The sequence below is a fragment of the Dromaius novaehollandiae genome, chromosome 1 (genome assembly GCF_036370855.1).
Source record: "Dromaius novaehollandiae isolate bDroNov1 chromosome 1, bDroNov1.hap1, whole genome shotgun sequence".
Taxonomy (NCBI): Eukaryota; Metazoa; Chordata; class Aves; order Casuariiformes; family Dromaiidae; genus Dromaius; species Dromaius novaehollandiae.
This window is the reverse complement of record NC_088098.1, coordinates 98446487-98734844: the sequence shown is the minus strand read 5'-3', so window position 1 is coordinate 98734844 and position 288358 is coordinate 98446487. Positions and strand designations below refer to the sequence as shown.

The window sequence follows — 288358 nt, the reverse complement described above, 5'->3', positions numbered from 1 at the left end:
AATTTTAAAGCATTTTAAGGAGGAAATTTCTATGACATTGTTCAAAAAAGTTAATAGAATTCTTAAAAAAAAAAAAAAAAAAAAAACAGAGAAAGAAAGCTCAAACTCTCCAATGCAGTATGGTTTCTTGTTGTTAAATAATCAGTTTTTTGGGAAGCTTAGTAAGACACAGCCAAAGGCCTCTCATACCCCAGACTGTGAGAATATGCTCTGCTTTCTTCTTTACTCTGGGGGAGATTCTGCCAATTTCTCATGTTGGAATTATTCGACAAAATTGCTTTGATCACTGGAAACTGACACTTAGCATTATACTATCTTATCTGTGAAGTTCCCACAGATTAGTGCGAACCTTCAGAATATGTTCAAGTAGCTTTTGGGTGCTGTAAAGATAGATAAAAATCAGCTACTAAAATGAGGTATCAATCTCTAGACTGTTGGGCGTTGGAAAGAATGACTGGGTTTCCTTTTCAAGGGATGTGATCCTGAAGGTAATAGATATAGATATATATATAAAATAAATACTGACATTATGCTTGTGTGGAGTTAGAGACTTGAAATGAAGTTCTTTTTTGATTAATTTTTTATTACAACATTTGAAGGAGGTCCATGTTCTATTGTTACACTTAAGCCCATGTTCAGTGTGTACAGCCGATACTGTTCTATAAAGGAGACCGGCTTTGCAGGATGTATCTGAGAGGAATATCTGAGCTCTTAGAGAATATCTAGATAATCTAGATGTCTGTCTTAGATAATCTCCACTGTGGGATACTGTGAGAGTTCTTGGTGAGTTCATGTTTCTTATAAACAAGTGCCCCTGACTTGTCCATAGGAGGGACAGTCTTCTGCTCGTAATTTCGTAATGAATATTAGCAGACAACGTATATGTTTTGGGATAAACCTTTGTCGTGAAGCCCAGCTGGGTGTACAGACCTGCCAGCTAACAGGACTAGCTACAGCCTTAGTTCAACTCCTGTCCTATGACTGAAGACAGGCATCATGCTGGGCAGTGCTACAGGTGGGAGATGGAGTCACTGTAAGGAGTTAGGTCCACCTGCCCTTCCCCAAGCTTCAGTCCTGGTTAACTTTGCTAGCATGGCATTACTCTGCCACACACTACATTTAACATCTTCCAGGAATACAATTGTTTTCTTATCCTGCATTTTGAGTGATTTCTGTTATTTTCCTGGCCTTGCAGTTGAATCAGACCCACTTGTGCACTACTATCACTGACTGTAATGTGTTTGTTGAAAGAAGGCAGTCTTGGAGAGGGTCTTCAGGCTCAATTTTGTGCTCCTTGGACCTAGGATTATTGAAAGTCAAATTTTCCATGCCAAGAGCCATTAAGAGGCTGATCCTTAATGTGGCATCAGCTTCCTCCACTGCCATTGTTGCCTCGTGTGATGCCTCCCCCTTCCTCCTACAACATCCTTCATTACTCTCCAAGATCAGAACTGTCTTAAGGGAAAATCATAGTAATTTCTCTTTGATTTCTTAGACTGACTAGTAATAAAAACACAAGCTATGTGCTGGATACTTTCAAGCTTGATTAGATTTCAAACATGGGGGTTTTTTTTAGAAATAGCTGCTGGAGGAAACAATAGAAGTTGCAGAGGTAAAGAAACAAATTGTTCTGATCAGATACTTAAAAGTAGGATGGGAGTGCCTATGAATGTAAATGCAAACAAAGCCCCATAGCCGCCTTCTACAATGTCTGCTTCAAATCAGTTTTTGAGATTGCATCTTTCAAGAATTCTCAGTCTATTTATATATGAAACAATCAAAACTGTTCTTGGCAAATATGGAGCTTACGTCTCCACATAGTGGAGAGTTTTTTATTTTAGGACTTTCAGGTTCTTAGGGTTCACAGAGACACTTTTCTGTCCTCCTGTTCCCTTCTAGATGAGAAAGCAGAAGTGTAAAAATATCAGTAGATGGAACCTTAGCTGTTGCAGGGCCTCCCATGGACTCAGACACTGGCTTTAAATGCAGGCTCACACTGCCTGATAGGAGTGATCCTGGTAGTGTGGTGGTTCCACTTAGATTGCATCTTCTGTTGTGAACTGGCAGGTTCAGATGTGCTTCTTATGTACCAGCATTTAGTACTAACGAAATGCAATAGAACATTTTGGAAGTACTTCAGTGCTGACCTGATCTGACCGAAATTCCATTTGTTGCATGACTGAAATGATGACTTGCTCTTCACATTCTTGACATTCTAGTGACAATATTTAACCCATCCTGTAACTAGACTTGCCATGTACACGCATTCCTGTATTATGCCTTGACGTGTCCTTATGATACTGTGTGATATGCCTGTGTCTTGGTCTGATGACCAGGATTGTTTTTGGGCACAGGTCAGCAGGAAGCAAGTTGCCAGTGTAGCTCATACAGCCCACAGCCTAATTACTGTTTACATCTGAACAACTGCAGAGAAGAGTTGTGACCTGGGTGAACTGCCTTGACCAGAGCATAGGTTGAACATGCATCCTGCAGAACAACAGGGGAGCTTTCTCAAAGAGATGCATAAGGTATTGTTGGGGCAGAGTGGGGCTCCATCTGGGATCTTTTGGCTGCATTCTGTGGCGCGTTTCTCACAAAACAAAATAGATCCTGACACTTCTATGTGGGATTGTTGATAATCTGAAGCCTGGACTCAGACTGCAATAAATCAGAGTTTAAATAGTGTGCACTGACTAAAGATAGTTAGGACATTGCTGTGTTTACTCCACTTGTAATGAGACTTTCCCACTTAATCACATTTCAATGAGTGGCCCAGCACTATTAATGAAGTGCTTTAATACCATGTCTTTCTGGAGTTTTTTTTTAAATGCTCTAATTTTGTAATTATGACAACTGAAACTATTCATCCAATTTAATTTGGTCTCTTTTAAGGCACTGGAGATTTATTATTTGTTTGCCCTCATACTTGTCTAATTTAAAAGTTACAGATAATTGAATATTTCTGTGTTTATGGTCTCCAATAGCTGAGTGATATTGCTACTCACATTCTGTAAAATTTTAATAGAGGAATTTAGGACAAAGTGTCTTATTAAATGTGGGATAGATTCTATGTATTACTATCATTATATTATGCTAGTTTTGCCATGAGTCAATAGCACTGAAAAAAATACAGGGAAAATGGCTAACAGTCAGCATGGAAATGTTGAGAGCAAATGATGTCAAACCAATCTAATTTCCTTCCTTGTGGTTAGAGAAGAGATGGTAGATGTCACATATCTTGACTTTGTTAAGGCTTGTTACACAGTCCTGTATGACAGTCTCATAAGCTGGCTAGGGAAGCATAATGTGGAAGAAATTAATAAGGAGGGTGCAAGGCTGTTTTGAAAATCGTATTTAGAGCATTATCAGTGATCCATTGTCAGAATGAAAGAAAGAAATGATGGGGATTCTGCAGGGACCTGTCTAGGCTCTCTAATACAGCTCAATGTTTTTATTAATGACCTGGATGATGGAATAGCATGTGTGCTTATTAGATTCGAAGCTGGGATGGACTGCAAGGATGTCAGAAGACAAGGTTAGAATTGAAAATGATCTCCACAGAATGGAAAAATGGGCTATAAAAATGCTATTGAAGAGAGAGGAATTTCTTTGTAGAAAAAGGAACAATCTGAAATGGAATGAACAATATTATGTTGATGTGGAAAAAGAAAACATCTCCAAAGAGTGTATGCTCCACTGGTGTATGCTGCAAGATGCATGTGCTCTGTTCTGCACTAGTATGGTCCTAAAATGCAGCGAGATTTCAGTTAGATGTTAGGAGAAACGCTTTAGCATGTGTGTTGAGCACTCAAGCAGGCTGCCCACACAGCTTTTGTAAGCTGAGAAGGGGTTTGGTAAGTAGGAGCCGGAAGAGGCCTGAGTTTTGGTGGTGCTGTCTACTGGGATGGACTTAATGAGGATCCTGTCAAAAGTGACTTGCTTAAAGCTGCCTTCTGGCCCGCTCTCCTGCCCATTTCCTGCATTTCTAAGGAAAATCCACGAAAATCAGTGACCAGGAGCAAGGTTCACAGCACAGTCCATTAGTCAGAAGCCACAAGATACTTGTTTTGCAGTTGTGCAGACTGTTTGTTCTACCATGGCTTGCTGGTCATGGCACTCCTGGAGACTGGAGTCCAAAAGATCATCAAGAGCTATATAGGAAATACCCCATGCAGCTAGTTGATGCATTTCACTATGCCTGCAGGACAGTCACAAACCATGACTGAAGAAATTACCTAAACTGAGTTTGACAGTGTTTCAACTGCTTGTTTGTTGATACAGTGGAAAACAGAATTGGAGATTCAAGCATAGGAGTTCTATAGTACATATATCTGATGGAGCAAGGATTTTCTCTCCCTTAATTATAAATTAAATATTAATATTACTGGAACATCTAATATCTTTAAATGATATATGGGGTCAATATCTTACGCTTTGAGATTTCTTTGGTTAGCGAAAGTCTTCTTAAGTGCACTCTGTTTTATAGTGACTTTTTATTGCACTATTAAAACAAGGTAAATCACCTGCATTTTCTATAAAAATGTAATTGCAATTATCCTAAAAAAGAAAAAAAATGCCTCAGAGACAAAACTCAAAAGCTTATGCACTCTGATTTCAACTGTTTACTTTTGAGGTCCTTTTGTTATAGCTCTATGTAAGTTATTGTCATGGTGGCGGTAGACAGCATTCCGCCCCCACACACACATTCCTCCTTCATGATAGGACTAAAGAAACATCCCTTTCTTTCTCAACTCAGACAGTCTGAAAGTTTTAAGTGTGAACCATCACATTAGGGAATATGGTTTGGTTTGGCTGTGTTTGCCCTTGAGTTGGTGGCTGGTAGTGGATTGGTGTCTAACTCTCCTACAGCACAAGTAAACCTGTAGGACTGCAGGCATGGCAAAATCAAGGATGTTTTTGTGAAGTGATAACTGCCAAGAGCAGCTCTTGCAAAGCAGAAGGAAAAACAAATAGAGCACTTGACAAGATGAAATTGTAGTATATCAGAATAATTTGATGCTCATTAAAGGGGAGAATAGTGAGCAGAATAACTTTAGACCCATAGTTGGGTTTTTTAATAGTTATGTGAAGTGAGGAAAGAACAGTGGCATTTTTTTTGGTTTTGACAATGGGGAAATTACAGTAGGATTACTGTGTTCTATTAGGATATGATTAAGAGAATTTTTCAGTATGCTGTTAAGATGGCTCTGAGAAGAGTCTTGTGGAAAGCATCAAGAAAGCAAACTTGGAAAACTTTCATGGACTTATCTATTAAGGAAGTTAAAGATATGAATTGATCAGGACCTCTGATTATTATAAAACTGACGCGAAAGTTGTTTAATGTACCATACTAAGGCTTAGCAAAGCACGCTGAGGTTGGCCAGCACAAAACAGTACATAGAATATGGTATATTTCTTTAAAAGTAAAAGTTACTAATGTAACTTCACTTACCAGCAGACAGCCAAAGGATGGTCTGTCACTTTAAAGTATGAGCAATTGCCTCCCTTCTAAAACCGTGTTGGGATGTGTTTGAGAGCAGCACATGAAACATTGCGACCAACGCAATAACTAACAAAATGCAAGTGCCATGGAAAAAGGAAGCATTTTTTTTGTCAGCTAAAATCTCCTAGCCCTTTCCTTTGGCTGTATGGATAGAAAGCACGTGCCAATCTTTTCCGGAGCAGGTGAGGCCCTGTTGTGACCCTGGTACCAGCCGCTGGCTGCTCTGCAGGAGTTTGGCCTCTGGTGCTGAGGTTTGGGCCAGGTCCCTTGGCCCCCTCGGGGAGAGGGATGGCAGGTGGCAACTCGCTTTGCGGAGGCACTGGGCACATCATTAGTGCCGCAGCTCCGGCAGCGAGCTGGAACCTGCATCATTAATGTAACCCTGTTGTCCTGTGGGTGGCTAGCAAAACTAGCAGAAGAAAGAACTTTGTATGGTTCTTTATGGTTGAAACTCTGTTTTAAACGTATATAAAAGAAATATCAGTTTCAAAAGTTGAAACTGTTTTCTCTGACTAATGTCTTTATCTTTAATCCCATCTCTTATTGAATGTATTTTTATAGTGAATTGTGGATACCTTGGAAACAAAAGGTTTCATTTTCAGGGCCACCTGATGGGTCCATCTCTGTATGGCATACAGTGCAGTTAATTTTATATGTGACTAATGAATGCCAGTTATTCTCCTCAATAACTGTGACCCAGGTAGGTGGATGACTTTACTGTCTCAATTGCTTGATCCTGAAATTAGCACAAAGAGATGGGCCTGAATAGACAGTGAACCTGACACCAGGTAGAAGAAGAGGCTACTAGTGCAGTCAGTAAAATGTAATATATTGAAAGTGTCTTCTTGATTGGAATCATTTCTCTTTCTAGCCCATTTTACTGCCTTTGAATATTTTGTGGTTAGCTGATGTGAGGGGTAGAAGGTTAGTTGTTTGACACCTGAAACCTGGTAAGTTCAACTGCAAAGTCTCTCAGATAAAATACTGGCTAGTACTGAGAACATAAGAAAGGATGGCACTGAACGGTAAGCTGAAATATAAGCTTTGTGACTGGCTTCTGATGTCTATATCTCTGTGTACTTGAGAGAGAAGATAGTATTTAGTTAAAATTTACTTGAAATCAAAAATCAAATTGTCCCTGTTTCAGAGCTGAGACCTCTTTCTTGGAAGGGATATTTTTTCTTTGTTAACTGTTTATATGCTTCAGAGCAGAACTGTGCAGCTGATTGCTTTTAGCTGTGCTTTCAAGCAAGGTGAAGAAAACTTCTAGCATGCAGGTCTGAAAGATGGTAGAATTGAGGTACAATCGGTGGTGTTGGAAAGAAGGGTAGGAAGCCTGTTCAATTCAGGAATAGTCTCATAAATGCATAGAAAGCATGTCCTATTGAATTCTTGGTGCATGGGGTACTTCAGATGTGTGCTTTGAGAAAGTCTGTAGCGTTAGGTTACCTACCTTGTCTACAGGTTGCATTAACTTCAGCCATTGTAGGCAAGACCAACAAATTTCAGCATCGTGTATGAAATAATTCCATACCATATGTCATTTGCAGTTTACTTGCCTTATGAAGAAGAGGGATTGTTTTTTTTTCTGTAATGGCTATGACTTTGTAGAGAATGTTAGTTGGTGCTGAATTGCTGTTTAACTGCTTCATATTTGCGCCTTTTCCTGACAGTTCCTCCAAGAGGTGTGTCCCACAGGATAAAAAGCAGTCCCTTGTCGGCAAAGATAGCCTGACCTCATTACTGGGGCAGGCAGGTGTATGCTTTAATCACAGCCTTAAAGCTACAGGAAACCCCGGACTTCTTCCAAGATCAGTTGGGATTAGCCTAACCCTTTGATGTTACTTTAGACATCCCATGGAGACCCCAGTTGAAGAGAGTGAGTGAATGCTGACTAGCCATGGTCCTGGGATTCTTAGGCAAGACATCTGTGAGACTGATTTGTGTGGGAGAAATTGGACCAAAAAAGAAAACTATTCCATGCTAATTGTAATTTCCAATTGTAAACCTGGAGGTAAGCTGCTGCTGACAGGCTCTTAAACTAATTAACCAAACAGTCCAGTACCCCATGCTGTGTAATGTTAGACAACTATGTATAAACAACTCTGATGAAGATTTATCCCGACCCCAAACTTCGAACAGGCTCTGCCGAAGTTAAACAGGCTGTTTGAAGTGTCAGGATGATCTGCAGTCCTCCTGTCTGATGAGCTACATGCTTGATTCTCATTAATGGTAATCAAATAAGGAAAACCCTAATCAGTATTCAACAGCTATTACCCTCAGCTTGGCAGAGAGAAAACATAATTTCAAAACAGAAATAAACACATGATATTATGTGGAACTACAATAAATCTTATTAAGTGGCCATGTGAAAAGTTTTTATTATTGCTGCATACCATATTGTGATCCAAGGCTTGAAGGGGAAAAAAAAGGGGGGTGGGGAGAAAAGGAATCTCAGATTACACAGATTCCCTGTCTGCCTAAAATTCCCTGCATTGAGTTTTATTGCTGAAGCATAGCTGACTTCGTCTTCGTCTGTGTTCACTTTGGATATACAAAGTGTCAATTATCCTGCAACCTACCAAACACAGAGAAAATCTAGTTTTCTAAAATGTACTATATAGAAGTGTCTTCCTCTTTCTTGAAATGCCATTGTGCATACGTCATTCAGATCTGTGAGCACTCACCACACTTGTGAATGGGAAATCAGCAGGAGGGCTCCCACAGATTTCCGTACCCACTTCACCGTAATTTGATTCCTATGCTCCACTTCTCACCTTCGTAGGGTTTTAAAGGTTTTTAACACTTTGTGGCATGGTAGAAATGGGGTCTGTGAGACCACAGTCATCACTGTGAGTTTTGAGCCATGACTCTGTGTACGTTTATGCTATACTGATTTTTGCTGAACCAAGCAGGACCAGAAAAGGGAGAGTTACTCAGAGGAGGTTTGTGATCACCTCAGCTACCTGCAAGCTTCCTATGGGCTGCAAGGTAAAGACACTTTTGGGATAGTTTTCTCCTTCAAATGACCAGACCTGGTGAGTTTCCTGACCTACCCCCAATTTCAAAGGACATATCCTTTGACTGTTGGGTAGTTGTTCATACTTTGCATACAGTTCTTCTGCACTCTTTGAACTGTATGTGAACAGCTGGCTCACTTAAAGTGATTTGAACGCATTCTCAGAAAGACATTGCACATGCTTCGCTTTGAGCTGTTTCCCGTTGCCCCACGTTCCCTTCACAAGGGGTCAAACGGATGCTCAGTGAGTGAAAGGCTTATATGCCCTTAGGTACCATGGGTTTGTGCATAACTGTAAGCAATTTCTTCTCTGACTGTGCAATTTCCCTTGGTGATGTTTAAAGGAACATTTTTAATTCTATTTTTAAACTGTTAGAAATAGCTCTCCAGAGTTTCCACTGCTGAATACTAATAACTTTTTATATTAGCATAAAAGGATAGTTTTATCAAAGATCACAGTTTTAGGGGGAAATGGTAGTATTTGCATCTCAAGAGGACAGGGGAAGCTGTTCATAGGTTTATGGAGGTCTTTGTCCTTTCCTTCAGCTTCCATAACCATATTAATGTTAAATTAAATTACATGTGCTAAAGGAGCTGTGGCAAGTGTTTGCTAATATGCATGCCAGCCTTATCAGAGGCTGTTACAGAACACCATTTTTTTTCCCAGATGCATGTAATTTTAGCACCTGCTCATCCCCAAACTTAAATTACTTTCATCTAAATCTATTTATAACTAAAACTGCTGTCGGTGGCTTTGGCATTTTTACCCTAGCCCATATGGCTGCAAAGAAAATGCAGGGAGATGTACATAATGGAACAGAGGGCAAATAATTGTCTGGCAAACCCAGACTGCTGTTCAATATGTCTGGAAATAGTGTAGCAGCATGGAGAGTGCAATTACATCATGTTGGTTTTGTGCAGGAAAAGGATTTGCAGTCAATGACTTGCCCCTCAGAATCAGCTTTCTTATTCATCATGTTTACCTTGAGCGTATAGCCCACTGAATATACCCTACACAGTTTCTGACAAGCCACTGTATATCCTTCATCAACAAAAGCGAAGTAATCGTGTCACACAGGGACAGTGAAAGCTGTACCTGCTGCGACCTCCTTCTGCACCTCATTGCACAAGTGCAGCAAGTCCCCAGCTGAACCCAAGTAGGGCTGAATAGGGAAAAATACATCTTCTGTTGTTCAATACAGCCATTGTTTACAGGAAACACTAACATTTCAGATCATACTGAAAAATGCCTACACTTTTTTTTCACTGGATACTGTTTGAAGGTTTCTTCTAGCAACATGTGTTGCACAGTGGGCTACAGAAATCAGAGGACTTGTATGCCAAGGGAGAGGTGAGTTGAAGCTATTGACAGGTTTGGAATATTTGAAGAAATACGTTTATTGCACAAGTACATCACAGACCTACTCTTAGTCTTGAATTAACAGATAGACAGAGCTGTCTTGCCATGCTGCCTGAAGTTAGGCACAGTTATAGCAAGTGTTTTTTCTTCGTCATTATATGTATTTTATTAAGCTGCTTTGGTTAAAGGTGAGTGTGACAAATACAGACAGGATGTCACCAAGCACTGGATCTTGTGCTTAGACCCAAACATTTGTCCAAACTTTTGTCCTTCTGCTTCTCTTCGCCTCAATATTTTTAAGTTCTGGAGATAAGTGAAAGTAAGACCACCAATAAAGCAACAGTTTTGGCTTGTTCACTTTCTCCTCCAGCAACAGGGGCCCCCGATGCTAAGACATTTCTGTTTCCTTTCCAGTCCACAGGATTTCATTGTGATCTCAAATGAATCTGATCTGTGAACTTATTACAAGGAAAGTTAAGAGGTTATTGTGCCTGGTGGCTGCCCATCACTGGTGGAGTTACTGCCTTCTAGCATAACAGATGAACCTCTGCTGAGCTCACATCCTAGTTGAAATAGGTAGCATTTAAAATTAACTATAAAGCTATAAAAGATGCTGGTACAGCAGTGGATACATTGCCCTTTCTGTTGCCTTAGCCAGCACTGTGCTGGGGTGGGAATAGGGGCAGACGGCTGGCTACAGCATTATCTTGAACCTCCGCTGATGAACTGTCCAAAACCATGAGCTAGTACACTCTTCTTCTGGCCTGTGAATCCTTTGACTTAAACAAAAAGTATTCAGTTTCTAGTGCATTTCATCATGAATTTTTGTGAAGCAGCATAAAGTAGTAGGCTGAAGATAGGCTGCAAGTGAGTAATACTGCATTGTAGCTTTCTTACTTGTCTGCTTTCCTCTGTGGGTTTTTTTCCCCATATGCTAGGGTAATACACTTCTTCAGTGAAGAGCTACACAGTTAGTATTTGCACAGTCATTTGAAAGTAGAAACTGCTATGTAAATATCATGTATTACTGTTGTATCAATTCATAACTAAAATCTGTATTTTTAGTCAAAATTAGTATTTTGAATTTTTATGAATGAGGTTTTAAGTGCCTCATTCTGGAAAGCGCTCAAGCAACATGACTTCAGCAGATGCTCTGGTGCAATATTATCCCTCTGGCAATATTTTCCTGAGTGAAATGAAAGAAAAGCCAAGACCTGTTTCTTCCCCTAACAGCTTAGCTCCCCTTACCACTGCTTTTTCTTTAAATATTGCATTCCGCAGATTCTCGTATTTCTAGATCAATATGAAAAAGGTCTATCACCAACACTTCTTCCACTTTAAAAATGAACAACTTGAAGCATATTCCTTAAAGTACCATTCTATCCTTTCACTGTTTTCCTTTCTCTATTTTCCTTTTTATCTGGTACTTTTGGTACATGGTACAAAACATTTAGTTTGTATTTGAGAGCCATGAAAACATGGAAATGTTTCTTCTCTCTATGGAAAAAAATACATTTTTGTTTTTTGTTCTTAGCTGTATGTCTCTCTGTTGCTTTTATTCGCTAATAATTGTACTTTCTTTACTCTTCATTGTTGAATGCTGTGGTCAGTGCTAACATTAATTGCTTCCTTGTATTAATATTTTAACATGACTCTGTGAATCCTTCAAGTTATTACAAATTCAATAGCTGCCGCTATAATTTCATTTTCTTATGGATTTGAACAGTATAAATTCTCTGTTCTTAGCTAAATCCTGATCACACTGGCCTCAGTTCACACTGCACCGATTTTAGGGGCGTATTCTCCCCTGACTTTATCCGCTTATCGTATAGAGAGAGGAAGCGGCATCCTCAGAGGGTAAGTCAACCTTTCCTAAGTTTTGACCCACCCCCTGGAAGTACCTGTGTTGTTGGCTGTGTAATAAGCCTGAACTGTTTGTGATCTGAGCACCTCAGGTACTCAGATGCTTAAAGTATCTCAGGTACTTAAAGCTGAGCAAATTCAGGTACCTGTGCCACATCTTGTCTCTCAGTGTTTGTACCTTGGACTTTCAGTTTTCCTAGAATCAGTGGGCGTATTAGTGGACACTTTATATAGCTCTCAGTAGCTGACTTTTGGTCCATGTGGGTCGATATGAGACTTTATCCCAGTAGCTGTGGTGTCTTGGAGCAGGCTTCAGTGGTCATAAGTCTGATAAAGACTAGCTCAAAATAGATTTGCTATGTAGATCGCTTCTTCCCCAAACAGTTCCACACCAGCTTTCTTTTTCTGGAAGAAGATTGGTGAAGGGTCCTTTGCCAATTGCTGCAGAAAAGGAGATGGTCCAGTGCAGTAGGGTTATTGTGCATGCAGTAAGCCTAAACTTCTAGCATTTTCCTTTCTTCTGTCTTTTTTTACTGTCCAGAAAGACCCCCTCTGAGAATACGAATGATGTTTCAGTCTGTGTCTGTTTTCTGCTAAGACTTGCCACGAGGGTAACACTGCTGTGTATGATGAACTGACTCCTGCTCCCCAGGGAATGGAGTAAACTTACTCATGTATTTCATACACGGTGTTGACGTGTTCTAAAATGAAATTGAAATATTGACTTTAAAAGATTCCATTTCAGCAGGTATGAACAGGTTCTTCTGCATTTGCCTTAAACATATTCCAAACATCCATACAAGTTAGATTTAGTTTTGTTAAACTAACTTCTGATTTCTCTTAAAAACACTTTAGTATCAGCTCGGTGTTCTATCTGGATAAATTCTATAAATGCTACTAAAACCTTGCTTTGGGGAAAAAAATCTGGATTCCTTAGTTATTTTACAAACCCTATGCCTCACGTAAGATCCTTTATCTACAGTATCATCTGGACTCTTAAGAACTTGACAAGAAAAATTTCAGTGGAGGATAAATTCATACCTTCAGCATCATAAGAGAGATTAATTTATTTTTGTTAGCAGCACTCTTTAGTACTGATGAAATTTGTCAAAGTATCTGCACTTCAGAATGAAGGCCTGTATTTTATCAGCTTATCAGCATACATGCAATAGTACTTTCAGTTCTTTGAAATGTCACTGTATTTTTATTATGAATTACCATAGGCATTGACAGACTTGATTTGCAGGGTTAGATGCTGAAGTGTTAGGTGGGAGAATGAGTCTCCTAATGAGATGATGTAATGTCAAGGGGGGAGTAGTTCCAAGGCAAATGGGGAAGGCCCCAAGTAATTCACTTTGAACCTGGACTCCTCTGAGGTGTGATTACCTGAAGGCTGATGTACTTATTTTCACTGAGCTGCATGACAGTGTGCCTGCTACGTTGCTCTTGCATGGATCATGTGGAGTCGTGACCTGTCTGCGTATGCAAGTCAAGCCTGTGTGCACACAGGTGATGCTTGGGTCATCTCACAACCCTCAAATGATGCTGTACTGTTTTGTGTCTGGTTTCGGACCTCGGAAGTGCCCAAAAGCCATATGGGTGCCCTCGGCTGTCGGGTTTCCAGGACCACGTGCTGGCATGAAGTGGAGCAACTCCTCTGTAACGTGCTCCCCTTGCCTATTTTGCAAACTTTTCTGCTGCCCGTTGAAATTTTTTACCAGAGATCTATTTATTTTTAGTGGGAAATACTTTTGGTAAACAACCATTTTATGTACAGTTCAGATCTCCTTTCAATAAATTCATTTTAAAAGTCTGTGCATTTTACATTTTAGTTCTATGTGATAGATTTTAGCATTACAATAGGAGAGCAGACTTATCTACTTTGTTTCCAATGTAAACATTTAGTTTAAAAAGGGTGTTTGGATAATATCCACAGTCTTGATCAGTAACTTGGATGCTGTGAGGTTCAAACAAGACTGGTTACATCAAATTAGTACTCCTCTGATTAATTTAGGAAACTTAATTGTTTTCTGAGCTGGTGCTCAGTTGCTCAGTTGCAGACCAAATGATTGCTCCAGAAAAGAAGCTGCTGATCAAGTTGAGATAGCTAAGCTTGCCTAATGCTTTTAATGATTAAATTCTATTTCCTTTCCTTACAGCTCTGCACAGCTCTGGTTTGGTTGAAACTTTACATGTTCTGCTTAAGTCTGTGAAGTTAAAATATAATTTTGTTGTGCTCAAGTCGTTTTTATGCAGCAATGTTTTCTTCATTCTCCCTTTTTATCAGGTGTCTACAGAAACTCAAAGCAGTTAATTCTGTGCAGGCAATCATGTATTTAAGTACATTAGGCAGTACTTACCACTTGATCTGCTGGTCACAGCCAGAAAAAATGCTACAAGAAGCAGCAGTAGTCCTTGAAATGTTCTTTTCATCTGGACATACAGAAGGAGGCAACATCTTCAAATTACCCAGTTCTGTCTCTCCTAGCTGATAGCAGCCTTTTCTATGGCACTTGTAGTAGCCGATTTTCCAGCCTCTGGGGTTTTGCATAGAGATAGAGAGAGGAGGAGGCTGAATTTGATTAGGGGCAGGCAATTCACTCTCCTCCTTTTTATGGCTTTGCAGCTGCTCCTGGTCCCCCCCACCTCTGCAGTGGAGCAGGTGGCCACACATAGCCAGCTTTTGGAGGGGCTGGGTTTTTCTGCTCCTGCTATGCTACTGCCTGTCCTAAGAACCCTGGAGCATCTCTCAGGCCTCTTCAGCCTGGGCTTTGTTCTCAAGGGGTATTTGCATGTCATTAACTGAGCTTTTTATAAACAAGAAACTCCACAGCAACTTTTAACATCTGCCTAGTTTTTGAAGGGGGGGAGGGTGAGGAGAGAAAATAAGCATGGGATGATGGGCCTGGGATGACTGCAGTCCAGCACATCATCTTCCACTTCTTAAAGCATATTGCTGGTTTCCTGGTGTGTCCTCAAATTTAGATTTTCTGCTGCCTCCGCTGCAGTGTCATTGTGCCATCAGGCTGTCTGTCATACAGCTTGCTTCTGACTGCTACTCATAACTTCTCTTAGGTATGCTTTTTTTTGGTTTGTTTCAACTCTTTTTTTTTTTTTAACAGGTTTTCCTGGCATCTGCTACACCGAATCTTCATTTCTTTATCACTCTTAGGTCCTGGAACTACCTGTGCTGAATACAGCCTTAAATACTTTCTATTTTTTCTTTTCTCCCTTATAAAAGATGAGTGATCACAGCAGACTGTAACACATGGAAATAGCTGGAAAGTGTTTACGTGCTGCTTTTGGAACTGCATATAAAAACTAACACAGAATGCTGAGAATCAGCAGGGTTTCCCGGATTTGCAAGCAGTAGGATTTCCAGGAGGAGAAAGATCTAATCCTATATGAGAGCTATTGCAAAGATGTTGCAGACTCTAGAAACAGCTTTCAGAGTAACTTTCAAGGAATCCAGAGTATATAAAATGGGTAGATTGTTCAAGGAAAAGATATGTGCCCAGTGACTGGTTCCACATTGCCATTAGTTGTTAGGCTTTCATTGAAGAATCACTTCACCAGTTGTGTAGCATGATGGTTAACTACTATAGAACGATTGTTAAATAGAACTTGGTGAAAAGGCACACACATTCTCCAAAAGTATTCATCCTCCCTCTTGCTTTTTGTACAGGAGGTGCATTAATCTTTAAATGATGGTTTTGGCTTGCAATACCGTGGCACTCAGTTGAAAGGATGCCACATGCAGGTCATTTTTCATGTTTGCTCCTTAGCTTGGTTAAAGTCATACTAGGATTGCATAGTGTGTATATACAATGAATACAGTTGCAAAAGGGGCACACCTTTTCATCAGGCTTTGAATCAACTCTCCTCAAGACAAATTACATGCTCGAAGGCAGCCCTTGTAGTCCTGCATCCTTGTGAACACAATGGCATGACTTACAAATGCTAACACACACAAATTATTTATGCAACAGTATGTATTTATTTAATAGTCTGATTTTAATAAAGTAGGACAGACTGCTAACTTCCTCGAAACAAATGAGTAACAGAGACTGGAAAATACCAAGGATACTTGATGTGAATACTGTTTTCATACCAATGTACTGCATCTTTGATAACTTCTGTCTCTCCTTCTTTTAAAGGTCTTGAAAATAAATTTCAGTGTTTTGTGCAACTGTGATATATAAAAGATTTCATTCTATCTACATGCTTATTTCCACAGCAAAAAGGTGAACTTTTTGTAAGGACTAACATGCAGATGCTGTGTCCAATTTCCAGTGGCAGATCAGCTGTAGTCATGACGATCAAAGGAAAAAGCCAGAGCTGAGTTGTGCAGGTAGGGCCGATCTCTTTTAATAAACTGACAAGAGTAAAGTATTTTGGAAAAAACAGACAGGCTATCATATGTACAAGCCATTCTTCAAATCTGGAGAGGTAGAGGCAAATTTCAAAGCCAAAAAAACATGTTGAGAACAATGTCTCTGAGTTCAGCTAGGTATGCTCATCCATTAGGTTGTTTGAAAGAGAGAAGTAGTTGATACCTAGAGAGTACAAAGGGAAAGGGAAAAGAGGTAAAGTGGTTAGCTGTATGGGAAAGACAGAGCCATGATTTTAAATGTCTGGTAGAGTTATGATTTATCATTGATAGGATTGAAAGATCAGAAAATGGAGCGATAGTTTTGTGTTCCCTCACTGGCAACTGAACAGTTTCATCTGTATGACTTTATTCTATTTTGAAATAGTTGTTCAGATTAATCTTTATAAATACCGTGAGGGCACCTGAGGCACTGGAGGAAGTATATTACGTTCCCATGAATGCAGAGGTAGGATCCAGGGATGTTGATGGTTCTGTTGGAGGAAGATTTTACTGTAGCTGCAGCGGGGATATGGTGACAAGTTTTACACTTCTTGGTCAGGCTTGATCTAGATTCACTTTATGTGTTTGGAGTTCTCTTTTCAGGATAGTCTCATCCCCTCATTTAGCAGGGGTAGGGAGGCTTTTCAAGACTAAGTCAGTTGATTCGAACAGGATTTATTTCAAGAAAGCGTATGCTGAAGTTTTCAGTGAGTTTTGTATATAGGAACTAGCTCTGAATGGCATGGAAGAAACACAGGGCTGGAACAAGAGGTTTTACTGAAGTCCTTACACAGTGTTTGGGTGTTTCTTTCAAAATCTGACTTAATGGCTTAGATGAGTGTCCTGCTGTGTAAACATCCCCTTTGGTTGCAGAGCAGGTATATTCTTCTCAGAGTGAATATGTTGGTATCTGAGGGCATAAGTTGTGTAAAAAAGCCTTTTTAGAAAGTTTCAGATGGTTGCTGTTTTTTACAGGGGTAGATATGCATATCTGTGGGGTTTTATTATTTTAGCATATATTGGTACTTCTAAGCTACCGTTTTGGTGGCTGATTGTGCTACATGAGAAACTGATGTTGATAGGGGAGTCCTGTAGAATCTGTTTCATGAGAAGCTGATAGTTACCAAATTCATGGTAGGAATCAGTGATAGAAGCCAGGTTTCCTGTTAAGATAATTGAAATGTCATCTGCATGTCTTAGGTTTACTGGCATACTGATGTAAAACTTGTTCCCCAAAGCAGGCGATGAAAAGTTTCCCGTGTTTTAGGGCTATCTGTGCACTCATTACTGTGTCTCACTGTATGCAGTTCCATTTTCTCCGGAGCATGTGCTGCAGAAAAGCATAATTGGACCAATCCCCTCTGGGAAGAGGGTGCAGCAATTTAGTGATTGTGAAATTTACTTTCATTTGGAGAAAATGTCTATGCATCAGTTTGCATTCAGATAGTGACTGACTGTGATGATGGACGACAATTGGAGATTAGCAAATATTACGAGCTGTTATTAGTTTCTCTTACTTTTTTAGTCTTATGCCCATGGCAGAACTTTCTGACAAAAGAGTGAATGTTCATACTTAACATGATCATAGCATTTAGCATAATAGCTCAAAAGCATGTATCAGCTTGTTCATGTGCAGCTGAAAAAGCTCACATAAGATGTAGCTCAAAAAAAACTCAAAGACATGTTTGAAAATCTCAAAATTACTTTTTTTCCACCTGTCTTAAAATATATATTATATACCCATTAAAGTTAGTCATACAGGGAAGAATAGTTACTGGAACAAGCAGACAATCAGAACATAATGTTCAGTCCCATTCATCTTCAGTTAAGAGCTGCAAGAGAAAAAAATGCAAATAGGGAAGAAAATGTATGTAGGCAGACATAAAGCAAAGTAAAATCACACTTAGCATGAAAAAAACTCTTGTTTGACTTATTCACAAAATGCCACCTGTGAAAAACATCCTCTGCTTGGGCTTCTGACTCTTCTGACATTTGATTAAAGCTGAAATTAAGCAGCCTTCATTAGAACTTCAGGAAAATGAATTATATTTAATAAATGTATAGCATGTGTACCTGATATAAATGCCAGGACTGTGCACCCTACTATTAACATCCAATTATGTTGATGAATAGCAACTTAAACTGTAATTTCTTAAAGCTATAAATGTTTAGTTCTAATATTCTGCCACTTGTATGTTTACCGTGGCTGAAAACCAAGGTAGTAACGTGACAACAACAGCTTAGTACCAAATCTCCGAGTTACGGGAAAACCAGCAGTGACTGAGATTCAGTAAGAACAGGAAAAATGGTGGAAGGAAAGAGGAAAACAAAAAGCATCAAGGCATTTTGTTTTAGAGACTCATGGACTGAGTGACTACTTAGCCCCGAGATGTGTTTTTGTGTGCTTACTTGCCAGATAGCATTGATTTAGGTTTCGTCTTCATAATACATTTTTATGCCCATTTTTGAATAAAGGCAAGAGGAATGAAAATAAATTGGCTTTGATTTACATCTTTACCAAAATGACTCCTGTCATCTCCTGAGAGTGCTCATCTCTGTCTAGAATGACAGAGCAACCTCGCAGATCAAGTGACCTGAATCAAGGCATTCACAACTCTTTTGAGTTTCTTTAGGATCATTGTGTTTTCACCAGGAGCATCCCATGCCTATTTAGCAAACACTTTCAGGTCTGTTCATGAGAGGACAGAAGCTTCCAATGAAACTATCAAAGTACAGCTGCTTCTTCTGTGATTAGGAGACAAAAAGTTGTGTGTCTGAGGAGTGGCTGTGATTCAGCCTTGGTGAGTTGGTGTCATAGTCTAGGGTAAGAGGTGGGCCCACAGAAGGGCAGTTGGAGAGGTTGGCTCATTTTTTCTCATTTGTTCAGCACCTTCCCTTTGTAAGTATGGCTGATGAATATTCCTTGAACCTTATCAGTTGAAAAGTGGATAGCATATTGCCGGAAAAAGTCGCCGGCTGACCCCAGGATGAGGTGACTTACTGCCTTGCATTTATGTGGAATGCATTAGCAGTAGCTTGAGCAAATGGAAATCTCTGGCCAGCAACTCTGCAGTTGGAAGTTGGGCTACAGAGAACATGATGATGAACAGCATCTCTGTTTTGTGAATTTCATAGAAGTTCTGACTTTCTTTTTTTTTTAATTGTACCAAAAATGTTGCTGGTTTTGTGAATAAATGAGTGCTGACTGAAACTATGTATTTGATGAAATAAGCTAAACTACTTACTGAAAAATGTTGCTCTGTCCTATGCGTAGTGCTTACTGCAAGCTCACAGAATGTGTATTGACTGGAAAGTAATTTGGCTGCATATTACCTTTTCCTATATAGTCATAATCAAGACTTAACTGGATCAAAATCTGAGGGCAGGTGAGAAGGAAAGGTGTTGTCCCTTGATGCTATGAGAATCAATGCTACTACTTGCTTTAGTATAGGTATCACAATTAAGCCTAGTAACCCATCGATTTATGGCTAAAAATAAACAACTGCAGAAAGATAGCATAACAATTTTTTTTTTAAGAGAAAGGGTATTTCCCCAAGAAATCAAACCATTTTTATTGTTCTTGATTTTTTTCATAACGAAAGGTAAATTATTTTAGTAGAGGTTACTTATATTAAGTACAAAAATGGATTTGTAGTAGACACTTGTTTCCTTTTAATGATGTTCTAGAAAGCATTCTGAACAGTGCAGAGATAACGAGACCATTTTTGAGTTGCAAATGAATGCCTTTTGATAATTGTTCAGCTGGAGAGGTAGAATGTCTCACATGCTGCTTTAGAATTCAGATTATATGAGCTAATAATGTTCTTCCAGCTAAATTGGGAAGAACAACCTTGCTTTCTTAACACTTCAACTAACTCCTTCCTTTCTGTCCAAAAATGTAGGAAAGTCTACTTCACGCTGCCCTTCTGGGTCTTTGTTTAATCTTAATGGGTTTCTCCTTTAGAGATTTATGCCAGGAAGGTATTATGATGGATCTTGGCTTTATACCCTAAAGGAGACAAACACAGTGCTTGCGTACAGTAACGTATTGAGAAGAAAGAGTAGTTCTACTATGTTTTTGGACAATATATGTGAAGCACAGTACAACACTGTAATCAGGCATCAGATTAGAGCAGCTGTAATTCAGAGCACTCCTGTTTGATTTCACAACTGCCCAAGTTGTCTTTTGACCTAAAGAAGCACTGCCAGTGAATCACTGCAGTTTTTCTCATGCATCTGAGTACGGGGCGTATTTGCGCTTAGTCCCAGCTAAGTGCATTGGGATCTCAGGTTTCCTTTAAAAATAAGGTCCTAGCTCTGATGGGTCCAGACACCAAACCTAAAGCTATGAGCAAAAGAAATTAAGCAGCAAAACAGGAAATAAGTGATTTCTTTTCTCTTTCTTTGTTATTTTCCTTGATGGCAATTTTTGGAGACCACTTGCTGCTATTATGAAGGTTTTTAGCAACTCCAAAGTAATTCTCAGTTTTAATTGCTCATTTCTTTCTGATTTCAGATCACAATCACATAAAACAGGAGTGTTTTAACATCTTCGATAGATCACTGTTGGCAACCCTCTGCAAAAAAATGTTAGAATAAAGCATCAGATGAAACAGTGGGGGAATAAATGATAGTTACTGAAACAAACAATTACGATTCTACAATTACAAATAATTTGGCCGAATGGTTAGGCTTTGTTTCATTTTGCCAACATAGGAATTAACTTCATTACTCTCCTGCTCTCAGAAGAAGCAGCCCCTCTTCCCCTCTCTTGAATTATCACTGTAGCAGCTGTTGCTGAGAACTATGAGTGTGGGCATGTGAGCAGGTCCTGCAGATGTTGTGGACTTTCTCCACAAAAGACAGATACTCCACCAATCATAAGGGCAGCCATAATGCATTTCTACATCTAAGACATTTCAAAAGCCAGTGAAAGCTTTTGACATCTTTATTCTTTTAGAAGGTTACTGTCCTATCCAACTGTCCCTAATGACATAATGATTTGGGGAAGTGATGAGGGTATTGCTCTAGAATGCCAGGATTTTTTTTTTCTGCAGCTAGAAGTTGAAATGTTCTTCTTTATTCTCAAAAGTAGTGTGGTGCGTGTGTCCTTCCTTGTAATTTAGTAACTTTTCCCAAGTTTTTGGCCTGCTTGTAAAAATGCAGAGCTCCTTGTTATAACTAAGACTTTGTTCTTCACAGCTATTTGCTTTCTCCTTCATTGTGACTCTTGTGTTTTCTCTCCTTAAATGGTATAACGGCTTTGTTTGAGTGCCCTTGGAGGTATGTGTATTCTTTTAGGTGTGTGAATAGCAAAAGCCACTGTTAATTTAGTATCCAGTCTAGTGGAGTGCCAAGCAGGCAGGTCCCCCAAAGCTCATTTCCAATGAAGAATAAAGGTGCAGGAAGGGGGAGATGTAAAGGAGATACTGTTGCAGGGCAATTGAGGAACAAAGAAGTGACAGCAACCCCTGTATAAAAGGATTTAAAATGAGGACAAGAAGAAAGAATTGCAGAAAGGTGGTCTTGGGTTTCAAAGCACTTGCATAATTAAGAACTTTCTGGGGAAGTATCTTCTTCTTGCAGCTTGATAATGCTTTTTGAAATCTGTATTTGAAAATACTTTCTCAGGAGGCTGACAAGACATTATGCATGATTTTTATTAGCCACAAAATTCCTTCTCAGTTTTCTCCCGGGGTGAGTTCTTACAGTTACATGGTGGTTTTAGATTTTTATTTTGAAGCCTTATACTTTTATGCAAAACTGAAAAGACCTTTGTCATAAATTAAAGAGACAAATAAGCTCTTTGCAAATGACTATAATTATGTTCCCATCACAGTACAAAGGAGGCATTTATGAATGCTTTGTGGTTTAAGTGAGCTGCCATGCTTGCCCCTTTTAAGAACAGTTACTTTATAGTAAAGCTTTAAGTTTTCTTTTTAACAACAAACCTCTGTTTCTGTAAATGTCTGTAGCTGTGAACAGTTGCAACTAGTGTCATGATCTTTGGCTAAAAGGGCTACCGCCTTCTGTCCTATTAAATCAACAAGATGTTTATCGTTATCAGCATGATTCTCCAATTAGCTTTTAGCTAACTGTGCCATTGCTCTTCACTTTCCAGGCTTGGAGGCAGCAATGAGGTCTGTTTCTATGCTTGAAATCCGTCTGGTGTCCTTTGAGACTGCTCATCCTATCTCAGGCTTGTCTCTGGCAGCCAGTGTTTTCAGTGCCATTAGCTACCACTTTACTCTGTTTAGATGTTCTGGATACAGTCTTCTTTTGCTCAGTATTTATTACAGTTAACAGAATGAAATGCAAGCTGAAAGCCCTTGGCTAAAACTTGTTCCCTTTTTTTTCCCCACTGTTTTTTCCCCCTCCAAGTAATTCTATTTGAAATACTGCTGCTTTCCAGTAATACTCCTGAGTAAAGATCAGCATGCATGCCTGTCTTCTGCTACCGTTATAGTAACAGTTCTTTTCACTGACGGAGGTGCACTATGTCTCTACATCTTCTCTGATGTCTGAACAATAACATGGTCCTAAACTGCCAACAGTGGTTCCTGAATTTATTGCAAAAAAATAGTATTCATGATTTCATGCTTTACTGCCTGGACTAAGTGAAGGACCTTCCGTTGCAATGTATTAAAGCCTGCCAAAACAGAGCTGCCCATATCACTCTTGCTAGCTGTCATGGTGTAGGCAGCAGTGGTTAGAAGATGGGCAGCAAGGAACAGCAATGGAAATGAAACATGCTTTTTATAATGAGAAGTATCTGTTAGCACACAAGCAAAGAAACTTGTGCTTTTGTTCCTAAGTGTCTTGACTTGAGTTCAAGAGAAACAACATGATCAGTGTTGTGGCTCTGTTTCTGTCACAGGCTGTTTTGATCCTTAAAGTGGCATAGCTGTTTAGAGAAGTGCTGAGCAAAAGCAACTATACACCCCAAGGCAAAGCAGCTAAGTTAAGGTCTCTAGTTGGTTTTTTTTGCTTCTACTTGGGATAAAACCAGAAATGTAAATGGGCTGAGGGTATATGTGTGGGGCAGGACAAGTAAAAATGAGGTTCAGACTCTGTGTAAGATTTGCAGAAGCTGTTGGCTAGGTCAGTACCTGTCTGTCACCATCAGAGAGCCCAGAAAGTTTTTGACCAAGTCAGTGTGACCTGTCCTTTTGGATGTGAAAGATGATGTATAGATATTCTTTGTGTAAATGGGAATTTCACAGCCACCGCTTTGTAATTTGGATCCGTATTTAACCTCTAGCACTTAATGTAAAAAATGGTAGCTGTTCTTGCAAAGAAGATCTTCAAGAGCTTAGTTGTCTCAGTGCTTACTTGAAGAAGAATCTATATGCTTAAAAGCTTCTCAGTGTTTCTGGTTTGGATTTTCCTCTCTGCCACTATATTGCCTAGTTTAACAAAAGATGGTCTCTCTCGCTTTCCCTCTCTCTCGCTCGCTTTCCCTCTCTCTCTCTCGCTTTCCCTCTCTCTCTGTTTCTTTCTCCATATTTTGCCTCTTTCAGCTCATGGGCCATCCCAGGTATGACAGCGTTCCTGCTCATTCCAAAGAGAGAATTGTCCTGTACTGCTGCTGTGGATCAAGCCATTGACTGAGCTACAAGCTTTTCGTTCAAATAACTTTTTTTGGGGGGGTATTTCCTATGACTGGAAAAAAACTTACTACAAATTTGTCCTGTTGCCTGCATGCTTTTGTGAAAGCAGTCTAAAGGAGTTGTGCACTATTATATTTATATATAATATATATTTATATGTTTTATATATATATTTATATATAAGCACTATTTGGTAAATTCCAAGTGCTGTAAGTTCCAACTTGCTTGCAGGTACAGCTTTGATTAAAACATAATGCTGTGACATTTTATGCAGTTCTTCAAAATGGAGGTAAGAGAAATGAACTGAAGAACCATGGTTTAAAAAGAAACAGTTTGACTAAACATTAAGTGCACTGCATACATTAGTGTGGCTACTAAGGAGTACAGTGACCCCAGTGGTGTGTGGAGTTTTTTTCTTCTTTGGCTGGGGGAAGTCAGGATCACAGAAGATGCCAGATTACCATAATTTGAAACCAATGCATGCTACTCGGGGAAGACATCTCCTGGCAGCCACAGGAGGATCTGATCTGTCAGCACCCATATCGCATGAGCCATGATAGTCAAGGTGTAGAAAGCAGTTCTCTGGCCTCGTTCAGAGTGTAGTCTTTCTGCTGGACTGACAAGTGAGAAATGTTAGATGCTCTAAAAGTGAGCTGAGGCCACCACTTCTTCCCATATGTCACTGAGCAGCTGCCAGAAGTTAATGACTTTTAGTCAGTACTCATCTGAGCTTGTTTTATAATGAACAAGTAGTGACAAGCTACCTATCTAATTAATCCCAGAGCTAAGAAAAACCTTTTTAGTTTTCTTAGAATTATTCCATACCTTTAATTGGAGCATTTTACTGCTTGTTGAAGACTGAAGGATGTTTGTTAAGCTGATTCCTGTGCAGTATGGGTTGTTTTTTTTAGTGTCATACCACCTAGCATACATACAGGTAAGGAAATACCATTTATCTTTGGTCAGTGATTTGGATGACTAATTACATGTCTTTCCAGTTCTTAGTTTTAGAAAGGAAATAAAATAATTTTCAGTTAAAAGACAAAGACGGGGACAGTGCACATTAGCAGTTCCCAACCTTTGAGTGTGATCCTGGGAGGTAAATCACTGAGGAAGTCCAGCTTTTTCCTGCCTGATCAGTCAAACTTAAGGGCAGCATGACTTAAACTCCTCTTAGCTTGCTTCATGCAAAATGGCAGATAGATCCGTTTAGCAGTGCAGTTGCATGATTGTTTTGTTTCCCCTGCTAGGAAGCCCTGCTCTGAGCTCCTTGTTTGCTCTTGGCAGCAGTCCCAGTGGTCTGGTTCTTCACTGGGAGATGGACAGGGCACTGCTGCTTTCGTAGTCATACCCTTCTGCCTTCGCGCCTCCTCATCAGCCTTCACTTGTTTATGCTGAGGGGCCAGGCCTCTTATATGCATTCCTCCTCTTTTATAGTCTAGTATAAGTTTGGCCTCAAATATGAAATGAATGATGAGTTGGTGCATTTCAGGGCAATGGTTTTATTCTCTATATGTCCAAATGAAAATTTTGGTGTCGTTTAATCCACACATGCTTGCAAGCTTTGCTTTGTGAAAGAGGCAGAGAAACAGCACAAACTATGCAACTGTGTGTCACCAGGAGCTGAACCCCCCATCGCCCATATCAGTTATAGGGTTATCCATCTTTGCCCCTCCTGGCTTCTACGGCCTTTTTTTTTTAAGTTGCTCTCTCATCCAGCTAATTGAGATTGCTTTCAGTCATCATGTTAGTAGTTGAACTTCAGTGCTCCCAGCCAAACCTTTTTAGCTTGTGTTGTACTTCTGTAATAAATGGGTCAAAACACAGTTCACTGGAGAGGAGTTAGTTTCCTACATCTATTATTAATAGCTGATGTTACTGAGCATTTTAAGACAATCTGTTACTTACTTTCCCTCTCTCTCTCTTCCTCTCTCCCTCTTTCTCTCTCTCTCCCCTTCCCTCCTTCTATTACAGCATCAAACCCAGATTCCTGAATTTCAGCTGTCTAGAAGATCTTTTAAATATTTTCTTCATTCCATAAGCTTTTAGAGACACTTAATCACACTTACTCTGTATGCCCATCTCTCATGGGCTTGATTACTGAGTAGATATTGTTATTGTAAGATATATTTTGGAAAAGAGAAAAACATTTAACTGTACTGTAGATTTTGACCTATGTTTTGCAATGTATATGCTTGTATTTTATTCTTTAATCACTGTCCTGGAACCCCTTTTTTCTTCTTGTTACTGCTGTGAATTAAAGAATAATTTTATACTGAGCATGTGATTTGTAGCTTTAAGATTTTTTTTATCCATTTCAGCTGTCTGACATGTAAATTGTAGCTCTACTTCTTGAATGTTTGGGTTTTTTTAAAGTTCTTAAACATTCTTAAGTTTATTTTTTTCTTTTCTAGTAAGAAAAACAAGGGCCAATTTATCTGGTTATTCATGCTTTCTTCCCTATCTCTTTTTTTCTCCGGTGCTCAAAATGAAGGAGGGAGATCAAAGGCTGAAGATTTCTCTCTCTTTCATTTTGTCAGAAAATTCTCCACCTCACAATCAGGCCATTCTTATTTTTTAAAATAGTCAAGCAGCTAGAATTCAGTCATGTAGATGTGTTTGGTTCAATTTAATGCATAAAGGAAGGAACGTCTCATTTCATTTGTTCAGCAGAGTGAAAATTTGGACCTGAAACTTTGTATTTTGTGTTCTCAAAAGCGTATGATACAGGTGACTCCTTATGCATAAGTCTTTGTTGATCTAAGATAGAGGGAATATTCAGGACACCTTCAGACTCAGATTCAACCCAGTAAAATGTATGACCTTGAAGTGTCAGACGAAGCTAAACCACTTCTGTGTATATGTATCTGTGCATATTTGTGATTGTTCGTTTGGTATGTGCAGATTCCCAAATGTAAGGGACATATAAGGAGATGGGGAGTTTAAGTAAGGACTTGCAGCGTATAAAGAGAAAACCTATTCAGCTGAAGTTAACAGTGTACTCCACATCATGTCATTTAATTAACCTTAAAGATTCATTTATAAATGTCACTATTATAAGCTTATACTTGAAGGTCAGAAATTCTAATCCTTGTTTGAAATCTGGGTATACTCTATGCATATGTCTAATACTAAAGCCTTAGGAATTAAGGTTTTGGCTAGTTTGCATAGGTTGTAGATGGGTCACTAATAGTAATAAAAATTGTGTCTCTTAGCATAAATACTGGAAAATAAAATAAATCTTTTGTGATGCGAAATCTGATAGGGAGAAACTAGCAACCAGGCAAAATGTGTTATGTCAACTTTTCACAAAAAGAATAGGCTAAATTGGATTTTTTAATATTTTGCAGGTGAGTGTGTAACACCTGCTTTAGGATAATCGCAAAACCAAACACTGACGATGCTGATGAAAATGCTGCCCTGTTCCATTCTGCATACTGGACTCCTGAGCACACAGTTTTCCCAGTCGGATTGCTGCGGGAGCATGCTGGGGGTGTGGTTCGGCTGGTTGTGCTGGCCCACGGCGGGAAACGGAGAGGATAAGGCATTCCAAGTAGGACGGATTTGATACAGCTCGGTGCTAGTTCTGAATCCATTTATTTAAGTTCGTGTAAGGTGAAATGACTCTCTTTGAGGTAAACATTTTCTTCAGAATGCATCTATGGAGATTCTGGTTAGCCAAAACATGTTTGAGAAAACTCTTATTGATCAGCCTTATTCATTAAATGTGGTTATTAACATGAAGGTGATTCAATAAATATATGCCAGAGCACTTCTAGATGCTGTCACCTTTTATTGACACTTGTCTTTTAGCCCAGGAATGCATGATGAATGCCAGCAGAGTCACTGTTACAGACCTCTCTTAATCATTTGAAAGCATTGTATCGTTATCTTCCTGGCAATGATAGACAGGTTTAGAAGCACAGGTAAATGTAATACGTATTTTGGGGAGAATAGGTAATATCATAATTGCCCTTTGATATTTGTTTATTTTAAGGTTTTTTGCTGAATTTTAATAGTCTGATATAATCAGTATACTTACTATCTGTTAAACAGTATTGTAAAACTCTGTACAAAGATTCGCCTGGTACAGTTATTTTACTGAACTCTAACTTTTGAGTCTAATAAGCATTTGAAGCTTCTCTTTTTTAATTAAATATTGCAACTCTTTGCTATTGCAATAAGAACAAGTGGGTGCCTTAAAGTTACAAATATAAAAGCTAAACTGTGTTGACGTCAGATGTTTTAGGGTGGATTTCTCACTAAAATAGAGTGTAGACTCTTCTGCCAGCCCTAGAAGGATAATCTAATAAATGCATTAGTTTCTGGGCTAGGTTTCTTTATGATTGCAAGCAAGGAGATTTTATGAAATTAAGTAATTTAAGCGAAGGTAAATTTTCCAACCATTAAATGAGGCTAACATTCATTTTCCTTCTTCATAAATGCAGTGAAATCCTGTATATTCATGTGAGCAGCTCTCTTAAAAAAAAAAAAAAAATCCTTCTGCCACAAGAAGTGGCATTTCCCACTGCAATCTGAGGGAAAGACATCTTTGAGAGTAATTTTGAATATTGCTTTGGTGCGATAGTCAGTCATTCTGTTTTCTGCCTTTGCAATCTAAAATGGCTGTGGACCCTTCTTGTTCTTAGAGAGTAGCATATCTTAAATGACAACTGGAATTTCACATTTCTCCTAGCCTCTGACAACTGTCTGTTATTTGGTCTCCAACTGACTGTGCTGCTTCTGAAGTAAGTCCATAGTATTGAGCGATAGTCTAGCACAATAGTGAGTCTGCTTCCTCAGCAAGGTAGCACTCTGGATTTTATTTTCTGTCTGACTTTTATTTTCAGCATAATCTCACTCTATGCAAATGTAGAATTCACCTGTAGTAATGTGTGTATTTAAGATACCAGAAATATCAGTGAACAACCTTTAATAGGACGTAACAATTCTCAGTATCTGTTGGTAAAGGTTTTCCAGAAGAGACTATATTTCAGCTGGAAAAGGGCAAACCTGCCAACTTATCTTCAGATTAGAAGCACAATCAGTGGGAATGTTTTGCCGAGCACACAAAAAGATACTGAAGATAATACTTCATCTTCAGATGAAGCATTGCCCTTTCTCCAAAGTAATACCTAATTATTAATGCTTGCCCAAGAATAGCTGTGCTGCTTTCATGCTTCTTACCTTTCTAATACCATCACCTTTAGACTTGGAGTTCAGGAAAAGGAGCATCTAACATAACCTTTTCATTCAATTTTTGGTAAAATTAAGTATAGAAAAATAGTTTACTATGCTGGCTTAACAAAAAAGCTAAAAGGCCACCTGTGGTAGTCATTAATACTCTTCAAAAGATAACTTCAGGATGAAAAAACAATTGCTGAAACGCTAGTGACACCAAGTCTTGAAGCTTTTAGTACATGTCATATTAGCATAGCAAAAATAGCATGACCAAGTCTTTGTTCAGGGAGAAATGGATTTAGGAAGTTAGGGGAGATATATTTGCAAAGTTTCATTTCATCAATGTGGATGGAGAGCGTGGATGGAACGATAACATGTCAAGGGAAAGGAGGGAGGCATGAACCTGTTGTAGATGAGCTTTAGGAGAGCTCTGGCTTCCCTTGGCACTGACAGGCTCCCTTTTGATAATTCAAGCTGTGGAATGGGACCAAGCTGAGCGAAGCACTGAAAGTTACAGCAGTCTGATACAAAATGAGATGAGCAAAGTCAGCTGATTTCTATGTTCCTGCAGAAGCATTTGCCTCAGCAACAAGGATGGGTGATGCTTTCAAACATGAGAAGATTTGATGAGATTAGATTTTTGGCTTTTGGTAAATCTGATGTTCTTTCTCCTAAGTAGGTGCAAAAGGTCTATATGTGTTTTTTTTCCTATCAGAATTGTCATGAGGTAGTGTGTTCAGCTTCTTCTAAACATGAATAGATGCCATGTTTCTAAAAATTAAAAAAGTTGGCAAAATGTTGATGTATCCAAACTAAAACATATATTTGAAGTCAGTGTCTTTGTCATATCTTTGATAATACCATAAAATTTTACAACTTCCTATTTAATGTTGCACAAACATATATATTGAAAGTTACTTGATGGAAATGTTTTGCTTCTGACTTCTTTAATGTAACTTAAGATCTACTAGATTCTAGATGTTAGGTTAAAGCTGAGATTTTCTGTATTTTGAAGCAGGAATCATCTGATTTGCATAGCAGAAGGAAAAGGAGACTTTTCCTATTAAAGGTCGTGTTGTTTTTCAGAAAATATGTGCTCAGTGTTTCTTCTTTAGTCTCATTAGCATATTAGCCTTTGAGGAGAGAAATGCAATGAGATTCCTTCAAGTGCATAAAGGCTCTTGATCCTTTTTCAGTATGTTATGTTGTCTCCTTCAGCACTGACTAGTGGGATTGACAAGAGCACTAATGACCAGTCATCATCTGGTTTAGGCACAGTCAGTGCCAAACTCTTGATGTAAGAGGCTGCAAGGTTTAGTAGTTGTATACTACTAGAAACAAAATTTAATCAAACCTGACTTTTTGTGGAGTGTATGACCTGCAAATGGTGCCAATAGTAGACTAGCTGATGAAGTACAGACTAGATAAAAGAACAATGAGATGGATAGAAAACTAGATGAACTGCTGGGCTCAGAGGGTTGTGATCAGTGGCACGAAGTCCATCCAGCTGGAGGCCAGTCACTAGTGGTGTCCCCCAGGGGTTGATACGGGGGCCAGTACTGTTTAACCTCTTCATTAATGACCTAGCAAGTCCCATGAAGGGCCACAAAGATGGTTAATAGATCAGAGCGTCTGACATATGAGGAGAGACTGAGAGAGCTGGGATTGTTCAGCCTCAGGAAGAGAAGGCTCTGGGGGATCTTATCAAAGTGCAGAAATATCTGATAGGAGGGAGTAAAGAAGACGGAACCAGACTCTTCTTGGTGGTAACCGGTGACAGGGTGAGAGGCAATGGGCACTAACTGAAATACAGGAAAATCTATTTAGACATTAAAAAAACCCTTTGTTACTGTGAGGGTGGTCAAACAATGGAACATATTGCCCAGAGAGGTTGTCCTTGCAGATGTCCAAAACCTGACTGTGTGCAGTCCCATGCACCCTGCTGTAGCTGACCCTGCACTGAGAAGGGGGATTGGACTAGACAAGTTGCAGAGGTCTCTTCCCACCTCAGTGATTCTGTGTTTCAGTGATTCTGCAATCTTTGTATAGATGATGAGCCCCTGATAAATGGAAACCATTACAACCTTTTGATGGAGCTTGAGGCCAGTGGTTATTTGACCTGAAACAAAGGCAGACATGTTCTGCTTGTCTAGGCTGATCCAACAGTATGGGAACAGAACTACAGTTATTGTGCCAAACCTGTTCTCTAGCTGCATGCGCAATATTGACTCACTTAAATGGAGATAGAAATTAAGTTTCAAGTGCTGAACATATCCAATTAAGAGAGATTGCTGAGTAACTCTTTTGTAAGGCTCCAAATCTGCAAACACTTTTCTAATCGATAGCTACTTCTGTCCAATGTAACCCCAAGGTAACTGTATTCTGTCAGCTGAGAATGAGACGTGGAGCTCTTGAAAACCTAGAAAGATTGGCGTCTTCAGGAAAAAATTGATTTTTCCTTACGCCCTAGAATAGCAAGAAATTCTGAGTTCTTTATCCTTGCTACTCTGTGGGATCCCCATTTCTTTGCTACATAAGGTTTGTGAAATGCTGTTTTTCTCCTGTTTGCTATGTGATTCAGAGGTCATTCCCTGAAAGAAAAGACTAAGACAGGACATCTGCTGGTGAGTAAATGTTTGTATGCCCTCCCCAAATCCTTTATGCATATATCACTTCAGTCATTAACTCAGACTGTACCAAGATTTGACAGGTGGAAAGAATTTCCAAGGGAGCTGTGAGTGAATTGCAACATGCTGGTAAAATGCAACCATGTACATTACCATATATTTATATTGGAGTAAGTTTTAATCCGTGCTTCATGAAAAGGAAAGCCTCCCTAAACTTATCTGCAGTGTTTGTTTGCCTGACAGATTAGTGGTCTGATCAACAAATGTTCATACATAGAGAACAGTGTCTGCTGTGATGGACATTAGGAAGGCAGTAATTGGTTTCAGGACTGATGGATGTTTATGCTGCAGTCCACCCCCAGAGAGTGCATGCTGGAAACATTAGCATCCGGTTTGTCTTGTCAAATCCTATAAAATATGAGTGGAAACAATTTAATTTTTCTCTGTGCAAATTGAGTAAGTAAGTGACAGTTGCTAATTTCATATAGCTTTTCTGCTAAGTCTTTCTCTAGGTGGCACAGAAAATTGTTGCAGTGGGTAAATCTTTTTTGTAATGCTGTTGTCTACTGGTTCAGATGATGGTCCTAACTAGCATGGAGTTGCTTTCATTTGACTTCAGAACTGCCTCAGAAACAGCTGGTTCTCCTTTATGCCTTGATCAAAGAGAGACACCCGTTCTCAATACCTGTCACTGAGCCAGCAGGGGCAGGGAAGGTTGTTCAGCTTACTGTCCCAAAAGGAGTTAGAGTCACATCAAGTCCCCTGAACTCTGTGCCTGCAAGATGTGTAGGCAGGTAATCAAGGAGGAACTACCAATGAAACAGCAAAATCCATAGATGCTTCGGAAGAGGTGGGTAAATGTCAGGCTTCCAAATGACTCTTGTGTTGCAATGGCTAGCTTTCACTCACTACCTCTTGTGAGGTACCTACTGAAATGACGTAGGAGAGCAAGGAGCAAACATTCAAATAACAAAAATGTATTGCAACCTACAAGAGAGGGATACCGTTACAGACGTTCGGTGGAATTTCACCTTGCAAGGCACGATGAATTTTTGCATTCCAAAACTGTAACACAATGTATTAAACTTATTTATTTGTGTTGTGTTTTTCCCCAAATGCATCAGTATTTCAAGGCCACATACTAAAAACCAGATGGATTTGCAGATGGAACAAGGCCGTTACGGGTTTTATAGTGTCTTTCTGTTGTTTGAGAGAAAGTAGGAAAAATTGTCCTGGTAAGTAAAATTGCCAATTAATATCTGAGCTCTTACACTGTAATAAATGACAATCATTGGGAAAAGACAACCACTTTATTTTCCTACAGGGTCTCTGGAGAGAAACTGTAATATACAGAAAAATGTGTGCCGATCCATCCACATAGAAGGGGAGACCTCAAAACTCCAGGAGGAGGCAGATAGACTGTGTAAGTTTAACTATCTCCTGTCTGTTGATCAACTTGCTCTAAAATGTCATGGGATATCTTTTAAAATGAAATTGATCAAATATAGGTTCAGAAATCAATGGATTTTTTGGAGGTAGGGGGGAACTCATTAGAATAATAGCCCTGTGTACCTGGTGCTTACCAAATGGTGTGCCCTGTGCCTTGCAAACATTGTTTCATCAGTTCTCACAGGACAGCAAAGCTGGGTTAAAAAGTGCTGTTTCTGACAGAACCAAAACACATCTGACAAAAGCATGTTATGCAAGTTTAGATGAAACACAGCCTCTCTGTATTAGTTTACTTCTCTGGAATCTGTGGGTGAAATGCTTTCCTGCAACACAAGGATGTCAAGGCTTAATTATCGTTTGTGATATATATTGAGTATCCTTGACAGAATGCATAATTTAGGAGCAAACTGCTCCTGTTTTCTGTGTGTACATGTGTATGTATATGTGTATGTGTCTGTGTGGTGTCTACGTGTGTGTGTCTAGGTCTCTTAGTTTAGCTAAGAGGCTTTTTCTTTTCTCCAGCTAGCGAGATTATGAAGTTGGCAGGCTTTTGAAGTTGTAATTGTGAGTAGCTGGATGTTAACCCAAAAAACTTGCTCTCTTTTCACACATGAAATAAGCAATAGGGGAAAAAACAAAAGAACAAAAACAACTTGCTTGGTTATATAAACAAATGAAGTGACTATTGCTACCCATCAAGTTTCTTGCTGTGATAGGGACTCCCTTTGCCTGGTGAATTGCTGGTGCCAAGACTTTTACATGCTGTCCTGCCGTCAGATCAGCTTTCTATTCCAATTATAACTGTTGAAGTGCTCTGCTGGCATCTTTTTTGCAGACTGGCTGTAGCCTCAGACATAGGCATAAATACTTGATCATGTCACTGTAAATTCTCAGTACTGTTTATTTTGATACTTGCAGTGTGGAAGAATAGGGCTTAATACTTTCAGCTTCTTTTTGCTATTTTAGTTAAAATCAATAACTGTCACCATTGTAATGGATGGTCTTCTGGGACAAGAGATATTGACCTGTTCAGAGAGGGAGGGGAAGGGAAAGGAGTTGTAAGATCATGAATTCTCTCACCTGCTGGATGTAATGTCAGGATATTTCAAAAAATAAAATTTTAAACTGCCTATTGAGTGGAAGGGTGAAAGGATGGATGAGGAGTAAATGTGATACAATAATCAGGAGTTGTCTGTTTTTTAATAAGCTCTCAGAGCTAAATGGAGAGATCCCAATCCGAGCGCTAACCCTGACTTTTGCAGATGCCATCTTTCCAAACCAAAGGGATTTCCAGACTAGAGGGAAATTACATAAAGGGCTCTCTTACTCTGTAATCTCCATTTTGACAGTCATCATCTTATATGCTGCTGCCATATCTTTTTGTATTCACTTAAAAGTTGACTTAAGTTTAAATATGTGCATCTCAAACTAATGTTCGTACCTGCTAGTGAATAAATTAAAAGAAATATGTAGGGTATCATTTATATTGTTTGTGCTACACCTGGCAAATGCAGTCTTGCTGCCTCATGGAATTGTTTGATGTGCAGAAGACACCGCTAGCATGATATAAGAAGTGAGGCTACCAAATGTATCCTATAAATAAAGCCTATGTCTTTCAGAAAGGTAAAATGCAGTTTGGCAATGTCACAAACTATTTCCTTTTCCTTCTCGTGCACTGTTTTTTAGTAGGCCAGTCTTTATCCTATTTCATTTTTCCACAAAACTCAACTCATAAGAGTAACTTTTACAGCCACTTTTTTAAGGCAGTAGAACTTTCATGAGTGAAGATTACTTACTTTATGTTGTCAAGTTACGGAGGAACGGACTAAAGCTATGAAGTATTAAGTTGGCCTCAAAAGTGTGCATCTTTATATCCATGGAACATTGAAAGGCTCTTGTGGGACTGGAAAAACGGAACATTGAAATTCCCACCAAAGCTGCAATAAAGCACTCAGAGTTTTAAAGGTACATAAGGATGCAGAAGCCAGAGAGCATAATTTAGATGCCAATTAGGAAAATATAGTTAGCTTTGTCTGAAGTTGATTTAAATTGTATTATCCACAAAAAAGGAAATTACTAATTAATCACCAAGTGAGTTGTTATCAAGCAGGCCTTGAGTAGCAGGCTCAGTCTGTTTCTTGCATTCTAGTCATTGTCTATCTTCTTTGTATTCTGTGCAACCAGTTTCTATTCCTACAAACTCACCTGGACCACTCAGAAAGTAAGCGCTCATGATTCAATACATATTCATACTGACATGTGGCATTCCTAATTTTTTTTTTTTTTTTTGAGAGAGACAGCAGCTTCTGGGGTTGGTACCCCTAACAGAATATTAAAGTTGGGGAGGGTGGAAATAGAAAACCAAAGGGGAACTCAAGCTTTCCAGTACTCCTGATAGCACTGGATTAAAAAACAAATAAGCAAAATCCTAAAATCCTGCTGACACTGTACTTTGATCTGCAGGTATACAAAGTGAATCAAGGACAGGTCAACATATCCAAATGGCATATACTAGTTGTTTTCACTCAGACTGTCCTGTTTCCTACTTCAACTGAAACTGTATACATTTCTTTGTTTTTGCTGTTAAAACAGAAGTACTTGAAGTAATACTGATTCTCACTGGGCATGATATAGGCCAATGAGATGGACAATTCCGCTTTATCTCAGAAGTAATGAGTGTGTAAAGAATCTTTAGTCAAATGTGACGAAATACTAGAATTGCCCATGGATCTGTGCCCCCAGTTAAAAACAGCAATGTTGTTAGTAACCAAGTGATATACCAGGTGGTGCTTTAGTTATTAGGATATAGGCTAGTGAGATCTCAGAGAAACAATGAGGTGCCAGGTGATAACATGCAGCATGCTACAGCTAATGAAAGGTGAATCAGATGTGTTTCCTCTGTTTATACATTTCTGTGGTTTTATACCTTTTATCTTCTGCTTGACTAGGTCTTGTCAGGATATCAGAGAAAAGAAGAAAGGGGAAACCTCTAACTCTAAAAATGCGGAGAGAACAAAGGATCTGGCAAGGCAAGAATATCTGTTGGGAAATTTTCTTGGCTTGGTATTTGATTAAGTTTACTATACCATCTCTTGGGATGAAAAGTTGCCTCGGAAAGAAGGCAAAGGAGAAGACTTCCTGCTAGTGATCTCTCCTAAACAATAGAGATAAGAGGTGAGTGAAAGAAAGAGTTTGGGATTAGTTCTAGTTGTTGTTTACAAACATGCAACTTCAGATTGAAAAAAATCCATAGTTTTGGAAAAATCACTTTTCCCTTATTTTAACTAATCTAGCACAAAATGGCCTAGTTAAATAGCAGATCACTTGATAAATCTAATCATTACAGGTGGAGATCTTGGAAAAAACATCTTGATATTATGTTTTGGACCTTGATATGCACTCACTGCATTCACTCTGAACTCCAATCCCTATAATTTGAGTTAGATCCTAGATATTGGGTGCCTTTTTGATTTGTGCTTTTTGAGTCACTTTGTGATTGAGATCATGTGATTTTAGCTTAGAGCTCCAGTGTACGCGTGAGCCCCAACATCTGATCATTCATGCAGTGTCATTCATTGTCTTTCTCAAGTTTGAAGTCATCCAGCTGTCCCCTCCTACCCTATAAAAACTGGGAACTTGAACTTTTATACTTGCCTTCAACACAAGCATCTGAGACCTCTCAAGTATGTTGCAAAAATAGGTAGAGAGGTTGCTTCTGTCACATGTAAGTGGATGAGGGGAAACTGGATTGAAGGCAGATCAAATGCATTACTCTATTTGCTATTAGCAAATGGAGAAGCTGCAGGGCGTCTTGGCAGTCTGCTGATCCATCCAGCCTGATTCCACACTTTGAATACTAGAGTTTTATTATATTATACCTACTTTAGTCTTCAAGGGTTCTTTTAAGAAGCTACATTCCAGCTGATTAGGGGAAGGGCAGGAGGAGTCATGGAGCAGGATTAGTGTTACAGGCCTTAGTTTTTGGGGTTTTTTTTTCTGGCTGGTATGGTGATTTACATTTTATCCATCCAATGTGTTAGTTATTTATAAATTATCTGTATTCTTGCTAACAGTATGTGAAGAACAATGGAGATGATTTCATTCATTCGAGTATCCATGTACACAATAAAGTCCCACAAGAGGGAACATATTTGGGGAGTATGGAAAGTCTGGAGTAGAGATAGGGGTATGTAAATAAGGATTACTTTATGAGAAAACCAGTCTGAATACTGAAGTATGAAATATCCCCCCGGTTATATGGAGAAAGGGCATTATATTCCTCCTTTTCAGTGGTTTTGGCTGCTTGCTGACCTGTCCAAATATATGTAGGAAATGATTTGTAAAATTGTTACAAATAATGTGTTTTACTTTTTCACATATTCACTTTCTGCCTGGATGCCATTTTGTCTCCTCTTATAAGGAGATGCAAGGCAAAAATTGAGTTATTGCACCCACATAAATGGGATAGCTGTTGTTTCTTTGCTGGTCTGAAGAGGAAGGAATGATCATTAATTACTTCGCAGATTGAGCAATGGATGTCTTATTTCTTAGTCTCTTTAATTTCATTATTACGAGACATTCTCTTACAATACAATGAACAATGATGTTCTTTTTTTTCCCTCTTAGAAATGTAGAAAAAAATTCTGAAGAATGTAGCAAAGCCCTGACTTTGTGCCTTTTTGTGTTCTAAAAGTTGAAATTGGCATTTTTCAAAGGCTTTTTGAGGAGGCTTTTTTTAGTTTGTTAGTTTGCAGAGTCTTTCCTGAAGAAATCTCCATGTTATACGGACTTTCCCTGACCGGGTGCTTTCTGACTTGTTTTATTTAGTGCTCCTGTAAAGAAAGGCCTAAGTTGTATGGTAACAAAGGATGGGCCATATGTTTGCTCCGCCTGGAAGTAACATGCAAGATAGTTTTGGAGCTTTTTGCAAGCTATAGAGGAAACAAAATAGAGTTTCTCCTCATAAATGGGGTTAGAATAATGATTATAACTAAACAGGGCCTTGTTTTGTAGGTCCTAATGCTGGCATGTTGCTGTTTCATAAGAAGCGGCAAAAAGAATTCTATACCCAGTATTTCTTAAATTCATAGTTCTAGCTGAAAAACGTTAACCTCAAACTAAATGTTCTTATAGGTCTTTCTCAAATCAACAATAAATATAATACCTTCACAGGAAGTTTCTGAGTGCTTCCAGTTATGCAGGCTCAACACAGACTCTTTGGACACAATTATTTCTGAAGCACCATGACTCCACCTTCTGAATGAACTCCTTTAATGTGGGACATCTGTCTTTCTCAATCTTGAGTTGTTTTTAAAATCGTGGCAGTCGAGAGCATGTTGGGTTCCCAGAAGACAATTAGACATGCTTTTTTTTCCCCCTCTCATCTGAACCTGTCTCTTTTTCACTTTAATTTTAATGTAAACCTTTTTTTTTGTTTTTAAGGTTACGTAGTGTCTACAGCTCAGCGCATTAGCCGTGCCTGACAATCTGGGGCAGACAAGTTATGTATCAGTAATTTAATAAGTCATACAGAAAACAAAACAGCACAGATTTATTTTGTTTTAAAATTGAGTAGGGTCAGCTGCATGAGCAATGTATCTGCCAACTATTGTCATTGTCCTGGCTGGGCAAACTCATTTGTCTTGATTAGTAAACAACTTAAAAGGCAAAGAAGGTGAATAGCTTAAGGGACTGGTATTAGGACACAGAACCTTTGATGTCTGATGTCTTGCTCAAATCCAGGCCAAATCAGTTGTTAGAAATCCACCACCATGAGGCACTTAGGGGATGCAATTAAATATATGACTGTTATTAGGCAGGTGACAGTGGAACAGGCAGTTGTCACAGCGGGGAGATCTGTGCAGTTAAATCAATCAAATTCAGGGTGTCTGCAGAGGAAATAGTAAAGGTACAAGCTCATAACTTCTGATAATCATCAACATTTAAGGTGCCCAAATTCAGTTGGAGAATCTTAAAATTAAAGGCCAGTGACTGGAAACCTTGGGGATAGCTGATGGTCCTAAAACATCTTTTCCTCTTCTAATAAATTCTCAGACATTTGGATTACCTTGTCTTCTCTGCCTTGAAACTATATAATTTTTTGATATGTGAAGCAGTTCAAATAAGCTACACAAGTAACAACTAGTGAACAGGTCATTTAGTTTTCCAGTTGCTTAATTTCTTGTGCTATATCAATTCAACAATTCTATAACAACAAATAACATTTGAAAATGGAGGTTAAGCACAGATACACAAACATGCTGGGTGGGGAGGCAGTTCTCTGTTGAAGAATCACAATAAAGCTACTATAAATTAAAAATATAATGTCCCTGCAGAAGACACAGCAGGAGCTGGCAGGGCATTTCTGGGGCCATTAAAAATGACCATTTTTCCCAGGAGAACAATCTTTACTGTAAGAGTACCTCTGTGGCCTCCAAGGACTGCAGTTATATTTGAGGGGCATCTCAAGGGTAATTTCTTGCTTTCTGTCTGAAAGGAACATTGCTTTGCTCTTTTTCCAAAGGCAACACATCCTAAAAGGATGTGTTTAAAGGCAAAAAAAAATGTTACAGCATATAACACTTGGTATGTCAACGCCAGCAAAGCTACCTGTCACACTAACTGCAATGCTGAAGTGCTGGAGGATTCTGTTGTGAAGAAGTTTGAAGCACTGAATCATAGGAATTGGTAGTGCAAACCCGCTATTAGGTCGTATAGTCTAGTCGGTATTTGGAGTGCAATAAATCTCTCTAGTCCTATTGTCCGTTTTTTCTTTCAGGGAGTATATTTCCACAGACAATGTACTTCTCTCTTTTCCTTCAGAAGACTGTTTCACAATGCAGTAGATTTTGCTGTTAACTTCATCTCTGAGAGTCTTAATTTTCATGTACGAATAAGCAATCTGAAAAGTATTTATTTCCCAGTGAAATATAGAAATCAATATTTCTTAGGTGAAATTCATCATCCTTCAGTATCAGGCCCCAACTCTGTTCAGTAGAAATGCTCTTCAGCTTCACAGGTAGAAATGCATGAGCTATAATGCTTCCGTTTTCTTCCTGTTCTTTCTTCCTACCATGGAACAAAATGTAACGTAAAGAATTAGAAGTTCTTTGTGAAGTAGAGAACAGCAAAGAAGTCTAGCAAGCTAGTTATAAATTTCGCTAGAAAGGTGTCAAAGCAAGGAGTACAACATTTAGTATGGACAGATAATATCTGCTAGCTGTCTTACCAAAGATTTCTCATGGGTAGCCAATTAATTTTTCTCATTGTGCAAGCTGTTAGAGTGCAGAAGTGTTTCTTTGAAAGTAATGGTATGCGTGTGTAAATGTGTGAAGGCTACCATTAGAAAGCACTAAGAAATAGTTGGAGATATACTACCAAAATATTTAGAAATGCAGAAGTAGCTGAATTGGTGTTCTAGCCATGTGAAGGTGACAACAGGGGGTTGCTTAGACCTTTTCTTAAAAGTCCAAAGGTTTCCTCTCTCACCTGCTTTTGAAAAAAGTAATAAAAAGTACTGATTTGAGGTCGGCTCTGGAGTTCAGTTCACATTACTGCCAAAGCCAGATATTTTCAAAAGATAACTATGGTACACTGATTGTCTTAAGAGCTGCCCAGTTATTTGGCACACCAAAACAGCAGAGCGATGCGTCCAAGTATCTAGATGAAGAGGTTTGACACAAACGTCAAAGTGGTTGAATTCTGTGTGGTTTGAATTAGACAAGACTAAGAAATTAGGTAGGAATAACTGAGGAAGAAACTTCCCTTATCAGACAAAATGAAGACAAGCAGACATTGCACAAACAAGAAATACAGAGAAATTAAAGAAAATAAAAACAGTTTGAAACTTCTTTTCCATGTGTTTCACAGTCTTACATTTTTCTTAGTTACTTTAGCAGACAATTTTGATGCAGTATTGGTGATGAAAGGCCTGAGATCAAATCTGCCGTGGTCATTTTTAAACACTGTTTTTTTCATGAGCTAACAATGTTTATGAAAGTCTGAAATTAATGAAAGGTTGTAAGTATCACTTTAGTACAACTTTGTCAGATTACTGCCAGTAAAAATAGTTCATACTTTATTACTAGATGAGGATCTGTATTGTCTATATCATCTGTTATTTTAAGAGATGGAAATAGAAATCCCTCAGTTCTTTTAATAATTACTACTTTTTCAGTATTTCTCATTTTGGCACCCTGACTCCTTGCTATAAAAACTGAAACCATGTGAAAGGATTAAAATGACAAGCCATTTGTGTTCAAGTGACTAATGGTGTCTGTTACTAGTTACTACACTGGTGATAGTGCTGGAAATTTGTGAGAGGAACACACTTCTAATAAGCATCAGAGAATATGAAAGAGCATTCCAAGAAAAGATTTGTCTGCTAAATGAAGAGGTAATTCTTGATGCTGTGTTGGAGTCAAAATAAATATATACAATTTTAAAGCAATTAGTTGAAAATTTAAGGAGCTGCATAAATAAAGGAAAAAAATACATTTTTTTCTGTTATCTGTCATCTCAAAAAAACCCTATTACTGCAATCAGATTTTTGAAGGCTTGAGTAATACTGTTCTCTTTAAACATTGTCTTTTTTTCTTTCTTGGTAAGCAGTCACTCAAAAAGATTGGGTCAAATGTATCCATCGTTTGACCTTATTTCAGGCTTGTAAAAGGGTCAAAATTCACTAGTTGTATGCCATTTTCCTCTGTGGGTTTTTTTTTTTTTTTTTTATTGTGAAAAACAGAGTTGTTTGTTAGGAAGGGCTAGCCAGAGTTATAAGTTGTCTGCCTACTATTCTTCCAGGCTGAGAACTTAAACTGCTTACTGAGAGAAGTGTAACTTGATTAGTTCTTAACAAAGTACCCCAACAAAAATAAAACCAAGAAAAATAGCTATCATAGGTAAGTTTGTTATGTTTAAAATGCTATTAGTATATGAAATAAGAGCACTGCAGTCAAAACATATAGTTGGTCCAAATCTTAGTTTGAAAAAATAATTCTGTAATCCCTGCATGTTTGAAGAAAGTCTCTCAAGATGCCCTCCACTTCAAAACATTCTGCAGATAGAGCTAATAACCCAGGTCACTCTCATGTATATTAGGGTTATTTAATATTTTAGTGCTGAAAACTGGACTGTAACTTCAGAGCCAATTGTAAAGTTTCCATCTCCAAATACTCTTCTTGCGAGGTGCTGTTTTCTGCCCCACAAAAATCCTACCACAATACAGACCTAATGGGGAACTTCTGATGAGCAGAAACTGGACAATTTGTTTACTAAGAAGTTCCACATTTTTGAAGATTTCTATACATGAAGTATGTTTTAATGAGAAGGGCTGTGACTGTGATTAGGGCTCCTTAAAACTGGGAAACCTTCCTTGTACTTTTGCCTTAAGAACTGATAAGCTTGAATGCTGTAGCAGAGTGAATGGGCTCCTTAAGGACCTGGGAGAGCAGCTGGGTCTGGTTTATTGGAAAAATAGCTTGCTGGTGCTTCTTACTAAAGGACTTACAGAGGGGTTCATTTGAGAAAAGCATGCTAAGGATAACAGCATGCTGGAGAGAGGCCACCAGAAGGAATGCAATTCTTGAGGGCTTACTTCAACCAAAGAGGTCTACAGACCAAAAGCAGTGAAAAGTTTGCTCCAAAGAAGAGCTCCTAGTTTCTTTGCTTAATTACATGAGACTGCCCTGTTCTTTTAGCTTACTTATAATTAGTCAGCTTGAGGCAATGGTTAACCACAGCAATTGCAGTATTTGTTTGCCTAGAAGATAGGGAAACAATCAAACTCTTTTGATCCCAACAAATAAAACATCTAAAAGGACTGATCACTCCCAATTTAAAGAGGCATTAGACAGAAGAGTGGACCATTTTCTTTTAAAGAGTTTTCAAACCACACAGTACTTTTTCTTGGATACTTGTAGACATGAGAATCCCAGTGAAAGGCATCACAAAGAAATTCTGTGAGTGCAACTTTGGGTGCAAAGAAGGCTGGTCAAAGGCTGGAGCAACAATTTGAGGAGGTCATGACTTTGTCTTACTGAGATACTGAGCCTTGAATAGAAATGTCAGTCTTCCTTCAGGTGTTGATCCAAAAGGGGAGAAAGGTACATCATCGCCCAAACCTTGCATTCTTAAGGCTTGTAGGTTTTGTTTTCTCCTCCTTATTTCTTGGCAGGTCTCCAGATCTGCAGCGGTTTGTTAGCCCAGTTATATTTGAAATTCATTGTCACTGCTACAGGTGAGTTAAAAATTATCCTGCTGTAACTAGGGCATTTTGCGTACCATGTATGCTGACATCTCTGAATACTTACTTTTTTATTCCCAGAAAAAGCAACTTTGGATACATAAGCCACCCATGGAGCAAGTCAGCATGGTCTCGTGAGGTAAGAAGATACTGAAATGACATTCCATACTATGTTTATGGGGAAGATTTATATAGGAATGGTCTGAAAGTTGATAATTGCTAGCTTTATCCCTCAGCTTCTAATCAGTCAATATTCAGCTGTCAGGAAAATTAGAAAAGTTTGAACTATTGATGAATAATACCTTTTTCATTCCAGGAATCATATGACTCACATAGATACATAGGGTTTTTTTTCTCAGTGAATTTTTTTAATTATCACCTAACTTTGCAGGAGTAATAAAAAGGAGACATTGTAATTTCTTGATAATAGTGAACCAAGTTCTATTTTGTAAGCATCAGCTAGAGTGAAACTGGTAGCTTAATGTTTTACCTTGCACAGGAGAATCTTAGCACCAAGCTAGAGATTGGCTTTTGCAAGCTTGCACCAATATAGTTGTTTGTACCAAGCACATAAATAAAGTCAAGAAAAGAATGCAAAAGAGACTACTCTAAGAAAGCTCTGTTTAAGATATTTATCTGATTTAATTTCTTAATTATAATCATAGCTTCCTCCTTCCTCTGCTGTAGCACTCAACCTTGGGTCATTTCTATAAAGGCATCTTCTGTTGTGCATAGACAGGATCATCACACCCATCATTTGGAGTATACAGCAATTATCTGTTTCCCAACCCACATGGTAATGGGCTGGGACTAACATGCTGTTGGTCAAAGTTTAATATGTTTGCTCTCTCTGGTACTGTCTCACAATGAGCCTTTGCTGGGAGGACACTTTCCAGCCAGATGTGGAAGAGTCAAACTCCATAGTTCCTTGGAATGGGACAATACCCAATTTTGCTGAGCTGATGTTTCTTCCTCTCTGTTTTTTCTCTTAGTTTTTATATTTTGCCACATTGCTGCCTTTTTTCTGAGTCTTTGATCCCAGTTCTTATTTGAAAACTCATATTAAAGTTTTGAATTGACCCTCTTAGCTCTCTGATCTTTCTTTGCCTACACTTTCATCTCTTCCATGCCTTAGTGTACAAACTCTCTTGTCTTCAGACTAAGGTAATAGCATAGCTACAATTTCATCTTCATGTTCTTCCAGTAAAACTGGGCCCTGACTTACAGACTTCCTCCTGCCACCATTCAGTAGGTATATTTAAGCAAAAAAAGCAGTGGAAATAGCGCCTATGCTCGTTGTGGGTATTTGGCAGCTCTGATATCAATAGGCTTTATAAGTTTTACATTGTGACCTAAAATTCAGTTAAAATTTAGCACCAATATGCTGTGTGGAGCTAATAGAGCGCGTCTTGTTTTTGTCAACAGACTGAATTCATTTCTTACTTCAGAGCTATCTAGATTCAAAAGTCAACAACTTTGACTGATTTAGCAAATGTAGTTTGTAAATACTCTGTGTAAATGTGTGTGTTCAACTCTCCATTTATGCTGCTGTGTCGTGAAAGCATGTGGATAATAGTTTTTAGTTGTGAACTGCATTGGTTCAATAGCTTTGCATTCCTCCTTTTTTTGTTTTGTTCTGTTTTGTTTTGTGGTCAAGTGTGGGAATATGAGGCCATGCTTGAAAAAATACAAGAAGGTTTGCCAGGAAAAAGCAAAAATTTCCCCTCATGATTAGTGTTATTTCTGCCAAAGAATAATCCTTACAATTGAAGGAAAAAAATCCAAAAAATTTTGCTAACACAACACCTTTGTGTATGATTTTGATTATCTGTATTTTAACATTGAGAAGCAAAAAGTTGTTATATGGGGCCTAAAAACCTGCGCTCAATTTAAAGAATGAATTGGTAATTTCAACACTGTCTTTTCAGGCCTTAAATTTCACAGATTGCAAGTGTGAATAGCTGGAAGCGGTGTTCTCTTTTCTGGGTTTTAAATTCCACTGCTGTTCTTTTCACTGTGTCGTTTGTGCTCTTATGAAGGGAAAAAACAGAGGACTGACTGTCACAGGAAAACCTGGTAATGCCTCACAAAGAAAACCTGCTTACTCCTCTTGTTCTTGTGATAAATAGTGTGGGGGCTTTATGCCTGTTTTGGCATGCTATTCTCTCCTTTCTGCTTTTTCAGTGCTTTTGAGTACTTTTATAAGTACCTTTGTGGCTGCCTTTTTTAAAATGGCTGTGGTAATTCTAATGATGGCATAAAAAACTTTTCAAAATACAGCGCTGTCCATTTGACTATTGGCTATCTGTTTGCTGCCTAATTTATTGTTCACAGTATGAGAAAGGGGAGCCTGGTCTGTACTGTCTTGCTCAGTAGTGTCCTGGGAGGGAGTTTATTTTCCCTGAAATAGGCGCAGAAGGAAACAAAAGACAATTTCTGTGTTAATTCATCTTTTGAAACCATTTCACTCTTCAGTCTCTGCCACCTTCTGAATACCATTTAAGAGCATTCGAAAAAATCTTTTACCTTAAAAAGATTTTTTTTGAACTTTTCCCATTATGCTTATATTCCTCCTCAGTCTGAAAGTCTCATAAATCGTAATGTTAAGGAGAGGGGCTTGACAGCATTGCAGGGTTTTGCAGGGTGTTCATTAACATGGAGGGATTGTCTTATTTTTTGCTAAAAAATAAATGAGATTCATCAGCAAATTTTCCCAAATCATTCTTTCCTTTCCCAGTCATCAGTATGTAAAGTAGTCGCTGTGAAGTGCTGATCCCATGGACATCTTGTTGTTCACCTTCGTCAGCTTTGAGTACTCTGTTCGCTTAACTTTTCCCTCCACTCCACTATAGTGTTTTTGTCTTCTTAGTCTACACTATCATCTCCTGCACTGAAGTGTTTAAATATCCAGCGTTGTTAAAACATGCTCGTTTGACTTCTCAAGCAAGTCCAAACAGAAAACTGCTGATGTGACCAGATCAAATTCTGTTTCTCTTTGTGCTAGACTGTAAAACTTCTCTCACTTTCTGTGGTAAGGCTTTCATATTCTTACTAAATTATCTGGACTTCATGATGAGAAATGGATGTTACATTGCAGGCTTTATGTATTCAGAAATATCTGTGGTCTGGTGCTTTGTCTTCATTTGCTATGTGATCCCTTTTTCCCTTCAGAGCAGACACATGAATAAATACTTTCTAATCTAGCAGTTTACTATGCTTGAGTTTCTCAGCTTGTTTCTTATCTCCTGCCTGTAGGAAGATGAATCTTTGTGAACCCCTGGCTCCCTGCAAGGAGTTGTTTACAACTAACGTCTTCCCTACTCTTCTTTTCCTTTTGATGTGTAGTTGAGGGCAGTCTATTTTTATTTTTAAGACCTCTTTACTTTCCTGCATGGTTTCTTAGGGGATTATTTCTCTTTCTCTCCCCCTTCCCCGCCACTCTCCTCAACATGACTGCTTTAAATATTTCCTTCGTGACAGTTCTTTACCCATGCTTTTCTCAAAATAAAAGAGCATGACTTTTAAATACTCTCCAAACTGTTATTCAAAACCTGCAAAATGTAGTATCTCTCCCTGCTTACTTTTGTTTATTTCCTGATTTATTTTCCTCATCGTAGTCTCTTCTAGGAAGTGGTTGGATTGGTTGTTAAGTTTGAAAGGAGTGTGTTTTCCCATGCAGATGCCATTTTTATACTTAGATCTTGGAAAGACAGAGTTGTTATGGGTAAACTAATGAAACCTTCATCCTGTTCAAGTCAGATCTGTTTGAAGTCTGGCTTTTGAACCATTATGTACTGGCTACCATTGGGTGCAGGCTTATAGAAGAAATACAGCAGGGGTGTAACTCAGGGGTAATGTCTTTATTCTGTATCAGGACACTAGTCATCAGTGATTCTTTAGCACTGATGATCGCTCTATACCATGACTCTAAAAACCACCTGTCCTATCTTATCTGTGTATATTTCTTGCCTCTTACCTTTCTTTCTAGCCTGTTGGGTGTATTTCATAGTCTAAACAGCAGTGTATACTACATTGTCAATCATGGTAAGAGGTTAGATCTGTTAACCCTGTCCTTCCTTTTCTTGTATTTTTATGAGAAATAAATACCTCGCTCTTTTTTCTTTTTTTCTTTTTTCTTTTATCTTTTTTCTTTTTTCTTTTTTTTTCTTTTTCTCTCCTTTAAAATATGGATGATAGGTCTGTGGCAACTGAACTAAACAGTTCATAAACTGAACAGCTTTGGTTCATTCGTGAGAATGGAAGATTTGTGCAGACTGCATGCAATAAGCTCTTCTAGTTTCCTTCCCCAGTCAGATCTCTAGAATTTTTAATAATAGTAGTACCTTCATCTGACGTTTTCAGTTATTCAGGGGGAAAGAAGCAATGATTTGTTTGTTGCAGATTTGTTGTCCTTTTCTGAAGTAATGCAAAGGAAAAACAATGCAAAGCAAGAAAATGTGATGCCCTAACAAACCTGTTTGCCTAAAACTCCCTAATATCCACCACTAACATCTTTAATAATGATCATTGTTAGTGATGGTCATTATAAGTCTTAGAGGAGTATTTGTGATGTTCAGCTGGAGGGTGTTAGATTAAGCTACCAGAGCAGGTGGAGTTCTGGAGAGAGCAATTAAGAACAAGATCCTCATTTTAATTCCTCCAGGAAACAGTTCTGCTAGAAAGCAGAAAGAGTGCTTCCTTTTTTCCTGATGAAAGGAAGCATCCCAGGATAGTTAACTCTATATTTTGGCCACCTAAACCAGATATATAAACCTAAGCGAATATTCCCTATTTGCCAACACCTCCTCCCTCTTTGCCTTCCCTGACACTATTTGCTCAAACTCACAGATCATATGTAGTGTCTTGTTAGTTCAGGCTTAGCTGGAAGCTTTTAGAGGTTATTTTTGGGCCATCTGGAACATGAACTTCAGTCTTCACAGGCTGTATTTTAAAAGGGCTGATGAACTCATTTTCCAAAGTTTAATTTGACAGAAGAGTGGTTTTATCTGTGATATCAATTAAAGTGAGTCTATTTGTTATCGCTCAATAATATGGTTTATGCTAAGTATTGTAACTGTATTAAATGCATTATGTTATCCATACGGTGGCTTTTCTGTTATTGTCTCTGTTCAAAGATACATTTTTAATTGGAGAAACCTTTTGCTTCTCCTTAAAGCGTGCTAATCAGGAATATAACAGACTCTGAAATGTAACCAAATATTCAGCCCACAGAGTTCTGATGAATATAGAAGTTTAATATAGCAAAAGAGCAGAAAACAAAAAAAGGATGCCATCTTACTTGAATTGCTAAAAACTTTTTCATATTAAATGTAATGGAAGAGAAGGTATTGTTCCTCCTGTTCTAAAATAATAAAAACATTGTGGCCAAATACATGTTCACTTATCACGGCAAATTCATTCTTATTCACAGAGCAAGTACACAGTTTTCTCACTATGCTACTCAAATCAATGCTTTGCAAGACATTTAAATGGGATATTCTTTAGCTTCTTTTGTAGTAAGGGGAACATTGTTTTAAGGTATATTTACATTTTTGTAGTTGGAAGCTTTCCGCTAATGTAAACATGGTTTCTTTTGGTGTCAGTCCTACAGAAATGCTGAAGGATGGACTTGAATTGAGCTTCCCAGTATAACAAAATTTTATCCCAGTATAATAAAATTTTTATAAAATTTTATTGGTTTTATCACCAAATCTTTTATTTTTTCCTTCGGGTCTTTTACACACACGGCTCAATCTTACAGTTTTGCCCACTGTAAGATTTTATTTTAAGTTGCTCTGAGAAATAGGCATGAGCTCAAGGGACACATCTATGTGAAAAGGGAGGATATGGTTACTAAGAAGCCTTTGTACTTACTTTTTCCCTTTCTATTGTGGTATCAGTGCTTGTTCTCTACTGACTATTCCTGAACATCATGAGACTCAGCTCCACTGAAGCCAAGAACAAAATTCTCACCCACAGTACTGGTCTCAGAGTTTCTCCCTGTGAAGGTGGTGCTGGGGAAGAAATGTCAAAGGGAGAAGGTACAGTGATTCGAATCCTCCCTTCTTGCTGAGAGATTCTGATTTTGGATAGGTCTTATAAACTGTAACATGCTTTAGTTCTCTCTGCGTTCATGTGTGAACACCTGAAGCAAAAATAAAATTTGCAGTATTTGCAGTACAGAGCCTTGCAGAGGGTTGTGGATAAGGTGGAGGCTCTTGGGGTATCTCATCCTTTTAAATCAACCTGTATCTTTTGCTAAAGATGACCAGCCATAGGGAACTTCCATTCATTTTCGTAAGGTTGAGCACTGTGTCAGGTAACCAGCACTCCAATTTTTCTAGCTAATTGCCTTCACAGTGTCTCACAGAAAATTATTGGTTAGTTGTACTTAAAAGACCTAAATGTTTGAAGGAGTAAGCTACTGACAAATGAAAATGAACTGGTAATTGTGATGTTAACTTGACAGCAGTTTCTGAACACTCTTTTTTTAAGGAAAATTCTTCCAAAGCACTTCAAAAAAAAATGAAGCCTGCATCAGACTAAAGCAGGCTGCATTCCTAAATCGCCACCTGGAAACTTATTTTCAGGCAGTCTTCCTGGTCTAGATTCTTAACGTTGTTCAGGCAACAAACTACAAAGACAGGCATGCCCAGCATCCATGGAAGTGGAGAACTGATAGACTTGTCCGAGGTCAGGCACACTATAAATGAGCAAGGTCTTCCACATAGCTCTGCCAGTCCACCCTGTGTGTAAACTCTCTGCTGCCTTTGGCAGTCTTTCAGAGATAAAATATACTGCCTTTTGCATATGCCAGACCATTTGTACCATCCACAGCACAAGATTTTCTTGAGCAGAAGGAGGGTAGATGCTTGAAAGATTGATATTAGTCTTTTATTTAGACTGGGAACAGTTACTGGGGCAGAAAACTGCAGAGAATGGGGATCTTGGCATTTATGTAAATAGAAATAATTGCAACTGGTGCCATGTCATGAGCCTTAGCAACTCTTTCTTTTAAGTGCATGTAGAAGGTAGAGTTTATAGATTACTCCCGTAGAATAGTGACTGTGTCTGTCTTGGCACTGCAAGTGTCAGTGCAAGGGAACCAGCCACATTAAGGCAAGAAACAAAAACATGAAACAAGGTATGTGCTGTTTTTTGTCATCTCAGCTGCTGAGGTTTGCACTGAACAGCTCACCTTTGCATCTTTTCAGATTAAAGGAAGTAATTTACATGCATGTTTTATATAAATTAGTCTGGCAGCTGCCCCATCTTACGGTGTTCATTGTTGGATCTTGACAAATGCAGTCACCAGGATTGAGTATGGCCGTGGTTAAATGACTGATTGCAATGCTGCTTATCATGGCACAAAAACAAATGCTGTGGTCTGGCAGCCCTGATTTTCCTCAACCCTTTTGTCACAAAGTGTGAAATTCTATGTAGTCATAAATAATTAAAATTAAAAAGTGAAAATCTCGCAGGCATAGTAGTTTCAAGGCAGTAGTATCTGTGTGTAGCCTGGCTTTATTCCCTAAACCACTACCTCATAATGTAAAGCATTGCTTTGTAGCTCCAGATGAGATCTATGCAGTGAAAAGATGTCTCAGATGACTCGTCATATTACTCAAAATACTTTACTGTTGGCACAGAGGGTCTGAATGGACACTGCACATTCAATTAAGGCCGGATAATCTGGCCTCACTCCTAGTGAGGAGCACTGTAAAATTTGACATTATCTGTGTACAGTGCACTTCTCAGATTTGGGCAGAGTAGCATAAATTGAATTGGGCTACAACCCACCCAGGCTGTGAGCACTGTGTTAAATTCACTGAACTTTGATGCTGACTGTGAAGGTGTCTTATTAGTGACTTTGTGGTGGCTTTTGTATTCTTCATAACCTGTTTACAGGAATTTGCTGAAGTTGAGCTCAAGTACAAAGTTATCTTTCAGTGACAGATTTCTTTATGTTCTCCAGGAACTTCAGAAATACCAAATATTTTCTTGAATGATGCCAGTGCTGTGCTACTAGCTGTATTCTGCCTGGAGTTCACAGTTACCAGTTTTCTAAGGTGCGTTGCATTGTCATCACTGCAGCATCCAGACTCGGAGAATGTTTCCTGTTGATGCAATTTTTATCACTTCTTTCAGAAACAAACAAATGAGCAAGTCTTTGCATGAAGACTGCCCGAGAGGGAGTCCAGCAGTCCAGATATATAGGGGTTAAACAGGCTGTTCTGGACTCGAGGATGACAGCACAAATGTGGGCTCCCAGGGCTTCATCGTGCACCACGTGGATCTGTAAGTGGCTGCCCATTAACATGAATGAGAACAAGCTCGAGCCGTTCTTGTGGTAGCTTAGCAACAGAAAGCAAAACTCACTCAATTGTATAATGCCATAACTTACCAACTTCTTCAGTTTGTATCCATCTGAATACAAAAAAACACATATATATGTGTGTACATACACACACATGTGTATGTGTGCATATATATATATATGCACACACAGAAGACCCCCTACACACACACACAAACATGCATTTATATGTACATTCCCAGAGTGTATGGATACCTCAAATCATGTTCTGACTAGAATAATTGGAGTTTCCATCTACTCTGCTATGGAAGAGCAAGAAATTGAATTACACTCAAAAACAGCTGAGGCATCCTTGTGCAAATGAAGGGTTTTGAAATGATGGCAGTTTGCTGCATCATAGTTCTAGGCTAAAGACCTCTATAAAATATCCTTCTAAATATAAAGAAAGGAGATATGAGTGTGTTTAGAACATTCTCTGATGAATTATCATTCTTTCTGTATTGAAATCTAAGTACATTTACAAATGGTTCTACCGCATCTCATTCTATCCTAAAGACAGACAAAAGAGCCAAAATTCATTTGGCTGGCCTCTCTCTAGTTTGCCAATCAATCTATAATTTTGAGCATTTAATTTGTAGGACAGACTGGACAGTTAAAGTGTGTGCCATTAGCTCAACCGGATAAGCATTACTACCTCCACCATTACATTCAGGGAAGAAGTTTGGGGGTTTTTTGGCTTTTGGGGAGAGGGAGAGAGCTCCTGCTTTTGCAGAGGAAGATTTCATAAGCAACAGCTGAAAAAGCATGTGAACATTTGAGTATGCACATGAATAAACTAGTACTCGCCAGTTTCTACGTTTTTTTCTAGAGTCCCGTCACTTTGCCACGTTTTTAGTAATACTGGCTTTCTGTCTTACATGAGTTGGTATAAAATGGAAGTTAATAATCTTTCCCTGCAAATACTGTAGCATTTTCTAATTCCATAGAGAGCCTTGCTACAATTACTGCCTGAAAGAGATTTAGGGCAAGGACTTTCAGGGGTCCCTATTTGGGGAGATAAGGGCTTGAGAAAATGAGAGGGGGCAGTCTGGCTTTGTGCTTAGAGCACTGGCATTTTTCTTTACCTCTTTCTTATGATTCTAATCATTGTTGAAAAGCTGTCTTTTCCAATTTTTAATATACAGACTTCAATAGTTCCCTTAACAGGTGTTTCTCAAAAGACAGAGTTGGAGAGCCTGCTCCTAACTATTATTTCGTAACACTGATGAGTTACTTCTGAGTTTGGTGGCCAAAATGAGAGACAGTAATGAGCTTTATGCATTTTGCTTCCACACTCCATGATTGTATAAGGTATAATTAACAAGCTACAGAGCTATACGGAAGAAGGTGAAAAAAATATTTTCTGGAACATTTTTCATTTCAGTGGGAAAGAATGCCTAGCCTTATAATTGGGTAACACCTTGTGAAAGTGTTAGTCAAGTACAAGCTCCTGATCTGAGCAAGTGAGAAATGTCTGGACTTTCTTAGCCCTTCTTCCCACCAACCCACTGCTGGATTTTTCCTGGTTGGTTTAAAACACATAGTTTTAGCAGGGGAGAGAGAAGGCGATTCGTACATCCTTGATGTCCTACTCTGTCGTCTTCTGCTCTCCATCAGTCCTTTAGATGTCTCTAGGCTATGAAGGAAGCAACGTTCTCTCAGTACAGTCCTGCAAGGATTTTTTTAAAGTACATGTCTTAATGACCTGTTTAGTCATATGACCTTTCACTATAACATGATCGCTGGATGTCTCATCAGAGATTTGGGTGGGAAACAGCTTTCTTGATGGTGTCAGAAAGCCTCCCTATCCAAAGCAGAAGGAGACCAAAGTATCTTAAATGTTCCTTATTGGAAGAGGGAGGTTATGCCAGAACATTTAGTAACTTGGTGGCTGGGTTACTCACCTGGATTGCAGGAGATAAAGAGCACTTACACATTGGGGCTTACCTCATTGCAGGTGAGTGCCCGGACGCTGGCTTGCGAGGGTCTTCCTCCCCCAGTCCATACCAGCCTGGGCCTAAGCAATTTTCTTGAGAAGACTTTTGTCTGGAAAGCTGCTATATGCCTAAATGCATTTAGGTTTGATAAAACTTTATTAAAAATGAAACCTTTCCCTCTCCCAGTTTCATTCAAGAATAGAAAAGAAAAGTTGACTATGTCTAGCTACAGCATCCCAAGCACTCGGAGTATTGCACAGTTTCGTGGTGGCTGAACTCAGCCCTCAAGAGAACTAAAATCAAGTCATTGCAGTAGCTTAGGCCAGCAGCTAGCACTAGATATATCTTTACAATGCAAAGCACAGGACCCAGAAGCAATACAGACAGGCCATCATGTTGCGGCACCTGGGCTGCTCCTTAGAACTTACTATTTCATATGCAGCATCCCACTAGGTAACAGCAGTCCTTTGGGGGCCTCCTGCACTTTGTACTCCCTCACTGCCCATCTCTAACATCCCACAATGTTGTGCATTAGAGAGAGGCCCATAATGGTTGGTTGTGTTAGTGAAAACACACGGGCTTCAACATTACTCAGTCCTCAGGGCAGAACTGAGAAAAAACATGCTGAAGTCCTTACAGACCTCCCAGTTCTCATAAATCTCTCCCTGGATGGGAATGACTTGTTCCACTCTCCTGTAACATTCAAAGCAGGTAAAAGTATGTATTTATAGCACCACCGAATCGCTGCTAACAGTTCTTTGCCCTGTCTCAAAATTTATGGTAACATATTTTTCTAACTGCAGCAATTTGCCACCAGCCTTTAAAAGGATTTCATGTGTAAAACACATATTAAAAAGAGGGAGATAAATCAATCTCTGATGAGTACAAACTATATAAAACTGTCACTCTATAAAACGGTACATTCATATATGACACTTAAATTGGAAATGCGTGTGTGTAGCAGCTTATGCAGGGAGGAGGAATGTCTGAATTCAAATGACAGTGCAGGTCGGGGAGTTTCCCCCTTAAGATTCTCAGTCAAAACAAGTCTTTGTGTTTTTGAGTATTTACTGGCACAGTGTAGCCATAATTAGCCCCTGTATTTGCCAGAAGAGAGATGCTAAGGCAAACTCCTACCCACTCTGTTGGGGCAAAGCAGTGCTTTACATTTTTCCTGGTGGAGCTACAAGTGGGTCTTTTTTTCACTGCTGCCTGTGGTGCACTCACAAACCCAGCCTGGCCTCTGTGTCCCCCATAGCTGGCAGGGAAGAAGTGTACCAACTCGCTAGTATATAGGTGCGTGCATTTGGCTGGGTGCTGTTCTCCACATGGATGAGCCATCTGTGAAGCTGTGGTGGCCTTTCGGGGACAGCGTGAGCCCTCGCTGCCATCCTCAGACAGATTTGCTGCCTTGGTCAGTTGTTGTGTTTCTCTGTGTCTGTGACTGTTTGCCTGGTGGCTTGGAGGAATCACGACGGTGTTATCAATCTCTGTGGCCTCTTCAGCTTGCCTGGGTCTGTCAATACTTCTCTGGCATTTTTCCTTCGCTGTTAGTTCACAAGCACATTTCAGTGTTGTGCCTTACTCTTTGAAGAGTTGTAGATGAATTTGTACAGTACAAAGCCTCGGTTATTTGCATTGCTTGCAACGGTTTAATTGTCATGAAGAGCAACCAAAGAAAATGCCACGTAAAAAATATATCGTGCGTAACAGGCAAAGGGTGTAGCTAAAATATATAGCTAATGACAACAAATCAAATAAACACCATCTCCCTGGCTCTGTGAGGTGAATACTTTCCTCTCTTCTTCCCGAAGTTTCCTTACCAGTGATGTATCTGATGTTTTAAATTTTGTTTTATTCTGTCTTTGGCAGGGAGGGCTTAGGCAGACAGTATGATGTCCTACTCACAGAAATTGAAATGAAGATTAGGGAAGGGGTGGGGGAGAGTGTATATGTGCGCATATGCACAGGTATCCCAACTCTATTACTCTCTTAGTAGGAAAACATGATCTCAACTATTTGCATTTAATCGTCATCCTCTTCTGTAAACTGAGAAATTGAATGGCTCAGAAACAAAGCCACTTAAAGTCTGTAGATCATGATGATATAGTGGTAAGTATTGCTTGATCTGGGAAGCGTGCCCTTCTTATGACTATATCTGTATTTTTCTATATATGCCCTTAATAAGGTATGTTTTAGAAAGGTGTTTAAGTTCATAGGCTTTACTGTTGACTTGGATAGGCAGCATCTGATTTGGATAGGCAGCATCTGATTTGGATTTATTGAAGCAGATGTTAAGCAGAGAGAAGAGATTGACATGTCTGTAGCGGTTCCATAGCTATCTGAATTATCATCTAAACCGCAGCACTGGCACATCTCTAATTTAATACACGTCTCAGCAGTGACCATGGTAATAAAATCTGAAATGTCTCGTTCTTCTTTCATTAAAGTCGGAAGGGAAAAAAAGAGATCTATATCAGTATGAACTCAGAGATGTTCCTGACCAACATAAAAATAGCTTTTTATGTATATTAAACAAGAAAAGACTAATCCTGTTGTTTTAACACATTATTTATTGTGAGCTGCATTCCTTTTATGTACACAAATGTGATGCTGTGACATAAGACATGCGCTTGAATGGTTAATTGCAAAGATGCCTTTCCAAAAGAGTGTGCTTCACTTCTGGACTGTACCTCTGTGCTCACAAAAGGGAGACAGAAGATGAAAACAGCTCAGATCTCAAATTTAGAAAATTAATTAATGAAAACAGGATTTAAAGTATGCGTTCCAGGCTGTGTGTATGTCTGGGTTTCAAAGACGTTTTGGGCTATCTTGCACCTCAGTGAGCCAAGGTAGGCAGGCGGCTTACTGCAGCATGGTTTCCTGGGTCATGGCTGGTCAGTGGACTCTACCTTCCCACTAAGAGCTCAGGACCAGGATCTGCAGGTAGCTTCCCCAGGCAATTTGGGCAGAAGAAAGATCATGGATCCTCCCACAGGCAGGGGCTAGGTGTGCTCAACAGCTTGTCCTCTGAGTTGGGGTTGTCTTTCTCAAAGCTGCGTTCATTGCAGGAATAAAAGGGGCTAATGCCTTCTTGCAGCACGACCCTTCTTAACATGTCTGGTGGAGTGTTTCAGCTGCTTGAGGAACGAATGCTTTCACTTAACGTGTAGGTAAATCCTGAAATTAGTGTGAGCTGACGTTAACAGAAGACAAGCTTGAAAGCAGTGGGAGTTAGGGGTTCTCTACAACAATGCAAAAGGTAGGGGGGTCTTCAGAGTTGTGCTAAGAAAAGTTACTTTTCTTCCTAGCAAGTGACTACGTAGGGATTATGCTACTATGGTTAAAGCAAAACAGTTTTGTAGCTGATCAACATCTTTCTGATAGAGTGGCCCATCACTGAAAGTGGATTTAATTAATCTCAGTGTGCTGTGAAGATGCATAAATTTTATAAAAGCTTTTGGACAGTCTTTCACTCATTTCAACAATTGTGTGCTAATAAGTTAATATAGGAAAAACTGGTAAAACAATGGGATTGAAAATACATGTTTTTCAGAACATATATTTGTGAATTTGTTACTTTGACATTTAGTTTTAGGATTAGTCCAGCTTCAGATTATTCTGCAGCATGTGAATTCAGAATTTTGACTAGCTGCAGTTGCTCATGTAATGATGATATAGCTATCCATTCATAAATGCTTTAGTTGATCATTTGACACATAATAATGCTTAGATTTAATGCCTTATGTAGTGTGATAAAACTCTCCCTCTCTTTCTATATGTATATAAACCTCAAGAGGGATAAGTTAATTACTTTGAGAAACAAAAGCGAATTTCAGCTTGAAGGTAATTAAATTCTCATCCACGGTGGTGAATTATTTTAGCTATTCTGTATTGACTATAAGTTTAGTTTATCTGATTTTCATTGTGCAGTGGTGTTTAATAAGCATAGTAAAATCTACTGATGATGAGACTTTTTCCCATTAACAATAAAAATAATCCATTGAAACTTGTTATGTTTAAAATGATTTACCGTAGTGAGAGCAGGGAAACTACTCAGAATTATAAATAAGCATAACTGTATCCAAGCAAAGAATGATAGCAGGGCTAAAGTGACATTCATGGTTATTTGTTAGAGAGTTTCTCTTAAACCTACCTCTGAAAGAAGTACTTTATCAAGAATCTTGGTATTTTTTAATTGGCTTGTCACTGGTAAACCTAAGATTCATTAACAAACTGATTAATTGTTTACCATGTTCAGCTGGGATACTAAGGGAGCATGTTGCCTTGAAAACACTTGTTTTTAATGCCTTATGAAAGTTCTAAGTAATCCTGCCATTTTAGAGACCCAAATCAGTTAAAAGCTATGTCTTTTTTCCAAGGACGACAAAAAGAGGGAAATATCCTTGAGGGCTTGCACATGCTATGCTTAATTAAAAAAAAAAAGAAAAAAGCACACTGCCCTGTTGGTGATGTCAGGCTCATTCATGGAGGATGAAGTCTCTCACAAAATTTCTTTGAGCCCTTCTGGAGGGGAAAAAGTATTCATATATAGATGTTTTGATAAGACATATTCTGTAGGTAGCTTATATTCCTATCACATTATCTGCTATCAGCTAGAGTAGATAAATGCCATCCCCTTTGATGTATGACCATACAGTTTGGCTGTGTTCAGGAATTTTAGGTGTGATTTTTCCATTTGGCTGATCCTAACTTGCATAACTGTTTAACTTACCAAATAGATGTTTTATTGCAGAAGGAGCATGGCCTAAGTAAATGGGTGGCTTAAGGAAAGACTTTGTCAGAAGGCACTTTAAGATAAGACCATAACTAGGTCTATGGATCCAGACAAAAATTAATCTTCATTGGGACTAGAAAGTATTTGATGTGATGCTTGTTTGCACATTCTCCCTTCTTTGCACTATCTCCCTAATCTGTTTTGGTCAAAGGGCCAAGAAGTTTCCATGCTCAAAAGGAAGTTTGGAAGTGCGTAGTTCTGAAGTTTAATCATGAGCATCCTATTAGGCTCTTTTCTTTCTTTCTCTTCTTCAGTAAGTAGCCTTAGGATATTATTGTAAGAAGTTCTGATGAAAAAATGTATATTTCCAGTCATCAGGGTTGCAAAGGGAAACTAAAATATGACTGAATATGACCACAGATTTTAAAAGCCAGAACAAGGCAAAATCTACTTCAGGGCAATTTTGTAATTTGGTGTGCCTGAAACATGCATTTTAAAATTCTGCATTGTCAAAGTGTGTATTGTTAAGTTAAACTTACTCTGTCAGGAAACAGAAACAATATACTGGTGACAATTTGCTTACTAGAGTTTTGTGCAAGTGCACTCCTTCTGCTTCTGGCTTTTTTTTTTCTCTCATAAAAATACTGGATATAGAATAAATGTTCCATATTGGAAAGACACAACTGTTGACACCCCTGTTGGCCTGGTATTCCAGGACAGAACTGTCTCCTCTACAGGGACCTGAGGTTATTGCAAGTCTTATTTTTTTGTTCGTTCATTTGTTTTCTATATTCTTGAAGTTTAAGTGGTACATTAATCATTTTGAGGGTTTTTAGAGGAAAGAAGGTTAACTTCTTTAAAAATCTTTTCATCCTATAGCCCACTGTCTTGCACAAAAACTGTCAAAATCTTAAATGTATGTGGGCTATGTCTTTTTCTATACATGGATTATCTGAACACTGGCTTTCGGATGAGTCTGCCTTTTTCATATTTTCAAACTGAAAAGTAAAGCTGGGATAAAAGACAAAAACATGGTAGGACAAAAATAATAAAAATATTGATAGGACAATGCAAGTTTTTCTTGGCAGAAAAGGAGGATGTTAGTACTGGAGTAACATTTGTTTTGTGATAACGTTTCATTTATGTGCATATTGTGAGGTGAATTTAGTTGCCTTTTCAGAGAGGGGTAGAACTGCGAGAACAAGAGTTGTCAGTGACATTAGACTTGAACCTAAAAAGACTTTTATATTAGGTTTACACTTATGTAGAAATTTCTATGTTCCCCTCTTGCTCTAGTATCTGAGGGTATTGAGACATTAATGAATGTAACTTCATAACAGCCTTCAGAGGTAAAGAAATAGTATCATCCTGACTGAAGAAGGGCAACCAGTAATGGAAAGCTTTTTAAGAGCTGGATTTAAGGGTTTCATCAAAATTCAAGCTGTACTTCTTACCTCTGAGGAATTGCTGGTCTAGATACGAAATATTTATAAGGTTGCCTAAAATTCTGTGCTTGGCATATCTTCACCTTTGTCTCAAAAGAACCTTTTCATGAGGACTTGTCTGTGCAGTTGAATCCTGATATGGGAGTTGGAAAGAGCTGTGGTCAGGTGTGGACAATCATGTGTTAGCTGTGCATGGTTTCCAGTGGGATAACTACCCTTGGGAAATCATTTAGACTCATTAGCCTTTTTATAAATTTTGCATTATTGGCACTGATATAGCAACATGTTAATGCATCTAAATAGTTCGTCACCTGGGGCTGGCTGTCACATCAGTGACAAAAATGCAATTATCTCCTTGTTGATATGTAGATTAAGTTCATGGATTTGTCTAGCAGCATTCTTACTGGCCTGCTTGGTGCCTATGAGGAAGTCACATGTTAGGAAAATGTGACATCCATCACTTGAAATTTTTTAAGTAATGTCCATATAAAAATGGTAGGTAGAGCGACTAGTATTCTCAGAGGTGAGCCTTAGTCTGTGACGTGAACTCAAGATCTTAGGAGCAGGCTCATCTCAAACCTCCCCTTCTGCCTTAGGGGCTTCTCCAACTCCTTTTCTTATAGATCTATAGCAGCAAGGACCTTTTTAATACAAATCCTTGCCTCCCTTCTCTGAAATAAAACCTTCACAAAACCTAAGCATGCAGATCTTCCACTGGGAAGATAAGAAAAAGGATGACAAAGTACATATGATAGATGTTCTTCCAGTTTATTGCTGATAGGTAGTATAAAGTCTCATGCAGAAGAGGATTGTTTCCCAAAGATTCCCCAAACCATTCTGTTAATCTTGAGCCTTTAAAGATAAAGCAGTGTTTAATCTCTTCCTTCTCCTCCTTCGAATTATATTCTTTTAAAGTCTAAGCTCACTTTTTTATAGCGCAGTATTAAAAGCATTTTCATCTTAGAATTATATTTATATGGTTTAGAACATCTGTCCTTTTAGTTGTCAAAGTTCAGTTCCCAAGCAGATAAATAAAATTCCATGTTAAAGGAGTGTATTTTCTAGTTTCTCTTACTTCTTACTAGTGTTTCACCTGTTAGTACCCCAGCAAGTCCACTTGAGTAACTAGAATGAAAAATGAGGACAGTACTCACAAGCAAAAGGCTATTTTTTTCTTTGTTTGACACATCATGTAGCCTTGTGTTCATTGCAAGCTGACACTGAGAAGTAAGATTTTCACTTTCTCCTTCCCTGCTCTTTCACAATGAAATATGTTGGCTAAAAAGCCACACTGAAAGGGCTGCTGACCTTATGAAAAGATTCAAGCTTTCAAAAATGTCTTCATGTTAAATCAGGAGGAAGCCAAGACCTTTCGGCTCGTGAGAAATCAGAGGCAAAAGTCTAGCAGATACAGTGTCACCTGAGGATGTGAAGATGAAGAGTCAAGTCCCAGCTCTGCATTGGTTAGAGCCAGGACTTGGAAACCATCATCTGATTCACAGATGAGTGCCCTTACTATAGGGCTCTTGGCTATCTAAGGACAGCACGCAGTATTTCATTCATTCCTACCTATGCTCTTTCTTTGTTTTGGTGCAAAACTCCATTTAGAAACATCAGAAAACAACTTCAGACTAAAGTTTCATCTAAATTTATAACTTCCAGTGACAAGTTCATTTCTATTGATGTTCATTTTCAGGCAAAGGAAAGCCCTAGACTATATTGTGCAAGAATCACCTTCTTCCAAGCCAGTTGGCCAAGATTTGTTTTTGTCTTGAAGGATCAGACTCCAGTATGTAGCTTTTTATGGTTAATTTGGTGCACTGTGTTTAATATGCCTATTATTTCACTCTCATCTTTAACTGGCTACAGGATGATTTGCTCATACATGAATGTCCATGGAGGCTGACTAGTCTGACTGTGATCAGCTACTGTAATTTGTTATATCAGCAATAGAATGGGGACCAGGGAGTTTCCCTCCTACACTGAATAATTAATTAAGCTCAGCAAGATGATGGAGGCAGCCTAATCTTTTAATAATAGCCCTCTTAAGCTGTGTTACAGACAAATTCTATCAAGTGAGAGATGCTTCTGACAGGTGTGATGCCTAACCAAATCAGAAACCAAAGTCTCTCTTCTGTGCTGGTCCTTAGATGTCCCTTAACTACTGTGGAGCAAGAAGCTTCACAGCTCCAGGATGTGCTAGGGCCTCCTTCTGATAGCATTATATTGAAACACTGACTACACTTTCTGAATGGCATGTTTCCTTAGGATGACAGTCACACTAGTTATCTCCTCTTTTTTTAATGTATATCCCTTATTTTATTCTTACCTCTCTTTTAGATCAGATCCCAAGCTCAACTGGATTGTGTATAGTTTCACTTAAACCGGGGCCAATATTCTCATAGACATTACATAAGGATACTGCCTGACATGATAAAGTCAAATACCCATGCCAGACAGAGTTTAAAATCAATGAATAATCTCCTTCTCACCTAAATTATAGCCTGATTAGTTATTGGCAGTGCCAATGGTTTATCAAGGCTTGGTTTGTGTTTCTAAGGAGGGAGATGCAAGGCAGAAACAGTCAACTTTTTCAAAGTAAGAAAGCAAAGTAAGAACTTCTGAAGTCTTTAGAATTGACAGAAGTCCTCTTTTTCTTTCTGTCCATGTATTTGTTGTTTCAATGATTTTTTATCTGAGTTTTCTACCTTCTGTTGTGGCAGAACTCATCTCCGTATTTGCTGCATGTTCACAAATGTGTGTACGTAAGCATGCTGTAGTTGCTACGTAAGGTAGATTTGAAGTTCATCCTCTCCGCAAACCTCAAACAACTCAATGATAATCTAGAAATGGCTCCATATGGATGCATATTGTATAACCATAGCCTTTTATAATACTCTCATATCAGGAGTGAATGTAGTTCCGGTCTAAGTGGAAAGCGAGGTGCAGTTGCATAGCCACATGGTGTGCTGGACTAAATGGGATTGCAGGGGGAGAAGAGGTTGGAGTGGCGACTCCAAGAGCAGGCTGATAGCAGGTGACATGGTCTGACCAAGGCACTGGCAACACAAGCAGATGCAGCAGAGGACACATGGAAAAACAGGCAGCTCGGTCCCAGAGGGAAGCAATACAGGATGAAAAGCAGCAGGAAAACTTCCAGAAGCACGGACTTGAAAGCAGAACAATGATGTTTGGGCAAGCCTTCCCTATCTCTGCTCTCCTTTCTTCTTTGTCCCCATCCTCCCATCCTGAAATCAACATTACCCACTTTCAGTACGTAGTTAGATTCTCAGAATGGCTAGTCATTTCAGAGGCACTAGGTTGTATGCATATAAAGCAAAAGTTATCAAAAACTCTTCCTTCTTTACGTCCCCCCTCCCCTCCTCCAGCCTCCCTGCTCCTTTTCTAACCCTTGGCCTACAGTTTAGCCCTAAAATTATAATACCTTTTCCCTAGGCATATCATGCTCCCTTTCTTATGCCCCTCATTTCTACTATGGTGCTGCACTCAGCATGCAAATAAGTAATTTTCCTGAGAGCTTTTTCCTTTAGAAGTCTAAATTATCTCTACTAGTTTATGAGGTTATTTCTTCAATAGCACTAGCCTTCATGATTCGCACATGTTCAGTTCTAAGAAAGAAATAATATATTGATAGTATAAAGCAATTTTTGTGTTTTTCAGATCTTTATTCCTGACAAGCATTGTAAGATGTTGTGCACTATGTGCCTCTATCCGCATATGGATGCAAATCTCTTCCCTTGCCGCCTCCTTAGTTTGCTTGTATTTCACTAGTGTCTAGTGCCTCAGCAGTGGCCCAGGATCCTTTAGTATATGTAATCGGAGCAAAAACGTGCCCCTTTAAGGAAGAGAGAACAATTAAACACAAGCACTCTAAAAAGCTTTATACTTTTATCACATACTGGTATTCCGGATCTGTGTTAAAGGGGTAAACGTTAACCATTGGAAATATGTACTGGAACTTCTCATCTCCCAAGACTACCACTCTAATTTTTATTAATTAATCTTAATGCTTATGCAATGGGCTTGTTTAGATGATGCAGACTGGATCCCTTTGCTGTTGAATAGAAGCATTACTGATATAGCAGCCGCTGTGTGGTTGTCTGCAGCAAAATGCAGGCAGAAAGTTATAACTTACCAGTTAGACTATTTCAGTTTCATTACTGCAATGCACAGGCTCTTTGCTGAAGAGGCAAGCTATTCTTCTAGCCTAATTTTATATTTTTATTATATATTATTTTTATATAAAAGTATATATAAGTATATATAAAAATAGTCTAAAAGTAAGAAGAGTCACTGGAATTCTCTTTACAAAGTAGACTAATGCTCTACAAATAAATCAACTTGACCTTATAGGTGGCACCTGCAGCAGTCCACTACCTTCAGTAAATTAGGAGCAAGAGAGCAGAAAACAGAAGATGGTCATATGAAATGGTAAGGAAATCAGGCATAACTGCTCTGGAATTCAAAAACTGTCTCCTTAGAGGGCAAGCATTTACCCTCAGGGCAGTACCAACAATTTTATAGCATGCTCAAAGCAGATATCTTAGTGGCACAGCATCAGAAGTGGCTGTACACAGTATGTTTGCCCTCTGGTAAAATAAATCAATGAGAGAATAAATAGTGTAGTTGGAAAGAATGCAGATAGGCACATTTTTTCCTATGATGCAAGCTCATCCTTTTCATATAAGAGAGGAGTGGAGTAAGAGAATAAATGGAACATCCTATTGCCCGACAAATGCCTTAAATGGTTATTGTAAGCAATCAATCACAGAAAAGTCTGTGTTTTGGGATCAGAATATCAGAGGGAACACTTAAAATGAACTGCTTGTTCTCTCCAGATGTAAACATAAAAGGGATTTTTATGAATGCTGGGTTTTGTTTTCTAGTTCTAACTTTAAAAAAGGTATATCAGCATATTATAAGAGGACTGAAGTTTACTCTCAAAAAACAAAATGAAGGTCTCATAAAATGCAGAGTTAACTTCAAGGACTTTATCTGCTATTTGCTAGATGATAGGCTGAGGAAAACGTCAGGTACTCAGTGTTTAATCGAAACTGTTTCAGTGCACAGGACATTAACTTGGCACATCTGTTTTGAAATTACCCTATACACATAGTTGTCTATCTTTTGGTTTCTCCTTTGCTGATTTCTAGAAATGTCTATTTGAATTTCTAATCAGACTAATATACATGTACATGGTGAATATGTAAAAGTCAGCTGTCTTGTAGCTGTGGTTAGGGCTTAAGGATGTAACAGCATCCACTACACAGAAACAGTTAACATCTCTTATTAGACTATCTGTGGAAATAAAGAACACCAGAATAGCACAGTTCCTGGGCTCACCAGATCAGGGAAAAGGCAGAAAAACTAAACATAAAAACAGGTGAAGAGCACCTGTGCCTAACCTGTGTGTTGCTAGAAATTACTGCTTCTTATCAGATCTGCTGGAGAGTTTTTGAATCTGAAATCATGCCTGCTCCTTCCAGTTGGTCCCATCAATGCATGCTATCTCTGATTTACCAAGTCTGACTCTCTAGCTATAAATATTTAAAGAGCAAAGATATTTTCTCTGACATTTGATTAATAATTACATGGCACTTGTGTACTGTCCTCAAGATACTAGAAAAACATGAATCCTCTCAGCTGTTAGCAATGGTTGCATTTAAGGTGGGTAAATGCAGACAGAAGGGAAAAATTGAGCTACCACAAGCTCAGTGAATTGAATATCATTGATTCTTGGTTCCAGCCTGTCCTTGGTTTGTTGTACATAGCCAAATCAGTAATGCTGAAGAACTGTTTTTCTGAAAGTAGTCATGTAGCCACAAATACCAATGCATAAAATATGGTTGGACTATGTAGTTGAGGAGTATAGAAGAATCTGTGTTACATTTATTGAATGAGATCTTGATCCTCTTCTAGTGTGTGTATATGAAATTTAGATTCCTAATAAAAGCAGTTCTCCACAAGCTTCCTTTATAGTTAACATCCCTCAAATCACTAATGGTAAACTTAAATCAGAAAAAGTAAACTCTAGCATCTGCATTCAGTTAATTCACCTAATTAAAACTCTTTTCTGCCCCCATTACTTCAACTGTTTTAATGAAATATAGAAGATTATAAGTGGTATTAACATTTGTCTACTCTTTCTTGTCTCTTTACCCACTTACTTGTTTCTATCAATCAGAAGAATTTCGATAACTCTCCCAGGCTACCAGCAAATGCTTATAAAGCAAACTATTTATATTTAAAAATGTTTCCTGGTTTTTTTTTTTCAGAAGACAGAATTTCTTTAACAAAAGCTTGAGGTGAATATTATCCAAGTTTCTACCTCATGTCTTCATAGCACTGTAAAGAGGAAATCTCTGAACATACGTCTTTTTCTTTTCTTCTCAGAACAATGTTTGTCCCAGAATGGAATGGTGTGCAAATTATTAGCTATGTAATTAATTATGTTAATTTTGACCTAGCAGCTGTCAGAGTATCTGTTCATGGCCATTCAAGGTATTGTTTATCCTCCTCTGCATTAAAAAGGCAAACAAGTGCCAAACTGGAGTAGCTTGAAATGGCTTCTGAGGACTAGCTGAAACAGCATTTCATGCTGACTACTGTTATGCCCTGCAAGAGACTGGTTGAGAAAACAAGAATAAAGTTAAGGAAGCAATGTCTACATTCCTTCAGATGCACCTTTCTAGACATCTGTGTTAACATCTGAAAAATTCACCTGGAAAAATCTGGGTGGGTGAATCCCTTTCAGTAATTGTAGATCAAATGATGATCTTGACTGGTCAAGGATGTTCTCATTGCTGCTCTTTCAAATCCAAGGTGGGGAATGGACACTGAGTGGAGTTCAATTGTTGTAATGGTTTGTTGTTCAGGGTAATATTAATGTCAATCAAATCATTTTCTGTGATGTTGTCTAAGTTTAATTTGGGGGTAATTTTCTGCAGAGCGTTGCGCTGTAACTGGAACTCTTGGTTAATGTTTTTCTTGGCAACTGATTCTATTGGTGTCAAAATCATTGCAAGTCCATGAGCAGCCTGCCTTTATCAGGGCATTTGAGCGTCCAAGGAGGAATGGGACCTAATTCATTCTCTGATCTATTCTCTTCTACAGGACTAGAAAGTCTGAAAAGCAGTAACTGAAGAAAGCTGCTGGAGTTGGTTGACCTGGCTCAGAACATGCTCAGGAAGGTGGTCTCTTGAGAAAGCTGGTGCTATTTGTACTGTCATGCAAGTTCCTGTCTAATCTGCCAAGTGGAGGTGAGGTCAGTGAGCTTTCATGTTGGGTGATCATGCAGACGGGCCAGATTGTTCTCTTTCTGCCAGTTACTTGTGCTTCACAGTCTTCATGTGTCACTTCATATCTGAGTATTTGTTAGTTCTTTTTTTGAAGAAAAAAAAGAAAGTGATGTTTTAATATAAATGTTGTTCCACAGACATGGCGAAGAGGAGACAAAACTAAGGGATGGTTCTCCTTAGAGCTGCAAGCCTTGCACAAGGCCTTTCCCTCTCCAGAGACTGGGAAAGCAAACTGCATAATTCACTAAAAAATCCTGACCAGACGTGATCATTAGATGGCTGAAGCCCTGTCACCATATATTTCCTTAGACATTATAATAAAATACTCCTCCTGTCATATAGTGTATCCCGCATAAATAGAGGAAAGAATATAATTCTACAGAAAAGTCAGACACTAATTTTAAATCTGTTTCACTGCTCAGTCATCTGAAACAGGATTTTGACAGTAAAGGAGTGTACAATCTCACTAATATAGAACGGCTCTCTGGAGCACATACCCAGGCCATAGCAAGAATGTTAGCAGAGTATTCTGTAATTTGTAACTGTGCACTCTCAAAGCATTTTATTAAACTTCGAGACAGCTGTTCATTAACCACAGCTTTTGACCCTCTTAAAGTGAATTTTGTGTGTGGCTGTGGCTATTTTCTGTTTATCATAAATTTTGTCTTCGGAATCAAGCTATATATATATCCATTTTTTGTGCTTTTATCTTTATAGAAAAGTTACTGGGTCATAGCAGGTAGATTATACCAAGACAGCAATCTTTCTCTGTCATTTTTTCAGTCAGGTTTGATGACACTGGAAAGCACTCAGGATGGGGATGATGGAGACTGTTCTAGCTGCGATCAGTCTGGCAAAAGGATGAAAATGGTCTTAGAATGGGAAAAATAGGCTTCTTGAAATGCACCATATTTCTGTCGTCATGTAGAAGCATTAGCATTATTAAGCTGTGTAAATAATTAAACAAGAACTTGCTGCCTGCTATAAAAAAGAAGAAAAAAAGAAGTACCCACAAATGATAAGGTGAAGTGCTTAAAACACCTGACTCATCTCAATGCAATTGCCATGTCATTGAATAGGCAGGAAGCAGTGCAGATTCTATATATCATGCTTCTGTTTGTTCAAGTACATTGGCTTTTCATCAAATTTTCTTTTCTCCAGAATCCTTCAAAAACAGATTTCCACCACCATCACTTCAAAAGGTGGTCATCTTAATTTATTCAGATCCTCTCCCTTGCTCTTTCTCTCTCAAAGAAAAGAAAAGAGAAAAATACTCTGTTCTTTTATCAGGAAGCCTTCTTGCCAAAAAAAGAGAGAAAATAAATCATTAGAAGTAGTTTAAGTACTTTTTAGGGGGGAAAACTCTGTCCAGATATCTTAAATTTCATGTTGTGAAACAAGTTTAAAAGTTTCTGTTAGTATGAAGATTTAATGTGCACCTATTTAAATGTTCAAAAGTCTTAAGCCTTCTATTTTTACCACTTCTCTTTACTTTGAATGAGTGTTTCATTTTTAATTATGATTTTACATACTAGATAGCACTAATAGTCCATCAGCTCTAATATCCTGTCTCTCACATTAATCTGTGCTTAATGCTTCCGAGAAAAGTGAAAAATCTACAGTGCCGTTGAGAGACTTTGAAATACTTTGAAGGAACTGGGCATTTGGTTCCTGTTGCCTACAGCCATCAGCCAGCTTCCTGAAACATTAGCTGTGATTACTCTTGTAATAGTCAGGCACTTTTTAAACTCAGAACCCGCTGGCTAAAAGAGATGAAATGCAAACCTTAGCTGATGAAGGTAAAATTCCTTTGTGTTTCAAATCCTCAATGAATAAAAGCAGGGTCTTTGGGAGCTTGCAAATTTACAATTAATTTTGTGTTATTTCTAAGTGCCTCCAAGCATTGCAAATTTGTAATATGTTTTCTTTGGCTTACCAAGAATCGTATATATTTTCTTTAGTTTTTGAAGGCCTTTCTAATAATTAAAATTAACCTCTACTGTATTCCAAAATTCATCACCATAGATAAAGAACAAACAGAGGTCTGTTAGGAGTATTTTGTGTCTCACTCCACAAGTATCTCTTGTGGAAATCATTAACCCTCAAATTCAGAATTTGGATCAGACATTCCTAGAGTTTAGAGGTATTTGAATCTCTGAATTTGATATAGGGTGAGTTCACTGACATGCCATCTCTTTACTTGGAGGTTTTTTTAATGTTACAATATTATAAATGACTTCCTTTTGTTGTGGGATGACCTAGTAAAGGTCAGCATTGTTCCAGCAAATTCCACAGTTAAGACAAGCAATGTTTTTTGTTAGCCATTGTGAACGTTTCCACACAGAAATGGCTAAATAACTTTGCTAACATCTGTGCTGACAGCTTTTTTGTTAGGGTTAGAGTACCTCAGTAGAGCAGAATTAAGAAATAGATGCTACCAGTATCTCTTTTATGCCTGTTCAGTAAATAAACAGATGGTTTTAACTCCAACCATGCTGTACAAATAAAATGAAAGGTGTATGAATTCCTTTATTTTAGACTAACGTTGTTTCAATACGATGCTCATTTCAGATCAATGGAAGGTCAGTGATAATGCTAATACTCTGCACTGAAAACTAACACCAGCTTTTAGTATTGATTTTCATCAGATGTGTAGCTGGGTGGTGGGTTAGCAATATGTTTTTGGAGAGAGTTCTAACACTGTAACCATGTCAACAGTGACACTAACAAATTCCCAGAGATATATGACCTCAGATAAAAAATTACAGTGTGTGTCAGCTAGCACCAGAGTTAAATGGATTTTAAAATGAATTCACGTAGCTGCAACAGCCTACTTGTGAAGTTATCAGTGTCGCAGGTGAACTTTCTTGCTTGTTATTATACATGAGCAATAGTTACGAGCTCTAGTTAGACATAGAGCCAGTCCACTCCTGCTCCTAAGCCTGGATGGTGAGGCGCTGGCCAATAAGTAGGTCATGTCCTCTTCCTCCATGTACTAATAATGGTTTCTTTGTGTTGAAATGGCTTTCAAGTGGATATGTTGCCTCCTAAGAGTCATACAGGGAAATGAGGATCAGAAAATCAGAGAATGCTTCTTGCTACAAAACATTTTCCAGTTATTGGCAAAATACTGTCTTTCAGAGATAAAGCAAAGTTGTTGCATTATGTGGTGTTAGGTTCAACTGAAGTTTTGCTTATGTATTTTATTCCTTATGGGTAAAATACCATGGGATCCACATAGAGGAAAAGATATCAGGCTGTAAATGCAATTGTCCTTTTGCCTTTCAAGTTCAGGCCCAGAGCTTAAACTCCTCTCATATGAGAGGCAGGACTGAAGGTGTGTTCTGCTTTTCACACATTCCCTGCCAGTTAGCCTGGGTAATTCAGCAGACCCTTCGTGACATCCCAGGTGCCCAGTTCTTCTTTACATTGTTTAGTCAGCCTAGATATTCAAGCACTTCACTTTGCTTTCACAGTTGCAGCGGTTCTGGAGAGACACAAAGTGAATCCCAACATATCAACTGTATCTAGAACTGTCACAGGTGCTCTTTATAGCATATAAGTTGCTTTGTATGTAATTAGTCTTAAGGCTTGTTGTAAAGTAGGCGTTCTGCTAGTTAACTTAAGGTGTTTCTCAAGAGATGATGCTATTGAAGCAAAGTGGAAGGAATATCCTGCCTGCGTGCTTGTCCTGCGTTTCACCATGTAAATGTGGAATATACAAGCCGTGGATTTCTTTGGCTATCCTTCTGCTTAATTTGCTGAGTGGGTTTTTTCCCATCTCTTTGATGAAAATCCGTGAAACCTGCATCACACCTCTTATTTATTTTCCTTTCTGTAGCCTTTAGTATTTGTCACTAGATCCTTCCAGCACCAAGCGTGTGATGCAAGTACATGCATAAAGCCAAAAAATTCTGCATGAGAACACGTGAGGAAAAATGGCGCTAACGAAAGATGACTGCAGTGAAATGCTGATGCATGAGGCATTGATATTAGAAGCTCTGGCACGTGCACTGTGCTTCGCAAGCTGTGATATGCTGACCCTGCAGGTCGCACAGACAAAAAACTAAACTGCTCATTTCAGTCAAAGTGATGGGAAGAGACATGTTACAAAAAAGTGGACACTGCCAAGCTGTCATTCTAGCAGAACCTGCATGGCAACAGCGCAGGTTTATCTTCTGCAGAGTGGAACCTTCAGAACACAGAACATATCCATAGATATGTGTATTTTAGAAATAGTTCATTGTAATCTGAGGAATTACTTGGACTGGTCAGAAAATGAAAATTATATTTTTCAAAAACTATTAAGATTTCTTTACCTGGCAGTATTCTATAATGGGATAGAGTAGTTATCTCTTGAGTATTTTCATGGAAAAAAGTGCAGCATAGCCTAGAACAAGGAATTGCTTTATGGTTAAACTCTCTCCTCAGGGTATGAGATAAAGATTTATATTCTCATATCACAGCAAATAAATACCGGAGGTGGAAAAACTGTTTCAACTGACTACCCTAACTGTTGGCTGTGCTTTTAAACCTGTCTCCTCTTTCTCCTCCTTTCTGGCCCTCGAAATTTACCTGTGGTCTCTGAAATCATTGCAATAGTTTTACTGAAGCTGGTTGGTCTCCACTAAAATTTTGGGAGGAGAAGTTAATTTTTCTCTCTTTGTCTGAAAAAATCAGGGACACATCTAACAGTTATATGTGCTTGTGAAACATGATCTTTATGCAGTGCTGTGCTTGCATTAAGATTGTTTTCTTTTGTATTTCTAAAAAGAGACAGACCAGCCTATACACAAATAGAGTAAAATATGTTGTATGAACCACACTCTAAATGCATGGCCATCATATTAAATGGTGACAGTCCAATATGCCTTGTTTTGTCTAGTGTCTGTCAATGCATGTGGAAAATGTTAGAAAGAAGAGTCGCAAAATCTTAATTCATTGGTTACTAAGCATGCTGCTACATGTAGATGTAGAAATATGTTATACAACAGACGTGGTGATGGACTGTGGGATATTATAATGTATTTGATACAAATTGAAGAGTTTCTATAGAGAGCATTCAATATCTTTAGGAAAAAGTTTGGGGTTTCACAGTTGGTGACTGCAATTAAAATATGTTCTTTGCTTATGCCTTAGCTAAATAAGCCATCCATAGTCTAGAAAGATAGAGAAGCAAACACAGAAGCTTGCTATAACTTCTTATTTAATTGCACATCACCACTTATAAGAAGAGAATGTTACTGTAAAAGGATTCTTTATGAAATAACACCTATTTTTGGAGTGTGGTAGGTGTTTGGTAGCTTCAGTCAGTGAATTGAAATCTAATTTACTGGCATACATCTAGCAGTGGCATCTCACAAGCGAAGTTGTATTATTATCAGGGATCAGATTCTTCCTTTTGTCTTGTAGTTTTGAAATATTTAATAGACACTTTGGAAATGGGGAAAATGTAATATGCGTGTACAATGTTGGCTGTCACAGCTTGCCTTTGACATCTCCTTTTTGGGGCTTGTGTGCATTAATTGCATGCACACTGTCAATGGAGGGTAATAAATTCTTTATTATCTGTGCTGTGCATGTGTAATCTGTGTGGGGATCTGGTAACAGGATTAATTTAAGAAATGAGATTGCTGCCAAAATTAACAAACTGGTTACATGTGTACCATGTACCTGTCATGATAATAATTATCTGTCATAATAATAATTATCTTTTGGGTTCTGTGCTACTCAGTAGACAGTTCTGTATTTAAGGTTGTGCTGTTGCTTCTTATGGGTGTCTCTCTTTCCTGATTGTGAACAAATGCAACTGCAAAAAACTATACATGTTTGGAAATCTTCTATGACAGTGTATCTAATGACTTGTGTCTACTTTTTCCTCCTCTTCAGTGTTTCTTCTGATCTCTCTGCATGCCCTGGCTTGCATTTCTAGCCAAACTGAACCACACTAGGTTGGTAGCCACAGTTATTCAATGTACTCCTGCTGAACTGTGTGAGTCATTTCTATGCAAAAAGACTTTAGGTCTCCGAAATGGGTGTGAGTGATTGGGCTGAATCAGTGTTGCTTCAGATCCGTACTCAGAGTGGCATAAAGGACTTCCAGCTATTATTAATTCAAGCTCAGCAGCTCTCAGGATCAGGCACAGTGTTTAATGTATGTTTTGCAGCAGGGCTGGTGTTAAGCTATTAATTGAAACTATTTGTAGAATCCGTGCAGAGTAAGGCTTTGGACTGATGATGAATGGCCTCATTGTACTAGGTCATTATGGTCCTAAGTAATTTTGTTGGTTGATACTTTTCATTTTACACCTGAAATCAAATAAAAATGATGAATTGCAGAGAAATAAAAAAAAGGTATAATTGGCACAATTGGTTATTACACTCTGTGATTGGAAGTAATGAATTGCAGCAGGAATTAAAGGGAAAGGTATGCCAGTTAAACTGAATTTAATCTGCCTAAGTAGTGAAATATCTATTTCTGTCAGGCCTTAATTTTCTCAGGTTATCCAAAGATATTACAGCATCCACAGCCCATGCATCTTCAAACTAATGGTGTACAAGAGAACCAGACTGAATCCCACAGGTCTGATTCATAAGAAGGGTTAGCTCATCATCACAGTATGTCAAACCAAAAACAAAATCAGCCCTGCCCAAACCTGCTAACCAGCTTTTAGCAAATCTGTGTTTTACAGTCTCCCTCCAAAGACCTGTCAGGCAAAATAAGGCTTTTTCAGAAGAGAAATGTCCTAAATATGAATGCTTAGTACCGCTTAGTACCACTTAGTGCATACAAAGCATTGAAAATGGGAGTTATTAAGCTGGCAGATATCTGGCAGGATATCACAGGAAAAGGAAAGTCTATCCCCTTCCGGTCTCTGCCCCCTACTCTTTTGAATAAATAAGTTAAGATGTAGGCCTGATCTCTAAAATCCCTGATAAAGTATAGTCGGAGCAGGAGCAGGAGCAGGACCTGTTTGATATCTCATTACCAGGGAATTGCTGTATCATTCAGTGATACAACAGAATCTGCAAATACTGTGTTGTATCTTTTCAGTGTTTTATCTCACTCTCTTAATCAGTCATTTGTAAGAAAAAAACCCTAAAGAATTCCAGGAGCAGATAAAGTAATCTAACTCTTTAAAGAATTAGTCACAAAAAGATTTTCATTTTGTGGCAACGGAGGTAAATTGCGCTTCCTGCATTAATAGCTGGCGCTTGCTACGTGGGAGATTTCCTTTACTAAGCATGCAGGCTGCTTTATTCTTACTGGCCAGCATACTTTCCCCTAACAAAATATGTTCATCTGCAGTCTGAAAAACATTCAGGAACAATCTTGTGCGTTGAAGATTTTTGTCTTCTAACTCTCTAAACAGACTTTAGAAATAATGGCATGCACTTCTTAGCAAGGAGCCTGTTAGCTGGCTTTTGTTTAGATTGTGAGTCCTTTACCTTGCAGTTTCTTTTATCCATTAAAAATAAAAACCAGCAACCCAGCACTCCGAATAAAACCGTCCTGGAAGCTGTAAAAGCTTGAATTCACAGGACAAAAGGGAATGTTGCTCATGCAGGGATTGTTGAATGCTAATAAGCTTGGCATGGCACCTTCCTGCAACTCCTTATGAGCCTTATGATTCAAAAAATTCTCCTTGAAGTTGACATATAATTGCGTCACTCATTCTGCATGTAACTTTTATTGTTAATATTGGCTCTCTTTTACAGACTGGGAATGAGACAATCAAATTTAAGTAGCAGCCTTGTCATTACATTAGTTTTCTTTTGGTAACTTTTTTTTTTTTGTGGCCTTAGATCACTTTTGTCCTCCTAAATTCAGTCACCATGATATATTTTGTTTTCTTTCTCCGATAACTCCCACTATTGTCAACAGGCATTTCTTTCCCAGTCAAACTACTTAATGCACTTTTTTGCATCTCAGCCTCGTTTTAGACTCATCTTCTTTCTTTTACAGCTCTTATAATGCTGCAGATGTATTGTTTCTTTTTCCATCTATTTCAACATGCAGACTGTATTTTTGCTTCTACTTTTTCTTTCAGTCAAGCTACCATGTACCTTGCTTGCTTTTCCAATGCTTTCTTGTCCTAACCTTGTACCACTATTGCTAACTTCGTGTTATCTCTTTGTATCCTGTGCTGATCCTGACTGTTTCAGATCAATTACTAAAGAGGTTAAATGGAAGATTTACACGGTCTTTGTGATCTTCTGCTTAGACTGTTCCCAGGAGAAAAAGAGTAAAAGAAAAAATTATAGAAGATGTGGCAAAGGGCTAAAATTAAACAGGAAAATATTTTTGTACCCCTCTCACAGAAGTTCATCTACTGGGTGAGGAGTATGTACTTACTTTTATTATTTGGGAAAATAACACAGGAAACTTGAAAAAGTAAAGGTCTCCTTGTGAATTTAAATGGAACTCTTGTAGACAATATTTCTAGGGGCCCCAAATGAATACCCTTTAAATTTCTTTCATCCCTTCTCATGCATTTTGATTTTGTGTATGAAGTTGTATAAAACAGATATAAAATGATGAAAAAGCAAATGTTTAGACAATGAAATATTTCATCAATATTCAAAAACAGCTCGTATGACTAAGATGTGAATATCAGACTCAGACTTGGACATGAATTTACATCTAAGTAATGTGTAATTTCATGTACAAACTGTAGTGTTTCAGCGGTATATCAAAAAGATCAGAAAACCAATAGTGGAGGTTTAGCATCTGTGAAGGTAAATGAAATTTCTAGAATTTTATTTTTTGCTGATACACTTAAACCTTTCCTGCCTCTCCCCAATCCCCATCTGTTAGGCTATCTTGCATGTAAATGGTTAAATGTTCACATGACACCTTCAGTAACAATCTTAAGTTTTGAAAACTGCGTATATCTTTCTGCATACCTCATCTGAGACATAAGCATGTAAAAAGAACTTGAAGCAGAGTGAGTTCACCTCACTAACTTCTGTTTGGAAAGTGTTTCATCTCTATTTGCTCCTACCCAGAAGACAGCTGGGTAGGGGAGGGATGATGAACAATCTTGTCTTTATTTCTCAGCAGAATACCTCAACCATGACTGTGGGGGATTGCCTATAGAATGAAAGATGTGGCACAAAACATCTATTCAATCTTTGTCTCCTCTACAGTCACAACTTAGCGCAAATTATAGTGTGAGGTTTTTGATCAAGATGACTTTTCAACTGAGAAGTGGGCTGAGAGCAATTTGCTTTACTCAGCCCAGTGGACAGGCATCTGTCAAAGGTTAACAGTATTTGGTTGTTGTTTTGAACTTGCATTGGTGTTGAACTGTGTAATCTAACATATGTAACTCTGCACTCACTGTCATGAAATTTAAGAACCTTCAAGCCATATTGTGTTAGAAATCACTCTCCTAGTACATCACTACATTTTTCTCAAGCATCCACCTAGCTGCTAACAAAATCTCTTAAGCACTAACTACCTACAGTAGATCCTCACCTTTGGACGCTCAACTGCTGTAGGCTTCTTCACTGACCAGAACTGCATTTTTAAGTGTGACTGTAGCTATAGCACACACACAAGACAGTTATAGGTAAGCCAGGAAGTCGCCATGGAAAAGCTGCATGCATCAGGCAAAATACTTCCAAAAGACTTAGGGAAGCATCGATACCATAGTGCCAGGCTATGGAGAAGACCTCGTTAGGTGTATGGTATGCAGTCCTGGATGGTCTGCGATCAAGGAAAGTAAAATGGGACAGATGGAGAGATGATTTGGGAAGAGTTTATTTGAAGAGAGATTGAAAGAACTTATCAAAATGAAGGCTGAAAGTCCTCTAGCATATTAAACGATGTGGGAGGGAGGTGAAGGAGGGGAGTAAAATCAGAGCGCTAAGTGAAAGGGCTATATACAAGAAACATGGATTTTCAGTGGCTCTGAATACATTTGGGCTGGAGATCAGGAGACAATATAAAGTTCAGTTATGTCTTTCAGTGGTAATGAGGGATTTCAAAAAAAAAAAAAGAAAAACTATCTAAAATGAAATTTGATACATTTACGAGCAGCATTGTGTGACATCTTTCTTTGTTGTAGAGGGAGACTAGATTCATTGACCCTGTAGTCTCATGTCAGTCCTGTATTTCTAAATTAGACACCATTAATATAGTCATCAAAAATAAAAGCTGTATTTGCACAAAGTCTGAAAGGTGTGTTTAACGACTTCAGTCAAAATTACTGGAAAGATAAAATATGTTAGCTATTTTGCTTGCATGTCCAGAAATGCATAGAGTACAAAAGCATGTTGCATTGCAGAGTATTACGCTAGCATAGATGGATAGTACTGAGGAGCCAGAAGAGCAGCTCATTCGTCGGAGTGGTGTAGCTGACACTGTTCAGATGTGAATGCCTTCATTGCCTTTTGAGAAAAAGCTTTCTAGAAGGCAGATGTGCATTGTCGCCTGCCAGAAAATAGAAAAGAATAATGTGCAGGTATTTGACATAATGGGAATGGCAAACCTGTCTGAAATATTCACAGCAAGGCAGCACTTCAGCAGCTTTGTAAAAGAAAGATTAAATAAATAAATCTGTTTTTACAATCGCTGCACAACTCTAGAGCTGAAGCGATTGGGAGGGAGCTAAAGGAAGGGAGATGGTGCTACACAGGTGCCCTGGGATGGGAGACCTGGATCCTGTGAGAATGAACAAAGCCTCTTCACTTGACCTGTCTGCAGTAAGTTCAGAATTCCTAAAGCCCAGTTCCTAAGCTATAACTTATTTTTGAGGAGCTGCTTCCAGGAGCTTTGTGGGATCGCTAATGGATTTGGTGACTCTCCTCCATTTCTGATATTCTCTTCCTAACTGTTATTGGGCTACATTACAATTCTGCTGACAACATCTGTATTTTAACGCCATCTTGGCTACCTACAGGTTTTAAGGAGCGTATACCACATAGGAGAATTAAAATTCTCACATTGCAGTAGCAGCATTGGGTCTCTTTTACATACTAAAACATCGAGAAAGTGATTTGACCATATTGTGCTGATACCATCCTTGAGTTAAGGGAGTGATACATAAGCATAGTTCAGGTGGATGATTGGTGAAGGATAGCAATATAGAAATTAAGGAGGGGAGAAAGAGACTTGTACTTGAACTGAAGAAAATCACCACTGCTGATTTGCTGTTTAGCTGAATATACCATCTTCTCATTTATTCTTTTTGAATAGCAAGAAGCAACTCTGTCACATCAGCTGTTGAAATTAAGTGTTTATTCCCTGCCTAAATCTTCCATCTGGTAGCAATGCAAGTACACTGCAATAAGAAATATATTCTTGCTGAAAGGTCTCTGACATCCCTCTACAGGAACTTTCTGTCAGATAAAGTTCAAATTTTGATAATTAAGCTAAATAAATCTTTCAGGCAGAATAAAACAAAACTTGTCATTGTTACTTACATAAAGACTACTTAACAATTTCCACAGTTATTTAGAGGCTTTGAGCACTTCAAAATTCAGTTTGGATCGGTAGACTACAATGTGAGTGGGAAACTAGCTGAACCACAAGGTTGTGATCAGCAATGTGAAGTTGAACTGGAGGCTAGGTACCATTGCTGCCCCTCAGGGTGTTGGGGCTCAAGGGCACCAAAAGGCTTAAATTTCCTCAGCTGGGCTCCCCCAGGACCCCTCCATGTGCTGGAGTGAGCCCAGAGGCAGGCCACCAAGCTGGTGGGGCCTGGAGCCCAGGATGTGGGAGGAGAGGCTGTAAGAGCCAGGATGTGAGAGCCCGGTCCTTCAGCTGGGAGGAGGGAGGCTGGGGGAGCCCTGGTTGCTGCCTGCAGTTGCCTCCTGGGGATGCAGAGCAGACGGAGTCAGACCCTTCCCAGGGGTGCCCAGTGACAGGGTGAGAGGGAACAGCCACAAACTGCAATGCAGAAAATTCCTGTTAGCTATTAGGGGAAAAAATGTTCACAACAAATTGGAGTAGGTTGCCCAGAGAAGCTCGGGAGCCTCTGTCCTTGGAGATAAGGGAAACCTGACTGGGCCAGGCCCTGAGCAGCCTCATCTAACTCTGAAGCTGGATCTAAGATCTTCAAAGCTGGTCCTGCTCTGAGAGGGGAGGTTAAACTAGATGATTTCATTCCTACCTTACCTTCCTACTTAAATTATTCCACCATTCTATGAAAATTGTTCATTCTGATAGAGAAATGTTTTCTGTTATTTGCAAATGGGTAAACTGAGACAGCAGTTAAATAGGCCACCAAAGGAAATAAAGCTATTTAGTGGTATCAGCTTTCAGTAATTATTTACTTTAAGCCTTTCCTGTTCCTTTGGACTGTGCATTCATATAACCTCATAGAATCTGTGTTGGTCTGAACTTACTGTAATAATGCTGTTTTAGCAGACTAATGATCTTCCCCATCCACATTACCCAGCTATTTTATGAGTTATTAAGTTATATTGAGTATACTGCTACTTACATGCTCTTCAGTCAATTATTTTTAAGAGAACAGCCCTTGCATATTTTCATTTATCACAATAAGCAGGTGACACTGTCAGGAAGGCATGAGAGTTTGATTGCTTACACTGATGTGCAAGCTTAACGATCGTCTTTAAGGCGACTAAAGAATACACAGAAGTATGCATTCATTGATCCCAGCAGACATCTAATTTTTATAAAATGCTTTTTGTTCAGAAAAGTAGAGGAGAAAAAAAACTAAAATGACATTTTTTTGTATATACACACCAGACTGAAGTGTTGAAAAAAGAGCTCCAGCTTATGAAAACTGGAAAAATTTGACTTCATATGGCTACTGGAGGAATATGCATTTACTGTTGAGCCAGGCTGTGCACAGATACAACCGTCCTTTCATGTTGGTCAGCTTTAAGAGTCAGGTGCTGCAGTTTGCTTTGTGCTGTTTAGTACCTTCTACTGCCTTATAGGTATATGGAGGTAATTTACACCAGTTCAATAAAATAGTGGGTTAAAGCCTTCACATTTATTTTTAAAGGACTTCTAAAGCCTTTAGTAACTATAATTGATGAGCATGTTACCTGAATGTAAACTGGTACCCATATTTCTCTGAGCCTTTAAGCTTTTGCTTTACTCCATATCTAATGTAGCAGTGGTAAATATTTCAAATTTAAAGTCAAAATAGTATTTTTGGAAGTCCTACTCCTACCAAGGTCTGCTAACCTCAGGACTATGAACTCTACATATGAAGACAGTATCTCTCCCTCCTCTTTTATTTTTAATTGAAAAAATATGACTGAAAGCACAGATGAAAGATTCAAATTGTAGTCCGTTTACTAGAAAGAAGCTCACGCTATTTATGACTTTGAAATCTTTTTTTCAAATATAAGAAGAGTCTTCTGCTAAGTACTTGTATATAGCACAGCTGTAAATTCTTGATCTGCTATGCTGCAGTTTGTGTGTCTGCGTTTCTCGTCATGTTGTGATTACTGAGGGTTTTTTTTTTCTTTATATTTGAGAGCTCTATAGTGCTGGCATTTATCAAGAGAAGACACACAGCCCAGCCGTGCATAAATAATGGCACTGGGCCAACTACAGCAGAGGTGGCTGCCAGCACAACTCCACTGAAGTCAAAGGAATTGCACCATGGGTGAGTTTGGCCCTTGGCTTGGGTTATGTAGGACTTACAAATGAAATTTTTCAGTAATTCATCATCTGTTTAAGGTAGTCACAGTCTGGTTTTGCTTTTTGGTTGAAATAGTATATTTGAGCTATTTCAAGTAGATGATGGAGTGAATGGGCTTTTTGTTAGCAGACTGCTTTCTCACTTACCCTGGGATGAGCGCTGAATAACTCCATTTCATGAAATAGCCTGTCAGTAACACTGGGGTCCAGTGAATTCAAGGGAAGAAACATTCTACTGGATATTTGGTAGTTTTGTTCTGCTCTTGTGCTTAATGTATTGCATTTTAAGTGATCAGATGGTGCCCAGTGCCTGCGAGGACTACTTTTCCCTTATACAACGTTTCCTGAATGCAATTGCTCTTTTGTACGGTCATTAGAAATCTGCTAACAGCACTGATTTTGAACAATGCCTGTTTTGATTCCTCTTGTTGGCTGTTGTATGCATCTGCTTGTAGTAATCAGCCTCCTAACTAACAAACAAATGAATAAACAACTTGCATTTTGCAAGGACAGAATAAACCATGCTAAACTTCTAATAGCAGGGCAGGTCAGTCAGATTATAATAGGCCTAATTTGCATCTTAAAAAGCCAGAGGTTTATGAGATGAGATCCAAATGAGATTTGGATGCTAAATTTTGGGAATATGAATGAATTGCAGTATGATCCAGACCTGAGATTCTTACTGCTAACTATTGCTGAAGAAGTGTCCCAGCACTAAGCACTAATCCTCTCACTTGCAGTTCATTAGAGTTTTGAAGAAAGCTTAGGTCAAGCCTATTTTTGATCATTGCTAGCCCATGACTGTGTCACATGTTTTTGAACAGCAAATACTAGAGTACTTAGAGTCCTTGCTGTCTGGGTCACCTGGTGAGATTAGAAATTGTGACATATGTTTAAAGCAAGTGGCCACCTAAACGTGCCTCAGGACATGATGCACTAGATCCCCACAAAAGCTGAGAAACTTGAAAGCAAATACAAAGCATATCACCAGTGTTATTCTGAAAAGTTTCTAATTTTATGCCAGTATGTCTGAGTTTTGCTGGGGGAGTGAAGGAGAAGACAGTGCCCATTTATGATTTTGAATTTCTGCAGTCACTGCTTGCAGAAAGCACTACATGAAGGGACGACTAGAAAGGGTAATCAACACAGCTCAAACTTGGGCAGGCTTGTGCAACAGTTTACATTTCATAAAAAAACTTTGCACCCTTAGAAGGCGAAACAAAATAACCTCCTTCAAACAAGCTGTCATTTAAAACAACACAGCTGTTTGCAGAGTTTGTTGGGGTAAATCCAAAATTTGTATTCTAAGTAAATTTTAAAATACAATATTCTTGCTTATTAGTAGGCAAGAATGATATGCTATCCTGAAGAAGAATATCTCCATCTAAAGTAGCTAGTTCTTGTAGTTTAGCTAAACCAGTGACTTCAGCCCCTAACCATCTGGACTCAGCAGGTAGCTCTAAAATAAACGCGCATAATGATAACAGTGGAGAATTTCAGGGAAAAGCTTGAAGAAAAAATTTACCTCTTTCATACAAAAAAGTAAGAATCCAGAAATACTTCTTTAAAAAAGGATGCCATTAAACATGAGACTTGTTTTATTTGTTGTTGTAATATTAGAATTTACTCAAACCTATGTTACAATTATGTTAGAAATTTTGAAAAAAATCTAAACCCAACATTTCCCTTTACCTAAAGGGGAGGAGAAAAGTGATGAAACAAATGTGTTTTTCTAACCATATACATAAGGAAAGCATTAAGGAGTAGTTCTGAGCAAAATGCATCTCTGTATTTGCTCATCTCCATGAATGAAGGCGCCTTCACATCATATCCTGGCATGTTAAAAAAGAGTCCATGCGTCAGCCGCAATTATATTCTGTTTTACAGGCTGTTGTCTGTATATCATATGGGCATGAGCTACTAGAATTTTGTACTAGTAGATGGCTATATTCAACTTTCTTGTGAGCTAATATTTGCTTTCACATACAAGTTGTTCCACTGGCTAGTGTTAACCAAACAAATTGGATATCAGGAGAAACACAAAGGGATGTGTAATTTTCCCTTCCTTAGAGGCCTTTTTTACTGCAAGCAGTCAGCGTGTAAAACATTCTTTATTCTTGGCTCCCGGATCCTTGGACATTATGTACTAGGAATGGCAGAGGGACCCGTTAACCACAGTCACCATTGCCTTGGCCTTGACTCTCTCAGAGGTGAATGACAGAACTGGATAGATTAATCAGTAGAAATGTCCTATGGTCTGCACTGACAATTTTTAATGAGGTTTACCAAGTTAATTAATTTCTCAGTTACATAAATGTTTCACTTGAAAAGCAGCTCTGTTTTTATTAATTGGGCAAATTACAGAAAACTAAACTATATCAATTGTACATAAACAGGCTGTGACAAGCTATAGGGATTATGCTCTCCAAACCAGGAGATACACTCCAGAGAGACTAGGTGGTCCTTTCTTTTACTAAAGCTACTATTGCTAATCCATTACACTAAATACACATTTCACAGCCCGTTGCTTCTTGAATACATTCAGTTGAGTTCACCTTGTGTGCCAAGTATTTGTTCAGAATACACTGAATGTAACATCTAGGTTTTCTGCCAAAGTGGCCTCTGTCAGGCCTCCCTCCAGCATTCAGCTTGCTAGAAAAGCTGTTCCTTGCAAGTGAATTCCAGCGCCATCAGTGTTTTTCCTGAATTATTGTAGTGAGAGCACTTCTTTAATTGCTTTGCAATGTGAATGTTCAGTTCCACAGTTTTCCAGCGGGGACAACTAGGCTATTGCCTTGGCAAACCGAAGGCTTGGAAAAGGCACACAGGCTAATACTTTGCTTGCCTTCTGTTGCCTCTGCTCTTTAATGAGTTCAGGTTTATGTCAAAAATTATTCATTCATTAAAGTATATCCTTAAAATCTTTCCAGGAAGGAGGGGAAGATACATTCTGTTCTGGTTACATATGCTACCTTAGAGCAGCTTCCCTCTTGAGCTGGTCTGCACCTGTCTGTCTGTCATCTCCCCGGACAGTCTGGGATTATACTTGCAAATAGAATTGTCAACTGTTACAGGGATTTGAACACAGTGACATGCATGCTAATTCTCTTGTTGCTTCCCAGCCTTAGGCTAAATAAAATTAATTTTCCTTGAATCATTTCAGAAGAACATTCTCTACAAGGCATAAAATTGGATTTGGTCACTCAGGGTTAAAATACTGAACACCTTTACCAATAACTTACCAGAATGAGACTCCAATGTGCAACAGGAAACACGTTTTGGGGGTCCTAGTATAAATGAGAAAATGATGTAACACAGGTAAGTCCTGGAAAATCAAACAAAACTTTGGACTAACCAGAGCAGGGTCTTACAATGATATTAACTTTTGTTGCAAATGTGAGTGAAGCGTACATTTTGGCAGCAGAGAGCAGTCTGAAATATATGATCATTCTTGCCAAAGCTGTATTTCTGAGGTTCCTTACTACTTATTTAGGTGCCTAGCTACAAAATCAGAATAGCAATGTACTGGCTTTCAAGTCATGAGCAGTTCCCATTAGTCAATTTTTAAAAAAATATGAAGTCTCAGCCTACATACCCAATATGTGCAGTGTGGCAGTTCATTACAAGAAGAAATCTGAAAGTTTCTATTCCCTTAGCTCTGCACATTTCAATCTCCTTTTTCCTGTTGAGTGGTAGAAGTCGCAGACAGGCCTTTTCCCAGCACGCAGTCTGTGCATGTGCACTGGCAGGAGGAGAACTCCTGGCCTGCAAAGCACAGCGCAGCCATCTTGTTGCTGAAATATGCAGGCAGCAGAGCTTTGGTTCTGTGATACAGGCTCGTCACCTTGAAAATGTAAATAGCTACCTTGAACACAGAGCTATTGTGCTTGGGCAGATCATTGAATGCATAAGCATCGGCTCCAGTGGGCCCAAGAGCAATCTGACAGCGCACTTCTATGGTACTACGGAGCTGAGAGGCGCTTCCAGAAGAAATGGACTTATTCTCGCCATTGCAAACTGCTCCCGTTCCTTCCCTTGGGCTGGCACTAATGGTGATCGGGCCTTTGGGGAGATAGTTCAAGCAGCTAAAGCAGCAGAAAATTAACTCTACCAAAAATAAATGAAATGGTTTCCTGCTTAACATGGGATTGAGTCTGTGTAAGAAAAGTAAGACGTCCTGTCTGGGGGATAGGCTGCAGTTAAATCTCCTCAGCTGTATCATAAAAACTGGCTACTAGGTGCTTTGAGATACATTTATTATGGAGGTGGTGGCTACCAGGTTCAGATTTATTGGGTTCCCATTTTACAAGGATTATAAAAAAGCCATTAAAAGAGTCACAATGCTCATCACTTTGGCTACCAGCAGTAATTTAATCTAAGTTTTTGAATGTGGGTGAGGCAAGCAGGACAGATCTTGTGCATCAGCAGTGTATAGAAGACAGGCCATATTTGAACATATTGCTGCTTTTCCGCATCTTCCTCTCTCCTGCTTTTGGAGGAGTCTTACTTTCTCTTGCCATTTACCTTAGCGTATGCTGCCTTGTCCCTGAGGGGATGGCACATAGTCACAGTTTAATTATGATGTTTAGAGCATCTTTCCAGTAACACGGATTTATTACAATAGGACCTGGAAACTCCATGTGATGGCTCAAAGCAAGAGCCCTACATCATAACAACTTTGTACTTCTGTTAAGGCTTAGACATGGTTTAATGGTGAAACTCTATTGAGCCAATTCTGATTACGGATTGTTGATGTACATACAGGCATGTGGAGGAATGGTGCAAGTTCTGACGTCTTAAAACAGTCTTACAGAAGAAGGACATCAAGACCCACATTCGCCTGTTTTTCCCTGGCTCTATCAATTAGACTAATAGGGTGTTGCCTTCCCGACTGGACTGTCCACAGATTTTGCAAACAGCTGCATCATAATCTTTTCTCTCAAAAGTTGGTGAATTCATAAACAGAGTTTAACTCATTGGTTATGATTAGTTAGATAAATTTATTGATGTGTAGACCTGGAGAACAGTCTGCTTCTAAGAACTACTTTTTTCTTCATATTTCAAATGAAGGGAAACCTTTTCAAAAGTAAAACAAGTCAACACTGGATTTCACAGCGATTCTAATTCAGGCTATTCTATGAAAATATTGTCAGAGGGATTCAATTAGAAGGAGCAAGGAGAGGATATTGCATACTCACATGTCCAACTTTGCATATACAGAAAATGCGAGTCATCTCTCTGCCAGCTGAACTGTCTCAACAGTTGCAGCCTTCTGTGAACATCAGAGCTGCTTGCTACCTTGGAATAGAAGAGAAGAGAAATTAATCAGTTTTTTTTAATGTGTTCCAAGAGGATTTTTTTCTCCTTTAGAAAAAGCTCAATGAGTTAATTAGAGAACACCAGGAAGGAGAATAGCAAGATGCTTACTGCTGTTTGTCTGAAACAATAAAATCTGTTAAACCACTAAAAATCTAATCAGAGAATTACAAAGGCCTTAAGGCCTTTCCCACACTGAGAATACAGTTGTGCTAACGCAGCCTTTGATAGAGCAAAACTACTGCTGGCTGAGTTCTACTGGCTGCCCCAACCACTACGTAGAGATTTTGTCTGAGCCATTTTACAAATGCATTTTGAAACACCAACACTGGTTTCAGTCCTAACCATGTGGGCCTTGTTTCACACAAGTGGTATGCACAGTGTACTGGTTTCCTCATCTGTAACTTCTTTTGCCCCCTGTGGATTTTATTCTGTTCTCTGTACACTGCAAGAAGCTCATGCTTCCCCTCATGCATAATATCAGTGCTGTGGAAGAGTTTTTCTCTACCTCAGCTTCATGTGTATTTCAAATATTCTCATATTGATGCATGCATCTAATACATCCAGGCATACATGTATATAAGTGGATACACAGAAGAGATGTAAAAGTTACTGATATGAAAGCTGAAACATTTTTTTTGGTAAGGACAGTAATTTACATTGGAAATTATATCACTGTAATATTCACTGACAGGGTGCTTGACATCAGTCTTTGGTTGGGTATAGAAACTATTGCCCCATACTATTTTTGTTTTTATTAGACATTCTCCCATGTCTGATATGGTTCCAGTGAGACTTCAGTTGCCACTACCTTCTGCTATGCAACTTCACACCAGCATCCTCAACACTGTCCTTGGACCTCAGTGCTTACTACTAGCTAATTAAAATGTGTGCTAATCAGTACAGATATGCTCACGTTACCATGCCTTGTCTCTTTTATCTGACCTGTTTCTTCAGGTGTGTCCTTCTGCCCCATATTGCCCTCTCATTTTGAGGGTACAAATACATGGGTGTGAGGCAACGAGCAGATAAAGGCGCACGCAGCGAGTTGGGCTCTGTTGTGGGAGAGCAGGGATGTCCAGTGCTCTTGCATGTCTGGTAGGCTGCTTCTCTGCCAAGCTGTCAGATTTTTCAATGTCATTACTTGTTCCTTGCAATGAGATGTCTACTGGCTACCTAATGAAGGTTTGAATGACAGTCAACATCTTTGCGTCCAAAAGTCATGGATGTAAGTATTTGTACTATTTGAATACTAAGTAGATTAGGAAGTAACCTGGAGGTGGTGTGTGTGGGGGGGGGGGGGTACTCCCTCTGCCTCTCCCTGCTCTGCCTTTCTCTCTCTCTGTTTCAGACATACTCACACACATACATGCACACTCATTTTATCCAGGTACCTGGAATTATGTTTATGTTTAGAGCTGCTTCTTATTCTTCTCTGCAAAGCACTTATTTCACCCATCTTAAGAATACGTGCCCGAGGCTGGCTCATTGCGGTTTGCCTGCATGAGTCAGTGGTGACCTTCGAACACAGGAAATGTCGCAGTGGGATGGTACTCTGAAAACTAGTTACAAATAATGGAAACACTTGTAGATTTTGCTGTGCACCGGAGCAAGAGCAAGTCTGTGAGAAAATTAGCATTTTGTTTCTTCTCTTTTCCCTTTCTTCCCTTTCTTCCCTTTCTCTTCCTCCCTGCAGTGAGTTTGTCCAAGACCAGAAACAGTAACCTGAACTGCAATTTTCACATATCAGTTATTGTATGTGGGCCAATGTTGGTGTAATGCTTGCTTTTGATGATTTTCTGTGCTGCATACTGAAAACAGGTTTCTCTGACTCCTGTTAACTCTGTCACTCCCCAGCAGTGTAAGCGAATAGGAGCAAACAAGAAACTCAGCAATGCTTTTTCACCCCCTGTTTCTCCATTCACATAATCAGGTATTGTAAACTTGACTGAAACTAAAACATTTTATCATGGTTGTTTTTGACTAAATGACAGCCATTGACTAATATACCTTCTGCACTGTAGATGCGGAAGAGAACAGTTAAGGTTGTCACATTTTGACTGATTGCATTCTTTCTAGCCAAAGAAATTTTTTTCTGCACATATTCAAAAAGTAGGTTCTCCATTGTGTCTATACCTGTGCTGTATCATTGGAGTGCACAGAAATGCCAACCGGGTCAGTATGTTCTTGGGGGAAAAGTAAGTGTCCAGCAGAAAGCTCAGATACTTGGACTGGATCCCTGTCCTGCTGGAAGCTTATGATGGGTTTCCAGGGAAACAGTTTCCTCACTGGATTTTAACCTGGGCAGCTGGAAATCACCTGTTGTATGGTCAATCTGACCTAATAACGGTGCTGGCCTTTCAGACAATTTTAAGAATGGTGCTTATTTGGCATTTACTTGGCATTTATGTATTGTATGGAGGCTAGAGAAATTAACTGATTAAGAATTAGTGGAGGCTAGAGAAATTAGGGAGGCTAGAGATTAAAAGAGAATTGAATAAGAACAAAAAAAGAAACCTCATCCTCAAAAAAGGTGAACATGTAGTAATGAGGTTTTTGATGAGTAAATAGGTGAATTTTAAATAGGCAAAGAGTACCCTTCTTTCTCAAGCCATGCTAGCTGGCTTGGAGAAAGCCTTTCTGCTCTTTTTGTTGGCCTTGTGAGGTTTTCTAGTGCAGGCACAGTAAGGTCTGAGGCACTAGCAGCTGCCTTGGAAGACAGAAGCATTAGAGCCAGGAGAGTGAAAACAGATGCTGCTTATTCTCTGAAGGCAGATGATTTATCAATGGGATAGAATATAGCATGAGCACTTTATCTTTCTGAATAAAAACCTTTTCTTGGAAATGGGAGCAGTATGGAAAAGAAAGAAGTAGAAGTCTTGTGTCTTAGAAAAATAACTTCCCAGGATCGAACCAGTCCCTGCATGAACCTTTGGATGTGGCTTATGAAATGGTATTTTTCTTTGACTGGGCGCAAATGAAGTCAGTGGCTGAGCTGTGGATATGGTAGAGCTTTATAATATGCTTTATGTGCCTCCCAATATGAATACATATTGTGTGTATAAATACCTAACTATATACACAAGTATCAAATTTTAATTCTTCTGCTATTACAGTCAGTATCAGGTGGAGTCTTGTCATTTGCTTAGAGGAGGAGAGGGCAAATTCTTCTTCAAATGAGAGGAAATCCTGCACAACAGTGGGTACTCCTGTGAAGGAAGAAGTGCCCCCAAGATCACATTAGTCAAGGGAATTTGTAAGAGACCTGCTTTCTAGGGTTGTGGTCTCTTCTTCCCATATGAGATCTTGATGTCTCTTCTGCTCTAATTCCATAAATTAAGCTCTATACTTTGTTAGTAAAGGGCACATATGAGATAGCAGATCAAATTGGAAAAAATTTTCTTTGTAGATCTGAAAAGAGCCCTCAGCTATATTGGGGTCAACACTTCAGAATACGAGATGGAACATTTTTATAATAGCACTGAATAGGATTTTTTTTTTCTGTAATTCAAACCAGAGCAAGCCCCCAAACAAGGGGTGGAAGGTGGAATAAAAAGTGGAACAAATATGAGAAAAAAAGAAGCATCAGGAAAGCAATAGGGGACACAGAGGAGAAATATAAAGTGTTGCATAGAAAAATAAATGTGCTTCTCTTCTCTTAGCAATAAACAAACTGGAAATGCCTTAAAAAAAGTTAAACTCATCTTTAATGAGAGTGACTGGGATAGGGGACACCTGCATGATGCACCATGATAGGTGTAGAGAAGATGGAAGGGCCCAAAAGGTTACTGCATGTTCTTAAGCTTTCTAATATTTTTCTTGTTGGCATGGCATCATCAGAGTTGTGATCTGAAATGGTTTATTTTCTCATTATCTTTCCATTTCATTTGGAGAGAGTTTTGTTTTAAGGCTTTTTTTTTTTTTTTTTTTTTTTTTTTACTACTGGCCCAATATGATTATACTGGTAATATCATTAAGAGCATCTCCTGCATCTGGGAACATGATATGATTCTCTGAAGAACAGAGCAGTGGAGGGTAAAGGAGGTTATATACTGAGCTGTGCAGTGTATGGGAATGAAGGAAATAGCCCTCTGGTCCTTCTTCCCTTTCTGCAGGTCTACCAGCACCAGGCAGGCAAGCCTGAGGGATTCTTTGACCCTCTCGGTACCTCAGTTTCTCCATCTGTTAAATATTTCCCTTCATACTGAAAGCATTTGTAAATCATCAGATAGTGAATGTAAGATATTCATGCACTAAACACAATTGAAGGCTCCAGTCAGCACCATGATAAAAAACCACACCTTGGTGACCCTTTTCCAAAATACATGGCCACTGTCTCTAGCTAGTCCTAGTAAGGGGCTGTTTTAGTGCTGCCTTCTAGAGGTGGGTCCAATCTGCTGACAAAAGCCTGAAATGCTTAGTGCCTCCTGAAATATGCTTCGTGCAGCCACTTAATATTGATGTTAGGGACAAGATACTTAAGAATGCATGAAAGGTAGTTCACAGGAATGAGGTGAGGGGATTTATCCTCCAGGAGTCATTTTATTCCTGTTCTCTTGCTGGTGACTTTTGTCTTACTGAGCAAGACAACAAAAGCTAGGGCAGAATGAAAAATGAAGTCTTTCCTATAAGCATTTCAAAACACACTCGAAATTTTTTTTTGTTTTGAAAATGAATTATTCAGTTTTGTAATATAAAAGGGAGAGGGAACTTTTTTATTTGGACTAGAAATGGGAAATGTTAATTTTATTTTTTTTACTTTTCAATGTTGGCCTTTTACTTACTCGAAAAAAACAAACTGGGACATAGCTGTGGTCTCCCTAGAATCTACTGAATTAAAATACATATATCCCCTCCCATATATATATAGGGGTGTGTGTGTATCTAGATATATATTTACACATACGTAAATATACAGACACATAAGAATTTGCTTGAAAATGACTGAGATCTTCCTCGAGTCCAGCCTCTCTCATACAATCTTCTGGGACATTCTGAAGAGTTATAGCGGTCCTGGATTTATGACGTGTGATAATCTTGTCTTGCTGTATGTAAGGTTTGACTGTGCCTCAGTGTCTCTTGTGACCTTTGATTAAGAGCATTGCAAGGGTTCAGGGGGGAATAAAAGATTTGAGGAGTCAAGTGGATAAACTGGAGAAGGCTCCTGTACACCACAGCACATTAATACTGTCTCACCTAAATATCAAAAGGCAGCAACTATAAAAGCGGTGCAAACAGGCTTTCTGGTGGTATGATTCTAGTTCAGCTTAAATTTTCAGCTGAGAGCAACAATTTTTCCTTTTGAATTCTCTGGTAACAAAGAGTAATTGTCCTGTGCAGAGGCTGAACTTTCCACCTCACCTTAAAAGCTGTTGGTGCTTTAGTAGGTCATGCCACACAATTCTGTTTCTCTAACAGGCCTAGTGTAGAGTCCAGAGTGCAAATACCTTCTTTGCTGTATGCACTATTTTGCTACTCGTTATCAAGATTAAGAATATAGTTATATGCTTTCTCTGCTATATTGCTTTCCATGTGAATGTCTAAGCAGTCCCCTCACACTTTCTTCTGCAGTTGTAGCCCCACAGTGGGTGGGGCAGTCACTCCCATTTTACAGGCGTAGAGCTAAGGCACTATACGGAGTCACCAGGTACAATTTATTTCAGGTACTCAATTTGAGATGCTAAGGAAATGAGTTTTCAGAGTGTTTCACTCTTGCATAGCACCATGTTTGTACATGTTTTGAATGTCATCAGGACTTTCAGATGCTCAGCAGTTTTCAGTATCAAACCTGACTATAAAAAGTTGGGTATCCAGATAATGGAATACCTCAGACTTCATGGCTGTTCTTGATAAACTGAGATTTAGGCAACTCATCTATCATGACAAAGAAACTTGTTTTAGCAGAGGCGTGGTGTTGCAATATAATAGGGTAAGCCATGTTGCTGGCCCTTCTGTTATCTTGGAGCGTACCCAAACTGCCATACTATTCAGGGAGACGTTCTTCTCTTGATGCGATGCCTTATGGAGCCATCTGAGCCTGATTCACCCATTTGTTGACATCTGCATCTTCCTATTTCAGAAACAGACTGAACAAAGTTTAGCTAACTAGACAATTCCTTGTAGGATTCGAAAAAATAGAAGGCAGAGAAAAGGCAAATGCCAAATTACAGTGACTTATTAAACTGCAGTATATTACTTCAGAGTGAAGTAGAAAATCCAAGTGAGGCTTAAACAAGAACACAAAACCACCGAGTTTAGGACTGGAAGGTAGTAGAAGCAGAATCCATTTCAGATTAATGGGATTCTTTTCCATTAATGCCAGAACGGTCAAACCAAATGGAAATGTTGCCACACAGGAGAATTAGGAACCTGATCTCTGTGAGAGGCAATAAGAACATCAAAAGAGCTGTGTACCCTTTGCAGTGCAAATGATGAGTAAGCATGATAAAGCTACACAGGTTGAGGGTTGTGACTGGAGTACGGCAGTGTGAAAATGGCATGCATTTCTCTTGTCATTTTTTTCCTCGCAGCCTCAGGTTGTTTCCTATCCCCTTGGTGTTCCACACAAAATTCAGTTGCTCTCCTGTTGAGAACAGGACTTTGGAGAATTTCAAGAAGGAACTTCAGTTTTTTAGGGCCTTTAACACCTGAGCTCCCAGGGAAGTTAACTTCCTGCACAGCGTTTCTGCGGCTGGGTGATTACACTGGGAATGCACTCTATCCTGTGAGTGAAGCTAATTAAAACCCCAAAGATACAAGCAGTGGTCTCTGGCAAACAGACGGCCGACAAATAGAACAAATTCCCTGTCTGTAAATACCAAAGAACAGGTTTTGATCTTGTCTGGAAGAGAAGATGCTCACTGCCAAAACAGCTGCAGCAGTTTAAAATGTTGACTTCTGCAGGTGCTTGGTGCCACCCTCTGCCAGAGGCTCCTGTCCCCACGGCGGGCTCCACCGAACAAAACACACGAACCTGGCAGCTCGTCGCCAGTGTTTTTAGTGCGAGCTGCGCTGCCAGGCTTTGCACCTGAGCAGCTCAGGAGTGCTCTTGTGGCTTTTTTATGCCAGTTTTGTTGATGGGATGATAAAAAACAGCAGAGGGGGCATGAAGGGAGAACAGTAAGATCTGAAAACAGAAGAGTTATTTGAGGGGGCAGTGAAGATCTGCCTATGGTTTGGCCCATTAGCATCAGGGGAGTGGAAAGAGGGAACAGGAAAGAAAAGAGTAGCTGGCCCAAGCCTTCTATAGCTGTCTATAAAATATACATGTGTTGAAAGACTGTGTTTTAATAGAAACTCAGAATGTTTTTGAAAACTTCAGGAAAGCGTTTTAGAGCATTTTTAATGCTTAGGCTGTTTTCTTTTTTCGGTTAGCCAGGTCACTGAACTTTCACTGTCTAATTTTGAAGAAGAAAAATTTAATAATTAGTTATGAAAATGTACCCTAAAAGCAAACTGTGAAGCTCTGTCTCCACATATAAGGCAGTAGTTTAAAACACTAGTTTTAAGTTCCTTTAGCACTTGAGAGCATCCAAGAATACAATGTAGAAGTATTATAAGTAGAAAGTAGAAGTATTGTAAGTAGAAAGCTTATAGATATCTAAATGCTGCACTGGAAAATCCCAAGTGTCCAGAGGAAGCTGCAGTATTAGTAGATTCCTAATTTGGGGGAAACTGGAAAATCAGAGATGGGTTTGGTAGTTTTCATAAGTGATGACCACAGAGACAGTTTCTGGGCCTCCCAGAAGATGCCTTATAATCCCTAGGTAAATTAGGAATTAAAAATTTAAAGTTAGTGAAGTCCCCACCCATTTCTTTTTACTGGGGCTTTTTTTTTATTTATTTTGGATTTGGTCTGCCTCATCAGCTGTAAAAGTCTGCTTGGCTCCTTTTTTCTCAGCAGACTTGGCACTGTTCTGGGGGATCTCAGGGAAGCTTTCTGGATGTAGCAAGCCAGGTCATTGCTTTCCCTTCACTGATGTGTTTCTCTAGGATACTGGTCTGTCTTAAGACTTCTGGGAAGCAAAGCAATTAAGTGACATTATTAAAAAAAGAAAAATCCTTTCTAACTCCATGCTCCATTAAACTTTTGGTAATTACATGCTTATGTGTGTTGTCCCCTTGCTCCCTTTTTTCTTCTCATGCAGCTCTAGACTGTGAAGTGCTGTACTCCACAGCGGATACCATTTCCTAGACATTCGTGGTCTGTGGTTCTCCTGACTATCGTGGATACTTCTGAAAGTGAAAACAGGTCTGTCACAATGGAAATTAATGATATTCTAAAATATAAGTCTGAGCTGTCTGGTGTTCAAATTAAAAAGTAGAAAGGCCAAGACAAAAACAGAGGAAATATACAGGGAAAAAATGCAGAAAGTCTGTGGTTGAACAGGGCCCACTAATCTCAGTGGAGCAGTGGGTCAAAGCAAGACTGGTCCCTTTTGGCTTCCTTAGAAATCACGTAGAAAAGCTTATTTGAAGGTAATGCCTTCTGTGAACCTGGTGACTGAGGCCTAAACTGGGGAGAAATGCATTCAATAAGGTGAGAAGCTCTTTTGACATTTCCTCGAGGGGAAGAGTGAGAGTTCAAAGCAGGCGACGAGGAAGCCTCAAACGTTTATTTTACACACAATTTTGTTAGTTTTGATAGATATTCCTGAAAGAGAAAAGCTGAGAGGACAAAGAGTGGAGAGAAATAGTAAGCCAGATGGGTGAGCAGAGCGAGGAGGAGAAGTGAGGCGCAGGCAGCGAGGAGTGGGGGATGGAAGGGCTGGTGTCGCGGCTCACCCACGGGATTAGCAGCACCTGGGCTTGAGCCTTGCTGCCTAGCCAGTCCTGTCAATTCTGCCAGCCAGGAAGGTATTGCTGTGGGATGCTCTCACGGTGGGAGACAGCGAGCAACCTCCTCCGGGCTTAGCTGTTGCTTCACCAGGAAAAAGGGCTGTGAAATAATTTCAAGAATAGTTTTACTGGTGTTCCAAAAAGCTTGGCAAGTCTAAGCCTATGTAGCAACACAAGAGGATTGCCAGGTGCTGTGACTCTGCACTGTTATGCTTGCTTGCCATACTTGGACATTTAACAAAGTATAGTTGAAATATTTCACTGAACCTTCACTGAAGGACTCTGGGTAGACTTCCTGCAGGGACCCTTGCTGAGTGGGTAAGGATCTGAGCTGGTGTCATTTCTTAGTTTAAAGTAGTTTAAGATTTCTGCTGGCAATCATATTTGTCCTGCTGGGTAAACTGAGGCATAAATTTGGGAAAACCTTTTACATAGGAGGTCATTTTCTTCCAGTTAGAAAAGATTAGTTTAGAGTATGTCAGGTTCTCCCAGCAGGTGCTGTCAGAGGGCAATGTATGCATCTTTGCAGGAGAGACAAAACACAGTATTAGACCACAGTTACCTGAAAGCTTAGTCTAAAGAAAGGACAAGGAAAACAGTCACAAACGGATCTTTTTAGATGCTGCATTGGCACTTGCTGGAAAGTTCAAGAGCAGCCCTGTCCTGAACAGATGGCATTTGAGGGGGTTGGGTTTTTTCTTTTTTATGGTCAGAAAATGTCTCCCTCTGCCCAGGTGGATTTGGTTCCTACCCATCAGGTGCCGGAGCACCCTTGCTCCCTCCTCTGGCCCTGCCTGGCTGCTTCTGCAGCTGATGGCTGATATCTCTCATGCTGACAGCTCACATTTTCAAAAATGTTTGGCTTCCCAGCTTGAGGAGTCTTTTGAAGTGGCCTGCCATCTAGAATGCCCTTGGAAATCCAGACCTTTTCAGTCTGGCAGACCCCACCTGTCTACAGGATGCCTGCCAGTACCTCCAAAATGGAAATGCCCTCTCCTTCCCTGCCTGTGCCACCCACGAGCTTCAGTCCCCTTTGCCTTGGTTCCCCACATTGCAATGTGTGGTAATACTGCTTAAACAGTGTATAAGCTGGACAGAGATTTCTTCCCTGGTCTATATTTGGGGGTATGACCATCTGGTTTTGGTGAGGCCTTCTTCTTTCTGTACTGCCAAAAACAAAGTGGTGAATCTGAAGCACTCTGCAGTACGGGTTTTACCGAAGTCACACTTTGCTTCAAAATTAAAAGCAACCTAAGAATGAAAATAACATCGTAGAGAAAGAAGCAGGTCACATCAGCAGTAAATACGCATCCTGCCCATCAGCTGCAGTCAGTGCCACTGTTGCCTCCACGTTCCTGGGTCATTTTCTGCCTTCCATTAATGCACATGCTGCTTGCTCTGCAAATGTGACAGCTTCTCTTGTGGTAAACATAGCAAATATATGAGGCTAATGAGAACTTCTTTTTCTGCTAACCTGACAACATGCACAGGTACTGACTTCACGGGCACTCGTTTGCCAGCACCGAGTGGCTTTGGACATGAGTCTGCACACCTTCATCTGCACACTTGAAAGCACATGTCTCAAGAGCATCTGGTCCTTAAAATGCTGGAGAGAGGGGATGCAGAACAAATAGCAAGGTAAGTTTAATTAGCTCACACAGTACCACTGCAATGCTAATGCCTTCATGTGTAGAATTTGTATTCTGATTTCAGCAGTAGCTAAAAATGTATTTTTGCTTGTTTCATTTATTTTATGTTTTTATGTTTCATTTATGTTTATGTTTCTTATTTATTTTATTTCACACTGGGAAATACTGCAATGATTACAGGACTGTATGGGTAGTAAATAAGCATCATAAAAACTAAATAAAAAATATTAGACTCTTCTGTGGCTTTACTTGTTGTTCTTTATTAGTAATGCTAGCTGAAGTGCAGCCATTAAGATATATACATATATCTAATGCATTTGTTGAATATAAACAAGGTGGGGTAGGATAGGACTTCGGAAAGCATTTGGCATTTGTCTAATTGTTTGCATTAATACAAATGGCAAAGCTTTTGACTTCCATGGGAGCAGAGTTTGGCTGTTGTTAGGTGCTGTAGAGAAGCTAGGCTGTCATCCTTTAAAAGAAAGTGGAACCAATTTCCTGCTGGCTGTTCCCAAATGCAGCAAAATGGCTAGCCTTTAGGGCCTTTTCAGTCCGATCTCTTTGCTGAGAGCCTCAATTTCTGCTAGGTGTTTATGTGATTGCTTGTCTCTTCAGAATTGCTTTGAAATTACCAATGTATTAATAAAGACTGAAGAAAAATCTTCATTATTTTACAGAACCTGACACATAATAACTGCCCCGCTTTCCAGAAAAATAAAGGTCTTATTCCGAAGAGCTCACCGCCTAACCAGATGCGATGTGGAATCAGATGCGAGAAGAAATGATGAAGGAAAATGCTGGAGCTAAGGGACAAAGGAGTGAGGGGGGATAGCAGTGATTTGTTAAGACAGTTGGTGCAAATACACCTCTGTCAAATTAGTCTTCATGTTTCAGGAAAAACAACTATAGCTGCATACGTGACTGACTTCCTTCATGCACTGATTTTTAAGGGTTTAATGGGGATACAGTTGCAGCGGTAGGAACAACTGAGGAGGGAGGGATAAGGTAGAGGAAAAACAGAGGTGTTTGTAGGGCAGATAAGTTGAGCACCAATATCAGAAGGGAGAGAAATTAGAGGTTAGTGGGTAGAAGGTGGGAAAAGGGGCAGTCACACAGAGCGCCAGGGTGAAGGGAACGATGGTGTAAAACCTGGCGCACTGAGAATGGCCTCACTGATTGGGACCCAGTTATCTCTGTTATACCACCTTCACTGTAGATATTCTACAACGGCAATATTTGCTCTCTGGTTTTATGATTCTCCAAGTGACTGTTGCTGTCACCAGATAGATAATACAATGTAAGTAAGGAAAGTGTTCACTGGGAAAGTTTGCATGAGCTTATTGTTCTTGCTACTGCATATGAGCTTCTCCTAAAACTCCTTTCACTATATCTGCACACTGATGTGACCTAATGATCTCTGACAGCTCTTTGACTTCCCTGATGATGTCACTGATGTCACTGAGGTGGTTTTACTGAAATTTGCCCTATTCAAGCACTGTGGCTAAGGAGCCTAAGCTGTCTCGGTGGGTACCTGTCTACCAGGGAATTCATTCCTGTAGCCTCAGAAAAGTGTGAGTTAGAAAATGTGGTGCAAGGCTTACAGCTGCCAGCCTTTGCCTGAATATTAATAGTTAGTCATTTAAGGAGTCTTGAGTAATTTCAGATTTGCCTGCTCTTTGTTTTGCTGACACAGGTTTTTCTCCTAGAGTTTGTGCGTGCTTCATACCCTTTAACCTGCATATTCCCAGGACACCTTTCTTAAGCAAAAAAAAAAGCTTGTCACCATTACACAGAAGGGAAATTAAGGCACAGAAAACCTCAGCAGCTTGCCCAGAATTGCATAGAAAATCTGTAAAAAGAGTATTACATTAAAAGCACACCTCTGTAAGTGCAGTGACCTGATGTGGAATGCAGTTTAATTTAAAGAGGTCCAGGTAAAGTATCTTTTTGCAGGCGAATCCATTCATTGTTACCTGACCCCATACAGGTGCTTGTAAAACTTGAGCTGTTGGATTTGGGTAGGCAAGAGTAGTAGAAATAATAATTTGGTGCATTCAGATTATGTTAGAAACTAATTCCAGCTCCTCTTGTTTTTTTGGTACATAAGACTAGAGACGTAAAGTTTTTGATGCATTCCAGGGGAATACTATATACAGTTTTTTTGCCTGCAGATGCCATTTTTGCATCACAATTCCTAACTGCAATCACAAATCCCTTGTTAAAAGCTGACACTATAGAATCAGATAAATGATTAAGATGTGTTATGTTTGCTGGTCTAGCATATAGAAATGTTTAATTTGAAGAAGAATGTCTCAGAAGTGAATTTTCAAGGAGGTAAAATTTGCAATTTCTGACTAACATTGTGGCAATTATTTTTTAACCTTCTGCCTGTTCATACCTGGGCAGAAACTGTAGCTTTTGCAGTGTTTTAACCACCGATGGTGGCTGACTTGGAATTGGAGGTTCAAGCCAATATTTAACAGGCAGATATTCCTCGTCCAGTGATCCAGGCAGGTGGGGAATCCCCAAGTAGAACATGGAAGTTGAGTTCTGTTTATACATTACAGGATTCTTCTTCAGAACAAAGGTTAGTATATTTTATTAAAGAAACATGTGAGGGCATAGAGACACTTATAATGGATCCATATAAACTCGATACTTGACCAGAGATAAAGAAAAACTGTTTTGTTTTTAGAAAAACTATCCTAAGCTGACTCTGTATGTTTGCATGCATGTTGGAGAGATAAAAGGAAGGACATGGTTTGATGAAATGAAACTTACGTTTGAATACTTTTTAATCCTTTCATTTCAATTTCCACCACCTATACTTTCTTTTCATTTTTGTGTTGTCAATGCCTAAATCACTTGTCAATCTCCAAATCACATTTCACTTTAGGACTGGAAAATCAGATATATTTTAAAGTAAAAAACCTTCACTGACACTGAGAATATGGTCCTTTTACTAGGAAAGTTTCTTTTTGATGAAGTCTATTTATCAAAAGATTCTTGACCAGCTCTACTTCCCTCTGCCTCCCATGTGCATTTAGCTAGCCCCAAAATAATTTCTGAGACAAGGGATTTTTCTTGCTGCTTCTTTTAATCTAACATGATGTCTTTCAGTGAAATAAATTCCAACTCTAAAATGAGATTGAAAATTTCTTTAGTTTGTCAGATGTGATATCAGTGTCTCTTTTTGACTCAGGGGAGCATTTTGTGGAAGTGACTTGAATGTGTTAGTTTATTCTGAATTTAATAAAGCATTACACACTGTGCAAAAACAGTCCAAACATTACCACAGTAACTGTCTTACATGCAAAAGAAGAGACTGAACCAAACCACACCACACCACACGACTGCCCACATCCAGATTTAGCAGACTGCCTTCCCCACTCCCACCACAGCAGCACTACCCCTGGGAGGAGCCATTTCTTGACTGAAAATCTATCAGTATTGCATAAAATCACTCTGCAAAAATATGCCCTTATCAGAATAAAGCCTGCTATTACAAATTAAATTTTAATAGGGCCTTAAATTTTTCAAGCAAACCAGATCTAGCTTTTGCCCTTTTATTATAGTGGTAACTCCAATTATCAAAGCTGTAATTAAAGGCATTTCAGTGGCCCGAGTAGTGCTCATGCAGTAGATTATCTAGACCTTTTGCTAATGGACTGGGAGCAAGAGAATTTCCTATAGTATTTCTCCTCTCTTCTTCTCCCTCCCAATATGAATCAACTTTGTTCTTAATTGAAGTAGTACTTATGATGTTTATTAAAGATTTATTATCATATGAGCCCACATATGCTGAGATTGCAAGGTCAAAATTCATTTTCAGGTAAGGAGAGGGAACAACAAGTGAGTTGTGACTATGTGAAGTCTTGTCTTTCAAATAATTTATACAATTTCATCATGGATTCAATTGGAGTTAATGCAATTTTGGTACCATGAAAGGAACTCACTTAAGGACCTCTCAAATTAGAGAAATGGACAACTCCGTAACAATCTGCAGAGATTAGGCAGGATGAGCTTGATACTCTGGTTATTTTCTAAATGAAAACCTTGGCTGATTTCTGTGGATTCTCCTCAGTGTCACTGTTAGTTCTGTTTCAAAACTTAGTTCTAACAGGCAAAGGTTTTCCTACTGTATTGTCTTTGCCCAAATACACAGTCTCCAAGTACTACCATACTATTACTCAGACTGTCTTTTTACTAAGACCAAATCGTGTGTCATCTTATGTTTTCTTGTCCAAATTCTCTCCCAAAATCATGCTGATCTCTCACATGTTCTCTTCCTGGCTTATATTAAGCTGTCATACTTTTGGAGGGGAATCACCAGAAAAGTGTCTCAGCAAACAATGTTGCCAACTCAGTAGCTCCTGTGCTTGATACAAGTATTTCTGCAGTTACCAAATCTGGCACAGTTGTACTAGCACAAAAGTTGCAAAGAATTTCAGGAAAAATTCAAGTGACATTGTTTTATGATTTGCCTCTATAGTGATTTAGAAAATCATGTTATTTTCCATGCACTGCCAGTAAAAGTGAGATCTTTGCCACAGAGAGGCCTATTTGTCAGGTGTGGAGTATGCAACACTGGAAGTGGAAGATCTAGAATTCCTATGATAAAGTTGTCTTATAGATCCCTGTGTCGGTGTAGGTAGCTCGTCATGTTAACTTAGTAGCTGCTAATCTTTGAAGATGAATCTTTCACTGCTTCAGAGCAATTCTCTGAAAAATTAAGAAGCACCTTCCAGCCGGTTAGGGTGCCACAGTACAGTTAGTAGGAAAAATATTTGGTATTTTAAGAGCCTTCAAAGACTCAAAAGAGAAATGGGTTTAATTCTTCCCAAGTCATATTGATTCTTACATCATGCTCAGTTTGGATTGATCCGTTTGGAATGAAGGCTTAGCACTAAAGAGAATTTAAAAATGTCAAAGAACTGTTGAAAAAAGAGGAAAAAATGCATATAGAGAAAGCTGTCATCAATATTGAAAAACATTGGCATTCTTTCTTATACTGACTAGTGTTTGGGCTTTTTTTTTTTTTTTAATGAATTGGTTATCTGTATCTTTGAAAAAGCATGCTGTATGAGCCTACTAGAACTACTGAGCAGCAGTGAGGAAAGATTCTCAGTTACTACCATGAAGCGAGGATTTTCTGCCAGCTGCTGAAAGATCACTTTAATCCAGATGCAGAGAAAGTGACTTAACTCCCTTTATTAGAGACATAAACCCTCAATATGTTCCACTCATGACGTACAGCAGCCTGACAGGGCTGGAATGTCATGCTCTGCTACAGAAGGCTGCAGTAGTTTCTTTCTAAAGGTTGTCTCTTTGGCAACACTGAGTCTATACTGCCAAGTTACTAGGTTTTGCAGACTGTAGTGGTTGCCTTGATATTTCTCTACGAACTGTTAGGACAAAGAAATTAGTTTTAGTCCTTTCTAAAGGCTTTTCTTCTTCCCTTCCTTTCTTTCCCAACACACACATGCTCACAATGTGTGATGTTTTTTTGCCTGCCTAGATAAATAGAGCTGATTGCTATTAACCTCCTGACATTTCTGAAATGGTCATCAAATCTTTCTCTATGTGTATCTGCTTGCAGGAGTGACTAAGCGTGACTTTGGCCTTTCTCCTGAGGAGACCTGTTTTCCGACTGCTTTGAATTAGGAGTGAGATATACACTACTTGAGGATTAGAAGAGAAATTCCTTCATGCAGCAGTTGCTAAAGAAATGTGCAAGTGAAACATGTAGGTAGGCCTAAATGACCTTTCAAGTATTCAGAACAAAGGGAGAATCAAGGGTGACATTACTGTGGAAGGGTTGTAGATGGGTCTGGAAGGACACTTGCAGGCTTGTTGCATGATTAGGTGAAAAGCAAAAAAAAAAAAAAAAAAAAAAAAAAAAAAAAAAAAAAAAGAAGAAAAAGAAAAGACAAAAAAAGACAAGAAACAAAGAAAGAAAACGGCTAGAGGAGAAGCCAGCAGAGCCTGGGCAACACAGCCATTGCTTCAAGTGCAGACATTAGCAGAAGACCAAGAGCACTTTACAGTGCATTCACAGCTGGTGTGAGGAGCTGGAGACAGTGATGTGTAAATGTGCAGACTGAAGGAGCTGATGTGCACCTTGTACTTCAAAAGGCCATTTTAGACCACAAAGAACTGCAGTCACGTCAGGCTCCGGTAACTTGTGTGTTAGTTATGCAACACTGCTATTTTTTTTAAGTTGAATATACATACTGGGTGTATTCTAAGCAGATTAACAGCAGACTGGCCAAAACCTGTGGCCGAATCTACCTTTCACATTTGTAAAATAATTGGGCAAAGAAGTATCACTGGTCTACTTTGGAAAGGCAGGTAAGCAGAGAATAACTGTTCCCTAGCATAGTCTTCTCCTGTCATGACTTCAAACCGAGTTCGCAGCAGTCTTTTCCAGAAGGGCTGCCGCTGCTCAGCAGACCCTGGTGATTGTATTTAACCATTTTGGCTATGCAATTGTTTACACCAGAATTATCAGCAATACAGGATTAGGAAAATAAAGTCATGAAAAGTGGGAAAAATAAACAAATCTTAATTTCACAGGCTGCCAAGATTCCCTAGTTTCTCTTCTTTGCTCAGAACATATGGTAACTAGATTATTTTATTATCCCAGTGCAACTGTTGAAAATGGGAAGGACTGAAAAACTACCTTTGTGTTTCTGGAAAGGGAGATGGGATTTATACATTAATAAGTTCATCTTTTTATTAGTATTGTATTTTGCCCATCAGAATGATCAGACTGACTTCTAAGGCCAAATTTCATTGAAGGAAAACCCTCCCCAGAAAATTGCAATGGTGATTTTTATGTCTATTCATTAGGATTTATTATTTTCATTTAGCTTTCAGCAGTTGAGGATACTTGAAAATTCAAGTCAATCTCTTTCAGCTGATTGCAGTGATAGCAAACCGAGCCAGTGGTGTATGTGCTCCCTCTAGTGAGCTCTGTCCAAGGAGATGTGGTTTTGGTTTGGCAGTTTTCTTTGGGGAGCTCTCAGTGCTTCAGGCAAAGCATTTTCTTTCCCCAGGTAGAACTCACATCATTCTCTGCTGTTCAGTTTGGGGTGCCCAGCACACACTGACCTCTCAGCAATAGTTATTTAGGCTGAGTCGCTGTTGGGGAGAGCGAAGGTGTCAGATTCTCTCATAGCTCTGCCATGGGTTTGCTGGGCAGATCAATTGTTGCCTGACTTTTCTACACTTGTATGCAACACTTCTGAAAATCCTTTTCAATTTACTTATGCAGCTCTTTCAACTTTTAACAAACAGCAATTTTAAGATAAGAAAGAGCAGAGTGCTGACTGATGTCATGTCTGTCACCTTAAGTTGCTCAGGTAGCAGGAACTTCTAGTGGAAATGCTCCCCTGGATGGCATTAGTCGATGGTGGAGCACCCTGTCTACACAGTTGTGAACTCATGGCAAATTGCTTACATGTGACCTACTGCTCTATCCATTTGATTGTACTGACTCTCCATTAAGATTTGCTTAATATATTTATATTGAAGGAGGAAGAAATAGAAAATAGAATGCAAAGTCTAATTTTTAATGGGAATTTCTTTATTTCAGTGGTGTACAGATAAGCATATCCTCTGGAGAGCCTAGGGTATACATATCATGTATCACATATTCAAATGAGAATTCAAAGGAGACATAATAAATCCAGCTTGCTACGTGTCAGAAATGGCTCTACTCCATCATGGCAAGTAGGAAGGGTACAAAGGAGAAAAGGGGGAAATACACCCTCGTTTTGTTCCAGCTTATCATCAAGCCTTAAAAACATGAAAAGTAAAAGCAGAGTTTCAAATCATTTAAGAGCTGCCCGTGATTATTATTATAGGGTCGGCAGTGACAGGCTCTAGGTTTGCAATGGAAGGGAAAGGATTCTGCAGAAATTGTGTCTTTCTGTGCTTGGACCAAAAGGCACCTTCTGGTTGTTCTCATAGTAAATGTCAGTCTTGAACAGGATAATATGAGAAATGCAGGCATAAGAGGAAAAGGAGTGAACTGTTTGTTTAGAATGTCTTATGAGAGCCCCTGGGAAATCTGGATTTGGATAATCAAATTATGAGTTAAGTCAGGGAAGCAGAACATGGCTTTTATTTAAAACACATTATTGACAAGGCTGTTTCATAATGCACACAAACCATTCTGATTTTTTATTAACCCCCCCAATACATCTTGAGCCCTGAGCTGGAGGAAAACCAATAGATTGTTTAGGCTTCCGAAAAGGGCCAAAAAAATGTAGCCTGCAGGGGAAGCAATGGTCTCGGCAGCTCTGTATCAGAGCTTCTGTTCCAAGTGTGGGGATTGGAAAAAATGTTGACCTTGGGGCACAAATTGTCCATTCATCATGAGGCAATAGAAAGATTCATCTAAGGATTCCCTATTTAAAGTCTATAGAACACTTCAGGTATGGGTATATTTTGAAATCTTGTTACTGGAGAACAGACAGAACCTTTTAATTGGTTTTTGGATGTTGGAGATTATGAAATTGCTGTGATTACTAGATTTAGTTTATGTTAAGAGAAAAATACACTCCAAATTCTATTCGTAATCAGCACCCATTGTTTCTTTACATAAATTCTGCTGCTATGTATGGCTTTATATAAAATCAGCCATTCAGTAAACATTGAAGTCTTTTGCATTATCCTTTTTTAGTCAGAAATCATTTTAAAAAAAATAGAGTGTAAAAAGAAAGCCAAAACTTTCTTTCTTTTCCTAGGCAAAACTTTTCCTGATTTGAGCAGACATTTCATTGGAATACTAGATGATTTGACTCTGAGAAAACTTCCCCCCCCCCAGTTTCACTGGGATGAAGCTTCACAGAACTAGGTTGAAAGTCATTAAGTGTTCCCTCTCTCAGAAATCTTTTGCAAAAGGCAAAAGATAGATAGATATGAACAGAATTAAATTAGAGTATAAAGACCTCATGATTCAGACCACTGACAGTTCTGTGGCAGAAGAAACTAGGCTTATCCATGGAAACCAAATATTCTCCAGAAGAACTCCCTCCTTCCCCACCCGCCTTGACCATACAAGGACTAATTGTGGTGTCAGCTGCTGCAGGAATGCGAGGCATGTATCTTGTGTATCAAAAGAATAGTAACTACTGTCAGCAGCATTCCTCTTGCTCCAGCCACAATCGATGGCACAGGGAGCTGTTTACACAGTCTTTATTCAGTTTACAACAGGAGAAAAAGCCTTAAATTTTTTTTTAAGCTTTTATGTATACAGCAAGTACCTTTACCTTTTGGAAGATATAGTGTTTGCCCACTGCTGGCTACATGCTCGAGACATCCTGGAAACCAAAGATATTTGGAGTTGCAACTGTGCTATTTCCTTTTTGCCAAGGGTAGCTAGAATTTTCTTCTAAGTAATGATGTGAAAGTTCTGGCCCACCAAATGGAAGATGACTAGGCAGTTGTTTTTGGAGTGGGGGCATCTTTTCTGCTCCACTAGCTGAAATGCCACTCTTGGAAGTATAGTAAGCTAAACATTACTCCAGTGTTATATTTCAATTCTCATATCAAAGCTTGCATTAACTTGTAAGAGAGTTGCATGCATGGAGGGCTACTAAAATAGGGCCCTAATACTTCAATCCAACTACAAGCCAAGACATTGATATAACCGACTTCTGGAGTTCAGGTGCTCTAACTAAAGCATGTAATAAATAGAAGAGAGTTCACCACTGTGGAATTCAGAGTTCTTGTTATCTGCCTTTTTATGTTTCACTCATGTTAACAAAGTCTGCATGAATGCAAATCAGACAGCAAGAGAACAGAAAGTTAGTGAGTACAGGTTGACATGAAGAAATGGGTCCCTACTATTCTACGTGGCTCATCTTGACAGGCTGTGATTTTAAAATAAAATAAAATACGTAATTTCTCTTATTCAGGATGTTCACAGAGCTGAATTTTTAGTGCCTTGTGCAGATAGTTTAACACAGAAGACTTCTCATTATCTTTTCAGCAGGCTAAATTTTGTCCAGGAAAACAAGAGAAGCAACCAAAAAATTAGTTTTTATTAAGGACAGCAGAAGTTTTTTTAACTGCCAAGTCTTATTCAGCTACACCATACAAGTGAATGCATTCAGAGCTGTAGATGGGACAACTAAGTACAAATATAAATCCTTACAGAATATCTTGTAAGAACATACCTTTTTATTTTTCTTTCCCCTTCCTTGACTCAGGTCACTGAACATATCAGTTGCTACCCGTAACTCAAGAGTCCCAACGGTGCTTCAGACAATTGAACTGCTAAGAATTTGAAAGTAGCTTAGGCTTGAATTTTGCATACACAAATAGGATAGTGAGGGAGTTCATTCCAGGCTTTTTTCCAAGGTAGACAAGACTCCAAGTGTCCCTAGCTCTGCTAGAGCTCGCTTTGTTCAGCCTACCTGAGTTTCCATTGTTTGAGGGAGAAATACAATTGGGTGCTGATGGGATAGTAATTTTTACCCAGATGTATTTTGAGAATTAACATTTGGGAAATATTGAGCTCATGGACAGAAGTTACTCTGCACATTTTAAAATGGCAGTGCTGGGATTCAACATCTCTAATTTCCAAAGATGCTTATTCAACCACGTAGCAATGGAATTCACGTTCAGTTAAACTGATACAAGTTTTGTCTATCCAGTGACTTTTTGAGTAGCCATTCCAGGTTCAAATGGGTATAAATCAGAATAGCAGTCTGTCTGTCTTTAAGCCTGACCTACTTTTTTGCAAGTTTCTGTCTGAGCTGAAAATACACACGCACACACATACATGCATGTACACACACACGTATCTACACACATCTCTCTCATGGAGCCAGCTGTCTTACTGTAAAAAAAAAAAAGGGGGGGGCAGAAAACGTGGTTCCATTAAAAATGTGCTATAGCATTGTTGCTTAGATGACAGGTGCAGGTTACATTTGTAGCAGACAAGAAACATAGCTGATAAATAAACATTTTCTGGCTGTTAAGCTTTGCATAGCTGTTGGCAGCATCCTGGGGCTACTTAACAAAATTTGAAGTAGTAACAGTTGACTCATTTTATCACTTTAATGAGAAAAAGCATCAGGAGTTTGAGAGTCTAGTAAAAGTCTAGTAAAAAGAGATAATTAAATATAGAGATAAAATTAAGTACTCTTTAAGGGATGTTAGAATGTCATGTATTCTATAAGCATTATATTTTTTGCACAAGTTCTATTTTCTCGAAAACAGATGCAGTATTTATAACCTAACCATAACCTTAAATAGGATGTTTGGAAAAGGTTATGGAGAATAAAGAGCATGGTTTTCTTTTGTAAATGATATTATTTAAGATCTTGACTTATTGTTACTATTTCAATCCTGGCTTAACAATAGAGAGAGTTTTATTAGTCTCCATTTCAAATCAGGTTGCCTCAGAAAGCCATAAAAGGGGAAACATTCTCTAATTTTTAATTTTCCTAGGTTTGTGTCAAAATATTAAAATATAAGCTCAAAAAATGATCTTGATTTTTTAAAGTTTTTAATGTAAATAATAAAAGTAAAAACTAGAAGAGATTAATCTGAGTTAATTTTTAAAATGGATTTCATTGTCCAAGGCAGGAGTGAAATGCCATCTGGAATACTGTGGGTTGTTCTGGTCATCCAAGCCCAAGGAACCTGAGCTGTAATTAGAACAGGGAAAGAGAGGTTTTTGAAAAAGTTCAGAGGAAAGCTGTTCTTCCTTCTCAGAGAGAAAAATAAGAGGCTTGGCACGTTCATCTAGCAAAATGATGGCTGCAAGAAGATAAGATATTGCCTGTAATATATGGAGCAGAGAGGGAGGAGAGACATTTAATGCAAAGGACAGTGTTGTTATGAGGATAAATTGGCATAAATTGGCTATGAATGAATTTGGGATGAAAATTAAGTAAATTTCTAGCATGTTGCAGAGCAGTGGGGTCAAAAATCTTTGACCTTGATCAATGCGGCAGTGAATTTTGATGCTTCTGCATATAATGAAGCAGGCTGGGGATTTCTTTACTCCTGTAAACAATGTTAAAACCATCTGTGTATTTATTCTAAATGTAAGGAGTTTTAACTCAGTTCACATCCCCTACTTTAAGCTGGGTTAAGGCCATTTGACTTTTGAAAGAGAATCTCTAAGCAGGAGTTTTAATGCAGTGAAATTCAGTCACATCATTCAAGTGTGTTTGTGGGCACCGGTAGGGATCTCTTGTCTCATCCAGGCCTCTGCCCTGATGCTGCAGTCATGATGTCATCATATAACCGTCCCTGTAAACACACTAGCTCTGGAGAGTTGCAATCTTTTGCCTTCGGATATGATAAATAGTAATTTTATGAGGAGGCAATTCTGTCTTTTGAAAGCTCTCTCCTCAAACTCTAACTCAGAAAGAAAAAAAGAATTTGTTCAAACAGAGTAAAGGCTCAGCAGTCAATTAGGAATTGCTTCCTTTGTTGTTGAAGATACCGTAAGCCAAATCTCAAATTCAGTTTCCCTAAACTTTAAACTGTACTTTTGTTATAATGTGAATGCGTGCTAGGTTCCAAGGCAGGCCATCTCTGGCAGGGCTTTTGACTGCTTTAACAAGGGCATGTAAGTGGTTTCTTCTGCTGGTACATGTTTGTCTGTGCACAGTTACGAGTATGGTTTCTTTGGTAAAGTCAGTTCAAGAATTTTCTGCCTTCTTCTATTTTAATATTTGGAAACTTCTTCCTGATTTCCAAATTTCAATCCCTATCCTGGCTGCCCTCTCCACCCCCTTTTCCTTGGTGGGGAGGAGGAGTCTGCAAGGGAAGAGGTGTTTCTGTTTTATTTTTTTACCCCGAAAACTTCAGCAGTCCTGCTGACCGTGTGGTCCCTCAGACAGTCTGGTTGGTACAGCGCAAGAAATGGTAAAGCTGTGGTTGGAACTGAACCAAGCAGTGGGGGAACTTCTTGACCCAGCTTTGCTGCCAGGGAACTGCTTGTATAACTTTACCATTAACATAGTGGATATGCCTACATTGTACAAGAATTATTAGATAGATGACAGGTAATAAAATGAGGTGCTTAAAAGGTTAGGAGTTGGGCATGTTTCCCAAATTCTAATATAGGGCCATTCTGGCAACTTGCTAGGAGCACAGACTTGACATCTAATGAATATATGCATTTATTAAAAAATGGCTGTGTATATTTATGTGGGTTTTGGGTTATTCCTGCAGCTTAGATGGAGGATGCTATGTGTACAGCTAAGTGGCACCAAGATTGATAAAAGGGATGTGACTATAACTCCCTTAATTGACATTGGTATTAAAAGTCCTCTGAGTGTAACCTAGTAGCAGGAAACTACTGGCATGTGAGGCGCTCTGTCTTGTTTCTGGCGTTTTTCATATGCTGGTGACAGACTGGATGGGATCACGCGAGTTTGGCTCTGAGAATTAAGGAGAGCCTGTCAGCTTATTTGCACTTGGTGTTATTGGAAGATCCCACTGGAAGACAGACCTGACCCCAGTTTAAGACAACTTTCTCCGTATATGAAGTTACCATCGATGAGATTTATTTTCACAGCTGTTCAGCTGTAATTATGCAGCACCTTTAGGCAGTTGGCTGTAACAGGCCTTGAACACAGTGAATGTAGATGTTTTATTGTGTAACACAGCTCCTGGGGCTGCGAACACTGATCTAAATTAGGGCTGTTGCCAGCGACTCTGTCCTCTCCCTACCTTCAGCCCGTACTCTTGCCAGTGCTGTTGATTCAGAGAGCTGAGCTGGCCAAAAAGTAACTCTAAACAAAAATGGTTGATTTTCGGGTGGATCAGTTCCCTCAGCCTGCTCGCTGTGCAGCTGAGGCTGACTTAAACTCTCTGCAGCCATGCCAAATGATTCAGCAAGACAGGTATCCCTTCAACGCTCATTTGTGAGTGCTATAATAATGTTGGCTGAGGTAGAGATGTGATCTGGTTTTCTTTGTTTGTGAGCCAGGCTGAAGCTCTGTTCACTTCTTAAGTCTAAAAAACTTGTACAGTGAGTTTTGTTCTGTTTACTGTGAATTTTAGAGGAGATGCAGCAACTTCTCAGTCTCCAAAAATTCACCGCATGATTTCATTTCAGCAAATGAAATTGCAGCTTGCTGTGTTGCTATTGCAGTCATCGCTCATGGGCTTGCACTTTGCAGGAAAATACCTCTGAAGCCGGGCTGTGCACAGCCTCTGTGATGGGGTGCTCTGCTTTTGTGTTCGGGTAGGCCCACAACTGGCTGAGGAAGATTTTGTGGGCTGCCGCCTGGCTTGGAAACTACTGCCAGGGCGCTTGTGGGTGCGTGCCTGGCCAGCCTCACCCAGACCAGCCCCGAGTGGCGCCGTGGGGTGCCCGTGCCCTGCCCCATTGGGGCTCCCCAGGCGCCTCCTTGCCATGTCGGAACCACCATGGGACCCGTCGCTGCCCCTGGCCCAGCTCGGGGGACCCTGCCCCACGCTGGGGTTGCCCCTGGCTCCCAGCTTGTCCTCCCACGAGGCAGCCTCACTCCCCCTGCACCGTCGCAGGGGCTGTGGCCATCTCTCTGGGATGTCTGGAGCTGGTGCAGTTTTTGGTGGTGACTTGAGCCTAACAACTGTATCTTTCCATTGACCTTCTGGCTGAGGCAGTGTCCTTGCTTGTCGTGATGGCTTAAGAATTTTTAACCAAATGTGTTTTTTTTCCCCTGCCTTGGTGTAACCCGTAGCTTACGCTGCTGGGGGAACGTCAGGCGCGGTTGGGGAGTTGCGAGGCAGTTACACTTGAGCAGCTCAAGCTGCTGGTGGTGGCGCAGGGCTGCTGGTCCTGGCAGCGGCACCGGGCTCCGCGCTGGGGCCGGGCTGCTCCTGCCAAGAGCTCGCAGGTTCGGCTGGCTGAGGCCTGCTGGCTGGCTCCCCACTGCATGAAAACAGCGGTTGCTGCGTGAATCTAACAGCGAGCAAGAGTAAGGATTTCTGACACCCTCCCCCTTCAAAACCAAGAGATTTGGAGGAAAAAAGAAAAAATCATACAGACTCTTTTCATTTTGCTTTAAGCTTCTTTGAGGTTGGGGAGGATTAGCTATATTGATAACCACTGCAAAGTCATCCCTGAAGTCTCAAAAACAAATTTACATTTGTCTAGTGCAATCACTCCTGAAGGTATTTAGCTGTATTGGTTTTTTTGCCTATAAAATAGCTCCTGCTACTTCTGTTTTCTTTATTTAAGACTACGTATATCCTAGCCATTTCTAATTAGAAATGACACTTGGAAAGTGTAGCATGTTTTCTTTCACGATACACACAGATTGAGTCATTCATAAAGGACTGTCTAGACTGACTTTTTCTAAAGCTGTTCAAGATGCAGTGCGTGTTTCCTGTGGTTTTTGTAATCAAATTTTAATAAATCTCCAAGTGTGCAGTGCATGGTAAGTTTGTGTTCTAGCTTCTGTAAAGGTTAAAAAGTAATCAGTCCCTTGTTTTGGGATGGAGTTAATCAGGGAGACAGTCTGCAAGAGGAACATCCTTTTGCAAAAAAATCTGTTCTCCAGTCTTCCTGTATTGCAGGGGTTGCAGGAGGGAGGGATGGGGGGTTGTGAGAACTGGAGCACAGAGGCTCCAGGTTAGACCTGGAGCACAGAAACCACAGTGCCATAGCTCCAGTTCCCATGCTGCTTTAGTCACTGGTCTTGTGAAAAATAAAACAAATACCTATGTACTTCTCTTTGTCCTTTCCCTCTGAATGGTCAAGTTTAACAAGGCACATGGAGAGCTAATTGCTGTTTAGAAAACACCATAAACTCTCTCAGGCTCCTGTGAGGATTAATTAGTTAATGGTTGTAAAAGGCTTTGAAGATGAAAAGAACCGAGTATTATTTATTAGAACACAGCTTAACACAGCTCCTGCTGGTTGTATTAGTGAGGGAAGGGAGAAAGCGAAGAGAGAAGAAAAAATTCTCAGTCATGGCTTAAAATGTGGAACTGCTGCTGTGCAAGGGGCTATGGGGCTCTGCAGCAAGAACGAGCAGGGTGCTTCGATGGGGCAGCTCCGTGCACCGGATACAGGGCCCTGCTGTCAGGCTAAGCCTGCTCGCGCTTTTGGACAGCGGACACAAGACAGCCTAAGCTTGTTTAAAAATAAAATCCCGTTTTATCTCAGCTAATCCGTGCCCATGGTGTACTCACTTGTCACTTAGTGTTAGTATTTCCTTTTTTCCTCTTAAGGCTGTATTTTAGGTAAATAAAACTAAACCCCGATTTAAAGGTGAAGGACACAGGAATACTTCTATGGTAATTGCTATCAGACACACTGTTGACTTCCCTTTTTCCTGGCTCCTGGGAGAAAGATGGATGAGCGGAACTGAGCAGTAATGTGTTCAGATGACTTGCCTCCCACGGAGTAGTGATGTATTGGGGAACCTCAGGCCAGGTTGTTTTTCAATATTATACTGCAAGGTAAGACTTGACTTTTCAATGTGTTGTTCTGAAGATTTTAATAGAGGTGTAAATACACAGAGCCCGTTACAAAGAGAAATCTTCTGCAGGACATACTTTCTAAATGTGACAAAATGAAACAAGAGACAGTAGATCAGGGAGAGAAATGCCATGATACTGTTGGGGGAAGATGAATGCGGGAAGGGATGAAAGGATGTGCATTGAAAAGGAAGAGCTAGGGAGTACTTTATCACAAGGAGTAGCATGAGGGAAACAGGAAGCAGCAGCCTCCTCCCAGAAGGTTTTCCTCAAAGGACTGAGGAATGGAGTGCAGAAAGAGTGCAGGAAGGAAAAGGAATAGGATTAGGTATCGAGGCCTATCTAGGAGTCCAGTCCAATCCTCTCCTCAGGTTTTCTTTCTGTAGATCCCCAGATTTTCTTTCTGTAGAAAATGAGTGAGAGCTATGGCTAACACACACAGCAGGTCTACCCCAGCAAAAAGGTACGATGGGGCCGATTTGTGTTGTTGGCCCAAGAATAGCTTCTGTGCCTGAAAATATAGGGTCTGCAAGAATGCTTCATTCTCCCATTTAGAGAAGCACTGGAGTTATTGAAAATTGCCATTAATACCTGGAAGTTCATACCTGAGTGACAGGTGAAGAGAAAACAAATATATTTTATGAAGAACCTGCCTGTGATGGCTGATGAGGATAACAGCAGCGTGAATACTTGGTGCTACCAAGGCAATCCTCCAAGCACCGAGGGAAAACTATAAACAGAAATCATCCAAAGGAAAAAATCAGAAAGAAAGCATAAATAAAGATAGGACTTATGTTAGGTGAATGGTCCAAAAATGCAGTATTCCATTGCCAAGATATACAGCAGCTTTGCTCGAAAGCCTGTCTCAGTTCAGTAATATAATGGAGTTGGGAATTAGAAATTTTTAGAAAGTGATGCATAAAAAATACAGACCAGGAAATAAAAAGCAATCATTATTGATCTGAAGTTATGAAACATAGAAAATTCATGGAGAATTTCATGTCTTGTAAGACTGAGAACAGCAAGAAGGTTTTGTGGTAGATACTTAAATCTACTAGGAATCTTGGTAATTGTACATGTCTGTCCCGAGGAGAGGGAAATAATAAAAATAATTGCACAGAAAAAGCAGATGGATTCAATAAACATTTCTGTTCTCTGTTTGGAAACTATCAGACTGATATACTTGTATTGCCTAAGGGTGAAAATGTATTTTCTAGGTCATTAGTAACTTAGAACGCTACTTAATAATCTGCAGGCTGACAGAGGTTGCTGCCAGCCTAAAGGCATAGGCTTTCTCTCCTCTTGGCTTTAATTTATTTTTAAAATTTGGATTATTGAGATCTCTGGAGGCATGTCTTAAAGCTCTAAAAGTTTTCAAAAAGGGCTGGAGAAAGTAGTCCTGGGAGGGTGGGAAGCAGTCAGTGAAATCCAGAAGATGATAATGTTTCTGACAGCCACTGTGGCCTTATAGTCTTGTCAGATGTCTCCATTTTTTTGCTGTTCAGCCATACAAACTAGGGAAATATACAGCAGTAAGGACTATTTATAAGAAGTCTGACTTCGAACCACAGATAAAGGACTGAGTGGGACCATTTGGGCCATGGAACCAAAGTCTTGTCCCTGCAACAGAAGGCGGGTGGATGTTGGACATCCTAGATAGACAGGTGCCGCAAAGCCTATGCTGTTGCACAGGGGATGAGCAAGACTGACTCTGCACTTCAGCTGCGTCCCACTCTATGCAGTAGAAGGGATTTCATTAGATGAAAATGCCTGGATAATCCTAGAAAGTAGATCATATGTAATACTATAGAGGAAGGCAAAACCCATCCCCAGACTGTCTCTTCCAGGCTCACCTCAGAAGAGGAAAAATTCCATTATATTTTCAATAGAGAAATAAGTAAAATATTGAATAATTAGCAAACTTTGAAGAATAGAGTTTAGTGTAATCAATGAGTGAAGATACGAGAAGGAGGTTCTGCACAGGTCAAAACTGAGTTCAGTACTATTTCATATTTTCAGCAGTCAATATTAAAGTACTGCTGCTAGCATTTTCAGATGTATCGCAGAAGTGCTCCGCCAAAGCACGAAGAAGAGGCAGTCCTTCACAGAGATCGGGAATGCTAAGCAACAGAGTCCATTTGAATGAAAGGCACTTTAATACAAGAAGAAACAACTGATGTGTCTAGAAACAAAGAACAACGTAAACGGAATGGGAGGAAAGGAAAGCAGTGACTCTGAGGAGTTTAGAGTGGACATTTGATCACCGTGAGGGTCCGGTTGAATTCAATGGCAGAAAGGTCAGCATGCACCTTGGACATACAGAGAGGAAAATGTCTGAAAGTAGCAAGGTAATTTTCTGTGTAAGTACAAGATAGACAGAACTGAATACTGTTTCCATTTCATACTTTTAAAAAGGATATTAAAAAATTATAGAGTGCAAGGAAGAGAGCAATGCTAATTATTCAAGGGGAAGAGGAAAGGCTGTGTAGTGAGACACTCACAGACCAAGCCGTTCTTTATAGCAGAGGAGACTGAGAAGTGACTTGATTAGTGTGCAAGTGCTCCATGGTAAGAAAAAGTAGATACAAACAGGCTCCCTAATTTAGCAGAGAAAAGCACAACAAGAACCAATAACTGGAAACTCAACCAGACAAACGAAATATTAGGCATGCATTTTGTATGGTACTTGTTTAGCTGTTGTTAACCACTGGGGAAGAGAATACACAAAAACAAAGGGAAGGCAGGGATTTCTTCACATTAAGGCCAGATGTCTTCTGGGGTGATATTCTTTAGCCAGTTGTGAGCATGGTTGTTTAATCCAGGGCAAGCAGGTGAAATACAGCAGTGTCCCTAGTACAGGCTGTCACCAAAGACTCTTTCTGCCCAAAAGGCTGTTTTAAAAGCTATGTTATATTTAAAATAATGTAAACATTGGGAAATAGTTTTTCACTACTCTGGCAATGTCCTGAAACATATTACCCACTCTCTTTTTCTAGCACAAACAGGTACATCTAGTTGCAGTCAAATTACTCTCATCTGAGTGCCTTTTTCATATTAACTGTGTTAATTGAACCGATACCAGCCTTCCTTATGGCCACATGCAGTGCACTGACCATCCTCTGTGCCAAACTCAGAAGAGTTCAGTAGTGCATGGAAGAAAATCACAGTCCTCTTCCTTTGGTGACTGTATTTTGTGAGGTAATGAAAATAGAGCCAAATGTGGAAGACTGCAGAAAGAAGGCAGGCATTAGTTGTTAGTAACAAATGAGAAAAGGAGTCCCGATAGCCTTATTCCTCAGGATCGGGGAGAGATGTAGAATTGCAAGGACTCCAGAGCTGCAGGAAGGCTGCTTTGTCTCTCTGTTTTTAAAAATTAGAATAAACGTCAATTCTGCTATGTAAAAGTCTTAAGGCACTGAGGCGTTGGTTATTGTGGCATAACTTCTGTGCCCACAGGCAAACTATCTGATGATAGTGGATATACAGAGCTACTTTCTGTCTTAAAGACAGGTAAAATTTAAAGTCTAGTGAAATATAATGAAATAAAGCTCAATGTTGGTAGTTACTCATCCTTCTCTCCTTGCTTTAAGTGCTATAGTCTGCAGTGCATCAATTCATTTTCTGTCTTTACATACAGATTAGCAAATCCAGTTTTATTTCATATCCATCATTTGGACTTGAATAGTCTCTCTCCTTGTTTTTTTATTTTCCTTTGGTTCATAAACATCTGTTTGGACAGCTTTGGATCTCCAGTAGTTACACATCTTGCCACTTGTCTTCAGCTGTCACATTTCAGGTCCTTCCAAAAGGCACACGTCATTCACTACTTAAAACTTTTGCTTAGCTGGTTAATTATTTAAGTGTAGTGTACTGGTATGCCAGATGCTCTCCAGGCAGGGAAATGTGTTGCTTGCACTCTCCCATCTGTGTGTGACTCTCTCCTTTTAAACCTGCTGTCTGCAGCAGACTTCCTCAGACAGATCAAATTGTTTTGTGGCCCTGAAGAACTTGTGATTCAATATCGGCTTTTGTCTGCTTTACACAGCTTAATTGCTGCTTTACACGCTGTTTGCAGCCTCAGCCCAGAAGATGTGCAGCAAGGTGAGTGATGTGACACACTGGTGGACCCATCTGAGAACAGGTTGCTGCAAGCTCTTTGTTTTATGCATTACGTGGAGCTCCCTGGAGGCTATTAGGAGCTTTGGGGAGGATGGATGAAATACACTGCAAAGCACCTTCTTACAAGGGAGAGCTATATTAGCTGTGGAGTACATGGACAGTATCACAGTGTCACAGATGTTGATTTCAGAGAACGTTTTTTTTCCTGCCCATCCTGGTAAGCTAAATATGCTCTCTTGTGAGGCATTCTGTTGCTTCAGCCCTTAAACAAATTTCGTGGTTTTCTCCGTACACTTTCCCAACCAGAGAGAAAAAACTTGTCTTCGTAGATTGATCTGCTTACGGAAAAGCAATGCTGCTTCGTGCTTGTTAAGATTCAGATCTCATCTAGATTGCTGGCTTAAATTCAGCTCTTCTGTGTACAATTCTGGAGGAGGGGTGAGAAAAAGGGATGGGAGGGGGAAATGATATTTTTAGGCAGCTGTTCAGCAACCTGAGAAATAATTCAGTGTCCTAACCCCACAGGTGCCCATGTCACACACTATACATTACTGTTTACAACCTTTTTGGCTTTACAGGCAAAGAGGTCAGGACACGAATGTGCATGGACACGAAGCCAACTATTTTCTTATGCCTAGATGTGATATGCGTTTATGAGTGTTTATGAGCAAAGGATACTGGGAAAGAATATCGTGAAAGCCGTGTATAGGGAGCCAGCACTATCATGCCCCCACACTGCACCTGCTTTTTGAAGGAAAGGGGGAAAAAGGACTTTCAGACTTCAGAGCAGTTACTGTAGAGCCTTTCATAAGAATTATAACAGTTTCTGAAAATTGTCCTTTTCAAAAGCCTTCATAGAGAATTGTTTTTCATCATATATAACAATAAGATGAATATAAAAAGAACTCATATGTTGGCTTTTGCATTAAATTTTAAAGCTAGCGCAGTGGTAGGCTGTGTGTGAAAGTAATTTCATTAATCTTATTCAGTAGATGATTCTATCAGATACAGCTGTTATACAGCATCAGGTTTAGTGAACTGTAAACTCAAGTTGTAAATTGGTAAAGTAATATCTTTTAAATTATGGAAAAACAAACATTAGTTGCAGTAGCTAGTAAGAGCCTGTTTGCTGTGGCTAGCTGAATAAAGCTGCCATTCTCCACTAGCTGACTCTTTAGGTTGAACAGTTGATTACATTTTGTTCACATGGAAATTTGATCCACATTTCAAAGTTTTGTCCATGTATTTAGTTATTTACAGGATATATTGCTGACAGAATATACCATCACCTATGTGACCAGAATCAGGAAGTAAAATACTGGTATGTAGGGTATGTACTTTTGTGAGAGAGATTTTCTATGTACTGCACCTCTATTTTTTCTCTACATAGGCTGCCATTTGGAGACCCAGCATTCACTGCCCACTCTGACAGAATGCAGCTCCAGTTAGAGGCTGTCATTCTTTAGTCTCTAGTTCAAATGAAGGATGTTGTAACTGAAAATAAGGTGGACACTGCAGTTACTTCGGACTCACAGTTCATCAGGATGTAAATACAGGGGATGCTATTCCAGGAGGACCAGTACGGCCTGAATTCTGTAGGAAGGGCAGGTAAGACTTACATGGCATGTACCAAGTATTGTGGATAGCAGTCCTCTCCATGTCTGTGGTGTGTTAAGAGCAAGAAGAAACCTCAGAAGGGGTGATGGGAGGAAATAGGCATGTTTCTCTGATAGAATGGGTTTTAAGCCCTCCTCATTCCATTTTCAGATGAAGATATCTGCATCAGAGAGCGCCCATAGTCTGGAATGATTTTATGTCAAATTTTGCTTCCCTGTTTCTCACAACTAGTTCTTAGTTATTTAGGTGCACAACAGAAAGGTGCACTGGGGAGGCCAGGCATATTAGTTATATTAGATTATTTCTAACATATGGCTCAGGAAAAAATGGTATTTGCTCCAGATTAGTCCATGTGAAAAAATGTTCCACTTCAAGGTAAGAAAGTCACCTTACTCAAGAAAGAGAAGTGAAATCCTTTCTTTTACTTCCACAAGTTGTCTAAGCCTTTTTGGAGGAGACTCTGTGTCCCCTAGTGATGGCAACTGCCACTGTAACCTTTCATGGCAGTGACATTCCTGTCTCTCTTCCAAGCTACCAGGCCACCAGTTGTTATGATGCTGTTAGAGCAGGTGTTTTGCTGGACTATCTGGCGTCTGTGGAGCCTGCGGACAGAGCGGCTGTGGGCCGGAGGAGAGATCTGCCTGCTCACTTGAACACAAGGTGGAAGTGGGATAATCTCCTTCCCTTTTGCACCCTTCAGGTCTGGCACATGGCATCACTCCGCTGGTTCTTCAGTGCAGCAGCTGAGCAGGGCCAGCACAATGCCAGTGTCCTTGGTTAGTAGGCTCTTTGATAAAGAGGTGGAAGGAAAAGTCAGAGGAACTCAGTATCTTGGGCACTTCCCCCTTCCTGGAAAAGAAAAGCCATGCAGTAGTAACACCCACATGCTAGCAGAGTGGAAGCTGAAATTAAATATGCAGGACAAATACTACTGTCATCGTTACCATAGAAAACATGGTAATGTACTACCATGGATGATGGTAAATGAGCACTGGGTGCCTCTATATTGTCTACTGCATCCCTATACATAAAAACACTGGGTACATCCACATTAGCATTGTAGTTTGGGTCAGGAGTTCACTCTGAAGTGCTTACCTTGCTTTGGTTGCCGTTGCAGAGTGGTGTCAGAGTACATGAACTGAACTCCTTTCAGATGAACCTTAACTGGAAGATGTGCTCCAGCAGCTAATCGAGGGTTAGTCCACAGGAACAAGCTAGAACAACTCTGAATTAAAACATCCCTGAAGCACGTATCATCTCAATGTCAGGTCCTTAGCACCAGCCATTTCACTCTTTACATCCTCTCCTGTTGGGCTGCTCTACTTGCTGCTATCAATATAGCCATTCTAGCCTTTGTCAGAAGTGTATATTAGAAGAGAATGCTGTTTGCCCAGTTTTCCTCTGATCCAATTTGTGATTTTCTGACTTGCCTTCTCTAGTTTCTAACTTGCCTTTTCCCTTCACTTTGTCTTCCATTTATTCCTCCAGTTAAGGCAATTAAGTCAGGATAGGAATTCCAAACTTTCTGGTCATTGCATGGCTGCAGGTAAGTGGAAGCTGAGTCTTTTGAAAGGGCCAGTCAGTGAAAATAAGCAGTTACTTTGCCACACTTAATGTGATTTGCTCTGGCCTTGCAAAATCAAGATTTTGTTTCTGTGCATATTTCTGACCTGAAACACCTTGCATTTTATGCATCAGTGTGCAGTGATCATTTGGTTATAGCAATTATGCTGAGGATCATATCCATCAATCTTCATAATAATCTTCTATTGTATTTTAACAAATGAAGTGAGAAATAAAACAGCCTTCTCTGGCATTGGCACTATGCAGATGTTTTTTAAAAGCTCTGAATTGCACGACACAGCCTAATAACTATTAGCTGCCTGCAACTACGTGTTAGGGAGTGGGTATGTAAAAGAAAAAGAGCAGAATGCATTTGCCTCACATGAGAAGATTTTTGAAAGGAGGGGAAAACCCTGTTATGAAGGTGCAAAAAGCTAGCATGTTAAAATGTTATAATTCTTTTACAGAATGATTGGGAAAGATGACTTAATTGAATGTTTCGTACTAAATAGGATAGGAACTTAATAACTTCCTAGAGGCATATCTTTGTCTTTACCTACCCTATTATCAAATTTACCATATGAGTGAGAAATGATCCCCACCCAGGCAACACAGATATAGTACAAACACAAAGAGACAGATTTCTCTGAACAGATGATGATGTACAGCTGCAGCCACATCATTCTCTAACTGTAGTTAAGCTGCCTCAGGACTTGGTGGAATTAATAACAGATTTGTATCATAAGCAAAGAGGTTATTTAAATTACCCAACAAATGCCTTCATGTAATACTAAAATGTCATGTTCTGATGGTCGTCAGATGTGTAACATCTTACACATGATGTTAAATTTTTTTTCCCTTGGTACTATTAGGGTACATCAGGATTTTCTAGGCTGTGAAGCATGGAAACTACTTGTCCTCCTGTTAACTCAGAGATCCTGTCTCTGACAGTGGAGTAATTATGCTGATGTCAAAATGCTGTATTTATTGCTGTTCTTCTTTTTTTTTTTTTTTTTTTTTTTTTTTTTTTGGTAAATGCACACACTCCTAGGTTATAAATTGCCTTTTGAAAAGAAATGCCCATCAAACTCAGCAAAGTTATCCATTACTTTGCCTTCTTCAAAAAAGTGATTGATAAATATTTTCAGCTTCACTTCCCACTGCCTCACTTAAAGAACTGACTTACATTCAGCTGCTTGGAGTATGCAACCTGGTTAAGCACTTGCTTTATTCACCTGGTTCCAAAGATACAGCCAACAGAGAGTCTTACAGAGGGGTGAACTTGGCCACTTGCCACTTTTCATTTCCTGCTTACCTTTGGTTTAAAAGAAACTAGTATTTTTCCCCTATGTCATGCAACAATGAGGAATTCTTTTTTTTAAAAAAAGCTTCCTATTAACACTGAACAAGGAATTTGGATCTAGTGAGGGCAGTAAAATTAACTCAGAAGGCTTTGGGGGGGGGTGTTAAGGTTGGGGGTTGAGGTAAGCTGAGCTAGAACCTTCCTTCTTCATAGCCCATTAAATCTTTGAAAGAAGTTCCATGGAGATGATGTTTAGGAGGATTACTTTTAAAGCAAGAAAGAGAGGGTACCAGGAAAGACTGGGTTGGAAGCTCTGCACCAGAGCTGAGCAGGAGGCCGTTTAGCATCAAACTGCAGCACTTGGGCTAGCCACTGGTGTGGGCTGTAGGTATTGCAAGGGCTTCCAGCACAAGTTGTGAGTGAGGCTTGCACACCTCTTCATCTTTGATGGTGGCAAACTACAGAAGAATACAGAGGAAAGAGTTCATTTAGACAAAGCGTCTCGGGGATGCTAATCTTCACTGTGTGCACTGAAGGTGGGAACTGAGCCTGTTTCCCTAATGGTCCCTTGCCCTGGCTTGAAGCTGCCTCAGCACTGGACCAAAAGCAGTATAAGAGAAGGTCTAAGATCCCAGACAGACCACTGTGCTCCAGACTTTAAGGGTGTTATTGCCCCTAGCTCTCCACCCTCAGCCTCAATGAGTGGCAGCAGGAATGTGTGCCATTGCATCACCTGCTTGTGGTGAATGTGCAGGATGGTGTATGAGCTTGAAGTGCTAATGAGGACAGTGGAAATCATGACAGTGAAAATTGAACTGGTGTAGCTGAAGAGCAGATGCTGCTTCAGAAGGGTGGCAGGAATACGCCCTGCTGCTGCTGAATCCAAGAGGGTTCAGCTGGGGGAACCTTAAGAGTTAATTCATGATCAGAATTGCAGAACTTTAATAACAAGCCATTAAAAATGTCTCTTGCCAGTTTTCCTGTTTCATCCCTGAAAGTGCTCTGTACTTGTCCACATGCATCTACTTCTTGAAGGCTTTCTCCATTTAATGACTATGTTCCACTTCATTCAAAGATTAATAGCAGCGCAATTATTAATTGCAAATTTATAGCCTTTGCCAAGGTGGGGAGAGTGAGTGCAACTTCTCGTAAACATTAGCTTCAGACGAAATGCCATGATCAAGGTCTCAGCTGTGAAGCTGTGCTTTTAATTAATTTTCAGATTTTTGTTCATTCTGAGAGAGATACAGCAAGAATCTGCAAACACTCATTTAATCTCCATGGGCCAAATCCTGCTCTTATCCTCCCGGTGATTGTGGTGATAATTTGCCTGCCTGATGACTGTATACTTTTATCCTTAGGCATAACAGTGCCTTAAGCCCTTTGAAGAAACATGGGAACCTTTCCACAGAGAGGTCAGAGGGAACTGTCCCTAGCCTGAGGATTTGACTCCAAAGATTCCCAGCCTAAGAAACTGCTCTAAGGAGTATGTTTTAGAAAGAAATGCTACTAGAAAAGCTCATTCTGAGAGCATCCTTCAGCCCGCATTGCTGGCTATTCCAGTGCTTATTCTTCCTGCTAGAAATTGCTACACAATAAAGATCTGTCCACTGTCAGGCCTTTTTTGCATGCTTAAGCATACTGTGATAACATTTTTTGAGCTGATCTTCAATAAATCAAGATGATTCAAGTTTTTGAAGCCTCACATTGCAGGGTTTTTTTTTCCAGCTCTAGGATTTTTTCTTGGCAGTACTCCCATCCATTGCAATTGTTCCAGTTTTCCATGGTTTATCATAATAAAAATATTTTATAAAAGCTAATGAATTGAAGAACTCCCCAGCTAACACATTTTAGAGTTTGTGGGGCTGGGGATAAGTTAACCAGACTTGTTGATTATTTATGCCCTTGGTTAATCTTGGCAGATGTGACTTTTTTTAAACGTTTCCCAATGTTTGGTGTTATATAGAATAGGTACATTCTCTTTTTTAATTATCATTATAGAATGCAAGTATCTATTAAACATTTCTAACTTTTCTGCAGTATTATTTATGATTTTGTCTATATCTTAAAATGTATTTAAAGCTTTGTCTAGTGCTTCTTGTTCTTACTAAATGTTCCATCTTATCGCCCTCTCGACAACTGGCCTGCTAAGATTTCACTGAGTTTTAGCTTGCTCTGAAAGTTGCTCACACTTTTTAATGACTCCTGCAATTTTTCCTTTCTTTAAAAATTAATTTCCTCTATATTTTTGTAACTTGCTCTCCTTTTTCAGTGGGATGATTTTTTCCTGGCAACACATTTTTTTCTCGTATAGAAAACTGTGGCTTTTGGAGGCTTCCAGTAGTATATGAATAATTCCAGGTTTATATCTCTTGATTTTTTTTTTTTTTAGTCATTCTGTTAGCAACTCTTCTAAGTTTAGGAAGAAATGGCTTCTTAAAATTTTCCCAGGATTTTTGTTATAGTTAATTATAGTTAATTCTATATTCTCTGTACACAGTGTACATCCTGATTGTGATTTTCTTCCATGGGTGAAAACAGTTTTAATTAATGCTTGCTGCTACTTTGTTCATTAAAGAGAAATACAGTTTTGAATCATCTTAAGTTAAATAAAATAGGTCTTTTTGGTATGAAATTTGTATGTTTCTTTTTTTGGGGAGGGGGAACTCTAATATTGAATTCTAGCTGTTTGAGATGTCCAGCAAAAATTCTGCAGCTTAACATCAGCCATGAATTGTTCTTTCTATATGTAACATTTGGAAGTATAAGAAATAATGTGCTTGATTCTCTGGTGGGATTTTCTCATCTGGGATAAAGTTCACCCATCTCTTACTTTTATTTCAATCAGTTACAACATTAATGCTTGAGCATTTTAAATTTTTTTTAATATCTGATTCAAATTAAGCAGATAAGCATTATATATAACAGGCCCCAGCTTGCAAAGTTGCATTGGAAAATGGAGATACCATGTGCCAACCTGGTCATATGTAATGTTGGTTTATTTTTAAGTGTGTGGTCTCTGTGGAAACACAGCAACTGAATGATAATGGTTTCTGTGATATATTTATAAATTGTAATGAAGCTATGAAAAATGCAGCAATGAAAATCATGGTGCCTGGGACATGGAAAGTCAGGCAAATACCAGTTCAGTTCTCTCTTCAGCATAGCATGAGAAATCAGGATGTCAAGGCTTTGCGTAACCCCTAGACATTCCTGAAAAATGTTTCTTTTATGTTTTCACAGATGAGGCTCATCACAATTGTTATTGTATTTTCCTGAAATTAAATAGTGGAAAAAAATACAAGGGGAAAGTGCTTGAGAAGTAATTTCTGCGCATTGATATTCTGGTTGTCCTCAGTTGTAGCTGGAGAAAAGATCCTTTCAGTCTGAGCCTGGTCTGATACAGAGGGCTCTATCTTGTAGATGGGCCTGTGGTGCTGCTCTTAAAAGCTGCCATCAAAATGCCTCTCGGCTCTCTAAGCCATGCCTTGGCAGTGAGCAGAAGTTACATAAGGCTTACGTTTGTATTAGTAATTCTGTTCCTTTTCTTTGTAAGTGCTTCCAGCCTAACCCCTTTGCTTTGCTAAGATGAATTTGTTTTGCATTTTTAAGCGTCTTAAAATGAAGCCTAACAGGCACAAGGGCCCCCTATTTTCTCCAGAACAATAGATTCACATAAATTAGAGTTACAAACAAATGCACCAGGGTGCTTGCAATCCCAGATGAATTTTGGCATCCCAGAAGTTGGAATGTGCTTCCTTGATGCATTTCAAGATCCAGAGGAAGGCTCAAGTCCTGTGCTGCCACAGGGGAGGAGGCATGTTGCATAGTACGTTCTCTGGCACAGAACAGAGAGGGGCAACTGCGAAAATAACCCCATCGTGCGGCATGAAGTTAAAAATAGTAAAGACAGGTAAAAGACCAAGACCTCCTCCCCTCTCATTCTGTAGCATATGTTGTCCATTAATTTTCATCTTCCCATCATTTCAGCAATCTTTAGTAATTCTAATCAAGCTTTTTCTCATAAATGAAAATTTCTAGCCCGTCTTGCTTATTGTCTAGTCTCTAGCATACATATACAAACATGTATATATATTTACGTGTACATACACATACATATATATATAAATATATAGAGAGATAGATACATAAATATACACAGACATGCATATGCATATTAGAAAAGCATATTTCTTTGTGCTTAAAGTTACTGCATGTGTAATGTTGTGGCCCTGACTTGCGTGTTTCGATTGGCTAGACACTTAAGTACTATATTTTCATCCTTTCCATTTTTGAGTAAAGTTGAGCAATCGCCTTTGGAGCTTTACAGTCCTCTGCCCTTTATAATCCCCAAACTAACCCAGACTCCTGATCGCCTTCTTCCCAGATTTCTGTCAATTGTTGCTGTGTGTTAGATGCTTCTAAGCTATGGCAAAAGTGGATGCAAGTGTTCATCTCTTTCTTTTCATTGCGGTCAGGTCCTCACAGCCTTCTGAAGCATCCAGGTGTAAGAGGGGTTGTTCTGCCTAGGATAATGCTAGGTAAATGAAGGGATTTTCAGTTGTGCTTTAGTGGAGGGAGGCAGTATCTGTCCAAGTTTCTTAGACAGTTTCCAGGGAAAAGACAAAGTTGAAATAATAGCACAGTATGGGTGTGCCTTGGTTGCTCTCCCAGTCCTAGAACAGCAGTTGGAGAGGGAAAATAGCTTTAAAAGAGAGTGCTAGGATGTCTGCCTCTGAGAACAGATAATGCTCAATGCACAAAAGCTGTATTTTTATCCTTGCTGCTCCTGGATCACACACAGAGCACCTTGGATTCCTTTTGGATGCAAAACATGCAGAACTCAAAAGAAGAAGCTGAGTAACAGTACAAAACTCACTTATTAAAAAAGGAGAGCTTAGTTCATTGACCCAGCATGCAAAAAAATAGTTAAAAAAAACCCTTAGCCTTTTTTATTGGTCTTAGGTGCTTTTACAGAGTTGAGCCAGAGGTCCTAGCCTTACAGCCTTACAGCCTGATCACTGTTTTAAGTTTTATAGTACTTCCTGTTCTGAATGTGCACAGTTGTTTTTTTGAAGACGGCTGATACTAGAAAGGATTTTCTAAATGGGCTAAGAGTGGTCACTGGTGTTAACTGTACCTCTTCCCTTTAGGACAGTGAGGCCAGGTCATTTTAGTGGTGGCAGCTTGACCGTAAAATCCAGCTGTCCACCTGCACCTGGGCCATCACTCCAAGCTCCCAGTATGGTTTGCCACCTGCTCTCTCTCTGTGCTAGGGAAGCAGTAAATCTCAGCAAGGAGGAGGGCAAACTGATGGAGACCGAAACCTCAGCCACCACAGCTAAATCTGCCAGGACCTGTATATTGAAAGCACTAGCTTAGGGATGTTACACCAGTTTACAGGGCTGTTCCTCTTCTCTCCAGAGTATGGGCTCTCCATGGTCTCTCACCGAGTGAAGAGATGGAGAAGAGGGTGATCTTCTTATGAAATGGTAGCATAACACAGTGATGCAGAGTGAGAAATTTCAGCTGTTCACTCTGTTCACTCACCGGGGAGGGAGTATTTATTTCCTGGTACTGTCAGCAGGAAGCAAGAGTTCTGTACTCAGACCATAGGTCATAAGCCCACAGTCTCAATTATCTGGCATTTTTGGTGGAGTTGTGCCAAAATTGTGCATTGCAGCTTGCATGGACTTCATCAACCTTCCTATCTGTTATACTGTCTGATTTTGACTCCTTGATTTGCTTTAAAATTTGGGTTCATTTTAGGCCATCATGTGCAGGAAAGACAACAGCTGCATCAGTGTCTCTTATTAAACTCTGAGAAGTTGGATGGTTTGTTGATGTCAGCAGGGTTATTTTCTATTTTTCAACAGCGTGAGAGAAAAGTCGGATCAATTATGCCTCTCACTCCTACATTACTAATCAAAGGACAGACAGGAGTTTTTTAAGCTGACATCTAGTATGCTAAATAAGTCCAGATGAAGAGATTATTCCCTTCAGTTTGCTTTCTTCATTTACTGAATAACAAGTAGCTGAATCAGTGAGGTAAAGTGTGTGGCAGGTAACAAAGAAGTTATAAACTTAGTAATTTTGAGTGGATATCTTGACTGCTTTGGCTCACTGGGGGCTATTCTGAGGTGGCGCAGAGCACAGACGAGAGGGGCAGAATCCATCCTTTCACTCACTGCACGTAACACTGATGACACAGGAGACATGAATCTTTGCTCCATTGCAGATTTATATGGTTGCAATAGCCAGTTTTGATATTTGAGGTGGTGGCTTTTAGTAATTTCATTCCCACAGGGGAGTGATCCAGCTGCTTTCAGATAAGTCCACACAATAAATGGCCTGATTCAAGTAGAGAGTGATGTCTACCAGTCCCTTGGTCCTGACCCTTTCCTCACACCAGGAGTGGTGGGGATGAAGGATAGGGCCTTTTTTTTCTCTTGTGTAGTCCATGATGTTCTGTGATGTAGATTCACAGTCATGGATTAGCCAAGCCTTTTTTTAATATGGCACCTTTTCAAAGCACTAACAGATTGATTTTGATGAGTGCTATATCTTGCCTTGAATTTTCTTGGTCTCTTAAATTCCTCTTCGATGGGATGTTCAGCAACTCTGATAATTAATTCCACATCTAATTCTCTTTAGGAATGCATGAAAATAATAATAACAAGAATACCTGTATCAACAAGGAAAATAAATTAACATCACATGCAGTATGTTTTTTTACTAACCTGAAAAAGAATGTAATGATAGGTAATAGTCACAGGATGTAATTTTTTACTAAAGTGTATGGACTCCAAATGAATCTTTAAAAAAAATAAAAAGTAAATAATGTCCAACAATAACTTCTGTGTTTAAAACTAAATATTTGTCTGCTAGCAAAACACAGTGCTAAAGATTTTTAAGTTTCCAATTTGTCTGTGTCTGCCAGCTAATATTAAAGTTGGCTTCCTGTATTCATAAGATTTAGTTTAACATAATTGTTACTTCTGATGTCCACTCTCTATGAATAACTCCTGAAGGATACAAAATAATGAAACAGCAAAAATAATTTCTGAAGCAAAGGAGGTAACAGGCAATTCACTTAGAGCACCTAACAGATTTCAGTGGGGAAATGTCTCCCATTGGTTGCTATAGGGCTTTGAATTCTGGAAATACTATCAAGGCTGCCTCAAAGTTTTATTTTAGCACAACCATGTCATAATGTCGTATGAGATATTTGTGTTATTTTTTTGTGGTAAATTGGAACTGTCCTATGTATGAAAGAACACTGTCCATCAACAATATTATAGAATTATTATATATTATTCTCTTATTTTCTGCTGGTATTTTATTTTAAATGTTCACTTGTTTTGAAGGACCAAAAATATAGTCAAAGTTCATGAGGGATATAGCCAGTGATATTCTCCAGCTAAAGCTATTAATGAAGTTTTATGGAATAATACTTTATTATTGATTAGCTGAAAAAATATTAAGAGCAAAAATAAATACCAGTATTCTGAAACTAATATGTGGAGCTTTCAGACTATTTTTGCCCTGCCATGAGACTTCTAAATAACTTTGGATCAGTATCAGCAGTTATTTTTTTGTGAATATCTTATCTGTTTTCATCATTCATGGTTGTATAAAGTCAGTAAAGAGGGGAGACTTCTAGCCTCACAAACTAGTTCTGTTGACAAGACACTTGGGAGCAGTGATCCTTCATATCACCCAGGGCTGTCTTTGGTGGTAGGATGAGATGGTATTCTCGATTTGTTGCCCATGAAATGGTAGTCCACATCTTGGGTGCCATGTTCTCAGCTAGCATTGACTTAGAATATTTGTGATAGGCTTTGGCTTTTTTACTGAGTCTAACCAAAGAGGAGGCTGAATGAACTCTTCCTCACATACAGATTTCTTAGGTGAGATTCAGTTTCCTTAACATCTAGGGCCATTTTGGGTGCCCTAGGGACTGCCATCCCAGACTTCTGGAAGACGTTGGCTGACGTGACGCAGAACCCACAGGAGACCTTCGTCCTTCTGAATCAACTGGAGGTGCCACAAGATATGCTGTCTAAATGCCGGTGTTTAGACGATCTCAGTGCAGTCCGTTAGTGCTTTATAGGAAGGCAGTGCTATTCACTTCAGTACTCTCATGAAGCTACCCAGACACAACAAATTGTTATCATAATCATCTAGTGCTTTTTTGAAAAAAGGAAATATGTTTACATGCATGTTTTCTCATGTTTACATAAGTACTCTTCATATCAGTCCCTTATTTAAGATTCCACCACCAGATGCTGCTAAACCTTGCTGTTTAATTGAACAGGATCTTATCATGTCTCATATTTTATTTAACTTGGCATGCTATATTTACTGTGTTCTCTTAGCCTGCCAACTTGAGAGGTGTTTACAGAAGAGATGTGCTAGTGTTGTTGTGGCAACAGTCATCTGAAGACAAGAGGCAAAACCAGATCTGTCCATTGAGATATCATCTTTTATTGAACCAACTAGTATAATTGGAAAAGATAGACAAATTTTCTGGCACAGTAGCCTTCCTCAGGTCTGAAACAGAATTAGGAAACTTCAGAGCCAAATACAAATTGAAAGCAGTCCTCAGACATGTACCAGCTAAACTACCTCTGAAATAAAAAGTAGCTAGTATGTGTAGAATAGACAAAGGCAATAAGGCATTATCTCTCCAAGGGAAAGAGAGGAAAAAATAATTTCTAGCCTGTGGAACATGGAAAGGTTAGTGGAGGGGAAAGGAAATTATACTGTGCCATAAAATCAATATCTTTATTGAATTCCTGCTTTTTAGTGACCAGCAGAGTTTAAAATGTTAGCTTCAGGGTTTTCTTTGGAAGGTATTTTGCAGATCTTCTTTAAAGATCAGGACTGAGTGATCAGAGGTGGCATGATTGTGAAAAGTGTTAAAATGGGGATGTTATGTTTGTGTTAAGAGCCTATCACAGAGCTGAATCTCAAAAATATTTGACTGAGGCATTCTAGTCCTCTGAGGGCATGCTGAGTCCCAGAGGATAAACTTTTGGGATTGGAAAGGATCTTTTAGATCAGATGATACAAACTGTATATGTGCATTTGTCTGCGCTACAGCAGATAGTGTAATGTGTCTTGTTAAGAGGATTTGTTTGTGGTCAGTGTGCTTATTGATGGCTGCCTTTCATCTGTGAGATAGCTGTAGCTGTTACTGCTAGTGTGTTCAGATCCTAAAGTCTATGCTTAGTTTTTATTGACTTCTCTCTGAAATTCCTGTATCTTCTTAAAACCCAAGCTAGTCTACTATAATGTGACCCTATGTCACAGGCGGACAGGACAGTCCCAGAAGACATACCACTGCCCCAGATGTAAAATGTCTTGGCATGCTATCCCATCTTTGGAACTTGTTTTTTTATAAGAATAAGGCCTTTTCTACATCCTGAGGTCATCTGTGGTCCCAGCTGTATGCAACTAACCTAATGTCCTCTTGTTCTGCCAGGTTTCCTGCTCACCCTGTGTCTGTTGCTCTTGACCCTTGAGGCTGGAGAAAATGCACTAAGTGGGAGCTTCTTGCTGTCCAGGTGAGTCCTGGGCTCTTCTCTATTCCCAAAGCCCCATTGCTAAGGTGGCAGCTCTGTTGCCAGCCAACTCTTCTGGACCCACACCAGCAACAAGCAGTGGGAGAAACTGAGCCACAACACTCCATGCCTGTGTTGTCACACAAATGACCTCACATGCTTATGATATTAGAGTTAGGTGCCAGTTAGTGGAATATCTGAATACCTCTTTCTCACCAGGTGTCATGTGTATTCCCTCATGAGAAAAATTCCACAGGGAAGTTGGGATGACAATTCTCCCTGCAGTGCCTACACAGGAATCACCGCAGGAGTTGGGAATCTGATTTCTTCCTTTCCTTCTCCCCAGGAATCTTTTTGGCCTGAATTCTTATTTAAGAAGGTGTGCTCTTATTTAACTCTTTTTTTTCTTATTAACTCTTTTTTTTCAGTTGCTGCCGTGGAGAATGGGTGTTGTACTGAGACAACAGCCAAAGAATAGGTGTAGCGTATTTCCCCAAGCAACTGTGAAATGAGACCAGTAAAGTAATTAAGAGGTTGTTTTACTATTCTGGTAACCCCTAGAGTGTCTATTGCCATTTTCATGTTAAATGAAGCACAATTAGGCCTGACATACTGTCCTTCCTATAGAGCTCCAGCCTGAGCTGATGACAGGGCACAAAGTAATCCTGATTGGATCCAGTTTAATTAAACCATCTCAAAGGTGTTGTGTTGCTTTGGATGTTTTGATTTTTTTTTTTTTTTTTTGCTTATCACGAATATATACTATTCTTAGTATGTCTTTTTGCCAGAAATAGGATTATTTAGTCAAAGTTTGTATTCCTAAGTAAAAAAATATAAGATTTTAATTTAACCACTATTATTATGTATAGGCAGTTATAACTGAGGCTGGTAGTTATAATTCCATGGTAAATTTGTAAACTTTTTAAATCAGGCTCTTACAGAACTATTCCTGAAGAAACAGAGACTGTGATAAGAATGCCATGCATGGAGCATTTCTTGTTCTTTTATTCTGGATTTTTTGTGAGCAGACCTGATTATTCTACCATTCCTACATTACTACTGTTATTACCTATTCTTTAATAAGCTAGGCTAAAAGTACCAAATTATTTTTTGAAATACTTTGTACAATTTTGCAGGTTTGGAGACCTTAATAATGAGCTAATCACTTTGACATGTTCATACAGGTTAATAATTCAACAGTGCATTAGTTATGCTCATGCTAATAGAACTCTTTTTTTTTTTTCTTGTAGCAGAAAAGCCACACTCTGACCAACTTGTTACCTTTATATTTATTCATGTCTTGGGATTTATGTGGTTCCCATTTGAGTGCTTTGAAATCATGATTGCATGTCCTTTTAATAAAGATCAAGTGCTGTTATTTCCATTTTACAAACTGAGAAGTAAAAAATGATGACCTAAGGTGGCCCAGCCCTTCTGGGGGTTCATACCAGATCTCCTGTTCTTGGTCTGTGGTTTCAGGCCACTTTTACTACAAGACAAGCAAACTGAGCAACTTTTTATTTTATTTACCTCTACCTACATGTGGGTCGGAACACAGCAGGCATTCTTCCCACTCTGAGTATCACTTAAGTTACTCACTTGTTAAAGGCAATTGCAGAACTTAACCAGTTCTGAAGGCACTGGTTCCCCCCCACCCGATGCTATGAATGTACAGAGAGCGCTGCTACATATCAGGAGTTATCCCTGTAACTTGGTTTCAGAGAGGAGAAGCAACTATAAGCAGTCTCCTTAATTCTGCTCGCAGAGTTTGCCTGTGGGCTGCTGAAATTCCGTAGTCGGCCCTTCCTCGCTCAGACTGGAAAGTACGCAAGGTCTATGTTTTCTTTGAAGGTTGTTCCAATTTCTTTAGTTTTGTTTCTCTTAAATCACAGCATTTCTCAACTAAATGTGGTTTGGAAGTGCAAAAAGTGGTGAGGCTGCACTACTAAAACAAGAAGTCCAAATGTATTGTTTGACTAGAAACAAAATGGTTTGTTTTAAATTTTTTTTCTAAATTTAAGTTTGTATTAAATTCTGAGGCTTGTGTCATTTGTCTTGTTTTCAGAAATAATATTTTACCTCAATATCAGAATTGAAAAATCCTATTTCTAAACCCAGAATTACCTAACCATATCATTTCATTTCAAAACACTGGTTTTTACTTGGTTTTTGGATTGTTTTCAACTTACACTGTTTTGAAAATATTCTTTAGAGTTCTCTTAAACTCATGAAAATGTTTTGGTATCCCCAGAACCACATTTTGGAAGATTTTATTTGCTGAAAATATTCTGCTCAGCTTGAATTCCATGAATTTTGAGAATCTTTTTCTCTGTCCCAGTCTAAACCAGATAGGTAAATTCCATTGCTTCTTTTGGTACTGGTAAGGCAAAAAGTGACAATAATAATGCACTCCGATGAGAGGGCAATGTCCAATTTCTACGGCCAGCATGCCACCTTTTTCAAAAGTTGTTGTCTGCGTGAAAGCAGTCTCTATATCCATCTATGCTGCTTCTTTCAATCTGCTCAGGAGATTCTTCACTGCCTTTGCACTTTCTGTTTTCTTATGGTCCCATCAACCATGATGGTCCCATCAACCTAATGCTTTTTACCTATGTAAAACCAGACAGTGCTTAAATTTTTGGTGCTGCTATCAGCTTACACATTCTGTTGCAGCTTTGAATTTCTTTTTTTCTGAATTTGACAGGTTTTCAGCTACAGTAGGAGGTAAATATTTATTGAAGGCAATATAGCTTAATCTTCAGTTTTCTATGCTTTCCTACCTCTTTGTCCTCCGTTATGATTTTCTGTTTAAAAAATAAGTCACTTCATAATTTCTTCATGATGTATTCTGTGCACCCCTTGTTCTCTAGCATTTCTAGGAATTCATGCTGTCTTCTTAATTGACCTGTCATTTATGGATCCTGTCTGTAACTCTTAGGTGGATACCTGGTAACCATTCTGAATTTTGCTGAATGAAACAGAAAATTCAAAATGTGCAATGTTTTGGAGACAATGAGACTTGTCTGTAGGCAAGATACTTTATTATTATTCAGAGTGGTTACTGAGCTGCCCTGGCTCACCAAACATACATAGGGAACTGGCTTTATTATTAAGAAAAAGAATTCTTAAGTCATTTCAAGTGTGAGTTTAATTTGGTCAGCTCAATCTACTATATCAATGCTAGAGCTAAATTAATCTTTTCACACAGACAACTACAATTTGAGATAAATTGAAATTGCATTAGTCGGGGTAATACGCTATTGTAAAATCCTGGTCTACCTCATTGCATAATTATTTTAATAAGTATTTATTTTTACAAAATGAAGACAATGGTATTGGAGATCTTAGTCCTTTTTCACTCCTTTGAAACAGTAATCCAGCCTTATCTCTCGTAAGAGCAATTCTTCCTCCCTCTTTCTCATGCATACTCTTTTCCTCAATGCAAGGCTTATAAGCAGATCATTATAAATGACTATGGACATTAAAAGAAAGTACATGTATGGATATAATTGCTTCTCAGAAGCTGAAAGCACACTGGTTAGTAATAACATTGCTATCATTTCTACCTGGCACACATCTGTGACAGATTTTTTGCCAAAATGATGTTATCTCTATCTTAATGCTTCCTATAGCATCCACCATTATAGTATTCCTTGCCTGACCAGAGTTTTGAACAGCAGAGCTGAAAGAGTTGACACGTTATCTTGCAAGACCAACAAATTTACTAGAGGCAAAGCTGGATAAAGAATCGAAATAATTTCCCTGACATTCCTTTTTCATAGTCATTGCACGTGATCTGTTAATAATAATCTTTGATAGAGCTGTACTAGAATACTCATTATTTGTCCTTCCCTCCCCAGCAAGGATATTGTAAGATCTTTATAAGGAACTGTCATAGAATCTTCTTATTTCTGAATATTGAAAAATGCATTTGTGAAGGGGGAAATCACGCTTGATCAACTGTTTAACCTTCTACAATGAGATGACTGGTCAGGTGGACAAGGGGAGAGAAGTAGGTGGTGTTTATCTTGACTTCAGCTGGCTTTTGACACTGTCTGCCACAACATTCTCATAGATATACTGATGAAGTACAGACTAGATAAATGGACAGTGAAGTGTGTTGAAAACTGGCTGAGCTGCTGAGCTCAAAAGGTTGTGATCAGAGGCATGAATTCCAGGGGGAGACCAGCCACTAGTGGCTCCTTATAGGCCAGGAGTCGATATGTGGGCCAATACTGTTTAACATCTTCATTAATGACCTGGATGATGAGACAGAGTGCAGCCTCAGAAATTTTGCAGATGATATAAAACTGGGAGGAGTGGCTAATACCCCAGATGTTCGTGCTGCTGTTCAGAGGGATCTCATCAGGCTGGAGAAATGGCCAGGCAGGAGTCTCATGAAGTTCACTAAAGGGAAATGCAAAGTCCTACATCTGGGGAGGAATAACCCCAGGCACCAGTACGCACTGGGGGCTGACTGGCTGCAAAGCTGCTTGGCAGAAAAGAACCAGGGATTCCCAGTGGACACGAAGCTGAACATGAGCCAGCAATATGCCCTAGTGGCAAAGGCAGCCAACAGCCTCCTGGGCTACATTAGAAAGAGCATTACCAGCAAGTTGAGGAAGGTGATCCTTCATATCTGCTCAGCCCTAATGAGACCACATCTGGAGTGCTGTGTTCAGTTTTGGGCTCTCCAGTAAAAGAAAGACCCAGATATACTGGAGCGAGTCCAGTGAAAGGCCACAAAGATGATTAAGGGATTGAAGCATTTGAAATATGAGGAGTAGTTGAGAGGGCTTGGACTGTTTAGCCTGGAGAAGGAAAGGCTTGAGGGGATCTTATCAATGCATGTAAATGTCTGACGGAAGGCAGTAAATAAGGCTTTTTAAAGCCAGACTCTTCTCAGTGGTATCCTGTGACAAGACAATATGCAATGGGCCCAAACTGGATATTCCAAACAGGAAATTCCATTTAAACATAAGACAAAAATTTTTTGTTCTGATTGAACACAGGAAGAGGTTGTTCAGTGAGGTTGTGGAGTCTTCATCCTTCCATTCAAAACCTGAGTGGGTATGGCCCTGAACAACCTGCTCCCATTGACCCTGCTTTGAACAGAGAGTTTACTCTAGGCCATGGGCAGAGGTCCCTTCCAACCTCAACAATTCTGTGAAATAATATGCTGGGCTTTTAAATGTGTTGAGATTTAGTAAGACTTGTCTTGTTATTGCTTCACCTCCCAATGAGCAGTGCCCTGGGACAGATATCTAATACCATTAAAGTCAGCAAAATAAGAGCAGCCTGAAGATGCCTGGGCTCTGTTGCTGGGGAAGCATTGGTAGTAGTCTGTATACATTAAAGATTCAGGAAGATAGGTGCAGCTGGTAAGCATTTCTAAGGGGTCCCAGGAAAGAAAGAGCACACTACAAAGACAGTGGAATTATGTAGTAAGTCATCATTCAGGGTTCCCAAGACCGAAAAATGTGAGAAGACTGTGGGCTGCCTGCCACCACTCTGTGAGGACATGTAGGGACTTATGTTATTGAAGAAGTATCCCCTAAGCAGCAGGAATGACTAGGAATGTGCTCTGGAATGTAGAGAGTAAGGAGCGTGCCTGGCCTAAGCTGCCAGGACTTGTAAAGCAACCCTGATTTGGTTTCTAATACTACCTCTCAGGACCTCTACTGTAGTTAGAGTTCCCAGTCTGCACGAGTTCAGCAGAGACACAGTTGTTACCCTGTGGATGCCTTTGAGAAACCATTCACTTGTTAGTGTTCAGGTATTCCAGTTTAAAGGATGATCACAAACCAAGGAGGAGTGCTTTGATGTTAAACAAGTACCCAGGAGTTGCTCTTAATTCAGATCAAGCTGAGTTGGGTGTAAACAGAAGATTGTTTACAACATCCGAAATATACAGCATCATTTAAAATACTGATAAAAGATGCATACGGAAGCTGTTTTGTTAATCTGATCACACTAAGGCCAAGTATAAAAGACCTATTCCATATTAGCCAACCTGTTCAACGTGATCTTTGACTTAAATTGTCAGGGATGTGTTATCTTCCTTTATGCTTACAAATACCGATGAATGCAACATCTTCCAAGTCATCTCTGTTACCCTTTGTACGTAGCTCCTCTTTCTTGGAGTCTCCTGGGTTTCCACATTTGTTCAAGTCTAACTCTCACTTCCTTCCTCATCAGGTATACATTGACCAAAAGAGAAATTATCTAGCCCCTTTTTCCAGGAAACAATTACTGGATGTCTCCCCACTTTGAACAGACTTGTATCAGCTTCACAGATCAGGTACTAGCTCATAAACGTGACGGGCTCTGTTGAACTCATTAAGGGAATAATATTTTCCCCTTTGGTTCCCCACTGTCATAGTCCCTCAGCAGGTACATTTCACTGTGAAATGTCTCAGGCCATTGAACATTGCATTTTATTATCAACCAGTAAATTGACAGACGTACTCAAGGCAAACAACACCAATTAAATGAACACATGCCTTCCATTACTGGTTGTTGGTTTAGAACAAATACTCTGTTAATCAACCACTCTGGCATGACAGAGGGTTACGGGCAGACAAACTTACAGCTGAGGGAAATCATAACTGAGGCTTTCATGCAGAGGGAGTTGGAATGCCAAAAGGCAACTGTTAGGAGAACTTTGGTGGTCCTAAGTTGTTCTGTCTTCCCGTCCTTACGAATATGGTCAACATAAAAAACTGGAGCATCACAGCAACCTTGTATGATTTGCACAGTGGTAGAGAGTATTAATGTGATGCCACATTTGACATTTCAGATAAAAATGCTGGGGGCTTCAGGGTCTCTTTCACTTCACAAGTGACATCATATTGATTCACAAAAAAGAAATAAAAACAGAAAATGATTGTTCCAGCAAGACACACTCTCAGTGAAGTCAGCAAAGTGGAACACCATTCCCCATCTTCATGCTAAACCTAGAAAATTTTCAAGGCTCTCCACTGTGCAAATTGAAGTCTTGGTTATGGCTGACACTCTGCTCATGTCTGTTTTGTAGAAAAATGCCTCCAGCAGAAGAGCATTTCACTGTATTCCTAAATCAAAACAAACTGGGAAACACATTACTATTTGTGTCAGTCTAATGCTACACAGCATGTGTGAGCACATGACATTATTTTGCATGCTGGCACTTGCCATGGATGAGACTACAGAACAATTACCTTTACTATAAAATTGCGCCTTCTCTTTCAGTGTCTTCAGCTTTAATGAAGAACAACTGTGACAAAGCTACATGGAGTAACTGAAGTAGCAGAGAGAAATCACTTTTTGAAAACAAAAAGCTTTTTAAAAGTTACAATAGGGCTGGAAGAGCCATGAGCGCACTTTATACTCTAATATTTTGGCTTTACTCTATGGAACCTCCTGCTACCAGCAGGGAATGAAAAATTGCAGTTGACATCTAAACCTGGCATTTGTCTCCATTAATGCTTAATATGGGGATTGTGTTCACTTGGCTTAGTCTCTGCCCATCAGCTACTTTGCTCTTTAGGAGGAAAGAGAACAGGGAGAAGTCAAATAAAATCAGACTAGCTTACTTCGAACCAGGATTTCAGTGAAATCTATAGGCAACAGCCAAATCTGCATCCTAAGGAAACAAAATTATATTGTGGCCTTGCTTGTCACATCTCGTTAAGAGATACTACTCCATCTTCTCATCCGTTACGAAAATTTTCTGCCAGTCTTTTCATGTCAGGAACTAGAAATCAAGTTTTAGACTTGACCTTTCCTTTAAAGGTTAAAGAATATGGAATGTGGTATGGATGTGTTTTGAAATGGAGAAGGTATCTCAGTGTCTTTAAGACAATAGATGGCACTGAAGGAAGTAAAACACTGCTGAAAGCAGGAGCCTGAAGAGTGCTTCTATTTGTCACAAGAGCAACAGCTTCTTGGTGGATATTTAATGAAGCAGTGAAGCTGGAAGGTGCTTCCTCTGAGTGGTGTTTCGCTCTTGCAGGAGAAGCCCTAAACACTGCAGACAGGGGGCCAGGTGTGGGTGTCATCGGTCTCAGACACCACATCTCTTCCTAACCCAGAGATGCTCCCTTACATCTCTTTCATTAAGCAGGAATGAAGGCAAGTTAATAAGGCAAAGCAAAAGTATCGTGTCAGGTAGCTTGTAAACATGTTCATGTTAGAGGTTATCCATATCATCTTTTTGGCGTGTTAGGTGCATAGACCCTATGTCTGCTTATGTAGTCCCCAGGAGTACTACTCAGCTTCTAGATTTGGAAGCAGACTACAGCAGTAACCCAACTCTGTAGTTTTGGGGGGTGACTGCCATGCAAAGGAGACCTGGACACAGTCCCTCCAAGGGAGCCAGGGCAAGCTGTGATGCTTTTCTGTAGCTGAGACTTATTGTCCAATGAAAGGTGACAGTTTGCCTTTAAACCACAGCAAGTCAAAATATCATTGAAAGACAACACTGAATGCGGTAAGGGAAATAATAAGACCGAAGTCTGGGCCAGCAGCTTTGAAGACTAGAGTTTCGAGGAAGACAACAGAGTTGTTATAGCAACAGACGAAGGAGATATAACAAGGGCAAGCACCTGAACCTAGGAAAGCTAATGTAGCTGTAACTGTGAGAAAGTCTAAATGGGATCTTTCATGCATATGTGTGTTTGCTGTGCTTGCACTTCAAACTGACCAAGCCTGAGTGCCTGTACTGCTCTAGTCATTAGCCCAAGCTCATAAGACCTGCTGAGGAGCCAAGCCTATACCTGCCCAGCCAGTGGACTGCTTTAATGGGGCCATGTGGCTTTTGGATTACAGCTGGTTGCATAGTACTTTGGAGCACAAGCTGACTGAGTTTACATCTGCCCACAGGGTACTACATGGGCATACCATGACTGAATTTGGGGAACTGTTGGGGAATACTTCCTTACAGTTTTGCTGTCATTAATAGAGCTGTAAAGATCAGAGTGATCTGAAGTAGTGTGGCGGCTGTTATATATCACTGTGCCACTTCTCGCTTGGCTCAGGGCAAGTAACCCGCTCAGTAGTAACTAAACATTAGCCCCTTAAGCCTGGATTTGTACTGGTGTTCCTGCCCCTCATACCACTACAATAGTAGTTATACAATAGTAGGAGTTTTTCTAGCACACACAAAGCCAGGGGAAGGGATTAGAATCAGCCATAAATACGGCTTAAATGAATACATGTACTGCTAGAAGCAAATCAGTTATTTGACCTCAGGTTCATATTTCTGTAAACATGTATCTTGGCAACGTATCATTCAGTTTCTCAATACGATGCCTTGCAAGCCCTTTCTCATTTATCTCAGCTGTCTTGTTGTGTTATGTTACAAATGATTGCTGTTAATTCTGTGTTTAATTGCGCTTAGCATAATTTATTTGCTATCCAGCAATTTTAACTGTTGGACATAACAAAATACGGTTGTTTTCTCTTCTGCTTCCTTCTGCTTCTCATTTGTGGATGCTGAAAGCAGCTGGACCTGTTCCATGTGAATGGAAATAATTATGAGCATGTACAACAAATTCATTAATCTCAAGAAGGCATCTTGTGTGGAGCTATTCCTGGAGTGTTCTTCATGAATTGTCTTCCTCTTTCCTGCCCCTCCAAAATTACTTCCTTTTAATTTTGTACCACAAACCTCTTTTCTGTGAACCTACCTCCTTCCTTTTGCTAATAGGGATTGGAAGCAGAATGCATTTCAACTAAAATTGGCAATAATGACGTGTTTCGTAAACCAAAATGCCTGTCCCAGATGTTCCGGAGGAAAGTGCTGGGTCCTTCAAGTGTGATTGGAGCTCTGGAGTTGTTTCTCACTTTAGTGAAGAGGAATTCTCTCAAGATGGGAGACCAAAAGAGAGTAATTTTTTTCTGAATCATTGCCCCTTATTTTTTAAAGAGGTTTATCCCGGGTTCCAAACGCAGTGCAGTCAGGACCCCTGCATTTTATTGTATGCAGTCTGATTTTCTGGAAGAAGATCGTATTTCCTCTACTGAAAATCTTGTTTTGTCCACTTTTGGTTTTGAGCCTCTGAGAGCAACTTGTCAGTTCTTTAAACAGACTATCAGCAAGTTTTGTTTCATCAAGGCCTAAAGGTACTGCTTGCCCTTAAGGTCACCATCTCATGAGATTCTCCAAAGTTCCTGAAGTGCTCCAGGAGAGACCACACTTAGATCTGAGCAAAAATAGTGTTCTAAAGCAGCCCTTGTCATGTCAGGGAGTGACTGTGGAGGGTGCCTTGGATGCTTTCAGAGGGGATAACAACCGTGCAGCCCCAAATAGCAGCTGATCACTTGGTGTACATATTTCAAGAAGTTACTTATCCACCCCATTTCAAGTCCGAGCAGAGGCACTTGTGTGCATAACCCTGTGGTGTAGTTAATGAACTTAGTGAGCCACACAGATAAAAATTGCTCCTGTGTCACAAACTCAAAGCCGATAAGGCCTTTATCATTTCCTTTTAAATATAACTAGGTTTGATCATATCAGAGAATATTGCCAGCTTCTCCATATTCCATTTGTGTTACTTCTATTACACAAATACACTCTTCTGTGTGAAAAATGAGGCCTGCATTTGATCACTACTTAATGGAAGCCTTTGACAATCCTGCAGTTATTGTTCATTGTTACCTGCTACCGGAACAACGACGAAGCAGAGGGGAGTGCATGCATTGTATCTAGTACAATTAGTCTTCTAACGCTGTGGATGTGGGAAGAACACAGTTCAGTAAAATACACCCCTGGGTAAACACATAAGGAGTGCAAGGCTAGCTTGAAAAACAAAAACACGCAAAATCAGCAGCTTCTTCGGTTGCAGATTGTGTTTTTATATGTGAATATTACTAATTTACCTTGGGGAAGAATTGCAGTGAGATTGCATGGAGATGGGGTGTGGGGAGAAGGAATGTAAGGAACTTTGGTATGGTAAGGTATTACTGAACCTGTATATCAAAACAAGTTTTGCAAAGGTACACTTCAGGTGGTAATCAGAATTATGAGAGCTGAATGATGGTGGAAATTCAAGAAGATATATATGCACTTAAAATGCATTGTAGGCCCATCTGACCATCAAAAATGCAGCCAAGTAAAATGAAGTCTATTAAGAGCTGAGATATATCTGCTGCTGAGCATCCAAGTCAGATTTCTTGTTTTAGCTGAATTCAGAGTGCTTGCTACTTTTTCTGTGGAGGATTTGATGGTGGAACATAGAGCTCTCTGTTTGCTTTGTGAATGGGCTTCAGATCCAAAAGCTGAATCTCACTGGATTGTCAGTTCTTTCAAGACTTGGAACTGGATTTCATGATCCGGGAGGTCTGTTCCAGGTCCATATTAGCCAAAAACCCTTAATCTGCTTCTTGCATATGCAAGCTGGTCTTCATGTCTTCTGTTTCCTAGAGGACACGTCTTGTATTTGCAGGTTGTCCTTATAGATAGGGCTGGTCAGAAACTTCATTAAAAATTGCTGGTGGGAGGTGTCTCCAGAGCTTTGCTGAAATATTTTGCTGGACTACTCCAGTGTTAGTGCTATTGGTATAGAATTATCAGTCCATAATGGAATTTCTGCTTGAAAAAGAGAAAGGCACAATAGTAGACATAGCCTAGGAAATCAGCAGACTAACTACATTTGGTAGATAAGGGCTCGACTCGCTGTTCTGTGTACTCCTAATGATTGGCATAGGTATATGGATACGGACTATTCTGAGGTGTGGTTCTGAGGAGGACCTCCTGCCACCACCCATCAAACTGAAAAGCTGTGCAAAGCCATAGGTTCATTCGGATTAAAAGCACTCCAGCTTTAAAATATTAGAGGTTGAAAAAACTCTGTTGGGAGGAAAACTGCTCTCTCCCGACCTAAAATCCTACCACCGGTTACAGCATGGTACTGACTTGTTTACAGAATCTGATTTGCTTATATGGGAGGAAAATAAAATTAGCACTAAAATTCTTACATGCTAAAGATAAGGAACCTCTCTCTTTAACAATGATATCTTTGCCAACAGGGGCTTCAATTTTTGTGCAACATTATTTTAAATTGAAAAACTTCTGTTTAAGAATTGAATAGTTTTTCTAGTGGTATGGCCCTTAACATACTTTGCTTTTGAAACTGTAGAACTAGCTCTATATTTCACCTTCCAAAAAAACATGCACAAAATTTAAGAGTTGTATTTTCAACGCTTAGTGTTTTTCTGTCATCTATTACGAGTTGAGCTCACTGAAAGATCATAAATGAGCTTCATAGCAACATCTGAGTTCTTCATTCAGAGTGCTGTATTGTCACTCTAATCCAAAGAAGAACAGATCAGATTCATGGAGAACAGAGTTGTGTTGGCATTAATTTCTAAATCAAAACCTGAGTATGGCAGATGCCATGTGCACATAGGTCCATAGTGGGAATTAGGGTAACGGTCTGTCTTATAGATGATCCCTTGGAAAATATTGCCTTATTTAAGATATCCTTTCTCTCCTACAAAGGCAGCAATGCCTTTGGCTAGGTAACGCATTTTAAGTGTCTGGAAAAAATCAGCTACTTCAGTAGAGACACACATTAATTTAATTGCTGATCTTGCATACTTCCGTATCCGTGAAGTGCAATCTGCATTAGTTTTCTAGTGTTGTAACATTTTCTAATATCCTTTCTGGTTCACTAGCATTTTCCAAGGTGAAAATCTCAGCTGTTTTCTGTTATAGCCTCCCACCTAGGAAGAAACTTTAAGGTCAACACTATCAGCTGTTTGTTCTTGCTGGCATTGAGATTGCATTTTCTTCCCCTCTCCCTGTGTATCCTAGTGTATATTTCTGTTCCCTGCCACATCTCTGCTTATGAATCAGCTAGGCAAAATTAAAGCTTCCAGCCTCTCCAGCAACAGGAGCCTCCTAGGCAAAGGAGTCTGTATATCCAAACATTCTTATGTTACCAGCAAAAATATTCCTGTCTGGAGATACCTTTGCACAAACAAATTTGTTTAGGGCAGAGTTTTGCACTAATTCTGAAGCAGAATGAGAAAGTGATTTTGTGTGTAAAACAGGAGAAGTAAATGCTCATGTGAAGGGAGCAAATTCCATACTGGTTCTTTAGTCACTTTAGTCTGTGACTTGGGACTACAGAACTTCATATTGTCCTAATTAAGATTCTAGGGGAAAAAAGAGTATTTAGATCATTATTTAGTATTTTGCAGAAGTGCTAAGTCCTACAAGAGCATCAGCTAGATGCACGGACCTCAATAGGGAAGGTTAGGTAAGGAAGCATGACGATAATGTAACGTGTACAGATGCTGGACTAGAATAGCTATAGTAACGTGTACAGATGCTGGACTAGAATAGCTATATCAAACGCAAATGCTGTTGATGAGATAGGGACCATTTTAATTTGGCTCAGGTTGCAGATGATTTTTTTCTGTATTTACCCTTTTCATGGGTGTCTTCTGTGGAGTTTTAAATGTATAATTAATGCGGCATAAAAATGTGCACTAGCCATATTATTAAAATTTATCATGGCATTAGCTTTCAAAAATGACTACCTAACAAGTAGAAGCTAAAGCTATAAAAATTGGGTTTTCTGTGAGGAGCTCCATAATATAAAGCACTGAAATTTATCTCAATATTATTTTATTAGAGCTTTTTAATTACTATAGCAGATAAGCAGGACTGGCCATTATCTTTGCAAAACATTTGTATTAATAATGGCACGTAATTTGCCATGATTGTTAGAGGATATTCTGTCCCTATTAAGAGCTTAGCTGAAGCTGATAAGTAAAAGCCAGACTTTTGCAGGGCAGGAGGTTCCATATTCTCTTCCACTGGGCTCCCAAGCCAGAGCTATTTTTCTCAATTGAGCTATATTCTTCCCTTAGAAATATGGTCAAAAGAAACATATCAAATATCTTCCTAAGTAAACAAGTAGCAACAAATTCTGAATGCATGCATGGTAGCTCGAAAATTAGTAACTTCTTTTTTTCTTTGAAAGCAATCCTGTTTGCTTACATCAAGCAAGACAAGACCATTTTGTAATCCAAAACTATGCTTTTGATTACTTCCCAGCTGTTTTTTTTCTTCCTTTTGGTATAGATACACAGTATGAAACTCAGCCATTTATTTAAAAGTGCCGATTAGAGACTTTGCTTTTTAGTGGGATGTTTGTAACTATAATAATAGGTGAAAAAAGCAGAAGTAGTTCACGTACCATATATTCTAGCATACCTATCATTTTTATCAAATTGAAATGCTGAGTACTAACACTGGGTTTGAATTAGAAGTAGTGATAGTAATCTAATAATGCTACAGCACTCACTGTAGTCCTTTGTATAGAGTTCCTGGTTTGGAGTGAAATCAAGATTTAAGTATTTCATGCAGAAGTGATCTTTTAGCGAATAAACTAACCAAATAATTATTTGAGGATATCTTATATCCTACAAGGTTCTGTAGTTTATCTGCGTGAGAACACATCTCCATATTCAGAGCACACATAATGAAACAATGAAGAAACTCCGTGGGTTGTAGGAGCGCCACAAGAAATAATACCCCATTCAGCTTGTAATGAGATTTTTAAAGAACTGCTGAGAAGATTTCAAATATCTATATCGGCTGCAAACAAGTTTTTGTCCTTGAATTTTCTCAACTTCATTCAATTCAGGACAGTTCAATGTTTGCATTATAACTTCACAGCATTTAGAGTCGGACACAGAAACGGGGTTACTAAGATCGATTGTGCTCCCTCTTCTTCACTGGTCAAGGCAGTATTGTTCCTTAAATTATTTTTTGCTGCTGTTTGCTTGGACTCAATAAAGATTTATTAGACTGATGCTGAAAGAGGAACAGCTACAGGAAATGAACCACACAGCATGACGATGAGAAGGCTTTGGGATTTTGGAAGTGGATAGATTTTCTTCTTGATATTCATAACACGATATGATAGGAGTGTCTGAAACTGGATAAGAGTGACTCCTACCACTAAGCAGAGATTTGTTAGTAAGGATGTCCACTTGTGTCTTCTGTGAGTGAAAGTGTAAGTACCTTATGAGGCAACTGAGTTTCTAACATTGAGAAGCTGCAGCTGTGTGCTGTGGGGAATGAAGGATTTTTTTTGGATGCTGATACAAAAGTGAGAGAATAGTAGGCTGAACTCCTAGGTACATCTGTTTGGTTTTTTTTTTCTTTGATTCTGGAACTAACAGTCTTAGATCCTGTTCAGACAGTTCAAAAACCAGGAAATAGTTCTCCTAATGTTAAAAGTAAAATACAGTGTAGTTTTTAAATAGAAACTTGTGAGATTTACTTTTCCTGTACTGAAGAAAAGGAAGGAGAGGGAGAAGTTAAGAGTTGTGTAGTCAGCAAAAGAATGCTGGAAAATTGGATTTATGCAACTGGAGATGCCATTATTTGCTAATTGTAATGCAAAAATTAACAGAATAATAAATATGGGTCTAATTTAGCTCTTACAAAAAAAATAACTAATAGAATAATAGGCTTGCTCAAATATTTATTTTAAAAAGCCATTTTTACAGCTCTTTCTAGTCTTTCTTGTAGATTTTGTGCGAGTCTATGGGGGATGGAAATAATATGCAGACCAGTGTGGAAATGGCACAGATTTGAAATATTTATCTAAAGCATCATTGATGGCGCAGGAGGTAGTGCTCTTTGAAATGAGCAGGGCTGCCCATGGTTGAGAGCTACTGTCTCTCATCAAAACCTTAGGGAAATTTATCCACAGCTGAAACCCTTATTTGCAACCAGAATGGTTACTGACTGCAAATTGCAGTGTAGAATTGGGTTTTCATGGCACAAGTTGCTCAGTGCCAGCCATGCTGAAGTAACTGTCCTTGTGCTTACATATAGCATATGCAAGGTAGTGCCACTTATTCTGAGCTTTTATGAGCTGGACAACCCTATGTGCATGTTTGCTGTTTCTTTGGTTTGCATTTTCTTGAGAGAGAGATTGGCTTCACAGAGGTGGATTCACATCAGCCTGTTAGCTCTTTGTGCCACCCCATATGGCCCCATTCCTCACTATTTGCAAAAAGTTGCCACAAACTATTCAATGTGTTCATCCATATCTTCTGAAGTGTGATGGAGTAGAGAAGCCCTCACACAGGTATGACAGCCGTGACATACAGCTCCGTGATGCAGCATGGGACAAGGAAAGAATAGAACTACAGGCTCAAAAAGTGAGCATGAAAAAGAGGTATTCTTTTTGCTCTTTGTTGGTTTTCATATCTGGCACATTCAGGTCACAAGGAAAAAAAAACAAACGGCCCATTTTCCCTGACCCCAAACCCTTCTGCAGCCTGCCTTGCAAAATTCCCTGCGAAGACCCCCAAAAGAACCTGTCGGTTTTCTCCAGTGTGTGCAGCCAGACATTTTCTGCAGGCCAAATTCTGCCCTAATTGGTAACACCTGTACAAACACATTTGACACTGGGGTTGCAGTGGGACCAATTGCCTCCTAACGTTTACTTGCGGCCATGGGTAGGCAAGCGGCAAACAGCATCCTTCCCTCTGCAGTGGGGCCTCAGTCAACTGGCAATGCAGAAAAAAAGCTAAGGGAGAGATTTCTAGTCATGGCAGTCTGCTACTATGATGGTTAACAGGGAGCAGATCTGCGGAGTAAAAATAACAATCTGAAAGCGGTTCTTCAGAGAGGCAACATACTCAAGTCATTTTTCCCCTTTTTTCTCTGCCTCTTACACCACAGGATGCCTCATGTGGAAAAGCATAAAAATACTAAACACATGTAAATTTGTGAGCTGGAATTCTCTGGTTGCATCTAGATGCATGAGCCAAACCTAAAAATAAATCATTTAAAATATAAGTCCTGTAGGGAAGACAAAATAAACATAGAGCAGCCACTGTCAGAGCAAATAGTTTGCCTGTTGTTCATACCCTTGAACACCTGATATTTCCTGTGGTTTTCCTGGGTTTCAGTCAGACCTGCCCTCCAAACAATTTCACTGAAAAGGACGAGAAGGATAAGTCCCATAACATAAGCACAGCTGGCTAAGTAGAAGGATGCTTCAGATTTTTTTCCCCCCAAAGTTTAAGATGTAGCACAGACTAGTTAATATTCTGGAGCTCTTCCTGAAATTTTAATTACTACTCAGCCTAAGGGAGAATGTCCCTGACTAGAAAACGCCCATGAAGACCATGCTTTGGTCTAGTGGCTTACACTGAGGTTTTTTAAAGCTATCAGTGCAGCACAAGTAGTTTTGGTGTGCCTTGATTTCAAACTCATCTCAGTTGCACTGATTTCTGTACCTCTAGAGGTGGTATTTGTATAGTGCAGGTTGGGGAATGCTACTCATAATGTCAGTTCAGTTTTTGTATGCTAAATTTGTCCTTTGCAGAGGAATTAGGCAAGGCTGGGGGGACTGGAAACCAAGATCAGACGATGATTCATCTCCATTTCCCCTTTCCTGCTTTTGACTTGTATGCTCTACAGCTGCTCAGCTGTGCCAAAATGTCTTCCAAACTTCTCAAAAGCCACAGGGAAGCTTGCACCAGGAAGAGCTTGCACCAGGAACAGCACTGCTTTGTTTTCACCTGCAGCTTTGTTATACAAGTGTGCCTAAACACATTGCTGAAGTTATATCTCTGATAAGTCATGGTTCAGGGACATGCCTTGTCATGACTCACCGTGGAAGGTAGGAGAGGTGACTGGCTTCTTTCCGTTTGCACGGGGCCTGAATCTCTTCCTGCAAGGAACCCCAGAGTTGAGGAATTGATTTAATGTCTGGATGGGAGCTCAAGGATGAAGTGACCTTTCAGAAGAAACAAAACACTGAAGCAGCATCTAGAAGGTGAGCAATTTGCGGTTAGTTTTCTATGTGTCCCGCTGCTGTCGCTTGAGACTGTTTTTCTGTGAGGTATGGTGAAGAAGGCTTGCTGTTTCTCTGGCATAGAAATGGGGTTTGTTGGAAGAATTATGTTTCAGAAGTTTCTACTGTGATGGCAGTAAGGTGGAGTGGAGGGAAAAAGTTCTTGGATTTTTTTTTTCATTTGCTTGAATGATCCCTTCAAAATACAGTACGGGCTGATTTATTTGTCTGCACTGATATCATTGGTATTTTGTTTATCCCCAACAAAACTGCAGCTGAAGCTGCCACTGAATAAGAAAGGCTTTTATATTTTAAGCATCTGCCCATCAAGTGTCTTATCATAAATTCATTTCATGTAGAGAGATCACCAAGTGACACCTTTTCATCAAAATCAAACTGGATTTGGACAAAGGGTGTTGACATAAGACTACTTGTCTCTGCCTTCGTGCGTAAATCACTGACCTTGCCCATCTCTGCACATGCTTTAAGAAAATGGTTTTTGGAAGATATACCTTAAAGCTTTGATAACAGCTGCTCTTTCTTCTCCTTGTGAGAAATCTGCTTATCAACAAGACGAAACAGTTAAAATGACTCTTGCAGGATAGAGATACTGATCTATGGTCTCTCTTATAACTGTTTTTAAAAATGACTGGTAAGCCCAGCTAGAGTATCGATGAACAATTAGTGTACTGTAGGCTTCCCTCTTCCCCTCAGACATTTGCTTTTGACAAACTGATGATGGGACTGTACACAAATACCATTTAAATAGCAGAAGAAACAACATCATTTCCTAAACAGGACACAGGGAATGCAAATGGCAGTCTAGGGTAATGTGTGAGTCTTTCCTAACTAAATTTTACCTAGGTGTTGCAACTCTCTCATTCATAGCCTAGACATGGCTGAGTTGCTTAAGATTAGAGGGAAAAAAAAAAAAGAAAAAACAGAACCAATATAGCGCAGCTCTCTTCTTCAAACTCAACTACAAGTAGGTACTGTCTTTTTAAACTTTTTTTTAAGCAGAGAAAGGCAAGATTACAGTTTTACATATTCTTGCACATTCCTTTTTCTTGGCATGCAAGCATGTTGCTAGTCATTGTAGGAAATGCTTTGGCAGTACCTTTCTGCCATTTCTGTGTGGGAGGTGTAAGAAGAAATAGGGAGTTTGCTCTTTGCTATAACCATTCTAACAAGACGTGATTTTTGAGGTGGAGTTGCTTTCTGAGAACTGAGCAATGGAGATTGTCAGAGATTTCCAAAGGAGGGAATCACTACAGTTATCAAACGCCCTGTTTTTTCACTATCTGGACAATACCCTGATGTGACCAGATTTATATGCCAGGTCTCTTACGCATCCATGCCATAAAGATTCAAATAGCCATGAGGGCTAACTCTGGCAGTAACCAGCTGGTGGCCCATGGTCTGCATGTAGCACGCAAGGACACTGTGCCCAGGGGGAGCAGTCGTAGAGCAGATAAGGGCTGTGAGCAGAAACAGCCTGTTGGTTTGGGAGGGGGGCAGTGAGTGGGACAGGATGCAGAATGGGAGCAGGAATCTGTGAGCCAGCAGGTACCGGGGCTGAAGGGCAAGATGACAGAGGAAAGGTCTGGTTCGCAGTGGGAGGAGGTGTGCAGGAAGCAGCCTGGCAGGGCGTGCGGTAGGGCAGTGCAGGACAAGCACAGTGCTGGGTAGCTGCAGAAGAAAGGGAGGTTTCTGCACCGATGCCAGAAATGGGGGAGCAGTGAGAGCAGCAGGAGTAGCAGGGTAGGGGGAAAGGAGTTGAGACAAACTCCCCAGAAAAGGCTCGGGAGCCTGAAGGAGGGGAGGGGGAAGGAGCTGCGCCCTACAACAACATCTTGTGTCTAGTCGCTGCACCAAAAGCAAACGCTGTTACCACCTTGGTGGCTTCCTTCTGGGCACAGACCCTGGGGGATCTACAAGCTACTTCAACGATGAGGGTAGTATGGTGTTCCTGGGCTGGTTAGAGCAAATCCTGTTGCCAGCGAAAGGACTGAAATGAGCCCAGGCCTATGGTTTGTCTCTTTGCGCCTCCTTTTGTACTACATTTCTCTTAGACAAGGTTCTTGAGTTCTGCTTGTGCAAGATGCAGCTAATTTCATCTTAATCGGCCATGAGCATTTAGGTGGGGGAGAGGCAGACATGTTTTAGCTGAGCTCTCTCTTTTGTAATGAAAGCTGCTTACAGAGAAGCAGAAAAGGAGGGAAGTCAGCAAACTACGAGCTGTAGATGGCGTGGCTGAGTACTGTGAGCCTGCAGGTCAGGCCTGAATGTGCTCCTGTGCAGCCCAAGGTGACAGGAGCTCAAACTAGCTCTGCCTATGACAGAGGAAGACGTTGTTCACCAGTTATTAGATTGGGTCATGACCGGATGCTCGTGATCTGCTCGTGCCGTGTGTGCCTGCTGTGTGGCAGGGCCGATGGAGGAGAGGGCGCTGAGTAGAAGCAGCGTGGCCAGGGTCAGGGCTGCATCTAGGTTCAGACCTGTTGTCTGACTCCACTTTATCAAGCGTCGCTCTGCAGCCCCTCGGGCGCCTGTGCGCGGTGCCTCAGACACCACAGCGTGCATTACTGCCTTGTGCGCGATTCCTCAGGTCCCTTAGGTAGGAAGCGGCAGAGCGGTGAGGAACACAACACAAGGGTGTTTTCTTCCCCCCCAGCAGCGATTTCTCCTCTATGTTGACAGTGTTCTTAAAGCCCTTGCGAACTGGATTTCTTTGGAAACAAAACTCCACACAAATCCTGTGAGCTGAAATGAAGGGCGAGTGCTCCCTGCTTTCTCTGGATCTGCGAACCTTGCAGACTGCAGGCTGAGCTGCTGCTCCCCTCCGGTGCCAGCGGGCTTCTCTTTCTTCTCTCCTGAGGGCTAATACCACAAACCAAATCATCACAAACACAGTGCCAGTGGGTTGAAAAGAAATATCCTGATTTGATACTCCCATAGTCTGCTCTGTCCAGGCTTGTGTGACATATATTTCTGCTCTGTTTTAGGCCTGCAAGTAAATGAAATGCCAGAACCTTGCCGCTGGTTTCTGCAACAGGGAGCCAGCAGGTAAAGCTTTATCCCGGGTGATACCGCTTTTGCTCTCTGTTCGCTTCCTCCCATCAGGGAGGCAGCTGTTTACAGCAGCAGCCGTGGCCGGGTGGATAATCCCCGAGCTGCCCCAAGCTCTCTTTGGATACCGCCCGCAGTCTGCTCTGTGATCTGCTCTCGGTGGGCTTGCCTCATGCCATTAATCCCACTTAGAGCGGCAAGCAGCACGGTGACACACTGTTATCATTGTTAGCGTAGCGGTAAGCGCTCTGCTGGGTGATTAAATTGCTCAGCTTTCCCCACGTTAGCCTTGAGCCAAAAAAAAAAAAAAAAAAATGGGGGGGACAGGCTAATGTGAGTCACAACGGCAGTGGGAAAGATGACTTTCAGCGGGCTAGTGTGCAGACCAATTTCCTGGAAAAAGAGTGTTCTGTGTGTGAGATCTTTAAACCGTGAAGATTTTAAAGGGCACGGTCACAACCCTGCTGTCGAGGAGCTGTTGAACTGTGTCAGACTGCAGCCGGGCTGCAGTCAAAAGAAACTTTGAGTCTCGCTTCGAGGTGGTGTGAAATTAAAAGCCAAAGGCCAGGGCTGTTTCGCTAACTCAAAAAAGAATAAAGGGAGGGGAATTTAAATGCAAGAAAGGCTGGTATTGATGGAGCAGTCAGGATGAAAAAGGGATTAGTCAGAAATTCAGCCATTTTGAAGAGGGAGATTTTTCCAAGCATTTTAATTTGGTCGTTTTTCATACTCGGTTTCTTCTCTTTGCTTCTAGTCAAATAGATTCATTAATGGATTACCAGCATAGTAGCAGATAGATCATGGAGGATGGTTTTTATCACTTTGCAAGCCACACAAGCTAAGCATTGGTTTAAGAAAATCAAAGTAAAATTAACCTGGATTTATTTTCCATTTTACTGTGGAATCAAAGTTTAGAGCTGAAGAATAACGTGTCCTCAGACTCTGGGACTTGGACTAAATTAGCACTCTGGGAAAGGCTTATCTTTGGCAATTCCCTGCCCTCCTACCCTAGTGAGGTGATAGATGTTTATTTAATTTGCACTGTAGAGCTATTTGAGACAGGCAAACACAGGGAGTCTGTTGCTGCCCTGCATGGTTTATAGCTTAACACCTGAACTTCAATCCTCTTGTAGATTAACAACCAATGCCATTCATCTGGTTTTATTGGGGTGAAGACAGAGGCCAGTTAAAACAAACAGATGTGTAAATGTGAACACATGTCAAAGAAAGCAAGTAAGCTAGAATTAGTTAATTCCTCTTACCCTTGAGTTCAGTTATTAAAGATTTTATCAGTCTTTTAGTCTCATGGTAGGGGGGCTCCCTTTTAGCATTATTTTTACCTGAACGGTCGCTGATGTGGTCATTCACTGTTTGAATTATAACTTTCTAGCTTTAACATCTAAAGGTCAGTCCTGAGGCCACTCTTGGTCTTTAAATAGCTATTGATTTTGAGGCTGTCTTCAGGAGCTGCTTTTGCCTTTCTCTGCCTTTGCTCCTGGCCAGGTTCTGAACCTTTCCCAGCTATGACTGTTCCTGCGGTTTCTGGGACGTCTGCCGTCTGCAAGTTTCCCCAAACTGCTTTCTCACTCCACTCTTTCCAAAGCCCAGAAAACAGCTCATTCTTGTGATGCAGACTCCCCAGGTTAGGTGTTTTCTCCTCGCCACCTTCCCACACGCCACAGCCCTTCGGTGTGGAGCACCTTCACTCTCGTCCGTTGTCTAGAAATCACTTTCCATACAAACCAGGCTAGAGTGAACTCTAAATGAGAGAATTTATTTACAACAACCAAAGCAGAGAGCACCGGCACAAAGATTTAGAAAAGACAAGTTTTGAGGAAATGAAAGGAAATTGCTGTAAGTGTACTGAAACTAAATCTGAAAGGTCACCCTTCATTTCCCTGCTTTCAGCCAACTCTTACAGCCACTTCCCTGACTGGCTTTTCAGCAGTTCTGTCTTTCTGCATGCCCCAAGCTTCAGGTTGCATCTGTTGGAGGCATACTTTTCACAGCAAAACCTACTAGCTTGCATAACCAGTGTACTCCTCTGGTATCAGACACAGGTTTATCTTTTTGACTCAGTTTTTACCCTCCCAAAACATATTTTCCTCCAATATATTCAGGAGGATGTGTTCCCACTAAATATAGACTCCATCTCCTTTTTGGAGGGGCCTGGGGGAGTATTGTTTTAGCAGATCATGTCTCATATCTGGTATATAACTGGCTTATTTAACAATTTCTGGAGTTACCAAGGAATAACACCTCCATTTTCCTCAACTGTCTTCCTGTACAAATCAGCATTAACTTTTCAATGCAAAATGTCTCCATTTGCTGGACCTTCTATTGGTTATCGGTTCAAAAATTGGCCACAACCCTTGTCCGAACCTCTGTTATCAGAAAAACCCATGCAAATCTTGAGACTAAACATGATGATAGTCCGATTTGGGCTGACAATTGGCCAAAACTGAACTTTCGAGGGGTAAGCTTGGGCTTTATAGAAGGCCTTAGGAATGAAACTCAGGTTTCATCAGGTGAAATATAAAAGAATGATTTATCAAAACTGAGCGTCTGTCATAAGAAGAAACTTATGAGTCTTCTCAGTTTGTTTTTAAAACTTGAGGCTCTTCTGGAAAGGATCTCTGTCTCTCACAGCTATGGTAATACTACACAGAGTAAGAAAAAAGTCAGTTGTGCACTTAATTCAGGCAAGATGGAGCTTTATAGGACAAAATGAAACTCTGCCCTGAAGCCATTGTAGCCTAGAGAAACATTGGTGGTGACCAGCCATTTTACAAATATAAGTTAAGGTTTTATTGTTGCAACCAGATGCTCTTTAAAGAAAGTAACACTTGATTTAAATGTTTATAGAGATTTAATGACATGTATGGAGCTGGGCACACTGATTGCATTGGGATTTGTTCAAACTGTCTTCTAGGTGGAAACGCTGCTGTGGCCCCACTCTCATTTGTGCAGAGCTTGCTTCCTACACTCTTTTCCTGCTCTTCAACTTAGGTTGAGCTCTAGAGAGATAGTGGAAAGAATGTCAGTTTTAAACCATTGCCTTGGTCTTTCAAAAGATCATGTTCCACAATTAATAACAGTTTATAGCCTTTTGACTAATTCAATCTCCTCTGGAAAGTGCTCAATGAAAGTATTACTGTGTAAGTAGGCTAAGTTCAGCCACAAGGCTGTGGACTACTACTAAAAAGTAGCTCTGCTAGGACATTCAGAGAATTCAGAAGAGTATTCATGCATATGTAAATATTAAATTCAAGTAGTTTGGCATTACTGTCTTTCAGTGCTCACTTTCAGCTTGACTTCAACTGGCATGAGTTTCCATGTATGAATATTTGTGGGCTCTGAATTGTAATTGTTTTTCTGCTGGTCTCTCTGTACTGTATGCCCAGGAGGAGTTGTGCTCATTCAGCTTAGAAACAAAGACAGTACAATAGGATAGGCAAGAAAAATCACAGCAAGGCACTGTAGAGCAAAATATGATCCTTTAATTTCTAAAAGTCATTTGTAATATAAATATATATATAAAAAAAGCAATTGACAAAAATCATAATTCTGATTTTCTTGAAATTATTCAAACCTTCTTCACTCATACTGAGTCCAGGAAAGAGATGAAACTGAAAAACTGAACTTCACACATTAAAAATACACTGGTAGGCTATTAATGTATGTTTCTATTGTAATATCTTTCTATTTTACTTGTGCAATCTGTGCATAGATTCATCACTTTCTATTGTTTCTACTGACAAAGTACTCATGCAACTGCTATTGTTGATTATTTCTGGAAGCACGATATGGGACTGGCATATCAGATTAGGAGGATCTCCTTACATACTGAGAAAACTAACTCAGATCTCATTGCCACCTTGTAAAGCCACGATATTTTCCCACCTTTCCAGAAAAATGTATTCTCACTGTGGACTATGTGAGAATACATATGCTGTCTTAAGAGCCAAATTTTCTGGCTTGGAAAAGTTGCTCTGATATATATTCATTAGTGGGTTGTGTAAGTTTGGAGAACTAAAAAGCCTACAGTTTAGCAGTTGCTGAGTGATTCCTTCCATCTAGGACACTTGCTTGCTATGAGATCTAAGCAATGGAAGGAAAAAGGAAAATATATCAGGCATACATATAGATATACATAGCCTGTCCTCAAGGAGTTTTTCTGTAAAACAGTTGTGCTGTCACAAGTTAATAATGATCCTGTCAAAAGATAATGAGACAGGAACGCTCATGATCCATTATTTTCATTGGACATCATGATTGGTAGTGCTGTTACACATCATATGATCTTGTACTAGAAAGATAATGATTTCATGTCTGTACTCTTCAGTGCTGTGAGGCACCTTCTGCATAAACATATACACTTCAGGATGTCCAATTTTAGAGGATGGTTAAAACAGCTTTTTAACTTGATGCTGCAGGACTTGCAGAAGAAGACAGATCGCTTCTGATGGGGTCAAATTCAAAGGACAGATCAGTCCTTTGCCAGCCAGCTTGTTTGTGTAGATGAGCTACTTTCAGACTTTGCTCAGAACCAAAACTGACAATTTCAATGTGTTTCTCTCAAATTTCCCCTACCAGGCTAATAGTAGCAGCACTTTCCAGCTAGCAGGTTTCAACGCAGATTAGCTCAACTTGAAAAAGATTCAGAAAAAACTTGGTTTGCCTGAGCTATGCCAGTGAGCTTCTGAGAAAAATGTAGTTATCTATTTCTGGTTCTCCTGGGACTCATCATTTCTTCTGATGAACTGGCTGAAAAGCAGATGATGCAGCATTCTTTTATTTTAATCTCTGCTTACTCATTAAACGTTCCTTAAGAAGCCGATCCTAGGAAGATGTGCCTAATGTTTTCATGATGTGTGCTGACTGCCCATTTATTTCCAGGGATGCAATTTTAGGTGTTAATTTAGACCTGGAAAGTAAGGCTCTGACCACCTCAAATACCCCCCGTCCTCCCTCACTCCACTGTGTTGTCACTGTTCCCATTAGCCATGTGGCTTAGAGGCATTCTCTGTAGAAAACAGGGAGCTGGCAGATAAGAAGTTCTCTGAAAATCCTTCAGCTTCCACTCCTGGTTTCAGACTAGCATGTCCTAATGACAAATCCTCTTGTCCCAAGTTGTGAGACTTTTCTGTAATTCTCTTATTTTGTAATTTTTGTTGTATCTGCTGTTCCTGGAACAGTTGACCTGGTAGATCAAGGCATTTTAGTGAGGTGCAGAGCAACCTTTGGTTGCTGTAAATGGTACCTATGCATGTACCTTGGCTATATTTAATCCTTTGGCAATTACTGAGGCAATGAAAACAGACCTCGGCTTGAGGCAGAGAGCATGAGGAGGGAGGAGGGAACTGTGTAACCTTGAGTAATTAAAAAGGAGATTATTTTCTTATTTATAGGAAAACAATTTTCTTAATCCACAAAGTATCATGACTGATTCAATTGTTTGTATGCTTAGCAAAATGTAATTGTCCCAAGTGATGTATGAGTAAAAGCTTGGATTTCTCAGTTTCACTATGGAACATGTTTATAAACAGACCTTTCCTCATTTCTGTAGCACTTCTAAAAGACACATCAAAGACAGAACATGTAACTATGGTACAATGTAATGGCAGCTGCCTTCTGAGCTACCAAAGCAAAATTCAGATTACATCATGCCCATGGTGTAACTTGGGTAGTTACCAGGCCTGTTCCATCAGAAAGCTTGTGGTAGATCTCGCAACACAGAGCCTCCTGTCTGAACTCCATAGGAAAGGTAACACTATAAATACTAAAACACAGACACCAAGAGGAGGTGACCCTTTATAGTTCATGCCTAAAACAAAACGCACAGCTGCAATTCTGTGGAAGGTTCATTCAAATCATGTTTTAAATTACAGATTCCTTTTTAACACATCCTTCTAAATAACTACCTAACCAGTTATGCTGCAGGGGTAAACAGCCGGCACCGTGCAAGGTGGCTGCCTTTTTAGCCACTTCCCACGGTTGTTTTTAGATAGTTCTACCTGCATTTTGAGGATGGCAGACTGACTGCTTTCCGATGGCATCTTGCACAATCAAGCCTTGGATTTGTGCTAATAATATTGACAGCAATTGTAAGGATGGTTTTTAAGCCTTCCCTTCACTAGCTCCCTGCTGTGCAGCAGCTTTCAATCACAGCCAGAACATAGCTGAATTACTCAGACAGGATCTCACACGCTTATTCAGTCCTGCCAATGAGGCAGTGACTGGCATGAAATCACCTTAGCAGTGGCTATGCGACCCGGAGTAAGTGGCCAAATACGAAGTGTCACTCCAACAGGCTATCTGGTAATGCCTGGGGGAACGAGGCTTTTATAGTTTCATCCTCAAAGGCTACAATACACCAGGCTATTCCTTTCCCTTCCTTCCCGAGCCCTACCTGGACTGGCACTGACACAGGAGAGCTGGCTCCTCTGCAGAGGATGGGTAGAGCTGAAGTGACTGGGCTCTGTGAGCGTTTGTTTCACCTCAAAGATAGCGAGCCACAGCACGCAGCCCGCTTGGTGCTGTGGTAGGACGTTGCTGCAGGCTGGTCTCAAAGGGAAAAGCCACTCGCTGGGTCTCCACACGTCAATCACCTTTACGGACAGCCAGCTTGATAGCCTCACTTCTTGTGTAAAGAGCTGTCACTTTTTTCCACAGATTATGCTTGATATGATATTGTGTGTCTGAAATACAGATCTCTTCAACAGTCTCTGGAGCAGAAAAGTAATTACTGGAATTTGGTTTTGTAAGATACTAAGCATATACAAAGAGTGCTTATTTCTTTTCCGGACTGAATTTTTCAATTGTGGATAATTTTATATTCTTTATGTTCTAACTTCTGATCTCATTGCTTCCTATGGGAGATGTAAAACACTAATCATTCGTTTTCCAGTCTACATGGAGTGGTTATGGCAATACACCTGCCTCGGATGGGTGGTTTGTATATTTAATCAGCCAGCATAAAATCACTATGAACACAGTTTGCTTATGCTGGCACTGAGGATAACAGCAGTAGGTATAGATTAGATGAGTGTTGTGTCTCTCCAGTTTTGGTTTAAATTTAGGCAACAGAAGATCAAGTATAAAGCAGGTGCATAAAAATAGTGTGATACAAGGCCAGAAGTTTTATGCATTAAAATCTAATGAGACACGATTCAATCATCTGAATTACCATACTGATGAAGTAGCGTGTAGATCTGTCTTTGAAAATCAGGTGCCACTGTTCTGTTTGAAGAAAGCATTTCAGCTCAGAACATAAGTGTTTCTTTCTTGTTACCTTTATGTACTGTTACTTGCTGAGCTCATAGAAAATGGTGTTTCCTGGTACTTCAGACTTATCCCACATTCAGCATTTGTAACAAGTCACGTATAGCTTACTTGGGCTCTGCAACTTCTACTGTTTGCTCTGCTTGGAATGATTTGTGTTTCTCCTTAAAAGAAAGCCCATTTGGTATTAATCTTTTCTGTAATTACTGTTGGAGAATTGGGTTTTCTTATTTCTCCTGTCATGTCAGACAACACTTGAATCTTTCATCCAGTTTTCTAACAAAGCAAGGCTCATATAATCATGCTGCTTGGGCGCGCATCTGTTTGTTTGTCCTCTGTGTCCAGCCACAGTGATTTTTAAACTGTGGGCTCTTTTTGGTTGAATTTGACAAAATAGCGGAGATCACAGAGATAATTTGGTTCTTCTAAGCTTTGCAAATTTAGGCATCCAAGTAACAGAGAGATCAAGAGAGTGCTCTGACTGCAGAAAGAGCTGCAGCGTGATTCAGATCTGACTAGATACCTGGGAACCCCCTTGGGGGAGACATCTTCTAAGTGCCACAACTGGGGAAGACCTTCAGCTGGAGCTGCTAATCAGCCACCAGACTTTGAGGAATCCTGATCTCTGTAGTTCCTCGTAGAAACACATGCTGCCCATGTCACTCAGAAAAGAGTTGGAAACTCAGGGCTGTCTGGCATACGGTGTCCTGCATCCCTGCCTAGTTAGCTTCTATACCAAGGCAAATCTGACTCCAGCTTTCTTTCCTCTCTTTCAGCACCCATTCGCCCTCTTCTCCATGACCTCTGTGCTGTGACTGGTCTCAGGGAGTTGGTGGTCCTTTTTCAAGAAGTCGCAGTGTTTGGAAACTGGCTAGATATTGTGCACTTTTCACAGAGCAGCAGGACAGCAGTCCCTTCCTGCTCTGCTACAGAGACAGAAAACTTCCAGGCACAGAAAGGATTTGCAGCCCATTGTCCTGGTAGTAAAGAACCTGTGTCCTGATGCCTGTATTTCCATCTTAATAATCAACAGAGCTGCGTTTGAAATTCTCTTTATTTTAACCGTGTGCTTTGGATTTGTTATCAGTAGGATACTATCTGTGCTGCATAGAAAAAGAAAAGGGAAAAAGCCTGTGGGTGGCAACACCAAAGTTACCAATGCTGGAACATTATGTGAAGCTAAATAAGAGGAACAAACTTGGAGGGTAACAAATTTTTTCCTGGTTCTTAATAGACTGCAGAGGAAGGAGTTTAACATTCAGATGCCTGTGAAAGCCATTTACTCAGCGTCATGAGCAGCATGTAGTTTGATAACATGAAATAAGCCCCTCGTCCTCCGCTGCTACTCATGCGTGTACAATTCTTCCCATTTAATTCAGCAGGACTAATTATGTGAATTAGTGGCATTAGCTTGAAGCCATAGTTTTGCAGATTGAGGCTCTGGATTTCAGAACAACTTCTTTGAAAGAATTAGTCCTGTCTAAATACAACAGAACTGTCAAACTGCATCTTCTGGCTTAGTCTGACATTTTGGTCACAACACCAACCTTATGCAAGACTGTCCTCATGGCCATAGGCTTAAGGCAATGGTTACTCTAATTTTGTGTTGCTGACAGCCATAAAAAGGTTCATAAAGTTTGGACAGTTACCTCACCAGCTGAAAGTAAATGAGGTAAGATGCACTTGATTTTACCCTCCACCTCACTGCTGGACTTTGTCATCCACACTCCAGGGATGTCTGTTATCCAATTCATTTGTAAATCAACTCCTGAACTAATGCCCATTTTGGTTTAACTTACTGTGTGGGCATAAAGACTAGAGCTAATTCTCAAGCAGATCCAACACCCCTGCCTTGGCAACAACATCCACTAGAGAGGCAGGGCTGAAAACAACAGCACTTCAGGAGCTGATGCAGAAGTGTCTTGGACATCTCTGTCTGCAGGTTAGCAATATCAGTTGGACCAGCAAAGTACACAGCTGGAGGAAGCAAAATCCTTTGATTTTAACTTACAATTTAAAATAAGAGGCTGTGCTTACCGTTACAGTCCTGGCTTTTTGCTGTGAATTGAAGAGCTTCAGTAACTCTGTAATGCTTGCCTGCGTTACTGAGGAAAACAGTGGGAGGGTTGAGGATCTGCAGAGCTTGCTTATCCAAGGATGGGCAGGAAGAGAAGAGGAGTGCAACAGCCAGGACACAACTGTGTGTTTAACTGTTGGGGTCTTTTAGTCTATGCATCACTCATCACCTCTTATCTTTCAATGAACAGTTCATAATTAAGTAGTGTGGATAAAAATGTGAAATTCTCCATAGTAAATAGTGAATTTGCATCTCATTTATCTCTTTCAAGTACTTAATGAATTTCCAGTTTCAGCTAATGAATCATGGAAATTTCAGGCCCACTGTCCTATGCAGGGAAATTAATAATGGCCTGAGGATACTTTCATACCTAGCAGTGTGGTAGAGATAGCTGAGATGTCAGAATACGTATTCCTACTTAGAAGATCCAATATGTTCTTCATACTCATTCCACATGGTATACAGTTCATATTCACAAAGGACTTGGGATCCACAACACATACAACCTGCTCTTTGAGGATGAAAAGTGAGAAAAATTGCCTTCCTTCACCTACTCTGCCCTTAGGGTTACCATACATTTCAGTCTCATCAGCAGGTCTTCTTTTTCCATGTGGAAACTTCGACTAGGGTTGAAAACTTATGACTGTTTGCTAGGAATTTGTTAATAATACATTGAAAGAAATTTGAGACCCTGCTCCCTTTCTTCAAAGATGTCCCAGAAGTCCTGAAATAAGTCAGATTAATGGATGGGAATGGGAAAACATCCATACTCAAGGACTTCGCATAAAGAACGTTTTGTCATCACCTCTTTTATTAGAAAAGGAGCAGTGAATAAATGTTTTCACCAGCTCCTGCTGCTACAGTGTAAGAAAAAGCAGCTCACTCTTGTAGCTGTGGTTTTCGTCACTTTTGGCATTCAAGTAGGAGTCCAAAACTTTAAATGTGGAAAGCAGAGCTTTCCAAATAATAGACAGTGGAATAAGATAAAGTCATTTGTGGCAAATACAAAACATGCCATATCCTAACATTGCCAGATATGACAGATATATAGGATTTAATTGCTCATCCCTGTCTGTTGCAAGAGGTAAGTCCCAGACTGCTGTAGCATATCCATGAAAAATCTGATGTTGTCCCTAGAAAAGATGGAATAAATCGCATTAAAAAACCCTCTGCAAAATTAATTTAAAGATCCTGTTGGCAAGTTTAATCTTCAGATTTGCAAGTCTTTGTGAAAACTTTTTCTTCTAGAAGTATAGCCTCTTGAACCAGATTTCTGCATATGCTGTATAGGCTTGCTTTTCTTGGCCTTCTCAAAAATACCACTAATTGTGAACAAGGTTGAAAATCATTATTCTGTGTTATCCACAATGTCTTTTCATAACTCCTAGCTTGATGTCCTTTCTACCATTTGCATTAGTAAAAGCTCCAGATGTAAATTTGTGTCATATTAGCATCATGAATTTTATTTCAGTCTGGGTGTTAACCAGCCTCCTTCTGAAATCATAAATACACTTCAGTGGGAGTGCCTAGAAATGTTTCTGTAAACTCGCTTTAATTCCTGTCATATGGCAATCATAAGAATCACCATTCTGCAGGCGTGATTCAGCTTGCAATATGTCTGGCAGTGTCAGGATCACAGCCTTCAGACACGTGTAGTGGACAGCTAATAATTAGAGGTAGTCAGGCATTTTCTAGCTGCGTAACGTTTCTGCTGGGAAGGTGGGGGGTGAGGGGTTCAGGAAATACATATGAAGTATCCTAAAGTAACTTCAGTTCTGTTGTAAGACAGAAGTGACTGCTGCCAGGCAAGCAAACTTCTGCCCATATCAGTTTTGGAAGCTGTGAGATAATATCCTATCCTGATGCTTCCTTCCACTTGCCCAAGGACCCTGACTTCAGGCTTGGCAGGAGGACAGGGCAATTGTGCCTTTTAGCTGTTTCTTTTCCACCTTGCTCCTGCTCAGAGTGAGTGGAACTGGCAACACCTTTCAGGTGGGACAGGCCTAATAAGTTCAGTTTGTGACTCCTCAAATCAAATTCTCATCTTGCAAAACAGTGTGCTTCAAAAACCACTTTTCAAAATGAAAATTTGTGCTCATTGAAAATCTACTTTTAAAACAACAAAATTCAAACTATATTCAAAGTATATTATGAAAAAAGGTTTGCCCATTTTCCTATTAGCGGTTACAGTTAGACTAATCAGATTGCCATTTCTTTGTAATTATTTTAAGCACTGAAACTTGAAGGTTGATGCATTTAGTGCTACCCACTCCTGTCATTTTTAAAGGACTCCAGCATCTTCATGTGAAAAGCATTCTTCAGGAGCAATGTGTGTTTTCTTCATTATGCTTGTCAAACTGAATCATTTAGTGATTGTTCCCTAAATTTGACTTAATTATCTCTCAAAAATATGTGTATATTTTAGCACACTCCTAAACAATTTCTCGATGACAATTTGAGATACTTTATTTCATGTAGTTGTCTGCCAACCTATAAATACTGGCTTTACCAACTGCTACATCTCCTTCTCCATTTTGTTCAGGTGAGCTTTTATTCTACATTGAATACAGTTTTGTTAGTGAAATTGATTATTCTTTTCCTTATCCTTTTACTATTCTACTGAGGAATTGCTTTCTGTCAGCATTTTAAACCAACTATATATTTCTACATTGTAACTTCTGGGGACTTTATCTATATATATGTGTGTGTGTGTGTATGTGTGTATATATTATATATAATGTAAAGCTTTGCATGTTTCTTGCAAAGCATTCATAAAAAAAGATAAATAAAAAGATAAAGTGACTACATTTAAGTAACTATAGAACTTAGACAGTAAAAACAATAAAACTTCTTTAACTTTTCAAAATGTATAACAAATATAATCATATTTCTTAAAATTAATATGTCACATTATGCTACTAGGCTCCAATTGCCAGTTTTGTTCGTATGTCCTTATATTTGTCAGTTTTGCTTACTTAGAGGCCTATACCCATTCTGATTCTATGAAATGCTCTGTGAAGAAACTCTGTTTTACCTGGCAATAGAAGGATCAAAGGCAGAAGATACCAAGTCCATGTAGTATTGTGCTGTGTTTCTCAAAGATGTCCATGATTCACTAACCTGAAGTAGATCAAAACAGAAGAGAATATTCTTAACTTTGATACTAAATAACAGTAGATTGAGCAACCTTACCTACACTGAGACATTAGATACAAATAGACTTCCTTGCTTGCCCCAAAAGTTTTCTGTTATGTGTTAAGCCCTATTCTACCTTTTTTTTTTTTCAGTAGATATTGCAAGATCATGGAAAAAATACCTGCTCAGCCACAGTGTATCCCCACGTATTCTGGCTGCTGCTTGGGTCCCAGTCGCTCTGAGAATACGGCATTTGTCGTTTAAGTCGTATAAATTGATTTGCTGATTCTTCTGTCAGAAATGGTGCTCCAAGGACACCTGAAATGGAAGCTGAGAAGTATTTATAATATCAGCAACATATTTTAGAATGAGCACTTAAAAAAAATTTATTTTTTGTAGCCACGTAGCATGTCTTTGGACTGGTAGTTTCTTTAAAAGAAGTCAAATATGGTCTTATCTTAGATCTTCAGAAAGAATTTTTTTATAGTCTGAAACTAATAAAACAGCTCCTATAAATCATTGTTTTCCTGTTGAATCCAAAGTGGATAAATTTATAACCAAATTAAAGCACTACCTTATTTTTAATACCAGTGTTTTACAACAGAAAAAAATCAGACTGGAATTGCACTTGTATCGTGTTTGCTGAGAAACCTGAAGTAATGTGAACTTCACAGTAGCTACCTCTGAATTTAACTGCACTCCCCAAACCTTCTGGAAAGGTGAGGTGTAGTCTCTATTCTCCTTAGCAGCAGCACAGAAATTACCTGCATGGAAGTTATTCTGTGGACAGAGGAAATTGTACTTCTAATCTTGCTACCACATTGCTCTAGACATCTTTTGATGTCATCCCAGGTGCAGGTGATCTTCTTGAAACAAGAATTCCTCCCAAGACAAAAAGCTGAATTCCTCACTAACTTCATATGAAAGGCCTTGGTAGGGGAAAAGTCTTTTCTTGTTAGTCTCCAGTGTTTTAGACTTGCATCCATTTGGGGCTAAACTGGTCTGAAATAGCACCTCAGTCCAAATGGTACAATCTCTAATGAGCAGCTGATTAGGTTTAAACTCAAATGAAGTCACCCAAACTGAGGCTAGTGTCCATAAACAAGTTTGCTCCAATTTGGTCAAATAGGTTTAAATGAACACCTCAGGATGAACTGCATGAACTTAGTAGAGTAGGCCAAACACTTGAACTCTTGCACATCAATAGGTCTGGCAATAGCAGTTTTGCAGGCCGAGCTGTTGCCTCCCTGACATCTCTCTATTGCTCTTGGTCTTGAGGGTGAGAATCTGTTCAAGAGGGGAATCGGCCTGACAACATCGAACTTTTGCCCTTAGGCGCAATGCTGAGCAGAATCCAGCTCACTCGCCATTACTCTTGCTAGTTTTGCTGACCAGCTGCAGTGTGATCACTCTTTAGTTTTTTAAAAAGAAAATATGTGCGGAGGCCATAAAGGTAGCAGATGCATGAAGCAGAATATTTGTTACTCCTTTTCACTTTTACTTCTCTTCAGAGTCAAAAAAATCTTGAAAAAAAGGTGAGAAAATGCTTGACTGTACACTTGCTTAGCAAGTGATGAATGTCTTGGTAGTTCTTTCCTAATTTAGTTTCTTCAGATTCTAGGTTACTACAGTCAGAAACTGGAGGCAGAAATTTTTGGGGAGGGGGTTTCCAAGGAACACTATCTTTACAAATTTTAACTAACATACAAATAAACCAAAGTTCAGACATCCAGTGTGTAAACTCTTGTAGTATGAGGTGCTCTCTCTCTCTTAGGGAACTAAGGAATAGCTATTTCTGGACTTCAGAAATCAAGTAAGACTTTGGCCTGGGGAAGAAAAAATATATTTTTGTGTTTGTCCGTTAGGCTGCTACACCTCTGTTCCAGAGCTGCATGAGATAAAACAAAACTCATGCCAAATTTCATTATTTCTCTGGCCCTTTACTATTATCGAGTAGAACATTTATGAGCTGTTAACTTCCCTTTAGTAAATTTTGGGTTTTTATGTATTAAATATTTTGTAAAGTCATGATTAGTCTTCTGGCCTAAGATACTTGAACTGGGATCAGGAATTGGCTCAGTAACAGGCTTCACTTTTGTTTAAATATATTTACTTAGTAAGGGTCATTAAACATTAAATTTTATCACTGGTGTGTGCTTTAGCCTTCTGGCTTTGCGGTGAGCTACAATAAAGATCATTAAGCAGCTCTGATTTTTCTGTTTCTTTTCCCCACTGCCAGTGTCTTCAAAGGATGAGCTCATAGCTCTGCTGCCTGGTGGGACAGTGAGGTATTGTCTTGGCTCCTGTGGTGCAGAGTGCTGCATTTTAAGGGTATTAACTTTCAATTTTTAATACACCGTCTGCTCTGACTGCACCTGTATCCAATGAGAAATGCCATCCCCAGCCATGCTGAATATTCACTTTGATTACAGTTCACCTGCCTGCTTCAAGGGGAAAAAAGGACCCAGACTAAGTTTATCTGACCGAGCCGTGTCAGCTCTGCTCTTAGCTTCCTCCATCCCCGTGCGTGACAAGCTCTTGTTCTTCTCTGTCTGCCATAAAAGCCATCATGAAAAACAGTGACTGTGCTGCCTCAAATGCTTCCACCTCTCACATGTGCATCTTGGAGCCATCTCCACAGGGCTTGTCCCTAGGTGCTGGGGCACGCTGAAGATGCAGGAGTAACCGGGAGGATAATATGGTGAGTGCCTTTAGACTCAAGCTGATCCCTCAGGCTTAGCTCATTCTCTCTTCACTGTACTGTGAGGATCATTGTGTGTCCCTAAATGGGGCAAACTTCACTCATCTGCAGGGGAGCTCTGGTGAAACTATTGACTCTCCAGCAACGATCGCCTAAATGTTAGCGAGAGGTTTCACTGGGACTGCACGGACAAAAAGGAGCGCGTGTTTGCTTGTGCCCTGATGGAGCTCAGAGGGAGGCTGGTATTGGAGCTCAAATGTAGGCCTGGCAGAGTCGGACCAAGCAACGCCTCTGAATACAGCATGTAGTCTTCAGTGAATAACCTATGTCTTGCCTCAGCTTAAGTTTCTCCAGTTGGGTATAATTTTTCTCCACCTTTTGAGTGGCTTACTAAAAGTTTTTGGAACGGTTTGCTGCTCAGATAAGTGCTTTATAAACATAGAGTATTACTGAAGGCCTTTGCGCAGCATGCGCAGGTCTCCATCTCACAGAAAACTTGCACAGAAACCAGGAGAGTGGAATTTCAGAGCATCCACATGGGACACTAGAGAGACCGAGGAGCAAGAGCATAGGTAAGAGTTAATGAAATTGCTCACAACACATAAAGTTGAGCTGAGAAGCATAAAGAAGTTCAAGTTCTAGTGAAACAAAGTCGAGTCAGTGTTAAGAAGTCTGAATACCTTGGCTGTGAACATTTTTATTCAATTCTGTTTTTCCTCTTTTCTCCAAGATGAATATGTTATTTAAAAAGCACATTTAAAGATTAATGGTCCAGAGGGAAAACTGGAGGAATGTGTGTGTGGAGTGAACTATTGTAAAGGCTGTATCAGCTGCTACCAGTTAGAGTATTTGTTTCCTTTCATAATTTCTAGAGATTCACTCAGCATTCTGATATGAAAATCAAATTATAGAAAAATTGGACATTTTTCACATGCCAGATACTTAGCTTGTGTAATTCCTGCCTTTAACAGATAGTTTTGTCTGGCCTGTACACAGTGTCCAGAGGGAAAACTATTAGTATTATTACTGCTATGATGTCTTCTGAGCATCTCATTTTGGCTTAGTGAAAATTGGTATAAGATTAAACTTGACAGAGAGGAGATGGTGGTAGCCTCTTGTCATCTTTTGTCAAATTAGCAAATGGGTACTTAATCCAGCCTTGAAGGTCAGAAAACCTGATTATGGAGAAGGCATATCAAATAGCTCAGAATTTCAAGCTACTAAGAAAAACTTGTTACAGTATAGCAAGCAAATCACACTAAAAAGATAAAAACAACCTGCACAGCTCTTAAGTTACTTTGCATTGAAATCCCCTTGTACCAGACTCATATGGAATCATAACTCTACTGTGCGCAGATAGATTTTTAGAAAGCAAGGTACGTAGCTGGGTGCAACTCCAAAAACTCTACAGAGAGACATCTTTTTTCAGTCAGCTGAATGCATTATGACCCACTTTGTCATACAGACAAAAATGTAAGTACGGGATTAAATTTTGACACCTTTGTCTGTTTAGGCACCCACTTAATTGATACATTTTTCTTTTTTTAAAAGCTGAGCAGTAAGAGCTGTTGTGTGCTTAGCAGTCTTTAGGGAGAGCAGGGAAGCCACCATCTGCGTATTTAATGAGAGAGTGAAATGATAAGGAGACAAAATTTTAGACCAGCTTTAGTATAGAGTACACCTCCCCCCATAAGGAGTCTTGCTGTGCAGATCAACAGTAGTGTGTAAGCAGTAAGGAGCAATCTCAAGGTCTGGGACCAAACTTTAACCCCAGTGTGCATCCACCACAGGCAAGAATGGATTGTGTCTGACTTGCTGGGGTGTTTATGAAAAATATGACAATTACTTAGCAACACCGGTCTCTCTCAGTGTGCTGTCATATAAACTGGAGCTATTTGTTTCTCTCTTTGCTTTCTGAAGACTATTGCATGTTTCTGACAATCTGAAAAGTACTACCGATGTTATTTATATCAATGGATCTTAAATGTTATAAGTCAGTAGTCGCTCTTGCTTCTTTCATTTTAGTCTAGTAATTCTTCTAATTATCGGCTTTGGTAGCTGTGCCTGGTCAAAATGCCAGATCACAGGGGTATGCCTGCCTCTGTTATCGGATCTTAAAGCTAGCAGTTGGACAGAGCTAAACTTCAGCCTTTGACACTTTAACCTTGCTGAAGTTGCTGATGCTGACGTGTTCGGAACTTTGAAAAAGTAAATTGAATGCTGCAGCTCTGTGTGTTTCTTAGGTATGAGCCAGAATGGACCCCCGTGCTTCAGCTATCTAAATTTCTAAATCCAGAAAATGTTTACAAAGCCATACACTAGGACATGGTTGTCTTTTTTTTCCCCATCAAACTTCCAAGTATATCGCGGACACACATGTTATAGATCGTCAAAATACATTGTGCTAATAAAAATCTTATTTTCATTTTTAGTCAATTTATTCTGAAACATGCAAGGATTCAGAATAGCACAATGCAATAATAAAAGTGCTGCAAGAAAAGCTTGGAAGTGGCTGGTTCTGTCTTAGCTGGCTTAGCTAAAGTATTTTTGTAGATTTTATGACACTCCATGAAAATCAGGATGTGGATATCTGTGAGTACTTTACAGATGTGGGCAGATTGCTGCAGGGATACTTTCTGGATTTTGCAGACCGCCTTTGTGTCACCATGTGTCACCATCTTCTCAGTTGAAAAGCACCATTATGTTAAAATTAAACACCTGGATATTGCCTTTGCCAGTGGTGAAAAGGAGATAGGTGTTTGTGCATTGGCTATGTATCTCTAAATACTTGGATGGGGACAGGCACTATAATAGAACTAAATCAGATTTACTAATACCTGTTGACAAAAATTTAAGTCACTGATCCTTAAGTGATTAAACATTGTTCATATCACCCAGTCTTTGGAATTTTGGTCTCATCTGCTTATATTTAAAGTTTGAACTATAGTTGTCTCTATTCTTTGGCAATTCTTAATTTTCCAGCACAGGACACAAGAGGTCTCCGGTTCAGGAGATGAGATCTCAATCATTAGCGCTCATAAGAGATACATTATTCCCTCATCAGCAAAGGCAGACAAGTGACAGACACTTAATACAGAATCACCCATTGAACATATTGGTGTGATGCCAGAGGTCAGGAAATTTCTCAGGTATCAGTAGTAGCAAGAAATATGGCAAAATTCCCAGATAATCCTAGGGAAGGAGCTACTTTCTCTGCAACAGAGGATGAAAAACACTCCACTCCTTGCTGCAGCACTCTGTAAAGGCTGAAGAAAAGCTCCAGCAAACAGCCCAGAAAGCCTATTCCCAGAGGTGTGCAGATGGTGCATTACTCGTTTGTAGTGGCCGGGCTGAGGGTATGATGAAGTGTCAGGTTCTTGTTAGTGGGCTTACAGGCTCTTTTTTAATTCACCACCACCTTGATCATTGCTCAAAGGTTTCACAGTTAATGAAAAGCTGAACTGCACATTGCCAATGATCAATGCAGCTTTTCAGAGCCCATTAAAAATCAGTAGTAAATAGTTTTCTCTTGTCTTTTAAAGAAAAGAACTTTGGCAAAAGGGCAAACAAGACTGTTGTGAAAGACAGGAAGAAACGGGAGATAAGAGCAAAGATAACATTCCTCCAAAGCAATGTCACCAGGCTGCTCACAGCCTTGTTTCAGGTGAAACCGGATGTGTCATGATGGCCTTCAATGGAAAGGAGGACAGGCAAGGATCCAGGAACAGTCCAAGCTCAGGTGCGCAACAGATCAGGGAGTGCAAATAAGGGAAAAGGAAGGTATCTAGGTGTACTCTAACCTGCAGCAGAGAGAGAGGATCTTTCTGTCTCCTTCCCTCCCTGCAGAGCCTCACTGCAGCCAAACCTTGGGGACATACGACAAATAAGAAAAAGATTGGCCCAAAAGAGTATACCTGAAGGTGGCCCCAATCCACAGCACACCTTTTTTGTACCATACAAGGAGAAAACCTCCTTTTTAATAATCATTTCTCAGACATCCTCTTCTCCACTGAGAAAAATGAGTGATTTCATGAGATGTTACTGCTGCTCCTCTTCTACTTTTACTGCTCTGTATAAAAAGTGAAATATTTGGGCTGTTTTCCTCATGTGGGACAGAGGCTTAATTAATTCATGTTTAAGTATTGGCTAAGTCTGTCTGCATCATTGCACCTTAGTTGTACTTCCCTTGTGTTTACAGCATATGTGTTGGAGCACTCGGATCAAAGAAATGCTTTTAAGACATTCATGTGGATGGAGCATCTTTCCATGATTTGGTTAATCACCCGAGAAGTCTATAGTCACTTAGTGCCTGCCTGCTTTGTTTTAATTTAGTGTGGAATAAATTAGTCTCACAGCATGCGCATCAGTGATTGTTAACCATACCAGTCTGTATTTCTTTGAAAAGAACATTCTTTTAGCCTTAGTGATGCTGCAGCCTTGCTCCATCCACTTGCACACTGGTACAAGTTTTCCAAAGTGATTCTTGATTTTAGGTGCCCTGGCTGCAGGGTGTTATAAAGGTCCAATGATCAGACAGTCTGAGAGCTCTGAAAAAATCAGTCCCCTTAAGCGATTTCAAATCAGACATCCCAGAAATCACTTGCAAAATTGATCATTCTGAGCCCGTATAAATGCATGTGAATTGTCGGTGTTTCTTACAAACAATAAACGATGTGATCAGAATAATGTTTAGAGAAGATTCTAGAAAAATAGCATTAAGCTCTTTTGACAATTTTAACAGTTCAGGAAGTCATCCTCTAAGAGACTCTCTCAGCCAGGAATGTGTTCTCACCACTGAGAGCTGAAAGAGGTTCAGCAGGAAGAGCTTCAAAAGCAATTGCAAGGAGCAGAATCAAGCCTGTATTTCACAGACTTTGCTATGTAGCCTTGTGCTCGCCCACTCTCCCATATGTCCTCGCTGCAGTGATTTCCAGTTAATTCTCTTCCATCAGCGCTATTCTGGCTCTAACATGGTTTTCTTGCCAGCTGACTATTTAACAAGCCAGAAGGGAATGACAGGAGACAGGGTGCCAGGCACTTACCTGTAAACAGCAGAGCAGGCACCAAAATTTGAAACATTTTCAGAGACATTGCAAATTGTCCAGAGAGTGTTTCCTTTGTAAAGCAGGGACTGCCATGCAGTTTTATACTTCGCTATCTTTAGGTTTATAAATAATTTACCAGATACCTCTAAAGTGCTGGTGCAGTCAGAGGGCAGGGTACAGTGCTTAGTTCTGATTTGCCTTATATGCCTCTGTTTGTACACTTTGGACTTTGCAAGCTGATCCTCTAATGAGACGCAATAACTCATTACTGTGTGGATACATTAACTTCTGCTTAAGCTTTATAATGCAAAATAGCATACTGGGCTTGTTCTGTGCACGCTGAACATGGCAGGTACCTGAGAATCAGGCTTTTGCATAACTATTTTCTCCTGGTTGTAATGGACTATAATGTGTTTTACAGTTTGTGAAATGAATGGTGAGAAATGGTCTCTGAGAATATGCTCTGAGAATAGTGTCTAAATGTGCAGTGTATTTTAGTTGTATAATGCTTGGATTGAGAAAAACTTCTAAGAAAACCTATTGAGAATGCACTGGGACAGGGAGGGAAGGAGGGAGTTTGATTCCTGCCAATTAGGCAAGGATCACTGGGTCTTTTGTTTTCTCTTTCTGCTGTCAGGAATTTGCAGAGGGTGGGCCACAATGAGTTCATGCTGTCTTTCCTTTCTCACGTATTCAGCTATATTTTGCCTTTTTTTTTTAAGATAATTCATTGCCTGTAATTGTTTTGTCTTACTGCAGTCCAGTTCATCTTCGTAAACTCACATAAATCAAAGAGAACAGGCCCATGGAAAAGCTGAGCTTTGTCACACATTGAGGTGAGTTGATCTGCAGTTCACCAGCTCAAGTGTACACACTCAAAGACCTTTGTCAGAGAATTAGACCTTGTTGACTTTACAGGTTCCAGGGACCAGACTCCATGCTCTTGGGCAGGAGTATATCATTCTTAGGGTAAGGACAACCATGGCAAGAACCACCCAGTCTAAACACTGGATGGAGCAAAAGTTTGCTGGGAAGCAAAATAGGATTTATGTATGTAATTATAGACCCTTATCATTTTTATCATTATACAAGGGTGGACAAGAGGGAGGAGGGGAGACGTTTGAACAGCAGGCCTAATAGTGGAATTCCTGACTTAAGTATTATTTTAGCATTGTTCTTAAAAAAAAATTCAAAAACACCTAGCAAATTATGCTTGGAGGCAGGTACTCTGCACTCTGGAAGCACATTAACCACAAGCGTTAATCATTTGAACTTGGAGTGTCTGGATCCACCTTCCCCATCTCTGAACTACTGAATTAAATGTTAGATACCAGCCTTTTTGTGGACTAGCATTAAAGGCTGAAGGAATAGGACTTTTGCCAGTGGTGGCCCAGGTGTCTGGCAGACATAAGCTCTCAGGAACTGTAGACCTCCTGACAGAGCCTCCAATGGAGGATGCTGTAGTTATCTTTTCTAGCTCACAAACCTTTCTGCACCATCTTCTCCAGTCTGTGCCACACTTATCTCTTCCATGGGCCTACTTTCTATTGCAGTTTCCCTCCCACAGGCTTTTTCTCCCAGTTCCTGTCTCCTTACCTAGCATGACATATGGAGGAATATGTGGACATGTCATTTCATATTCATCGCAGGTACTCTTTGTTTAATATGCAGTTTGCTCATAGGGAGAAGAGCTAGTGAAATGGCCTAATATGTGGACATGTCATTTCATATTCATTGCAGTTACTCTTTGTTTAATATGCAGTTTGCTCATAGAGAAAAGAGTTAGTGAAATGTTCTAGGCCAGGTGAGACGATAACAGCCTCTGAGGCTTCATTGTTACCTGGTCACAGAGAAGAGAGGGGCACTGCTGGACTGGCAACACAGACCTGAAACACCTGCTCCTCCTATCCCACCTTAGGAAGCCAGAGGATGAGACAGGAGAAAGGGGGGTTTTTTTAGGAACAGGAGGAATTGAAAAAATGCTAGAACAGTCAGGTAGAGGCCGTGGATTCAAACGGACCCTGAGTATGCTAAGTCTGGGCATGCAGAACCTAAAAATTAATCCTTGTACTTGCAGTTTCCAAATAAAAGCTGCCTTATGTGCTGGAGAATCGGACTTGTCCATGTCCTTTACTGATGAAGCCTTGATTCTGTTACAAGGAAAGTCTTCACTGAGAGGCACAGGAAGCCCTGCTGTGGGGCCACAAAACATGGCTGGGATGCTACAGTGTCCAGGGCCAGGCTGTGAGCTCAAAGGAGTGCAAGGCTTGATCTGCTGGACGGTGGGCCAGTGGCTGGCCACCTTAGGGGATGATGATACAACAAGATTTGGGGAGCAGCTGAACTACAGATAGCAAGTCCCTTTTTGCATAAAGATCCGTGACACCTGAACACCTGTCCTGCTTGATACTTTCTTTGTGTCATCTTGTCATCTTTGTCTGATTTTAGCCTCCCTCCTGCCCTCCCAGTCTTTCTTGTCCAGTCTGCCTACCTCTCTCTTGTTCTTCCAAAATTTATCTTCCCTCCTGCTGTGTGCAATTTCACACAAAATGATTCCGTGCCCATAAAGCTAAATTTCTTTATATTGAATAATTTATTAGTCCCTTGTATAGAAAGTGGCTTCCCAGTGCCATTGCCCACCTAAGCCCTTTACTCCTCTGATTTGTGTCCTTCCCACTTCCACGTAGACATAGAGCTGTCAAGGTCACCACCTGCCAGCTTTCTCCCCAGATCCTGCTATTGCCCAGTCTCACTTCAGCTCAGGATACCTAAGAGGAAGCCAGTGTCCTTCCCTGGACCTCTAATGAAAGAAGTAAGTATATTCAGTCTGGGGCTTGCATATGCCCAACTGTCCCAAACATGAAAGCTTTTCGGAGACAGATGTGTTTTCAGCTGTTCTTTGAGGGCGTTATATAGGCAATCTGGGCATCACTAAAAATCCTGAAAAGCCAAATGTTCAGTGTTTACTGAGTATAGAATTTTAGCTGTTAATCCCTAACAGACATGCAGACTGCACTTTTTTGGGAAGATGTATGACTTGGCCCAATGGCTCAAATCTTCATATGGAGGAATGAATCATCATATCATTCTCATATGATACCCTCCCTCTCTTGTCAAATTTCTGTTCCCTACTTTAAAGCATGGAAAGCTTATTCAAAGGAGTTGTCACCAGAATACTCAGCACAAGTTAAACTCCCCCCCCCCCAGCATATCCTTGTCTGATTTGCAGAAATAGCTGAGATATTGGCTGAAATGCTTCCAAAAAATTTCAGCCTGAGGCAGGCACCTGACACGTTTAAAAAAAAAATCAGATGAAATGATAAAAGTTTAACTAAGTTACAACCAAGTGAAAGTAGGATTATATAAAGGGACATATCAGGCAATGTTAAATGGTACCAGCTTTATTAATAAGGAGCAAGCTAGGCTTCAAACAGCAGAATTCTAAGTTAGGAAAAGATCAGAATATTTTTTTCTTTTACCTTTCAGTGATTTTAGACAGTAAATCACCATTTTGGGAGAAAAGTCTATGTTCTTCATCTACTAGTATCAAATAAAAGGGTTTTTTTCTTTTCTTTTAAGACAAAGGGGAAAAAAACTAAAACAGTAGCTGATGATGGCTGGAACAGCTTTAGAAAGAGACGGGGGGCCTATCTCAAAAACATAGTAGGGAAAAAGATGATCATTGGCTTTATAATGTGGGCTCTGTGTCCTGAAATAATTTTCCAAGGTGTTTTTGACTAATGAAGTAGTTGCAAAATAACTAATTTTTAAAATATCTGAAATACATAGGAGTTGCCTATCTCTAAGACTGCTTGCTGCTTCAAGTTCATTGAGATCAGCTAACAGATGGTGAAGTTATTTGGAAAGGGCAAACAAATAGGAAACCAGTCTACAAAGACTGGGTTATGGAACAGAGAAGAAGATCCAGTTGAACAGTTTGAGGTCATGAGCTCGAAAATACCACATTCTTTTTCTTCCTTGGCACCTGTTTCACACCTATACCTGTGTCTCACAACAGGAAGCTTAACTCTTTTGGTCCAGTTTTGCCATCTAAATATAAAGACAGTCTCTCATACTTTGCAAAGTTCTATGTAACTGTGGAAAACCATCATCTTCTGTGTGGATTTAATATCAAACACCTCATTTGTTTCAGTTTGTCTAACGTTTACCAGTTGTGTTTGTTCAATTCCAAGACACCTTTGACTTACACCAGTCTTGAACTTAACTTTATTTTTTTAAGTGTTTGAAAATGTCTGTTGTGTTGCTGTGATATCTTTTTGGAATGCAGATGAGATAAGTGCAAGTAGGTTTTAGGAGAACATAAAACATGCAGGGTGTGGAAGGTTTCTCTCTCAAAATGGAGCAGTAAAAATATGTACAAAAAGTTGTACACAGTCCTGGGGACGATCTGCTATAAATGACTAGAAACAGGGTGTGTATTAGCAGTCTAAAGAGCCTGAGAACTTTTCCACCTTGTCTCGATACTATGCTTGGCATTCTCTGCGTGATTTGGACCAGCTAAACTCAGCAAGGATACAGTGCAAAGGCAAACCTGAGCCACCTAAGTGAAGCAGTGCCTTTCAAAAGTCCATGCATTAGGAACACAGCAATATCTTAATGTTTAATGTTTCGTGGTGGATTCTCAATACCTTATATTCATAACCAGCTTTTAAATGCATATTAGCTTTCAATATCCATCACGTTCTGTGTCAATCCGCAGTTGAACTAGTGCTGTATGAGACACTGTTGAATCCAGCAGCTGACAACTATTTGGGGAGAATTTCTTCTGCCTCCTTTGGTCTTGTGGGGAGAGCTCATATTGGCCCAGCTATGTAATTCTGTTCACTCTTTCTCAGCTGGTGGGAAGGCAGGAGCATTGACGCTGAGACTGTCTGCAGTGTGGGCACTGCTAGCAGCTCAGCACAAAAGACAGTCCTTGGCAGGAGTTTTGGGAAGGTCCTAGGGGCTTCCCAGCACTTTGGCTTAGTTGCTGCTTCTTTACTGATTTACTCCAATTACTGTTTTCTATACCCTGCCCTGCTGTCTCCAAGTAGCGCAAGTCTTGGAAGGCACGTGCCAGGAGCCTGGCACTGAAGACAGGTATCGACATGCGGGCTAGGGGCAGCGCTCTGGCTCCAGCTGCCACAAGCAGTGCTGGCACAAATGCCTCTCTGAAGTCACCAGCGCCATGCTAAGATGCTCATGTGCAGCCTGTTGACCCACCTGTCTTTACAAAATGTTCCTGCTGCTGGAGAGTTCATTCTTCCCTACTTTTCTAAGGTGATGATGTAAAGGCAATTTATGTACCTCTGTGTGCAGCAGGATTCTACGAAGAGCAACAGGGAGATCTACTGTGAGCAAGTTAACAGGCTTTTTATTAGCTCCTTCTTCAAATGCCTAGCATGTTTTGAAGTTAGCTTGCTGTCATATGGTAAGAAGATATTTGCCACAGCAAGATTGTGCATTTTACCCTTCCTGACTTGGAGGTGTATTTTAGTTCAGGTTTTTTATTCCAGTCAGTAACAGCTCTTGCTGAGCCCACATTCGCCTGTGCAGAACAGCACTGTCAATCCGGCTGGTTTTGTGCTCAAGCACTTTTCTTCTGTTCATCTTTGGGAGTCCTGAGCGCAGGCCTGAAGCTCTCTTGACAGAGGGAAAAGCTGTGAATGTTTTAACTGGCCATGTTTTCCCAGCATTGCACCACGTAAAACTCTCGTCTTCTTTTTAGGATAAATAATCCTTGGTTTGCAGCACTGCAGAAGCTGGCGCTGGGAGCACTCTGCCACAGCGGGGGCCGCGAGCTTGCCCCATCACCGCCCCAGTGCTAGTGCCTGCAGAGGAGCTCTGCTCCAGGAAAGTGCCCCAAGGCAGGAGGTAGAGCTGAGAACAGGCGACAAAGCCACCTCCTGCTGTGACAGAGGCCGTTTAAGTTTGGCCTTCGCTATTCTTCACACAGGAGCGCTTTGCATTGCAACCACAAAACATCCTCACGACTAGCTGCAAGCGACCTGTTGGGGCACAGCCATGGTTCAACGGTGGGCAGTCATGGCCAACACGCCCCAGCAAGCGTTGGGGTGGCCATGTGCCCCTGCCCCAAGATCCTGTACTGGGCTGCAGTACCTGCCTGTCAATGCATGAGTCACTCAGGGCCGGGCTCTGAGAGCATCTGGGGGCTTCTGCCTCCATTCTGTGGTCGCGGCACCTCACCAAGTACTGGTGAGACTTCAATTGCTCTTTAGGTGCCCCGGGAGCAACCCCATTGGCAACCACTGAGGGAGGCACCAGCGCTTGGTATTGGGGCAGCATGGCCTTATCTGGGGCACCTGGCAGAGTGGCCGCGCTGGCCTGCCGTCCCTCCGGCTGCATTTCTAGGGTGCAGAAAGGCAGATTTGTTCCCTGCCCTGCGTCCCCGCCAGTCTCGCCAAGCCACACTAGCGAGTGTCATCCTGTCATGTGCCACCCACCTGCCCAGATCTCCTAGCCCTGTTCCTAACACATGGTGAGTGACCAGCACAACCAGGGATATCGGTTTCCTCCCTTTTTATAGTGTTATCAGTGCAAACTTTAAGAAGGGATGCCAAAATTCAGTGGAGTGGCCTGGAAACTGAAATAATCATTGCTTTGAGTGTTCCCCTCATTTACAAAGGGAAATTCAAGCTCAGACATGACTGTGATGTCTAAAAAATACCTCATCTTTTTTGTTGCAAAGGTTTTAATAACTAATCTTCTAATGTCCGCCTTAGAGTGTTTACTGTGCCACATACAGCATCTGTCTACATTTTCAGAGACTTTGTTATGCTTTACATTATGCCTGATTTTGTATCTATTAAGTGTCCTATTTTCGGGGAATAATTGATGTCCTCAATAAACAGTGAAGCTAGATGAGCTACAAGCTTCCGGATTGCATAGAAGATTTTTTTTTTCTTTATCATTGAACTCAAGTGTAGGTCCAAGGATGTAATCATGTGGCCAGCTCAATCAGCGCCACTGATAACTCTCTGATGCTGGCCTTGCTCTCAGCTCACCTGAATGCAGCTACCCCAGTGTAACATGCTGGTGTAAGACTGCACAAGAAGCTGGAGAAATGTGCAAAATCTCTAAGAAGCTGTCAGTACTTTATCTTCTGAACCCTTACTTCCTATTGTGCAAAAGATTATGCAGTCTTGGGGCTTTTTTATTTTTTACTTCAGATTTCTGCTTTAAAATCTCCTGCGGTAGCATAACCTGCAGTTCTCGTGTGGCAGCCAGAAATTGTCACAGCATTCAAGACAGGTTGCTGCTGTCTGATCCGGCCGCACTGTAGATATTAGCTGACAATTCTTGGAGCCGTTCTAATCTATCACTCCTTATCCATGACAGAGCAACAGCGGCTTGCAGGCACAAAATAAACGTTCCTCTTGGTGTAGTATAAGGCTGCATCCAGAATGTCCTGCATGTTTTTCCTTCTTTTCTGCCAGCAGTGCTGTGGGAGCTGAGGTAGGCACAAGCTGAGTAGCCTAAAGCAATTTTAAATGCAGAATTCTTTAAGTCCTCTCTCTTCCAGGAATTAATATATATTGCTCCCAGCCCTGCATTGATTTGGGGCAGTGATCATGAAGTTTGACCGAGCTGGTCAGGACAGGACCTAAGGACTCAGTTTTCTCTTACATGAGCCCTTGGAGGGAGGACATGTGCATGTCATTTCTCAGCTAAGAGAGTAAAGCTGTTGGGAGTGTCTTGTGCTGTCATCCCCTTTCTACTTATGTAGTGCAGCAGTTTCTAACATCTACAAGCAAACAAATGTTTCAACTTGTGGTAAAGTCGATTTTTATTAGTTCCTTCTAAAAGCTGAATAACGTACAGCCAAAAGTATTGGCTTTGATGTATAGGATTAAGGGTCAAACCGTAGCCTGTGTTCCCATGAAACTGGGAAAGTTAGTGTCCAGATGAGAAATATGACAAATTCTGTAACTGGAGCAATATGAGGAGCATTGTTAGTGCTCTCACAGGCTGCATCAGGAATTAACTGCTATTGGTGTGACTTCTGCCACAGGTGTGTTTAACACAGTTGAGTTAAATCCTTGTTCTGTGGAGTCCGTCTGTTAATCTGGCTTCAATCCTCCTGTCACCTGCTGTTGCTGAATGTGGGATGAACTGATCCTTATGTGCACTTGGAAGATAAGACCTGTTTTTAAATCTCACTATAGCAGTAAATCAGGAATAGATCCACTAGGACTGGAGTTGCACAGGTACGAAACCAGGGTTGATCTTACTAATTACAAATATATGTGTCTGCATTGCTCTTGCTCTTCTTAGATCATGCTGTCATAGTACCACAAAATGGTTTGGTTTTCTACTAGATTCAAAAAACATAATAACCTTGTATCTCAATAGAGAATAGCCTTGATAATTGTATCACCACTTAAAATGCTGGAAATAAATGTACAGAATATGATATAGATGAAAGATTAGGATGTAGCGTGAGCAAGGGTTTAGATGCCTCAGTCAGCATTTTAGTGTTTAGAAGTTCTTAGCAGGACCCTTCACAGTTGTGTGTCATATCTGAATCATCAGATGGAGCTGCTTTTGCATGACTTGGGATGTCTGAAACTGAGGGCACTGCTCTTGTTCTTTACATGACATGGTTAATTTGCTCTTGCTGATTGCTTCTTGTTCTTAAAAACGTTCACAGTTATTTATTTTAGGTCTACTCATGACTTCTTCAGAGCAACTGCTGAGATGTTTGACAATGCCTGGTAAATATCATGCTTTTAAGAACCAAATATTTTTCATTGTTGCGGAATTTGCAGTGACTGCCTGAGTCCGGAAGATATTTTCTGTCAGCCAGATGGTAAAACCTCTGACAAAATCAGCCATACTCTACAAAAGTGCTAAGGGGGATGGTAAATGAAACATGATCTGAATGAAGCAGTTGGAATGTTTTGGTATTTTGGTATTTTATTTTTTTAATTGTTCATTGTTTGCTAATGAGAAAAAGTGTTTTACAGAACCAAAACTATATTGTTGTGTTCCCTTTGCTACTACTACAGTGACTGATGTCTGGGGCTACTCCCTCTCTAGAAAATATTAAAGCCATTCACTGTATCTCATAGGAAAATAGAACAAAACTTAATGACAAGCCATTATAATGGTTTGTCCGGTTACTTGAAAGAAATACACTACTTAATCAGCACTAAAACTAGTTGCACTAGACTTAGTGCACTAAGTCTAGCACTAAAACTTATGTTGCAACTAACATGTTACTTGGAGAGAAAATGACATTTTTGCATTAAACAAATCTGTTGCGATTAAGTGTTTCACTAAAAAATTCCCATTAGTTACTTCAACTAGCATACAGAAGATCCAGCTTTTAGCTGCCAGCTAATGTTGCTTGTTTTTTTCAGCACTGTTCCTCAAGGAAGTGGTTTTGGCTGACTGTGAATTCACCATCTCCAGTGATCATAGAGTATACACTTTCTAAAACACACTCTTATCACACATGCAGATTTATTCTCTTCCATTTCTTTATTTAATATGACTAATGCCTTAAAATATCTATGAAGGATAGAAGGGAAATCTCACTGTGTGTAAGTCAGTAGCCGAAGTTACTTCATAATGTTAAGCGACAATAGCTCGGTAGTTGTATGTGGGGAAATGATAATTTTTAAATGTAATGTCTTTTAATATTTTTAAAAAAACAACAAAAAACTAACTCCAAATACTAGAAATTTGCTTTTTAATCAAAAACCAAGTTACATTTCTAAGACATAAAACAGTTTTTTGTAAAGTTGTAAGGGCTAAAAAGCTATTCTTTGTATTCAAGGATTTTAAAAATATAAAATGCCTGGATGAAAAACTGAAATACTATGTCAAGATGAAAGGAAATGGCCAGCATTTTTCAACTTTTACAGTAGAATCTCTTTATTTAAAACTGCAGGTGGGAGAAAAAATTCTTATGACTGAATGCTTCCAGGAAGCTATTAAGTAAAGCACGCCACAAAAACATGATATAACAGGGACTGAATATTGACAAGGTGTTAATTCATCGGTTTGCTTCATAAGCTCAGAGATACAGATTTTGCCTTATAAAATATGTTGTCCACGTCTCTTAATGCCTTCCAGGTAGGTTGGCAGGCAGGGAGGGAGGAAAGGGTCATTTCAGATGTACTTGTGAGTTAAAGGGTAATGTAAGGTAATGTAATACTAAAGCTCCTCTCTACTTTGCAAAAAACTAATGTTCTTTGAATTGCCCATTGGCAAGCTGTGTCTTGAAGTTTATAGGTGAAATTATTGAAGTGTAGAATGAAGCAATTAAGGAGAGATTCTCACTGTGTCTTGCCTCTTGTCTTTGAGGAGTCTGCAGAAAACACCTGGGCTAATATTTGTCTGGGCCCCTTACTGCTCTATATTTGTAATGTCCCATAAAATGCTTCCACTGCTCCCCTTCCCTTCACCCCAGAATACATGGTTTTGATGATAGTGAGATATAATGGAAAGGTCTGTGACAAGATCTGCTTAACCACATCATTAGAGGATCAAATAGGAAGGGGTAACTGTGACAAAAAGTCAGTCTTTGTGAAATTTAGCTCCAAGATCTGTCATCAAACCCTGTTAGCTGGAGATGTGCAATTCCATCCACATCAGTAGCATTCAGGTGTTAATAAAAATGAGCAATTAACTGACAGAGTATCAGTCTCTGAGGCACTCTTGAATGTCAGATCATACCTAGGTTTTGATGCTGTAGATATATCCTTGCGAATTCCCTCTCCAAGTGCTCCACATCAATGATATACATTCAGTGAAGTGCTCAACGTTGATACGAAAATCGGATTGAAATACGAGAGTTCTAAAAGCTGCAAATCAACTTCTGGAATACTTAATGGCTATTTTATTATTTCTTAACTGTCCCTGACGTGTTTAAGCTTTCTGACCTTCCCCTTGCATCAGTAGCACTCTCAGCTTCATTTCTCCTGAAATATTCAGTTGCTTGCATTCTGAAGCTTTCCACCTCTTAATCCTCTCATTGTCTCTCTTGATATCAACCTTAGCTGCTGACATGACAGCTTTTTCCAATATGTATGTGAACTAAATGGTTTGGATAAAAGCCAAGGAACATTGTGCCTCCTGGAGAATTGTAGTAAACAGATATTGCATTAAGACCTTGCTAGCCAGAGGTTTTTCTTTTTTTTTTTTTTTTTTAAAAAACACCCTAGCAAACTATTGCCTGAAAGACAACTTAATTCTATAAAGCTCATGAAGGACACACAGGGCTCACTGCTCTTGGTCAGCTCCATTTGCTGTGGGGCCTTCAGTGTCACTTAGCTTGCTACAAATGGATACAGATGGCTTTGAAGTTTAAATGACATCTTTTCCGTGGAAGGGCTTTATTTCACTCCTGCAGATGACTTGCTGAGGTGGAAACTAAGTCTTTTTGCTTTTGGGGGTTTGTACCTATTTTTAATTCTTTTATTATTATTATTATTATTTTAAGGAAGACCTTTGTTCAGGAGTCCGTTTCCCCCTTGCAACAGTCAGCTACAGCACAGTCTGGCAAAGCCGGCACAGGATGACCGCCACCGGGTGCTGCCGGTGTTGAACCCCGGGGGCCCGAATTGCTCATTTGCCTGTGTGATTTGATGTGCCAGATGGTCGCATGCACACTGAGTCCCAACCTGCTCCCTCTTGCCGTTGCCCCTGGACGAGGCTGGCTGCTCCTCCTCCGTGCCGCAGTGCCGTCACTTACGCAAGGCAGGTCCGGGATGGAGCGTGGGGAAGGAAGCCAAGCCAATCCCTACTGCTGCTCCCCTCATCCTTAAAGGGGACGGACCCAATGCCCCGTGCTGGGTCTTCTCCCCCAGCTTTTAAATGAGGGGAGGTCGTCATGGTTGTTTTCACGTGCATCTGTCCAACTCCTCCAGCTCGGGCTCCCTCTGCTAAGGGGCTGTTTAGTGTTGCCTCCACAACAGCTCCTCAGCAATGACTCTTGCCTGTGGCCTGCTGAGTGACTCCTAAAAAACATAAAATAGCGTTTTAAGATGATGACCCTTGAGGCTGTATACCAAAGTGTTTGTCTTAATGCAGCACTAGGTAACTGTTCCTGCAAGCAGATTTCTGTAGTCTCAGGTGCTCCGAGCGTCACGGTTAGAAATTGGCACGTTACTGTTATCGCATTGACGTGGGATGTGTTGGTGTTGGGTTGGTATCCCCAAGTTCCTTCGGCAGGACCACTGTGACATGGTGCCCTGCAGGTTTGCAGGAAAGAGAGAGCTTCTTTCCCTCCAGCATGAATCTAGCAATAGTACAGGAAAGGAGGAGAGAGAAAAAATACATTAAGACAGCCCAGAAGGAGACTTGAGTTGGGTTTTTAGTCGCATGAGTTCTGCTTCTCCTCTCTGGGAATATCACAAGGGAGAATATAGTCCTCTGTTGCAAAGGACTTTTCAATTAAACTTTTGTTACAGTTGTATGATTAGAATGATTCGTTTCTCAGCTTAGAGGCCTTGTCACTAACTTTGCTCTGTTAAGCTTCAGAGACTCGGGAGCTACCAGACTTGACATATATACTAATAAGCACAGTAAGCCCTTGATAGAGGAAGTCACGCTAATTGCCGCAGGTAAACATATGGAGAGTGAGTGCACTGGTCTGTGGCCAGCTCTTCTATTTAACTCTCTTGCCTGCACACTGTCTGAGGAGTTGAAAACTCCACTTTGGAAATGTCAGGTGATGACATTTTCATTTCCCTTTGAAAACTATCCCACAGTCAAATGGAAGTTTTTCTTTTTTTTTTCTTTAGACTGTCTTCATGCTTCAAATAAAAGGGATGCAAAACAGTGTATTTTGTATTTGAGTGTGTAAACCTATTCCTTGGCATCAGAAGTGCCAGTAAACATGTTAATGTATTGTCAGTTCAGCTTCCTTGCAGAAAAAGGTTTTCGCTTTTTTTCAGGTGAGCTGTTCTCAACTGACCTTTCTATTCTCTGTCACTGATGGAAGAGGGCTGTCTGTTGCACAGCGCTGAGCCTTCTCAAGTTTATTCTGGCAGTTGATCCTGCTAGAAAGTAGAATTGAGCTGGTCTAATCCTCCTACCACTGCAGGTTTCTGACAGTAAAGATCCAACCGTTTATTTTTTATTGTATTGTAAAATAAATCTTTTGTGTAATACTGAGATATCTCAGAAACTTGTGCTGCTCCCTTCTTCTTCCATATGTGTTGTTTGACTCCCTTGCTGCCAAGGAGCCTCAGCTGCAGCCTTGAATGGAGGCCAGCATTTGCATAGCTCTCATCAGGTTTGAAAGGGGTGCCAGGGCAAGTTTCCTTTCTGCACAGCTTGGAACAAAATGAAATGTGTCCATATGTAGAAAATAACTGCAGTAAATGGCAGGAAATTGGAGGTAGAGTAACATATTAGAACATTTTATCATTTCTTTTCTGTGGTGGTGAAGGAAAACTTATAACCAAAAGACTGAACTCTGTCTTAATTTCCAAGTATGTTCTTTTTTTTTTCTTTTTTTTTTTTTCCTCCAGTGGGTAGTGATGGGCTACTTTCTCTTGTGCTTTTTGGATGATGGATGTGGCATGACCCCTAGCAAGCTAGTTACGTAAGTGCTCAACTGCATAGCTAAAATGAATTTTCTTTAAACTAATAGAATACCATATATGTAGAGTCATTTATTAAAAGGACAAATATACTTAGATCAATAAAGAACATTTGTACATTATTTTGCTAGAAGACAAAATTAATATTAGATTGGGGGATTTTGTTTTGCTTTTTTTGTTTCTAAGATGACTGTGCATTTTCTTAGAGGAATAAAATGTGAAATTGATCTTTATAAAAGCCTATTTGGCTTGCTTTAAGCAGTAGCACCACCACATGTCAGGAAGCAGCCAGAGGTCCAAAGCACAGTATTTACTCTTAATTCTGTGATTAAAAAGACTCAATAAAATGGGCTTTAAGGAAAATATTGAATAGTTCTCGTTAATCCCTTAAAAGTAGAATCTTAGTTGCAGTGTCCAAGCCAGATTCAGTTCCCTGCTGAATAACCTTCCTAAAACTCTTCTTCCACTTTTGCTCAGTTTTATGACATTTCTCATGCCATGCCTAAATTGTTTAAGGTTACAGTGTTCTCTCTGACTGCTGCATTGCCGTCTCTCCAGAGCTCACATTTCATTAGATGGCAGATGCAGTCCTTGCTGGCTTGAGAGTTCCTGTGTTGCCTTTTCGGTCTATCAATACATGTTGGGATCTTACAGCAGAAAAAAGTAAGGTGAAAATCTAGCAACATAATCACCCTCTTGCTGACGTCCTGAAAATTGCTTTTCCCTTTAAGTAGCACACTGGTAAGAATTAAGTCCGGGACTTACATGTTCTCTTAGATAGGCACTTAAGATAAGCTTTCGCTTAAACCACAGGCATTGAGAAGTCAAAAGAGCACTCAAAAGTACTTTTTGCTCTGAATTCACAAACTTCATTGTGACATGTAGTTAGTGCCATGGAAAGCTGAGGAACAGCAGTGCAGTTAGAGGCTCAAAACAGTATTGGCAAAGGTGAGTGTATATGAACTCTTGTTTTGAAGCTAACGAGAAAAGAAGCTTGCAAGGAATACTCATTCATGTCCTTAAAATATCTAAAATTTTAATAAATAACAAATAGTATGTAGTACTCAAATCATGTTTTACAGTGTGGTGCCTAAATTCTGACATTGTGCTTAGGCCCAGGTAGAGAGTAACCATTGGTGATCAGTTATTTGGATAAGGCCATTTATCCTGTAAATTCAATATTTTTAAGAAAACTCAATTCAATGCCATCTGCTCATGAGAAGAGTCAACATATGCTCACGTCTCTGCATAGTGCATTTTCTTACATGGTCCCACGTAGGCATTTCCTAAAAGCTCTTTCTTGCAAGTGAGTGTAATGGTGGTAACTTTCATTGGTTTGAAGACAATGTGGTATGAATTTGCATAATTTTGTTTTTTTGTTTTTGGTTTTTTTTTTTTTCAAGTTGACATAAGAATAGCAATAAAGTGTTCTAGTACAAGAATGCTCTAGTTCATAGCTTATTTCTCTCAAGGAAAGTAAGTAGAATATTGCAGTGCGGGAAGTCCTTAGCTCTCTAAAATTGTTTTCTGGCATTCTCTTGATGTGTCTTTTTTAAGACAGCATTTGCCTTTTTTTCTGAGTAGCCAAAGAGCCTTGTCATCAAAAGGTATTTTTGTGATTTGGTATTTTGGTTGTTTCATGTTGCTGCCAAGTAGATAATGCAAAGTCTACATCTTGGTATTTTTAAGCCTGACACACACTGAAAATAAACTGTTCCCAGGATGACATTGCCAGGTATTCTTGCAAGCCAGCTCTACGTATTTAATTCCTTGAAAGACATCTGGCAAGTTGATTTTTCCCTGGAAGCAGAGCTCTTCATTACCTACTGAAGCTATCAGTACACACCGGATCTACTGGTTCTGTAATAAAAAACACAGCTTCCAAAGAGCATGTGCCTTTGCAGTAGTGGTATTTTGTGATGGAGCAGTCAATCTCAATCTAGTTTGTAATTTTGACATTGCCAGACTGCTGATCCCATTAATGACAAGCCGCTTGCTCTTGTGTTTCTCCTTATATTAGAAAAAGGAGAACTGTTCTTACCTCTCCTGAATACTGAAAATCAATATACTCATACTTCTGAAGTATCTAAATCCTCATATAAAACATGATTCAAATATTGGTTAATTTGTAAATAAGGTTAATATCAAATTTTGCATCAAACTATAAGTATTAATATTGATCCTGATTTGAGTAGAAAATGAATCAGGCCATTGGAGTCAGGCCATTTGTCTCTGAAATCCAGTATCTTAATTTGCCAGTGGCTAGAGCCCAGTTTTGGGCCAGGGAGAGGTATTTGTGTTAGCTGGACTGAGTTAGCTGAGGAGAGGAGAAATGTATTGGATTCCTATTAAACTGAACATCTAATAATATATACTTGAGTTCTCATAAATGCTTTGTTCTGAAGTATCATGAATGATAATAGTACAAAGAAAATACTGTATGTTTTTGAAACTGGACATTGTGCAAGTTAGGGTATTAGCTAATGAGTGCCTCACAGGCACTATTCAGTAAATAAGCAGTCTATTTGTGTTTCAGAGGAAGCAAATATTTTATTTATTCTAGAAGTTTTTCTAAATGGACATGAGGCTCCAAGATGGTTAGACTGTGACAACAGACTGAAGTCTAAGGGTTTGCTTTTAAATCATCAGCTCATAACCAGAGGTCTCTGATTGATTTTTATATAGTGGCTCACTTCATGATGAGTTCCAAAAACTAAATGGAATACATTTATATAATCATGAATAGTGAAAAGTTAGTGGGTTATCTAACACACTGTTTAATTTACAGTCGTTGCTAATAATGCAGATGAAGCTCCTGAATTCTTATTCTCTGGCTACCTCGAAGGTATATTTCAGAAGTGTATTTCTTTATCATTCTGCCTCCAGTTGTCTTAAAGGTTTTTAGAAGAATGCTGCCTGTTGTCATTCTTGCTTTATATGGATATAGTCTCCAATTGATCTAATTAGGAAGAATAGATAACTACCTCGGTCTGAAACAATTTTTCCTCCTCTACAAACTGTGTTTATCCTCAAATTATCATGAACACAGCAGCACTAGTACTGCAGATTTGATTTGAACATGCTAGGATAGGGGTGTCAGATGCGCTTCTGTCTTTTTAAATAAAATAACGTCTTGACAACAAGCTATTTGAAAGTAATTGGCTCTTTTCTAATTTTATTGCATGTGAATAGGAAAAGATTTCATATTATTCACTGACAAAGAATATGCAATGACGTGCACTCTTTTCAAATATTTTGTGAGAAAGAAGGTCTTAATGAGTTAGGTTGTTTTTTTTAATTGTCACACAAGCGCTTTTGGTAAAGCTTTAAGTATCCTTTCAATACGATCACATTTAAAGCTCTTAGATGTCTAAGTGACTGATGTTTCTAGATCATCTGTTTATATAGTTTTGAATAATAAATGTATAAAAAAAATTAGGAAAATTGAAATTTGTCCTTTTTTCCCGTTAGAAAGTATGTCTGTGAGGTACGATCTTCTTTCAGAAATCACTGCCTGTGTTTTCTAAGATTACTTTTTTATAGAAAGATCAGTTTGTTATGTGGAGTCACTTGATAATATCTGAAAATCAAGAAGACACCTAACTGTCAGCCCTACCCTGCGGGGCCTGGTCTCTCACGGTGAGCTGCAGCTGCTACGAGAGCCCCCTGGTTTCCTCCACCCTTGCTGCCCCTCTCACCAGACTGGGTGCAGCTCAGGAGCAGCCATGTGTTGTCGTCCTTTCTAGGGTGAGCAAAGAGCTTTGTAGAGCTGTGGTTGATATAACTGAAAACAACTTTTCTACAGAAATGGCTCATTGGTTTGCCTCATTAAGAGGTACCACACCAAGTCTAGCACAGCTGACAGGGTAAGCAACAAAATGAGTGCTGAAAAATGTGAAAAAGAAGTGGACTTGAAAGCATGAGTGAGAAAAAGAGAAGGAGGGAGAAACATGGGAAGACCTGTCATAATAAAGCATCTAACTCCTAAACTTTTATTTGGAGACCCAAAACATTTATTAAAGCAGCAAGAACTAATCAGAGTGACCAGAGAGAAAGTGTGTGGTCTTTGGCTTTGGGGTCAGTACTCTGACTAATAACCCTTCTTACAACATCAAAAACATTTCAGGTGTGTTGGGGAAAAAAAACACAGACATGAGCACAGTGCTTGCGTAGCATGGTTACAAGGCATGAGGAACCACTGCTGCAGCAGAGCTAGCTGCTGCTCCTCTAGGGTTGCTGTTTCTGCCCTGCTGCGTTTCCTGTGCTGTAGTATACTGAAGTGCAGATTTTAACTTCAAATGCGTTTTTTTAATGTATCTTTATGTTTATTTTATGTGTGTTTATGTTTTATGTTTCTTTTCTCCTCCAAACTTTTCTCCTCCAAGTACGTAACTTTGTAATGAGGCTGTCGAAATAAGAAGCTCTTGTGATAGAGGGCTGTGGACAGCAGCAACAGTCTGATCCAGAGTGTTCTGCGTAATTTTGTTCTAGTAATATGTGTAATAACAGCGCATTGTGACAGCGTTGAGTGCCAGACAAAATAGTAGATAAAGAATGTTGTATGAGTTCTCTGTATGTGAATGTTTGATCTTCTTCCTCTGAACACACACTATAGTTTTCCTGTATTTCTCATAAGAAAAAAAAGGGGGGGGGGGCTGTTCATTGGAAAAGGAAATTAGCCTTCTCAGCTGTTTATTTAGTCATTTCTCCTTGAGCTTATGAAGCAGTGCAGCTGTTTCAGGTGTTATAGGTCTCCTTATCTTAGGTATTGATTTACCTGTTTTGAGAATTTGGTAGTGAAGGCCAACTGTAGCATTTCAGTAACTCATAAATTTTAGCACAGCCTTCCAAAACAGCATCCCTGTGAGGAGTACGGTACTGTTAGTTGATACTTAGTCATGCACCTGATTTCTTTCTGATAGGCATTGGGGAAATATGTGCCAGAGAATGGAACTGAACACGGTTCTTCAGAGTGCAAGATTACAACAATAAAACAGTTAGGGCAATTCCTTTACAAGGTTTATAGCTGATTTTCATAGATTGTTAGCTGGGTGTTCAGACATTTTTGCTACTTTTTCCATACCTAGTCCATGATAAGATCTCTGCAGAAATAGAATTCACGATATACATTTTAGAACTATTGATAGCAGGTTTGGGAAATAGAATGAAAACCTTAACTGCAACCAGCTCATTTCTATGATTTTACTTCCCCTAACAAAAACTCCTTACAATTCTTTCTTCTGTAAGGCTAATTATCTTGAGGGTAATTCTCTCATTTATGAACCCACCCCTCCCCCCAAAAAAAGTCCAATAGCAAGAATATTTTATTCCTAGTCTTGAAAAAATACTGCAGGTATTATACTTTTTATTATTTTAGATAGTTGTCCCAGTACCTTTGCGGTCATCAAGTACCAGAGAGCCTATCACAGGTTATCATGAGAAATGTGTTGTAGAGATGTCAGTAATTCTGAAATGCTCTGCTTTAAAAGGTGAATTAACGCGACAGTTTGATGTCACCTATGATTTTAAAGTAGTCCTTATGTGCAGTAATGATGTTGTATGCTGTTGTTACTGCACACAGTAACAAAGTGCCATTTGGGATGCCATACATTCATGGCTTTTTATAGAATTCAGTTGCATAAATTTCTATATGGTCATGCTTAACACTGGTAAAATACTTGAGTCAAAAGCCAGAGCAGATGACTCGGGCTCTTACAAAAGAAATCAGCCAGACCTACTGTATTCTGAGGAGAATCCATGTAGACATAATTGTTTGTGTCCTTCACCTGCCTTTGCTGTGGGCTTTTTTTAGTGTCTTTATAGAGCTTAACACATGCTGCAAGAACCTTTTTTCAGTTTGTGCCTTACATATGATAGAGGTTTTTTGATTTTTTTTTACCTTTACAGGTCTGATTTTCCAAATACTTTGAAGCTCTCCATTGTTTTCCTCAGCTCCTCCTCCCAGTGTCTTGGCCTGAATCAACACAGAAGTGTAGTATTCTAGTCATGATGGTCCACAGATCTAAAAGATGCAGGATTTGAAAAGAGAGCTCAGAGTGCATACCCCCGACCTCTTGACGTTTGTTTAAAAGATGAATATTTTTCCTCTAGGAACTTTAACTTTTATTTAACACTTAAAAATTAAACACAACGAAAAGCCAAGACTATATCCAGAAACTGGTGAAAGAGCCATTCTGAATGCTGGACTGCCAGAGAGGTGGCACAGCTTCACTGGGATGTTGGGTTAATATCTCTAGCAGACACAGCAGGAGGAAGGATCTGTTGTTATGGCAAACTAGTAACACCTGTGGAGGTGAAAAATAGCATAGAAATGACTGTGCTAATTTTTTTTAGAGGCATATGGAAAGGTAGTGAGGAGACTTGGTCGTGGGAATGAAACAGGGCAGCATTCTGGCAATACTCTTTTCTATTTCTTAATGGGTTGGGTGAACAGTTCAGGAAATGTGTTCTTCTAAAAAAAGAAATCTACTCCTGCCTGTGTCAGCTAGGAATTCTTGATAAGCACTAACTAGAGGAAAGAAAGAAAAGGGCAAGCTCAGCTCTAAAAACAGAGGAAGACCCATTGGAAATAGGGTATGCTTTATTTAGAGCCAAATCTTTTATTTATTTGGGGGGGGTTGTGTTTTCAATGTAGGCCCATGAGACCTATGGTTCCAGTTCATTTTTGTAGAGCATCGTTAACTCACTGTTTTATGCATCATCCAGTTTCATTTTTAAAAGAAAATTTAAACTTGATGGGATTTTTTTTGGGGGGGGGGGGGTGCCTTTTTTGCATTTAGCCAGGGAGAATATCAGGTATGGCAATAAATCTTGATACCAGATTCTAGAAAGGATGCCTTGGAAATCTTGATCCTACAGGGAGCAAAATGAGCTAAACAGAAAGAAGGTATCTGGAGGCCAAGGGAAGGTGTGAAAACCCACAAGAAATAGAAGTTACGAAAGAAGAATCTTGCAGAGAAACTAGGATAGTTGGTGGTGGTCTCTGAGCATGCTGTCTCCGCATTTAATCCCTTGTGTTTTTGTGCAGAATTCAGCAGCAAGAACTGGTGAGCACAAAGCACTGGGAAAATGAGGGAGCTGAATCTCTGGTTGTGGAGCAGAGCTCCCAGCAAACAAGAGAAGGAAGAACAGGCTGAAGATACTGTTGTTTTTTTTTTTTTACTATTTTGAGGTCAGCTCAATGGCTATCAGATTGAGCTACTCTTTTGTTTGGCACGTGGGAATATTCCCAAAATAGCTTTTGCATACCTTAGGTACTGGTGTATCTTCAGTAATGCTACATGCTGTACTAATGGGATCATATAGAGCAGGCAGTCTTCCTCTTTGTGTTAGCTAAATGTCCTCTCCCTGTGCTGGGCTGCCCAGCTTTCCTCTTTTCTTTGACCTAAGCAAGTGTTTGCTCTCTCAGATTAGTTAAGGAGAGCACCAAGACCATTTCTGGAAAAGACCTTTCCACTGTCTTCACTGAAGACACTGGGAGGGAGAGACCAGAGGCGTCCTTCATGGGGAGTCTTCCGAGGGCTTTGGCTGGAAGCTGTGAGCCAAGAAAGGGAAGAATTAATAAAGCAACATAATCAGGGTAGAGAAGCAAGACTGGCTCTGTTTTTCCCACCTCCTCAGGCTTACTTCCACCTTGCTCTTAGCTCTGATTTTTTTTTTCAAACAAGAAATGATTTGTATCTATACTGTCCATACTAGATGCTCTAGAGGATCCTGCAGTACAGCAGTGTCTGGTGTGTGATTTAGTAACTTTGCTGGACAGCCATGTCTTGGGCCTACACCTGTGTGTCATTAAATCCCACTGATTGTTAAATTTGCATCCTGCATGGCCACAGTATCCCATTCTAAAAATTGCTTATAGCCAAATATTATGTTTAGGTGTTTAGTTCTGTTAGCTTCAAGTCTAGCGGAAATGTTCAGACTGAAGCTTATTTGCAAGGGTCTGGCAAAGTTACTCCAAAGAAAATCCATAAAATCCTTTAATTTCCTACAAAGCTCACTGTGAGAATCCAGGACACTTTAGTCTAGTGACTCTGGGTTGGCTGTATGTTCTTTGCTTATCATGCATCTGATTTTCTCCATATAGTAGAGTTCATGTTTTTTGGTCTGCAAATAAACTTACTTACATGTGGAATATTTCAGCCTTCCAGAATGATGGTCATGAGGAGCCTATGGAGCTATATTGTGTTTTGACTCGTGGATGGGAGTTCAAGCTGAGAAGGCAGAGAAAACACACATACCTTATTTCTTTCATAGACCCAGGTGAGCAAGGCTAGGTTATTGTTGCGCTCTTAGATATTTTAATTTTCAAACCAATGCACTTGAAAGCCTAAATAACCTTTTTGTCATGGCAGGAAATTGACTTAGATGGCAGAGTGACTTATAATTTAAGCAAAGTTCAAATCACATTGGCAAGCAAGCCTGCTTCAGTGTAATCATCTGTAACAAAAGCTTGGCAGTCACTGCAACCTCAGGCAGCAGACATGGTACAAAATATAATCACCTTAAAAGGTCCTTTTTTTTTTCTTGATTGTCTGCAACATGTATAAAAGTTGCAATATAAGATTATAGGTCAGCTATGCAGCTCTCTTTTAATGGACCCTTAATCTTTTAACGCATCATTTACGCAGTATTGCTCCTAAAGTAAATCTTTCCATGCCTAATTAGTGGACAAGTTCCCATTCATGTTGGTACCTGGTCCAGCTCTCTCCAATATCAACAGGGAGACTCTGACTAAGTGTACAAGCTGAAGCAATGAATTATTTAGCAGCTAAGTTGTTAACATAGGATCTTTATGGAAAGATTGATCATTGGCTCTGTAGTCTGTAGCACAGGTGATAATATATAAAAGTCTGCTGAGTCATTTTTCTTGGCTGGTGTTGTAGATGAGCTGTAGGTACAAAGGCTCTGGTAAAGCATCCTTCCAGCATGTGAAATACAGCTTTTCTGAATAAAGATACTAGAATTACCAAGGACTAGTGGTTGGCATAGAGCAATCTGGGGTTTCCCTGGTGCTCAGCCTATATCTGATAGGCTCTGGTCCAGCACAAAAAAAAGCATTATCCAAGATCATCTTGCGTTACAGCCAGTGGCTGTGGCAGATAGATGCTAGTGCTGTGCTCTTGCAAGTATAGGAGCTTTAAGCAAGTCCTTTGTAGTACTTGGTTCCAGTCCTCTTAAGATGTTTGCACTCATCAATTACAAATTTTGGCATGCTGTTCCATGGTTGATGTTCCTTGGATGATAAGCTATGTTTTTTATTTTGCTTTGGTCTGTCTTTCTGCAATTTTATCAGATTTAAGTTTACTGCTGCAATATTTCTTGTCTTGTTTCCTTTGTGGCATTGCAGTATGGAGTCTAAAAGTAGATTTTTCACAAGTGCTTAACCTTGACCTTATCTCTGTCTTCTCATGTAACAGCATTTGGCCAGCAGAATGCTCCTGAAGATCTTTCCCTACCTGTTGCTTGCAATGTGCTTGTTTGCCGCAAGGTAAGATGCAGATTGTACCTGTCATACACACAGCTGGATGTCAGAAATGATTCACAACTGTTTTTAAACAAGGGTTCTTTTTGGAAAAGGCTTTATAGTACGTGCTTTATAAACTCAGCAAGCCGCTACAAAGAACAACCAAAATAGGACAGGGCTGGGGTCTGCTGCGTGCATCAATTGATGACTTTACTTTTCCTTAATACAAAATTTTAACATCACTGAATCAGGTGCTGCAGTTCAGCTTTCTGAAACTGGGGACCACAAAAGTGTGGCTTTTCTCTACTGATACAGTTGTTTTAGACTTGCACAGGGGCTGCCTTAACCTGTCACAAGGAACCTTTGCTCTATGCCTTTGTTTTAATATCCTGCTGAGCCTGACTAAGGGCTCTCTTAAGTAATTCACTTTTCTTAGATACCTGTACTAAGGTGTTTGGAGTCATGATAACAATTTTCTTTCCACTGCTGTTACCATTTCTCCTACTACTTTTTCTAATTGTGATAACTGTTCAACAAGAATAAAGTAACTGATCCTCCCAGGCAAAGTTTTTTTCAAATCTGACTGTAAATAATTTTTGTCACTACAAACGTTTAAGCAAATTTATTAACTTACCAAGTGTTTGTGTGAATTTTGCAAACATTTCAGCTGAAATAGATAGATATAGTGAACTGCTGAGCATAGTAGAAGGCACTATGCATAGAACTGGAAAGGGACAGTTGGTAGTGGGAAAGATATCAAAGCGGGGGCGACATCTTGTAAAATGTTAAGCACAAAGTTAAGAGGAATAAAGAGATGCTAAAGAGTGCTGGCTTGAATGAAAGCAAATGTGGCATGTTGTGGTATCAATACAGTGAAATCTTTAGCTTCTGCTCAGGAGTTGCTTGCTGTTGCTTGAAGTCTCAAGACGCTATGCTGAAGCAGAAAGGTGGCCGCCTCTTAAGTAATGTCAAGAAATCAGTTGTTGCAGGTTTTCTGTTTTAAATTGGAAAGCACTCTGGATCAGAAAGGATTGCAGAAATATAACCTTTTTAGTTTCTTCCGCAAAAAGCATACATGCTGCAAATCAACTGCTGTCTTGTAAGTGAACTCGGGAAGTCACTTACAATTCTTCAGCATTGAGAAGGCATAGCCTGTGGGACACAGCGTTGCTGCAGTGCTGCAGTACGCACTGCTTTGTGATTGGAATCTCCTGCAACATTTGTAATCGTGTAATGCCACCTGCGCTGCAGATGCTACATAAATACAAAAATAGTTTCTGAGGCACCAAAAATATCACTCCTCCTGGAAATAAAGTATGCCTATTCTAGTGTTCTAAATGTGTGTTTAGTGATAATATTCACTTCTTCCATCATTTTCAGTGTCTCGCCACTTTTTAGTGGTACATACATTTCATTTGCATGTCCCTTCTTTGTCCGATCGCTTTTAAATATTAAGCCCATTATCCTGTTCTTAGCTATATTTAATGGACTTTTCTGTGATTTGTTCTGTTTTAAGTACCTGTTGCCATTTCTCTTTGTTATTGCATTATATTTGCTCTTGCTCCTTTTTTTCTTGTGAAATCCAAATCTCTTCAGATCTTATAACATGCTGCTACACTCTTACATTTGTTCCAAATTGAGAACATGATATTAGAATGTAATGAAGTCTAATCAATTCCATACAATAGCGCTCTCACCCATGAGATCAGGGCATCATGCAAATGGTATATAACTGTTCATTTTTACTCCCCCTGCTAATTCCTGCTGTTCCAAAATCTTTTTACTTATTTGGAGGTGGGCAATGTGGAAGGTGGCTGGAAGGTGTCAAAGAAAGAGCAATCTGAGTGATTCTGGTTAGTGCTGCCTTTAATTTGCAGATTGATTCTGTACCCTTTTCAGCCATGGAAATGGAGCAAACAGTCATTTTGGTTACGCCATTTGGTGCTGGGGAATTTCAGCCTCATGAAATCAGGAAGAAAATTTTGTCGTTTTCTGATGCGAGTAAGTTGGTGCTGTATGTCTCATGTCTGTTTGAAACCATAAAAATGGAGACCACTGTTTGTGATAAGGGGTTGAATTAGGGCATTTGTGATCTGATCCCAGACCTTCTAAGGAAATCTCTGCTGCTTTTTGGCTCCTCTGTCAGCCTGCTCTCTGCAGTTGTCAAAAGTCTACTTCAGACTCATCACTTTGCTTTTCAACAGTCTGGACAGTGCAAGGCCTGGACAAGCCTAGTCCTGGGGCCAGGCTCCGAAACAGGGTTGTCTGCACCATGGTTTTTGTTCCCTTGCTTCCACTGAACATTTTTTCAGGGACTGAACCTGTCTCTGTTTTCCTTTTGCATGACAAGTGCCATCTCTCACGCCTGTTGTTCATGTCAGCTAAAACCTCTCTGCTCCCCATGCCCTTCAGCTCCTCCACCAAAAACATCAGTTCTGAAGACTTCAGACTGGATGCTGATGTCATCACTGTTCAAGAACCTTCATGTGGATGTTTGGGTTTCTTTGGTCTTTATTTTTAAGAGATCACAAGTTTTATACATCTTTGTCTTCATCAACAGAGCTCTTAAGAGTCAAGGATGAAGAGGAATTATTTATGCCATAAATCTTTGATTCATAATTCTTATCCCTTTGTGTTTATGGAAACTGCCATCATCTTCATCTGTTCTTGGCTTTTTCAGGACTGGCCACTTACCAGCTAGCTTACTCTGTTGTCTGGACTGAGACCCAAAACTTCACTTCAGACTGGATTTGTCAAGAAAGTTCCTTTATACAGAGAAGTGGCAAGTAAAATGCACTATATGGGGGACCAAGAAGCACATGCTTGAGTCTACCTTTCAAGGAGCCTGACTCCAAATTCTTTACCCATAGATATAACTGTTTTTTTCTTTTATCTACCATCTTCTACCATCTGGCAATTTAGGTTGGTTAACTATTACAGGCAAACATCAGGTACATGTTCAAGCTCCTATTATTATCAGTGTCATTTTTTGTTTGGTTCATGCTTGATCCAGATTATTTTTTAAATTTCTTTTTGACATATCAGGTTCTGTATGTTTCCTCTTATGCTATTGCCAGTGTCCTGTAGGTGTCTGGACTTGGTAATCCTTTGGACTAAATGCCCATCATTAGCCTATTAGATCTGTCATGCTGTTGAACACTACACTGCTTCAGGTGCAATATTTAAATTTCCTGTCTTTCAGACTTAGATAGCACTGTTTCTGCCCATTGCAGGGATCTTTCAGGTAACCAGAAAGAGTTATGCTATCTGTACTGTTCTTTTCTTATTCTGCTGTATTACCACCTTCCTTCATGCTTTTCTTAGTAAGCATTGAAGACTAGTTATTGATTAAGAAGTAATGATGTTTCAGCATCTGTCAGCTATTTCTCTCCAGTCACCATGGTCTCAATGGGTAGGAGATACTTGGTTGATCTGCTGTTGTCTTAGAAGTTTCTACACTAACCCAAATTTCTGGCTGTGAGCCACTTTTTGAACCCATGAGACATATCTTTGAGACTAGTATTCATTGAAATAACATTTTTTGACTCATGGTTACTGCTGGCAAATTAAGGAGTAGAGCTATTTGCTAAATCTGTAGCTACATGTTTATTTTTCTTTACACAGCTGATCTTCTTTTAACCTCCCAAATGTTCCTCTAGTTTTATGTGAACTTGATGTTGACCAGCCTTTTCTTTAGTTTTTGTCATACACAAAAAATGGCAGAAAAGGCTGCAAAATGGCAATTTACTTCACAGTCCTTGAATACACAGAGCATCTGTTACTTCGTCAAAACCACCAGAGTGGCAACATCCTTCTGAAGCAAAGGCTATGTATACAAAACTTGGCTTTTGTGCTACCCAGGAAATATAAGTAAATGAAGCAATGGGTCTTTTATAAATCATATGAGTTTCAAAAGCAGGTTGCTGCTTCTAGTAAGGCAAGTGGGTTACCTTACTCTTTTAATATGGCTTAGTGTATCTGACACTGCATGATCTTGAGTCCAAGTGCTGATGAGATGGCTGTGACAAAAAATGACAAAATTCAGGGTCTGCATAGAGCCTCAGTTTCTCCAGTTCTTTACAGTGACTAATTATATCCCCTTCTGATCCTTTCTTCTTGGTTCAGTAGGTGGAGCTGTAACATCTATTCACACTTTCCCTTATCTAAGATACAACATTGTGGATGCACTGACAAGTATTAACGTTGGGTTCCCAGCATTGCACATGTTTATCCATGTTATACAAGTTGACATTTTGCATCCTTTTGAAATTGCATATAAGAAGGAATCTCAAGTTCTGTGCTCAATATGATAGTTGAGAGAAGCAAGCAGTCTCTGTTTCTAATATAAAATCTTCAGCTCTTGGATGCCTGTTCTCTACTGCTCAAAAGGACACAAAACATGTTTCTGCTTAATTTTAAAATTTGGGACTTTGAAAAGAAATCATCTCTGATTTAGTTCATTTTGCTCATCTTGCTAGTTTCCAGTTTGAAACAGACTCTTTGGAGCAATCAAGAATTCATGGACTCATCTCATTAATTGTTTTTGACTTTAATATCATAACAAATCCACTGACAATTGTTAGTTTTCATGTTCGTGAGTAATTTACGCTTTATACTGTCAAAGAAAGCTTTTTAACAGAGCACTATTAGATAAATGGACATTTCTGGTAATTTTTGCAAAATTACTCATAAAAATTCAGTGCTAGTGGGGGGAAAAAAAGAGCCTGGTAATGAGACTAATTCACTTTTCAAATGTTACAGTATCATTTGAGCAATCTCACATCATCTTAAATCATTTTCAAGTCTAAGAACCCTTTCCCATTTCAATTTTCTCTGGAAAGCTTTCTGTAAAAGCAATGAGAGTATCCAAATTAATTTGAAAGATCACAAAATTGCTATTTCTTTTTAGAGGCAGAGCTATCTTGCACTGATCTCTTGTATGCAAAATTATCTTAATGATATCTCCTTTCATCTTCACGTTCTCCCTTGAGCAGTTTGAGTGCTTTCTGGCTCTCAGCGGTTGCAGCTAAATACTTAAAGCATGCATCAGAAATGCTGTAGTCTTGAGTTTGTCTTCTTTTCCTTCTAGGAGCTGCTTTGATAGAGAGCCAGTGACATCTTTTCACCAAGTATGATGTTAACCTGTGGTTCCCAACCTTTTTAATTTTATTCTTATATGGGAGTTCCTTCCTAACGTGAGGCTCCCCTTCGCCGTCACTGCCTTTCGGTACTGGGCCCTCAGGTGCTACAGCTGGGCAATACAGCTGCGTCCTAGGGTCTTGTCCGCTTCCTTGGGCAGGAGGGCATTGGGGAGGTGGGTGCGAGGGATGCAGAAAGCCAGGTTCATCTGCAGCATTAGTGCCTTGGTGCCTCTCTTTCGCTATTGGTGGTGCCGCCTCCAGACAGGCAGGCAGGCAGGCAGCATGTCCTGCAGAGCTCAGCCGGCTGTGTCCCACGCAGCGAGTTACCTTGTGCACAGGGCGTCTCCTGGCCCAGGTGCACGCTCTGCCAGAGACGAGAAAGGGTGAGAAAACCATGAGCGATTTATAAAGTTTTTTCTTGTTAACTCTTGTACAAGTTTTTCCACAGTCACTAGCAATCTGTGACTGTATGCTCAGTTTTAGCTTAAAATACTGCTGTCCCACTTGGCAAATGTTACCGCCAACATGAGTGTTATCCAAGAGACTTTGTCTAATCAGTTGAGTAGTCAGCTTGAATTAAGCAAATCCATTTGGATGAATCAAAGAGCAGCCCGTGGCTGTGGTGTATTTGTTTAATGGTATCTGGTAGGTATGCATGCTGGATACCTTGGATGCAGACATTATGGTTTCTTTCCTTTGGCCTCATGAAATTCAAAAGCACATCAGCTGGACTTCTGAAAACAATACTGCAAAGATGAGAGTCAAAGGTGACTTTTAGATTCTACGTTCGTATTGGGTGGCAGATCATTTTTCAAGAAACCTATTTAAATTTACTGACATCAAGGTGCTGAGTGTTGCAGACTCAGGTATTATTGCTCTGCCATTACATAGTCCTAAATACATTAAAAAACGTTATATGTGCTTGTAACTGTCTTGGGAGGAGTAAAATCTACCCTTTGAGGAAATGATTTGTTGTACTCCCTTGCATGTATCCCTTCATTTCATTGTCATTAAAAAATGCCACAATGAATGAAGTTAAAAGGGAAAAGCATAGCTCGAGATTGGTATACAGTATCAAGCCGCTGGCTCTATTTTGCTGAACTGTGTGCATGCTCAAATTGCTTTTCAGTACGCACTTGTGGTTTACAAAGTGCTAAGGCTTATTTGCCAATAAAAAGTATTTTTTTATTGTTTAACTGTCTCATAAACTTTCTGTAAACTTGCAGAGTCTTAAGACTTTTTAGAAACAGCATCAAGTGTCATGGATGGGAGTATTACCTCATTTTAAAGAAAAATCTTGCTTGGCAAGCAAGACGGTGATTTAATTGCTCTCAGGAATGATAAAGAGAAGAGGAGTAGGAAGAGAGGATTCTGGGTAAGCTATCAGCAGCATAAAGAAACATTTTCAAATAAATTAGCCTATTAATATATACTGTTCTCCTGTACATCTTCAGTTAAAAAAAAGCATATGCAAACTTCCTAATTGGATCATCTGATTTCTCCATGGTAATGGACCTGCATTTTAATAGTAGAAGGGAAAAACTACTTTAAAAAATGGAAATTCTTCTTTCTGTGAAAGAATGTTTTTCTTCTCTTTTTCCTTGTTTTCTTCCTCATCCCTTTAAAAATAAATTCTTCCCCAAATGGAAATGTACTAATTTCAAACATACTACTGCAAAATTATCGCAAAGCGTCAAAATTTCCAGGTTTCCTACAAGAGAGACTTAATTTGAGGCTAACGAAATTACATTTTAGTTATTCCCTGGATGTCTGGGAGCTATGAAAGTCTAGCTGCGGGAAGTAGCCCTCCTTTTTTCTGTACAGCTTCAAGCCTGCCTTCTGCTTCCTTTCTTGGTTTTGTCAAAAAGAGCCAGCAGTCAACATGTTCCTACAGAATATTCTGGTTTTGTTGAATAAGTCTTTTCTAGTTGTTGCAGTATGGGTTGTTCTCTATCCTTTCTGCATCCTCGAGTCTGTAATTGACCCTCATTTTTTCACCCAAAATGGGCTTGTAACCTGAGCGGGTGCTGAACCCGAGAAACCTCAGGCCAATAAACCTGCTCTGAATAATTTTTGTGAGGCTCGTGAAGGTGAAGTGAGATGTGTGGCTGAGCCCCCTTGGGGATGGAGGCTCTGCACGCCCGGCACCCTGAGCACACCGCGGGGACTGCAAGGGCACAGGGCACCTGCAGCGGGCACCTCCGGGTGGCTCTGCAAGCTGCTTGCTGCTCCATGTGCCCGCAGGCAGAGAGCACTCGGCATCTCACAACTGCAAAACGTCATGATTTCTGAATCCAATGTGGCCAAGTTGTCATGGCAATTATCAAATAAATGTTGTTATTTCCTGCAAAGATGTGTTTTTTATAATGCTCTAAGCTATACTTTAAGCAACTACTTTGTGTATGCCGTCTAGCCAAACAAGCTGTAAAAGAAGCTAAGTGCCAATTAAAACATTGGGAAGAAGCTCTCTTGCATGAACTCAGCGAGGTACTGTAGCATACATAATCTCTCTTAAACAAATTCAGAAATGTTGCTTTTCATTTCCAATATGCTATAGCAACACCTGGTTTATGGGAACCAGGATACCCCTGTAGAAAATCAACAATGGTGTGTTTTTGGAAAACTACCCAGTTTATTTTTAATGTAATTGTTCCAGACCAAGTTAAGAACAAACTGAATGAAAGGCTTTTGAAAATTATCCCACTGGTAGCATTAGACAATAGAGAAGATCAACTAAACTGCTTGCTGTTAATTACATATTTACTGTTACCAAGGAGGAAGTACTTAGTAGCTTTGGTATCAAATTCTATTACTCCTCCAAGAAAAGATTTGAAGCAATTTGGCTGATTATACTTCCCTAAGTTTACTCATTCTGTATTGTTTATACTTCCGTATGTTTAAATCAATTGTACTGTGGGAGAAAACAAATACATGGGTTTTTTTTCCTGTTTATTTCTTTCCACAATCTTCTGCTTCTTTACGTGTGCATAGACTTGAATTTTCTGTTATTTCTTTCTGTTATTCTCTTCTGTTATGTAGGGGTTATAATGGCAAGGCTCCTAAATATATGCAACCTTGCCAAGGTAATAAGAATGTGGAGAGGAGAACCAGCAGTAGCTGTAGGTAGGTAAGGTACTAACCCTTGAATTTAAATTTCTTTTCAAATTTTTATTTCGACAGTGTGCACATTTTCCAGCATTTGGAAGGGGTCTGCTGTTGATATCCATGTTCCCCTGTTTTTTATTTTTACCTATCAAAGCCAGGGATTTTTTGTTCTTTTTCATCTCGCAGGACTTTTTTACTTTTATTGTGCCTCTGTGGAAAATGAAAGAGTAAAGCACTTCAAGAGGCCAGCATTTGGGTATCCTGCTGTTGCCTTCAGCTCCATCTCCGCTGCTAAACAGTGGGAGTGAAGGCTTACCAGCCTTTTAAACTTACTAGGATTCAGTTTTCAGTGTGCAAATATTAAGTAGCAGCACCAAGTCAGCTCTGGGATTAAGGGACAGCTTCGGAAGCAGCATGAGATCTACCTTTTTTTCTTCTTCACAAGAGGATGTAGTATGCTCTGCTTTACCTGATGCAAAATTATTTTGATTTTCCTCTTCTTTCCTCTGATGAAATTGCCTGCTCGAGCTGTATTACTGAATGCTCAGGAAAATGCTGAAAGAATGTGTCAGATCCTCGGAGAAAAACAAAGGCGTGATGCAAGATATATAAAGGATAGCTCCCGTGTTTAAGGGACAGAAAAAAATGCTGTAAGAGATTATAATGCACTTATAAAAACTGTATCTAAAATGCTGGTTCCCTTTGTTAGAAATGTGAGAAATTTCATCTGTTCCTAGTAGATCAGATAAAACCCACGTGAAACCTGGTGTCCTGGAGCCCATACCAGCAGCCGAGCCACTCAGGAAGACAAGTGCACAACAGGTGAGGCTGTTGGTGGTTTATAAAACTATGTGTTTTCAAGAGGAATATTCTACTGTCAAAGTCCAGCTAGTATTTTCCTGCAGTGGTTTCTGGGAGCAGCCTTCAGTTGCTTTTTTGTGGTTTTCATTTAAAACAATTTGGCTCACAATCCCTCCTTTTAGGAGTAATTGGTCTCTGTTTCATCCACTTGAGGTATTCTTTTGGGAAGTGAGAAGGGAATACCGAATCTGGTTATCTGCTTGGTCGGATCATGCTCGGAATAGCTCTAAGATATTCTTGGAAATATTTTCTGAGGAAACTAGTATTCTTTAGTATTTTGTAGATATTCTGCATCACATTATCTCCTTCTCAACAAAGCTGTGGTTTTGTGTACTTCAGTAGAACACCTGAAAACTGAAGTTACCACAAGTATCTATTAAAAGCTCTACTTTCTTTCATTTAAGCAAAGTGCTTTGTCTTCTAATCTTGATGATTTCAATAGGAAATTCTTCTGCAGCTCATATTCACTATACGAGGTGCCAGTATTCAGAAGTCCTTCTCTGTCTCTGTTTCCTGAGAGGATCAGTTTGTAAAAGTTTTTGGTTATTTTGCTATTATTTTGTCATTTACAATAGTTCAATTTCAGTGACCAAACCCTTTCCAAATGCAGCTTGGCAATGGCCATTAAGCTGGCAATATGTTACCTACTTAAAAAATAAAAAAGTAACAATCTGTTCATTTTTCACAACTTAGAATATTAAGAAAGCCAAAGAATGGCTGGATGGATATTTCATTTATAGCAGCGGCTGCTTGATAAGAATGTGTGAAAAATTAGAACCCAAAGAGAAGCAAGGATCTTAGCAAGTATTCTTTTATTTTTTTAAAAAAATACCTAATTTAAAACTTTTTCTTGTACATGGTTGTCAAGCATCAATTTTGGCTGGGAGCAAGACCTCTATTGGCATTTGGGATACCTAAAATCTATGCCAAGGATGAATGCTATTTGTTATTGTGGGAGCACTGTTCCTGAGATGAAGAATTAACTTGTTCAACATTTGGTCTTGCCTTTTTCAGAGTCATCCTGCCTATAAAGTTGTAACCCTTAAGTTATTTTGAGTTTTTGCCTGGGCAATTTGACAGCTGGAGTAACAACTCTGTTACTGTTACAAACTCTGAAGTCTGTTTTCAGGGTCTTGAAAGTAATTTTTGAGGTATATTTTAACTACACCAAGTCAAACTAAGTTTAACTATGCTTGAAGTTAAGATGTCCTCCTGTCTGATTTGCCACATTGTCACAATCCTACAGGATTTGTGTTGTATACCTCTCAGTTAGATGTTTAGTGCTAATTTCCAAATTAGGTCTGCAGGTAAACCTGTTGTCTTATTTGTTGTTCAAAGTGCTTTGGGTTTTGATTTTTCTTTTTTTCTCCAGGTTTGGTGCTGGTGCAGCTGGTACAGTGGATGCACCCTTAGAAATAATGAGGCCAACTCATAATAAATGGAGTCTTGTTGGGAATATAACCGCTTGCTGGCATGCATGCAATGTCGTCTGGTCCTCTATTGGAAAGAAGCAGGAATAAGCAAGCCTTTGCTGCTTAGCCCAGCTGAGCAGGGTTGGTTTGTTTTTTGTCCTTTCATGGCATTTTTCTCTTTCTGGATGTCATTGCTAATCCATCAAATACCCTTGGTAAAGCAGAGGAGGAGCACAGGGAGTGGGCACAGGTCAGAAACTGTACTGGTGGCAGTTTCTGGAGACGTTTTGCATGCTGAGAATAAAAGGTAACAGGATAACTGATGCACTTGCTGTGCAGCTGCCACCTTGTCTGGGAACATATGTGGGAACAAAGATCCGTAAGTGCCCTGACACCTCTTCAGAGACACATGTTATATAGATTGGGATCAGGGATTCAGAAGCAAAACTCGGATCTCAGCAAGGTCATTTGCTGATCAGCCAGCTTATTTTTGACAAAAGCAGTGTTTAACTGAAGAAGCAGCAGAATTGGGATAAGCAAGTACAAGCCTAAATGGGCAGCTGGCTGCAGAGTGATGCTGAAGCCAAGTCATCCTAAAGGGCAGCCTTGTCTGTGCACTTCCTCAGCTCTAGTGAAAGGTGAAGCCCAGGGTGTGAGAGAAAGGACCCCCCCCCCCCCCCACACACACACACACTGCCAAGGTTTTAGTAACAGTGTACTCAAGCCATTTGTGTTCCACTAGCAAGGAGAGAAGAAAGGAAGGAAATACAAAGATATGTAAATCTTTGAATATAATATGCCTACATGTACATGCAAATTAGGTGAGGCCTTTGGTGCATCCAAGTTAAAAGAAATGTTTTAAAAACTGTGATCTACTTTTTGTAGAATTCGTGATTCTGGTGTGTATTACAAAATACATGCAGTGTGAATAAAACCTGAGCTTTTTTCATAAGAACTCAGTATTGAAAGTAATAAACAGTCTTAGTATGGCTTTCTTATAAATAAAACATGCTACCCTGTTTTGTTCAGGGTCTTTAAGTCCTCAGTTCTGTGCTGGTGGCTGCAATAATTAGGTTCTGTTTTGAAGGTAGTCATTTTTTTCAGTATAAAGATGAATTTGTCACTTCAGAAAAGGAACTTTCTTCAAGTTCAGAGGGTTTTTTTTCATAGTTTGAGCTGTCTTGTGTCATCCAGTTCTGCTTTTTTCCAAGTCTGGTTTGGTGGTAGCATTGGATGAGGAAAAGTGTGGTTTTGGGGGAGGGGTTTGGGGCTGCCCCAGAGGAGCTGCTGTCTTTTGTAATTCAACTTGTGTTTGCCTGATAGCACTCCCTTTTCTACCTTGGACATGTAGGTGCTGTTGCAATACTTAAAAGCAGTACCAAGTAGATCAGGTGTGACAGAAGTCCCCTAACTCTCTGCAAAAAGCTTTTTGCCCAATTCCCTCCTGAAATACCACTGAAGTGATGTTTGACAGATTTGTGTAGCTATAAAAGCTCTCAACTGCTATAATTATACACATCTCTAGAAATATACTGATAGGCTTAAGTCTCCACACTTCTGATTCTACATGTTAAACAATCTCTGTCTATCTCTGGCTAATTATCTTTCTCTCTTTGCCAGATTCATTTGTTTGGCTCTGGAAGAAAAAAAGACAATTATTATTGCCTTGGCCTCAGCACTAGCTGGGGAGGAAGGGCAGAAGGATTAAAGTACTTCTAGCCCTTTAGTGTACGAATGGCTACTCATAAAAGTTAAATGGGGCATCTGCTAACTCCCTTATTCATTTTGGAAAATGAGGAGTGATCCAAGCGTGAACTGAAGCCAGCAGCTGTTCTCCTGTATACTTGACTTCTGATAGTATTTTATGCAGCTTTCCTTCTTCTTTCTTCTTTCCATCGGTATTTGTCTTTCTGATGGCATTTAACTTAGATGTGGTTGGTTTGCCTGAGCTTTTGGGACCGCAGTAGCTCTGAAGGCTGTGTTCACGTGCAACACACAAGAAGCTGTCCTTCGGTGACTTGCTTCCCACAGCTCTGGACGTCACTCGAGGACTGGAAGTACATGATGAGGACATGCTAGGACATCAGTAACATGGCGTAGAGGAGAACAAGGTGCTGCTCAATATTTTAGGCTGCCAATATCTACTGCTGGGGTGCTATTGCTTGTTTGCTTGTTGCTTATGGGATTTAGAAAACTGATGATAGTTCCCAAGCCACATGAAAGGCAATTTGAATTTAGCTCTGGCAAAGCATAAAATGCAGCCAACTTCCTGCTTCTAAAGATGTATTTGAAGCATATGGCTAACCTGGTCAGATGTTAGAGGCGGTGGGTAAGGATGTCTTAAGGGAAGAGGAACTGGATCAAGGCATTGGACTGCCAGGTTTTTTGCAGCCATGATTTACAAGGGCAACAATGACAAGGGAAATGGTCTCTGCTGTCAGTCAAGGCCCTTCACCTTTCCTTTCTGTCTTCACCCCATTATGCTGCTGTGTAGTTGTGCAGTTTCTGTGCTGAACATAAACTGTACATCCAGATAGCTGGACATGTAGTCCTCAAGCCCGCTCACCTGGGAGCATCAGAGCACTTCCCCAGCTTCCACTAAGCTTCAGACCTAGAGTAAGAAAACAAATTACACCTGTGCATGCTAGGTACTTTTATTAATTCTTCCTGTACTGTGTGCTCTGCCTGCTTCATCAAAATAGAAGTGTCTCTCCATTCGTCAGAGATAAATTCTGTGGGGCACAATGAGACGGCCAGAAATGCCTTCTGGAGGTTTTCTTAGCTCCGTCTTTTTTGACAGCACTGCCCTCATATACAACTGGTTTAGCTGCATTTTAGCCAGCTCCATTTTCTTTCTCCTTCCAGCTATTATGGCTTCCTTCCCTGTGCCCTGTCATCGCTTTAAAAAAAATACTGTAGTCTTTCCCCATGTTATTGTCATATTTCCCATCCTCCCAGGACAAATCAATGTGACTGCAGTATTTGCATGTTCTAGTTTCATCAGCATGCAATCCGTTTTAAGTTTGCTCGCTTACTATCCCTACAGTGTGTTGCAGTATGGGCTCTTTTTCTGTGCTGCCTGTTCTCCCATGCATAGAGCTTTAATTTCCCATGTTTTGAGCATGAGGAGGGCAACAGATTATTTTTATATATGTTGCCAGTGTGAGGTAGCTTGTATTTATCTTCATTTACAGTTGGATCATTTGACCCATGTGGACCTGCTGGCTGGCCATACCGGTGGCCAAGAACAGATGGTTAGGGCAGAGTATAAGAACAGGGCAGATCTGTAAGGAGGTGCTCCCCAGACCACTCTCGTAGCCTCTTGTGGCTTATGGCTCAGGCTGCACCTGAGCAGAGGCAGTCTGTTTGTGTTTAATGCCCTTTTTAGGAGCTTGCTTTCATCAGTTTGTCCAATTGCTTTTGAACACCTGCATAGCTTCAGCATCCAAGACAATTTGAGGAAGGGAGTATCCCAGCTTAACCCTTGCACAAAGAAGTACCTCCTTTAGCTTTTTTTTTTTTTTTTTTTTTTTTTTTTTTTTTTTTTTTTTTTTTTTTTTTTTTTTTTTTTTTTTTTTTTTAAGTTTCATTTGAAGTCCCATAGTTCTTGCAGGTCTTTCCCATGACTCTCGCATCTTTATGGATTTTTCCCTCCATCACTTGTCTCTGGGGTAGAAGAAATGTGGGAGCCATTCCCTGTTCCCTGTATGATTTAAGCAATGATTGCCTACCGTTGAGTGGGATGAGATGGGTTATAAAATTCACTAACGCACAGTGCCAAGAACCTTGATATTTGACTTGGAAGAGAAAGGCAAAGACAATTTCAGGCCTTTTCATAATTAGCCTTACTCATCATACCAACCATACTTACTGTACGTTCTTGACACTTACATATCAAGAACATCAGACTGTTTTTATATCACTCCTATGATGGGATAATCTCTGTAACACTCTCAAGGTAAGAGCATCATGTAAGCATTTGTTGCTATCTGCAACAGTTCTGGGAACCTGGAATTGGATGAACTAGCTTTGGTGTTCAGAAAGCGGAGCTGGAGAAAAGCTCAGTTGTTTCAGGGTTCATACTACCGAAAGTGAGGACTCTTTCACTGAGTTTTATATTATAAATGCTGTTCTTGTTGAACAAAAGCTATGCCGAGGTCATACTATGATGGGAAAATCCAGAATATACAGAAGTGCCAACCTTGCCAACAGTCGATAGAATCAAAAGATACTGTAGGTTTATTTGTACTTACTTGTGACAGTCTGATTTTCATTCTGTTTTTTGTGTATAAAAACTTGAAAATATATTGAGGCCCTCATGGAAATAGGTCTGGACATGTGAACATTGCAGTTCATCATATATGACAGAAGCTGTTTTAATAGCATCTTGAAAAAAGAGCATGACCCAAACAGCTCTTTTTATTATTTGTTCATAATGTGCTTTTTATTTTTGGTTACTCTTTGTGGATTTCTTTGGATTCTGGGTTCTTTTACTCTGATTACATATTCATATACTTCTACTTCTGTTGGAGTGTTGCTCAGAGCGTGGATAAAGAAATGGCAAGTCAGCTTTCCTGGTTTCCTGTGACCTTGATATTCTCAACAATTTATTTTTCAAATCTGAATGCCAGAGGGTAGGTTTGCAAACCAGTAGATTTAGAATCTGTGGAATTTTAGGCCCTAAAATTAAAAATACAAAGCAACTAAATAATTTAAGGGCCGCACTATTATTTGCTTGTGATAATGGCCTTGCTCTTAAATTGATGAGCACTCCTATAAACTATATCTCAAATGGTTCACTAAAGTGTTTACAACTTAAAGGCCTTTACGTTTAGAAATTTTGCCTGCTCTGTCACAGTTTTGCTAAGCAGGGTACATGGAGTACATTCAGCCTCTGAAAAAATAATTTAGTTAAAGTATAGTAGCAAAACTTCAACACCACTGGAATCTTTTTAGAGAGCGTATTTTACAAATAGATGCTAATGTCTGTTCTTTTACTACAGCTGGATTTTGGTTTTTGGCAGGTGGAAATGGCATTTTGAAAAGTGTTTAAGCACAGCTGCTTCTGTTGAACAGGTGACATGTCAAAAGTTTCGGTAAGTAAAAGACAATTAATTTATGCAGTGTGCTCTAATAACTGCACGTCTCCATTTCCATTTGTACGGTAAGCATTTTAAAAGTGTCTCCAAATTGTAGGCATGCAAAAGTTCATGACTTACCTAAAGCTTAATGAAGATCTATTCCGTATGCATTTAATGCCTTCATATTTTCAGAGGACTTCACAAAGATGAGGTAATCCTCACTGCAACCCTTATATCAGGTAGGTGATTAACTGAAAGGAGGCAGAGGTCTCTTCTGAAAAAGAAAGGTCTTTTTCAAGGCAGTGCAAATCACTCAGGCCAGCATCCAGATGGCTGCTTGCTCCAGTTACCTTCCTGCCCACTTGGGATTCTTGATATAGCAAAGATTTGCTTCCCTGATATACATTCTTGAATTGCAAACAGGGCAAACTAATCAAATGTATTGCTCTGGCACAGGATAACTTTTGCTGTATATTTTTTAAGCTGAAAGGGAGTAGTTTCATTCTGGAGCATGTTTAGCTATCTAAGTGCCAAATGGCCACAGAGGCAACTCATTACAAATGAAGGCAGGCAGCAGAAGTGCCCCCCGTTACCAGGGTGGTAAACCAGTATAATTGCAACTATAGAAAGTGAAACAGAGCTGGGATTTAGCAGGATAATACTAGAAAAAGTAATGACAAATAAAATACCTTTGTTTCAGCTAGTTCCCGCACCTTGAGAATATACTGCTGTTCTTTCATTTGCTTCTTTGTGTACTACACACTACTCTTAACATTCGTTTCATTTTACATCTTTGCCTAAAGAATGTGTCAACATTTTGTAACTGCTGATTTGCTGATTTCATCTTCATCCGTTTTTGTTTAGTCATTTCTAAACAAACATGAGAAAGAGTGCAGCAATTTGGTGCATTGTAGTAGTCCAGGCTGTATTACTTACAGGAAAAAGAACTGAGGCAAACCTTTCACTCTGAGTCTGTAGCTTAACCATTATTTTGCATTAACTCACTAAACTCTTTTTTCGCAAGGTCCCATTTAAAATTTGCTCACTTTTCCCTACTGGTGTACCAGGGGCATACAAGGCTGAATCCTCTATTCTTTACAGCTTGGAAAGACCAAGTCTGAAGCTGGCTAGCTGATAAGGTTGGGTTTGGTTTTGTTGCATTCTTCGTATCAGCAGTATCCTGCAGAGAGGGGTCTTGCCAGTTTAATTCTGGTTTAATTTTCAATTTTTTTCTCTTAGCTTCCAGCCATCCTGTGGCAATATTTATTTTGCAGACAGCCAGCATGAGCTTCTGACTTTCTAACATGAAAGTGATCCTGTGTCTCAGCTTATCATAATGCAGTTAAACAAGTACAGCACAACTCATTCTGAAGAACTGCAGGGACAGGTGCTCCACATTAAAAGCTTAATAAGAGGTGTCTTCATGGGAAAGCTCCTGTAAATAGTTTTTTTTTCCCCCCTCAACAGCTCTGAAATACAGTATTTTCTTGATTAAGACATCTGTTCTTGTGAGGAAGACTACTCGTAATACCAGTAAGAGCAAGGAACAAGACATCTAATTTGCCTTTAGAGTTAAAAAGGAAAAATGTCCAGATGGTATATGAAATTGGAAGATTTATCTGTCTCAGATATACTTGTTTTGATGTAGACTCAAGAATATCAGCTAATTTTCTTTCCTCATTAGGTACATATCTTCATACACTGAAGATTGCAAAATGGTTATAGCAAACTAGATCTTTCACTTTCATGAGCAACAGCACTTACTGCTTATCCTGGTGTCCCAGTCCAATATCAGGAGGGTTTCGTTACGATCCCAAGGATGAGATTAAGACGCTAAAACCGGTCAAATATCGTACAACCTTTTAGCTTTATTTTCCACGAAGTGGGGGGGGGGGGGGGGGGGAAGGTGGGGAAAGGCGAAGGGGAGGAGAGAGAAAGAGAGAGAAAGAGATATCACCACCCGTGGATCCAGCGGCATCCCGTTGGTCCTCTTCACCCTGGGTGTAAATTTTAGCAATGCGCGTGCGGTAATTACAACTCGAGCAGGGTCCGATCCTAGCTTCCCGCTGAAAAGTTTGGAGCCAAATCAAGGCAATGACACGCGTGCAGTAATTACAGCTAGAGTTGGGTGCCTCCGAAGAGGGACCCCGAACAAAGAAATCCCTGGGCAATTATACTTTCCAATCTAAGCTCTCCACCCTTCACGCAGTAGTTTGGACCAATAGTAATATTTAGGTCTGGGGTCTCCTGCTCCTTATTGGGTCCCTAGGTAGGTTGTTTACTGTTGTGGTTTCTGCTGACAGATATTTTCATTCTTCGGGTCCTGCCCTTATCTCTCAAGGCCCTGGCAAATTAGTACTTCCCCAGCAGTGATAGTAGGTGTTATCTCCCAAGGTCCAGACAAAAGGAATATGATCTGGACCCCAAGATAGCCCAGACCCCCCAATCAGCATTGTTTCCACAACGAGAGGAGGCCTTGCTCCCCAGGGTCCCGGTACCCAAGCAGGACTCACTTCAATGCCTTGACATCCTTCTTCCCGGAGCGTGAAGCATGGGAATGCAAACTGCTGGTAACCCCCTTGTCTTTCCTGCCTGTGCCAGCTCTGGGGCCCTTTCTCACTGCACTAGGGAGTGCAGCCTAAGGCTTCAGCAAATTTAGCTACTCATCCTAAGCAAGTTTTATAGAAGTTGTGCTAAGCGGCAATAATTTACAGTCCAGGTCCCAAAGTCTCCGCCTGATCGTGGTCTGGTTCAGCGCAGGCTTGGTGTGTCCTGAATGGTTGCAGGGAGACCATTTCAGGGGTCACAGCAGCTCAGTCCTGTTCCCGCTGGGAACAGATGGCTTGTTCAGGGTTATGGTTTGCTTGCACCTTATGTACCAAGAAATGTTTAAGGCAAAAGTTCACTCATCTGTCCGCCACACCTGGTATAGTGCCAGAAAGTCCCTTCTGCCACAAACAGAAACTACTGACAAAGACTGAACAAATAGGGCTCACCAACGCTTGCTTTAGATCGTCAGAATGCCATGATGCTCCGCTTCCAAGGAGCATGCCAAGTACTCATTCACAGCCTCTGCAATGCATGGTGTCCTTAAAAGAAAATTTTAAAAAGAAGTCCTAAAACTTCCCCTGAGCACCTTCTGGAGCAAAACCTGGTGGGAGAGAAAGCCAGCTGGACCTGAAGCCATCTAGATCTGCTTCTTCCATAAAAACCACACAGCTCTGCATATTCTGTGACTGCTTATTAACAGTATTAGAATTCAGTGGAGTGGAAAAGAAAGCCAGAAGTGTGTATTTAATATGTTTGTATTCAATTATTTGCCCTGCCTACTCATATTATGACATTTTGTAAGCAGTTTTACTGATTAGTCATTTCTTAACTATCTTTAAAATGTTGGGCTGATAATTAGAGAAATATTGACTTCTGTAACGTAGGAAGCACAATGGTTACTAGTATTTAGAAAATATGCTGCCCACTTTATTCCTGCTTAAGTCACACAACATGTCCAAGTAGGTACCAAAACAGTCTATACCTTCAAAATGCTGCTAGCTGATCAGTAACCTTATAGAAAGCGAACAACAAACATTACGGGGAAAGAAAAATCACATGCTAGGCCTTTTTTTTCTGGAGGGGACAGGGAAGAGGATAAGGGAGGAGGGTGATAGCTTAACAATACTGCTATAAAGAAAAAGTCTTAACACTAACGCTACTAATAATAATACAATTAAAATTATCCTACACGCACTTCCTCGTTCCTGCTCCTTTACCTGACACTGTGCTCACCCTTCCACTGCCCCTTGGGGTCCTAATGTTGATGGCTTGAGGGGGGAATGGGGGAGCGTATGGCTCAAACCCTTAGCCAGGAAGTATACAATGATGATAATTTCTTCTTCCTTACTATAGGATGTAGTTGAGGTAATTTTTATATGTTTGATAACATGCTTTACGCCTTGCTCTTTCCTCATCAGTTAGTTCACATCACAACTGAATTTCCTTTATAGGGTGCATTTTATGCAAGTTGGATACTTGCTCTTTGTTACCTCTAAAAGTGGTTTTGCCCAGCTCCAGGTCTACATTTCCTTAACCGACCACTGTTGAGTTGTTTCTAGTCTGGGGGCCTCCAGTGTGCCCCATCCCTTACCCATACATCCTATGCCCCATCCCTTACCACCCTGAGCCTGCACTTCTCTACACCACACCCTGTGTCCCCCTGTTCAAGGGCTTTGCTGTCAGACCATATCTTTTACAAAGAATAACTATCTGTGTAAAACTATGGTTATACCATACAGAGAAAAGTAAAAATAAAACAAATCAGGCACAACCACCTAAACTGCTGTTATAGCTAAGCTGGAGAGGGAGGGGGAGCTCCAGATACATCAAGAGAAGTTGGAACAAAGTAAAGTTGACAAGTCCCCGTCCTGAGGCCTCACAAACCCAGCAAAAAGCCTGTAGCCTGTTATTAGCAATATTGTATTTACTGGGCTACAGAGCTACACCATACCAGCTATGAAATGATACATGTCGTCTTCCTTGATAATGTGATACCAGTTAGGGGGACATTGCTCTCGGCCACATTTCAGATCTACTTAAGCTAGTTTTTCATACGTCATGTCATTTCTATGGTGCCATGTTTTCTCTTCCAGTGGGATTTATGGGCCCAGCTCCTGACTTTTTAATAAGAAGGATGACAGCAGGATTCAGTCATTCGTGCTGTGGATGGGCCGTCATCTATTACACTTCAAGTCCTGCCATTTCCTCTCTCCTGAACACTACCTAGCCTGGGATTTGGAGTTAGTTTAGAGAATATGAAAAGAAAGCTCCTCTGTGACAGGCTACTTTGAAAGTTTGCCTTTTTTTTTTTAATGGCAGCTATTTGCTTGAATTTCTCTGAATACATTACATTTATAAAAGCTTCAAGGAATGGTTGGTGAAGGGGCACGAAGAACACAGTTAAGCACAGCATCTGCAAGAAATGTGGCACAAGGTAATACATCAGGCTCCACGTTTACTGTAATGTGGCAATCGCTTTGATTCTTCTCTCTTGTCCCCTGTCCCCTGCCCCCCAGATATGTGCCTTACATGGAGAGCTCAAACGTACTCCTCACGTGTAGAAAGCAGAGGCTGTAGGGGTATATGGACTTGTACCAAAATCCTAAGAACTTAGGAAAAAGTCAACCTTTCAGTTCATCAGCAGAGTCCTTTTGATGCAGTTGTTCCCTCACTAGCTACCTTCAGTATGGCTACAATAATAAAGCAGACCCAGCAAAAGTGCTTGTAGAAAGCAAAGGCTGAATAACTTCTTATGTTTGTGATCGTGTTACTGTGCATTCTTATTCAGGTATCTACGTAGCTAGAGAGAATAAAATATTCAGTATCTTTTTGCATAAGACAAGCCAGAGTTATCAGCTAGTTCCCTAGGAAAAGTTCACTGTAATCAGTAATTCACTCTACTGATAACACACATTTTTGATCATCGCTGGCAAACATTTGCAGGTGATGAGACACTCCTACTGGGCCCAGCCTGATAGCGAACTTAGCTTTTGAGCCACACCATTCTTTGTATTATGTTTATGATTTTAGTTCCCAAAGCCTTGTTCTGGTGAGAGCGAATGGGTATATGAGTGAGAGCCAGGCAGCAATGGGATCTCAACAAAAACCTGGTTGTGTGGGGGAAGCAGTGTAGATGTGCATCCTGATTCCATGTCCATGGAGCGGATATGAAAACATCTTGGGGACCTGTACTCCTGGTACTGTTCTACTCTGAAAAGTGGTTATGTAAAAGAAATTTTAAAGTGACACCTTGCTTCGGATTGCTCTACAAAAAAGGAACTAAGCAACAGGGAGAAGCTGCTGGCTCCCACTGAGGCTCTTAACGCTGTGCTTTGTTCTGGCCACATGGTTTTAGCATAATCTTTTAGAGAAAGTGGGTTTTACCTGCATTCTGTGCACTTAACAATTGGTGGGTTTTGCAGATGTACTAAACAGTCCTAGTGTACATCCAGGGCCTTCCTCCGAGCGGTGTATGCTCTCTAGAGCTGACAGCTAAAATTAGTGATGCCTGTTTTGTCGTTTGATGTTAAGAGGAATGATACAGAGTACATTTAGAGAAGGATCTATTGTATAAGACAAAGCCTCTCTTATAGTAACTCTGAAGAATAACCCAGTATGTGAGTAGTGCTGTGTTTTAAAACATTAAAGATAATCTCTTGCCAGGCAACACAGGATAGTGATAGCATATAATATGCTTTCCTTGCTGATTCTTTCTCTTGTATTGATTGGTCCTACACTGTAGGTGTGATAGACCAGGATGCTTACCCACCTCTATTCCCTTGGTCACTCTGAAAAAACTAGTGCATTTGTCAAATGACAAAATGAAGCACCGTAGTGAGTTAACTGAGAGACGTCAAAAGAAATGGAAAACTTGCAGTCCCAGGTGAGCTGTTACCTCAAGTTTATCCAGCTTTTGCAACATCTGCAGTTTGTCTTCATTGGCAGTTCTGCTGAACTCTGTATGGATTTGAGAACTGAATATTGTAGGGGTTTTGATTGCTTGTTTGTTTTATGGGCCCCTTCCCTCCTTGCTTCCTAGGGAGAGCAGATAAACAGTAAAAGCAGCAGGTACCACGTGGTACTTGCTCCATGGCCGCTCTGGGGTTACAGTTGCCTAATTAATGATTGTTTGGTTGAACCTGCTTTATAAAAAAGTTGTAAAAACAATAAAAATCTCCAGATTGATCTATTTTTTAAATAAAACACTCCATTTGACAAGAAAAGTGCTCAGACATTCACAGCTCTGTTCTAGGTATGAGCGTTTATGAGTTTGTCTTGATTCAGGGTTTTTTTTCAGCTTGGCATTGGGATTCTGGAATCTACTGTAATCTCTTATCCAAATGCAACTGGAATCTAATAACACCAGAAATAATTATATATATTTTGCTAAATATCATATTACTGGGAATGAAACACATGGTGATTGGTTTGAAAGATGTAAACTTTCCTCTGCCTATACTTGGAATATAGAAACCATTGCTTACTTTGATGTAGTAAGAAGTTTAGGAATTTCAGGTTGTTAGGAATAGGATGTATCAGTACTATACAGGCAAGATGTTTTCTAAATGCTCTTAAAAAAATGATCTACCCTAATTCATAGAAACAGCGGTCAGAAACAGTGCAAAGGCAAGTAACTCTTTCAGGAACTTGAGCCTCAGCCCAGTGTTTGGTTTCTGAGGACAAATCCTACCTCAAGAATTGTTGGATTAGATGGAGGGGTAAGGGGTAAACAAACATCTGCTGCTGGCAAGAATTTCCATCACAAAACTATATGGTATAGTACTTCTTCATATGACAAAGTGCTTGTTCTAGGAAACAAGCTTCTAATAGTGTGGAACAAGGACATCTGCTTATTTCTATCATATTTTCGGAACAGAAAATTACTGTTTGGTGAAGCTATCACTTCATATATGTCATTTATTTCATCCCGATTTCTAATTTTGTCTTGCCTTGAAGGAAGAAATCATAAGACCTTTCTTAAATACATTTAATGTTTAATTGCTGTCTTAGCAATTTGAAAATTTCCTTGTGAAGTAGATTTTGCAGTAGCAGCATAGTACTAAAAATTACTTAGCATGTTCATTTTTAGGTCATCTCATTCCACCTTTCTGTCATGTCATGCTTTTCATCAAATTATTCTACCACTTTCCCAGAAAGCATCTTCATAGAGTTATTATTAATGGTCAGAGATGAAGACAGAGTGCCATAAATGTTGGAATTTCTATCCTTTGCTTTGCGGTGGTAAAAGGACAGGAATTGGTTTCATGTTTTATTTGCCTTTATACCAGCACAACTGTACTAAGCTGATTTCAGTATTTCTCAGACTATTAGTTTTGCAGTGTCACCACCTGCCTAAAATGTGGCTGCATCATGCTGTTTGCTTGCGGGCTGCAGAGCATGGCAGCCCATGTACCGTCCTGCCCCATCCCTGGCGGCCAGAGCAGATGGCGGCACTGGCATCTGTACAGTGAGACTGCCTGCCCGGCAGCCGCGCGGGACTCTGCAGCTGTCGGTCTCGAGCTCCAACCCCCTGGCATATTCTGAGACATAGGGCCATCTGCCTGATTTTCCTTCTGAAAGTAGGACCTTGTCCACCTGAGAGTTTCCAAAAGGGTAAATATACCCTTTTTGACTGCCCTATTCCACTGCCTGTGCTCCTTAATGCTCTGTCTTTTGGGGCATCTGTGATAGCTCCAGAAGACAGGATTTGCAAAGGATTTCTGAGATGTTCGCTCTCTTTCCAGCTCTTTGACAAAGTGTGAACGAAACGGTGCACCACCCTGCCTCTGCTCTCTCACCACTTGCAGGACTTCTGCGGGACATGGTTTGACATGTTTTCACAGTCATTTACTTTCCCCAGTCAAACCCCTCTATTAAACATCACTCCTGAGGATCAAGCTTTTCCTCTAAGTCATGGAGTGTCCTCTCTGTCTCACTGCTAACTGTATCTTTGGCTGACCCTGATTCTTGCTTCACCAGCTCTCCCTTTTCGTTTGTCCTCAGCTTTGCAGCCAATGCACTTTCTATCTCTGTAGTGACATCTGTTTATCTGTTGCTTCATTGGGTTTTCCAGGCAACTCGCTCTGTTTTGGAGAAGTTAGTTTTGTTTCAGGTTTCAGTGTTGCACTCTGGGCAAGGTCTGTTCAGTTTATTAAGGATTTCTGACCACAGTTTATGTAAGAGGCAGATGCTTGGACACATCTCAAGTTTTGCAAAAGCTACCAGCCAAAAGTATGATCACACAGGAGTGGTCAGCAGTTGTGTGGATTGCTTTAAATCTGTTTTTAATAGCAGAACTGAAATCACTTTAACTACAGGAAAGCAAATCACCCACACGTCTTGTGACATCCTTTGCAAGCTTAGCAGTAATCTTCTCTTTTTCCCTTCGGCTCTTGTTCATCTGTTATTTCTGATCTGTTTTCCTTTCTTCTCTAGAGAATTACAAACAAGTTCCCTAATATCAAACATCAAATTTTCTTTTCATACTTCTTTCTCTTCTAGAACAAATTATGTCTCCTTACATAGTTGACAAATTGAATAGAAATCACCACAGAATTAAGTTAGAAGTTAAGTTCTTTGTGATTCAGCATTTCTCAGTATGGCAAATGCACATCTCTTCTGTTCATAGCATTATTTTCTTAACATTACTTCTAGGAATATTGCTTTGCAGCAATTCAACCAGCTGGATTACTATTATCTTCATCGGTATAGTTCTGTTTGTTTTCAGCAGTTTGTCTATTCCAGGGCTGTGTATGCAGGCTTCTTTCTATCTCCTTTATCTTGGTAATTAACTGCCAGAAAGCATAACTCCCCCCATTCTAGTTTAGCCCAATGTTTGCAGTTCTTATTTAATCCCTCTTCACTTATGCTAAGCTGTTAGTTGTCCCAAAAGGAATATGAGACAAGGATTTATTAAAGTTAAGCATTTAGAACGTATAGAATATATGAATTCATTTACAGTTCATAAATAGGGCAAATAAAGATTTAATGAGTCACGATGCACCAGTTACCATAGAAATGCTGAAATTTTACTTGAAATTTAATGCAATTTCCTTGCGTTTTTATCATGGTCTCTTTGTTTCTTACAAAGTTTCTCATTTATTGAAACTGCTGGCTTTTCATCTGTGGGCAATCTTTAACTAGCTCTCAGAACCCTCCCTCAGGAGGGTAGAAAGGGTGTGGGCAATGGAGCCATCTCTGCCAAACTGAAAAGCTTCCAGCTATGAGGCTTTACCTTTTGTTCTTCAGTCAGCTTTTTTAGCCCATATTCTATTGTGCCTTCTGTTTCTTTGATTGAAATCCCTTGTCAAATGCTTTTGAAAAATCTAAATATAACTACATCCTCTGAATTTGCCTTTACCTTGGTTGTAAGACCTTCAAAGGACTCTTGCAAGTATGATAAATGTTCTTTCTGCTGGCCAAATGAATCTGGGATATCACTATAGTTGTGCACGGATCCTATGGAATTTTGAAAAACCTACACATTTTTACTGTGGCAGCTTTATACTACCTCTTTATACTTCAGTCTTTTCAAGTTAGAGCATCAGTGCTATTGCTAGAGTCACTTTTTTTAAAAAATTTGTGCTCGAACTACAGAAACTTCTGAGGATTTTCAGACAGAGAGGAGCTGAGCTCTTTTTGGATACTTCTTGCACTAAAATACGCTGTTGAGAATAATAAATGAATTCCTGAAATTAGGTGATAGGATGATGCAGAAAAAGGATGCATAATATATACTTTTCAAAATGTAGTACAAACTTATTTTTCTTAAAAGAAAAAGAACAGTCTTTGTTATACATTACTTAAGTCATACTTGCACTTTCCAGGACAGGAAGTGTAAATGCATACGTATTATTTAACAATGTTATTTGTTTTCATGCATTAATGTACTTCAGCTATTTATAGAAAACATGAAAATCTATTTTAAAAATTTTCAGCTGAAAATAGCCAGAAGCTAGGACATATGCTCGTCCTATTCTTTTTCTCCCCTCAACGTTCACTTACAGCATTTCTGGGAACAGAATATGGAGCTAGATGGGCACTTAGTCTGAACCAGGTCACCAGCTCGTGTGTACCAATTTGGCCTGATATTTATCAACTTGATACATCTACTTATTCCACAAAGAAGGTCCAAATATGATGTTATGCAGAATGGCCACTCAGTATAAAACCTGTATTCCTTGTGCAATGAATACTATATAAACAATTTTCTGCACATAACATGTTTTATATGTGTTGAAGATGCATTAGAATAGCTTTTAAAGAATCGCCAGGTGAGCTATAATTTGGATTCGAACTAAGGTTCTCTATGATAATTTATTATGGAAGCTGTTGATGTTAAAATTGACTGGATTACTATTCCCATTTTTGATAATAAAAATTTTTTTGAAGAAAAATACGTTTGCCTTCTGCTTATCTTACAGTCTTCCAGAGATTCTAGTTAACACCAAAACTCAGAGCTATTGAAAGTAAAACATGAAGGGTCATTTCAGATTTCCATTTCTTGAGTTTCCTACATCAGGAAATGGAGTTCAGTTGTTCAGTAGTGCCCATTAATGCTCCCCTGAACTGCCAACAGATGGTAAAAATTATATGTCTGCAGCCTATATGGCTGCCCCATGTGGTGGAGGGGGGAGCTGATACGGTGTGACCTGAACATGCCCAAGATGTGTCTTCTTAGAAAGAGTAGATGCCCTTAGATGAAGTGACCTTTTTTCTCCATAGGCTTATATTTAGAAGTTATTTTGAAAGGGGTTTTGCAGCTTATTTCTGTAGTTGTTTCTTTGTGCCACTACATTGGGGGGCATATTGAATCTGAGCATTAACTTAAAATGTCAGTTGCTAACCTTTGGAACAGGCATTCAGTGAGCCTTTACCATTTTATGACAGGTATATATAATTAAGTAACTAAATTTCATACATTTTTTTCCATAGAGTACTTTTTTATTAGGACCACAAACAGCTCTTTGTTCTGGAAGCAACAGAAGTCCAGAAACAAATGTATTTCACCATTTGGTTTCATGCTTTCTGATGAACACCTACAAAACAAAGCAAGAATAAAAATAAAAATAAAAATAAAAATAGTCCATGCACAGAGTCAGCTCTGTGCAAAAAGGCTTCTATGTGCAAAGGAGAAGTTTGCCCTTAGAAAAAGTCTCATTTCATCTTACAAAGACTTTCTATCGGATCAGAAACCCATTGAGAGTTAATGGAGGACTAGACAAGGTCAAACTTTACTCAGTTCATGAGTTATACTGTAAAACAATGCATGGACAATTGTTAAATGGACAAACCAAAACAATTAGTTCAGGTTGTGGTATACCCAGTAACTTCTTTCCTTTAAGGTAAAAGGGACTGGTTATAAAACAGTGCACCAAAACTATTTTTCTATGAGGAACCAGTTCTGCCATTTCTGCACCTAGACATCTGTAGCAAAAAAACAGCATATGCAAAAAGCAGGCTCTAAAGTAGTGCTGTATTTCAGAAGAGAGACTTCCATCCCAGAAGAAAACTAGGTCATCTCAATGACAAACAGGCTCGCTCTCCTTTTTGGACCAGGTGGAGCATCCCAGTGCTCCCGAGGTATACTGTTGCCTTTTCCTGGTGTCTCTTCTCACTTCTGAAGTTCTCTGAAGTTCTGTATTTTTGGACTGTTTGTTTTGTATCCAAGCAATTTCAACTCTGCATTCAGAATGAAATATTAAAGATCATGCAAATTTTATCAAAAATGACTCACCAGACCTCGTTTGAAGTAAAATACTTGTCCTCTCTTTGTTAACTTTGTGTGGTGGCTAACACACACGTCTAGTCTGGGCGTCTGCGTGGAAGAGACGCACGCAGGTGTTCATATAGCAGATTGGACTGCCCTGTGTTCTCTTACTAGTAGCTACCAAGTTGTTTTTTCACATTGCTGCCTGCGGGCTCTCTAGTAACTAGCTGATATGCCAGCATGGTAGAGACCAGTTTCTTCGCTAAAGCTCTGCAGACTAAACAACAAGAGATTAAGGTAAGGCTACCTCAAAAAAAGGTTTAGTATCTAGCTGAAGCTGATGTGAGGGCACACCCCATACTGAATCTTGCTTGCTTTAGACACATTACAGAATAAGTTGCTTGAGGCAGAGATTATTCTCGATATTTTCAAAAAGATCCCTGCCCAGCAAAACCTGGCCCTAAAATGCTGTTGTAAAATAGACAGTAAAGAATTTAGTGGGGCTTTTTCCAGCTGATAGATATTAACATGAGAAACCTTGTTTTGGTTTCTGAGCCAGTTTTTAAAGAAGTAAGGAACTAAAGACTTTTCTCTAGGGGAGCTGCAGTTGTGCATACAGGTCAGAGTGTCACTGAAACACAAGTGTTACCTTTGTCATTTGACAGCCGGAGGCACATGGAAGACGGGACAAAAATTCTGTCCTGTTAAACGCTACACAGAAAAGGTTCAAAAAATGAGAATAGGCAAAGAGCAACCTAAGGTGCAAGACAGATACAGAAACTGTTGTGCACTCTAAGTGGCTTGTGATTGTGCAAGAAGAACTATCACACATAACGTTAAGCTGACCTGGTTTGGTTTTACTGCATGAATGCCCAGCATTGCACAGCAATGCTCAGCATTGCTCAGATACTAGCTTCCCTGCAATAATCTCCAGGAAATCTGCTGGCAGTAAGTACCTACAGTTCTTGGGGGGGGGGGGGGGGGGGGGGGTTCGTTTTTTTTTTTTTCCTGCAGTTCTTTTTTATTGCCCTTGTCACTGGCTGTGTGAAATACCAGGTTCAAGAGCACTCATTTGGTACATACAGTGTAGTTGGTAAGCTTTTTGAAAAAGGGCATCCATATGCTGAACAACAAATATTTCCAGTCATCTTACGAGTCATGAATGATGATGAAGCTCATCTCCTGTGCTGGTAGTTTTATTGCAGATCCACTCAGGATTCATGCTTCTTCAATCTGGTAATAGCCTCCTATGCTGCAATATTGCAGGTCATGTCTTTGACAGGAGGCCTCATTACACTGCTTTTGTGAAGGCTTGTTCATATCTACAGTTTTTCATCAGAATACCTCCCAACCCATTTTTCAGAAAATTAGCTCACGGTACTTTGCTGCAGTTTTTTTATTCAGAACAAAAAGGTAACTTTTTAGAATTAGATTGTTCTCCCATTCCCTCCAGTGTCAAAAAGACTGAGCCACTTTTATTTCTGCCAACTGCAAATTCCACCCCCATATACATCTTCAAAGATTAAAAAAAAAAAAAAAAAAAAAAAAAAAAAAGTGAACTAAATAAATGTCTTTGCTTTGGATATTTGCTTTGGATAGAGACCAGGCCTCTAGCACTTCAGATTTCATTCCTGAAAGGAAGGGCTCAGAAAGTTAATGTATATACAATTGGGAAAATAACATTCTTGCGTTATAGCTCCTATAATTCAACTTGCCCAATATTTCTGTGTAGTGCCAAAAGAAATAGGATGTCAGAAAGCAGTAAATAAAGCTGTATGTTAATACGAGTCTAAATTATAAGGTGCCACATGACTAATACTTGCAGTTAAACTGGCTGGGATAAAAACTTACCGGTGCTGTCAGTCTTCATGCTTCAGGATGTAAATTGATCACTCACAAAGGTCGGGAAGAATTTCTTCCTCTCACAGCGCATTCTCCCTCCTTTCACTGCAAATTTGTTGAATATATTGATTGTTTGCATCCTGGCTTATTTGCTTTTCCCTGGTGTTGACTCTTGCTGGAGATTAAATGAAATACTGGTTTAACCTAATAAAGTAAGTCCTGGTCATATTTGCAGCAAGCAGTGGTGAGGAAATAGGTTGCCTCATGTGAACTGATTAGCATTTTATTTGTTTTCCAATAGCTGGAAAAAGAGTTGTGTCAGATCTCAGTCTTTGGAAGATTAACCTGTCATTAAGCTAAGTGCTGCAACCAAAATAAAGGGTTGTCAACCAACAAGTTGTTAACTGAAAACCTGTTTTTTACAGGACAGTCAACCAGACAAAGGTAAAAAACAGCTGCACCCAGTTTCCTGCAAAAACTGTAAGCAGGGTGTTGCAAAAGAAAATAATGGCACCTTAAGCTGGAGGCCACTTTCTGGAAAATACAGAAATTTTAGAAATTGTACACCAGTGTACATGTGGATGTTTTAACATGGCGATACACTTCCTAGACAAGTGATTTAACACTGTATCTTAGGTTCTTGTAACTATGACAGTGGTGGTTTGTAGGGCAATTGTTGGGTAATTTAATAACATTTCTCTAGAGAGATGAATCTTTGCGCTGCTGCATGGGCAGGAGCCAGCGCTTTGTCTCAGTGGCCCCACACAGCTGTGCACCATCCAGAAAGGTGCCTGGGACACCTCTGCGCGCACCCCCACCACCACCACCACCATGCTGTAGGTCATGTCAGAAACGTCCCGTAACAAACGTGAGCCCTACGGAAAGAAGAAACAGGTTCTGCAATGTGCCATGGAAGGACACATCCCAGGCAATGACTTCAGACTGCAGGCGTTCAACACCTCGGCTGTTAAGCTGAAAATAGCCTAAACTACCTGTTCCCTATATAATTTTGCAGGTGCCGCTTCCCAGTCTAGAGAACAAACACCTATTTCGTGGGCTAGGGATGTTGATATGAGTGAAGTGAAATGTAGTGACACAGAAATTATCTGTGTAAGGAATTTCTTTAAAGCACCAAAATAGTTGTATGAGAACAAATCATATCAAGATTGAATGCAATGGTGATTCTAAAACGTTTGCTGCTTAGAAACCATTTCTAAAGCTGGTGGTTTACAGCGGTGTACTCTCACTGAGGACTGAAAACGGTTACGTTATAGATATGAATTTACAAAGTTTCTTGTAAACCATGGTGAAAGTCTTTGCATGTGGCAGGAAAAGTAGCATGGATGGGCTTTAGCAGGGATGGACTTTAAGAATTTTAAAGCCAGTAACACTCTTAACCGGGTGACTGAGCACTCTAAATCTCTGGCTTGGGATATCACTCGCCTTAATTACTTGTAGATCATCTGTTTTAAAATGCTGGCTTATTCCTGAAAAGGTTATGTTGCTGATGCAGTGAAAGTCAACATACACCTGCTAAATAGGTTCAATTAACACTTCCTTACAATTAGTTACACAAACATAATTAACTCAGAATAATACTAAACCCTGTAAAAAGCAGGTTTATTAGCTCAGGGGATTCTTTTTCTTTCTCTTCCTTGCTCTTTCTCTTCCTCTAACTCTGTGAAGAGGAAAAAAAAAGAAAGAAGAAAAAAGAAAGAAAACCCAGTTCGGTAGTATTTAGGAGGTGAAGACATCTATTATTTATTAATTTTCAGAAATGGAAATTTGATCACCAAAGGCTAATTACCAAAATTATAAAGAATTAAGGGAAAAGTCATTTCCTGAAAATAATGTAAATTCAACACTCCGAAATCAAGAGGGTAAAGCACAAGCAGAAAATAAATCAGGACAGGTTTAGAAGGTATTAGTACATTATTTAATATGGATTTGTTGCAGTGCTTTGCTGCAGTGCAGAATGGACTTTTAGAATACAAAGAGTAAAACAAAAAATTCTTAATTCCGTTTGTAACTGAACAAAAGAAATCTGCACCAATTTATGACACCAAGGACTTTAAAATCAGGGACTAGTTTTAATTATTACAGTAGGGATGGATTGCAGGCTTGCATTAGGAATTAGCAATCAATTTAAGAGCAGAAAATTCCTGAGCAAAATAATTTCCTTCCATTACACTAAATGTCAGTAAAGTTTTGAGTGCTTATAGCGCACAACTGTTTCTCACAGGGGAGAGGAAGTCTAACATTGGGCTAGTCACTGAAATGTGTGTCATTTATTGGCGGACGGTGGAACTCATCCGTTTTGGGGTGGCATTGCAAGAAGCTGTTTAGGTGGCAATCCTTATGGTCAAGATGAACTGTAGGTGTGCTGCTTTTACTGATGTTGTGTTTCATGCTTTTCCTGCAAATAAATACCTGGCTATATGCAAATAGTGTTGTTTTTAGAAGGCAGCACGTGAGATAGAACTGGAATATGAGTCAGGATCATCTGGTCTGACTTTCCAGGTATCACCAAGTCATGTTACAAATGGAAGTGCGCAATAGCTGTTTCCCAGCTGTAATAGAGGGGCCGTGCTGCTGTCATGCAGACAAAAGTTGAGTCCATATTTAGTACTTAATACTGCCAATCCAAATATGTTTTGTGAATATGCTTTCTTGTGTTACTCCGAAATTTTTGCCCTTATTAACCAAGAATTCACCGTGATACTAGTTCTCCTCACCCTTGTCATCTGATCCTTATCTGTCTTTAAGTACTGCTTAAATACTCTTCTGATGGTCCTATAAATGAGGAATGGTCACGAATTCCATACAAATGCTGATACTTTCATCATGCTCATCTTTTCTGATTCTTTGAAAGTTTTGTTCAGCCCTTATGCCCCTTTCTTAATTTGTTTAAAATATATCTACTTATGTCTTACATTATAACTTGCCCAAATCATGATTGTGTCATCACAGCTGGCAATCTAGTTTCAGGTTGTTGGTGAAAATTAGGCCAGGTGATCATTACCTTGTATGCCTATAATTGCTTTTCTATTACACTGTTTTGTGCTAGAAAATTAACATAAGACTTAATTGCTTTGTGCGACCTTAGCAGCTTCTGTTGCTGACACTTCTCAAACTGTTTTTGTTCATCTTACCCTTACTTTCTTTGCTCACCTACCTGCATACAGTCTTTATCTCATTTTTATTTCAAGCAATGTAACTTCTGTCATTTTGGCAGAATAGAAGAGGATAGTAATTTTCATTAATACTATGCTCAGGCTTTTTCTTTGTGAAGACTGCCCTGGTTCCTCTTAAGTTGCTGGTATCTGGCAGTTTTACATGCACATGATCAGCCATTTAATATGTTAGATGGAATAATGTAGGATAGGTTTGACGAATGAGTCGCAGAACACACATTATCCCTGTTGTAGGGGATGGCTGAAATGTCTGATAACTATACTTTATACCATGTTCTGCTTCATTTTTATGTGCTCAGATATTTTTAACACCTTTCATTGTGCCTGAATGTTGACAATCGTAGCTCCAGAACATAATGTTAAGAACTGGAGTAAGTTGCATGTCTTGATCATTTCATTCCTTGGAAAGCATGATGTCATGCCCTTTCCTCATCTTTTCAATCATCTGTTGGATCTTGTTACCATTAGTTATGTCAACACATTTCAGAGAACTAGTGTAGCTAAGGGGCTTGTCTGCACTGACTTGCAAACTTACTGTGGCCACAAGAGTCGAGCAAGAGCACTTTGCGCTGTTCCCCCTGCTGTCCCAGCCTGGACCACGTGTCCAGGACACTAACATCACTCTGCACTTCAGAGGCTTTCTGCTCTCTTTCCCTGCAGCGTTCTTTAATTCTGTTTTTTTTTTTTACATCTATTTTAACCTAGAAGCTTGCCTGTCTCCTTTTGTGGGCTAATAGTTCTTGGTTTTCAATGACATACTTCTATACCAGACATCTAGACCTGGGATGAACTTCTGTGGCCAGTCTAATTTGGTCACTGGTGATAATCAATTTGATTTTACTGCAAACTAAGTTACAGTACAGTACATGGACACTTCACAAAGCCAACCTTCATAGTACGTCTGTACTGACAAGTCTGGCAGCATCCATGGATGGGAGAGGATCAGAGCCAGTTATTCTGGAAAAGAGCCTCTGCTATTCTCAGGTGGTACCTCCTGTCACCTCTATAATAAAGGCATGTTATTGGCTGTGTTATAAATCCCTGTTCTTCTGGAAATTATAACAGCTCTAAAAGCATACTTTAAGCTAAAGCTTGGTATAATAAACCTCATATCCAAGAGCAAGTGTGAAATTATCTAGTAATTTTTTAGTAGGTAATAGAAGAGGGCAGTTGAAGCAGTTATATGAGAGATGACAGGAAATTGTAGCACAGTACGAATCGATACCTCTGGTCAAACAGCAGCTTCAATTTCCCTCTCTGATGGACAGCTTGCACCTAGCTGAGCGCTTTCACTGCCAGGCTGCCTGCCTTTTGCTTTTTCCTTTTGGACTTTGCATTTAGGGAGGCCGAATGCATGGGGAGGCTGGTGAGACTCTGCCTTGGGGGGTCGGTCAGGAGGTCTGGGCCCTTTGGCTCTCTCAGTTCTGCCAGCAGTTGTTAACAGTGTCCCTGCTCTAGCATAATTTAGTAATTATCAGGAATTTACATTGGTAAATGGGGAGCATTTTCAGTGTGGCATTTAAGTTACAGAATATAAAATTAGAGTATTAGTATTATCTGAAGATTATATGGCCAGGAGTATCCTTCCGAGTCACAGCTTCCCACCTCCTCATGCCAGAGTCAAATATGTCATTTAACTGTTCATAAATTGCTCGAGGTCCATCTTGCAGTGCCACAGGTGATCAGTAGCCTTTCCTTGTACTGAAAGTAACAGAAACGCTTCTGCTTGCTAGCAACCCTTTGCTAGATTTCAATATGAACCTACTTAAGTCTACTTTATGGAATTTCACCTTTCATACATGCTGAAACTGTTCTTTTGCTCTTTTAAAAATTTAAATCATAATTCTAATCAATTTTGAAAAGCTACCAGTGTGTAATTATATATGCAGCATTTTTCTGTAAATAAATGCCCCTTGATGTAAAAGGTGTCTATAGGATTCTTGTTTGCATTTCTCTTCATTTCCTGGTACTTTAATTGATAAATATATGGCTAATAAAATAAATCTGACATTCTTGTTGCACACATGCTTCAATTATTTTCAGAAAAGAGGACTTTAAAACCAGTGATTAAACACCTATTCCCTAAATTGCCATAAAATAGCAAGGACTCTTTTTAAGACCCTGCTGAGAATGGTCCACCCAGTATATTAAAGGCGAGGACTTATTCAAGAGCTCAGTTCCCTTAATCATGCTAACTTAGCTTCAGCTGTACATTTTTAGCATATAGTTAGACCAGTATAATTACCACCTTGTGCAGCTGTGAGAAAATATATGTAGCATTGCAGTTGCTTAACTATAGCGTGCCAAGCACAACACGTGCAATCTCGCAGGGCACAGAGCCACATCTATTTGCGATAATAAGACTCCCCAGGCTGGAGCTGTTGCATGCCTGATCCTAGTGGTGCCAGGATGGTCAAACACATTCGGCCAACTTTCTTGACTTTGTTGGATGAAACAGTTTAAAAAGTTGTAGAGTGCAGTGCAGAAGTAAGGTAAATGGAAAGTGCCCATCAGTAATACTAATGCAGGCATTCAAATAACACTGTATCAGATGGAGGTGGTTCCTGGTAAATATTTTTTTCCACAGTGAATAATGCAACCATTTATCCTTCTGTGGTGTCTTGGCCTGCAGTGTACAGTATTAATTTCTGCACTTTACAGTGTGTGTGAAAGCCGTGGGAATTGTTGCTTTGAACTGTCTCATATGCTTCTTTTAAATCTGTGAAAAGAAGCCCATTGAATTATTTTAGCAGATTTTGCAATATGATTTATTTTTTAACAGTCATATTATAGGTCCGTCAGTACTAAAATACTAGATTTTTTTTGCATAAAACCCCCAAATTAAAAAAAGCCAGAATACATCATACCAGCTATTTATTACATGATTTAATTTGTTTCCCATCTACATTGTTTCTTTGTAAACATATGTATTCACCTGTTTCTTGTTTGATTTTGAGCTTGTAAAGCTGGCTAAGTTCTGGGTTTCACATGACTAAACACAACTTATTTACTCTTTAGTAAAATTTACAGCTCTAATTCAGTTGTCTTCCCAGTACAAAAAGTACCTGTTTCCTATTGGATGCTGAAATAGGCAAAAAGTTGTCTTCTGTTTAGCCTTGTCCAATATTATTGAACCCCAATTGGCAGAACAGCTGCTTTAACCAATATTTTCCTAGCTTGCGCTGTGCGTATCTGCCCTCCATCCTCTGCAGCCAGCCTGTCAAGGAGAGCATATTTCTCCAAGCATCTTATCTTTTTGTTACCAAAGTAAAAGGAGATTTCACCCATTCCTCCAACGTTCGCTCAAAAAAAAAGGACCGTACGGTCTCTTTGAATTTGAAAGTTTAGTTCTGCACTTACTGTGGCAGCTTCAACAGGTGTTGAAGGTGAGAGGGTGATAGCAAGGATATCTCTGACGTTCTTTAATGTCGCTTTGTGTTCTGTGTTATTTCACGTACCGAAGGCGTCCAAGCCATTACTCAGGAAACAGATGCAGCAACCATGGGATCTTCCCTGTGCCTGTCTAGGAGGACACCAGAAATACTAACCTGTTACTGAAGGTTGGCTTTTTTTAATGGCAAATACCTGAGAAATCCCAAATTCTTTGAGCCATGGCTTGAGTTCACTCGGTGTTTCAGGGCCTTATGCAGAAATCCAAACTGAGTCTGAATGTTGTGCAGAATGTCCAGAACACCCTAAACTCAGGTCAAATTTTCACCAGTGTAGGACATGTGCCCTGCAGTTTTACTCCCAGCAGAAATTCCCAGATGGATATAGTTAACCTTGAGGATGCTCACATGAGGATATGTATGGGCAAGAATCACAGTCTGAGGCCTTGGCCCCTCATTTTTATGCCTCAGGGCTGATGATTGTTCACATTGAGGAAATGCTATTCAGCTGCATTAGTGGTGATTTTAATACGAAGGGGAGCTGACAGAGTCCTCTCTTCACAAGTTGAATTCCCATTTTGTGACATTATATAACTCTAATCCTAGTTTCAGCACTTCAGCATGAGGAAACTGGCAAGTATCTGGCTCTTTCCCTGTCGTATAACCATAGTGTAATGCTGGATTTAGTAGGGTGAAATGAGGATTTTCATCTCTTACTACCTCCTGTGTCTCTCTCTGAAGCCAGTAATAGCAGTACTCCCTGCTGGTGTTCAGGGCTGTTATTCAGGGAGTGAAAGACTGTTCCTCTTTCTAGACAGAAAATTGAACTAAGAGTGAAGCTGCAAATACTTTGTCCTTGGACAAGGGAGGAAGTCTTTGGTTTAGTGTTGAACTCAGTGGTCAGGAAATTGCATAAACTGAATACTTAAGTTTTTGGCAGGTGCAATGTGCCTACCAGATTTGGAGGAGGAATGGGGGAGCATAAGAATAACTCTGAAACACTGCATTTGGAATGGAATGAAAGCTAGATGCATTGTAATGGCTGTGCTATCTAAACTTCCTTTGCAAGTGTCCCTTCACTGTTTTCTGCATTTTATATTTGGCTGGTCATGCACTAGGTGTTTCACTTAAAGACTAAAATACCACGCTTCTTCACTTGCAGATTTGGCTTCTGAATTTGGCTTCTCTGTAGTAAAAAAAAATGTCATTGTCATGTCAGCTTCTGAAGATAGAAGCAAAGAGTTTCAGATATTTTCAGACAATTTCTCTCCTGAAAGGAAAATGAATAATGTACTCAGCAAATGTCAGAATTAGAGGTATATTCCAGACTCCCGCTTTTACAAATCAGTCTTTAAAACTGAGCAGCGGTAGGTCATAGACAGAAAGAGGACCTGGTTCCATAGTAGGTTTCTGCTCTCCAGGAGTCTTTTGCATTGAATAACCACTGGATAAAGCATAGCTTAGCAGACTCTTCCTATATTTAAATATATATATATATATGTAGGCAGGTACTAAGATTAAACAGGCAAAACTTTATCAGGCTTCAGATTTAAGGATTATCAACTTGTGAAATGATGAAATGGAGATAAGAAGGAGCTTTAAAGAGGTATTCATTAGCAAAATGATGAAATCTCTGTATGAGTGAATGTATTTGCTGCGGTCAGCACAGATTTGTAAAATAAAAAGATTAAGTCAGTCTCCAAGAGGAGAAAAATAATTCCTAAGTTAGAAGAAATGTTGAAGTTACTCAAGAATATTTGAATAACTCTGAGAGAGAAAAAACTGCTAATGTGTACAGTTTTGTTACTCTTTGATGCAGTAGATGCAGTTCATAAAAGCATGTGAGCATGCAGCTAAATACATACATAATGTTAAAATACACCCTCTCAGCAAGAGAGTTCTTTAATCTGTTATTTTATTTGTAACTACTCTGTAATTAAGTTAGATATTCAGAGGACAATAACTGCTGAAGTAGAACCGCGTCAGTTTTTAGTTCATGCATTAAATAATCTATTCAAGATGTGTGTTATAAGAGCACTATAGCAGCTTTCTCATTATCATGTGTCTGAAACTGAGCAGATGTCCAACAAAATTGCGAAAAGTACCAGTGGTTTCCTAAGGCGACGTTTTTCCAATAGCGAGAACTTCATTAAACCCATCCTTTCAACAGGGTTCTCCTGGAAAGCATGGCTGCTTTAATATCAGAAGTAATTATCCATATGGACATCTGATATGCCATCAGTGTCAGCTTTTAAAGCCAGACTTTTTGCCAGATAAAATGAAGCTCATAAGGAGCCTGCTTCCCTTACTCCGTAAATGCAGTTGCACAGGAATTGAGGGTATAAGGCAGGGTCTCACGCAGAGTCGCAGTGGAGTCACCAGGTGTGCTAAGCCCCTGCCTGCGATCCGAGATGTGCCACATTTACCGAAGCAGCAAGCGGACTTTCAAAGCCATGATTGGCTCACGTTCATCTTAAGATATTCAATAATTGAAGCAGGGTTACTGAGCAATGCAGACTTGGCAATATGAATATTATCTCTGAAAGAAGGGCTGCCTTCATGCCCTTTCCCCATTGCAACTTGCACCCTGGGTACCAAACTCGCAGCCACTGGGCATCCAGCTAGAGATCGCAGCCAATGTGCTGTGCCTTGGTCTGTGGAAGCTGTTGTGTCCCCCTGGGCAAAGCAGCTCTTCACAGCCTTTTCCAAGGGCCGAGTGAAACGAGTGGGAGGGAACTTCATCCCTGCGATGCCAAGTGACTAAATCAGGTGCCAGGTCACCACGTGACATTTGTGACCTTGGCATGGTTTCGCTGCAGCTCCAAGCAAGCCATCCTCTCTTGCTGCTGTGTTCCAGCTTCTTATCTGAAATACAAGGAAGTATTTTTGTTAAACATTTTTTTTTCATTGTTGGTGTAAAAATAAAATTGAAAAAGCTTTCTGTCCTTCTGCTGGCGCTGTGCGGAAGACTGTCTTGAAAACTGAACTCAGCTTTCGTGATGGCAATAGATAAGCACAAATAGTTGGCCTCCAGTCCAGTTCTTTAATTTTAGACCCAGCAAATTATACAGCACGGGTGCCAGATGGTTTAGTATCATCACAGCTGGTTGAAAAACAGAATCAATTTTCATGAAATTGAGACATTTCTGCTACTAAAAACTGTACTAAATTGAAAACTGCCCACTAAGTAAATTTTCTGCTAGCTCCTCTAATGCAATGGTGTGCACTGAAGTCTTGTAAGTGCAGTTTGCATGTGTGGCTTTAATCTTTCTCCATAAGTCCTTTTCTTACTGAGCTACAAGAAGTTAAAATCCTGCAGCATTTAAAAGCATAGTTTTATTTGTTGCATACACTTTGTTTCACTCCACTGTACCAAGGGGGAGCTTTGCTGCAAGTAATGGTCCTTGCTAAAGGTGTCCTGAGTTATCAGGACATGACTTTCCTAGCCTTGTTATTTTACAAATCTTTATCACTGATGTACAGCCATCAGTGTTGTATTGTCATCATATAAAGCGTTTTATTGTCATTGAACTTTATTTAGAGTTCTGCTCTATTTCCTGCAAACCTGTATGCAATCAAGAGAACTGCTTACCTGCCTGTCTGTGGAGGATCTTACATCTGTATTTAAGGTAGGTGAACTTGTATTTGTCTGATCATATTCATTTAGAATTACAGTATCTATCATTACAAAAAGTCCATACTGTGGTAATTAACAACTGATACTTCCTTCCCCTAAATAAGGGGAATATCCTGCTCCCTCAAGTAGTTCTGATTTATAAACACAGGTATAGATCCTATTTCTTTAGAACCCACAGCGATATTTCACCTGACTTAACATGTAGACATGTGAAGACTTTATATAATTGGTATCAATACATACATTGATGTAATTTTTTCCAGTAAGTCTTGTAAGAGAAGTGATTTGCCTCGCCTGTTTTTAAGTTGGGGCAATGTCTGTGTTTGTGCCCACCCTTAATGGCATTGAGATTTTGCTTGAAGTAAATACGTGCTGTGGGAGTAACTCTTGGTAGGTCCTGGTGTTGAACTCAATTATTTCTGACCGTGAGCTGAGTTGCTGTGTTCTTCCTGCAGACAAATTATCGCCCACCTGTTTTTAAAGCTCTGCAGATCTAAGATGGACTCAAAAGGCAGAACTGGTACCATTCAGGGGGGTGGTAGCTCCATCCACCCCTGTTAATAAGCTGCTTTCCTCTTGCTTCTAAATATAGCTAATTCACTCTAAAAGGGAACAGCTTGCAGGCAGCCGTAAGGTGAAAGTCAAAGATCAGCTATTTTCATGCAAAGCATAAATTGCTTTCCCATTGAGGATCCAAAAAACATATAGATATGTTTGGGGGAATCTTTCTGTGTTTTGTCCTACGCCACCTTCCAGCATCAGGAATGTTTACTCCCCGTGCAGGTCTGCTGGGGGTTCGCGTTATTGAAGGGTGTCAGCGGCCGGCTGTAGGACGTACCCTTTCCCGTGGCGTTCTCTAAGGTTTGCCACAGGACGACTCTGCCTTCAGCGTCGCCAGACTTTCCCAAAATTGGTCCACGCAATTCCACACAATTCAACAGCCGGTTACGGCTGTTCTGCTGAGTTTCATTTAGATCAAAAGATTCAGGATTTCTGTTAGTATCAGAGGGCAGCTTTCTCAGTCTTGCTGACATTTACTCCCCAGTACTTGAGAATTCTTATTTTTAAGTACCCCAATGTCACCTTTAAGGCCTAGGAGGATGACTCAGCTGTGAAAATGCCATTAATCTCCAGCTGATGGTAAAAATTTGGTTTGCTCCTCCAGGACCTCCACATCCTCCTGGACTGAAATGGTGTTGGATGGTGCTCCTCTTTTTTTCCTCTCTCCTTTCTCTATTTGCTTTTGTTCAGATGTTTGTTCCTTTACAAATTTCTCTTGGTTCCTTTTATACTCTTGCATAATGCTGATGTCCTGAATGTAAATACTAATTCTTTTTCCTTATTTATAAAAATAGCCAGAGATTTCTTCTGAACAATTAAAGAAGTCAGAATTGTGCTGTAGCCAAGTAAAAGCTATTATATAAAATTCATTTATATTCTAAGCTGATATACCATAAGATAGGGGTAATTATTCATTGTGTATGCTACTTTTCAAGGAAAAGAGAATTCTTTGATTTATATTCTTGAATTTATTAACTGAAGTACATTTAATCCTTCAGAGAGCCTTCTCAAATTATGCAGAGTGGACAAAAAGGTTAAGCCTAATTCAGAAAACTCGAGTTCAGCTTCAGCTTTCAGTTGTTCTCTTAAAATACTGTGGCAGTCAAGACCATCAAAAGCATTAATACAGGAAGAATTTATGTCACTTAACGGAAAGGGGTTTTTTGTTTGTGTAAATACTTCAATTTCTTTGAAGAGAGGCTGGAAGATTTGGCCTTATACTTACTAGTGCCCAGTGTAAAACAGGAGTGGCTGATCTTTGAGTAAACGTTGAGCTTTGCAGGCCCTATGCCAGAAGGTGTATCTCATGTCCTAGGCAAATGAGATCAGTGCATTGATCTTCAAGAACTGTGAGAGAAGCAAACTGTGTCTGTTCCAGCTCAGCTTTCCAGGCTCATGCAGACAGCTCTTGCTGTCAAAAGTAGTTCACAAATTTCACTGTGCTTTGTTTCTAAAGGGTGAGGCTTGGTATTGCAAGTAAACAAACCTGCAACACTTTTTGCCCTACTGTATCTGCTAGGAAAAAGAATTCGGTAAAATGTTCATGCTCACTGTTGCCACTGTAAATTAATGTTGAACATGTGATTTGTAGAATGACAGTTTTTTTCCTTCATCTCATATCTTCCTGGGACTTTTTCCACATCAGTGGATATCGGTATTCTCTAAGAAGACAAAAGCTTGGGATAGATCAGAGCCTTTCTTAAAATGCAAGGTAATGAAATTGGCCGATCAGCTGAAGTCTCTATTTGCACCTGAGTACAGTGGCCAAGGAACCTACTTGGTGTCACAAACTACATAGGTAACTTCCACTTCTTAAACTACAGAACGCTTTTCTTTTTATGAAATTAAACCTTCAGACAGCTTTGGAACCCAAATCACTTTTTTTCCCCCTCTGTTTCTATTCAAATGTTTATTGCAAAACTGATTTGAATTTATCAGAGATTTAAGCTTAGAGTTCAAGTGGTTTACTCTTTAACAGTGAATGTTGATATGCTGACCTACTACATGCTGATGAAAATGGCTTAAAAATGTAAAAAAAGAAGTCTGTAATACATCAGCAGTTGTCTGGAAACACTAATCTTTACTTTCTAAACTCTACCAGATTTCCTGTGCCTTCATTTTAATTGCATGTGCTGATTAAGCAACTTTTAGTCCATATGTTCTTTTTTAAAAAGCACTGAACTTTTGCCTTTCCACTCACATAGAGTGTAACATTTTAGTGCAGAGTAGGTTCTCTAAAAAGCATTTCCTTCAACACATTTCCTGAAACACAGATGATTTCTCTCTGTCAATACCCAGTCAAACAGCAATAGAATAAATATTGTGCCTGCTGATACTTTTTCATATCTTAAAATTCATTAGGCGTTACAGCAATCAGGGACTATCTTTGAGATGGCTGTGGTGTTGTGAGATAACTTTGCAGCATAGTTAATGCTGCATAACACAGTGGTGATGAAACATCTCTTGAGGAATATGAAGTATAGAGGGTTGAAAGGTTTTCCCACATCTTTCTTTTACATTAAATTCCATGCTGGTTTTATTTTTATATATTGCCTCTCAGGCTGTAATGCAGAAAGCCAATAGTGAGATAAAATCTCATCAGTTTCTTCTTTGCTATCTTTTTTCTACCCTGTTAGTAGATCTTATTGTCAACTATTTGAGTGCCTTCTCTGATAAAAATGGGAAGGAAAAAAACAAAACTTCCCAGCTTTTTTGGTCTGACCTCACTATTGTAAATGGCTGGCATTTGGCTGGCAGCTGCACAGATTCAGATAAAACTTTTAGGGTAGGCTATGAAGGAAGCTATTGTACTCACCTGAATTCTTTCTGACAGTTACTGTTGACTGCACGTGAACTGCACGTGTATCTTATAGGCTCTCGTTTGCACATCCTCTGTTAAATACAATGAGCTATTAGCTTGTAATTCTCCAAGCATAAATGTGTATGTATAGCAGTTCTTGGTAGAAATCTATTTTAAGAGGGGTGCAGTGTTGCCTTTAGGCGGGACAAAACAAACCAGTCTCCTTAGGTTATGAAAGAGTATTTCGTTCGGCGAGAAAAATTCAGGCCCTCACTCACTGCACCTACAAAGCAGACCTGCAGCAAAGGAGATGCAAGCTGCAAAAGTAACTGTCCAAGGAAAATTTGGCAGCCTGCGGGGAAGGTGGCAGAATTCCTGAAGCACCTTCACGGGGGTAAACGACACCCTAGTTCAACGATTTATAACTGATGAGCTAAAGAAAAAGAATGTGGCCCGTCCTGGGCTTCCAGGGTTTGGTGGGCACCCGTGGAGATGTGCACACAGACAGGGGTTACGTGGAGCCTGGGCGACAGGGCCTCGGAGCGCTGGAGCCGAGCCTGCTCCCTCTGCACCCAGTGGCTCGGTGGGGATGTGGGGGGCGTCGAGGTGACACCCCTCCCAGTCCCAGACCTTTAGCACTAATCACACTGCTTAGATAATCCCCGAATCCAGACTCTGCCCCAGCTGGGACTGACAAATCAGATGAGACTACTGCTGCCAAATCAAATTACAGCCTGTTTATTAAATGTAAGGTGGCTTTTCAAGCCTAGTGGTGCTGAGCATGCTATGTGTGCTCTTCAGCTTTAGTTTGTGTAATCACTTTATAGATATTGATTGTAAAATTAAGCAAAAGTCATTAATGAAACTATTTAATGATATTTAACATCCTTGTGAAGGAGGGATAGCTTTTATTATTTTTCTTATCTCCTTTTCCCCCTTAGTGTGGGGGCAAAGGGGATGATTTTGGCTGGTTTTTGTTTTTGAAGATAAAGTGCTTTTCCATTTGTGTTGCAGAAGCCAGTTGCAGGAAAACAATGACGTCACCTTAATACTTTTTGTAAAGGGCTGTAGTAGCATTAGGATATTACCGATGTAACCTTACCAATGATTCAGAAAGAGCTTACAGAACTAATTTCCAGAGCAATGTAATAAAGTTTATGAGAACCACTGCAAATTAATAATAATTAAAAAAACAATTAATATAAGCAGAAGAATTACAGGTTAATTGCCATCTAGTTGTCTCCTTGGTGTAGACTACCACAGCTTTCCTGATTTTGTTTTTTTATTAGCTGACATCAGTGGCACCAGATTTTGTCCCTGTAAGCATCCTGGTTCTGGTAGCAGGCAGATTTCTGCATATGTATAACTTTTGCCCTTTAGAGAACAGAGGTAGTACATAACACAACAATAAGTCACTAATTTACAGGTTTATTCCTGTCTATTCAGAGTTGCATATTTTCACATATGATCATGCTGAAAAGTTTATAGGCAAATTACAGCAGAAAGCATCCCAGCAAAGAAGCACTAAGCCTGTGTGAGAAAATGATGGGTAGATGCAAATAAAAACCTCAAGGAAAAAAAATTGATTTCAAGACATTTCTCATAAATGTGAATATTAAAAATAAACTGGGTTTGCCTTGCATTGTCTCTAGACATCAATCTAAAACAGGACCTTCAGAAATAGCTTCATTTTTCCCAAATCATTGCTCTTTGTTCCCTCAGTCTGACCACCAGGTGAATAAAGATAAGCCAGTTAAATGTTCTTTGGATCATGCCTGAAATATAAGAATAGCCATACTTCACTAGTCAGATCAAAAGTACTTCTGGTCCACCATCCTGTTGCTGCCAATAGCCAGCAGGATATGCCTAGGGAAAGAGTACCCCAGTCACCCACCCTGCTTCAAGCAGCTGGTGCCTTCTTAACCAGATAACAAGTTCAATACAGGGGTTTAATGGGCTTTTCCTCCATGAAATTGTCTAATTGCCTTTTGAACCCATATTTACTTGTGGCCTCCGTACCACCTTGTGGCAATTAGTTCCACATTGTAACGATGCAAACGTTCATTCTTTAAAACTTCCGAGTGATTCTGTCGCAAATCATTTTGCAGGAATATTTCGAAGCATCCCAGAAAGCCTCTCCTAAGGCTATCTTTCCTTATCAAAGGAAAACAAGACTTTTTGGATTGGTGATCTGCTATTTTTATGGCCGCAGTTAAGCTTGTTGCCTGTTACTGTAGCAAAGGGATCAGATAAAAATTCTAAATGGTGCGGGCTTTCTATGGCCTTAAAGTCCAAACGTCTTATTCCTGTGAATCGCAGAGACTGATGATACTAATATATAACACTTAGAGAGACTTGGTGAGAATTCTGCTGTGGGAGAAAAGCTTAGTCCCTTGAAGCTTGTCCATAAAACGGCTGTTGATGTCTCTGCCTTGATATAACGGGCTTCACTGTCTGCAATTTTTAGGTTAGAAATCCTTCATTACATTTTCTCACATATTTTATAGCACTGCAAAAAGAGGACTCAAAGTCTCCTGGACAAAACTCATAAGAGCCTCAAGGACCTTTATTTTATAACCTCTGTCAGTAATCTTGAGTCACTTCCAATACATCATGCAGGTCTAAGTGCAGGTGCCATCTGGCACCATGCTGAGAGGCTCCAGGTGACCTGGCTTTTATCTCACCATGTTCACAGGAAACTAAGCATGTGGTTCATAGCCACTATTCAGGTGATGGGTTCTATGTAGCGCTGTGGATGTGGACAGGACGAACACTCTGGAATTAAAATCTCTTCTTCCCCCCCCCCCCCCCCCCATGCATATGTTCAGTTTCTTGTTTCCAGGCCATGTACTTCTTTTATGACAATCAAATTTAATTTTTTCATCCTTTGTTGTAGGGTCTTATGTTCTCAAACTCCTGCCAGGCTCTCTTGTCCATGTTTCTTTTCCTCTTCTAGCTGTTTTTTCCTCCCATTTTATCACACTGCTGCAGACCCAGCATGCAAGTTTGTCACCACCTCTTTCTTCTGCATGCTCACTTACTCCATTTCTGTTTTCTGGACTTTGCTTGTAGGGCCATGCATGTGAAGAAATCTAATCCCTGACTCACCCAGGTGCAGATACAATTCTAAGAAAATTGTGCTTTAACTAGAGAAGTCAGTTTTCCTCAGAGTGGTAGTATTAAACTGTTTTCAAAAAAAAAAAGAAAAAAAGAACAGTTTTTCCAGCATAGCCTTTCTAATCCGTGTGTACTTCATCATTATAATCCACCTGTACAGCACTCCTAATAGAAACATGGCCTATAAGAGCTCCTTTGAAAGCAATTTCTTCTCCTACTTGCGCTTAATTCTGTTTCCACATTCCCATTTTATTCCGGATTGTTGTACTGCTTTTTCTAATCTCCCGGGTGTTCTGTCTTACTTCTTTTCCAATTCTGACCTTCTGCCAATAAGCATGTCTTGTTTGTTCATATGTTTGTTTACTCTGTTAAATGTTGCACTGTAAAATTTAATTTTTTTCAGATTCCTCAAGTAGATGATTTGGAACAGCTTGATGATTATCTTGGAGAGTTACTTAAACAAAATGCAGATTTCTTTGGCATGTTAATCTTGTCTTCTGCAAGGACAAACACAACAGAGGTAGGAGATCCCTCCATGTTATATGAAGGAAGTATGTTTTCAAGGACTGAGATGGCTTAGTCTTTGATATTCACAACATACAAAAATTAGTCTTTGATATTCACAACGTACAAAAATTGCTATGGAGTCTTGTATTCAAGTCTTGTATTTAAAGAAAGAAAATGCCCTTGGCTTCTGGAATTTGAAACCTTTGATTTTTCTTTTGAATGCTCTGTTATTTCTGGAGAAATAAAAGTCTAAGTTACATCTGAGTTTTAAAACACTTACTGTTTGCCCGAAGCAGAAATTTGGTACATATACACTTTTTTTTTGCTGTTCTTGCTTATTATAAATACAGTTTCTTTCTAGAGAGTCTGCGAATCTTTGCCTGTCATTGATATTTTGCGGTAGAGCATTTCCAAATAGCAGTTCACACATTTAGGGATTTATTTTGCTTTTATTCAGTATTTTACACTGGTAAATCCTGCTGCCTCTCAGCGTTGAAGGCTGTGATCCTGTATCAGGTAGCACATTAGCAGACAGCTACTGTTGCTCTGTAGAGACTCTTGAAAGGGCTGCAAGGAAAGACTGGAGCTTAAAAAAAAACCCTACTAATGACAGCTACTGTGTATGTTGCTGCCGGAGTCCTCCTGACACCCGGGGTGCTTTTTTCCCGTCTCTCCCTCCCCAGCAGCGCTGTCCTGAGTCGCTGCAGAGTGGCTTATGCCATTAGTACATGCAGCAAGCAAGTCCTCTCCGGTCACAGCCCAGTTTGCTGCAGCCCTGCTGCCCTCCGCGGTGAGGGCTTGTACTCACTTCCAAGAAGTATTTTGCAATTCTGAACTTAGGTGATTCGAGTGTCCCAGCTCTTCAGTTGTCTCAAGAATTCAAAACCGGAGGACCGCGTGAGTCTGTACGCCGTGGCACACCGGCTGCCCTAACCCTCTGCCCTCGCCAAAGCCCGCCGGGGCAGCTCAGCCCAGGCCCTGCCATGCTGCCCCCACTGCGCTCACCCAGCGGGTGTGCAGCCTCTCGGCTCCCATGTCGCTTGAAAACAAGGTGCAGTCACAGGACTATGAGGCTTTTTTTGTAGTTTCAAGATCCAAACTGTAAGAGATCTGTGTCTCATGGCTGTGGATACCACTTTCACGGCTAACCATGTCCAAACCTCACCCAGAGGGAGATCCAGCTTGTGCAGCCCGAGCAGTTGTACGTGGACGCTCCACGGGCAGCTGAACCTTCAGAGCAAAATAGAAATGCTGGCCATTTCATGCTCGCCCTTCCCCTTTGGAGAACCCATTACGATCTCATAGGTGAGACTACGCCTTTATGGTAGGTCATTCTTAAACATAACAGCCATGTTTGTACATTCCAGCAGCTTGTATGTGCCATAGTTTATACAATAAGGCTTAAATATTGTAAACTGCTATATACTGCTATACAGTATAGACATTATAATATTACACTACAAGTTTCCACAATCTCAACCACCAAAAGAAGCAGTCCTGCACTCACTCTGCTGCTCACAACTCTCCATGCCCACTGTCTGGTTTCTTGCACAACTTGGTTTTGTGAGACCAGACAATGCAAAATTTAAATATTTTTGTTTAAAGCTAACCATTTTTATTAGTATTTTATTTTATTGCAAGCTTTTACCTGGGCTAGTTCTTGCAGTTGTTCCCAAGTGCAGCCATGCAAACACTCCTGCTGGCCTAAGGGAAGGGAAGGCATGGGACTGAACGATCAGTGGCAGTGGGGGAGCAGCCTTTAGGACAATATTTGCTTATGCCAGACTCGGATGCTTGTACGACTGCTGTCTAGAGACAGCAGAGTATGTTTTGGGCTTAGTAGATATCTGCTTTAAGTTCCCTCAGGTTATCCAAGTCAAATCATATTGCAGGCTTGGCCCATAATGTCTGCAAGCAAAGATTTGAACCATGGTTTATAAAGAAGTAATAAAAAGGAAAAGTCAGAGGATGCATTTGTGCTGCAAGGCAGCTGTCCAAAAGGTATCCAGATATTAAAATGAGGATAGACGACATGTTCTGAGAGGCTTCACTTGAGGGTGGGATTTGAATATCATTTATGTCTATGCTTTGTACTGTTTAAAGCTCTCGCAGCTCTTACAGCTACATCTTCAGGTTTCATAGTTGGACTTTGCTTAACTTCTCTTGTCCTTTAACATATTCATCAGCCTATCTTTTTCTTTGTGGCTCTTGTCCCAGGAAAGATATGGTGCAAGGAGAAAGCCATTGCAACTCAGTCCACCCTCAGGAGTGCCAATATGCTGTATAAGCTACTGTAAAGAGTATGTGCATTACCATTATATATATAGCCCCTGCAATAGTGAAAGGACATTTGGGCTGGAGGTTTAGTTAGATCTGTGTGAATTTTTAAAAGGTTTAGAAACTGTCCTCAAAGTTTCTCTGAGTTGCTTATTTGGTAGGCAGACAATTTACATAACTTCAACACCGTAAAGGCCAGTGCAAATTGGGTCACCATCTGCAGCAGTGTAATTTGTCCTCATGCTGTGCTGATGCTCTGAGAACCGACTGGGCGTAAAGACCGTGATCAACTTACAAAACCTTGCTACTCTAAGACTGGGCACTGGTAATCTTGCCAGGATGCTATATTTACTTAGTCTATATCTGTAGTGATCTGTAAGAGGTTTAACGTAGCTCTCAGAAGCAGAGTTGCTGTTTGGATGGTTGTTGTTGGGAAGCAATTAGATCAAAGGAGAATGAACATTTGGATGAATAAATACTGAAAAAGGGGGTTGGGAATGTTTGACACTATGGGTGCCGCTGGATCAGCGGATGATATTAATGCCATGGAAATTCATCACTTGTACACAAAATTTATGAAGGAGTGCCCATCTGGACAGCTTTGTCTGCATGAATTTAAACATGTTCTGGATCTGCATGGACTCACTCCAGAAGCTAACAATTATGTTGAACAAGTATTTCACACATTTGACATGAATAAGGTAAGAATTCATTCTTAACTGCATGGCTTTCTCACGGCGATATCATTTGATCTATTGGATAGCACATCTCAAAGCTCTGGTAATGCTGAGGTGATGGAGGCGATTCAGAGGTGATTAAATAGAAGACTGCTGGCAAAAAAAGTGAATGGCCAACAATTTTGAATGCTTTTCACCCAGTAAACTTTATCCTTCTGAACGTCATATACAGTCATTCTAATACATGTTGAATAGTTTCTCATCTTTGAAGCCTGAATTTCTATTATTAGTTTCATTGTGTGTTTGCAATTGAAAGTTTTATTTACATAACCCTGATTGCAATTTATTTTTTTTTATTTTTTTTAAGCACTAAGTGCTTGCCTGGCTTCACAGGTATAAAAGCTTAGGGAATATGCAACATAGAAACAATATGATGCCTTCTTTCACCACATGAAATACTTCTGGGTTTGTTCTGAGCACCTTGTATGGCTTAGTCTGGTATCAGCCAATCCCCCTTTTCCAAAGACACGTCTGTCTCGTTTTGATCTCTCATCCCAATTTTACTGCTTAACATCCCAAGTGAACCCAAAGACATCCAAAGGCTGTTGCTGGCATTGCTGCCTCTCGTTTTTCCAGCTCAGTGTTCATACAAGTTTCTTTCAGCCACAAGACCCATCCAGAAGACCATGCCTTATTATTTCCCCCTTGGGCCAAAGTATCACTTCCTATCAAATATTGCAAAAGAAATGGAGAGTCATACGCAATTCCAACAGCAGTGTTTGCCCTTGACTGAAATAAGGTTTAGGTTGAATTGTCAATTCCTCACCAACAGTCAAAGTCAACTTTCAACTGAAGGAACACATGGGCCCATCCTGGTATAAAAATCTATTAAAAAAGAAAGCATTAGCACTCTCTACCCGTGCCATTGACCTCAATGAATTCAGAGTGTAATGAAAAATGTGTTATTACATTACATGAATGACTTTAGCAGGAGGTTAAAACTGATGATCCAAACTGTAGACAGAACTATTCCAGATTTCAATCTCTAGAAATGACCTTTCTGTCCTTTATTATGAAAATCAGTTATACTTGTTTCACTACTTTTCATTTTTCATTTGCTGAAAGTAGACAATACCATGTGTACATCCTTTGTACATCCAACACTTAATTCCTGGCATGATGCCCAGTAGCCTAGGAATTCCCAGAGCCAGTACTTTTGTTATATTAAGTATTCTTCTTATGCTAATTTCCCCCTAAAATTTAGCTTGTCTTTTTTGGTATTACATAATTCTCTTTTTAAAACAATTTTCAAGTACTGCTCCTGTAAAATTGTATTCCACATGTGGCATTTTCTTTTCAGATGGTTATTAGATGATTAAATATCCTGGAATGTGATTAAGTAGAATCATGTAATTCGGTAAGTGTGATAATTACACACTTACTTCTGGCTAAGTTGGCCAGCAAACCTCAGGTCCATTAAAATGAAATCTGATTGGGACAAAGTTGTCACTCTATTGTGTTCTTTTTAATTAACAAATAATGTACTGATGCATTGTGCTCCCCAGTAAAACTTTATCAGTGTTTACGTTCTTAAGTGCTGCACGTGGACAGTGTCTGAGCTCCCCTGAGAGCTCTTTCAGTTTAGCTTTGCTGTGTGTGCCAAAGGGCCCTTGACATCTTAGTGCTCCTGAAAATCAATTTCCAAAATTTATTTTAGACTAATATTTTCAAAGCAACTTTTTAGTAATATTTTTAATACTGAGAATGTGTGTATAGATGCTGATTTCTGCTTTTTTATACACTTTGAGTGTTATGATCCAACAGGTTAAAGCCGTGAAGAGTGCTTTTCCATTTCTAGGCTATTTATAGTACCATTCCACAAGAAAAAATTATTTTGCCCAGGTCAGTCTGTGTGAAGATAAGCTTTGTGTGAACCTGGGGCTTGTCTAAATAGGGAAAGAACTCCAAACTAAAAAGGTGGGGACCTTCTTTGTGTCTTTGTTTGGGTTTTTTTTTTTAAGTTACTAATCACAGGCCCTGCCTCCCAGTGCCTTAGCAAGTGAGTAGCTTACTCAAGTTATCATATAAGAGGTATATCTTAAAATTAACAAGTTATATGCAGATCAGAGCCACAGGTCAGATATACACATGTAACACAGGCTGTTACATGGTCCCATCTATCAGTCTCTGATCCCCTTTTGCTGTCACTCCACAACTTTTTAATCAATAGGCGCATTTCAATCAAATTTGAAGGCATAGAAATTTCAGATAATTAGTTCCTTTTTGAAGGTTTCATGAAAATTGGCAGCTGGGTAGCAGGGATACATGCAGAACGACTGCTCCACTCCAGCAGAATTCAGCTTTTAGCCATTGTTTCAGGCAGCAGCTGGCTGGCAAATAATCAGGCATTTGTTTTCTTTTGCGTGGTGAGGATACAGAGTGGAGCAGAGGTACCAGAGTGAGGAGATTTTGGTACAAATCTAGGCTGCTTTTGTTTTGCTGTTCCCAGACGAGCTTGTTTAATTAATGTTCCATATTAGGCAGAAAAAGATGTTTCAATGTTTTATCCGTTTGGAAGTCTTCCCTCCATTTTAAAGAAATTAAACAACAATTTGGCCTTTAGGGCTTCATAAAATCCACTGTAAAACTGTTATGCCAGGTTTATAACTTCATTATTTAATAATGAGTTTCCAGCTAAAGATCTGATGCTCTTCTCCTCTTCTGCAAGATGTTTTAACATTCCTCCATTAGCTTCCGTAATCTGAGGCATAGATTTTATTGTGTATTTTCTTAATTGAGCTGTTGCAGCAGAAAGTCCAGGAAGAGTTATTTAGAAGGCAGGATTGGAATGGTATGTTTAGAATAGCCATATATTTGAGATTGTATAATCAGTATCCTTTTGCAGCCAGTGATCATATGAAAAATGTGGCATGTGCTTCCACATAAAACGCTGTCAGGTTTTTCCCCTTGTCCAATCTGGTTTTTTTTATAATTTAGTGACTGGAAAAGATGGAATGCTTAGCAAAATGAATTTGCTGAACTAGAATGTTTTACCCAAATGTTTTACTTTTTCCTTTTTTATTAAAAAAGCCTAACTATTTTTAATGAAATGACAATGGTATTACTACAAGATTCAGATATAACACAGCATCTAGATGAGCTGCAGCTCAGTTTTATTTCTCCCTTGCCTTGGGTAAAGTCTTGTGAGAGCCTCACTGTAAAGCCTGTGGCAAATGAGAGCCAGGATCTTTTAAGCCACATGCCAGGGATTTTATAAGCTTCTACTCTGGGATTCACCCTGACTCTGTTCAGTTTGGTATGATATGTGTATTTTTCTGTTGTAATGTAGGTTTTCTGTGAAGCTGTTTGATGGGACTGCAGCCAGGCTTAGGAAACTGATTTAAGTAAGAAAAAGAGTGATCTGTTGGGATTCTAGCCATCTGAGAGTAAAGCACATGGGATTTCTATGGCTTGGTACAGGCTTCCTCAGTAACCGTATCCTCACTTTGTACTTGATCATTCTGACTATATCGACATTTCTCTAACCAAAGTAATGTCTGAGCAATGAAGAAAAGTCAGTCTTGGCAGGAGGAGACAGCTATAAGACCAAAGATGGATATAGCACAGTTGAAGCCTTACATTTGGGAAGAGCGTTGTTAACATAGAACCTGCAGGCATTTGAAGCAAAAACTTAGTTCATAGCAAAATTTGTCTCAATACAGGATATATTTAGTCAGATGAATCCCCAGGCAATGTCACCTCAAAGAAGTGTTGGAATTTTGTCCTGAAACATCGGCAGATCAGTGAAATTTCTCAAACTTCAATGGTACTAAAACCTCTTCATGTGACCAAACCCCAGAAAGTCATCTAGTGCAACCTCTTGCTCAAAGTAGGTCCAGTTACACAAGGCTGCCCAGGGCCTCGTCTGGTCAAGTTTTGACCATCTCTCAGCAACGAGGTTCCTCAGCCTCTCTTGGCACCTGCTCCAGTGCCCAACCTCCCTCATGAAGGGAATTTTTTCCTTATACTGAGTTGGAATTTCCCATGTTCCTGCTTGTGCTTGTCTCACACCTCTGGAAATGGTCTGGCTCCATCTTCTCTACACCGGGCCAGGCGGCAGCTGCAGGCAGCAACAGGGGCTCCCCTCAGCCTTCCCTCCTCCCAGCTGCAGGAGCCCGGCTCTCACAGCCTCTCCTCCCATGCCCTGGCCTCCAGCCCCCAAGCAGCTCGGTGGCCTGCTGCTGGGCTTGTTCCAGCACAGCAGGTCTGCCTTGTGCTGGGGAGCCCCAAACTGGAGATGGTGCTCCAGGGGCAGTCTCACCTGTGCCAGAGAGAGGGGAAGGAGTGCTTTCCTTGACTGGCTGGTGGCACCTGTGCTAACGCAGCCCTGCAGGTGGTTGGCTGCTTTCGCTCCAAGGGCACGCAGCTGGCTTGTGTGCAATTTGCTGGTCATCAGGACTCCAGGTCTGCTTCTGCAAAACTGTTTTCCAGCTAGGCAGCCCCAGCCCATGCTGCTGCGTGGGGCCACCCCAGCCCAAGGGTGGGATGTGGGGCTTGCCCATGCTGAATGCCAGGAGGGTGCTGCCAGCCTCTTTCTCCAGCCTCTCTGAGTCCTTCCAAAAGGCAGTCCTGCCCCAGTGTATCCACTGCTCCCCCAAGTTGTCATCTTCTGCTGACTTGCTGAGAGTGCACTTGATCCCATCATCTGGGTCACTAATAAAGACGTTAAACAGTACTGGCCCCAGTACTGATCCCTGTGGGCTGCCACGAGTAGCCAGTTACCAGCTGGACTTGGTACTGCTGATCACTACCCTTGGAGCCCAACAGCCAAGACGCTTTCCTACCCACTTTATTGTCCATTTATCTAGTCTGTATCTCACCAAATTTAATTTCACTTGGTAAATCTGTCCTAACAGAGACCACATCAAAGGCCTTGGCCAAAGTCAAGGTAAAAAGCTGTTGCTCTCCATTCCCCATTCTGTTCTGCAACATCTCTGTTCATTTCACCATTACTGAACTGAAAGGCATATGCCCTCCTATTTGAAAGGCAAAAATACATGTGCTTCCTTGCGAGTGAATCATATCCTGAATCCATCTCAGTTGCACTTGAACAGTTTATATTTACTGAAGATTTGGTCTTGAGTGTTGAGAAGAGAACATACGGAGTGGTGCATTGTAGTAGATTAGATATTAAGTCTGCATGTGCTATAGAAGTTTTTCATAGTCCTAAGCGCATTGCTGCAATCTGCTGTAAACAAAAAAACCCTTCTGTTTTAAAATTTATCAAAGGCTTTGAAAGGAAATGTGTAAAATGGAATTGTGTTTATTATAATTTTACTTTCTTCTAGGTATAATTTTGTGGAAAAAACATGGGACATTTTAGTTTACCTTCTTAGAGTGTTTTAAGGTCTTGTCTCCTACCCTCTCTTCTTTAGCAGCTTCAAGATTTCCATGGGTCATACTGGAACAGCTTATTCAGGAGAAAAGAAATTCAAGGAATGATGTTCATTTCACCAAAAATCAAGAATGTTGCTCACTGATTAGCAAAGGAGAACCAGGTTTTATCTAATAAATACAAATGCCTACACTGTAGGTATCTGCTACACTTAAGCTTTTCTCACAGGTATAAACCAATAGAAAGAAATAGGCACTTCTAGTTTGTGATTCATCTCATTGCAAGACACCTGTCTAAACAGGCCAGATGAATCACACACTGGAAACCTATGTTCCTTTCTGTTAAAGGAGCTTTACATGACTTACAGATGTTGTAGTGATGTGAATCCTGATGGAGGAGAGTGGACAATGCTGTGATTTTAAAACACAAGTTTTATATACACCCTTGCTGACTGTAAGAACAGACTTACCAAGCAAAATTAAAAGCCCGTCTAGCCTTGTATCATGGCCAGTAGCAGACGCCATAGGAAAAATATAAGAACAGAGCAACTATATATCAATGCTTGCCCAGAATACCCTCCCAGTTTCCATGAATTTGTGGCTTGCATTTCATTTCCAGAGCTAATGGTGGTGATTTTGTATTGAACAGCCTTCACTGAGTTTTTCTTCTACGGATTTGTCCAGTCCGTTTGAACACATGCAAGTCATTTACCATCCACAGCATTGTGATGCAAGAAGCTCTCCTGTGGGAACATCATGAGATTGCATGGAATAATGTTAGAAAAAGAATCTGCTCCTGTATCTCGCTCTTTAAAATTTGAGTTGAAGTAAACTGTGCACAGCTCAGGTGCACTTCTATTTTGAAAGATTTTTCTGGAGAGATTTTTCGTGATGCATTTAAGCCAAATAACTGTGTCTGATGGCTTTATAACTGGTAAACCATGTTAGTGTGTTTTGCTGCTATGAATGATAAGAAGATAGCCTTAGTTTTTCACCAGGTAGCTTCCAGATTTATGAAGGCAGTCTAATTCAGTGGTTTGCCTATTCTTAAATGTTTGCTTTATAAGTAAGCTTGCTTCTAAAACCTGACCTGTGTATAGTACAATCACAGCACATTTGTCTTCTGGATTGCTATAGAAGTCCAGCTCAAGCTCCTTTCTATGCTCAGTGGAGCCAAAGGATCTAATTTCAATACGACTCAGCTCTTCACAGGGTTAGATGGACCACATGCACTCTGTCCTGCCTTACACTTTGGTGCAATAACAACCTACCTGCTTTGGTCAATAGAAATTATTTAGGTCTTTCTTAACAGAATAGAGAAATATCATTTTTAATCTATTTGTGAAAGAGATGTCACATAAGTCAAGTCTCCTAATCCCTTTGAAGTGTCATAAGATTTAGGGATGCAAGAAGTTATTATTGTTCACACTGTATTTTCCACTACAACGCAATTTTACTTTTAGGTTTCTCAAAGGTTGAGAATTGCAGAGTTAGGTTCATTTTATATAAAGTCTACATGTTATTTTTCTTCTGTTGGAGGATCAGATTTTGTCAGCTGCTGTGATGGTAAAATCAGTGCCAAATCTTTGACATTGCTGGATGAAGAAAAGAATTTGGGACGTAACCTCTCACAGCATACCTTTGGCATTCAGGATATGAGATGACAAGCAAATAACAGACTTTGGTGGGCTGCAGGCTACTCCCTGAACCTGAAATCGCTGAAAGTGTCCTTATAAACCATGATATTGAAAGAGCCATACTTCAAATACTCAAATTTCTATCCCTGTATTATCTGAGTACCCATCATTGAGATTGTATAGCCCTCACTGAGACTGTGTGAACAGAATGTGCGTTAAGTGGATTATGCATATGAAGTTATATAATTACATTTCAGTGCCCCCCCCACGCCTCCCAATGCTCTTACTGTTTCAGGATGAAAGGAATAAGAAAGCGTTCCAGGTTCTTTTTGCCTTAAGACTATATGGAAAGCAGTTATCTCAGGCTTGGTTTAGACAGTATAGATAACTCAAATACAGAGGATGCATTTTTAATGGAAGAAAGTGTCATAAATGCCTTTAGCAGAAAAGCCTCCTTCCTAAATTTCCTTAGTTCTGTTTTACATACTTTCTGAATAACTTTCAGGTTCTCGTGTGTGAATTTCACCAATTTTTGACTTTAATCTGACAGTTCACGTGAGAGATTATCAGAACATTTGTTTTCAAAACTAATGTTATACCCGTATGGTCTGTTTGCAGATAATCCTCCTTCAGTAGGATGAACACTTACTGGCAGACACTAACACCAGTATCTCAGGAACTAATTCTTCCTGTGCTAGAGTTGTCGTATACATTACAAGTATTTTGCAGTATTTGTGACTTGCCCTATTTTCCAAGGGACTGAAGGCAAAGTCCTTCGAAGAAAGCACAGCAACACCATTTCACGGTTTGGGGAGCATTCAAAATCACCATAGCCAGCACATTTTTAGTGGCTGGAGGTTAGTGAGAGCACCATGGCTGAGAACACAGTGGCAGCTAACCTGGTGCAGGCTCTTACACCACATGAGCACAGATTTCATGTTTTGACTTCAAGAGCATCTCTGCAGAAGCAGTGAGCCCCCCGGACCGCCTCGAGGTGTTGGGGTAGCTCTGGCCAGAGGGAAGGATCCAGCTACTGACAAAATCAGCTCGCGTTCGAACAGATCTGGAGGGAGAGCCCTCACAGTTTCTCCTTCTACCTCATGTCGACCTGCAGGGGTCATTAAGAGGTTTGTGGTGGTTTTGCAGCTCCTAGTTTGTGGCTGAGCTGGAGGCAAGCCCAGGAATACAGCAGCACCACGTGCCAGCCAATAGCGCAGGCTGGGCATGATGAGTGCAAGGGAAATGGTTGGGGATAGCCCATATTTGCTGCTATAGAAAAACCACCAATGGTACAAGAAATTTATGAACCAGTGCCCTGCTGGACAGCTCACTCAGGAGTTTAAGGCAATACTTGGTTCACATGGTATGAACCTTCAGGCAATCATGTATGTTGAAAAAGTGTTTCATATTTTTGATGTGAACAAGGTAAGACTGTTTTTGGACTATTTTTGTCATAAAATGTATACATTAGTGTGAACAGTAGAAGACTTTGTTGTAGTGATATCTTATAAGATGGAGGTAGATAATCAGGATTTTTTTTTCTCAATGATTTCCAGCAGCTGTGCAGCACTACTTAAATTCAGAAAACTGGATTTGTTGGCCTCCTTTCAATGTTGTTTAGGTTGCTTAAGAGAAGAGCTCTTCAAAAATCTACAAAATAAGATGAAGTTAGATTTCTTGCAGTTAGGACTGGACAAGAATCTTAAAATACTCATGTTCCCTCCCTTTCATTACTCGAATGTTATGTGAGCGTTTTTTGTCTCTACTTCTTCTTTTCCACCCTCTCCAAAGCAAAACCTCTTCAGAACTACATGTTTTGGACAACTGAAATGAATCCAAATTTTCTTTTTCTCTTTTTTTTTATTGCCATTATTTTTACTATTATTTGAAAAGTTTGTAAAACAGTAATACTGCTATTTTTCTTCCCTGCCTGCCCTCTAAAAGAAAGCAACCTTTAAAACAGAGCAGGGGAAAGAAGGTAGACTTGAGTTAGCATGTAGGAGATCAGAAATCTGAAGAAAGATAGTGCTATTTCTTGTAAAGGATAAAGGGAAAGAAGCAAGAAGTGCAATGAAAAAAGTAGAGCCAAAAAGTAGAAATAGACAGGAGTAAGATAAGTAGGTACTCGCCTCCAGAAGGGAGAAGAAATATAAAAAAAATGGTGTCGTCCTGCAGAGAGAGCCAAGTCTACATTTCCCACAGACAGAGAAAAGCACTGAAACAAGAACCATTAAACACAAACTGTTATTTAACAGTTGCAACAAATAACTGTAATTCTAACTGGAGCCACTAGGAGATGCAAGTTGCTCAGTGTCTGTAGGGAAAGAGACGACATCAAGGAGAGCATCTCCAATCGATGCAACGGCACCTAGTTAGAGACAGTCTCTTCTTTCAATTAAATGTTTACTGATGTGTCTCTCCATTGGCGCTGTTTCCTCTCTTCCAAAATGCTTAAGTCTGTGGGTTTGATTACTGGCAAAAAGAAAAGAAAAAAAAAAGGATATTTTAATATCCGAAGTTCTTCCAAATAGCTGTGCTGTGTAGGCAGATAAAGACAAAAAGCTAGGATTTAGTGTTGTTGAGGAATCTATAATGCTGTTAACTGGAAAAAGCCAATTTGTCTAAGCTTTATGCTTATGAAAACAGCCTGCAGCATCAAAATCTTGTTGCGGTGGAGGTTAAATCAGAGATAGGGCCCATAATATATAGATTTTTTGGCACCCTAGAAACAAGAATTTATGAAATTAAATTGAAAATGACCCTTTAAAAATAAATTTAAGATAATGATAATTACAGACAGTTGAAAATCTTTAAGATTTTTTTTTCCTTCCTCCCCAGATTATCAGCATGCAAGAGCAGTTACTTTTCATTTTTTATTTCTCACAGGTGGAGTCAGGACACCTTTTTGGCATCTCGGATTTTCACTGGATGACAGAACCATTTATTTTTGTTTCTAATCGGACCACTTAAAAGTAACAGTTTAACTGTCTTTAGACTATCTTTCTGTCCTTAATCAGAGGTTGTTGGTCCCACTTGCTGTTCCCTGATGCCCACAAGGCAGTCCAGAAAAATCAGTGAATTTGCAATAGCCACCAAAAAAAAGAATATTCCTGACCCTGTAGGCATTGCTGTCATAGGAGGATATATCTCTTGGACCACTAGAAACCATAATGCAAACAACCGTTTCAGAAGTGAGCCCTTAGTACTACGTCTTCAACTCCAAATGGAAAACAGAAAGTCAGTATCTCAGAGTACTTCCCATAATCATTACAATGAAAACAAATGGACTATAAATGCATTTCGCGGGGAGCGTAAGACTTGTTATTTCATTACGCTCAATCTGCTGGGTATTTATAGATACTGGCGTGCTGTACTGTGTGTGGCTAACAAGATCAAAAGAGTCATATCTGTAAGTGGTTAATTTAATGACAAAAAAGCCGAGGCTAATCTACCCACAACTAAGATAAGCACAATTTCTTATCTCATCACCAGGACATGTACCACTATGCTGTACTTAAAATCTGAGTCACGAATAATGGAGCATTAGTACAAAAAGGAATCAGACATAACAGGCTTCTATAGATATCTTTTCATATGGTCACTGCGTTCTGTTTGTGTTTTAAAAGCTTTCACAGACCCAAGGAGTTGATTCCTGGTAGAAATATAATATGAGGTGTACAAGGGATTGGATTACGAACTACCAAAATTGTGCCAGTGCTTGATCAATGTTTTCAATCAGATAATAATCAAGCATTTGTACACATATTTCTGCATGCTTTGCTTTGTATGCCATGGTTAAAATGCCAGAGAAAGTAATTATGAGCTCTCTTTTCCTCTTCCCCATACTTGGGTTAGGAGGAAATCGGTGGGTCCTCTCTTCTGAGGCACAGAGTTTGGAGATTGTGTCCTACTAGAATCTTGCCTCAATAGGGTTTATTCTGGTTTGCTTCCGGTTTATAGAGGAGAGGGCATCGATCCTTAAAAGCAAGCCCCCATTCTGATGAAGATATGGGAGGAGGAAAGGTTAGCTTGGTTTTCCTTATAACGTACATAGGAGGAGGAAAGTATGGTTTAGAAATTAAACACTCATTCAAATTAGTAGAAAAGTGGAGAGTGGGCTAAAGGGAGATGATCGTGATGCTCAGTCTGGGACTCAAAAAAAAAAAAAGTTAAAGCCTCCATGGGGTAAGTTTTCTGATCAAGGCAGGCCATTTCATCTCTCCGAGGAGGATAACCTCCCCTTTTGGCAATTTAGTGTGCTGTCAGATGACTCTTTTTCATTTGGTTAGCCTAGGTGGTCTCTCAGACACCTCACCTAGTTCTGGTTTGAGCTGGGAGGTTGTGTCTGACTTAGAGACACAGGTGGAGGGTGAAGCTGGTGGGAGACAAGGCATAGCCATAAGCACGTTGGCAGCTGGCAGCGTGTCCTGCAGAGGTAGCTGCCCTCTGCCCCTGAAGCAAGCAGCAGCAGGTGCCTTGCGAGGGTGCAACAGCAGCTGCAGGTGCACGCAACATCAGCAGGACATAACATCCAAGAGCAGCGGGGTAGGGGAAGGGAAGGCACTGGAAGATGGGTGAGATAAGGGCAAAGACCAGAAGCACAGGCTGAATCATGCAGGAAAGGAATGGCACTTTTCAAACCAAATGGCAGGTAGAAATTGCCGAGTGGGGATGGAGTGAGCTAGAATGGGTTAAAAAATCAAGAGGAAAAGACAAAAAGTGAATTGGAGAAGTGACACAACTTTTAGAGAAGAATCATCTTAAGACACTTTAGATAAGTTTTTTTATTTGAATGCATTTAAAAATCAGCATTCATCACTTCAGGCTCTAGCAGTTGTCTCCTTTTGTCTTACACTTCAAATAGGTGGCATTCAGCTGAATCTGTCATGGTGAAAGATGTGTGACCTCCTTGTTTTACAACACAGGGATTTAGTATCTGCTGTTTACAACTGAGTTACCACTGCTTTCGTAATACCCAGGGGAATGAGAATATTCTCTTTTCCACTTATCTGCCATTTCTGATATTGAGGTAGTCTCTGAGTACCCTGCTGTGAAGTTACAGGAAAAGCAACCTCTATTTTCCAACTCTATCATAAGACTACCTTTTTTCACTTGGAAAGAAATTCAGATGAGGTCATCCCTTCCAAAAACCTTCCAAAATGATGAGATTTTATACCGTTTTCAGAACAGGATTAATGAATCTGATTTTTTCTCATGTTTCCCTGCAGAGAAAGTTTTACTTTACCCACAGCGTGCATTTTCTGTGTGCCATTGTCCCATGATTTTGCAGTACTCTGTCCTTGAACCAACAATCTTTTGTATTACAGGGATGTCATCTTCAGTGAAAGTATGCAGTTTAACTGTTGCCTGTTTGAAACTACTGCTTAATTCCCAGAATATTATACAGACTCCGGAAAGCTACTGCAGCTTCTTAGCATGGCTAATGTAGTTCTCAGTAGATGCTGTCATTTTATCTTCATCTTTTAGGATCAGACCAGTTTGGTATGGATAGCTCATTTGCAAGTGCTTCACCATGCTTGCTCTACACAAACTAGTCTCTATGCCCTTCACTTGAGTTTTCTTCAAAACACCTTTGCTATATTAATTTCTTCAGTTCAGCTCCACATTGTTATGAATTGTTGTCTCTTTATTTATGGAAGCAGAAATGTGCCCTTGCCATTGGCTTCAGGAACAGATGATTTCTGTAGAATTACTACTCTTGCAGCACCTGCTTTCTCTGTGTGGCTTTATTAACAGCTGTCAAACTATGCAGCAGGTTGTAAATTTTAGCCTTTTTGTGTTTCGTAAAACTCACCTCCTGGGTTTTTTTTGTTTGTTTGTTTTTGTTTTTGTCGGGTTTAATACAAGCTCTTATATACAGTTCCAGTTTCTCACTAGGGGCGGGATGCTGTTAGACTAAACTATGAATCAAGTCACTTTTTCCCTGGGCATTTTTGCTGTCTTTTACATGTATTTTATTTATTGTTAAATTAAACTAAAGGGATCCTGAGAATATGTATTAAATTAAAGTTGGAATGATCTTAAAGTTACATTTTCATATAAGTTTTCTACCCTATTGTGCAATATTTGACAAAGTCTGACTGGTGAAATATTTGAACACAATTTCATTTCTAAAACCTCATTTTGAAGCCAGTGCAGCAGTCCCTCTAATGTGCCTCAGTTGCTAAGGGTACATTTTCCCAAGACTTGTTATATGAAGGTGGTAGCTGCTGTGTGGGTTTTTTGGGGGGGGGAACAGGGGAGGAGAAATTTGGGAGAGAGGGGAAAGGGATCTTCACTGATGTGACCAACTCCCAAGTTTCCTATGCCTCATTGGGATCCTGGGAATAGCATTTGGCAAGGTGAAGAGATGCAAGAGCGCTGTCATTGTCTGTGTGGAACAGGTTTTTTCCAAGATGCCGTTCCAAGAGGAAGGGTGATGAGCACCGGGTGAGTCATTGATGGACAGTTCTTGCCTAATCATATTAGATAAAGTGTGTAGCCTGCTTAAGTCACATTCTCTGGTGTATGACACAATGATTTTTTCATTGCTTTAGGGACCTGGGCATGATAGCTGAAGAAGAAAAGCAGGGTTTGGTCAGATGCTGCATACGCAAGAATCTTGTCTGCTCCTTTTCCTTGAGCTCCCTTGCCCATGCTTGCTTTTCCTGTGCCCCTCATGCTACCCTGGCCGATATTTGCCTGCAGAAAAGCAGTGGACTTGAGTGAAGGCACTCCCCAGTCTGCACAGAAGAGCATTTCACCGCGTGGCAGGGATGCTCTTGCGTCCCCCCCAGTCCCTTTTCACCTCATCTCGGAGGCTCCCTCATAAATGGTCTGAGTCATGCAAGAACTCTCCTGCCCTCCCAACTGTGGCAGCAGAGCTGAGCTCTCCCAGCCCAGGGGTCTCCCCTGCACCCTCAGACACCACAGAAATGCAATCTCTGGGATCAGCAGCTGCTTTAGGGCTCAGAGATGGTCCCTGGAGGAAAGACAGCACCATAGAAGCCACCCAGTTTGCTCTATGTGCTCTGCCTACTCAGACACATTTGGCTGACCCCATGACAACATTCACATCTTCTTCCTGCAAGATCTTCAAAAGTTCATGGGCACTTGAAGAGCATTCAAACTTTCTTTCTCATACACCTCATTAGGAAGTATATGCTATGAAACTTAATGATGTCCTTGTGGAGAGAGCTATAGCATAACCCATTTTCAGCATGTGGAATCCTCTGCGAAAATTGACCTGATCCTGTAAAATATTGATTGCTCTCTGGCTTAAGTTGGGCCTGAGGGAGGCTGCTGTTTTTCATGAGGCACTCAGCACCTCACAGGACTGTACTCTTTAATTCCACCATGTGATTGTAAGTGAAAAGGATAAGTGGGTGGGACTGTCTTCTCCCTACATTTCTAACATCCTATGATTTTTACACTGGTATTTTTAGATCCAGATTTGCCTTTGCTATAGTAGTGCTCCTGAGCTGTTCATCTCCCTGTATAGCAGCTAATCAGTGCAGAAGTGTTTTTGGCATTTAACCCCTTCCCTGACCTCAGAGAGGAAGAAAATGTTCAGTTTCTGAAAGCCAGAGAATAAAAAGCAGAATACAGCATTGACCAACGGCAAGAAAACTTTTATTTAATCACTTAACAGATCAAGCTGATTCTTGTTAAAGAAGTTACTGTAAAAGATGCCTGTTCTGCTCAGGTTCTGGTACCAGGCTCGTCACCAGTTCTTGCTGAAAGAGGGAAAATAGTATGTAATTGCACACAGATACAAGAGACAGCACAGCATATTCATGGTAGGAAGTGCATCAAGGAGGAGTCCAAAACACTCTGTCTTAAGAAAGGCTAATCCACCTACATGGGAGGGGATGTAACAACAGGCATATGTGTTTACACTCTTGGTCTTTTACATACTTATTTATAGCATAAATTGTAACTATTATTTACAGCCAGTCCAGGATTAGACTTTTATGTGTTGCTAATGGTTTGCAAATAGTTTAAAGTCAACCAGTTTGAGGGTCTATTTTTCCCTTTTCTAACACGCCTGTTTGTAGTCAGTGGGAGAGATTGGATTTTCATGAATTATAATTTCAGCAAGGCTCTGTTTACTTGTACCTTAGCCACGTTATAAAACCCCAGTTGGTTTAAAACCAGGCATTAAAGGTAATCTCACACGGGTACAGATAGTCACTAAACAAAAATAGAAGCTTACGCTGTAAGAGGTTTACCGTAGCCATTTAAGTGCAGTATTTGTCTGAATTCTGGTCGTAAGCAAGCCGCTGAAACTGAGAGATATAAGCACAGAAAAAAAAAGAGACATTTGCTGTGTAATAATATGGGTGCCAATGAATCATTACCAGGTGATGGCCCTACCCCAGAGATGCACCATTATTACAGCAAATTTATGAGAGAGTGCCCATCTGGGCAACTTAGTCTGCATGAATTCAAGAAACTTCTGGGTCTGCAAGGGCTGGATCCACAGGGAGATTTATACATTAAACGAGTGTTCGATATCTTTGATCTGAACAAGGTAAACCTTCTTTTCTTTATTTCTTTAATCTCATACTATGATTTTGTTTGTGAGCTGCAGGCTGCAGGCTCTTCTTTGTGCTCTGCTCACCAAACTGCTGTTGGGGAGAGGTTTGCAATTACTGTGCACTGGAGGTAAAGATGTGGGCCTGGTCTTTGAGGGCTTTGAGAAGGACTCTTGCAAGTACTTTCATTTAAAAAATGTCAAGAAACAATTGTGGAAATGAGATGCAATTTGCAGTTCACTGTTTATTCTTCTATCTTTTGCTTATCTCCATTGTATGTGGGCGTATCAGAATATTGGTATGCTCAAGTACAAGATTAATGACTACGTTTTCACAAGAGTGTTAGACAGGGAGGGAAATAAGGTCTCTACTTAACTGATGAGGAAGTGCAGCGCAGAGAAAGATTTGCCCAAAGTACTTTACTGAACCTGTGGCACAGAGGAAATGTAATTAGGATGCAGAGATAACACCCAGTGCCCAAATTACAAGACCAAAGAGACTACTGAATGAAGAGGTAAAGGAGCCTTTCTGGGCTACATTTCGAATTTAGTCTCCCTGCTCCTGCAGTAGCTGCTTGTGATTGCAGTCAGCTATCCCTGCTTTAGCTGGCTCCCAAACAGACAAAATATTTTCCATATATATAGAGAGAAGGCTGAAGCCGTGGCCATCTGCTACTTGTGTGTAGCACCTTTCACTGAGTGACTTTAGGCTGTGGGGTTGTGGAGGGAGAGGGAAAAGATATCAGAGGATCTAAGGAGTGACAGACTGGCAGGCAGGCAGGCGGAGTGTCTTCTAGGTCTGTTTTGAGGACTGCCTTAAAATTTTAGGTCCTGGGGCCAGGCAAGTTGAGCCCTCCTCACACTGCAACACTGGGGTGACCCAGGACGCTGCCTACCAGCACATCCTCCACACACTTCTCAGGCCTGCAGATTCTGGGTTAATCTAAAAGTGAAGAGAGAGGAATAAAAGCAGGTTCAGAAAGAGCATTTGCTCACCTTTAGCCAGTGAGGCAGCAGCCAGGTGCACTTAAACAAAATGGCCGTTTTGCCAATAGTTACTTCTCTCTCTAGCATTTCTGAGTTGTCGCTGACTGTTTAATAGCCCTCTCTGCAGACTGCCATCAGTCTCACAGGTGAAGCTGTCAAGTTGGTGGATAGCAAAGCAAATTTTCCCATAAGAATTAATGTAAGAGAGGGCAGGCACCCGTGGGGAGTTAAGAAATACGTCCACTTTAAACAGAGGGACAGCGTGTATAGCGTGGAGGACAGAAAGGCAGGAGCTGCAGTGGGATTGCCAGCTGCAGGACACACTGGCTTTTCAGAAGGCACTGCCACCCTGACAGAGCTCAGCCACTTCATCTGTGAGACTGAATTCCCCTCTTTTACTGGGAGCACTCTTGCTGCCTCTTTCTGAACTGGTACCTTGTAATTGCCTTCATCCCCATCTTACTCAGATAAGCCAAGATCAGTCAAGGGTGAAGGATGGAAAAAATGGGGCAATGGTCAGGAATTCCATGTTACAGAAAAATTGCTTTTCCACCCATTGTACTGCTAATCATTGCACTTTTCAGGAACACATCCTTGAGGAACAGCAGAGCATGGCTAAACAGCCAATACGAGAGAAAGCATTTACTCCTACTCCATATCTTCTTCCATGTCTCCACTTAGTAAAGTTCGGGGCTCGCAGATACCAGGCCAAAGAGGGATGGCCAGCTGGGTTACCACAAGCTGAGGGGTTTGGGATGGCCATCCCTCCACCAGTGAGGGCTACCTATGTCCCACACCAGCACCTCGTCATCCTCCAAATGGGGACGAGGCCACTCACCTCCACTGCCAAGGTCTTTTGCAAACTATCAAATGCTTGACCATTGAGAAGAGACTGTGATCTTTGAACACCTCTTGGAGGGCCTTAACACAGCCCCTCTTCAAGTCCCTATCTATACTTTTTTCTGGTGTTTCTTACCTAGGTCTGCTGAAAGTTTCAGCGCTCTGTGTCTGTGTAACTTGGAGCTAAGCTGTAGTTACCGCAGACAGATCCTGGAAACCCCAAGCCTCCTGCAGCAGAATGGAAAATTCAGTTTTGGTCATAGACAGAATTCAAGCAAAGTCCTGATCTATAGATTAGCTTCCGAGCAAAAAAAAAAAAAAAAAGAAAAAAGCAACCCAAGAGGCACCCAAGTTCAGAAATGTATGCTGACCACCAGCCTCCGAGCATTTGGAAAGGTATGTCAGATATTGAGAGGATCGACCATGCTAGCGAAAGACATCAGGCAAACAGAACCGAACCCGGTACATTTGAGACCAGCATAGATTTTTTTTCCCCAAAATAAAATTGGAAAGCAACACTTTAAGATGTAAGATTTGCACCCTGAATTCATGCCAGCTTTTTGTAGAGATTTACACATTTGTTGTGTTTGAGTTTCTATTAAGTATAATGATCACATTTCTTTTACCATACAGCCTGAATTATTTTGTTTCTTTTTCTAACATTGTTAATGGCACTGTTTTTGTAAGTTTAATTATATTGTTTTTCCTTTATTCCTGAGACTAACAACCTCTATTTTTTAAGGTATACTTTTAGAAAAAACAAACACCAATCAAACACTTCTCAAGTATATGTTTCTAATGCCCTTTATATGGTTAAACTGGGAATAAAGTGGCAACAGACTAGCCTTTCGGGGCAGGAGAAACAAATGCTGTATGTTACTGATGACGTAAAATAAGGGGAGCTCCTCTTTTCGTACATTCACTTTTTGTCCTGTACCCTTTCTACAACTTTTTCTTCTCCCTGGGGATTTTGACTGAAATACAGGCTCTGGTCCTGAAAAGTGTTATTAGTTAAGTACATATATGATAAGTGGTCAATGGACAGCTGACTGGGAGTGATCTTAAATAGCAGTTATGGCTGTACAAATAAGTGGTCATCATCCTTCTGTGACATTATGCAGAACATGCAGGCACTCTATATTGTTAAATAGATAACCTTTATATAAATATATAAAATAACTTTTATGAAAAGTAAATAAGCTTTCATCTGCAAGCCACGAAAGCTAATGGAAGTATGTGATTGCCTGTGTAACCCACATGAATTTGGAAATAATTTGGTCATTTGGACTTCTGCTTACATTCGGTTTCTCTCAGTATTATAGAGACTTCTCAGATTTGTAGGCCAAAGTTTGATTTCCTTTGCTTTTGTGCTCTTGTCTGGTTGCTACTTTCTAATACAGGGGTCATTATCACAGTGAGCGGTGGAGTATACAAAACTTTTTGATAGAAATGTTTTCCTTTTTCTTAATAGTATCTTTAATATGGAAATGCTCTTTAGCTAGATGGCTGGCAAACTTGAACCTTCTCCCATCCTTCCCCCAGCTGACTGTTTTATAGACATACAATACGATTTTTTGCTTGTCTAACTTTTTGTGGGTAGACAATATCAGGGTTTAAGAGCGTGGTTTTTTCCAGTTTAAGTTTTTTATAACTTCTATTGCTGACACTTACATTTAAAAGCAAGGGGAATGGTTGACAGTTGATCTAAACCTAAAGAAACTAATTTTGGAAAACTTGAGTTATTTAATCAGGCCCTCAGCATAAGATATTTTGTTCTCATGTGGACTTCTGTTTTCTCATGAATAGGCATCTGCTCAGAAAGCTGGGTTAATATGCTAGGCCTCAGATTAATCTATAATACCAATTATAGAAGCTTAAGGCTTCCTAAGTTAAGTCAAGGCCACTAATGCTTAGAGACAGTCTATCACATAGTAAGATGATAAGACACTCTTAGAAAGTACCTAGGCTTCCTCCTCTACGTTTAAAAAATGACCAGTTTAAAAATCTCTTGCAGGTAAAGTGAGGACTCCTAACCTCACTGGAAGCCAATGGGACCTACACAGAAAAAAACTACAGTAGTGGACTGCATTTCACCTCCTTGTTAATCTTGTTGCTTCCAGTTGAGGTCTGTTACAGACATCTTTCCCCTAGCTTTCAAAGGGATTAAATGGATTTCCATTAAAAAAAAAAAAGAAAAGAAAAAAAACTGTCAGTAGGCTGGCAGTGGTGAAAAAGGATTGTGGTAGTCGGGCAGATTTTTCCCTATTTGTGATTGACTGAAAGCCTCAGCAAAGCTTGTTTCACTCGAGTCATCCATGCAAGTACCAACAGGAATTCAACTGCGAGCTGACCTTTATAGTTGCCTGGATTTCTTCAGGCTGGAGATACTAAAGGAGCTCCGCTCCCTGCTGGTGGAAATGGCTCTCCTCAGTGGGTGTGTGACAGGGAGGGGAACATCCCCACAACATGACTCAGTGTCATGTAGAGATACTCAGGATCCCTCTGGTCTTGGCAGCAGCCAAGCCAGGTTAGCTCAGAGCACTGCCCTGACTCACCGTGCTGTTAGGGCAGTGCCGCCCTTGCTGTGTGGCTTCGGGGCCTCAGTCATCTTGCGTGTTTGTATATGGTAAATCACTGTGCTGCATAGGTACTCAAGCCCCTGGCTCAAAAGGGGGCACCTGTCCAATCAATGAAAGCTATTTCCAGTCAGCACCTGCTTCTCTTGGGGTTTGGTGATACAGCCGATGTCCTAGCTCTCTTTTAGAAAAACTTTCTTTTCAGGAACGTACTTCATAAAAGCTAACTGTTGCTTGTGTGTGTGCTTGCACAGAGTGCCTCATATCCCAAAGGCAAGTCAACAGCATGAAGTATGCAGTATGTCTTTAGTTTTTCCAAGTTTCTTAAAAACAAAGGTGCTAAGTCAAGGCTTTTCATCCCTTCCTTGATCTCTGTGGAAAGCTTTGCTAATAAGTAAATAAATAAATAAGTAATTGTGCTATTGGATTTGAAAGTTGCTCTTCATCATTATTAGCTCCACTGGAAAAGAAAAATGCTGAACATTCAGAACTGTAATTGCACACTAAACTTTTCCTGAGTTATCACTAGGAGTGCAGGAGTTAGCATTTAAGCAACCGTTTTATTCATGACTCATACATTAATACTAGCAAGCATTATTTATACAAGGGCAACGGCAATGTAATAAATGGTGGGTTTATCTTTTGTCACAGCTTTCTGGAGAAAGTCTTCAAAAATAATGTTCTTATTAAAATACAAGTGCAACAGAGGTCATTTTTAAGAGACTCCTTTTATTAGGTTGTTTTAGGGGAAAGTGATTTCAGTCTTCTCCACTCTTAAGCTATTTGTAACACAACAGCGAGAAAGCTCCAACCAAATACAACAGTTCAGCAAATAAAAGCACACTGACCTCCTCCTGCTTTTTTACTCCTTCTGCATCTCAGGCCCTGTGTTACTATCATGCAGTTCTTGTTCATGCAGCCTGCTGATGAATCTCAGAGACTAAAAAGTTATGTTTATCTAAAATATTTAAGTGCTTACCAAATATGATGATGTGTATTTGCTTTTCTGTGCGAATATGTAACATATATTTCTGGCAGATTTTTATATCATTCAAGAGTGAGGTTGCATCAGTGCTAAAGGAGAGAGCATTTCTAGAAAAAGAATGCCTGGTATACCAATAATACATTGGTAGTGTTAGCTGTTCTTAAATGGAACTAAGGAAAAAATGCTACTAATTCACACTTTTATTCTGAAAAGTCTTCTCACTTTAAATCAAAAACATGGATCATGATACTATAACAGTTTGTTTCTGTTTATTGTAACTAGAAAACATATACTGAAATCTTCTTAAAACTAACTATGGTGCTTTCTATTGATGAGATTTACTGTGACATTAGAAGTTACCCGAAAGACTTAGGTCATCTAATCAATGTATTGTCATCCGCCTTCAGTGGCTTGCAGTTAGGCTTGCCACTGCTAAATGTAATAACTGAATAATGCAAAGATTGATTGATTGGGTTCTTGTGACCTGTGAAGAACAACATTCACAGTTATTTAACATGTGAAGCAATGTACTGGAAATGCATTGCTGCCATCATAGTCCTCTTACTGCTTATTTTGTCATTAATTGAAACTAGCCACAGGAATAAGTGTCTGTCACTTTGTAAGAAAATTGGATTTTAAAAAGTAGGATAAACTGTGAAAAGTAAAGAAGATTAATAGGATTTTGGTATGTAGCACTAGAGGAAAATTATGCAAGTCCAAGGGATTTTCTGCGAGGTCTTTATAAAGCACTGGCTAGTCTCAGTAGAGAACAGTATTTTTTGCTACACTTCTTGAGTAGAGAGATAAAATTGATAGATGCAGAAAAATGGACACTCTGCAATGAAGAGTTTTAGAAATCTTTAGATGAGGAACCACCTATTGACGTCAAACTTTGGTCATCTTTCTAGTTTGTGCTTTTTCATTTAGTATTTAAAGTAGCTCTGTGATAAACTAGCGTTGCAGATTAGACTATAAAAAAATAGATTTAAAAAAGAATCTATTTACAAATCTTAGGAAGAAAGTTCAAACAGGCTGCTGGAAGTAGAATAGATAATAAAGTAAGCAAAAACTGGTTACTTAAATAGAACTTGATTGTGGGGAGAAATGACTATGTAACAATGTAATCTAAATCTCAGATTTTGTCTTTTTTTTCTTCTGAAGAGTAAGAGTTTCCCTTCACTCCTTGTACTTTACATGATGCTGACAGGGGAAGTATTAGAAAGCAGATCACCATTCCCTTTCCTCCTCATTCCCCTTCCTACTCACTGTCCTCTGTGTCTTCATAGTTTTGATTTTCAGGTAGACTTATCATCTGATTCTGTAGTCTGACCATAAATAGACATTATCCTCTCTCGTTATAGCAACATGAGAAGGATTAGCCATGTATCTGTTTGAGGATATTGTAGTAAAAGGACATACTCATCATTTCACCATGAAATTCTCTATAAAATCAGTGCTTGTGCCTCATATTCCAAGAAAAGCATACAAATGCTCACAAACTGATTCAATATTGTTCACAGATGTTTTGGTGATTAATGTACCTCTTTCTTCATTTGGCTTTCAGTTGTTTTCTCCCCTCCTCTTTTTCCCTCAACTGACCAATTGCAAGAAACAGAGGAATATTATTTCCACCGATATGAGACCATTAGTTCTAAATCTTTGCTAAAGATTCTACTCAGGACATTATTTTCTTTAAGACTGGCACAGCCCTTTGCTATCAATAAGCGACAGCAGCCTTCCATGTTCCTATGAAGGCATAGTAAGCTCTTAAAAGAGTAAATAAAATGACTGCTAGTGACTTCAAACACTACCTTGAACCTAAAAGTTAAGGGTTTCCTCCTCTTGGGAGATGAGTTAGAATGGTTCAGGGCATCTTCGCTGTCTCTCCTTCTCTGGAAACTTTTTTTGCTCTCCTGTTGGCACTTTCTTTCTCAGATCGTCTTGCTCTGACACGTGCTCAGGACTGGGGTTAGCTGCTGTGAAATGAACTGGCAGGCTGCCTGAGAAACTGCCAGAGCTGTCAGCCGCTCCTTTACATCTCTGGGGGCATTACCAGTGTTGGCACTGATAGCACTGGGTGCAATAGGTAACAGGTGGCCGAAGCAAGGAGAAGGAGAGAGGATGATAATTCTGGAAATATCTTCCCAGGCTTTTCCAAAAAACTTTCCTTTTTGGTATCCTAAGTCTTCAAATAGTTGTGCAAAGGTAAGCTCTGTTGCATGCGTAATTCTGGGGATGTTTTCAGGCTGGAATGACTCTCTGGGCAAGTACACTTTTCCTAGCTTATTCTAGCCAGTGAGCTTAAGCAAAGCAGTGAGGTTGCAACAGCAACATGTGCACTAGAAAACAGGCTATGGGGCCATGAGCCATGTACTGTGGTTGGCAAGACATGCTAGGTTTTATGCTATTCCTTCTGCACTTCTTCAGTTACTTGTGTTGTCTCAGGACACGCAGACAGCACATGCTACCACCTTTCCTAGAGAAGTATTGTTCTTGTCTTTTCTGGTTTTTAACCTCTTTTCGCTCTCACAGTCACCCCTAATTAAGTTTGCACACTGGGAAGTATTCATAAAACTTCTTTTCTTTTCCTGAAAGTCGTAGCTATTGCATTGCAGAGCCAGCAATAAGAGCCTATGTGTCAAACAGCTTCCATATTGAGAGCTAGATGAAAATAAGAATAGAGATGTCTCTTAGCTAGAAATAACCCCTGTCAGAAGTCAGAAGCACTTATTTCTTGAAACACTGTGGTTTTTTTAATTGGTATGTATATGTACAAGTCCTTTCTCCATTACTTTTGGACACAATCCAACAAAAGCAACAAAAGCAACAAAACCAGACCATTTGCTTCTCCTTAATCTGGACTAATGTTGCATAAAATTATTTCAAATATTAAGTAAGCAGTCTGATTGCTGTAAATAAGGAAGATGATAGTAAATTATGGTTTGCTGTCTTTCAGGTGGTATAGTTATATCATTTTTGGCAGTAAGTTTAAGTGCCTTTTAAATGTACTGTACCTTTATAAAAATATTCCATGGAAGTAACAGAAAATAACTTTTATTCTATGAATATTTAATCTGGTTCCATGGAACACTACTCTATTAATTCATAGAATGCTTTAAAGAATGTCTTTTTTCTACTTCCTAACTAACTCTACAGGTTTGGGGTTTTTTTAATCCAATTTTATGTATTTGTTCCAAAAAGGCTATAGGAATCTATTACTTTGTAAGGACTTTCCCATAATGGTAGCTACAATTTCACAGTCTTTTAATTTTGTTTTCCAGTGGCATTGCATAGGGCTTGCCATTGTGCTAGTACTAAGTTATGCTATAATAACGTGTCATTACCGGCTAAAAGCCTATTTTAACCTTATCATAAAACCGTCACTCCCAGGGCGCCCCGTGGTGTGCCCCTGTCCCACGGAGTAGACGCTGCCTTAGGGTCTGTGCACAGCATGGGCATGATGGGCGATCACTGCCCCAGGCAGCGGGTCCATTGTGCAGCTGAGCACGCCCGAGGCACCATGTTTCCCTTGCAGTTATTCAGTGACCAATATTATACGTTAAATTGAAGCAATGGCACTTCTTCAGCAATGTGCACAGGATGGGCTTTTGTTTTGGTTTTTTTTTTTGGAAAATTTCATCTAAGTAAAAACAAATTAGCATGTACTATACAGCTTTCACTGAGCTTAAAAAATGCTTGGAGTGCATGTCTACAGCTAACACGGTAATTTTGTCACATTATGTGAACTGGCAACGAAGATTAACATTGTACAATTAAGCATAATTATTTTTAAATATTATTTTTTGTTAAATTATGATATAGATAAAGGGGAAAGTAATTTTAGTTGGAAACAGCTAAGGAATCTGTTTCTTTATTTACAGAAAATTTATACATTTTTAAAAAGTGCAACTCTCACCTTGAGAATGTTTTTTCTATTTATTGCCATACTCATTATTAGTAGAGCAGTTAAAGGCCACACCTGGCTTACATTTTCTTCTGTTTCCCCCTTATCACTCAAGTGTTGCTTTGATACGTCCAAAAGTATGTAATTGTGAATAACACATCTGTTGGTGAGAATAGAAAATGAACCAAACTTCAGAAATGATAAGAATTGCATAGAAATGCAACAGAAATTGAACATCTATTTTAACTAATTTAGTCACAAAGTTATGTAGTGACATTAAATTGATAACTGCTTTCCTGTGACAAAACATGATCTATCATCTTCCATTTTTTATGGAAATAAAGATGTCAGTGCCTATTAGGTAAAGGAATGAGTGTACTAACTTTTTTCCTTTCTTGAGGTCCTTTATCTGCTAAGGTCTAGTGAAAAGTTAATACAGAGTAGTTGAGAGAATGATAGCAAATGTGTTTAACTTTTCGGAGGATTCTTGCATACATCCCTTGAGACATTGATTTATAAGCACATGATCTAGGAAAACCTAAGACAATCACCCAAATAGACCATCTTTGCCACTAGAGGACATGTATCTCTTTAAAGCACTTTTTCTACACGCTCGTCCTTTTTCATTCTTGGGTTTGTCAAGCAAGAAAAATTTGCCTGAATTTTCAGCCAGAAAAAATTTTGCTGAAAAAATATAAGGCTATGTGGTCATGCCTACGGTTTTTAGTTTCCTTTCTCTTACCAACTGCTTTGTTTTAAAAGGAGAAATAGGCTCCAAAAAGCACAGGCAAAGGCTCAAAATTAAAGGTTGAGAAAGAAGAACTTCACCATGCAGGAGCTGATAGCAGGGGACTGGGTCCTTGAGAGATGTTTGCCTTCCCTGCAGCCCTCCTGGGCACTGCTCTGTCCTGCAGCAGGCTGAGCACAACTCCCAGCCCAACGTCTCCCTGCTTTTCCAGTAATCTTGAAAGAAAATGGTGAGTAATGGAGAGGTAGTGGTTGTGTAAAGGGAGCTGTTAATTATAAAAAAAATAAAATTGTTTGTTGTCTTAGCCCTTAGGATTTCAACAGGTCTCACCAGGTGGCCTATGAACCTCTCAGTGAGGGAACATACCTGGCCCTACATTTCCAATTCCTCTAACACAGAACTCCTGATATTTTCTAAGTTCCCAGTACTCACAGGTCCTCTTCACCAGGGTGAAGCAAAAGCTCACATAACAGGCTGGTCAATGTAGCCTTGCCTCTTCAGGTAACAGTGGGTATGCAACTTTCATGTAACCGCTTAACAATTTGCTGCTCCTAATTTTCTGCTTCTTTCTTCATCCTTATCTAATAATCATTGCTTGCCAACAGTTTCCTCACAATATAAATGTCAGCTTTCTTCACCTGGGACACTGGTGTTTCTGGCCACAGACTGTGTGAGTTCTGGAGTTCTCTTTAAAGTCCACAATTCTAATATTAGATCCCAGGGATGCATCAAAGTAAGAGTGTCACATGTAGCTCTGCATTCAAGAATGTGGATACAGCCTTTGTAGAATAGCTAAAAGTCTTCAGAAGGAAACAGAAAGCAAAGAAATGGGGGAAGATGCAACGGAGTGAAGCGCATCCTCCATCAGTTTGCCCAGGGTAGACAAAGCAGTGCTACATTCAAAGTGGGGGCTGGGTAGAAAGAGAGAAGCATGTGGGATCAGCTATAAATTGCACAGTTTTTCTGAGCTGCTGTAATCTGCTATTTGACCTGAGCCAATATTATAACCTCTTCCTTCTGCTTTATTAGGCTTAAGTAGTATTTTAAAAGACTAGGGGTGGGGAGAGAAGGTGGCTTAATGTTCCAAGCCTTAGGTCTGAAATACCTAGACTGTCTATATTTGCACACTTGTTAATCCTGATAAGGTCTGCTAAGCTATTTATTCTCCTGGTGCCAGGCTGAGTTCTGTGCAGGTTAGAGACATTTCAGGAGCAAATGTAAAACCAAGACACTAGTTATTTTACGCAGAGTCTTAATAAAAGTTTGCAGTACTCCTACTAAGACTGTGAATTCACTGCTTGTAGGGTTTTGTGGAGACAGAAAGTGGCCTTTTCCATAGGCATAGCCATTGTGCTTTGCAGTAGATGGTTGGCTCCATCATGGCTATCTCAGTGGTGCTGCATCGACACTGTTAGGAAGTTGTGTTCAGGTCGGAGCTGTGCTGCACCCTGATCGTTCTGACTGAGCCTTGACTTACTGCATTGTTTCAGGTCAGTTGTGTATTCACAGCTTTTCAGTCAATCGTTTTTTTATCTGTGTTAAAAAGAGTTTTCTAAGGACTCATGAAGATTAGCAACACTATTCTCAATACTGAAGTATAGTGTCCTTCTTATGCTTCCAAGGCTGGTGTATTAATTATTGTTGCGTAATGCTACAGCTCCTTCACCTGCTTTTCCTTCATGGGCCACAGATCCCTGTCCCGACTGCATAATAGTGAGCAGCCTCCAGCAATTGCACATAACCTGATGCTCTGAAGCAATAACATCTCATAAAAGGATAAAATTAAATTGCCCTGTTCTCAGGAGATCCAATAACTAATGTGCAGCCCCCTTTTTATGTACTGCTTTGCCCTTGCCCAGCTGCATGGAAATCTCAATGTATCTGACACAAATGCAGATGGCACTTGGAAATCTACTTCTTCCTAGGTAGGTTTTCTAGCCAGTTACATTCGAACGTGTAGAGATGCTTCAAATATAATCCAGTTTTCAGAAGATAGATCCTCAAACCTCACCACTGTTCTTTTCAGTACATGCACTGTACCATTCTGGTTAGCTCAACCTACGTGTAAGTGAATGGAGTCTTTTTGCCCCATGTTGTTTAAAACCGATTTAGTTGCAAGTTCTCCACTTTAATCTCTTCCTTTCAAAGCAGACTTTCACAGCTCCAGCTCAATTTTGCCGTAACCTATCAAATATCAAGAAGCCGAGCTCAGACTCTCAAGCCTTCAGCTTTGATATTTCTTTCTCCAGTCCTAGTGTCACTGAGCTTATTTGGACTGATTGAAAGCTGAGCAGTGGGAAATGTCTCACAATTTCAGGAGCTTCTGCTAGCAGACATGAGGGCTGATAACAGAGTGAGACTGCTGACCACCTCTTTTGCCTGCACTGAGACCTGTTCTGAAATTAGTCTGATGCTTACAGGTCATGATGCACTAAAAAGAAAAGGGACAAATTCTGCTCAGTGTAATCGGTAAGATGTTTACTGACTAGAACGTGTTTAATAAATGTACACCTGACACAACTTTATGGCTGTGGTTAGCTTAGCAAGTTCAAATGTATAGTTTCCAAAGCTTTTCATCCCAATGTAAGGGTCTGTCTGGAAACAGAGATCTGTATTGTTGCCGTGATACAGCTACACCTGTGATAGACTTCAACGCAAAAACTGCAAAAGCACATCCCCCTCCATGAAAATCAGGCAATGGTTTGAGAGCAGGAGGTTTGTGATGGTTGTTCCAGTGGCCCAGATGTGTTTATCTGAATTCCCAATGCTTGTTTTGTGGGTGTTGATTTAAGAAAAAAAGAATCTTTCTGTCAGTATTCATGAAAATAGCTAGTTTAAGAATGGCACGATAAAGAGTGCTATAGGGGTGTACTGGTGTATAGCTCTTTCCCTTCTCTTTTCCTTGGGCTTGCTTTCCTTCTGTAGCTACACAATGTACAGTCTCACTTTTAGTCTAGCAAGAGTTAAAGCAAAAGGTCTTTGGATAACAGTAGGCCTATGCGCTTTTCTTCCCAGACGTGTATATGTTTCTACAACTGTGACTAGAGTAGCATTAGAAATGCCAACCACAGCAGGTGCTGAGCATTGTGCAGGCCCCAGAGAAGGCAGAGATGGAAGAGCTTATCTTTTCTTCAGGAGCGAAAGGAGACGGGGCTAGAGAGGGAACCAGAGACAAGACTACCACAGGGGGCCAAAGTCCATCCAGGAGACAGGGCCAGAGCAGAGCCTCAGCAGATGTCCAAGGGGTCCATCCAGGAGACAAGTTAGCTACAGCACAGGCCTGAGGTCTATCCAGGGGACGGGCCAGGGACAGGACTGAGACAGGGTCACCTCAAACACAGTTCAGAGAAAGACTGCAGGCCTCGTCCTGAGCTTAAATGGGCTCCTGGGCTCATGGCAGGGTGTGGATGGAGGCCCCCAGAGAGGCTGGTCAGGGCCATTACGGCCCATGAGTGCCCGCAAAGTCCTGACTATTAGTTTTATATAATCAGCAAGTTCTCCCTCCAGTTTTGGAGTCTCCTTTAGTGTTTGCCTTGTTAATCAAACTCTCAGTTTCAAGTGACTTAACATACACTCTTGTCAGTAAAAACAAAACAAAAATAAGTAACAAATACACAGTATCGAAGAAAACAAGCATGTACACAGCTATAATGAAGTCTGATATGTCCTTATGCTTCTAGTCTGTCCGATCAAGCTATTAGAGACCAAAAAACCGCAAATCTTTTGAGCTAAGCTAAGCTGTAAGTCCAGGGAGGTCAGGGAGGGCCAAAATTTTGTATCCGGCCCTTGGGGACATGTAAAAGGAGTTTTGAGTATCTTCTGGTGGCTCTCAAGGCCCGTTCCTCGCATCATGAAACCTCCTGACTGCAGGCATTGCGCACTGCTCTTTGCCAGAGAGGCTGCCAGTCTCACCAGACGCAGAAAAGCAACCAGCTCTGCCTCCCTGAACAGCAGTCCCTCAAGACCGTTTGAGGAGATTTTCCTCCTCTTTTCATTATACCTAGAGAGTCTCTCTTGTAACCTTTTCCCAGTTGTATGGGTGGAGGAAGAGCACACAGATGCATTTTCCTTTGGGACTTGTATGGGATTCCACCGTAATGTGCTGCAGCTGAGGAAAGGAGGGGCAAGCTCCACATAGGCACAGAAAATGAGCCTAAATAAACAAGAACTACATAAATCACACAAATCTGTCCTGTGTCCTAAGCTGTCAAATAAGCAAGTTTCACCAGCCTAAATTCCATTTAACAAAAATGTTACAAACTAGCCTTTTGGAATAACTGTGTAAAACACTGCAAGTGAATTCTTTATATCTTCCGTCACTGGCGATGAGCTCTGCTTATTACTTTTTATGGTAGCCCTTTGCTTGTGACTGACTGACTTCCTAATGAGCAACAGATACTTTCCTTTGTCCGCTGTACAATGTGAAGTTTTACAGAGTCTGGAGATATACAAGGACCTACCTACGTACTTGTCTTGTGAAGGATTACAGAGCAGCAGATGGGTAAATCAGCACTGTAGGGTTTTCTTAATAACATTATAATGCAATAACTGCTCAGTATCACAGAACCATGGAATGAGCATCATATGTTACTGTTATGAATGTTTGCATCATTTAATGCACTATTCTGAGGCTATTGGATGCCACCGTAACAAACAGTATTTCTCTTTACCTGAGAAGGCTCGGGATATGTGTAACAAGATTACTACAGCTTTCTACATCAAATAAGTTTTCTTTTCTATCTACAATATATGTTTTCAGGTGGTGATAGGGAAGAAACAACATTATTTCCTATCAATCCTCTGTGCAACACTTCTGGTTCCATATCACAAAAAATTACTGAGAAAGAAGACATGATTGATTGTTTATTTCTAGTGCACCGACTGCTGAGGTTAACCTGTGGTTGATGGTCTTTGCATGTCTGAAGGGTGTGGTTGGGACTTTATTAGCAACTGCAGTTTTTCTCGGATGTGTTTCAGATGTGTTTTTTATACCTTGGTCTGCCTCCCTTCCTGCTTGGGACAGGCCAAAAGATCCATCAGAACAGCCTTCCCTACACCCAGCAGGTTAAGCTGATGGTTACATTTTCCAAAGAGCAACAAAAGTGACATCAAAACACATGAATAAAACAAACATAATACTATTCTCCAAAACCCAAGGTGAAGTGTATGGGAGAAAGGAGAAAAATGAGTCTGGTCACGAACAACCAGTAAGTGTAAAATTAATTTCTGGTTTCAGTAAACAGTATGAACTTCAATAATGAAGCAGCAATGTCAGCTGGATCTGATCATGTTCTTAATAGATCTATAAAATGAGAAGATGGAAATATAACCTAGCCTTTCCATTAAATATTTGATGTTTCTTGAAATTCAAGAAAATTGAAAATTCAAAAATTGAAATTCAAGCTGGTGTGCTAAAAGAAGCAAAGCTTTCAATACTGGGCTTAATCTTGTCAGAACACTTAACAAAATTACTGCCAAATTTCATTTCATTCCTAAGAGTAGCTGAGGAGTATCTTTGTCTTTGGTGGATTTGCAGTTAGAGGAAATCCAATGGTCATAGCAGAACCTGTGCAGAGAGTCTTTGAAGCAATGGTCATCTTGCACATGTTCAATTTGTTCATGTATATTGAATCCACCGTGTTTGAAACACCAGATTTACGTCTTATGTGCCGCTCTGACAAACAGCATTGCGCTGTAGCGCTTCTGCGTTCCAATAAAGTACATGGCAAACTTAGCCAAACACCACTAAACAGAAGTCATAACAAACACTGCAAGTATGGCAATGAGTAGCACCACACCTTTACAGGACTTATTTTCCTTTAGTCTAGCGGAGTCTGGATGATAAACCAAAATCTGATTGCAAAACCTCAAAAAGACAAGATCTATGTGGATGTATGATAATAAAAAACACACTAAGCCTACTAGATACTCATCCAGCCTTCTCTTGTTAATCACAGGCCATCTGAAACTGATGACAGTCTTTCCAAAGTTTTCCAAGGGACTGGACTCTGGCCAGCGTAAAGATCACAAGACTAAATTTACCAGCTGTTAATTCTTTTTATATGTAAATGAGAAACATTTGGAGCAAGTACTGTCCAAATTCAGCAACTGTTTCTTCCATCTTCAACACATTTTTACAGAAACGGAGGAATTGCCATATTGGCTTAGAACACTCGACCATTAAGTCCTATCCTTGACAGGTTTACATCAGATGCTTCAGGGAAAGAAGCAAAAAAATGTGGGATTAAATCAATCTGAAATGCTCTGTCCCTATGAATGACCTCAATCCTCAGTATTAAAAGACTGGTTTATGACTTGAAGGTTTTTTATCTCTTCCAAAATGTGTTAGTCAGAGAGACTTGGTGTTGATATGGATAAACCATGGTATCTGGAGATCATTCCAGGTTGCTGGTTACCGTGTAGAATACATACTACATGATCTCTCAGATGAGTGACACCTGGAGCAGCTCTATTGCACTGGAAACCAATCGCATTTCTACGCAGTGCCTACCCATATGAATATAGGCAGCACTGCTGTAGAAATTTCATTAGTACCAAACCAGCTATCTCAGAATTCCCTCTTTTGCATTCGGAAGTCTACCACAAAATTGTTTTTCTTTTCCTCAAAACAATGTCAGTATCAATTGCTTAGAAGAGATTGGCTCCCCCAGCTTTTGGGAGAGAACAAAACTGTCTGTGCTAACACTTTCTATAGTGCTTTGATTTGAGCTCATCCTTTTTAAACACCACAGGAGATTTCTATGTTAAGGTGCTTTATAAATCAGCTTGTTTTACAGGGAATTTGATGACCTGTTTCTAAGAAATTGCCAGAATGAAAAGAAAGCCAATGTTGTTAAACACTTTTTATTCCTCTCTCTCTTAGGATGGATTTATAGACTTCTTGGAGTTCATAGCTGCAATAAATTTGGTTATACGAGGGAAAATTGACCAAAAATTGAAATGGTACTTTAAGCTGTATGATGCTGATGGAAACGGATGTATTGACAAAAAAGAACTATTAAGCATATTCACGGTAAGACCAATAGCAAGTGCATTTGATGTGTCATATTGCCTCTAATGCAGTGTTTTGTCATCTGTTGTAAATGGAGTGTCTGCATTTTACCAAATGTTTTACAGCTGTAAAACCAAAATTGTTCTCGCTAGTGACATTCTTGCCATTATTTTCTTGCTTGTTGAAGTAAACATATCTGAGCAGTATTTTACTTTAAACCATGGTTCTACAGGTATAATGCTTTATTGAAAGTGAAAAACTGTAGAAATAGCAGAGACATTATTTTGATAAACTATACTATAAAGCAGGAGAGAACTGAAGCAGCATAATGAATAAAAAAGCTGATCACCAGTGTTTGTGCCAGTGTGGTGTTGTGGAAAAATGGCTTCTCAAACTGAGCTTGTGAAAAAAATAAATAAATTAAATATTGGAATATTTTGATGACATTTATATTATAATATTTTAATTGTTATTGAAAGACTTAGATTTGTTTACTATAAAACTCATTATCATGTTTTCAAAAATTGAATTGGAGAAAGTTAATTTTATCATCAAATCATGCAGTGTCATTTTGATACAAATACTGTAGAAAATTTTGCAGAAAATGGGTCCATTCCAAACCCATAAAACCAAAGCAGTATAATTCTTTCTTGCAAAATGACTTGCCTATTTTTCCACTTGCTCCAGTGAATTATTTTGCACTTCAGTAGTTGCTTTCATTGAAAAGGTATTATAGGGTGCTTTGCAAATATGAATGACTTTTAATACAGCTCCCTAAATGCACAGAACTTGTTACAGATCAAGGTTTTGCTGCAGGGAGTGTAAAATCTAAATAGGGATTTAATGTCATAATAAACAAGGAAGATACTTTTCCTGGATTGTGCATTACTGCTGGCATCTGGCTAGTCACTGTTAGAGACTTTCGAGAGCTGCTGCCCAATGAAAGCAACCAGAGCCAGATTAGCCATGGGGTCATACAAACAAAGCTGATGCATCTCCTTCTAAAGAACACCTTTCTAAAGGCAGAAGGAGAGGCTGCATGGCCTAGATTTCTCGTCATTTGAGACTAACTAGATATCTGTCTAATGTAGATATTCTCCGTCATATTTTACCCAAAGGCACTGAGGCAACTGGTTTTGTCTCAGGCTTTATCTGAAAAGAGAATTAGAATCCTTTTAATATAAAGAAGATCTCTTTTTTAGCTTACCTGGTTTTAAGACCAGTTCAAACCCCTGTGTGTTTTCTCCTCTTTTGGAATAACAGAGCCTTAACCTAAACTTAGATCAAAATAGGTAGACGCTATATAAAAATAAACATATGGGCTTGCAGCCATTAAGAGTCCTGTTTACATCAAGCATCATTAAACAAGGCCTTGTCTAAAAAGATATATAAAATCTGAAACATTAATTTAAAACAAAGAAGTCTCGTTACAGCTTCATTTGTCCCTACGGCTATGCAAACTTTGGACCAGCAAATCATTATCAACCATCAAAACTCTTGGCAGATAACCACACACCTGTCAGTGCCTTTTAACTGCCAGGTTAATTTGTTTTGTTATTTAAGGTGATGCTGTGGTAGTCAGTGATTAAGTACTTCAGGAATCACTGCTTTACTCTTAGCACTACAATAAAATTAACTGTGACAGAGGTACAGCTGCACTGGGGTTGGCCATATAGAATACTCAAAGTATCCGAAGTGTGACTGAATTAACATGAAAGTTTGTGTATCTATTTATGCAAAATTCTTGCTGCCTTTTGGAGCTCTCTGTAAAGTAAGATAAAGACAGTGATGGTCAAGATTTCCATATCAGTGCTGAATGCATTTATCTTACGCTATACTTAAATATAATGAGTTCTAAATAACATCAGCAGCACTGAAATAAGTGACTGGCATATGCAGATATTAGAATAAGTATAGTTTATAAATTTGCAAGAGTTAGTTAAGTAACTTTGTCTGAACATAAATCAGACGTAGAAAAACAAATTCTATGCTATGTACATTATAGAGCATCTATGCACATGCATATATTATGTAGAGGTATACATGCATTTTCCTAGTCACTTAGTAATTGTGATACTGATTCTGAGGCCAACTCTGTAACCACATGCTTAAAGTTAAACTTCTGCTTTAATGTTTGCTGCATCTGGATTGTTGGTTATACAGGCTCCTAATTCATTAACCAGAATGATCACCATGATGCAAAAATTGTGGTCTCAGTGAATGGGATAAAATTTTGCGAAGATATTAATTTGCCCCTTTATTCCAAGTGGTGGGTGTCTTTACCACAGAAAAGGTAGAGAGGAGACTTTTTAAAAAAATTTCTTTGGAGGATAAGTAAATTCTTCCAACTTCCAGGACTGCCAGTCTGACTTTATTTGTGGTTACTAAGTTAAACATTTTTTAATAGAAAAGTGACTTAGGCTTTCTCATCATGTGCTTTCAGCCATGAGTAATACTACTATATTTAAATCACATAGACCATGGGGCACTCTCCAAAGACACAGAACTCTCCAGGGCAAGATAAAAATGCGGATGTGGAATCTAAAGTGTATTGCAGAACAGAGGTGCCACATGGCTTCAGAAGACCTTCAGAGATATGTAAATCAGCTCTGTAATCTTCCGGCTGTGTTATGTTAATTAAATTTTGAATCCTCATTACTGAAGATTTACTTGAAATAGCTATTTATTTAGTGATTTTGAAAGGCTTGGTGAACTAAAGTTTTGCATCCCAATTACCGCACCTGCCAGTGTATTGTTTTCACTACTTCATGGAGAAAAGTCTAAAAGAACTCTCTGCATTTCTGTTTTCAGGCTATCCAGGCTATTAGCGGCCAGACTGACATGTCTGCTGAAGAATTCACAAACATGGTATTTCAGAAGATAGATGTGAACAATGATGGTAAGAATCTAGGTTTTCTCAGCATTAGCAAGGGTTCCCCCACCCCCACCCCAGTAGAAAATGTGGGATCAGGAGGGGAGTTGAATACACTATTGGGGGGGAAAAAAAAAAAACTGACTGTTTTAGGTGAATCGAAGGACTGAATCTGTTCTTCTTTACCCATATGTCAACAGAATTACTTCAGATTTTCAATGAAGTATAAACCAGCTGCCACTATTAACCTGGCATGGGAATTAGTGCAGTAGTGGCTAAAACACGGAGCTCTTGCACCGTTCATCCAAAGTGCCAGTGCTCTGACTGCATAGCAAAACAAAGGTGTGATGTAGGTATTTTTTTAGCATATCTGCGATGGCTTAATGTATCTAAAATGGATAAGAAAAGCAACTGAGATGCATGGCTGCACATGCTCTACCATGTTCTAAGGATTGGACAGCATATCTGAGGGCCCTTGAAGTCTGATTGTTAGCATGTGCTAGAACACATGGTGCTCTTATTTCTCATGACAGCTGAATTAAGCTAATTGGACTTGCAGTTGGAAACTAAAACTTTAATTCACTGCTTTGGAATTGTTTCTAATAGAAGACATGTCACATGTGAACATCTTCACTCCTATTCGTACTCATGAAGATCCTCCTACTACTTGCAATTATGTTATACATCAACTATGGCAACTGCTGACAAATTAGGAATATTAGGAAAACATTGCAGAGCAAAATAAAGTCAAGCTGCGGATCTGGAGTGCTTTTTTGTTCATTTTTGTGGTCTCATTTGGTACATTAAGGTTACTTAAAATGAAAAGCTGTTTGCAATATATAAGCATAATAAAAATAGTGAGCCTGTGATGCATGTGAGTAACTGGTAGAGGATTTTTTCTCACCTGTTTGGCCCATTTTGGGGGTGAATGCAAATTACAGGCTCCAAATATATATTTATATTCTAGAATCTAAAACCAATTCTGTGATTATTCCTACTTTGGCCTTTGCATTGCCTATATATTTATTGCAAGTAATAGTTGTATCTGAGCTGGACCATCAGCTGAAAAGATAGTTTGTGTGCCTTTCATTTTAGCAATGAGATGCCAGAACATGAATTATTCAGTGTGTTCCTCATAACACTCCCATTTCAAACTGCCTTCCATAGTTAGCTATTTTTCAAATAGCTGCAAAACTGTAAGACAGCAGGATTGACTCAAACTGCCCTCAAAGGGGCACATTTCCCCAAGTGTAGCTCAAGCTATGCTACTTCCTTTAGTCCTTCTCGTTGCTTATTGAAAAAAAGACAGACAAATAAGTTGAGTGCTCTCCTTCCTCACACTAAAATACAAGAAATAATTCCCTGGCTGTAGGGGCCAGACCAGGACCACCATCCACCCAAAGATGCCAGGCAAAGGCAAGGCCAAGGGAAATAGATGGGAAGTAAGAGAGTGCCTGGGTTAGGAGGAAGGAGAGCTGAGGAAGCGACTGGCTGAGCAGCAAAGCCGGAGGGAGCAAAGCGGACAAGTATACTGAGACGGCTCATTCTGCCTCTGCCCCTGCCATGGTTATATTAAGGGCACTGGGGTCCAGAGGGGAGGAGTGAGCAGCCACAGGGCGCTGCGTGCCAACCCCTGGAGAGGGCCTGACTCCTCTCACTGAAGCCTAAGAACCAGGACTTCTGTCAAACGGGGTCTTTTCAACTTAATAGTGCATAAATGACATTGCTCACCAGTGCGGGGAGGACCCGTTACACTGGAGAGGAAGCAGCCTTTACTGCAGATGTGGTTTTCACATTTTTCAAATGCTGATCATTTCCCTATTTTACATCAGAGGAAACTTCCAAAGTTGCCACGAACAAAACCCCAAACTTGAACAATAAAATTCCAGAGAGTACTGAAATCCCCAAATAGCCAGAAGCATTCACCAGAAGTGTATGTGATTTAAATTGCTGCTTGCCTGTACCCTAGGGCATCCAGCTGTTTTGCTGTTTGCCTGGCCCGTTTTCATTTCTTATTTCAGTGAGAAACCATTCATTTTAATGATTTTAATAAGAAACTCTAAACTGTTCTCAGAGGAAAAAAACTAACTTTAAACCAAACTCTTCTTTTTAAACCAAGCCTTTTTTCTCCTCTCAGAGAAAAACACTTATCACTGGAATAATTTCTAACCTACACTCCTGTGTAGCTTGCCAGCAGAAAAATGCCTAGGACTGACCTAGGACTTTGCTGAAGAACAGAAGAGGAAGCAGGAAAAGAGGAAGAATGCTAAAGGATACTCCAGCTCTTCAAAAAAGAGATTTTTATACTTGTCTTGCAACTTTCAAGCTATTACTTGATTTTGAGGTGGGCCCCCCACAACAAGGTCTAAATCTCCATGTCAGTTGCTTGGAAGAATTTCTGTAATCAAACCACTTAAATGATTTTTACTACGTCTTATCATGGCTTTAAATAATCCTAATAGTCAATACAGGGGGGATGCCTGGTAATCCTCAGTAAATCACATTCTAATCTCTATTAAGGCCAGGACTGCCAGCTATAGGCTAAACTCCAGTTATCTCAGTGAAAATAGGTCTGTGCAGCTAAATTCAGCCTTGATATGGGCTTCATTAGAGCCATTTTTCACACACTTCTGCCACCATAGATGCTGAACACTCATAGTTGTCTTTGACTTCTGTGAAAGCTGTGCTTGATCTCTTTCATCAGAGAAAAATGAGTCACAGTTTTAGGATCAGCTGCAAAATGGGGAAACACTAGAAAATATTCTTCCTGCATTTGCATATCAATGCAAAAGAGAGGAATAGGGAATCTTCTTGAATCTTCTTGTGGCATACAGTCTGGCATGAATGGTCTTGTGTTGGGCTGAGGGTGATTGCTAGGTTCCTTGGTTTCTAAAAAGTATTTGACTTCCTTTTAGGGGAACTGACTTTAGAAGAGTTTATCACTGGTGTGGAAAGAGATGGCAATCTAATGGAATTGATTACAAAAAGTTTTGACCTTTCCAACGTACTCAAAGTCATACAGAACGGCAGGAGGCACAGCATCTGAAGGCTTCAGTGATGGATGTAGCATCTGTGTCATCATTTGCAAGGAAGATAACATTTGATACAATCAGGGAGCTTCATCTTGTCAAAGTCTGCCCGGACAATACCAGACACCCAGCTCCAGGAATATTTCTCCCTCAGAATTTTCACTTTTGACTCCATGTCTCTCCTTTTCTTTGTTCTTTCTTTCATTAATGACTGCGGCAGCTACAGGACACAAACTTTTGCCCACACATAAAAACTATCTGATGTAGTACAAATAACTTATTTGGTCTCTATGAACATTGTTTAGAGTGATTGAAAAAACAATGGCAATATCACAAAATACAACCTTTCTAGAAGACAGAGTTAACACATTTCTTCTTCTACACACAGGTTCTTTAACCTACTATTTAAAATGTGGTAATAAACTTCTAGATAGGATTATCTTCTATCTGGATCAATTAAGAATGAAGCCTTGTTTGCATTAACTTAACATTTGCGCTAATCAGTGCTCAGAATAGGACTGGATTATCTGGGAAACACTTCAAGCAGCTTAATATTCCAGAGACATGCATCCTCTTTAAAAAGCTGTTTATCACTCTTGACTGTATTACATCTGTCAATTAAAATAATGGGATGTTTTTCTGATGGGGGAGGTGTCAGCTACTCTTCATTCAAATTAACCTTTGTAGAAGCACTGGAATGAAAATTTGTTACAATAATCTTTGTAGAGTAAAAGTAGAAGTTCAAAGAATAGCTAAAACCAAATTATTTTGTAAGGACCAGAACAAATGTCATTTGGTCTCCCAGAGATTTGTGTCCTTTGACTTCTATGTCCTCCTTTTCAAAACAATTCCACTTCTCATGGGACTCTTTGCCACAGCTGCAAGAGACAAAAGGTAAGAGGTGTCATGACCGGTACATGCTGATGGGACTGCTGGCTTCTGCCAAACAGACTGTTTAACAGTTGAATTCTTCCTGACTTTCCCTCACAGGGAATAGTAATTTAGATATTTTTGCTCTGCCCAGATACCTGGGGAAAAGCTTTTAACAATTCAGTCTCTCTGAGACTTCTACCTTCTTCCAAATTGGGTTGCAATCATCTCTGAATCTGGTAGCTGTTTGGAGCAAGGGGAAGGGATTCACAGGCTGCACGATCACATATGCCTCATTTTCTTGGGAAGTCACGCTAAAGACAACTGAACCTTACCATATAAGTAACAAGATTAATTCTATGAGCTGAAATGAGACTGCATGAGCTGGCTGCAAAGGGAAAATTGCAGTTCTCTCTGGTTCTCTTGGGACAGATTGTCTCTCAAGTCTGCAACAGGTTTTATATAATTACAACATTATATCATAAGAGTAAGTTCTTCTTGGCTGGCAGTGTCCTGCAGGCATCACAATAATGCTAGTTTTTGTCAGAAGTATCAGCTTTATGCAAAATAATTTGTGCATGGATCGTTGCAGGATGAAGGAAACAATTATTAAGACTTCAATATGAAAATGTTTTTCTTCCTAATGCGCTTCAAATCCATGTCCATTTGCACAGATAAAATGTCTTCCATCTCTGTGATTATTATCCTAGTTTCTGGTTTGATCAATAGAATGTACTAAGAGTATGCAACAAGCATCACTTGACATTATAAACAGTTCTGACATTATAGTTCTGACATTTGCATTTTGTATATCCTTTCTAAAAAAAGAAAATGATGCATGAGATTGCTGGTGGGTTAGGACTTTAAATCTATCTATTTACTTATCATTGACACATTAATATGTAACTGTCAGTAACAGTTTTCTCAACCTGGACTTCAAAAATATCACTTTTTTAATGTAATGCTTTTGCATTTAGATTCTATGAGGGTGGTGTTCTTCAGAATTGGCTTTAAAATATTTAAAATAAAGTGGTCCAGTCTAGTCTCTTTGGGTGTATGGGAATGGCTGTGTTTTGGATTCTTGCTTTTAAAATAATGAAGTTACTGGCTTTGAAAAGTAACTGCTACTTATGTACACTGACTTTTTTTTATAAAGGGATTTTTAAAAGAGAGTATTTCCATTTAAATTTGCATAATTTTTCTGTGTAGTTGTATTTATTTAATGTGAATTACCAGTTCAGGAAGAGTATCTTGTTTAAAAAAATAATGAATGTAAGAAAATTCTTAGCCATCTTTTTGTGAAACTGTATTTTAAAGGAGTGGCTGACATGCTTAATTTTCCACACTTTTATATGAAATAATTTAGCAGAAGCCTGTGTAATTAAGAAACAAATATCTTTTCTCTTTGATTGATATAAACACTTGGCATATCATTTCCAAAATATCATTTTCCAAAAATTCACCTACAGCAACTCTACATGTGTTTGGGAATACTCCTAAGACTTTATCTATAATACTAGATTTTTTTATAAGTCAATTAACCTAAATTTCCTTTGACTACTTAAGCATCATTTGATGCACAGGTGCTTGAAATAAACACATTATGGCCACAGGTGGCTATTGATCTCATTCTTCTAAATCTGACAGCTGCTTACCAGGTGTAGCAGTGAAATCAGATGGCACACAGAAGAACTATCAAACCTGCCTCCCTATAGTCTTGCTCAGAAACAATTTGAAGCCGCAGTCTGTAGTGGTGTAGGTCAAGCTGCTTTGTGGTAATGAAGGGATGTTGTAAGCTGACGTGTTGTGTTGCTTATCACTATTTTAATAGACAATAGAAAAGGAAAAAAGAAGCCAAATGTTAGCTCACATTACATCTACCCTTAGCAAACACATAGGTGGTTAATGGGCAGTGCTGACCCAATGATTCAGAGGGCTACCAGAGCCTATACAAATGTTTTTGCACCAAAGCACCTGCATGTGAGAACAAAACAACGACAGCGTGTGCTCTCAAGAAGCGTCACGGTCGACAAGACCAATGCAGATGTCCATGGGGAGTGTCTGCAGAAGCCGAGCTGCCTACATCATCATCACAGGGTGACAGAGAGATTTTAGGTCAGATAGATGTCCACTGAGAACAACTACTCATTTTGTCACCATATTCACCTTGGAAAAAAACACAAGTATGAAATTTGGTCTGTGCAGCTGGGTGATCTTAGCCACTCAACAGGGTAATTGGTAGTTCCTCCTCTAATTGAAGCTCTTTCACTGTCACGAAATCCTCATGACTTTATGCTCTTTTTATTGCATGTGAACAGCTAAAGGTAATTAGTGTGACAGTCCCCTTTTTCAAACAACTCGTAATTGTCCTAAGATTATCTCTTTTTTTTTTTCTGGTTGCTCAATATACTAAGAAAATAGGTAATTTTTCTTCTGAGAATCTGGAATTCAAGGCCAAGCAAATCACCTTTTCTTGTAGATATGAAATTGCTTAAGCATTAGTAGGCATGATTAAACCTTATGCCATAGTTATATATCCCTTAAGAAGTGGGAGGAAAGCTCACTATGCTGAGGAAAAGATATCAGAACTGCATTTAATTTCTGATCTTATGTAAGATTAGCTGCACCATACATACCATAGCAGCTAAATATTCAAAGCTCAGGTTCCCTGTGTGCTGGGAACAGGTAGAGATATTTGTCTATTTACTTGAGGGAATGGGCTCAAGATCTACCACATGGAAAGATTTCTAGAAAACTTGCAGGAGTATAGAAATGACTGAAGGAATCAAGGAGGGATTTTTAAATACCATCTTAATAACTATTGCTAAATACAGTTGAACATTCCAAAAATAGGAAATATACATAGCTTTACATTGAACTTTTGGCGTGCTCTTAGTAGAAAGCTGAGTGAGGAAACAGCTTAAGTGTATGATTTTAACACAGTTAAAATAGTAGCTTTTCTACCTGAAGAATAGTGCTGGGCCACTATTTATTGCTCTTGATTTTTCAAATACCAAAGGAATTCACCACTCAAAATGTCCTCTGTTTCTCTACAGAGGGCGTTCAACAGCACAGCAAAATAAACTTTCTTTTTCTTGTTCCTCTTTAGATTATTTTCAATAGCTGTCCAAGTTACCAAGGTACCAATACGTGTGTTTTACACACAGCAGAAGTTTGCATGCTGTGGCGAGCTGTTCACTTAGGAAAGACACCAACTTCTTTTTGCACAGGTTACTAAAAATTCTCTGAATGGCAATGATATTCAGATATTGCTTTTCACAGCTGGGTATGAGTAACTGGTCTGAGAAGAACGTGTTTGGTACTCCATCTTCCTATCCCTTGAGCCATCTAGTATTCTGGATCTCTGAATATACATAGCAATTACAGATTTCTTACACTCTACCTTTCCTTGAAAACTCAAAGTACGCTCAGACTGATAAATGAACGTGGACTTAGGGGCGCTTCGTGGTCCCACATAAGTCAATGATTCCACTGATTGCAAACTGGAACAAAATTTCTTCATGATAACATCTAAAGAAAATATCAAACTCTTGCTTTATTCAGAATCTTATTAACCTTTTAAGAAACAATATTTCTGTGGGCCACTGCGTAGAGGTGGAGGGAAGGAATGAAATAAGTTTTGAGAACACTTTAAAAAAAGTAAGAGGAATGTATTACCACCACTATCATTTTCCTTTTAAAAACCAATGAAATATTCATGAAAAAGATTGACATAGTTTTGAGTGAAATGAAGCTCCCATCAGGCTTTGAGCATGGGTTGGCATTCTTAGCATCCGTTCACATATTCCTTCCATCCCCTCTCCCCAAAGTAATAAAAATGATGG

The 288358-nt window shown here is 39.8% G+C and overlaps 2 protein-coding genes and 2 long non-coding RNA genes across 7 annotated transcripts; 3 read left to right on the top strand and 1 right to left on the bottom strand.

Moving 5' to 3' along the window:
- Positions 1-94124: 94124 nt before the first annotated feature.
- LOC112990561 (uncharacterized) lies at positions 94125-98593 on the top strand. The gene is made up of 3 exons (XR_003261102.2): positions 94125-94219; positions 96297-96444; positions 97133-98593. It is a non-coding gene; the product is annotated as an uncharacterized LOC112990561 (long non-coding RNA).
- Positions 98594-162102: 63509 nt separating this feature from the next.
- On the bottom strand, positions 162103-172320 carry C1H3orf85 (chromosome 1 C3orf85 homolog). 2 transcript variants are annotated; one of them, XM_026112369.2, is made up of 4 exons: positions 172197-172320; positions 164635-164783; positions 164353-164438; positions 162103-162451 (listed from the first exon to the last, which is right to left on the bottom strand). In XM_026112369.2, exons 1-4 carry the CDS (start codon positions 172243-172245, stop codon positions 162373-162375), a joined length of 363 nt encoding a protein of 120 aa, XP_025968154.1. In that variant the 5' UTR covers positions 172246-172320; the 3' UTR covers positions 162103-162372. The 2 variants fall into 2 exon arrangements, with proteins under 2 accessions (XP_025968154.1, XP_025968155.1); XM_026112370.2 differs by having other exon boundaries at positions 164635-164771.
- Positions 172321-172441: 121 nt separating this feature from the next.
- On the top strand, positions 172442-198988 carry LOC112990544 (uncharacterized). Its single transcript, XR_003261096.2, has 5 exons — positions 172442-172551; positions 172959-173035; positions 193940-194059; positions 195217-195287; positions 197944-198988. It is a non-coding gene; the product is annotated as an uncharacterized LOC112990544 (long non-coding RNA).
- A 13-nt stretch (positions 198989-199001) lies between these two features.
- GUCA1C (guanylate cyclase activator 1C) lies at positions 199002-285355 on the top strand. Of its 3 annotated transcripts, XM_064521965.1 has the most exons (12): positions 199002-204159; positions 204247-204331; positions 205743-205923; positions 207712-207893; positions 210807-210878; positions 215507-215847; positions 217156-217296; positions 235089-235176; positions 242066-242182; positions 277614-277763; positions 280554-280641; positions 283530-285355. In XM_064521965.1, exons 7-12 carry the CDS (start codon positions 217235-217237, stop codon positions 283658-283660), a joined length of 636 nt encoding a protein of 211 aa, XP_064378035.1. In that variant the 5' UTR covers positions 199002-204159; positions 204247-204331; positions 205743-205923; positions 207712-207893; positions 210807-210878; positions 215507-215847; positions 217156-217234; the 3' UTR covers positions 283661-285355. The 3 variants fall into 3 exon arrangements, with proteins under 3 accessions (XP_064378035.1, XP_064378039.1, XP_064378042.1); XM_064521969.1 differs by lacking the exons at positions 199002-204159; positions 204247-204331; positions 205743-205923 and having other exon boundaries at positions 207230-207893; XM_064521972.1 differs by lacking the exons at positions 199002-204159; positions 204247-204331; positions 205743-205923; ... (1 more) ...; positions 210807-210878; positions 215507-215847 and having other exon boundaries at positions 215868-217296.
- The last annotated feature ends 3003 nt before the right edge of the window (positions 285356-288358 follow it).

Bases quoted from the DNA above. Each gene is read 5' to 3' on its own strand.
- C1H3orf85 (XM_026112369.2), bottom strand. From the start codon at position 172,245: ATGTCTCTGAAAATGTTTCAAATTTTGGTGCCTGCTCTGCTGTTTACA. The intron at 164,784-172,196 runs GTAAGTGCCTGG...AATACTTCTCAG, and splicing joins GCCTGCTCTGCTGTTTACAG to CTTCCATTTCAGGTGTCCTT. The intron at 162,452-164,352 runs GTAAAACAGAGT...CATCTTTTCTAG, and splicing joins TTTGATCCTTCTATTGCCAG to GGACAACATCAGATTTTTCA.
- GUCA1C (XM_064521965.1), top strand. From the start codon at position 217,235: ATGAAGCACCGTAGTGAGTTAACTGAGAGACGTCAAAAGAAATGGAAA. The intron at 235,177-242,065 runs GTAGGTGAACTT...AATTTTTTTCAG, and splicing joins ATCTTACATCTGTATTTAAG to ATTCCTCAAGTAGATGATTT. The intron at 242,183-277,613 runs GTAGGAGATCCC...TCTCTCTCTTAG, and splicing joins CAAGGACAAACACAACAGAG to GATGGATTTATAGACTTCTT.